The 288,358-nt window shown below is 40.5% G+C and overlaps 7 protein-coding genes across 19 annotated transcripts; 4 read left to right on the top strand and 3 right to left on the bottom strand.

Annotated features, from left to right (window-relative positions):
- Positions 1-31,815: 31,815 nt before the first annotated feature.
- Positions 31,816-113,241, bottom strand: SPAG9 (sperm associated antigen 9). 5 transcript variants are annotated; one of them, XM_063120208.1, is made up of 30 exons: positions 112,883-113,241; positions 107,182-107,302; positions 97,670-97,740; positions 92,154-92,248; positions 85,680-85,833; positions 79,469-79,676; positions 77,617-77,716; positions 76,584-76,705; positions 72,667-72,724; positions 70,714-70,866; positions 70,561-70,612; positions 69,295-69,425; positions 64,752-64,808; positions 63,018-63,191; positions 60,946-61,075; positions 56,432-56,527; positions 55,897-56,064; positions 54,716-54,887; positions 53,165-53,389; positions 52,135-52,330; positions 51,041-51,163; positions 47,397-47,477; positions 46,436-46,503; positions 45,041-45,189; positions 44,208-44,379; positions 42,935-43,048; positions 40,634-40,672; positions 39,247-39,423; positions 38,148-38,294; positions 31,816-35,456 (listed from the first exon to the last, which is right to left on the bottom strand). In XM_063120208.1, exons 1-30 carry the CDS (start codon positions 113,186-113,188, stop codon positions 35,341-35,343), a joined length of 3,975 nt encoding a protein of 1,324 aa, XP_062976278.1. In that variant the 5' UTR covers positions 113,189-113,241; the 3' UTR covers positions 31,816-35,340. The 5 variants fall into 5 exon arrangements, with proteins under 5 accessions (XP_062976278.1, XP_062976279.1, XP_062976280.1 ...); XM_063120209.1 differs by having other exon boundaries at positions 51,041-51,160; XM_063120210.1 differs by lacking the exon at positions 40,634-40,672.
- Positions 113,242-122,240: 8,999 nt separating this feature from the next.
- NME1 (NME/NM23 nucleoside diphosphate kinase 1) lies at positions 122,241-129,703 on the top strand. Of its 2 annotated transcripts, none has more exons than XM_063120207.1 (6): positions 122,241-122,312; positions 123,030-123,258; positions 125,175-125,298; positions 125,816-125,917; positions 126,677-126,789; positions 129,191-129,703. In XM_063120207.1, exons 3-6 carry the CDS (start codon positions 125,176-125,178, stop codon positions 129,306-129,308), a joined length of 456 nt encoding a protein of 151 aa, XP_062976277.1. In that variant the 5' UTR covers positions 122,241-122,312; positions 123,030-123,258; position 125,175; the 3' UTR covers positions 129,309-129,703. The 2 variants fall into 2 exon arrangements, with proteins under 2 accessions (XP_062976277.1, XP_062976276.1); XM_063120206.1 differs by having other exon boundaries at positions 123,027-123,258.
- Positions 129,704-131,816: 2,113 nt separating this feature from the next.
- Positions 131,817-137,095, top strand: LOC134394611 (nucleoside diphosphate kinase). Its single transcript, XM_063120204.1, has 5 exons — positions 131,817-131,920; positions 134,389-134,524; positions 135,147-135,248; positions 136,172-136,284; positions 136,852-137,095. The coding sequence occupies exons 2-5, from the start codon at positions 134,396-134,398 to the stop codon at positions 136,967-136,969; spliced, it is 462 nt and encodes a 153-aa protein (XP_062976274.1). The 5' UTR covers positions 131,817-131,920; positions 134,389-134,395; the 3' UTR covers positions 136,970-137,095.
- A 4,184-nt stretch (positions 137,096-141,279) lies between these two features.
- Positions 141,280-200,069, bottom strand: MBTD1 (mbt domain containing 1). 3 transcript variants are annotated; one of them, XM_063120216.1, is made up of 16 exons: positions 200,040-200,069; positions 186,994-187,195; positions 185,323-185,462; positions 182,014-182,128; positions 181,270-181,355; positions 174,079-174,196; positions 170,952-171,086; positions 170,531-170,619; positions 168,794-169,028; positions 168,531-168,586; positions 166,874-166,978; positions 164,545-164,692; positions 162,890-162,972; positions 161,479-161,713; positions 158,682-158,759; positions 141,280-145,661 (listed from the first exon to the last, which is right to left on the bottom strand). In XM_063120216.1, the coding sequence occupies exons 2-16, from the start codon at positions 187,145-187,147 to the stop codon at positions 145,543-145,545; spliced, it is 1,896 nt and encodes a 631-aa protein (XP_062976286.1). In that variant the 5' UTR covers positions 187,148-187,195; positions 200,040-200,069; the 3' UTR covers positions 141,280-145,542. The 3 variants fall into 3 exon arrangements, with proteins under 3 accessions (XP_062976286.1, XP_062976283.1, XP_062976284.1); XM_063120213.1 differs by lacking the exon at positions 200,040-200,069 and adding an exon at positions 199,230-199,300; XM_063120214.1 differs by lacking the exon at positions 200,040-200,069 and adding an exon at positions 199,230-199,300 and having other exon boundaries at positions 185,329-185,462.
- Positions 200,070-200,217: 148 nt separating this feature from the next.
- UTP18 (UTP18 small subunit processome component) lies at positions 200,218-213,956 on the top strand. The gene is made up of 14 exons (XM_063120202.1): positions 200,218-200,502; positions 202,763-202,896; positions 204,335-204,430; positions 205,157-205,236; positions 205,533-205,624; positions 206,448-206,573; positions 207,031-207,205; positions 207,920-208,020; positions 208,557-208,647; positions 209,079-209,202; positions 210,529-210,703; positions 212,189-212,331; positions 213,001-213,045; positions 213,847-213,956. Exons 1-13 carry the CDS (start codon positions 200,239-200,241, stop codon positions 213,023-213,025), a joined length of 1,626 nt encoding a protein of 541 aa, XP_062976272.1. The 5' UTR covers positions 200,218-200,238; the 3' UTR covers positions 213,026-213,045; positions 213,847-213,956.
- Positions 213,957-217,206: 3,250 nt separating this feature from the next.
- CSNK1D (casein kinase 1 delta) lies at positions 217,207-252,471 on the top strand. Of its 4 annotated transcripts, XM_063120200.1 has the most exons (10): positions 217,207-217,498; positions 222,161-222,271; positions 224,578-224,726; positions 225,902-226,130; positions 227,058-227,228; positions 228,111-228,259; positions 229,334-229,505; positions 237,208-237,347; positions 247,284-247,348; positions 250,309-252,471. In XM_063120200.1, exons 1-9 carry the CDS (start codon positions 217,423-217,425, stop codon positions 247,314-247,316), a joined length of 1,230 nt encoding a protein of 409 aa, XP_062976270.1. In that variant the 5' UTR covers positions 217,207-217,422; the 3' UTR covers positions 247,317-247,348; positions 250,309-252,471. The 4 variants fall into 4 exon arrangements, with proteins under 4 accessions (XP_062976270.1, XP_062976269.1, XP_062976268.1 ...); XM_063120199.1 differs by lacking the exon at positions 247,284-247,348; XM_063120198.1 differs by lacking the exons at positions 247,284-247,348; positions 250,309-252,471 and adding an exon at positions 242,454-246,153.
- Positions 252,472-256,024: 3,553 nt separating this feature from the next.
- Positions 256,025-287,334, bottom strand: SLC16A3 (solute carrier family 16 member 3). 3 transcript variants are annotated; one of them, XM_063120196.1, is made up of 5 exons: positions 287,293-287,334; positions 267,999-268,241; positions 265,528-265,671; positions 262,710-263,477; positions 256,025-260,659 (listed from the first exon to the last, which is right to left on the bottom strand). In XM_063120196.1, the coding sequence occupies exons 2-5, from the start codon at positions 268,219-268,221 to the stop codon at positions 260,394-260,396; spliced, it is 1,401 nt and encodes a 466-aa protein (XP_062976266.1). In that variant the 5' UTR covers positions 268,222-268,241; positions 287,293-287,334; the 3' UTR covers positions 256,025-260,393. The 3 variants fall into 3 exon arrangements, with proteins under 3 accessions (XP_062976266.1, XP_062976265.1, XP_062976267.1); XM_063120195.1 differs by lacking the exon at positions 287,293-287,334 and adding an exon at positions 278,165-278,283; XM_063120197.1 differs by lacking the exon at positions 287,293-287,334 and adding an exon at positions 277,324-277,345.
- Between the last annotated feature and the right edge of the window lie 1,024 nt (positions 287,335-288,358).

Genomic DNA, 288,358 nt, shown 5'->3' with positions numbered 1-288,358 from the left:
GCCACCACCGAAACTTGAGCATCCAAGCTCAGGGCTAAATCCAGAAGTACACCCAAGCTGTGGACCTGTGTCTTCAGGGGGAGTGTAACCCCATCCAGTACAAGCTGAATCCCTATTCCCTGATCTGCCTTTCCACTGACCAGGAGCACCTCTGTCTTATCTGGATTAAGCTTCAATTTGTTTGCCCTCATCCAATCCATTACTGCCAACAGACACCGGTTTAGCATAGAAACTGCTTCCTTGGAATTGGGTGGAAAGGAGTAGTAGAGTTGGGTGTCACCAGCATACTTGTGGAACCGCACCCCACAACTCCGGATAACCTCTCCCAATGGTTTCATGTATATGTTAAATAGCATGGGGGACAAAACAGAGCTCTGAGGGACTCCACAGGCCAATGGCCAAGGAGTCGAACAGGAGTCCCCCTTAGTCACTCAGTAGTAATCTTTGCTCCCTTTTCAGACTCCTGAGAGGTGCTGAATGTGGATGAACCAGCCACAGGGTTTGCTCTGCTCCCACTGCCTCTGGACCCCTGCCGCTGTTGCAATAGCCCTTGTACCCCAGAGTCCAAGCTGACAACAACAGATTAAGAAGAGAACCCAGAAAAGTTAGAATTTGAACCTGACAGGCGTCGTCGGCTTCAGCCCTGTGCCACAGCTCCAGCGTTCAACTTAGAAGCCAAAGGGGCGATGGAGGCAGCTGTGTGGCATGGAGGAAGAGCTGACTAGCAGCAGCTCTCCAGTTACAGGGAGATGGGATTACCTGGAAATGGGATTGAACCTGGGGCCTTTAACATGTTAAGCATGAGCTTTACGACTGAGCTATGGCCCTTCCCCAAGTCCCTGTAATCATAACAATCTCAAATTCTAGAACTTTACGATTGTATTGATCCTGAAGACCATTTGATACAATTCCTTGCTTTAAGCCATGATCCTTCATTATTATCAGGCTAATTCAGTTTCTGGTTTATACAAGGAATGGCAAATCTGCCCCAGGTGAAAATTCCTTCCTAACCACAAATATGGCAATCAGTTAGATCCTTAGGATGAAAGCAAAGCCCCATCTGCATAAGAAATGGGGCTTGTGGTTTAGCAACTGTGTTGTTGAGAGTATTATGGGCCAGGAAAGCCAAAAGCTACAACAGACCTGGAACTCTTAATTGAATCATGAAATGAACAGCAATCCAAAAATGTGTTAAAAATATGTGTGAAGCTCTCCAGATTTTTTTCCCTCAGAAAAACAATGACTCTGTGTGCATCCAACATTTTTCACTCAAAGCATTCCAGAAAAATATAACAAGGCTGAAACACAATATGTAGAAGGCGGGGGGGAGAAGAAGAGCAACTTGACCCAAAAGGCAATGGCTTTCACTCAAATAATGACAGACTGAACTCCATACACACAAGCAGAGAGCAGGGCTGAAGACCCCTTTTCAAGAGCAGGAGTCTCCCTACACAGCCAATAAGATGCCCACAAAATTTGGAACAACTCTGGAGATCTTCAACTCCAGCACAGAACAAACAGCTGCAGTTCAGAAGGAAAGCAAGAAGTTTGTGGTTAAGCAGCATGGTTTAGCGTGTTGTCTGAATGCGGCCTCTGTAGGCCAGCAGCCAGGGAGATTCCAAGAGAAGGAGAAAGATCGCAGGTCTTCTTCTCTAAATTATTTTATACAATTAATTAAGATTTGCCCATCTGCTCCACAGGCTGTTTTTTCCTCTCTCTTTCAATTTGGGTGACAATGAGATGAAGTTTTATCTCAGCAGCCAATCAGGCAGCTTTGGGCCTCTCTGAGTCAGAGGCCCAGTCAGTCAGAGAAATGGTGCTTCCATACCAGGGGTTTATAGTGTGGCATTGCCATGCTTCATTCAACCACTTTTTATGGGGCATCCACATGACACCATCATCCAATCATTGCCAACTGTTATTTTCCTTGTGGTCTTCCGTTTTCCCCCCTGAGATTTCAAAAAATGGAAAAGGACTAAAATCTCCACAGGTGTAGATGCCTTGAGGTGCTACTTTTGTGTCTTTTTTAAACGGCAGGGTTTTGATGCGATGAAATTTAGCACACATTCGCTGCGATGTAATCCAGCACACAACCTGTCCATGACAACCAAATGGGAAACAGGAGCTTTAAAACACTGGTCCAGTGACCAAAAGTGGCCTTAACAGAGTGCCCAAGAACTGATGGTTAATGTGTTGTTGTTTTTAAAAAAACTATTAAGTTTTCTTCTACTAAGGTAGCAGCACTTCTGTCCCAAATGAAAACTCTCGTACAAGACCCCAAGTTATCAAATTCTGTAAAAATCTGGGGTGAGGTACAATTTAATTATTACTGATTTTTAGCTCAGCACAGTGAAAGATTATTCAGGTATTCAGGCCCAAAGGCTTTATGGATTTAAAGAGCATTTATTTGGTGAAATACAAAACCGGAACAGTAAAATGTGTAGAGTATTAAAGGATTATTAGGAGAAATCAGTACAAAGTAGGGGAAGACATCAGATTTGGCTAGATTCCAAATCTAGAACAGGATCAGGCTGATTCCAACAGATTTAGGAGATGTCCAAATCAGAGCTTGACTCCTCCAAAGTGAATTGAATCTGAACACACCTGAAGATTCAGGATTTGGAAGGACTCAGGGAAACTGACACTGACCTGATTTGTTCTATAATGTGTGGCTTGTCATGGGTTATTTTAACCACAATGACCTGTGGCACCTGCAGGGTAGTTGTGTCGTGTGAATCAGCGAGCATGGGTTATGTGAGGGTTAAACAACCCTGACATAACCCATGGTTTAAGTTGGACTGCCTGCTGTCTCTTGGCTTCTTCTCTTCTGGCTGTTCCCGCAGTAAGATAATTGCTTGCAAGTGGCTCTGCTTATCTCAGAAGAAGTGTGTTGTTCATTAGCTCTACTGGATTGCCAAATATGGCATGGCTTCAACTGGACAAGTAGTTGCTCAGAAGTACTGAGAAATACTGGAAGGTTTTCCCCCTGCAAGTGGCTTGCTTTTCATTGAATCAAACAACTTTAAAAGCCTCAAGACTTGTTTCCTTCACCTTGGTAACCAAACAAATTATACATTATTTTATTAACATATTAGAAGTGTTTCTTTCTTTATTTCTTTATTTTTAATAACTTCATTTAGAACATTTCATTCTGATTTGATGACTGGGGAATGGACACACTTAAGATGTTATGTTTCAAGAAAATTCATTTTACCAGTGGTATTTCAAAAGTTATTAACTCACTATAGCAGCAGTTTCAAGACCACACTTTACTGGAGTTGTTACTGATGGCTGAAAAACTGCTTTTGTGTGTTGCTACTAGATTGCAGTTTTTCTGCAGGAACTAATGTGTCCAGGATGGTACAAAAGCCAACATTCCATTTGGATTCCTTCAGAGAATTCTGTGGACTTCCAGTTCTCATGGTTTTGTGGCAGGAATCAACCAGTTTTCATATTGGACAGTTGTGTTTTTATAACATGATGACTCATAACAATCCTACACATTTGATCCCATTATACCAGGGTGTGCAGCCTGTGGTCCTGCACAGTTTCAGGTGCAGTCTGCAAAGCCTACAGCACCCCACCAACTCTTTCCCAAAGCCCAGTTGATCTGCCCACTAGTCTCTTCCCCCAGGCCCTGCCCTCTCTCCTGGCCTCTCTTTTTCTACAACCAGCATCTTATCGAATCAGAGAAAAGACGTTTTCCCTGCTGAGCACTGAAGAAGGCTGCCTTCTCCAACACAAGTCTGCCTATACACTGGGATCATCTTCAGTGGACTTCCTCTGGGTGCCTCTGTCACCTGAAGTGAGGTTCGTGGTTATGGGGAAAAGGACGTCTCAGTGGTGGCACCTCTCGTATGGAATGCCCTCTGCTTCTCTGAAGCCTTCTCTGGCACCAGGTGATTTTCCCCCCTGAGCCTTTCAATTCTTAGTTTTATCCCTGCTGTTTTGCACTGATTTCATCTGCTATATTTTGACTCCTTCATTGTTGCATTATATACTGTATTGTATTGTTTTATGTACAAGCTGACCATAAAATAGGATTCAGTTGCTATCTGTGGTATTATTCACCTTGGGGTTCCAGTTCTTTTGAAACAATACCCTCCTTTTTGTTTGTTTGTGCCTAGTGGAGTAACTGGGTAGTGATACAGTCCAGTCACTCCGTTTTCATCCAGTGGAAAATGAGATATACCATAAAGAAAAAGGGTGTGGGGGGTGGGGACACACACTTTCCCCTCAACAAGGAGACGTGGGCACCTTAAAGACTAACGAGATTGTTATGGCATAATCTTCCGTGGACTGGAGTCTATTTCAACAGATGCAAGAAGTGTTCTGCTGAATTGCAGGTATACATACAAATGGGCAGGATGTACACTACTGCTTTATAACAGTTTATAACAGTATTGACAACTGTTCGGGTCTAGGACACATTCCATATACTGTTTTCAAACCATTATCAAAGTGTTATATCCTGCTTGGTGTAGATCTGGGCCTGGCTTGGGGGAGGGTGAAATTGTAAGCAGTAAGGTCAGAAGGAAATGGATCTTGAGAAGTACAGACAGTGAGAATTACCTTATTAACGGTAGCCATTGACAAAACAGCTGTTGGATGATAACAGCATCCTTGCATTTGTGAACTGACTAATACCTGCAGTGAGATTTTAAAAAGCCTTTGACCCTATTCAAGCCACAACGTATAGAGTTGAACCTCCAGATGAATTGTAGTTCAGCTGTTTCACACTAATCTGTCCTTGACATTCCTTCGTTCAAAAGTGGTCAGCTTGAGGTGAATGACAGAATGCCCTGGGTGGCTGACATGTTCCCACACTGTTGGTTTTTTAAATATTGACATCTGACGTTAGACTTACGTCTGTTTATTCTTTTGCAGAGACACTAACCTGTTGTTGCTATGTAGAACACAGAAGGACATTGCTGGCAAAATCATTTTCAGAATCCTCCTCTTCTTTTGCTGGCACTCTCCAGATGTTTATTCACTCCTTATCAAAGGCAGAGGCACCACTCTGTAGCTGGAACTGAAAGGCCACCGCTGCCTCCCTTCCGGAAGTCACACTGGGCTTGGTACTCCCCTCCCCCCCCCCACACACACACAGAGCTGCTGTGTAGCAGAAATCATTTGCCAAGGAAGAAGGAGTACAAACAGGCAGTACTGGTAGGAAAAACCATAAGCTCCAAATTCCCTCTTTTCAAACGTGAACCTCAATTTCTGCTTTTCTATTTAATTTCTGCTCCAAGGCTTCAGAGACATTCTGAACCATGTTGCTATACTGTAGTGATCTAAAGTCTTCCTGACATGGAGGAAAAAGGAACTTGGATTTTCCCTGCATGTGCATTTCCTAATGTCAGTTTTTATCATCCCTGTGTCAATATGTTTGTAAAACATAGGCTTTAGGTAATTCCTACAATGAAAGCCTTTTGAGTGGGCCATAAAACTTGTTGCTCCTTGATACTAAAACCTTTAAACCACTGACTCTTCAAAATAATGAAGTCAGCTGGATTTCTTTCCTTGAAAACAACCATCTAGACTTCATCAATCTTAACACAGTGCTGGTTCCTGAACATAATTTCAACGAGACCAGGGCGCTGTCTATACACAGGGAAAGCTCAGTGGCAGTGAATCTGCACTGTGTCAGTTATGTGACTCGGTGCAGGTTCACAGCTACCGTGGGGCTTTTCCACAAACTGGCACAGTAAAAAAGTCAGGAACTTACCTGGACTTTTTCAGTGGGAGCGAATTCACCCCAGCTTTTCTGCCATCTGACCTTGCTCTGAGGCCAATCTGTGGGTGGGGGTGTCCTGGCGGAAGGTGACCAGTGATTAGTCGCTGGGAGCCAGGATGAGGACAGGGAGCAGCTCCAGTACCCAGATGACTGCTGGAAACCCCACACACCCTCCTTGCTGTGGGGATTACGCTACACCACCCTGAGTAAGCTTCTTGGTTCTGCTAGCTGTGTGCAGGTCACCAGCAGAACCAAGAAGCAGCTGGCCTAGGACAACACATGAGAGTCTTGTGAACTTCAGCCAACTTCATCCCAGAAGTCTCACGAGACTTGAGAGTTCTAGGAGAGGCAGGGAAGTGAGGGGGCCTGCTGCTTCTTGGTCCTGCTGTGACCTGCACACAGCCAGCGGAACCAAGAAGCAGTGAGTGCACCCATGGGTGCAGCCTGCCAGCTTGCCGCTCTTCTGAAATTCTGCCACCTGATGTACCCACATCAGGCTGCTTCATGGTAGGGCCGGCCCTGACTTGCCGCATTTACCAAGGTCTTCTGAGTCTCAGTGTAGCATTTTCAGGGTGCTGGAGGCGTTGCCAAGGAAAAGAGCAGGAGGGGTAGCCCACTTCTGCCAGCACAGTTGATCCAGTGTAAATCTGGATCCAACTGCATGTCTGTAAGCAGAGAAATACACTATGTTAATCATATGGAGGCAAAGCACAGTCTTTTGGAAAGCAGTATATGTATCTCAACACGTGTGAATGGGAAAGGGCTATTCCAGTCACATAGTTATTATTATTATTATTATTTATTTATTTATATAGCACCATCAATGTACATGGTGCTGTACAGAGTAAAACAGTAAATAGCAAGACCCTGCCGCATAGGCTTACAATCTAATAAAATCATAGTAAAACAATGAGGGGAAGAGAATGCAAACAGGCACAGGGTAGGGTAAGCAGGCACAGGGTAGGGTAAAACTAACAGTATAAAGTCCGCACAACATCAAGTTTTAAAAGCTTTAGGAAAAAGAAAAGTTTTTAGTTGAGCTTTAAAAGCTGCGATTGAACTTGTAGTTCTCAAATGTTCTGGAAGAGCGTTCCAGGGGGCAGCAGAAGAGAATGGACGAAGCCGAGCAAGGGAAGTAGAGGCCCTTGGGCAGGCAAGAAACATGGCATCAGAGGAGCGAAGAGCACGAGGGGGGCAATAGTGTGAGATGAGAGAGGAGAGATAGGAAGGAGCTAGACCGTGAAAAGCTTTGAAGGTTAACAGGAGAAGTTTATATTGGATTCTGAAGTGAATTGGAAGCCAATGAAGAGATTTCAGAAGCGGAGTAACATGGTCAGAGCGGCGAGCCAAGAAGATGATCTTTGCAGCAGAGTGGTGAACAGAAACCAACGGACTGATGTGAGAAGAAGGAAGGCCAGAGAGAAGAAGGTTGCAGTAGTTGCAATAGTGACTTTAAAACACACAAAGAGAAAGACATGCTATAAAATTCAGGAAATAAACGTGGATTTATGGCCTATAAAAGGCTCAGTTGCAGCTATGACCTACTAGGTTACATAACTGCCCTTGTACGAAGTTGCTTCTCAAGCAACCTGCTAATCGTATTCTCTAGCATTCCGTTTATGCAGCCGATGTTAAACGTGCAGCAACAATGTTAATCATTCAGTCATCAAAGACTGGTGAGGGGCTGCACAGAAAACCAGAGAGACTAGAAGCTATTAGCTTCCGTTAAAAAAGATTTGGTGAAAGGAGTGAATGGGGAAGAGGACAAATGGTCCTTGTGTCTTTTATTGCTTTAAATATAGAACCATTCAAAGTCAGAGGTGGTTCGAACAATTGGCCCTTTGAAGTGCTAACCAAATGTTCCAAATGAAGAGAAACCAAGTTGTCTTGCATGTAGACTGCACATTACTCCCTCTGTAAACTAGGACGAGATTCAAAAGTTTCCTTGATCCACCACCTGAGGGATCCTGTAAATTACAGCTGAACACATTTTAATTACCCTCCAGTTCCCAAAGTTCAAGGCAGTTAAAGAATGGCAAAAAGGCGGGCTTCCTCCCTCTCTCCCAAAGAGTATTTGAGAGTAGCATGATTATTCTAATTTGGATTAATGGGTGTTATAATACATTCAGCGTTAACTAATCCAGATGCCAAACCTGGAATAATACAAATTGCAATAAATTCAGATAAGAATCAAAGAAAGAAAACTCTTTTTTCAAAACCTTCTGTGTTGGCAGAGAGGGAGGCAAGCAAGCCAGCTAACCCAGTCCCTCTTCCTTCTGTCATTACTGCTGTCACAAAGTGGATGTCTTTATTTCCTGGCTGCTTCCACTGAACAGTCTTTCAACCACTGGACATTAATTATTGGCCTAGCCAGCTCTCTGTACTGGGGAATGTGGTATGGCACGTAGGGATGGGGCGAACACAAGTCCTCAGACAAAATCTTTTTTCAAAATAAATGTTGATTTTACTTGAAGAGGTAGTAAGGCAGAAGGATAAATAGCTGCCCAGAGGATATTTTTAGGAAGAAAAACTAATTTTAGAAGACTTGGCCATCTAAGCAAATAAAAATAAACAGATAACTAGGGCTGTGCTCCCCTCCGTTTTGGTTCGTAGAAGCGGGAGCGGAGCGGCCCGATTCGCCTCTGCCAAAGGCGGAGCCGAATTGGGTCAGGGGAGCTGCAGATCAAGACAAAGCAGATCGCAACAAAGCGGATCAATTCTCCTCAATCTGGAGCTCCGAATACAGGTGTGTGGGGAGAGGGGGGCTTACCTAGTGCCACCACCGCCGCCGTAGTCCATGCAGTGACGGCGGCGGAGCTAGGTAAGGGGGCAGGGTGGGCTTACCTGCCTCTGTCACGGTCCAGTGGTGGCTTCAACTGAGGCCCAGGCCTCAAGCCGGAAGACAGTTTGAGGCCTGGCCCTCAGTAGAAGCTGGCGCTGGACCGCGACGGAGTCAGGTAAGTGGTGGTAGCGAAGGGGGGTCTTACCTGCCGCCGCCGTGGTCTGTGCGGTGGGCGGTGGTAGAGCCAGGTAAGGGGGGAGGGGGACTTATTTGCCCCACATTTTGTCCCCCCTTCCCCACTTACCTGCCTCTGCCGGGGAGGCAAGTAAGTGGGGAAGGGGGGGGGCAAAGTGGTGGGTGAATTTCAATCTGACCCTTTGGATCTCACTCTGGGATCCGATCTAGAGCGGGTCGGGGGAGGGTCATATTTATTTATTTATTTATTTATTACATTTTTATACCGCCCAATAGCCGAAGCTCCGGATCAGGCCACAAGTGGTTCGGGGGCTGGTGCACAGCCCTAGAGATAACCCCATCCACCTAAATCTTTTCTACACTGTTTCACTAACCCAGCCAATATTTATCGATAAGGCAGCTTCCAGCTCACTCAGTTCAGCTGCATCTGGCCTTTCACCTTGGCCTCTTTCTGCAACAGTGCTCTAACCAATTCTGGCTTTCTCAGTTCTCTCGGTTCTGTATCTCGATCTCTTAAGTCTTTTTCTTAATGTCTAACTCTTTCCAGTTTTACCAGTGAGTATTTTCACTCCCTGTTCCAATGTTTTGGCCAATCAGAAATCGTGTAGAATCCTGGTTACGTTTCTATTTCTCCTTAATTGCCAAGTTCTAGACCAAACATTTGACCCACCTGTAAGCTCATTCCCCTCCTTAAATGTTAAGTTCCAAGGCTGAATTTCCTGCAACCTCATTTCCTCTCTTAAACATTAGATTTCTAGGCTGAACCTTTAACCCTCCTGTTAGCTCCTTTCAGCCCTGGCGCAAGCTCTCACACTGCCTGATGCGGGAGAAACACACAGTGGCCACATTGCAACCCTACAACATTCCCCTTGCATCATGCCCCCCCCCCTCTTCCCCTTGCCTCATCCCATGCTCCCATCCCTTCCACTGACTTCTACTGCTGCCTGCCACCCTGTCGGCTCTCCTCCGGAAGAAGCGGCTAGCAAGTCTCTCATGAGAGCCACCTGCCCATCATCCGCTATTACTGAGAGGATATTCAGTGCAAGCCAGAGGGCAGGTGGCTCAGAGCAGGATCTGAGGAGCCACCTCAGAGCAAAACAGAGGCAGTGTGGCTGCTCCCTACTGGCCACTCTCTCACTGCGACATTTGCCAAAAGACTGGGGCTGGTGGGGCTCTTCAGGGCATGCGCTAGCATCCCTGACTAGGTGGCTGCTCTGGCCCCACTGTGCCACTACAGCCAATGCCACAGTGGGAGAGCAGCTGATGGGGTTCTCTGGAGCACCCACTGTAGGCAGCGACCTCTCCTGGCAGGGGTGGAGGAGAGTGGCACAATTTGCCAGGCCCCCTGCTCCGCTACCTGAGGTGGGGGCTTCAACCCTCTTCATGGGGAGGGCCAACCCTGGCTCAATTTCCCTTAAATGCTAGGAGGATTCTTGGGCTGAAGTTTTGACTTTCCTGGTCTGAAGAGGCAATCATTTTATAACACCCAGACGCCAACACAAAATGGCTGAACATTTCATTCCTTCACACCTTCCATCACATTTTATTCATGTTAACAGTCAACTCAGGCGAGCTTGCCTGATTTGTATGCTTGTCTTTTTCGTGGCTGGTTACTCGGATTTAGATAGAGACTTCTGTTTAAACATGCCTTGGCACTGAACTAGAATATATTTATGTTTTCACCACTTTTGTTGGTATTGGAATCCTTGCATTTTGTCACCAGATACTACTCTAGTGCCATTTGCTTCAAAATTAGCTTCCTATTATACAGACACTGATGAAATAGCACCTAGTGGAAGAATACAGGTCTCACAGAACGAAGAGTAATCACTCCTTCATTCATAATCTGTGGTAAGAAAGGACCTACTAGAATTCTGTTGGGCAAGCCATAATAGAATCAATCTTGTAGCAGGGCCTACCATTAAGCAGAGTGAGGTAGATGTTTCAGGTGGCAAATGCTGAGGGCTATGGAGAAGCAAGGTGTGCCACACACCCAAACCTGCACCCCCTAAGCTAGTCTGCTCTCTCAATTGCAGGGGAGAATGCTATTCCATTGCCAGTGTTGCAGTCACATTAGACTGCCAGTCTAGTTGGTTCTTCTACAAAGAGTTGGGGGAACTGCCATCTCGGCCTTCACCTCAGGGCAGTAAGGAAAATGAGGTGAGCTGGCAATGCGTATGACAGGACCTTGAGTAAAGAGTAAGGGTGAAGGGGGGGTGATATTTGGTTCAGATTTTAATATGAACTGACCTAATTCACATGTAAATGAACTGGGAGAAAATTATCCATCAGTTTTCAGAATTCTTCCAATTTTGCAATGCAGCTCTTCAATCAAAATGTGTGAATGTTAGGAGAAAGTGCTTGTAAAATATGTATATTAGGGAACATTGTGTATAAAAATGAATGGTTTTGTGTGTGCAAACTTCTAAAAAAATTGCAGACTGATGCAGAAACAAGTTCGAATCCAGTTGTGCTTGAAAAATGCAAACATTACAGAAAGCAAAATAGATGTATCAATCAGCAATGAAGAGGGCTACTGCGAACGAAGTATATTGGGAAGCACTTTCAACTGGCTGAAGTTCAAATAAAAGTGGGAAATGAATATTAAACAAATTTCCATAAGACAGCCCAATTCGTGCAAAGTGACTTAACATTGACAAGTTTCTTCTGTTGGTGCAAGTTTATAAGCTTTTGAGGTTTACAGAACCATCTGTCAGATCTGATATTAAATACAAACCTCAGGGGCAGAGACATTAGCAATGTGAATGGTAATTCACATACCTGCACACACTTTGCAAAGGCATCTAGCCGTACAAGTTTGCATTTAGTTTTGGCCTCAGCAGGAAGATTCAGCTCATCACAGTCTCCTGATTAGTGAGCCTGCAAGATATACATGTATGCAAATATGTGTTTTTTTTCATATTTTATTGAAAAACATGTAGAATCAACAAATATATCATGTGTGGAGTAGCCCTCCCTTCAGAGCAGGGCTAGGGCTGAAATGCCAGCAGTAGGTGGGGCATCATTCTAGTGTGATTGTTTAAACCCATTCTCTCTCTCTCTCTCTCTCACACACACACACTCACACACACACTCATATACACCATAAACACAATTCTTATACCTGCTCAGCCGCTCACTCACTCACTCACATGTCACCCCTCCTCAGATTTTCATTTATTTATTTATTAAAACATTTGTATCCCGCCCTATATCACAAGGATCTCAGGTCAGTGTACAGATAAAATCTTACAAACAATATAAAACAATAAATATACACAGCTAAAAACAAATGAAACCATTAATCAAGCTAAAACCAGTACAAAATTTAAAAACAATAAAACCAATTAAAACTATGTATAGACTTGTTGAATATTAGCCATCAAAGGCTTTGTTAAAAAGCCATGTCTTAACTTGGCTCCGGAATAAAATCAGCGTTGGTGCCAGTCGGGCCTCCAAGGGGAGGGCATTCCACAGCCGGTGTGCCACAACAGAGAAAGCCCTCTCCCACGTCCCAACATAGTGTATGTCTCATGTTGGTGGGACGCAGAGGAGGGCTCCTCCAACAGATCTCAAATCTCAGGCAAGCATATATAGGGAGAGGCACTCACTCAGGTATCGAGGTCTCAAGCCGTTTAGGGTTTTAAACGTCATTACCAACACCTTGAATTCCAGCTGGAAGCAAATAGGCAGCCAGTGCAATTCCTTGAAGACCGGTGTTATATGGTCTCTATGAGATGTACTGGTCAGCAGTCTAGCTGTTGCATTTTGCACTAGCTGCAACTTCCAAGTCATCTTCAAGGGAAGCCCCACATAGAATGCATTGCAGTAGTCTATTCTGGAAGTTACCAGTGCATAGGTTTGAATGTGCCCCATCTGTAGCTAAAATCTCTGCTTGGAGCTTGTCTCTTGCTAAAAATCAGTTAGGCTCTTTACCAGTACATCTCCTCCTCCTAAGGGGTGATTGCTGAAACTGGGGGCATTGTTAAATAAATGTGCTTGTTGATATATGTTTTTTTTTAATTATTAAAAGAGCTGTTTCGTTGGCTTGGCAATACTGCAATTTCAACTAATTTCTCAAGGACTCGTTTATTTGCTTTGCAAGCCTATTTTGTCAAGGAAATCCAGGTGGGTTCTTTTGACTCACATACAGTGCTCGTTTTCTCCATGTGTCTGGCCAAACTACACATTATGCGGAAGATCCATGACTGGATCGCCCAGGGTTGTGTTTTCCCCCCACTTTCCTGAAATGCAGCCACAGGAGGGGAGGGGTGGCCTTTTGCTGGGCAGTAACAAAACAGGGATGTTTAACCATTTAACCAAATCACTTAAACATATCCCCTTAGCCTACTGTTAGCTCTGCAGGGTGAGGTGAGGGAATGCAACTTGAAGCTAAATTGGAGAGGTAGGGAAAGGGATCAGACGATTAAATCCAGATCTGGCCAACAAAGCAAATGATTCCCTCTAAAACACTCTGCAATAGCTAAACCAGGCCTTTCTGAATGTTAATATTTCTGGCTTTAGTGTAGACTGTCAAGGTTGCTATGGTGAACTGACCTTTTAAATACCAAGGAAAGTTCAAAGATTTGGCAGCCTGCCTTGCTATTTCTAGGTAACTGCGGGGCAATTCAATAACACTGCTTCTGTGCCATAGATAGGAAGATTTTTGTTTGTTTAGAATCACATAATCTGAGGTCTCAAAATAGTTATTTAGGCCAACTGCTGACCTTATATAGGATCTTGGATGCCTCCAGTATCACCTAGCAGATGTTTGCTTAACCTTTTCTTGGAAACATCCAAGGGACCAGATCCCGCAATCTCTGTGTGCTGCTTATTCTATTGCTGGTTTGTTGCTAGATAACTAATGCTTAACATAAATCTGCTTTTCAGTCATTTAATTCAATTGTTTCTTGTCCAATGGATAGGTAAATAGTTGGCTCCCGTGTCCTTCTGATGGCCTTAAATATTGAAAACTTTCCATGTTTCTTCTTATCTTTTCTTGAAGATACACCCAGTTCTTTCAGCCTTTCTTTGCACACTTTGTTTTCTAGGCCATTTATTGCTATAATCACTGTCTAAATCTTGCCAAACTTGCTGACATCCACCTTGGACTGTGGGTCTCAAATCTACAGCCAGTACACCAGATGAGGTACTTAGTGACAAAGTACACATTGCCAGTAAACATATGGGACAAAGCCCAATGGCCCCTTTTCTTGTCATTGGACATGAGAGTGTCTTAACACTTTTCCCTCCCTGCCATTTTTCCATTTAAAACCACACCCCATGTGGCTTCCTTCCCGCATGGGGATCAGTGTTGTGTTTACATACATTTTCAATGAATGGGCAGAGACATCTCCTGACATCTTTCAAATCTGCTCCCTAGGGTTTTTATTTTATTGTTTTACTCTGTACAGCACCATGTACATTGATGGTGCTATATAAATAAATAAATAATAATAATAATAGGGTCCCCCACAGCCACGTGGAATGTGGCATACAGGTGGTGGGGAAACCCATTCCACTAGTGGACGGTCAGTGTGAGATACAACCCTCACTTAATATATCTCAGGGTAGTATTGGTATTAGGTGCTTGAGCATGACATTGTTGATTCATGGCCTATTTATTATACATTATGCTTACTAAGGGCACAATCCACCAGGAGTGTCCTTATGCCATTCCCATTCTTTTCAGTAGAGCTTGTGCAAGAATATCTCCTTAGGGACGGTGCCCAGTGAATCTCAAAGAAGTGCTGCCTAGCCAGCCATGGCTAATCTTTCCCCCTGCACTTCTCTTATAATGCCCATGCTATCATAATCAGGACTCGCAATGTCCACCTTTAGGAGTGATGCACAGATCATACATGATGGCAGTACCATTGCAGTGGCTCCTCAGATGAGCCTCAGTTTTACACTAGGCTTTCCAAAACTGCTCAGTATGCCACTATAACACTGAGCACAGCACAAGCTGTCATCAAGTACAAGGGCTCATAAATTCATCATAGGTAGTGTTTATTAAGAGCTGAATATCCCTCTTTAAATCTAAAACCCATGCAGTAATGTTATTACCACAGTTTGTTTTCTTAACCACTTTCCAAAGCGGAACTTCAGTCAGAATGTAAATACCCCCTAATCCTTTTATCCACTCCTGTGCTCTGCTTGAATTTGGAAAGCACAGGAGAAATGCCACTATGTGATGCCCAATGAATAAATACACACATAAGTAGCATGGCCAGAATTATCCACTTTTTAATGCTTACCATAGCCGTATCTACTCATGAACTATGGCCAAGTGAGCAGTATGATTTTGTCCACAGTTAAGCAAAAGATGGTCTCCTGCCCTTAAATAAAATAGCCAGACACCACTTCGAAGTACTTTTCAGTGGCACCCACCCACACCTACCAAGCTTATCCTCAAAACGGAAGAGTACAGCAGCAGTGGAACTGAGTTAAGGACAGAGGGCACTTTGGAATCATATTTAGAAAAGTGTTCACCAGAGCTATGGTTTGCCTGGCACCTACACTATATTCTTTCAGATGCCACGTGAAGACCTTTTTATTCTCTCTGCATTTTAGCAGTCTATAAATTTAATTTTAACTTTTCTGTTTTGAATTTGTATTTTAAATTTGTATTTCTGCACTGCTGCTGATTTTATCCTGGTTGTGCTTTTATATTGTATTTTATATCATGTTTTTATACTGTTTGTTTTATACTTTGAATGGTTTTAATTTTTGTGAACTGCCCAGGGGTGAAAGCATACTGCTCTTCTCGTGTGCTTTCATCAGACATAGGGGAGAAGTGATTCACAAACCTCTAAAGCAGATGTGCCTTCCAGATGTGTTGGATTACCACTTCCATAATCCCACACATAACCGTGCTGGCTGTGAAATTCTGGGACTTGTAGACAAGGGTACCAGATTGGGGAAGACTGTTCTAATGCACCATTTTGTAAAACAGCAGCTAATCTGAATATTTATAGACCCATTATTAGCCTAACGTGAATACATTCTGCAATGTGAGTGGATGTCAGGCAGGGTGAACATATGGAAAGAAGACAGGGCTCCTGTATCTTTAACAGTTGTATAGAAAAGGGAATTTCAGCTGTGTCATTTGTATGTATGCAACACCTGGTGAAATTCCCTTTAACCACAACAGTTAAAGCTGCAGGAGCCCTGCCCTCTTTTGTATCTGGTCACTCTAGTATAGCTAATGTCAGGCCATGATGGACAGACAGAGGTAAACCTCTTCTGTGTTCCTGCATGAGTTATGAACCTTTGGCTTTTCCCTATTTTTGACAATTAATTATTTCATGTATAGCTGGGAGAAGTAATATCTCTTCAGCTGTTTGCATTTTTGGCCTTTCATGGTAACCCTAATTTTAGTCATCAGAAATTTCCTCAAAGCATCTGTTAAACCTATGCAGTCATATTTGACAAGAGGAGGTAGAAATGTATTTGGCTTCTGCTTTGTGAGCCTGTCAGATATATGAATGTTGTATTTCCAAGAGATTTCCTCTCCTTCCCCCAACCAACAGCTACCACAGTTAAAACAGGATTTAATTTTCAAAAGGTCAAATTTCAGCATATAAATTAAGTCTTGTAAGCAACACTAAACTGCTTCAGGGACCAATTTCACCCACCCTTGTAAAAGAGAATTAGGGTCACAAGCAACAGTAATGACGTTCAAAGATCTCTGTTTAAACAGGCTGAATTTGCAGCACCATAGAACTGTGAGTTTTAAATCCCAGACCCACTTTTTGAAAGGTGTTGACATTACCACATTCGCTGGATTTCTGAGGGCCCATCGGCAAGACACCCCCAATGGGCCCTTTCCCTCAGTCAATCTACCTTCTCAACACCATTGTTACCAGAGGCTATTGCTTCTCATTCTCAGCATTGCTACCACTTCCTTGCTAGACATACAGAGAGCCAGTGAGCAACTAGGCCGGAGCATCTGCTGCACCTCGTCACCACCATTGTCTGGGCGAGAGCAAGAAGCAGGTGGCCATGGGGAAGAGGAGGAGCAACTCAAAGGGGTTCTTCTCAATAGGCCCCTATTGGGGTCTGTACCCTCAGCAGGTACCAAACCATGCCTATCCTTGACATCAGCCCAGACATTAGAGATACATGGGACAAACAGTGGTTATATATTTTCTTGTTTAACACAGGGCATTCCACTCATTGTCCTATCTATGCAGTCATTTGAGCATATAAAATCAGTTTGTTCCACACTAGGGTTCTGACATGAACCTACCTGTACACTGTGCTCAACATCTGAGGTCCTCCTACAAGTGGCTACTCCAAGAGAAGCTCGGATGGCAACAAGGGAGAGGGCCTTTTCAGTGATGGCCCTCCAATTATGGAATGATCTCCCCAATGAGGCTTGCCTGGCACCAACACTGTTATCTTTTCGGTGCCAGGTCAAGATTTTTCTCTTCTCCCAGGCATTTAACAGCATTTAACAATGTTTGTTTTTAACGGACCCCAGAACTGTTGTTTTCAAATGGATACCATTGTTTTTATATTGTTGCTTTTATGTTTTTGATGATTTTAAATTTTGCATACTTTTTAATGTTCACTGTTTTTAACTTTTGTAAACCGCCCAGAGAGCTTCGGCTATGGGGTGGTATATAAATGTAATAAATAAATAAATAGGGTTGCATTGAAAAAATAGAGGGAATGCATCACCCTATGGATAGGGACAAAAAAGGGCACAAATTTGCATCAAATTTGCATATGTTGATTTATATGTATAATACAAATTTGGAAATGACTATAAATAGAAATACAATATAGCTAACCATTTGGGGGAAGAATGTGACCAGATTTTACCTGGGTGCTTACTATAGTTAGTCCAGATGCTCACTATAGATGGACAACTTTAAGGCCTCTCCTGCTTCCCCTCTTTAAACTGGACAGTCCTTCAAATAGAGGACTGTCCTTTGTGAAGTAAGAATCATGGCCACTCTATCCCACCCACAGAAACAACACAGGAATCCCATAAAATTTCTGATAGGTTTGATGTGTTAATGGAATGTGGCATCTGCCAACCTTGGGACCTCAATACTTGATGAAGTGCCTCTCCCTTTATATGCCTGTCTGAGATTTGAGATCTGTTGGAGGAGGCCTCCTCTGCGCCCCACCAACGCAAGACATACGCTATGGTGGGACATGGGAGAGGGCTTTCTTTGTGGTGGTGCCCTGGTTCTGGAATGCCCTCCCCTTGGAGGCCTGACTGACGCCGACGCTGGCTTTGTTTTGACACCAAGTTAAAACACTGTTTGTTATCAAAGCCTTTGAGGGCTGAAGTTGCATACAGTTTTGTTTTCGTTGCTTTTGAATTTTCTACTGTTTCTAGCTTGTTAATGATTTAATATGTTTAATATGGAAAAAGTACAGAAAAGGCCAACGAAAATTTCTAAGGAGCTGGAGTGTCTCCCCTCTGAGGGAAGGTTACAACAGCTGGGATTGTTTAGCTTGGAAAAAAGGAGGCTAAGGGTAGACATGATAGCACTCTTCAAATACTTAAAAGGTTGTCACACAGAGGAGGGCCAGGATCTCTTCTCGATCCTCCCAGAGTGCAGGACACGGAATAACGGGCTCAAGTTAAAGGAAGCCAGATTCCAGCTGGACATCAGGAAAAACTTCCTGACTGTTAGAGCAGTGTGACGGTGGAATCAGTTACCTAGGGAGGTTGTGGGCTCTCCCACACTTGAGGCATTCAAGAGGCAGCTGGACAAGCATCTGTCAGGGATGCTTTAGGGTGGATTCCTGCATTGAGCAGGGGGTTGGACTCGATGGCCTTGTAGGCCCCTTCCAACTCTGCTATTCTATGATTCTATGATAGAGGTGTACAAAATTTTATGCATGATATAGAGAATATGGATAGGGAGACATTTTTCTCCCTTTCTCAACATACTCGAACCCGGAGTCATCCCATGAAGCTAAATGATAGGAGATTCAGGACAAATAAAAGGAAGTACTTCTTCACACAGCGCATAGTTAAATTATGAAACTCACTACCACAAGATGTAGTGATGGCCACCAACTTGGATGGCTTGAAAAGGAGAAGGCTGTCATTGGGTACTAGCCCTGATGGTTGTGTGCTATGTCCAGTAGTCAAGGCAGTAAGCCTGTGTGCACCAGTTGCTGGGGAACATGGGTGGGAGGGTGCTGTTGCACCATGTCCTGCTTGTTGGTCCCTGGCCGATGGCTGGTTGGCCACTGGGTGAACAGAGTGCTGGACTAGATGGACCCTTGGTATGATCCAGCAGGGCTCTTTATGTTCTTATACTGTTCAATTTTATTGGTGCACCGCCCTGAGATCCCAGTGATATAGGGCTAGATGCAGATATTTAAATAAATAAATAAATAAATCAGACCTCTCTTTTTTTCATGTTCATGATTGGCTCCTTTATATCAAGTCAGGCAGTGACTCCCCAGTGTGTCAAGTTGTACACTCTTTGTCCTGCTACTGCAATCCTGGTGCTGGCTGTCAACCTAGACAGTTGATGTGGGAGCAAGTACATGTTGTCCTGGTGTGCCATCACCTTTGATCAACTTGTATATCTGCCACTGCAATTATTACAAAATGCCCATTAGCCTCCTTCCAAATGAAATCAAACCTGGTTAAGAACTGCAGACTTGGAACTGCTCTCAGAAGTGTGGTGCATGTAACAATACGATGTAATAATAGGCTAAAACACCCTGGAGCAATGCAGAGATTATTACTATCAAAGTTAGGTAGATTACAGTGAAGGCACCTAAATCCCTGTAAGCAATGCTTCTGATTATCCAAACGTTTGGGGCACCAGCTCTGCCAGCTGAGGCGGTATTACAATAGGAAATTTCAGTCAGAAAAACAAAATGTATGTATTACAAATCACAATACATGCACAGAGACTCTCTGAAGCACTGTAGAAGGAAAGGAGATATCACCTCTACAGTTCTGGTGGTGGCGGGGAGCCCCTTTGGCTGCATTTCTGAAACGGCAACCGAGTTCCTTGAGGTGGTTCAAAACTGTGTTGTTGTTTTCCAGCTAAGCCTTGGGGAAATTGAATTGAAACAATTCACACTCTCTGGTACAGCAGCCCCTTTTTAATTGGGAAAAGGAGTATCTAAATCCACCATAAACATTACACAGTCATTTTCTGATAGGCGCTTGGACAAAGAATTTATTGCTAGCTAGCTAATCCGTGTTTTAATTGGTTTCATGTACAGTATAATTTGCCCTTTTGTCTCAGGATTTTTCCATTATCTACTGTGACAGAGAGCTCCACTTTCTGTATCATTAGTATGCATGCACACACGAGTCATTTCACCAGCACAGCGACCTTTCTCCTCCCCAGTCCCATGTATTTTGATGGATTCAGTCACCTTCAACTCAGCCTTGCACTCCACCATTAGCACCAAGGGCCAGAGGGATCTCTTTAAGTACAGCCACAATAGATTAAAGGATCCTCTGCCTTTACCCCACATGTAAAATGAGAATAGCCAGGGCTATGATTGGAAATGACTGCAAGTGGGGGGAGTGGGGAGGAAAAGGAAACCACTGAAAGATTTTATTATATTCAGTGGTATATAAATGCCACAAGGGAAGGGAATCCAGGGAAGATGGCAAGAGAAGAGGAAATTCCCCTCTCCAATGTTAAAAATTACCATGTGCCTGCAGCCCCAAAAAGGCTCTCTAGCCTTGCCATAGGCCAATGGGCTGAGCTACAATCCTCTAGCACCACCCTCTGGGAACTTTCACAAAGAAATGAATAGACTCACCTGAAGTCCCAGACTAGCCATCCATTGCAAATAGATACCATGATCGATGGTATTGAATGCTACTGAGATGTCCAGCAGAGCATTCCCTTTGTCCGATTCCTACCATGGATCATTTACCAAGTTGATCAAGGCTGTTTCAGAGCCAAAATGGGGCCCGAACCCAGACTGGAAAGGATCCAGCTAATCAATTTCATCCCAGAAAGCTTGGACTTGCGTTGCCACCACCCACTCTTTGCTCACAAAGCAAAGGTTGAAGGCTGGCTGGTAGCTATCCAGGATTGTGGACTCTAATTTGTGGTTCTTCTGTCATGGTCTTCCAACTGCCTCCTGTAGGGAAGTGGGGACAATGCCCTCCCTCAATGAAGCATTCGCCATCTTCACCACCTAGATGGCCAGTCCCCGTCCAGCAGTTTTTATCAGCCAGGATAGGAAAGGATCTAACAAGCAGATGGTAGGATTCACTCCTCCAAGTAACGTGTCCAGGTGGTACAAGCTGAAACTCATCCATTAAAACTGGACAAGCAATCACTTCCCCAACACCTGCTCTTAAATTAGAGTCCAAGTTGGAGCAGATATGAATTAGTTTATCAGCAAAGTGTTTTGCAAACACATCACTGAAAGTACCCATTCAAAACTCCGTAGTCTAGAATATAATCACTCAAAACAACTCAACTGGATGATATTGCACTGAAGGAATGGTAACACAGTGGTAGCATCTCTTTGATGCCATCTCCAACACAGAATAGGCCTTAATATCAGTTCTAACCCATGTTAGATTCCTTCCAAGTCTTCTTCTTCTTTCTTTCTTTATTTATTTATTGCACTTGTATACCGCTCCCATACCCAGGGCTCTCTGGGCGGTTTACAGTGCTGTGGCCATCTCCTACAGGATTTCATTTCATTGAGCGTTTCAAAACAAGGAGACTGAGCTTGATCTAATCAGAGATTAAATCCTGGATCAAAATGTTCTTCCCAATCACTAATCTGGCATTCAGAGCAGCATTGTTTTGACCCATTCGGTTACCACTAGAGTCATCAGGAATCTCTCAGCTGTAGGGTAAACCAGAAGGATGAACAGGCGCAAGGCATCTCCTCTCCTCCAAAGGCCAGTTCCACATCCACTGCCAAACGTCCCTCTGCCTGTTATGACTCAAATGGCAGCAACCCCCCCTCCTACTCCCTCCTCAACCACATGACTAGCCCTTTAAGCAAAGAGGAGATAATTACAAGTAGTACTGAGCAAGGTCTTTACACAAACAAAGCGAATTGGCTCGGGTGAGATGGCAGTTGACCACTCTATCTCACTCGGTTCAGCACGGTATCCTACCACCTTGTTAGATCAATGTTCTTTTCACCCAAGGACGAAATCCAAACAGCCCTTAAGCACGACTCCACCATTCTTGCGACAGAGAGTTCAAAAGCGCTTTATTGATTAGTAATCAAGGCCTGGTCTCTTCAAAGGGAGCAATCAGACAAAAGACATAGGGAATACAGTACAGTATTTGAGCTTGCAAGGGGCAGGGCCCTGTTGCAGCATTAACCAATCAGAACATAACACTGGGGCATAGCTAATTATGCTAAACAGTTCTGTAAACAATACCTTTGGCCTGACAGTAAGTTACAGAAGTTAACTTTGACACAGCAGAGCACTGGAGCCAGGGCTCTTGTTTATGTTAGATAAGAAGGATGCACTCAAGGAGACATTCTCGCATACAGGACATTATGGCTGCAACTTTACAGTTTCCTGTTAAAAATGGAGAGACTTCAGCTAACAACCTCACCCAGCCCTGGACAATTTACCTCCACCCCCACCACCCAAGTAGTTGGTAAACCAAGTAGCAGACCCACATGTACATCTAGAAATCCTCCTCTCACCAGGGTCTTGGGCTAGATCTATATCTATACTACTGCTTTATAGCAGTGTTGAAGCACACTGAGAACTGTTGGGGTGCAATCCACATTCCATATACTGCTTTCACAGTGTTATATCCTGCTTTTTGTTCCACATTCATAATGATTTGACACACGGTATGGATCTGGCCTCGATTTGAAAAGAGTGGGCTCTTGCCCTCAGCTAGGAATGTATTGATTTTGTAAATTCCGTTCCATCTGCATTTTGTGGATTGTCAGGGCCCTTTCATTCCATGGTTGGGGCATTGATGGAATCAGATTTTCCCAATTTGCGCAAATTCTCACTTGTACATAATTATATATTCTCTTGCTATTCATTTGCTCTCTGGGATGCACATGGCAGTTGGTTGTAGATGGTAGTCCTAGATCACAGCAAAAAAGGGGGGGAAGGTTTCAACCTTATTTATTTATCAGTTAGATTTACATATATGGGTAAGAATACTGTCTGAATCAAGAAGCACTTTGTTTTTAGATGATACACGTGTGGTAGCAGGCATCATCTTAGAAGAGGCATTCTCTTTATCCTACATAAGAGAAAAGGGAAATGCCTCTTGATGGTGCTTTACCATCTTTAGTTTTTGGGGGGATCTACACTACTGTTTTAAGGCGCTTTAAAGCGCTTTATAACAGTTTTGACAACTGTTGGGGCCCAGGACACACTGCATATACAGTTTTCAAAACATTTTCAAAGTGCTTTAAAGCGCTTTAAAAGCAGTAGTGTAGATCCCCCCTTTGTAAGCATGATCTGAAAGCATATATGGCCAAAGGGGCCATTTATGTGTTTCAACAAAGATAAAATACATCGTAGGCAGTGGACAAAAGATTAGACAGGTTTGCATGAAAGGTGGATATGCTAATTTGCATCTGTTGTTAGAGACAAAAAGAAATATAATATAACATAAATAAAAATGCAAATGTCAATATAATTACTATAATTTGAATAGAAATACAATATACATCTCATATAGTGGATGGGTTCACACATCACGCTACGCCACCCTGTTGACTCACTAACCTGACAGACAATTGGGCTCTCTGCCCAGTCAATTAAATAGAGGACTGTAAAGTAGAACATGCGGCCATCCTTTACATCAGTGGTTCCCAATCTGCAGACCCCTTGTTTTTCAAATGCCAAGCCATGGACCCCCTACTTTTGAAAATTTTGTTATCTCTATTTTAGGTACCTGTGCGAAGCAATTTTCTGGAGAAAATAAGGGGTAGCCCCTAATAAGCAAAGGATTTTAGGTATACTAAAAAACAGACCATAAAATTTGTGGTATTTGTGATGTTACCACGCAAAAATGACAATGATTTAGTTAGGAATATAAAGACGAATTTAATTTTACTAATGTCTAGTTTACAATTGAACAAATTATGACGTGTTTAGCGCTACTAAACCTAAATGTGATGGGAGAAATCATGCCTCTCTTTGTCCCAAACAATCCCTTCCACATCTGGTTCAATATTTCCTACTTTTAATCTCAAATCTGGATCAACATTGAGCGTATTTTTTTATTATTATTAAAATGTGGATCTTGCAGAGCTAATATGTGAATGGTGCCATGGACCCCCTGGGTGGGTTACGCAGACCCCCTGGGGTCCATGGACCAACCACCAATTGGGAATCACTGCTCTACATGATGCTTTCACCTTACTGAAATTAAACAGGAATGGAACTGTTCAGTACCTGGATGGCAGACTACGTGGGAACTCCATGTAAGCTACCTTGGCTTCCATGATGGAGGAAGAGTTGGGGTGTAAATGTACTAAAGAAAACTTTTTAAAATCTGCTTCCTGATTAATTAGGGATGTCTTTTTAGTGGATTAAAAAATTAAAAATAAATTAAAGTGATTATTCAAAAACTGCAGCAGCCCCCCAAATAGGGGTGTGTGGGGGGTGAAACCAGGATGTTGGTGATTTTGCTCACCCCTTCTCCATTATATGAGGACAAGACATTATACTAAGGGAAAAGATCAGACCTTTGATTGTGTCCTTACTAAGGAGCAGGGAGGGAGAAACAGATTTTCTTACAGTTACCTTGGAAGGTGCTCAAGGTACACCTGCTGTTTGGCACAAGTATGCACACACAAAAAAGCAATATGTGATATGCTTTTATAGTATATAATAAACACACACACACACTTTTCTTCTGATATATTTGGCTCCTAGGTTTGTTTGTTTTTTCATGTTTATCTGGAAATCTCAATTTGGCCCCTTTGCGCTGGAACGCATGTCTTGTGGTGAAAAAGCACATTTATGAGATGCCAACAGAGAGGCCCAAATAGGTGTCACAAGTCAGGAGGCCATCCGCCCAACTTTGCAAAATTTATGCAAAAGGTGAACGATCCAAGAAGCAGCAAGAACGTCTTCCTGCTTCTAGAGTATGAGCTTGCTCTTGGACCACACACGAGAGATATCCTTGAGTTAGCGAACAACCCTGCAATATATTCCAGATACTCACATCTCTTCAGACTGGTATACAAATAGAGAAAAATCCATGAATTTGGAATTTAGAGAAGGGAGGCCAAGGACATCGTATGTTGTGTAAGAAAATAGTATGTTGCGTCAGAAACTGCAAGAGTGCCATCTTGTGTTCAACATGCCAGACTGTGTAGGGAAAGTGGGTGATGGTTGCAGTCTGCAGCTCTGAGAATCTTTAATGCATTGTGACATCTTTATTATGGCTATTGGTCCTTGTTCCAGGTACACCTGGAGACAAGGGAGAGGGAGAGAGATTGCAATCCACCACTGAACCACTGGCCAGTTTCTGATGGACTGTCTAGTGCTGGGATTCTTGTAGTGAGTGCTGCACCAAGTGGACGTTGGACTGTTCTAGAAAGGCACTTAAGTTCTTAAGCAAGAGTGCAGGCACACCCACGGTCAATTAACCTGCAGTATCTTATCTCTGCACTCTTGCTTTGCAAATTTAACCAGCTGTTGAACAACAAGATATTCTAGGATGCGGTCTTTTTTTAAGTGATCATGCAAGATTGGTCAGCTTACCCGAAAGACACGAGGGATATCATCAACAGGACTAGTCAGTTGACACCCACATACTACAAATTCAGGGGTACAGAGATTGTAAGGAAACGATTGCCACAAGTACAAATGAACAATGCCATTTATTAATGCCACGCTTGCATGCAAGTTAGTTTTTATCTGTGGAAGAGTCCTATCGCTGTTTAATGCTGCAATGATGTTTTTGTGCTGATAAACTTCAAATTGTTTTATATGTTTCAAATGTAATGCAGATGCTTGGGTTCCAAGATTGGATCCAACTTTAAAATGCATGCATGCAGCCAGTTCTTGCTAGGTCACCACTCACATGCATTTGGCTAGCAAACCCACCATTTAGATGTGTGTGTACCATTCACAAACTATGCTATTCAGCTGTATTTGGCCATTGGAATTTTGCTCAGAGTACATTCATAGAACTTATTAAGTGACCCTGTGGGAGAAGCTTAGGATAGCAGGGAACTCTGTCCCACCATTACATTCTGTAGAGGGGCCAGGGTTCAGAGGTAGCAGGGCCAGGCATCAGCATCTAGATCCATGGGCAGCTGTCAGTGGCCTTGCCCTCCAGCTGGGCTCACCAGTACTGACACCTAACTTGGACAGGTACTGCATTGGACATCCCAGGGCATTGTGGGAAATCTAAAACAGTGACTGCCCTGCACTGGAGTGGCAGTCTCCCTGCTCTGCTTGGAGGAATACAAACATTGCCACTGGGGGGCCCACTTGTGAGGGCAGTCAAACATAGAGTTAGGCTAGATCAGAACCTGTGGCCAGGGATGATGTTAAATAATTACCTTTAAAAACAGATCCGGGCCACAGGCCCAAGCAAGCCACCACGAACAGCACCCATGCCTGTGGTCCTCCAGATGTTATTGAACTCCACATCTCATCAGTTCCAGACAACATTGCTAATAGTCAGGTATGCTGGGAGCTGTAGTTCAACAATATCTGGACTGCCATGGGTTGGATGGACTAAAAGGGATTACAAAGTGATCAGATGTTACTCTTGCTGAACAGAGAACATATTTCACTGTTTAAAATCTGACATCATTTCTTCACTTGGGCAGTGCTGCAGCTGAATAGAAGCTATTATTATTATTATTATTATTATTATTATTATTATTATTATTATTAGCCTTGTGTAATAATTATGCTAAATACTTTAAACTGCCTCATGAGATTTAAGATTGAGCACAGCTTGGGCTCTTTTATATGAGAGAAACTCTTAAGGTACTTCTGATATATTCTGATGAATTCTTTCAACCACTCTGGTTAGAGTTACTATCTATTGTTATAACTACCAATATGCTATTTATGAATTACTATTCTTGATTCTTAAAACCTTATCAACACATATTTAAAGCCTGTGATTCAGTTTCATCATACAGCTTTCCAAAGTACAAGTTTAAACAGCATCCATTAGCTCAAGATTTAGCACATATATTGCAATTTCAGTATGAAAAAGCCATTTTCCACTATTATATTAGCAATCCTTGTCAAGTAGGGCTGTATTATCCCATATTACAGATATGGGACACCTATCGAATAATTAGCAGAGGTGAGAGTTGAACCAGATCACAGCTCATTCTCCTGAGCCACACCAGAGGTGGACAACTTGTGGTCCTCCAAATATTTTGACCTAAAACTCCCATGATCCCTCAGCATTGGGTATGCTTCCAAAGGCTATGGGGAGTTGTAGGCCAAAACATCTGGAAGGCCATAAATTGCCCACCTCTACACTACACTATAGCTATTTTTGTGTTATTCTGTTGATTTCCCCATCTACAAATTTAAATGCATTACATCAGCCTTCCCTAACCTGGTGCCTTCCAAATGTCTTAGACTCCAATTCCCAGCATTCCTGACCATTGGCCATGCTGTTTGTGGCTGATGGGAGTTAAAATCCAAAACATCTTAAGGCACAAAATTGGGGGAGGCTGCAGCAGAACTTTTGGAGATTGATATAGCCAATCAATTGTATATTGTAGGTGTAGTTTATTAGTCATAAAACCAAGTTTGGTGCTGCTTAGATGCTTTTAAAAGCAATTATAAACCATCCTGTTCACAAGGTTCCAGAGCTGGTGAATCTGAATAAAGTCAAGGTCATTTGATCCCAGCAAAGAGATGCCTCTCATAAATGCCAGTTTTACTCAGGAACCATCTTGGAAAACCTTCATCATGATAATATTTAAATACCTCTTCACGTATACATGACCTCTTGATTGCCCCCCACCCCACTGCTCCTAAACATTCAGGTTACAATTTCAAGGCAAAAAGCACAGAAATATAGGTGTTCTTTTGATTTAGAAGACATGTTGCCAGAAATACCCAAGTGAAATCCCCGAACAATTGGATGAGTCATTTGTGAGATGACTTAAGGAAAATTGAAGTGCTTTCAGTTACTGTATAAAACAGAGGCTGCACAGCTCTTGATTTATGCCTTTATACAAATGTTACTCGGCCAGAACCTATGGCCATTAAATGCTGACACCCTCAGCAAAAGTATTAAGTTCGTTCATTCTCCATGTTGCAAGTATCTCTGGGAATATGTTTTATATACTTTGTAGGAACCAATCCAGTTTCCCAGTAAAAAACTAGCATTCATAGCAAAAGCCAAGGCTGTGGTCAAGGCCACTAACACAGACCTCTGCAGCAGATATCTTCCCTAAGGTTCTCGAAAGGAAAAATGAGTGAAAAGGCCAACAAATTGGATTCTACATTTTGGACTAATCTACTAGGGCCATGTCCTTAGAGTGGAGCCTCTCTCAAGGCCTAGGACTATCCAGTCTTTTAAGAAGGCACGTGGCAAACACTTTCTGTGAGAAAACTGGCAAACTATTAAAATGTGCAGCGTGTCTTTCTGTTGTCGTCGTTGTTTGGTAGGCTTAAGTTGGCAAATAACGTTTGCTCTTTTGACACACGCACACACACACATACATAAACCGCCTACAATTACCTCCAAGAAACTACTTAAGGGTGCAGCTATGAACAAAATTTATTGCATTAGACTATCAGTAACACACACTTCTACTAATGTGATTTATTTAATTGAATTTCTTTAGAAATGGATGTCATATGCAATATGTAGGGACAACAACAATGGACCTAAGAAGAACTTTCTGTAAGAACTGTATCTTTCTGGGGGCCTTATAAGCTGCATTCTCTGCCAAAAGTAGGCACAAAGCTGGTGTATAAGCAATAATAAAAACAAACTAATTAAAAAAACACTAGAATTTTAAAAACAGCCATGGAAACACAACCAGGCCACACCTTTTTAGACCACTATCCCCTACCTAGACTCCACAACTATCACTGGTTGACCCCATTAGGAATCCAGGGAAACACAAGAGGGGCAGGGGGAAGCACGCTCATGCAAAAATCTTCTGGCCTTTCCCAGGTGATAGGGCAAGTTGTTGACCCATTTTGGATGCCTCCTGATTCCAGTAAGAGTAGAGGTTTGGTCCTGCTTCCATATTGAGGCAGATCAGACAGTCCCAAGCCATTCAATCCGTGGCCTCAGGTAACTGAACCTGCATCCATCTTTCTGTCTTTATTTTATGTATCTTACAAACTTTCTGAAATCAAAAGCGGTGTTGGAAGGTCTGAGTTTGAGCAGAGGAATAGCAGTGTAAGAAGAAGAGAGAAGGGACTGCTTAATCATTTTTAACCAGCCATTTTTCTGCTGAAAATTTTCCCCGGTTGCTTTTCCTGCTGCATAAGCACCCATATATTTTCTCTTGCAAGGAGAAAAGCAGTATGTGTGTGTGTGGGGGGGTGTTATGTGGTAAAAAAATTACTGGAAGGTTAAGAGTTAAGCTACACACACACACACACACACACACACACACCAGTCAAACTCAGTCTTCAGAGACGTTTGGTTTAAAAATAAGTCAGAAAAGCAAACAACAGTATTTCCTGTCTAGTTTTCTCTTCTACCTTCTCATCTCTGCATCCCTTTGGGGGGCCCAATAAGCCATCGTAAGCCTAAAGCAACTGAAACATCTGATTTGTAGGAATGATTTTGTTCTGTAGAACCTTCTAAAAGATGAGCCCAACATTTTCACTGTTCATTAAAAATGAAATAAAGTTCTTGTGTAAATAGCTGGTGCCGAACAGAGAAGCAGAAACTTCACACTTGCTGAGCAAGGTTTTTTTAAACTGGATCTCACCAATAGTTTTACATTCTCCTACTAATATTAAAAAAATTGCTTTATATTTTCACTTCATGGACTCCAACGACCAATCTTACAAATTGACTTAACTGCCAAGGGAAACACTTTGTGTGCTCAGAAAAACTTTGAAAGTAACGCCCAACTCTGGCAATTTTTCCATCCCAGCGACAGTCATGAGGGAAATCCTACCCATTCTTAGCCTATGAATCATCGGCTAATTTTTGGCTTATGAGGGCTAGCTGTTCAATAAAAATGAACAACAATGGAAAAAGTACAAGGCACTGGTGGAAATGCCTTTTAAAAAACACAAATCAGATTGTGCTGACAGAATTATCTTTAAGAAACCAAGGAGACATCAGACATGGAAACAGTTTTCTGGTAACCAAACTATATTAACAGTACTATTTGAACTGTGAAAGTTGTAACTGGAAATGCTATACATTGCTGAGAACATCACAATTTTCCTTGACAGAGGGAAGTTTAACCTTTGATTATCTGAATAGAAAGAGGTCATTTCTCAAAAGCTAAAACACAAAAGATTGATCTTCTTGATGACAAATCACTATTTATTGGCATCACGAGGCAAAGCAGTGATACAGCTTGTGATTATTACCAGAGAATAATATGATCTGTAGTATATTCATATTTTTCTGTGAATTGATGGCAAAGCAGCATCGGAATCCTTTTCAGAACCATCTTCTTTGTGAAGGTTGCACCAATGCACCATGGAACACTTCCCAATATAAACAGTATAGTGAACTGTGTTTTTAAAGTAGGATAGGAAAACCTGCTACTTAACAACCAACTGCATTTATCTCACTGTCAAATGAAATCCCAGGAAACTAGCTATCATTGAAGATTTGGAAGTCTGAAGGCCTAGATGGCTCCACAACAGCTCATCCTTGAAATACCAGAAGAAAACAAATCTAGTATCAACCTGTACTTGCAATGGAGAGCACTACACTAAGCTTCTGTGTCATGATCAGGCCTGTTCCCCCTTAATATGGGGGAAGGAGTTTCAGGCTATCGATTGGAATCAGATTCTGAACCAGAAGAAACAGGGCTAGAAACGTATCAGCCTACACAGGAAGTGGGGGAGGAGATTCTTCCAGGCTCTTCACCAGCCAGAGATGAATCTTCACCGGACCTTATCAGGGAAAATGTTAACAACTCAGAGTCTGTGGAAACTCAGTGATCCTCAGAGGGGGAAGGGACTTCAGAGTTGACTGATCCCAGAGTCTGCTGCAGATTCAAATGGGCAGAGCTAAAAGAAAGCGAGAGGCAATCAGCTCAGCTAGCTTCTCGCCAAAGGCTTCTTCAGAGGAATCCTCCCTGAAAGTAAGGGACTCCGGGAAAAGACCTTCCCTTTTGTTGAAAGGACAATTGTCTCGCTTACTTAGCCAAGTTTTAGCCTAGAGGAAAGTGCCTAGTGTTTAAAGTCTCTTCAGGTGTGATGTTTATTTGCTGAATAAAGTTTTGTTGATTACTTGGCTGACCTGCAGCGGGAGGCTTGGAAATGCGACACTCTGTGGTGTAGAAGATAGAGTTGTTAGACTTGGACTAGGGAACCTGATTTCACATCTCTGCTCATCCACAAAGCTCACCAGATAGGTTTGGGCAAATTATTCTCTCAGTATAGCCAACATTACAGGTTTTGTTGTTGTTGTTGTTGTTATCATCATAATCCATATTTATATATTGCTTATTGTTTGAAACAAATCCCAAAGTGGTCTACAAAAGAAGTGATTTACAAAACAAAACAGCAGACCACACACACACACACACCACGAGGCTGGTAGAAAGACAGTTCATGGTTGGGAGAAATGAAAGGAAACAGATATGGTGTAACGCCTTGGAGGAAAAATGAGATACAAAAAAGAATGAACGCAAACTTAAAATGGATGTGAGATGAAAGCCCCTATAAATTAGCCAAATGCTGACTTAACTGCATACAGTTCATGATGGGGAAATGGCAATTGTAGCCACACTGCACAGAACTCCAAAGAATGCCTTGAATCCTCCTTTCTTTGCGCATCTCTCCTATGGATACTTACGAAAGGATTTCTTATCCTTGCCTTTCCTTTACAACATTACTGCTAGGGTGACTTCATGCCCAGTTTGGTCAGTTTAAGTTTGCAGTTGTGGAGGACAGTCTCCTACATCTCCTCACAAAAGCCATGTTGCTGAATACATGACACAGCAAATGTTTGTAAGAAAGACACCAGATCAAGTATGCGTTTCATATACATATTTATATATATTTCATGTACAAAGTTACATTCTGAACCCCCAAGGATTCAATAATAAATACTGAAATAACTTCACTGCTATATGAGCTTTCTGGCTCACAGAAAAGAAGCCTCAAGTTTTAAACAGACAGCAGGTTTAATGCTGCAGTATCCATCTCAAGGTTACAGAGGCAAGGAAAATTCAGCATAAAGTGTCTAGACAACATTTTCAAAAAAATTAATGACCATAAAATGTTTTAAAACATGTTTAAAAGATTGAGAAATGTGCAGTAATGAAACTGTTAGAAGGAAGGAGAATATTTAGTGTATAGAACAGTGTTTTGAGGTGCAACATAGGTCGTTACAATATGGCATAACCCCGTTAGGAAAATAAAGTTAGCATCCACAAAGAAGTGTGTTTTTCACTCTGTGTCATTTTTACAAACTCAGGATCTTTATAAAATCCTTGATGCACATGGTCAACAAAAGAGTGCCAAGTCAGTTTCAGTCCTTTGGTAACTTTCATAATACTCACATGGAAATAAATATTCAAACATTATCTTCAAGACACCATGTTCTTTAGAACAGTTAGCATATTACAGGATTATAAAACATTTCTTAGTTACTAAGGCAGCCTATGATAAAGTGTCTACACTCTGCCAGCTCTACTTGATCCAACGCAGGAAGACCTTACAAGAAATTAATATGGCAGGATATATAAACTTAAATTTGACCTTTTACCATGCAAGACACATTTACTCAGACAAATCATGTGCTGCATATTTTGTGTGTGTTCTTGAAATGCTCTCTCAAACTATTGACAAAGCTGTTAATTATCAAGAGATTCATTCCTACTGATTTTAGAACGATGAGTACGTGATACAGAAGACATTCTCAAAACTGTTTTTTTTTTTTTTTTTTAGGCAATCGTTTGATGCATGAGAATTAGCGCGTTTTCCCACAAACTGTTAAAAAGTGCTGTGGAACAGGGAGTGTATAAATCTCAGTGAATGGTGCTGACACCCACTTTCTAAACGTGTTATTCCTTAGGACAGGGGATACATTTCAAAACGAACAAGGACAGGAGAACGTGTGCTAATCCTTCACTTGCACTGATAATAGTGCTGAAGTCTCTGCTGGACGCTTGCCTTTTCAGCTGTGAATTAGCAATTGATCCAATGAGAACAGAATGACACAGTTTACCCAATACATCTGGCAAGTCGTTAAACATGCTACCCAGATGCATCTGTTGTCTGACAGCAGTGAAGCACTTCAGAGAAATAGCTCATTAATCATTTTAAAATGAAAGCACTACACAAAAGAGAAAAGAAAACGTATCTTTTGCACCTCTTTCCAAGTATGCAAACATGGCAATTCAACCTTCCATGAAAGATCTGGAGAATACTTTTCAAAAAATCATGCCAATCAATATAAGGAGTCCAGTGGGGGCAAAGATGATGGGTTCATGCAAGAGACAGTAAGCAATTCATTTGGACACCCAATATTACAAGCTGCATATACAGCTCACAGTACTTGGAGGGCAGTATAAAATCCTAAATATCTATCTTGACAACAGTGAAGTTTTCAAACATTCTTCCTGAGCATCCTCTCCAAATTTATCTGTAAAGTCTCCCATATTTGAAAAGTGCTTAACAAAGGTGGGGGGGGGAGTCTCATGCATCTCTGGATCTTTCATAGAGGTGTTAGATCAGGGTTTTTTGAGCTATCTGTAAATTTTGAGTAAATTGTGATCACTAGTCACTTTTGGCATATTGGAGGGAAAATAATCCATTACCTAGGTATTAGACATTCAATAATTTTTAACCACACATTTCATGGTCTAAATACATACTTACCATAACTTATCAGCTGTGTACAAAATATGGTGTTTAAAAAGTGTTTATATATATATAAATCTCTAACCAATAGACCTGAATGGAGTTTTACTGATTATTTCATCAGGTAAGACACTCATTTCTTTTTTTAAAAAGCTGCCTAAATAAATATTTACACAATAGACCTCAGCTTAACATGATTTTAAAAAATTAATATGTGTGTATATATATATATTTATATAAATACATGTATTCTTGACTGACCACAAACTGCTCCTATTGCATAAAACTGTTTAGGCAGTTTTTCAAGACTGCTTCTGGTTTTGTGATGTTGTTGTTTGAAACTCTTTTGAAATTCTTCCATTCTGTCACTTTAAATATTGTCTGCTCCCATCTAATGGGAATAGCCGAGTCTCTTGGTGGGCACTAGCTGAATGTTAATATTTTAATTCATAGTTTCCAAAAAATGAAATGCTGGGAAGTTGTCATACACCAAGGAATTAAAAATGTAGCATTCAACTTAGCTTTTCCATCAATTGGGTAATCTGCAGAAAAGGAGGGACACTCAAAAGAAGGTTTATAGTGAGCAAATGGAATGGGTTGCAGGACGTTATTTCTCTGTTTCCTCAAGCTTAGGGGTAGACCACAAGGGCTTATATAGTAATGGTGCCCTATTAAAATCAGTGACTCTACACCAGTGCAAGTGACCTGCACCTCTCCTACCTTATTCAGTCCACAGAAGAAAAATACCGTATACAATTTCACTAGTTAAATGAGCTATGAAAAATAATGCATTTTAGGGATGATTTTCCCCTCATGGTTGCTTAAGCAGTTAAAGCTCTTTACTATTTTGCTCCCTGCTTGAGTCCTTCTGCATCAAGTGCCATGAATTTGACCAGCTAAAGTCTAAGATGATCAGTATGCAAAAATAACCTCTCCTCAGCTCAAGGAGCATACAAGAAGGTTGCAAATCGTTCAGTCTAAGAATGTCCTTTGAGATTAAATCAGGTTGTTTTCCAAGTAATCTCAAATAAAGGACACTATGAAAGAATTCTCCCAAGATACTAAAATTCTTATTATTAAGGACAGTACTTTTCATTTTCAGTGCTATTAGCAATTAAACATGAAACTTACGTTATCATCAGTGAACTTCTAAATAAACTCCTCTTTATCTGGGAGATTGTGATATGAACAAAGGACATTCAATATCCAGGGTAAACAAAGTTGGCAGAACTTAGAAATTAAAAAGCAAAGACTTACAGTTTGTTTTAGCCCTCAGTGAATGCACAGAACATAACCTGAATATAATTCATATGATAATTTTGAAATAACTTTGCTGTTTTACTCAATAAATGTTCTGCAGATGAATCCAAAATATCTGTTCTAAATTTTAGAACTCAATTTGTGGTAAAAAGTGGAAGGAATTGAATTATATTACAGATTGCAGTAGGGCCTACAGTAAGTCGCATGTATTTGTCAGTTTGGGGGAAATATTTCTTCTTGCTACATAACACTGATGCAGTAAAACAGCACAAGCAAATTCCTGTATGTTTAAGGTTTGAAAGGTTTGTGATGTAATGGCAAATGGCAAAGAAATGCTCAAACTTTATGCAGTGAAATAGGTTCCACAAAAATAAAACGAAATCCGAAGACATGCAAAAGCTTTTGCAGTCTTAAACCACTTCCCTGGGGGGCTTATTCACTGCTGCACATAACTTGCCACACTATCAGGTGGCTCCTCTCAGCTTTGGCTACAGAAGGCTCCAATTGTAGTGCTTCTCCAAGGAGTTCTGATTCACCCACTTCATCACCTAGGGATAAAAGAGAGAACATGTTAGGTGAACAGGCTGACATGATTAGAGGGAATTACAAAGAAAAGCTGCAATGCCTATTCAACATTTGAGAGAAAGGGAGAATCACTGTCACCTGCGCCTACAATGATTGAAAACTCAACATTCTCAAAAAGTATTGAATTGCAGGGATATATGTAACGTAATAGCACATGTTGTTAGAACATGTGGCCTTCTGCTGCCCTCCTTTCCTGCAATGGATCTGGCTAAAGGAAGGGAACCGGGTCAGCTCTCAAAGAGCTCTAGATCAGGTGAATAATCTGTAATCTGTACAATGAGAGTTTTTGCTAGCAAAGAGTTAACAGGATTAGTAAACAATTCAGACTACCTGTGTAATAAAACACAATCCAATATATAAAATGGGAAGAGGGGGGAATAAAATGTTAAAATAATCACAGGCTTGAATAAAAGGAAAAACTTCACTTTAAAGGTTCTATTGACCATGAGCTACTGGGGAGGGAATGAGACAGTAGAGAATACACTGTAACATCTATATAAATAAAAATGAAAAAGACCGTTCGTTACTGTCGTTATATCTCCGAAAGGTCTTCACCGATTGCTTTGAAATTTTGACACAGTGTTGTGTTCGAATACGCGAGCGTTGTTATGTAACTATGTTCTCTATGGGGTCAAAGGTTTGTCTTAAAATCGAAGAAATAGGCCTCCTCAAAACCAGTCCTGCTGATCATTGTGACATCACCAACCAGTAGGCCAATCCGCTGCCTCTGCCTCCTCTCCTATTTGCATGTTCTCTCCTATTTGCTCTTATAGGTCATTGTGACATCGCCAACCAGTAGACCAATCCACTGCCTCTGCCTTCTCTCCTATTTGCATGTTCTCTCCTATTTGCTCTTATAAGTCATTGTGACATCACCAACCAGTAGGCCAATCCACTGCCTCTGCCTTCTCTCCTATTTGCATGTTCTCTCCTATTTGCTCTTATAAGTCATTGTGATATCGCCAACCAGTAGGCCAATCCACTGCCTCTGCCTCCTCTCCTATTTGCATGTTCTTTCCTATTTGCTCTTATAGGTCATTGTGACATCGCCAACCAGTAGGCCAATCCACTGCCTCTGCCTCCTCTCCTATTTGCATGTTCTCTCACAATTGGCTGAGTGAATATAGATGTCACACCTGTGACAGTTACACGTTCTGAAGAAAGGTAACTGCCAGGAGTTTCCACTAACCTCCTCACCGTAAAAACATCCTTTTTAAAAAACCAAACAGTAGGCCAATCCACTGCCTCTGCCTCCTCTCCTATTTGCATGTTCTCTCAGAAAACTTTGCAATGGCACACGGCTTGCAGTAAAAAAATTACTGAGCAACGTCATAGAAGGAACAATCTTGACAGGACCTTTATTTATTTATTTATTTTATTTATTTAAGGATTTTTATGCCGCCATTCAGCCAAAAAAGGCTCTCACGGCGGCTTACAAAAGTATTTCTTGACAGTCCCTGCCCACAGGCTTACAATCTAAAAGACATGACACAAAAGGAAAGGGGATTGGGAGGGAGGAGGAGGAGGGGGAAAAGGAAAGCAAACTCAGGCACTACAATCTTAGTTGGAAAGTTCAGCAGTTGCAGTTGACAGCAGGAGGGAGGGGGCTCTCAGCTGGAGCTGGACCCAGGCACAGTGGAGAGGTGCCTGGCTGCTGCTTCCTCCCTCACTGGTGGCCTCTGCAGAGACAAAAAACTACAACTTCCCATACCGGGAGTCGAACCCGGGCCGCCTGGGTGAAAACCAGGAATCCTAACTGCTAGACCTTTCAAAGGTGAAGATGTCCTCATTCCTCGCATTCCTATGATTCCAACAGATATGCCATTTCAATTTAAGAGATTGCAATTCCCAATTCAATTGGCGTTTGCAATCACCATCAACAAAGCTCAGGGCCAATCTTTAGAATTGTGCGGTTTAGATCTAGACACAGATTGCTTCTCACATGGACAATTATATGTTGTGTGTTCTAGAGTCGGCAAACCAGACAATCTCTATATCTACAGAGACAATGGAACAACTAAAAATATTGTATATCCACAAGCATTGTGAAATTAAACATAATAGAAACATCCGCTTTGTCTTTTCTTTCTCTTCAATTTAATCAGACTGAGCCACAGCAACGCGTGCTAGTTGTACAATATAAAGCCAATTTTTGGTTCTCATCTCTGCCACACTGAGGTGTGCCTAGGAAACAAAAGACAGGGCAGAACTAAGCAGAAAATGGAGTAGGCCTATGCCAATGAGATTGGCTCAATTTCCAACAGCCACTTGTGGAGATTTATGGGACAAAGTAAACTGGTTGTGATTAGAGACACAGATGATAGGGACAGTAAAACTTGCCTCTTGCTGATAACATTTGATAGCCCATCAGGCTGGGAGCAGATTTTTCTACTTTCAGACAAGCAAGCAATTGTTTTGGATAAACTGTGCTGTCTAAATAATCATTTAATACATATTCAGTTTTCTAACAAACAGGAATACACAAGTATACGTAGACAGAGGGAGTTTAAAGAAACCTCCTCATATCAAATTATCCTTAATTCTACCTGCAGTTCAAGGGGAAAATAAAGGAATGCTTAACCCTATCTTGTAGCATTTACTGAGCTTTAATAAAGCTAATGAAGAGGACCATCTGGGAAGTTCAAGGGTCTTACCCATCCTGAAGTCAATGTACCCTTCTCCTCCACTGATCACCAACATCGATTTTAAAGGAGCCTGGCTGTTCGGTTCCTGTGCCGAAAGGGTCGTTTTATCACCAGATAGTTCTGGGCCTCCTCCTGCCTGCGGGCAAATCACTTCACCTACATGTCAGAAAAGGAATCAACTTTTACATTTTATGGAGCAGATTAAGAACACAAAGTCTCCCCCAATGATTAAGTAGAGGCTTGCAAAACGTACACCTCCCCCCTCCATCCCAGGCACACAAAATAAGCTTTCTCCTTGCAATACAAGTGGCAGAAAAAGTTAATGAGTCTTACTCTCTGCTTCCCGGCCAGGGGAGTTTGACTTGCCCAGCTAGAACCTCTTAACCATCAGTGCTAAATTAACATCATCTCTCCCGAAGTGTGAAAGAAAGTTGCACATCTTGAGGCATGAGTTACAGCAAAAATTACAACGGCTGGTGCTATAATGAAAGCAGCCAGAGAAATGACTAGGCAAATGTAAAACTGACTACGGACATATTTAAACCATATGTAGCAGAAACAACAATACTCCCATGGTTGCCCCCCATGTTGCTAAGACCATGTACTGTACACCACAAGCTACCTAAAATAGGTTTAGTGACATGGGCATAACCAACAGGAGTGCCAGCTCCCATGCTGAGTTTTGTGACAGATTCTAGAAAAAGACCTAAGGACTACAATTCTGTTTCAGGATGACAGCGGAAGAAGCATTTCATTCTATCACCAGAATGTACTGTGACAAGTTTCAAAACAGTATTCCAGTGTCAAGTCAATCAGTACAGCCCAGAAGAACACACTAATCAAATTTAGTTACAGAACTATCTCTCTCCTTTGAAATACTTTGCTGTGTTGGACTACAACTCCCAGCATTTCAGACCATTGGCCATGCTGGCTGAGGCTGATGGGAGTTGAATTCCAACACAGCTGGAGGGCACCAGGTTTAGGGAGGCTGCTTTAAAGGGCTCCTTGACGACGACGACGATGACGATGATGATGATGTTGTCCATGAACTCGTCATGTAATCTGACCAACCTGAAAACTGAGGGGAAAAGTTAGACACAAAGCTTACCAGGTACTGCAACAAAGAATTTGACAGCATCACGGTGCCCATGGAAACAAAGCTGTGCATGGGCCATTGAACAATAAGGTATGAAGGTCCCAGGAGTCACTTTGTCACTGTTTTCATCACCATATACACGTATGACACTGCCTGGACGGTTGCCAGAACCTGCAGCGGCTTTGTTAGCTACAAAGAGAGAAAGAAAATATTTTCCACTTGAAACTGCTAGCTGCCAAGATGGTTATTTATTAAGAAGCCTCATGGTACCAATCTAGAAGCTAAAGCCAACTTAGAGAAATGAAACAGAAGGGGCAACAAAATGCCAATTCAAGACAGAGCTGGAAAGGAATAAAAGACAGCATGCTTAGTTATTGGAAGTACCTCAAAGAAAAAATGGAGTAGCTTGCTAGTCTAGCATAAATGTATATATTTACACAAAAAACTATATTCTACTCACACACAAAAAAAAGTATGTAGGGACAGGACTTGAAAAGAATAGCAGAGCATATCAATGAAACACACTAGCATTCAAAATCTAATTTCCTGATATTTTTGGTGGTGGTGGTGGTTTTTTAAAGTCATGCTGTTCTGTTGCAGCAAGCATCACATAGCCCTGTGGCAAATGAACACATTTACTGTGGAATTAATTTTCACAGAAAGACCCACAAAAGCTTATGTTGCAATGAATGTTGCCTGCCTTTAAAGAGTCACAGGACTCTATTCTTTTTAAAGGAAATCTTCCTCAGCAGCTATGACTGTTGGATCTCTTAAAACTTGCTTCTTTTAAATTTTGTTTCAACTGTTTTATTCTGTTTTTATTTTCATTTTATCTTGTACACCGCTCTGAAATTTTTCAATGGGGAACGGTATATAAATATTCTAAATAAAGAAAGAAAGAAATAAAACCAAGAGAGGGTGAGCGAGACAAAAAATGGCCCTTGATGGGTTTGGAGCTGCCATGCTTTCACTTCTAGAAAGGGATTTCAAAGTCTATTCAACCTTCTTGCAATTTTGTATGCTAGACACACACAACTATCTCCATTTCAATCAGTATCAGAGGAGGGAAAGAAAAATGATTTGTAACAAGAGAAAAATGATGTGGAATAATGACAGTTATAAGGTGATGAGATCACAAATGGCATTGGAAGAAAAAACAGAAGCCGGCATGAAAAGTTCAGCTGCAACAAAATATGAAGGCACTACACTGCTGAGCAGGATTGGTGGTCATTTAGCAAACATAAAATACTGCAATGCAGGTAGCTGCAAGTGGAAAAACGGTTTAGGAACATACAAAGAGGGGGGTAAATTTTAGAAAAGTGGGGAACAGCCTTAAAGTGGTTATTAGGGAAGCCTGAGAATACAGAACTTTTTGTTGTTGTTTGGGAACAGCACTTACCCCTCAGCCCCAGTAAACGTCCCTGGTGGAGGATTACAGCTAAAGTAAGAAAGGAGGAAAGGGGAAAATGGATAGGTGTGACAGCAGAGGAGAAGGATTAATGAGAACCCACCACTTGTGTTCTGCTATTTGATAAGAGCTCTCTATATTAGCTCTTAGCTACAGAAGGTACAATAAAGTAAATATAATGAACAACATCTTCCCGGTAAAAGGTTTTAGTTTAAGTGTGCAAAGATCATAGCAACACCTTAATATTGTGACATGTTGGCAAGCTGTGTTTCCCCTTTCTCTCTTTTCTTCTGAAGGGACACTACCAAAGTTGACAAAGAGTAAAGCTGTCATCTCCTCCTCCAGAAGCAAAAAATAATAATAATAATCTATCAGCCCTAGACAATGAGCACTACCTATCAAATCTTAGCCTGCGTACTGAGAAGCAGGGCCAGAGTATCCATCTCGTTCGAAGCTTTTTTGCTGTTACGTACAACGTCAGAAGATGGGGTCCTGGGGAAGTGAGTGGCTCTCAACGAGAACTTCCTTCCATCACCACCCTTATACTTACCTAATCCTATGCGGCTCTGGGGTACTATTGATGCGTTCTAGGTAGTAAGAATAATGCCACAGACATTATCATCACAAACATTAGAACACCTTCAATGGGGGCATCCTAGCAGATGGTCTCCTATGGGATTGCAAGCACCTATCTGCAGCTAAGACAACTGCTGGAACGTATCTGCCCGGCTCAGCAATTTCTACAAATTATGGCCCATTTTTATAGAGTCCAGTAGAAGTACATGAAAAAATCCAACTCTTCTCTCCCATCCTCTGAAGCATTTTTACTATTTAGAAATCTGTCCCATGCTTTGAAGTATTTTGTCTTTATTGAATACACACAGGCAACACAAAACCAGACATTTAATGGGTGATCAATGTAATGGCACAGCATGAAAAACAATGGACGTGATGTTCAAAGCAATTAATATGAAATTCATCATTAGCAAATTAATCAGCTTTCAGGAATTTAATATACCATGACATTCCACAATAATCTACTGCACCATGCTGCCAATATTGCAAACGATACTAGAACATCCTGTATGATCTCAGCCTAATGACAGGAAATCTGTATATGTTTAATATGATTAAATTATCCAAATATGGAAGCCCCAAACAGAGAGTATTTGGGCAAAGACCTATGGAATGAAGTGGGTTGAGAATTAAACAAACTAGTACTTCATAATCATTTTCATAGTCACATGTGCATTTTATGCAGTTCAAGAAAATGATCAAAATTAGTATTCCGTTGCCCTTTGCTTTCATGGGCTCAGAAAAAATGGGGTTCCTCTCTATGTATGTTTTTTCTAGCTCCATGCTGGGATTACGGGAGCTAGAGAGGAGAAACTGCAGACTCGATCAGGAATTGCAAACCAGACAGGGGAGGAGGAAAAAAGGAGCAGCAGCACAATTGGAGACTACTGAAGACAGAGAAGTGACAGAGGTTGTTGGAAGAAGCTAGGGTGCCAGGAAATTGTTCGGTAATTCTCTCACTCCCTGCTTACTATTGTATTAAAAAAAACACCACTGACATACTTTCTAATGATACATTGAGTATCACATCTAGTATGGCCCTGAATCATTAAATGAACTAGTTCACAAATTTTTAATAGGAAACCTTCATGACCCCTGACGGTCATAACTATGGGCAACATCCAACTGCGTCACTCTGCTAGCGCAAATGATTAGGTTCCAGACTAAATGCAAGAAAGGGATCCAACTAAAGTTATGTCTGTCTAAGTGCGGTTGTGCAAGTAGTTGAGCAACCGCTTGCACCACCAGTTCCACAACCAGGAGCTCCACTAGTGCTAATTGAGTTTGCAGAATGATACTGTTGGATATTGCCCTAATGTTGCAATCCTAAACATATTTATCTAGGAACAAGTCCACTAAATTTAGTGGTGCTTCATTTTGCAAGTAAACATGCACAGAATTGGGTGAAAAGACCTTAAATCTCTCACGAGGGTTCGTGCACTCCTTTCACAGTTCTATATTCTTGCACCCTCTATCTATCTGAATGCCTGCAGCCAAAAGACTGTCATTAAGTCTCTTAACAAGGTTGCCTTTGTCTTAAGCATGTGAAGGTTCCAGCCAGAAGAGAGGCAGAAGACTCGCCGTAAAGACTTGTTTTAGACCATAATGAATCATGACGTTCCTGGAGAAGACCAAACATTGGCCTGCACTAGAGTTTGTTTTTGATACGCAATTGTTTGGATTCCAGTATAACCCATTTGATGTTATTATACTTACTTTCTGTTAATGGTATGGAGATGATGACACCATTTCCTGTCCCAACCCACAATCGATTGCAAGACACCATAAGAGCTGTGATTCTCACAAATGAAAATCCCAGTTTTCCAGTACCTGAAACAAGCAGAGGAATATTTTTTATTCATTTATTTATTACACTTATAACCCAACCAATACCTAATGCTCTCTGGGGTAGATTACAAATAGTTAGAAAACTAAAATGCCATAGAACAGTTAAAATGTAAAATATGGTGTAAATATTTCAAAGAATAAAATACAATGTAATGCAATATAAGACATAAGAACATGAGAAATTAAAAATAGTCATTTCTAAAGAAAACATTTATCATATCGTTATCTTTACTCCCTACTCCATGTTTAGTAAATACAAAGAAACTTTGTTATTATGTGATTCCTTAAATCTCAAAATCGTTTTTCAGCTGCTATTCTGAAAGCAAGAGATTGGAATCAGTGTCCCTTATAGTCATGGAAGGGACCAAGAGTCAGCGGAAGGTCCACCTCCTCTGCTGTCTGACCATCTAGAACAGCTTTTCATGGTGTAAAGGGGGCCTCATTGGGATCGGCCCAGGTCACCTTCCCCCCAGTGGGAGAGTAATGTAGACAGAACTCCTCCTATAGGTAGTCTGGTAGCAAGCGAGGATGTCCCCCAGACACAAAATAATATTTGAGATCTCCTGATTGTACAACTGGGGCATGGGATGTGCATGCTTCCTTAAATCCTTGGAGTCTAGTAAATTCTCCGAATAGATGCATCATGCTCATGCTTGCCACACAACTATCAAAAAGAAGCATTACACAAGTTAGATGAATAACCCAGAGTGGACACCACAGGTTTTGTAGTGGCTTGGATTACAGCCTATTGAATGTGCATATATTCTGTTGAGGACAATGATGTACCGCTCTTAACCCTTAATTCAATATAAATGTCTGTTCTTGACTTCACTAGTTTCTGGTGGCCATGTCCAGGATTTCAAGCAAGGTACCTAGATTTCCTGTTTCTCTTTTCTGGCAAGAAGAATATTTCCTCATTTCAAAAGACAAAGCAAAGTTCTTTACTCTTTGCGCTGATGCTACAGCCAGTGGCCTTCCTAGCATCTCCCTCTCAAATACTTTAATATATCTTGTAGATCCCATTCTCAACATTTTCCTTAGAGGGATCCATCCACAATATTAAACATAATGTTACCATTGAAAATAGTTATACGGTAAAAGCAACACTATTCACCCATGTAATCCAAGCCCAATGACTTACCTAGCATTTTGCTTACGTAGGGCTCAATGTCAACATCTTGTAGATGTTGGTAAGTGTGTGCATGATAAAGACGAAGTGTGGAATCTAAACGAATGGACACCCACACACCATCTCCCACCCAAGCCAGCTGTCTCACTTGGCTCTCCTTCCTTGGGTGTGCATCAAACGATTTCTACAGTAAATAAAGGCTTGATTAAGACTTCATAATAAAATATTTCTCCATGCCCCTATTTGTTGTTTTTTAAGAATACACAGGTGGCTTAAAAGAGCATCAGTGAAGTGGCTCTTCCCATTACGTTATTAAATCCCATTACATAAATAAAAGTGCTAATTTTGGCAGGTTCATTATCACATCTAATTTCATTCCTGGTTACTTCACATTCACTGATATTCTTTCTATGCCATACAATTTCATTTCCCACTAAACCTCTCATCTTTTAAACTAGTTCTCTCCTAATGCTCTCCCCCAATTAGATCACTCAGGTGTTCTGGGAGTCAGTTCCAGAGGAGGAGCAAAGATCATGTATCAGGGTGTAGGAGCAGAGATATGGAGGCAGGTAAGCCATGGTGGGAACCTGAACTAGATTCAGGAGCAGACAGAAAGCCAAGGTAGACATTTCACTTCTCAAATTACTACACTGGTCCTCTGTTTTATTGAATACGTTTGTGCTGAAATATTTAAGGGGCTCACCAAGGATACTTGTGCACAAGCACCAAGGACCTGGTTATAGACAGATAGTTGGCAGTGTGTTCCCTGGCTTTGTGCCTTAAATGGGAACACAGTAGAAGCATTTTAGTCAATCCAGTCTAATAAAATGTTTGTTTTAACTTGCCTCGATTTTCATGGCTTTCGGCTGTACCACATAGATTTTATTTCTGTAGCCACACCAGACTTTGTCATGTACCACAGTCATACACCGGATTGAATGATGAGGTCGGCCCAGATCTAGGAGGTGATAGTTTGTCAAATCCCACTGTCCATCTTTTTAAAAGAAAATAAAAGGAAGTGAGAGGCCAGTAAAACCTGTTCACAAATGTTAGTTAGTTTACATGGCTGCCCGGGGAATGCTGGGAGCTGGGGGACTTTTTCTGTCTAAACATGCACAGGATTGTACCCTTAGACTCACTCATAACATAGATTCATAGATTTGTAGAGCTGGAAGATGCCTCAAAGGTCATCTAGTTAACCCCCTGCCGATGCAGGAAATCCACTAATATGCCATAACATCTGCTTAATTTTTCAGTCACGAAAATCCATTAATTATATACCAATGTAGAAAGAAATGCTCACTTTACTTCCAAGAAATGTTATTTGATTTTTGAGAACCACCCAGAGAGCTTCAGCTATTGGGCAGTATAGAAATAAAATGAAATAAGTAAGTTCAGAACTGTCACTCAACTACTAGGACAGGAAAGATCAAACAAAAAAAGGAACCATACCCAAGAGTATTAAACAGCCATGTTTAGAGACTAAGATGACTTGTAAGGCAGTAATTCAGATCTTGTCACACTCAGTCATCCCTCAACATGCTCTATGGAGCAGCAACACATAAAAGGGGGCTCCCCACACGCCAATGAGAGTCTCCATTCATGTATCATCAAGTAAGGGGCCACAGCTCAGTGTGATAGAGCAGCACATGCTTTGCATGCAGAACGCCCCACATTTGATCCCCAGCTTCTCCAGGTAGGGCAAGGAAAGGATCCTGCCTGAAACCCTGGGAGCCTCTGCCAGTCAGTGTTGACAATACTGGGCTAGATGGACCAAGGTTCGGATTCAGTATTAGGCAGCTCCCTATGTTCCTATATAATGTGCATCAGAGCATCAAATAGCACTAGGCTGTCAAAAGGACTGCAAGCCTGAAAGTCTGAAACAGGGTTTCACATTTATTTATTTATTATTTATTACATTTTTATACTGCCCAATAGCCGAAGCTCTCTGGGCGCTTCACAAAAATTCACAAATTCACAAAACATTCACAAAGATGAACTGGAAAAGGAAGTGATCACTCTTGATAACATGCATCCAAGAACAGACCTCATGAGGAAACAGACAGAATGAAGGAGGAGGATCTTCATTTTTTTGGTCAACATTATCTCAAGAATTACAAGATTTCCCACTGAGCAGACAATCTCTGAAAATAAGCAAGGTCTGCAATGTATAAATCTTTCAGAAGCAGATCAGAGATATAAATACCTGACCGTCCTCAGCCTCCGAGCAGAATGCTTACCTACTCCTCTGTGAAATATTGCTAAAGTTCCATCCGCTAGTGCAACTAATACTATTCCTTTTACATGTCTAGATAAGAGAAAGAGGCAAAAAAAATATTGTGAGCGCAGAGCTCATTAAGTCTTCTCAACATTACGCCTACACACATGACGGTGCCCTCCTCCCCTTCAAGCATCAGGTGATCCGTGCTGTCACAGGACACAATGCACGCCATGTATGTAAGGTGCCTATGTAAGTGGTAGCCCATTGGAACTGTTACATTAGTTAGTATATCCAGAAATGCTTATTGTAACAAATCCAATTTATTCAGAGTGCTTCTCATATTTTAAGCAATTAAAACAATTTTATTGGCCAAGTACAAAAGAACCTAGATCAGCTATTTCACAATAGGAGAGTTCCTTGAACTTCCAGTTTTGTAATACGATTTGCTTGACCACAAACAAAGCTCTCGCATTCTACAGCTTAAGCTATGGTATATGTTACACCATGCAGGAGTTCGAGTAAACAAAAGCAAACGAAGTGCACAAGCAACGAAGGACCCCTTAGTACATCCCCCGGGCTGGGATAAGGGGCAGGGGGTCCCTCTACAATATCAACTAATGTTTGTGATTGGGGAGAGCTGTGCACAGCCAGCCATCTCTGTTTTCAGGCCTGTGCTCCTGAGATTACGAGGAAATGTTCACATACATTTTCCCCTCCTAACTTACAGGAGATATAAAATCTCAGGTACAAACATCTCTAGGAAGGATCCCCAAGACACATTCATGGTTGGAATCAAATGCAGCCCTTTTGATTTCCTTGGTGACTTAATGCAACTTTTCTCATTTTCTTCTTCAAAAAATGAAAGTATCAGCACTTCACAGAAGATAGTTTTTAGAAAAATTATTTTCCATGCAGCAAACTCTAATTAACTCTAATATAAATGTCATTACAGAAATATAAATATTTTGTAGCAAACTTACACTATACTGAGAATAGAATCTTTAAGTTTAATTGCATGAACACATTTTCTCCACTGAGCCACTGAAGAATGCACATATAAGCTGCAACGATAAAATCAGAATGAATTAAAAATCCAATATCCCAAAACCCATGTTAGCATTTCAAAGTGGCAATATAGCCTCCTTGAGTGCCAATTTTGGCAGCAAGTTGGGGGTATAAATTAAATAACTAAATAAATCTAAAGCTGTTGTCTTAAAAAAAAATCACAGCAATAGAAAAATATACGCTGACTTTTCCCACTGGCTACAGAATTCTCTGGCAAGAGTGGTGAAAGGAGGGAGTGCCGCTCTATGAAAGCTACTGGGATTGGGTGTTTGTTTGCAACAATGGCTGCTGGGATACCATCAGGAGGACTGGGAGAGGAAAGAGGTCAAACATCAGGATGGATTTTACTCAACTCCACGATAAGCTCAAGTCACACAACAGTGGAGTTAGAACATGTTGTTTGGGGAGTACTCCTTAAAAACTCAACCAGTGAGTAGAGTTTTCCCACTGCATAGAGAAACGTGTTGTCACTCTTCTCTCAAAGGCTGTGTGGGTGTTGGGCCTAAGGCACAGGTTAAGGACTGCCTGCAGGAATTGAAATTCTTTAATGCCTGCCATCTCATAGTCGACTGTTTTGCATTTGCACCATCTGACGAACCCCTTCCATGTTGTCTCACGTAAGTGTACAGTAGGTACAACAGGATCTGGACTACTTCTGCTGGAGGTCCAAGTTTCAGAAAAGTATCCCTTTCAGTTGCTCGGCTGCAGCCATGCAGGATCTGGGTCAGTGGGTTCTTGAAATCTTTCGGAATACTGGCTCCTGACAACAAAGCTTCCCACAGGAGTATCTACAATACGTGCCTTCAAATTCTGCATTGCTTGCCACAGGACTGAATAGAACCTCTGGGCAATACTAGTGTCTTTTTTTTCTCTGGTGGGAACAGTCCATTCTGATTGAACTACTTCATCAATGGATGACAGAAAAGTAATTTCTCTGGCGGAGGCTTTAGTTTTGGGGATGACAGATGAACCTCTTAATGTTGAGTACATGAAATCCTGTGCCATTGGCTGTAGACCTAAAGCGAACATGGTTTTAGAGAGTAAAAGCAGAAAAGCATTGTTATTAATCAGTCTGGAATTAGGTGTTTCATCTAACAGACTATGGTGTGACCACTCTCCAGCCTTTTTCCACAGTGGATTAAGGGTGGGTGTGCCCTTAGGCACACATCAGGAGTCTGTAAAAAATCTGATAGACTCATTATCTTACTCTTGCTTTCTATTTGGCAAGATTTTATGCTGAGTAGGCAACCTGCCTGATGGTAAAAGGTAACGATCGTGAGACTCAGTGGCGGATTCCTCTGAAGAGTGGATAAGGGCTGCCTTAGCCAGTTTAGTTGAGATATTTAGATGAAGTCTTGGATTTAATCCCCTTTCCCCTCTTTTGCTTTGAATGGGGAGAGACTGAAGACTCTCAGGATGGCTCTTCTGGTCTGTTTCTGAGAACGACTGCTTTTATTTCACTGGAGGAACTGATCACTTAAATAAGTTATTGCAGCTTGGTTCATTTTTTGCAGAAACGGACCCTCTAGAATAAATTAAGAGAAACCCTGGGTATCAGAGTCATTAGAGGAAGATTCCAAAGTCCAAGCATCAGAGAAATGGAAAAGATTAGCAGAGCAATTGGAGAGGTTTCCTTTTCAGAGGTTTGAGTAAGGTTAATACTGGATTCTCTGGTATGTGCTGCCATCTGATGGTCCAAGTCTGAAATGCCAATGCTGATCATCCTCTGAAGATGGCGCGGTGTTCTTGGTGTGGAGATAATGGAATCGGATTACTAATTGGGGTCCAATCACACACACAATCCACCGCCTCCCCTGCTGTGCTCCCATCCTGTTTCCCGGTAGAAGGATCTGATTGTAGATGTGGCTCTTTGAGTTGCTCTGCTGCCAGATTGCTTGGGAGGTGGCAAGGACTCCCGGCTGTGTGGGCAAGAGGCCTCTGCCTGAGCCATGGATGAATGTACACCGTGGGTCCTCACAGAAATAGTCCCTGCCGCAGCCAAAGTATATGTTTGCTCTTAAGACCAGGGCTGTGGAGTTGGAGTCGGAGTCGTGGAGTCAGAGTCGGAAGCAATTCTTGGGTTACTGGAGTCAGAGTCGGTAAAAATGTACCAACTCCGACTACTAATAAATTTAAATTGTATATAGAGTTGCGATATGTCCCTGAAAACCAAGATTGTCCTGGATTCCAGCCAATTCCAAAATATTCTGGCTAGTTGGACAAAAATCCTGGATTCGCAGTCCAGCTGGCCAGAGAAATTCAAACCCCCTCAGCGGATCGGCAGCAGCAGAGAAAAAGACGGATCAATATGCCGCCTTTTCCAGAGTGCCGCTGCTCCTTCACAGGCAGGCTCAGACGAGTCACCATGACTCAGGTGCTCCAAGCATGTGAGTTCCAAGCACAAGAAGGAGTTTGGTAATCTTGGCTGGTTGCGGTAAATGCTGGGCCCCGCTGGGTTGTTTGTGGGGGAAGAAAGAGTTTTTGGGAGTGTATGAGGGAGGGAGTGGGGGGAGGAAGGAAAGGAAGCACAAAAACAAACTTTCACTTTTAACTGAATAAAATGCAGTTGTTACGAAGTAGCTCTCCTGTGAGTGAGCAGTACAGACTCCATTTTGAGGCAGCCAACAGTCAAGGTGTCTTCACCCCTCCATCTCCAACAGAGATGAGGGGGAAAAAACAGGAATGGGGCTGAGAGCAATCACAAGGCTAGGTCAAGCAATTCATTTAGATAAGAATCACCTTACTTAGCCACAGAGGCTCTATGACCAATGTCTAAAGATTCCTTACAAGTGTGTGTGTGTGAGTCTCTTTAGAACGTGTGCAAGTTGTACACAGGTCTAATGAGAGCATATCACGTAACACATATATAATTAAAGGAGTCGGAGTCAGAGGTGCCATGAATAAAGGAGTCCGAGGTTTTATGTGCCAACTCCACAGCCCTGCTTAAGATACGAACTTGCTGGGTTCCTGTTTCCTTTGTAGGATTGGAAGTAGCACATTTCCCCCATGAGAGCCCTGGCCCAAAGGCAGGATGAAAAAGCAACAGTGAGAGGCAAAGAAAGGGGGCTTTTTCAAAAGAGCAATAAGAAGCAGAGGGAGAATGAAAATGGATAGAGCCAAAAAAGAATGTAAAAATAGTTGGAAGCAGTAGGACGGAAGTCTTAAAAAGTAGTGCTCTAGAAGGTAGCGTTCTTGAAGGTAGCGCTCTAGAAGAGAGGAGCTGGAGTAGTAAGCTCAGTCCTGAGCAAAAGGAAGGAAAGAGCAGGAGAAGAGTCTTGCACTACCAATCCTAGTAATCAAATCTAGGTCTCAAGATACCCGACTTTCCTAGACAAGCTGGATGCCTCCTTCACACCAGACCCAGAATTAATTGATTCGTGATTATTGATAAACCCCAATTAATGTTAACTGATTGAAACCTTCATCTGAAATTGTAATTCAAAGCAGACTTCAATGTTGATGTTCCATTTGCAAGATAGATATTTATCATCTTCTAAAGAATGATAAATAAAATGATTGTATTAGCAAAATAGTTTGGAATTAAGGTTCTTGACTTTACCACCCATTCTGTGCTCCAAGCCACATAGTAGGTAAAAGGCTGCTCATTTTCTGTGCTTCTTCCCTTACGAGATCCTGCTCATTTGGCAATACAGCAACATCTTTATACAAGTCGGATTCACTGCTGAAAGAAGGGGGGAAATAAATAGATAAAATTGTACAAACGGAGAACGTTCAAATACTCTTTAGTCTCCACATTCTAATACTTTTCCAGACTAAGGAAAGTAACATACAGGCTTCTACACAAAAGAGGGTTTTTTCTTAACGCAGAAACTGCCAAGGCATTAAACTCAAAGGCCTGGTTCGGACAACACGCTAAACCATGCTGCTTAACCACAAAATGGTGTGGTTAAGTAGCATGGTTTAGCGTGTTGTCTGAACCAGGCCAAAGTCTGAATAAGATTAGAATGAAAATGTATTTGAGCTGTATCTCACCGTTCCTCAAAACAGCTTAGAAACCCATAGTTTGATGTTGGGCTGTGAGCTGTGGGTTGTTCTTGATTAACAAACCATGGTTTGTTATCTTGGCTGGGTTGAGATAATACGATAACCCACATTTCGATAACAACCTACATTCAACCCTTGATGGGACTTAGTGTGTTGCTTTCAGCACCTCCTGAAAACGTTTATTTCAAGAAGCTTTCCTTGATTGACCAGCCACTGTTTTATTGGTACCCTATCGTTGTTGTTGTTTTAAAAAAAGTTTAACATGGTGTTTTATTCTTTTTGTCTTTTATTGTTCACCACTCCAGAATCTCTTCAGCTGTGGAACGGTATATAAATGTTAGAAATAAAGGCATTACAATCACTTCCAGAAATAGGTTGTTTGGCCACTGATTACACAAAGAGTTCCCTTTAAAGAATGCTTTATGATCAGATAAACTTGAAAGAAGTTACGTAACTCATTAATAAGTAAAATGTCTTTAAAATGGTTTCCATATGACTTATATCTAATGGCTAATACTTGCTGTGCCCTTTAAAAATTGAAAGCTCAGAATGCCTGATGAATACAATACAAAGATAAAATATTTCTTCTAGAAATGCAGCGTAACTTACTTCTGTCTTTAAGAACCACTTCATCTTGTTAATGCATACCTAGGCTGGAATGCTGGAGAACCCTCTACAGTATCTTGGACTCCCAAAGGATCCGTGAAGACATGCTCTGTGTATACACCAGTCTGTGCAATATCGGCTACTTCCTCTCCCGAGCCAGCGTTGACTTCTGTTGCCTCGGTTGCTTCTTCTGCTGTCTGGATGTTCTCATCTACTGCATCATTTTCAACTGCAACATCTGAAGTAAATGTTTCAACTATAAGTGAACTTGAATGATCATCCAGCCCCCTGCTTCTATGAAGCATCCATGGATATATGTGCACTAATTAGTGAGTCCTCCGCTTCTTCCAACATTCCCTTCTGTTTTCTTTACTAAGAAGCCATCTTTAATCTGATGCATGTAGAGGAGCCAAGCAGCCCTGCTGTATGCCTGCTCCAACCCTGCCGCTCATAAGACAATGTCTTCTCTAACAAATCCATAGGCTTCATGGTTAATGGGCTATAAGCAAGTTGCTATCTGCTGCTAGTGATGTACTTTTTCATACCCTGGATGTACAGGAAAGAAGGATCTCCAGTGACAGGATCAATAATGCTCTCTTTAGGAATGTACTAGTGCAGTGCTCTTCACTATTTTTCAAGTGGGAGCCACTTTTGCAAAAAGAAAATTCAGCGTGAGAGAATGTTCGTGGCCCCACACTCACCGCATCTGCCTCCCCTCCATTGCCTGCCCACTCTGTCTGCCTCCCTCCTCACACACATGGCTATTAGCTATTGCCAGCAGCTGATAAAGAGGCCAAGCCGGTCCTACATTTCCCCACTGGAAATTCCACACCTCTGATAGAATGCCAGGGTATTTCTCTTTTTCACACACACCCCAATCCTCACATTGGAGAAGGGGAGAATTCCAGTGGCAGCCAGGAACATGATCATACTTGAGGAATTCCAGCACTATTTACTACAGGCTAATAAACTGAATGCAGTGTTAGTAATGACTCAGCAGTTTTCTAGACGACATCAAGCTACAGGGGTAATGGGGTAGGGGAGGGGGTGGGATTGTGAATGCTTTCAATACCTGGCTGTTTATTTGTCTCAGGGGAGGCACCATTGGTACTGTGGAAAGAAGGTCCCGTAATACCCTCTGCTGTACAACCAACTACTGTGATTCCTCCTAACAGACTGTCTGTTTCTGCTGAACTGTTGCTATTCATACTGCCAGACAACGATGACTTGTCCACCACACCCGAGTCTGGTTCTTGTGAGCCTTCTTCTCCTGTAGGATAGTCGGTTTCCCGAGCTCCTGAAACAAAATAGTAGATGTCATTTAGTATCTCGGATGTAACTAACATCTCAGGGCTCATTCGGGGTCGGGATCATTGCAAACTACTTACAATTTGCAATATGTGAACCAAATAAAAACTATGAGAACCAAAGCATGTTTCACCCAGCTTGCCCAACAGAACTCTCATTGAAGTATGAAAAACAGATGCGAATTTGAAAACCAGGCATTAAGAAAAAGTAACCGCTACATGTATGGTTATTTTGATATAAACGGCACTAACAAAGAGCATTAGCCAAAGCTGGCAGTCTGCCAGCCACTCATTTGGTTGCCCTAGTGGGAATGACCGCTAGTGCAATGGCAAGATAGCACTTCCTAGAGCAACCCAGGAAACGAACCAAAACTAGAGTTTCCAGAATGGGACAAGTCAGCGGAGCTCCCTGCCACAAGCTTGACTGACTTGTTCTGTTCTGTAAATGCTAGTTTCAGTTCGTTTGTGGCTGCTCTACGAAGCACTGGGTTCCCACTGCACTAGTGGCTGTTTCCTCTACTGCAAGGGCACTTTAGATACTGCCCAAAGCAAGTCATTCTTAGTTTGCAGAGATATAAAGGACTGTTCCTAGCTCTCAGCTAGTTGACTTTACTTACCTAGTTACTAAGACGCAATTGAAAACAGCTAACACAACTAAGGTTGCAGTCCTACGCTCCCAGGGCTAAGTGTGTACGTCCCCCACTGAATTCAACAGCAGGAATCAAAAATCTCTCAATTCTGATTTCTCTCATTTTTCAGTTTTCCAATCCTCAGTTTGTTCCATCCCATTTCCACATCAGTTGCAACTTTTTTTTAAAATAAAAGTCTGCATAAAAATTCTTCTGTATTTTTGTGCACGTATCTCCTACTGCATGCATTTTGGCATGTGCTGTCTAATGTATGCATTTTTGCAAGGTTTCCCTTATATAGTATTTTTTGTACATTTTCCCTTATGTATGCATTTTTGCATGCATCTCTTTTTTTCTGTAGAGTCAGGTTGCAAATCCTGAACACTGCAAATCCCAAAGGGTAACTGCATCTAGGCTCCCAGGTTGATGCGGAAGTGCAAATCTGGTAATTTCTTATCAAAACGCAAAATGAATGAGATGTTCCCCATCCCTACTCTTACTTCTGAGTGGATGTGTATAGGACTGCACTATAAAGCCAAGAGATACACTAATGGGTAATTTAAACATTATGGCCACCTGAAAATGGCCCTCTGCCCAGATGAATTGGACAGAAGATGCCCGGCACCTCCGTAACCAGTGGAAACAAATCTGCGTTAACTCAGATAACTGCTACTCTGCGTCTCTTACCTGGCACACTAGCTATACAAAGTACATGAGAATTGCAAACAATGAAACTGTCTAGGATGTTTCCTGGCTGGTTAGCATCTACAATGATAACTTTGGTAGCAGAGTGGGTACTAGTACAGATCCAAACGAGGCTTGATAGTTCTTCCTGATTTCTCAGCTCTTTCTGCTGGTCCTGTATAGGGAAAACCAAGACCGACCAATGTAAATATACTGCTACAGAACAGATGGTGTAATATTAAAGTGTGTTATATCCAACCTCCATTTTATAGTGGAGATCACATATTCAAGTGCCACATGTGTTCACTACAAATGCAGACCAAAATGGAAAATATCCAGATATAAGCAACCTGAAATACTGGATAGGGCTATTATAAGCTGGTTGTTTCACATGTAATTTTGCCGACATGATTTTCATAATCATACAAAATTTCAGTCAGAACATGCTTTCACAAACTAAACTAGACAGACAGGGTATTTCGGGGGGGGGGGGGAGTCACACCTTCACAGTCAAGCAATTTCATGTAAACACACATTTGTTTTCTTGTTTAGATGTTCTCCTTGCTCTCCAGTATAAAGGTTTAGAAGTACAAACACATCTTGTGGAAGCTAGAAGCTGACAGGAGTGATCCAGTGCAACAAGATACTGTGAAAGTGGGTAAATGAATCAGTGGTTCAGTATGTCATATAGGAATTGGCCCTATGGCTTGATAGCCACAGAAGACTCAAAACAGTTAGTCAAGGCCTATGTAGCCAAAGTGTCAGTTAGCTGTTGAACTTGTTTAGTTGAACTGAGGAGGGAAGGCACAGCAATGACGCTTGCTTATTGTTCTGCTACCAGACGTACTCCATCTCCTTCAGCCAAGTAATTATGGCACTAGAAGAACTATAACATGTTTTTTATGTGGGGGGGGGGGGGAGAGGACCAGGAAAATTATGCCTGAGCCAATGACTGGAACCATGTGCAGCGCTTTTCATGCTAGAACAAGAAGCTATTTAAATTTCATGAAAATTCAAGAACAGTCAAGCAAGTGCCAGCATTGTTTAAATTCATGACCATAAATTAAATATTTTTATTTGAAATGATGAACTCAGTACTGAAATCTTCCATTTAATTGAAGTGTTAACAGAGTGTTCTTTTTTTTTTTAAGTGTTTCACATTTTGATGATATCTCTGATCTTACCTTGAGTTCTTGGTCTAATCTATCCAAACTGCTCTGAGATGCACTTCTCTGTTTGCTGCTGTCAGCATCTACAGTTGCTACATCATTGTAGAACACGCTGGCACCAACCACTGAACCTCCATCCCTTGTCTTCCCGCCTGATAAATTCACTCCTACAGCACACCACAGCTAAAACAACAACGAAACCTTATTTTTAAAAACTCTTTGGTAAAAAACAGAGTATTAGATCTTATGAAAATAAATGCACATGGGGCATAATAAACCAAGACAACAATGCTTTTAGAGCAACTGTATTGCATAGGCCTTTAGGAAAATAAATGTATCTGTATTTAAGAATCAGAGAGTCTTTGAAAAAATTATTAACTTACAAATTAAACTAAATTAGGCATTGCTCAGAACTGAGAAGGTCTTCCAATAAAAGGAAGAGAATTTGCCCATGCAGAAAGTTAGGCCTGATTTAAAATTGACAACTCTAGTAAGCGTTTTTGTTTGTTTGTTTTAAAGAGGGAGACAGAGAAAAGGGAAACAGTTCTACCTTCATGGATGTGTCTTTTTCATCAAGTGGTCTCAGGTAAACGGGCACAGGTAAGTTCTTCATCTTGTTATCACTCTGACCGCCACCATTTACAACCTAAAAAGTGGAAGAGACCAGAAAATTGGATACTTACAGTGAAGGTCCTTCTGGCTTGGTTGGACAGAGGCAAATGAGCTCCCAGCAAGGAAAGGCAGGGGTCCATGTGATTTAGATTTCAATACTAGGTTTAGTGCTGTGAGACTCCTCAAGTGCCTGGGCTTGAGGCAAAGTATAACCTGAGGAATCCATTGGAGAGAGGAACAGAAAAGGAAAAACCAAAGATATCTCCACTTGGTGTGAGGAGGCATCCAACAGTGGGAGATGCAGAAGCTAACCTAATCCATAGAGTGGCAGTAAGAGTGGCTGAAAAATCCATACCATGAAAATCCGTGCGAATTTTTGTGCATGTTTTTCCAAATGTACACTTCAATTGCGCACATCTTTGAAATGTATGCATTCTTCTCCCATTGATTAAAGAAAATGTGTTTGCATTTTTCAAAAGTATGCATTTTTCATGTTGTTGACAAGTCTATGAATACTGTTTTTCGGTCCGCAAACTACACTGCAAGCTTGGAAATGTATGGACTTCGACCACAGATTGCATCCAAGGCCGAATCTAGACTACTGCTTTAAAGCGCTTTATAACAGTTATAAAGCGCTTTAACTGCTTTAAAGCGCTATAAAACTATTATAAAGCGCTTTAAAGCAGTTAAAGCGCTTTATAACTGTTATAAAGCGCTTTAAAGCAGTAGTGTAGATCCGGCCCTGGTCTGTGTTTGGTCCAGAAGCTGCCAACCGGGTAAACCCTACTCAAAAACGAACAGAGATGAATTTCTCATACTTCCCTTCCTTTGAGAAATGCTAGCCTTGTTTTCTGTTAGACACTGCCACCTGGTGGTCAGGTTTGGAACTACACCTAATTTCATCATCCCAAAATGGCACCTTGTTTGGGGATAAAGGCAGGGAAGTCAGAGAACAAATGCCTAACTGCCCCTACCCCCACCTCACAGGAGCTGAGTAGTTTGCCTCTGTTTTAGCATAACACTGACATGATCTGGCTTTTTGTTGTGTTTACAGGCTTGGAAATAGTTTGCATTCCCATCAGAACCATGCGCAGAGCAAGAGAAGAGAGACGCTTGGTAGGCACAGTGTTGCAGTACTTTCAATCCTTTTTGGAGGATTGGTCTCAAAAGGTAGTAGTGGAGGGCTCCAGCTGCAGTCTTCATTTCCATCTACTCATCTCAAAGAATGGGGAACTACTGAAGGCCTTTTTGAGATGGTGGAGGGCAAACAAGCTGAAACGTAATCCAGACAGTACTGTGGGTAGGGGAAATGACTACTTTGGACGGACGCTCGCAATGGGTCCTAAACCGAGTTGAAGGACCAAGTATGCAACTTGGGAGTTCTCCTGGACTCAACGCTAACTGGGGAAGCTGAGGTGGTAGTTGTGGCCAAGAGGGCAATCTGAGTTTAGGCTGTTACACCAACTGCAACCCTATCTGGAGAGGATGGGCCTTGCTTCACTTATCCAGGCTCTAGATTATTAGTTTATTAGCATTCAGGAAAGCTATAAAGACTGATCTCTTCCGCCAGGCCTATCCAGTGGAATTTTAGGATGTTTTTAGAATGTTTTTAGGGGCGTTTTAACAATGAATATTATGTTTTAATTCAGTTTTATGTATTTTATATTTACTGTTGTTCCCCACCTCGATCAAAATGGAGATGCAGGTAAGAAATAAATTTAGTAGTAGTAGTAGTAGTATTGACATCCAGGCTGGATGACTATAATGCATTCTATGCAGGGCTGCCTTTTAAGACAGTTCGGAAACTTCAACTGCTACAAAATGAGTCTACTCGAGTACTGATAGATGTTAGGATCATGTGACACTTATATTGTACCAGCTTCGCTGGTTGCCAGTGTGTTTCCACACCCAATTTAAAGTGATGGTATTGGCCTTTAAAGCCCTAAATGGTTTGATCCAGGTTATTTGAATGACCACCTTCACCCATACCAACATGACCACACTCTTAAGATCGGAGTCAGAGGTTCTGCTAGTGTGCCCACCTGTAAGAGCAATCATTAGGTTGGCAGACACGAAAGACAGGGCCTTATCCACCAGGACCCATCATTCCAGGCCTTCAATTGCCCCTAAAGATTTACCTTTTCACCTTGGCCCATAACTGAGCTAAGTGCCATTATGTAGATGATGCTAGCTGGTTTTAATGTTAAAATTTGGTATTTTATTCTTTTTTTCTTCTTTTTTTTGTGATTTGTGATTTAGTTTTGTACACCACCTTTGGAGGGTTTCCTCTAAAAGGTGGACTATACATCTTTTAAATCAGCCTTCTCCACCTCCAGTTGTTATGGATTACAATTCCCAGCATTGCTGACCACTGGCCATGTTACCTGGGGTTGATGACAGTTAAAGTCCAAAACATGTGCAGGGCACCAAGATCGGGAAGACTATTTTAAATATTTAAATAATGATGGAACTTCTTTTGCGCACACACACATAAAAAAGCACGAAACTTAAGAATATTGTGAAGAGAGATGGATCAAGGTAAGGTAAGTGAGAGACAGCAGCTAGGAGATAAGGGGGGGGGGACCTGAGAAGAGTATAGAGGCAAGACAGCAGAGCTCTGTCCTGGATGGTCAGAGAAAACCAGAACAAGAGTCTTGCAGCACTAGTACTAAAATCTATTTCATGTGATCCTTGCTTTTCCTGGTTGCTAGGAGACATTGATTTGCTGTTGGATGCTTTCTCATGTCAAACAGAGATTATTTACATTGCATCAAAAATTTTCTGATACCCTTCAGTGTGGGAGTGGGACCTTTGGCCCTCCAGATGTTCTTGGAATCCAACTCCCATCAGCCCCAGCCAGCAGATCCAATGATTATGGGAGTTGTAGTCCTACAACATTTGGAGGGGCACATTGTTCTTGTTTGCCACAAGCACATCTTGGTGTTTGATAGGTTTGCGAAGACAACCGGAATACTAGACTGCAAGAAAGGGAGGGAAATCATAGATACACTTTTTAAAAATAATAAACCAAAGAGACTTAAGATTTCCTTCTGTGCACAGGGACAGTGTTTTATTTTAAGACATCTATCTCAAGACTAGCCAATAATAGGCTTTCATAGCAGTTAATAAATATAAAAAGAAAAAGAGAGAGAGAGACTATGATCTGAACAATTCTCAACTTATTTTACTTATAAAGCATGCAAGGTAGCGCATATGTTTTTCAAACTTCAAAAACTGTTCAGTAAGAACATTCCATTATAAAGAAGTCTGAACATGCTGCCACCCACTCTTCCTACAGTTCAGTAACATTTTATTGCTAGTTGTTGTTTTCTGAACAGCAGCATTTGTGTTTAAATGGGGAAAATGCAGACTTTTCATGAACTTGAGTTCCCAACTTAAAACATTTCTATACTTCACATTTAAAGTAAACATGACAGCTACTCGATTACCACCGTGTGACCATTCTTCCTTATGGATCTTAGGAAATATCTTCAGCCCTTTACCATGCAGCCTTCAAACGAGTAACATGTCTCCCCTAAAAATGCTTTCCGTTCATTGAGATGTGCAAACGGGACATTGCTCAAGCTCCCTTGAGCAAGACTCCCGAGAGCACAATCCTATGGGCTGCGCGCTGAGTACTCGTAAGCCCCCAACCTCGGGGACGAACAAGTATCCAATGCAGGGCAGGCTGAGGAAGGAGGGGATCCTCTCCTCCGTACTCCATCCATCCATCCACCCTGCAGTTCTTGCTAAATGGTCAATTTTGGGCATCTAGCCAGGGAGCTTCAGGGTGGGGGGAGGAAGGCCGTGCATTGCATAGAAACCTGCGTAAAGCAGTTTCCGCAGTCTTCTCACCAGTCTCCTCCGGCCCCTTTTCTCCCTCTCCACCCTCAGTTTTACGAGCACAGGAAGGCAGCTGCTGCAGTTCAGTCCGCACTGGGTCCAAGGTATAGATGGCGGGGAGCAGAGTTTCCTGGCTCTGAGCACTGTCTCTGAGCTCAGAACCAGAGAACTGAAAATCGTATCCCCCCCCCCCCGCCCCCCTGGCTGTCTTAGGAGAAAAAGGATTGCTTCCTAGAAGACCCACAGCCTTTTCAACAACAGCCTCAGCATTATGAAATACAGTGCTAAACAACCTTACATTCTTAAGCAATGGATTTGCTTTTAAAATAATTTGTAACCTTTTCAATGGCATTTTAGTTTTCCATGGATGTTGGTTTCAATTGTTACTTTTGATTTAGCTTAGCATCTTAGTCTGTGTAGTGTTTTGTGTAATATCTTTTATGGCCACGATAATTCTCCTCACAAATGTTTAACCATGTTTCCCATGTTTGATTCTGTACATGAAAATGCTAAAAGGACACACGAACTGTAAAGAACAGAAGACAACGCACAACACCTCTGCTTTGCCAGGTGATCTGTAGGACATTTTCAAATAGCCAAACACAATACCTGCTTATATTTCTGAGGAAGACTCCAACCAAAAGCTTGCACTCTACCATCCTCCTTCTGAACATGCGCTTTCACTTGGCGATACTGTTCTCTCTTCTGCTCTCTGCGTGATGCAAGACTAGCCTCAGTCCTAGGCGGAAGGGAAAGACCGTTTTGTTGTTGTTCAAAGTCATTCGACCTCATTCCAATTTTTATATGTTCCAAAACAACTTTTCAAAAGTTACGCAGCTTTGGTGTAGGTAAAAAAAAAGAAGTGTCCTTAAAAAGTTAACAGGTAAGTGAAATGTGGATTACTTTCATGGAACACCACACACCAACTTCTGGTAGCTTCTATGATAGTTCCATAAACTAACTTTTGTATTCCCTGTTGGTGAAACTACATTAAAGAAACTGTCAGAGCAATGTTTCTAAGCTTTTTCAAACAGCTTGGTTCCCGGGCATGGCATATTGCTGAAGGCTCTATTTGATCATCTATTTGGATAAACAAGGTGTCCCAATTGGAATGCAGGCAGGCATTATATAAAACTTATTACCACTCACTTTAATTTGAAGATCTTTTTAAAATACCTATGCTCTGCAGTCCAGATGAAGGGGACCTTCTCAACGCAATGTGTTATGTAAGAAGGTCATATAATCTGGAGGATCTGGAATTCCAATCGTAGACAGAGTTTTTCCTTCTCCCACCCCATTAGCTTCTCACATTCACAGCCCCCAAAGTGCTTCTGGGCCCTCAGTTATGCCACAGGATGCAGCGGTGTCCAGGGTGCCTTCTATCTATCTCTGGGCAGACAGTAGAGAGGACAGTGGCACTACCTGGTGAGGTCTGGCAGCGATGATTTCAATGTTACTTTTAGGACAGACCCACTGAAATGAATGGGACTTAAGTTAGAATAACAGTCAATACAAACTATTGGATTCAACCCGTGAGCTACTGAAGGGCTGTGGCTCAGTGGCAGAGCATCTGCTTTGCATGCAGAAGGTCCTTGGTTCAACCCCCGGCACCTCCAGCTAGGGCTGGAAAAACTCCTGCCTGAAACCCTGGAGAGCCTTTGCTGCTAGTCAGTGTCGACAATACTGGGCTAGATAGACCAATGGTCTGACTCAGTATAAGGCAATGTCCTATGACTACTGTAATGCTCTCTATATGCAGCTGCCATTCAAAGCTGAACAGAAGTTTCAGTTAGTGCAAAATGCAGAGGAGTGGGCCACCAGAAACACATTACATCAGTGCTGTGATGTATCTGCACTGACCCCCTTCTGCTTTTCAAAACACCATTCAAGGTGTTGGCTATAAGCTACACCGTTCTAAATAGTCCAGAGTGGCTCAGAGACGCCCTATCAGATGCTCCATTGCAAACCTTGAGAACTCATTAGGAGAGGAAAGCTGGAAGGAAAACTGAATGAGGGCATTTTAAAGTTTGCAAGGAAGTGCACCACCCCCAAACAACTTTTGAAAACTCAAAAAAATGGCACAGCTTTGTACAAAATATCTCAGCAAGTGAGGGGAATGTGGAGGTGTCAGTGGTAGGAAGGAACTGGGTTTCTTTCCATCATAAAGCCACACCTGCAAATGCTAGTCAAACTCGGGGAAACGTTGCAAACACAATTAATGCCGCAATTACAAAAAGATATTTAGGGCTGCATTAGATTTCCCCATTTACAAAACAGAATGCCCTGGGTATTTGTGGCCACCTGGGCAAAACATATGCAAACCATAAGCCGTGCATAAAAACATCGTAGAAGAAAAGAAAGATTGCGGTAAAAATGCTAAAAAAAAAGATTAAGGACACTGCTTAATCTTACAAATTAGGGTACTTTCTCAGGAGCCATTTTTACCACACATATTCATTAACTACTCAGCACATATGACAAACTCACAAAAAACTAGCAGCCAACATTTGGTCCCCATCTTATTCTGATGCCCACTGACTACTAAGTTGAATCACTCCAGAGCCAGTTTTGATACTTTGACTTCTATATTCCATCAGTATACATGCTACTCCTGATATTTTTAATCTGTTTTCTAACAATCTGCCTTTATATTTCTATTCTATAAACAAAAGAAGCCTTACTCTTCGCTGAGGAAATCAAAGGCTTTTGATTTGTCGCTGGGTAGCTGAGATAAAGTGGTGCTTCGTTTCTTGACTGTCGGAGTAATGTGTGAGGTCGGTGCATTGTACTTAACATTAACGGGCGGTTCTGGCTTCTTAGCAGTATTGCCTGATGAGCTAAATAGCCGGCTAAAACTGAAGACATAAAAAAAGGCAGAAGCATGTGAGTACATAAATAGAGCAAACGAGATTGTCATCGCTTCATATGTACATATGGCACTTCACACAGTGCCCTACTCAAAGCAATGGAGTAAGGATAAGAAGCAGGAAACAAACGGGCCCAAATAACAGCAGCCATTAACTGCCCAGCACAGCTACACTGCCAGAAAACTAGCATGTGTTTATGACACTCATTACAATTATTTCATGCACTTCCCAAGCCAAGAATGTAGAAACAGATACTGGACATTTATGTGCAAAGGCTGTAGAATGGCGAGGCGTCTAAATACGTGGGGTTAAAAACGTTGACAAGCTTCTACGTGAATACAGAATTGGCATCAAAAAGGAGATCCTAGCTCCTAGAAATTAGGACTTTTAGTACCGGAGAACTTGAAATGTTTTACATATAACAACTTTAGAGCACTGAAGTCATTAATGCTATCATAATTGGGAGAACCCCACTCACAGGTTCACTGTCCAAAGCAACATAACACAATGCTAATAAATCCAGTTCCTAATGTGTATAGGTACACACCCTTTGATAAGTATTGGAGTTGGTACACTATAGTGATTTTTAAAAAGCATGGCGTATGCATTGCAGTCACCCATGTCATAGGGCTTGGTAACTGCCTCGAAGTAAGAAACTCTCTGGGTCTCACCCCCATTTATAATATGGGGATAATAACAGCAAACCTTACAAGACAGCTCAAAGCATCTCATATTCATCTAAATATCATGTAAATGCCAGAAGTCAAGCTTACTAGACTGCAAGACTATGATATGGACTCCAAACCAGTCCAGATATGGAGGATCTATAAACACAATATATTCAGTTTCCCCACAGCAGAAGGCAAGGATGGACAAAACTGGTTTAGGTTCAGAATGTGAGCTACAGTAACGTTAAAAGAAACACAATCCTGCAGGAATCCAAATCTTAGTGATCCAGCAACTTAGAAGCACTGCCCTGAAAATTTCCTAGCCCAATCCACTTTGATCAGCTAGACAGGTGCCAAAATATTCCTACATCATTCACTGCAGAAAATAAAATAAAATAGAAGCTGTGAAAACACACAGAACTTTCAAGCAATGTCTCATGTACAATTTTAGTAATTTCTCATGTTCAGCCTTAGTAATAATTAGATCATTAAGCATGTTAGCACTTCACAAATTATCACATGGAAATGTTTGGTGTACTGAAATTATACACAAACCAAAAGACTCCCAAATTTCAATTTGGTTTAATTTTCATAGGATAGCCTTTATACAATGCTCTGAATTACTGGGATTCTGGTTCCTTTTTAAAAAAACGCTACAGTTACATTAAGGTAATTATGCTTCTCTTCCAAGTGCATAGCCAACACTGCAAGATGCATCTTACGATACAATTCCTCTTTAAGGTCAGCCTTACCCAGTTGGCATACTAGATAACGACAACAAAAAAGAAAATAGGTTTATGGTTATTGGTTCCTTTGATACCAAAGAAAAAATGCCAGCAATATATTTATTTTTAATTTAAATTTAAATTTCAATACTTACAACTGCCAAAGGCTTGATCTCTTCTTCTCCTGCATGGCTGGATTTTCTCTTGATGCCCTAAAGGAAAAAAGCAAAAGCTAATTAGATGATCAACAAGGCAAGAGATGACCTAGAATACTCTGCACTACACATCAAACTAACAAATGGTTCGCGTCTGATTGCTAGATATCATAATATCAAGTAATTTAGGTGGGAGGGAGAGGAGGTTATATAAATAAATAATTTATTGTATAAATACAGCTTCCATAACTTTCCAAATTCCATTCGTTTCCAAATTATGGACTCCAAACTCAGATCTGAGATTAAGACAGAACTGCAAATCATCAGACATGTACATGAAGATAGGTTTTTATTGAGCAAAAATTCCTAGCAAATTTAAAGTAAGCAAAAGCACTTGAGGGAGGGATGAAGCATAGAAAAAGTTTAACTTTCTAAAATTCAAGTTTGCCATTTCGATCTTCCTCCGCAACACACAATGACATTTGATTTTAAGCCATTATCTGTGCATTGCTGAAGGGGTAATCAGAGTTAATGCAGCACAACCGCATTACGCAAGGGTGATATTATAAAAGCTGTAAGTAGGACAACATCACGTTGGGGTGTTGAGCAGATGGCTGAATTTCCCATAAGAACAACATCCACCACCTTGTGCATTTATTATGAAATCAGAGCTAGCAGTTCCAAATAGTTTAGCATAGGAACTAAAGTCATAAGAAGAGCAAGTACCCACACCCTATGACTGCTACATATGCAAGGAAACTGGAAATGTTTTGTTCTAGAATCTGGTTCTACAAATTATTCTTTAATTAATAATTACCACTAAGATGTAGTAATTAAATCAGGCCATTAGATGGCTGCAAAATGGGATGTTACATATGGAAGTCCCCTGAGAAGAAGTTAAAAACAAGGGCCGAACTAAGGTTACAATGGCTGGGTTCACATGACATGACAAACCACCATGGGCAGTCAAGCCATGATGGGTTGTCTTCTCATCCTAACTTGGATTATTTTCTACAGTGTGGTTTATTATTATTATTATTATTTATTTATTTATATAGCACCATCAATGTACATGGTGCTGTACAGAGTAAAACAGTAAATAGCAAGACCCTGCCGCATAGGCTTACATTCTAATAAAATCATAATAAAACAATAAGGAGGGGAAGAGAATGCAAACAGGCACAGGGTAGGGTAAACAGGCACTGGGTAGGGCAAAACTAACAGTATAAAGTCAGAACAAAATCAAGTTTTAAAAGCTTTAGGAAAAAGAAAAGTTTTTAGCTGAGCTTTAAAAGCTGCGGTTGAACTTGTAGTTCTCAAATGTTCTGGAAGAGCGTTCCAGGCATAAGGGGCAGCAGAAGAAAATGGACGAAGCCGAGCAAGGGAAGTAGAGACCCTTGGGCAGGCGAGAAACATGGCATCAGAGGAGCGAAGAGCACGAGCGGGGCGATAGTGTGAGATGAGAGAGGAGAGATAGGAAGGAGCTAGACAGTGAAAAGCTTTGTAGGTCAACAGGAGAAGTTTATATTGGATTCTGAAGTGAATTGGAAGCCAATGAAGAGATTTCAGCAGTGGAGTAACATGGTCAGAGCGGCGAGCCAAGAAGATGATCTTAGCAGCAGAGTGGTGAACAGAAACCAACGGACTGATGTGAGAAGAAGGAAGGCCGGTGAGAAGAAGGTGTTTATTCTTCGGGAGCAAGCCATGTCGAGAAGCCATGGTTTGTTGTAACATTTTTCTTGCCCATGATTGCTTATTGTATTATCCAAACCCAGGAGACATATTTTATAGCGGGTTGTGGCAACTGGCTACAAAGCCGGTCAGTAAGAGCAGCAAAAAGCCTGCACTGCTCACTTTTCATGTTCTGACCAGTACTGCCCTTCCACCTTTGCTGAAACAGCATTTGGGAAGGAACATCACTTGTTCCCTGCCTTTTATTTTTTGGTGCCTCAAAAATGCGCAACTAGGGTCATAATTCTTTATTATTAATAATATTTTTGTCAGTCTTTTGCTTACAGCTGCCTGATATATGTAGTTTTGCCTGGTCAATTTCCTTGGCCACACAACACTCTAAGCCATAATGGTATTTTTTCTGGTGAAACCCATGATGTGTTCATGTGTTGCCTGTGGGATGTTTCTGCCATCCCACAGGGTTAATCCACCCAAAAGCCCCACTCTGAGAACTCATGCTTTTCAGAATGAGCATAGTGGGCTGTTTGCATAACGTACGACGCATAACGGTTAGCATCCCATCATGGCTTAGCGTTACATGTGAACCCAGCTCTTGTCTGTTTCAGCTGTCAAAAAGGCAGCAAAGGGGAGTAGAAAACATACAAGGAAACTGACAAGACAAGGTTGCGTATTCGGGAATTTACACACACTTCCAAAGGACTGGGGCAGGGGGGGAAATACTAAGGAGAGGAGGAACCTGGTTGCACAATTCAGAAGCATCAAAAATGGGGGTGGGAAGAGAACCCAAAGGAGTCAAGGAACCAAAAGGAGTGAGAAACTGTCTCCCCTGAACCCTTTTGGCATATTACTCCTTTGGCTTATCTACTTCCCTTTACAGCTCCCTTTTTACCCCGATTTAGAGGTGTGAGAAGAGAGACTGGCTCTGGTGCTGTGAAGGATGATAAATCTTTAATGATATTGTTGAAAGATAAAAATGTTATTTAAAAAAACTCAAAAAGCTCAACACTTCAGATACCAGGATCCTTCGTCAGCAGCTACTATCAAAATATAATACAAAACCAAACCCATACTTCGAAGGATATTAAACATGGTTATTCTCAAGGATTTTGTTGTACTGTTCTGAACATTATTTCTATTGTTAAGTCTTCTGAACTACCAATATAGCACGATTCCTTTCTTGGGCACATGCCCATTTTTAATTGTGTAAGAATGCTCTGTACTGTCAGCTAACAAAACTAAAAAGCAATAATCAGATAAAAGGTACTAATTATACAATGCTAGACAAGAAAATAATATAAGTGTCTTAGAGAAACTGTATTTGCCACAACAACTGGCCTATTAACAAATACTGTTAGAGACAATAATTTTATCATAATTACCAAAGGTTAACATTTTTTTCTATGGAGCATCCTAATGGAAAGCTGGGTTTTCTATCTAAAAAGCTACTTGTGCTTTCAAGCCAAGGTCAGGGGTTTTTTATGCTGGTTAATTGCATCAGCAGGCTCAGAGAAACCACACAGAATTCTGGTGGAGTGATTCTGCCCAAACTTTGTTCTATTATCATCCGCAGGGTTTTGAGGGGACTGTATCATGTTGTTCATGTCTATTTCTTTTTTGCGGTGTTTATCTATTTAAATTTAAATTCCATTCTAGAGAGTCCCTGAGTCCCTGTGGAACCAAAGATTTTAGGGATAAGATCCAAAATAGTTCTCTCATGCTCAATAAACGTTCGCCTCTTGTCACTTTCTCAATGGCCCAAAAGGATTCTGGTTCATGATGATTATTTGTGAAATGCTTCACTAGAGGCGGCCCAGGTCTGGCATGCCTCAAGTTATATAGATGTTCGGTTATATAGCTGTACCCCGATTTAGAGCCATAACATATGCTTAAAAGTCAAATTTCACATGACAGAAAATTGCTCAAGTCAAGCTCCTGAAGAAATCCCCACCATCCAGTCTAAGCCACAACCCTAGAAAGAGAACACAACTCTAGAAAGAGAACAGATGCAAAGCTAAGAAACCCTGCTAAAAAAAGTAATCTCTCATGCGGACACAGCCAAAGCAAATGATAGGAGATGTCCTTCTCCAGAGCTTGGGTGCCTTATCCGTTGCTCTGTCAGCAAACAAGAACACGGAAGGTAATATTTCTGTTTATTATAGGAATGCTTTTTTTAATAAACCTCCCACATAGCTTTAGGTACACCAAGCTCAAAACTACTGACAACAGAAGGTTGGATTTGTAAGAGATACTTTAAAGAGCTTTAAAGTCCACAAAAGTTCATCATAATAAACATGTTAGTCTTTAAGCTGATAAAAGGCATTCTTGCTTTTCCTGCAACAGACATCAAAACTGCCATCCCTCTGAAAATTGTTTATTAAAACAAGGTAATCCAGGTTATAATGGAGAGGAGGGGGATTATGTAAACTGCCTTGGGTTTCTTGCAGGAGGAAAAAAAGGTGGGATATAAATGTAATACGCAAATAAAGGTGGATGGGGCAAGTAGGTCAATCAAATATTTTCTTTATTATGAAATGTAAAGAACTTAATGGATATATTTTTCAGGCTCAGACAGCAAAAGTGTATGGCTTGTTTGTTTGCTATCCACAATGCTTTTAAATTACACATTGTTTTAACTTGGTTTATGGTTTAATTTGTTTTAGCCCTGAGATCGTATTGATATAGGGCAAGATATAAATGTTTTAAATAAATAAATGCAAAAAATTATTAGTAACATTTTCAAAGTAATTGAATTATTGATCTAAAGTCACATCCTACATTACAAGGGAAAATAGCTAGGCCAAGGATTTATCTACCAGGCCCTGCAGCTCTAACATGTAACACATGTACTTGCCGTATCATCTCAGTCCATCGCACTGCTTCCTGGAGCTCCATCAGCCTCTCTTTATACTGATTTCTTTCCATGAGGACACGAGCCATCTCAACCCGAGTAAATCGCTTCCTCTGAGCAGTAGGAATATCACTCTGCATATTGGGGGTGGGAGAAAACCAAGCATGCCTAATGTATTAAATTAGGAATTATGTGTCATGTTCCCCAGACTTGACCCGTACTCTGGCTCCGAAGATGACTCTGAGGCAGAAGAGACTCCCTCCATTATTATTATTATTATTATTATTAAATATTATTATTATTTTTTACAATTATATACTGCCCCTTAGTTTACAAAGGTTAAAAACAATGAACATTAAAAACAAATATACAAAATTTAAAAGCATAAAAAGCATAAAATACAAACAAAAAACACTAATCAATCCCTACTAAATGAGGGCCTTCCAGACAAGAGGATGAGCCTCTACCTGACTCCTCAATTGCAGAGGACACTCCTCCATTACAGACTTTACCACCCCCACACCATAGGAGCCAATGGCTACAAATCAGGCAGTAGCCCTTTAAGGATTTATCTTAAGGGGTGGAGTCAACTACAAGTCTTGAGCTGCTGGCCTTTATAAGGCTTCAAAAAGCCTTTGACTGTTGCTGAGTCAACAGCTCCCCTTGCTTAAGACTCAACTAATTTGAAGCTGACTAAGGTCTTTAAAGGCCCTGCCTAGTCTAACTTGCTTGGCTATTCAGTACCCCAAACCAGACTTGCCTTGCACAGGACTTGACCTGACTGACCAGTCCTTGCCTGCACATACCTTGCTGGTTTTAGCACCTCTATGTGCCTTGAACCAAGTCAGACAAGACAGTATGAAAAGTTTATAATTCGCTTCAAGGAAGAGCTTCTGTCTTCTGTTATCAATGAACTACACGAAAGGACTGATTCAGACAGCTATTTCAAAAGAATTCAGGAGCCTTTATGGCCAAGCCAAAGTGCAGTGATGGATGGGAAAGAAAAATGGCAGCAGTGGAAGAAGCCTCTCACACCTCCTTTGTCTCTAGAGAGGAAGGGGGCAAATCAGATGAATTTAACATCCCTCCCAAAATCTCTGTGCCCTGTTGCAATCCACTCTCCCAGGACTGCCACGCAAAAGAAAGGATGAGCACACCTCAATAATTCTAAAGAAAGCTACAAGTATTTAGATCAGAGTACTTTAGTGCAGTATTACACAAATGAGAAAATAAAGGAATTAGATAAAAGGTGTCAATACAATTACATACATCATCCTCTTCCTTTGATTTTTGCCTCGCTTCTTCTGCTTCTGCGCGGGCTCTAAACAAGATGCAAGAGGTATCGATGAATTTAGTCACAGAACCTTTTTTAGGATCCTCTCTAACACACACACAGACACTCACAAAAAGTATCACACTCACTTTCTAAGTTCTTCTTCCAACTCCTTATTTTTCTCTTCAAGCTTTTGTTTGGCTAGTTTTACAGCTTCCAGCTCTCCTTTCAGGACATCCTTCTCGCAGGATAGTTCATCTACTTTTGCTATTAGGTCATTCTTCACCACATTCAAGGCATTTCTTTAAAAACCAGAGGTTTGCAATTAGGTCATTAGGTCGTTTCTAGTCGCACCAGAGAAATACAACAAAAAAATCACTCTGACATTTTTTCTCCTGTCATGGGAATTCAGGCCACGAAGAGTTATGCCCACCCTTACAAAAATAGCTATAAATGAGCATGCTTTGCATTGACATTTTGAATAGGTCAGATTTTAATTTCCTGTAATCCGTTTGCTAAAGGAAGTCAAAATAATTTGGATAGACACTTGAACAGAAAGCTGGTGTCATGTAGTGGCTAGGACTGAAAGTCCACTTTAAACTCACTACACCCATGAATTCACAAAGTGATCTTAGCCAAGCCACTATCTCTCAGTTCGAACTGTAATATAGATAATGCACTCAATGCCAAGTATTACACTCTCTGGAAGATCTTGCACCCCATTTCTGTTCACAGCGGACACTGTCAATATCTTGCAGAAAATATATATTTTGATATTTTTAATTATGTTTTTAATGTTTTTAATGTTTTAAAGGAACGTGCACTGAGGAGCAGCAGATTCTTCCTGTAACCATAACATGAATAGCACAGCCTAATTTGAATATCTGAAACCCCTCCTCTTCTATTCCATCCTGGGGCTCTGAACTTGCAGACAATGACAGTGTGACTTCACCATCAAGTCAGAGTTTCCCAGCCCTTCCACTCCTGCTTTCGGCGCCAAGTCAAGACTTTTCTCTTCTCCCAGGCATTTTAACAGCATTTAACCACGTTAAGTTTGTTTTTAATGGACCCCAGAATTGTTGTTTTAAATGGATACTGTTGTTTTTATACTGTTATTTTTATGTTTTTGATGGTTTTTAAATTTTGTATACTTTTTAATGTTTACCATTTTTAACTGTTGTAAACTGCCCAGAGAGCTTCGGCTGTGGGGCGGTATATAAATGTAATAAATAGATAAATAAAATTAAAAATGTTTCGGTGAAAATATAATTTGCCATATTGACCAGACAAAAGTCCATCTAGTCCAACACTCCAATACTGGAAAACTAGATCTTCTAGAAAGCAAACAAGGTGTGATGCAGAGTCTCCTCCTACCGTTTGTCCACATCATATAGGAATCAGACGTCCACAGCCTCTGAATTGGAGGCTCATTTCTTAGCTATCACAGCTAATGGCCTTTTAATTAGTGTTGGTATTCTTAAGCTCCATGAATACTAATCCTCTTTTAAAGCCATTGACCCTCACAATGAATACCATCAGTAAGTATTACATTAAAGAAAATATGAATGCTAATAAATGAAAAATTGTTTTGACTGTCCTGAAGCTACTGCCATTCAGCTGATCTGACTGAATCCAAGCTCCAGTGTTCACAGATTCCTTGCGCTTTTCATAATTTTATAACTCTCGTATATTAGAAGAACTTATACAAGATCAAGACAGGGTATACTATCCAATCTGCATTAAGGATCAAAATATTGCACTAATTAACCTACCTTTCTCAGCTAAAATTTTAATATATATTTATGAAGGCTTTGAGGGATAAGTATATCCAGTGTAGACTGGTGGCTCAGATTTTGGTGGGGCTCCGGATCCATTCTGCGTTTTAGTCAGAACCAAACAAAACTCTAAAGGAGCTATCCAAGGTGCTGAACCCATTTTATTGAAACCCAGAATGGATTCACAACCCCACCAAAATCAGAGCCACCCGCCTTTATGGGGTATATCTTTTATCAATCAGCCAGCCCTTACAGCATCATGATTACTTAAAGTAACAGGAGTGCTGAAGTAATTCCAAGTTTAAAAGCTGAAAAATGATTACTCACTTGGTTTCTAGCAGTTGTGTGTTTTCTAAAATAAGGTTTTCCACTTCACGACCCATTCCTTTCAAAGACAGAACAGAGTAAATAATTTAGAAATACTGAAATTACTGCTGGAAGTGCTAGGTATCACACTTAACGTATCCTGGCCCAACGTTCAGTGTGTGCGCTGAGATTCACATGGAGCCACTGCTCAAATATGACCTCTCATCCTTTCAATGAAGGATACTGACCTACACACACACACCGGAGTGTGCATGGAGATTAGCTGCTTCAACTGAAATGGAAGAGACATTTGCACAGAAAAGTAGGTTCTGTGTGTTTCAGAGCACTGTGTGTCCCCATAATTGCTGTACAGAAAAGAGTTTAACATTTGCTGCTGAGTTTTTAAAGTGTTCAATATGCAGGCTTTCTGAAGCCTAGAGAAATACAGCGCAAAATATCTTCAAAATATATAATGTTGAATGCCCCCGTTTGTTTATTTATTTTAAAAAAGAGGAGGAATCAACTGAAGTTCTTACTACAAGTTTATACTGCAGACATTTGATGCTCAAATATGTCACTTACATCGCACAGAAGAGATGCTGAATATGAAAAGCTCAAAGACAATGCAAAGCTCTTGCAAATGTTCCCCAAATGAGATGACACCTTACCAAAGAAATTATGGTCTTTAAAGCCCATGCATCCCATGAAGAGCAAAAAGAAAAAGAAACATTTCATGTAAGGAGAACAGTATAGGTGAGGTATAGTATAAGACAAGAGATTTGAGAAGTATGAATGATTTCAAAGCAAAGCCAGCACTAAACGTTTTAAGCCAAATGTGTTTTGAATTTAAGACGACTGACAGCAAGACAAACAGTTAAAAGAGAGTAGTGTCAAAAAGACAGTTGAGAATCTAAGAGCAGCCAAAGATCTACCTAGCTCAGCATCCCATTTCTAGCAGTGGCTAGCCAAATACCTCCCAAAAGTTTACAAGCAGGGGCACGAAAGCCTTTCCCATTCAGAAATGTAATTCTGCTAAAAATGGAGATCCCATCAAGCCATTGGGCCCATTCAGAAGACACCTTAAACCATGGCTTTAACCATGGTGAATAAGACTTTTTGCTTTATTAACCATGGTTAAAGCTCTGGTTTAAGGTGCCTTCTGAACACGGCCTGGCTTTCTGGCTTAACCACCATGGTTAAAGCCATGGTTTAAGGTGTCTTCTGAACGGGCTAATTGACAGACCATGAATGTGATTGATCCCCACAACACACACACACACACACACACACACACACTTTTAATACCTTCACTGTCACCACCACGTTTTGTGGCAGTGAATTCAATAACTTAATTATGTGACACATGAAGTTCTTCATTTTTTCTGCCCTGAATCACCTCTTTTAGAATGTTTGATGAATGGTAGCGTATCAGTTTCCTAAATAAAATAATACAGACCCATCTATTTCCCAAGACAGGGCCAAAATTAATAATATTTCTACTCTCTCCAAATCATGCTTACTTGTATACATATGTATCACATTGTCCCTTTTGCTTTTCTAAACTAAAAAGCCTCAAATGCCTTAACCTTTGGGCATGCTCTTAGCCATTGTAATAGCCTTGTTCTGTGTGTATTTCTTCTAGATCTATAGTCTAGCTTTGAGAACAGCACAAACTGTACAGAGCTGACTATATTTTTCATTCCAAACAGTGACCTCCTTTACTTCATCAAAAGAGTTGGGGAAAATATTTACAGCTTATAATACAATTTGAAAGTCATTTAAAGTTAGTACATTCAAACAATTATATTTTTAGAAAGCTGTAATATATAGCTACATGGCTGATGATCAACCTTGAAAGAACTTGTTTTTAAACTGGGCCGTCTTCTTATGTAAGTCTTAGAACACAAGCCAATAAAGCATCACGTGTTTCATAGCAGATATATGAAAATTAAACCCCACTCAAATGTGTGATTGGAACAGATTTATTATTTAGGCACATATTTGCAAACTGAGTAAATGAGGCCACTCCTCAAACAGAATGAGTACATATCTTAAGAAAACAGGGCTAGTACTCTTATTTAGAGCCTCACTTGTGCTTCACTAAAACACATGGAGCTCTGGAGCAAATCAGCTGCTCTGTGCATCTGGAGGGAACACATAGCAGAAGCTGCCCCCTGCACTGGAATAAACAGGGAAGTGTCTGTGCACAATGGAGTTGTGTAGGGAGTTATCAGAGCTAAGTAAAACCTTGCTTCTGAAATCACACTGGGTATTTGTCATCACCTGAGTGATAAGCATCATATTCCCTAACACACATAGAACTGATTGCATCTTGATTAAAGCCAAGAAAACCAGTTATTTTGCTTTAAATGCCGACTCTCAAGGTTACTAAATGCTGCATTAGACCCACAGATAAAAACCACTCTCAATAATGCATCAAGTCTTATTTCTGCATTCACTGTGTGGGCGGCAGGAATTCCCTGCTCTCATTCTCCCGGTGTAACAATATTGCATTCTGTTCTTTATATCCTCTAACTATCTAGCATTTGAACTTGCATACTACATTGAGCCTGTTCAGATGACATGCTATGGTTAGGCCACTAATCCTTTTGCAGCAAAGGGTTAGTGAGCATGTTTAAACTGAGGTTATGTAGCCACCATGATTAGGAATGGTTCACATGACATGTTAAACCATAGCTCAAAGTGCTTAACCACCACAGCTTAGCATGTTGTCTGTACATGGTTTGAACATGGTTACTATGTGCTTGCATTTTAAAGGTAAGAGGAGGAGCCTTTCGTCCTGCATTAAGTGATCCAGATTTCAGAAGGTTTATACCTGTACTTATTCCCAATCTCTTCCCCATGTACAGTTTTCACATGGCAGAATTTGAGCCAGTACTAATTGAGCCAGTACCAATCTATGTTAATGGCTGCAGTTTGAGATTTTAGAACACTTTTACAAACCCTGTTCAGAAAAAAACCAAAAAAAACTACTTGGGTTATTTGTACTACACTTTTAACTGCCAGTGTTCCTAACAGAGAAATGAGTATCAGGCAAAAATATATATGGAAAAGACACCAAGCAGGTTAAAAACAAAACAGAATGCATGACACACATTATGAGAGAAGCAGCCAAGAATACTGGAGTTCAAAGCAATCACTTTCGAGTATATAGAAAGCATACACACCAGAATATTCCCCTGGGTATGCAGCCCAAGAGAAAGCAGATTGGAGAATCCCATTTAACAAATGTTGTGGAACTGTGCAGCATAAGTAAAACAGCTGATACACAGCATATCAAAATGCTAATACAAAGCATTTTGTATAAAATGCACTCTTGCTTCAAATTAAGTCCCACTGAATTTAGTAGAGCTTCTGTATAAACATGTTAGAGATTGTGCTATTAATTCTAGTTACACAAAGCATATTACCAAAGAAACTGGTATTCCCTAGAATGATTAACAGCTGGTCAAGATGAGCAACATCACAAATGGTAGAACAACTAAATATCATAAAATGCCACATTTGCTTTGTAAGATTCTGCAGAGCAGCTGAGCTCAACCACCTGGCTCATGTATATGTGTGCACACGTGTCTCTCTATGCAGGGATTAAAGAGTTCAAATATGTTATCAATATGTTTCATTTAGTTCACATCTGCTGACAGCCTGTGAGAACAACCCATCAAACTGGCATTAGTTTTGATTCATACCAAACTAGAATCTACAAAGCTTAGGCAGTACTTCTTGTAAAAGAAGTTTACAAATCCTTCTGACTGTGGAACTAGATACCTATAACCAGAGAAGTTCAAATTGTTGTTGTTTTTAAATATACTTAAATTTAAAATATATTTCTTGAACTGTACTGGAACATTCATGGTTCTTAAACTGAAGAAATAAATGCAAATTCAATCAGATGTTGTTTTCTTAAACCTACTTACCCAGCAAGTCTGCTCCTTCATCCACATCCCCAATCAGACCAGTGCCAGCAGAAGACAATTCTTCAAAAAGTGATTCTGTATTACGATCAAATGCTTTGTTCTCTATGCCTTTGGTAGGAGTGCTGCACAAAAGAATTGGAATTTAAAAGTTAGCAGAAAGGTCTTAAAATCACTTTTTAATCACTTAATGCATCCAACAATGCGGGCCCAAGCCCATAAAAGCTTATGCCACACTAAAATGGTTATTCGTCAAGGTTATTTACAGGCAGGCATGAATCCAGAATAATGTGGAAGAAAGCAGATTCCCTTGGCTAACAAAAAGCTGGGGATCTCAAAGTAATACTTCCTCCCCCCACAACTTAACCTGAATTTCACCCTTCTCTCCCCATTGTTAATCAATTAGTTTCATCTTCCTTATTTTCTAATTCCTCTACAGTTGGCTGCACATTGCAAAGAACTCCAAGAAATGCAGTCCTTTCCTCTGTGCTGGAAACTTAAAGATCAGAAGTAACATAAGAAACTCTGCCACACTATCCTTTTTTCTAGGGAGACCCTGAATACAGTGATTATGACCTGTTGAGGCGACACACTAAACCATGATAGTTAACCGTTTTGAGCTAAACATTATGGTGTAGCGTGTTGCGTGAACCATTTCTAACCATGGTGGCTACATAACCACAGTTTAAACATGTTCACTAACCATTTGCTGCAAAAGAGTTAGCGGCCTAACCATGGCCTGGCATGTTTTCTGAACATGCCTAATGCCTACTGAACAACACACTGCTTTGACCTTCTTGGCAGCTCAGGGCTCTTTGCGCTATGGCAGCAAGGCAAGATCATAGGCAGCACAGGAGACGTTATTAGGACTGCTTCCGACTTTCTTAGGCACCCTGGATAATAGCAGGATCGGTCCGCTGGATGGGCCGCTCCTGGCCCTCGTGTTTGCCCAACCTCGTGCATCGTTAGAAGACACTCTTGTAGCTTTTGCATTTTTCCTAAGTTCTTTGTTGAATAAAAGTTGACAGTAAAATACCTTGAACCTTTATATCCACTAAGGTCTTTATCCATATCCAATTCTGGAGTGGATTCAATGATTGCCTGAACTTCAGATTTGTCTTCATTTTCATTAGAACCTTGGGAGGAAAATAGTAAATATTTTGTCAAAAGGTATATTTGTAACAATTAACAGAAGAAAATACCTGATTGCAAAACATTTGATTTAAAAACGCCAAACACAAGGTTCATCTACAAGGATAAAAAAATAAGGGTCCTTGTTTTATGGGACTTTAAATTTAGACTCCTTCCTGGTGACTTTCTCCTTCCTGGTGTCTATTTTCAACCTCCACAGGCTGCAGCCTTTTACCATGAATTAGCTATACAGGTAGTTTGGGCATAACTGATCTACCGAAGGGCAAGAGCTATACTGCATGATTCTGCAGCCTTCTCCAGCCTGATGCCCTCCAGCTATCTTCTGTGTGCAGAAGAATTTTTAAACCTTAAGGGTGGCTTCTTGTACTACCCTGTGCCTGCTTACCCTACCCTGTGCCTGTTTGCATTCTCTTCCCCTCCTTATTGTTTTACTACGATTTTATTAGATTGTAAACCTATGCGGCAGAGTCTTGCTATTTACTGTTTTACTCTGTACAGCACCATGTACACTTATGGTGCTATATAAATAAATAAAATAATAATAATAATAATAATAATAATAATAATAATAATAATAATAATAATACAAAAATGTTACAGAGAATTAGATCCTATGAAGGAATTTCACTAGCATGTGAAGTAGCCCTCTAACTGAGAAAATTAACTGGGAGTGCCCACTCATATTCCCCAGGTAATACAAAATACAGACTCCACTATCCCAAGTAAATTACACAAAGAAGTATGTTTCACTGAAACCAGCAAAACATCCATTATGTGCAGTTTAGGATCAAGGTGTCCTTCAGAAGTTTGCTGCTATGGCATAACCTTAGCTCTAGATGTCATGAGGTCTTCATGTAAAATATTCACTGATGCTTTACTTGGGTACTGTGAGAATGAATAAGGTAAAGATGGTAAAGCACTTTTCTAACCAAATGGGTGAGTCAATCACTTACAGTGCTATTGTCCCTCAAAGGGAGTTTTTCTTTCTATTCTTTCTTTCTTTTTTTCTTTTTTCTTTTTGCCCTATCCCAACAGTTTAGGTGAATTACTATCTACCCTATTTTATTTGTATTTTCACAGCAACGCAGTGAGCCAATGGATATGTTATGAGATAAAGTCTTTCCCAAGTCCACATAGTGAACTTCATGGCTAAATAGGCATTTGTAACAGAATAGCCAAACTCAGATCCTTATCTAATGAATGACATTGGCACAAAGTCAAATGGTCACTAAATTGCCTATTTAAATTACAATAAATCATTAAGAGCAATACAGACAGACTACATTTTCCACACGGAAGACACTTCCATGTAGGAAATATTCCAAAATCAATGCTCAGGCAATACTAGTCCTAGGAATAACTAAAATATGTAAAAAGCTTCTGAGATCTCTAGATTAGACAAGATGTTACAGTACTTCACCAATATATGGATCTTTAAATATGGCAATCATGCACATTTAGACTTCATTGGATTTGGAAGATATGGATGATTTTGTTTTCTCAAAGTCTGTCAACACACAGAAATACACTTGGGTCCAAGTGCATCCACATACAGATTTCATACTTTTTCCTATATGAAGGTGCTTCCCTAGTACAATATGTAAATTACTCTAAATATTAATTGATAATTACTCTTCTGGAACTCAGCAATTCCTTAATACTTAAGATTAGATAAATTTGCATTTTAAATTGGTCAAAATATTAACTTTAGACATAGACCTATTACAGCAACTTACCAATGGATACACTTCGGGTTTCTTGGGCTACTTGCACTTCAATGTGCTTGCTGAGATCCAATTTCTTGTCCTCTGTCTCAGAGTTCTTCACAAGCCTTTCCTTATCTTCATTTAGGGGAAATTCAGCAGGTGCAAGCACATCTGAAGCAGCAGTTAAGACTGGCGTAGTAGATTTGGAACCTGCTTGGCTAACATCAGAAATTTCATCCTAAAGTGCAGAGAAGTTTGCAGTAATTACAGAATTTATATGACACATTCCCAAACCCTAGATGGGATAGCAGACTAGTTGGAGCCAGTTCATTTACTGACTGTTCTAGCAAACACGGGGGTATTACTGGTTGCAAAAGCAATCTAGTTTGAGACTTTTCTTCTTACTTTAACAGCTGCTGGAGCTGTATGCAAGTTACCTACCTTGACGCTACACTGTTCACATAAACAGATCACTCTTGTGACAGTAATAACCAAGTGCCAGCTGGGAACTTAACTGCTTTTTAGTTAACCAACTCATAACCAAGCAATGACACCCCTCTCCCTTTGAAGTTCCCTCTCTCACACTGATCAATGCCTTCTCATCAAAGAGGCCTCTGTTCCTACGCCAAAGAATTTAACTCCTAATGAACCACAGTCCCCATTGCTCCAATGCAGTGACTGCTAAAGATGAAACACTATAATGCAAAAGGCTTCAAGGAAGGAAGGAATTTATGAGAAATCAAGTTGCCTAGTTTAAAAGCATACACTATTGCACAGTTTTAATTGCCACCAACAAATCTTCCTTATGCTGATAACAGTCCTTTCATTTATATATTTTTATTTATTGTTTATTTATTGCATTTTTATACCACCCAACAGCCGAAGCTTAATATAGCAGTTTAAATATACAAGTTTAAATATAACGGTTTGCAACCTTTTTCAATTTTATTTGTGCATAAATTATTTAAATTTACATACTATAAATTTATATAGCATGCATTTTTTTTTTTAGTTTACATGCCACATATGTTAGGCACAAAATGCAGGAGGGATACCTCTAGCCGCATTAGAAAAAAATGTTTTGATTGACCCCCAATGTGTTTAAAATCAAGTCCTTCCTCAGGGGCACTATGAATATAAACAGTATGAAACTCTATTACAAGCCATTTGTGCAAAATTCAATAATAAAAAACATAAACGTTAAGCGTGTCATTTCAAGCTTTATTTATTTAATTTATACTCCACATTTCTGCCAAAAATGGCACCCCAGGCAGCTCTAAAAAAAATCATCACTGGCGAAGATTTGTTTTTACATCTCATTATTAAAACATGCACAAAGGGATTGCAATATTTTTTCATATGTTTATATTCATAGTGCCCTTGAAGAACTCAGTTCAAAATGAGTTGGACACAATTTTTAAAAACCTTGTGCACCTGAATGTCTCTATCCTTTTTTTCCTTCCTTCCTCCCACATGATTGGTCCCTCCCCACTTTTTTTTAATTGTACAAAAGATAAACAAAACAGGTTCTCTTCACAGCAGAAGCTTCGTCTTCCTCTCCCATTCACTAACTATATAAGCCAAAAATGGCTAAATACACAAAGTACTAAAATGCAATGAGCTTGAGATCATGGGCAAATATGAAAGCTTACCCATGCTAAAGCCAAACTAGATATAATGTGTTGTACCCCGCCTCAATCCAGAGGGAGAGGCGGGTAACAAATAAATAAATATTATATTGGGAGCAGCAACATTAATTTATTAATACATCTGCCACTTTTACATATAAAACAGTAAGATGAATTGAATTAAATCTCTGTCCAAATTTAAGAAAGATCTAGGTTGTTTTTACAGAGAAACCATGCTAATAATGGATAGTGGTAGTGCAATGGTACTATAAATACTAGCCTCCATACTATTAATATTTGTCAAAATGTTTGATTTATCAAAGATATGGGTAAAACCACATTTCCTAGGACAGAGTGTTACTAGCATGTCTCTTTCTCTCAGAGAACGCTGAAAAGCTGTATGCCTGAATGAAAAATGTTTGATCTCAGAAGTTGGAAAATATTGTTTAGATTATGAAGAATTAATATGAGTTCTGATATTTTTAAAGTTACGATCATTTGAGTTAAAACCAAACCAAGGCAACGGACATACATCAACCAAGATTCAGCGCCAGAGAAATGCTCTCTATTCCTTAATGCCATCTCAGCTGGGATTATTGATAGCAAAATGAAGGTTACTGACTGCTAAGCAAGTAGACTAGGATATACAGCAAAAACAGTATATGTTCCTCTTAATTTTTCAACTCTACCATGTGAAGGATTGTAACACCCTGAAGTTCTAAGCAAAAGTTCCAATGAAATAAATGAGCAGACGTCTATGCAGAACAACTGTTTTTTGTTACTGCATTTTTGTTGGATTTCATTGTGTTATTATTGTTGTAAGCTGCCCTGAAGTCACTTGCAGCCAAAGATGAGATATAAATTCTAGTAAATAAATGCCCACTTTGATCATTTCAGATATTCTACTGCTTCTTTAATTATAAAATCAAGCAAATCGTGGAATGCTCAAGGGGAAAAGATGTACAGTGTTTACAGAAACTGGAAGTCCAAGGCCATTCACAATAGCTCAGGAAAGATTACTTTTCCTGGGCAGTAGTTACAGAATGAAATGTATTACATACAGAATTTAAGAGCTGTTTTGAGTCAGAGCCTGGGAAGTATTTACTAACTGATGTGACTCCTTTTCAAGAAAGAGAGTAAGGGGACCAAGCCAAAGAAGTAAGTAAGAACTGGTTTTTGAAGTATTACACAGGTTTTTGTTTTTATTTTCTGCACAAATCCTTGTGATGTTCTTTACATGCTCATTTTCTCACACTCTTTGCACATTGTCAGTATAGATTGCTGGGTAGGATTTCCTCAAAGGTGGCACTCTGGTTTTTCATTGCCACTACAAACATAATACTGTATACATCAATGTTAAACTTCAAAGCTTTACAATACTTGCTTAGCGTTTGCATAATGAAGTATATACAAGTATATTGAAGAAGTATATACAAGTATATTAAAGTAGTATATACAAGTATATCAAAGAAGTATTTCTAAAATACATCCATTAAAATTGGCATATTCCAAACGGAACAAAAAACTATTAATTGCAACCTTGTGGGAAACAGGTTTTTAATAAATTGATAGCAGCGTGCATTTATATGGACTGATTTTTCATCATATCTCAAGGAGAAAATGCAAAATATTTAAAAGACAAATGCAAATGATAAAATGTTGAATTAAAACCAGAGTTCAAAACAGTGAAAAATATACATGCACAAATTTACCCTAGCCATCAAATCCAGCCAACCAGACTTTACAATGCCCCAAAATCCCTGGAAAGACTGCAAAGACAAGATTCATTCTACACTGGAAAAGAAGAAACCTATACGTATCTCCATCATGATTTGGCTACCTGGCCAGGACACACCAGGGTTGTCAATTATCATTCAGTAACATGGATTCACAGGCTGTCCCAGCCAGGCACTTTTTAAAAAGAAGTTTTAGCTACACTATTTAGGAAAACCAGCTGCCGCCGCCTCCCATTATTCCCTTCCTGTTTATTATTTCTCCAATCCAACCCTACCCTTCCAAAAATACACACCTAGCAGTGCAATCCCAACTCTAGCTAATAATTTATCAAAAAATTCACAAGATGAGAAAACTGCAGTCTTATCAAGTGAATGTAGAGCTCCCCCATAGAGGAATAAAAACTTGGCTTTGTTTAAACATTTCTCAGCCTCTGTATTCCAACTGCATCCACAAAAGAATGCAGCACACAGACCACTGACCTTAGTAGACAAAACGCTCACGACAAAAGGCCTGACTGCCAACAGAAAAGAGCCAAGGAAACCAGAGCTCAGTTTGAACAGTTTAACAAAGAAACAGACAAGCTCAGTTCCGTAATTAGAATTCTACTGTTCTACTGCAGTTGTTGCATTTCTGCTCCTGCACTTGAATTATCAGATTGTCTAGATAAATATTAGTTAATGCTTTGTCCAAAACTGACTATGGGTATTAAGGAGGAAGTTACGAAGGATACATTATTTTAACTTCTGGAACATTTATTGTGGACCCCTATATTCAAAATATGCTCTTTCCCTTTCCCTACACTCCAGCACTTTCCTCTAGGGGAAGAGAAACTGCCATCTCGTATGGACAGACAAAAGGTGTGGTGTAGTACGGTGTCAGACTAAAACAATGGAAAAGCCAGGTTCAGATCCCCACTCAGCAGCCATGAAGCTCACTGGGTGTCCTTGGAACAGGCACTATCTTTCAGCTTAACCCATCTCACAAGGTAGTTGTTAGGATAAAACGAGACGAGGAAGAACCAGATAGACACCTTGAACTCCTCGAAAGGCAGGACAATGTAATGAAATGTTGGGTGGATACACTTACAATTCAGCAATGTGTTTCTGTGGATGTGTTTTGTTAATATCGATATTTGGAATTGGGAAGGAGTCCACCCATCCTAATGCCAATTAGCCTCAGGAGTTTACATGAGAAGCTTACAGTATTATTGTCACCCTTCCCAACCCAACTGTAAAACCTACATTTGAGTGTACATTTCTAGCCAACTATCTTTCATGATCTCTCCCACATTAAATGTTCATATGACAAAAATTGTAAGAAAGAGACTCAAATGCACATAAGTGACTTGCATGAAAATAACCTGAGGAAGGTCTTGAGCAGGTTTAGTACTGATTTGTGGAGTTGTATTATGACAAAATTTAGTAACTGCTCTACAATTGAGGAACATCTGCCTTCTATACCATACTATATCTAAACTGCAATAATCGTGCAAATTACTCTTTCATGTAATCAGACTTCTTAATTACTTTCCCTCCTCATGTACATATTCCACTTTTGAATTGTGGAGGGAGATGGGGGAACACGCTACAGCAGGGGTGAGGAACCTGTGGCTCTTCAGATGGTGCTGAACTACAATTCTGATAATCCCTGAGTATTGGCCATGCTAGGTGGGGCTGATGGGAGATGGAGTCCAACATAATCTGGAGGGCTACAGGTTCCCCAACCCTGTCAGAACATGAGAATTCACTTAAGACCTGATGATCAGGAACCACATTACATGGGATTGAGAGACTGTGTTAAGCCACAAAACGTTGCTGCACAAACCTACCCTAGACACAGAGCAACTGGCAGCTTTAAGACTGTGCCAAAGGGCATACAAAAATCAAAAGATAAATACCTAACAAAAATTTGAAGGCATTGTTTTCTCAGTTTACTTTGCAGTGGTTTTACTCTCACTGTATTTCAATATTCAGTGATATGTGTCAGACAGGGTGCAAAAGACGTCCCTTTCCCAGTCGTTTCCACACAATCCACATAGCAGTACACAGATAAATGGAGGAATTGAGAAAGAACATGACCTTTTCATTTGGTTTCTTCGATAATGAACCCCAACCTGTAAAAATGGCTTCAAGGATTCAATTTTGAACTGCCTAAAGAATTTTATAGATTTTAAAATCAAGTCAGTGTAAATGGATTTTGGTAAACTATTCAAGAGCTTAATAAAGCCTGCTAGGTGGATGATGTATGATCTAGAAGAAAAGAGCATCCCTTAAGTGTCTCTAGAGGATATTGTGCTTACAGGCTGAAAAATAACGTCATAAAAGACAGTACTGGCTACAACAGAATTTGTACTCTTTAACCAGCATGAAATGGATCTTTCAGGTACAGATTATTATGGCACAACAGCTACCTGAACAATATTGTCTCATTTAGATGAAAAGACTAAGCTTGCACATGGTTCTTATCTTTATCCTTATGTCCATTCATTTTCCTAAGGGTCCTTCCCATACTAAACATCTAAAACAGAACCATGACCACACTTATATTCCAACAGATTAGGGAATTCATAAAGACAAGAAATGCTGGCCTTATAAAGCACTCTACCCATCCAGAAAGCTAATTTTAAAAGGAACAGTATATCTAGAAAACCAGAACTGAGGCCCTGTGCTTCCCATAATCCCAAGTGCAAACCAAGAGCCATTCATCAAAACACGTAACAAAAAGACTCACCTTCAACTTACCTGCCATGATTCTCATTTAGAAGTTTAAGAACTAAAGAAAGACAGTTTGGGGTTTAGGATTCAATCACACACAAGGAATCATAAGAAACATTACTAAGAACTCTCCATTTGTAAGAAATAAAACCACTAGCTCACCTTTAGGCTGGTGCGAGAGCGTGGCTGACTTAGTTCTCGGAACTTCCAAGTATCGGACCCAGGAGTTTCCACTGTTCCTCTCTGAGTATCAGGTGTAAGAAGTGCATCTCCCGGAGGTAGTGGGAAGATGCCCAGTGATATAGGTGGCTCCTTTCTGTGGGGAAAGGAAATATACATTATTTGCTTTAGCTTTCTTACACTGTATGAACTTCTGAATCTCTAGCAATGTAATAAGAACCAATATTGAAGGTTGTTTTTTTAATTAAGTACATGCAAGATAGAACTGCTTTCTTACATGCTTCCTCATGTAAGTAGCAGATGATATAGAACATATTCCCACATTTTCCGGGGAGCTGTTTGTAACCGGTTTTTTTACTGTGGCTAATTAACTGTCAGCGATTTTGATTAGAAAGTCTTAGCTTTTTGCAATGTGGTGATGGTGGTGGTGGATAAACCTACAAGTATAGAGAAATTAGGACTAAATCATATTTTGAATGTGCAGAAGGAAGTGGAAGAGGTAGACATCAGATCTGAGAACAGGCAACAAATGGTGAAGGATATAGAATAAATGCATTCAATTCTGATTAACACATTACAGCAAAATGGCTAGTTTCAAATAGCTTTAGTTCATAGTGCATAGTGAACCAGATTAGAAAAGTCTAGGGGAAAAAGAAAATGAAGAAGCACTAAAATGTGACCCTTGTATACATGATCATATATACATATTCACTATCTGCAAGACAGCAGATTCATACCTTATACCAGCTTTTGTGCAATAAAAAGTAGTAATGTTAAGTCCCTATTGTCCATCTGTATCCCCCTATCAGACAATATTGGAACAATTAAGGGTACTTTCAGAAACCCATTTCCATGAGATGCAATCACCAGGTAAACTGAAGCAATTTTTATAATATCTAGTTTGTACACATGATCATAAGATTTTAATAACACCACATTGGATTTACTTCGACAGTATAAATATCTTACAATACCAGCGGCCTCTCTTTCACTAGATTCCTCTAGCCATACACATGTATTTGCAGCATGATACAGTATGTCCTCCTTTATAACTGGTATACAGGACAGGGGTGGGGAGGGGAATGACCTCAATCAATCTTGTACAGGATGGACAAAAATAGAGCATCTGATTTTTAGGAAAGGAGTTTTTTTTATTGTAAGAACTAAGTTTCTCTGAACTAACAACTAAATTAATATTAAATAATCAGGATATAAACACATTAGCTCTAAAGTTAATCTCTAAACCGAATCAATGCCTCTACCGCATACAATGAGCTAATGGAGACTTTTCATTGACCTTAACCTTCCTAAGAAGTCTCTGCACAGACTTTTGGTTTTACATTGGCCTCTGCTGCTGTTATTTCAAGGGTCTGGAAGTGCTACAAGAGCTCCTTAACTTATATTTTTTCTTCATGTAGCCAAGAAATAATGAACTCCATGACAATGCCAGGTTGTCCCTTAAGACACTGTTTGTGCATGTCTAACAGCGATTCAATGAGTAGCTCAGCTGTGTTGGCATACTGGTGGAACATCACCATAGCAAAGCGGGTTAGTAAGAACATATACTGAAGCTTATGCTCAGCCACACACACTAGTCGCGAGAAAGGGGAACACATGAATCCACACAAAAACGCAAGTGGGTGGCCTATGCCAGGTACATCAGGAGGGGGATACTGGGCAAAGTCTCGTCACTATAGCAAGCCAACATAAAGGAAAATAGCAGTTCACACGATCAATTAAGTGCAATAAGATGAACATCAAGTACTTTACATAAAGGACTATGATTTACTTAACATCGTGCATGCTGAAGGAGAGATTCATGCAAAACCAAGAATGCCGATCACCACAAATTGCCTGACCTGTGTTTGTGGCTAATGTGAATTGATAAGTAACAGAAATGAAATGGATAATACTTATCCACAGAAATAATCTGGACGTGTGCTAAATGTACAAATGAAGGGTCTTTTCCATGGTGGTGCCCTCTAGGCAGATGGTGCTCTGCCTGCTTGTCTAGTCCATTGAGCTCATTTAGAAAGGCAGATAAAACCTTCATTTCCAGAAAGACATTTAGTTGATTGTGGTGTTACTACTGCTTTGATTCGTTTTACTGCTGGGTATTTACATGATTTTACTGTCTTCCATTTTATGTAATTTTAAAGCTGCCACAAGAGGCATTTAGTTGAGGATCAGGTTAACATTTTTAGCATATATGCACGAATGAAACAAATCACCACAGCAGTAAAGGTCACTGCATTGCAAAGCTTGAGTATAAAGTACTAGTAACCGTTTTGAGAGAGCAGGTTGCATATCTGAACAGACATTTTCTTACGAGTGTTGGAAATCATTTGAATCCATCAAAGTAGTTTATTTAGTATTCTCACAATTATAAAGTATGGGGAAGCAAGAAAGAGAGAAACAAGCTCAACTTACACGTGGACTGCAGTAAGGCCTTCTTTGATAAAGTTACACTAGGCTATGTCTGAAGGAGGAAAAGATGTGGCAAGAAATGTCTGTGCGGGAGGTTTTCAAGTTGAGAACTCCCCTCCACCCATACCCTTTAGGTACAAAACACAGCCAGTCAGTTTACAACAGGGCATAATATAAAGCTAAATACTGTTATGGGTTTCAAAGTCTGAGGGAAAGGAAGTTTCTTTAAAAAATCATTCTTTAGCAAGTGTTCTTGTTTTTTAAAAAAAGAATAAGGACATGTACAGCTAAATTTGACTTCAATTGATCTCACTAACCAATGCTATTCATACGGCATATATCTAAAAATGTGACTTTAAAGCAAGCTGAAGGGCTAGGAAACCTCTCAGCTTACTTTAAAATGAATTTCCAGATTTGTCGCAGAAAAAAGTTTCAAGACTCGCATCTGCCAAAAGTGTAGAAACCAGAATGACCTTGGGAAGATTTTCTAATTGTGCCCTGTATAGCTTTCCCCTTTCCCATAACTCCAATTACTGTCTTTACTAATTCAGTAGTTTCATAAATATTCTGAATTCTACAAACACACAACATTGCAATTTTAAAAATGCACAAAATAAGCAAATGTATGCAAAACCATGCTATATGAATTATTTAGCCTCTACCCAGAATTTGTATTGCTTTTTTGTGAGTCCTACCAACCCTGATTATAAACACTGTCATTGGCAAAAGGATTATTAAGCTTGTCAGGGCTTTTTCAGACAGACAGAACACACACTGTGTGGTTGCCAATCAACTGATTGACAATGGAGCTGTATGCATGAGACAACAGCCCACCATGGGTTATTTAACCCACGGTGAGCCTGTGATGTATGTGGGATGCATGCAGTCAACTTTTTAAGTATGTAACCCCGCTTGGGATTGTCATGTCATGCAAACCAAGCAAGTGTGTGTTATACAAAGGTTAAGCAACGCTTACATAAACCATGGTCTTAGTTAGATAATTAGTACTTTCTTGGGGGAGCTGAACCCTGCTGTTTGGAATCAGGAAAAATGCAACAGGTGTGCAAGGTGGGTGAGCACAGGCTGTATTGTCATCTAGATAGTGCTCAGCAAATGGGCAAATTCTCTATAGAACAACTCCTTTGACTGCAAAGGAGTCAGATTCAGAAGTATTTCAGATTTTCCTTAAATGCTACCTCCCATATAGTATGATGGGGAGAGAAAAGAGAGTGTGTATGTGTGTTTATATGGATGGATTTAGTGTTGAGGAACAGTAAAAGCTCCTTTCATTTTGTAAATGTCATATCTGAAAATACAGTATTGATTCAACACAAAAAGTCACACATTGATTGCTGATCCGCTAAACTAAGTAAAGGTTAGCTGTCAACTACTGAAATATTACATCTATGGAGACTTGCAACCAAAGTCACTGTAATTTAGATAAACTTGCATAATTTGAATTCTGACTCTATATAACAAAACCATTTTTTTTTTAAAAAAAAAAACCACCTTGCATTTTACATTAATATGTTAATATGGGCAAAAAATTATACACACATTTAAAATATTAAATGTTTACCCAAGGTTGCGCATTAAGAAGTTAGCATAGGTTTCTTGTGAATAGTTATGACCAATTAAATGACCTTATTTCATAAAGAAACTAAATAATTTCACTTCTTCAAACTTTGCATTTTCTTCTTCTAATCAGATTGGGTTCTTAGATTCCCTTGTCAGTGCTAAATACTACCACTCCATTCTGCACTTCCAGAGTAACATAAAATGGGCCTGTTCAGACAACACGCTAAGCCATGGTTAGGCCGCTAACCCTTTTGCAGCAAATGGTTATTGAGTGTATTTAAACCATGGTTATGCAGCTACCATGATTAGGAATAGTTCACAGGACATGCTAAGCCATAATGTTTAGTTCAAAATGCTTAACCAATGTGGCTTAGTGTGTTGTCTGAACAAGGTCAATGTCTGGTACTATATGGGAGGAGCCTATATTGTGCTTAACACCAGCATTAACCTAAGATCCCACTCTTCAGAGACAGGACAATTTTACAGTACATGCCTATCTGTTCACATTAATGCTCTTTTAAAAATATGCATACAGATCACTTCATTTTTATGTAACAGTGGAAGTCAAAATTAAAGAAAGTGGGATGTATGGATGTCACCAATCATAATATCCATGATATAAAAAACTAGTTCTAACCAACATGCAATGGAGGTATTCCAGTTGGAGACCAATTTTAGTAAATAGTAGTATTAGTACTCTGATTTTTCATTTTGTTTAATGAACATATGTGAGCTCTAACCTAATATAGTATGTTAGGATAAACTGTCCAATTTTAGACTTTAAAACACATAACTGAAGTTTTCAGAAAGCCATTATTGTTGGACATGCTATAACCTGGTATGAAAACAGTTTTGTGGTTGCTCTAAAACAAACAGCATGTAACTTAATTATGCTCCTCTCCCCTACAAGTAAAAAGTAAATACATCTATATGTATAAATATAAATGTACTTATCTATTTATTACTTGGGTGGGAGGATGGAGGTATATATGATTTATAATGATGCATTTAAATCCAACGTTTACACTCTAGTATGCTTTAAATGCCTTAGGGTTTTAGCAATCTATTTACAAAAAAGATGCAAACATGCAAATGGAATAGTTTGCATTGAGATGCTACCAACTAGCAGATTCTGCAGAATTCTCTGGTATAAAACTGTATAAATGTAAGGCCTAAGCTACCAAAGAAGCAAGGCTGTCCAGAATCAGTCAAGCACCTGACCATTCAGTGAATACGAGCATTGTCTACAACGTTTTACATAGCACTTTTACACTATTTACGATACAGTACTAATAAGAAAGGCTAACCACTTTCTCAAGAACACAATTGACTTTGTAATCTCAGAGAAAGCACAATGAAAAATCTTATTTCATGTTTCAAATGGGAAATTCTATGCTTTAAGACATTTTGAATCAACACCTGAAATCAGCATCATTTCATTGTCTCCCTCCTTTCCACCACCCCTCCCCACCCTAGAGAAGAAGAAATAACGGGGAAGCCAAGAACAAAGAATACAAAAACAGCAGAGGTTCCATGGTCAGATTACCTGAGAATCCTTTGTAAATTCTGCGTCAGAGCTGGCACACCAGTGGATATAGAAAAGTGCACAAGCAGCAAAACAGAAAGAGACACTAAAATAGCTGAATTAATGACCACCGCCCCGCCAACGAAGCCAAACACAATTAGCAGCATGCATCCAGGACTCATGGCGCTGCGCTGGCATGGTGAAATGCAAGAACCAAGGCTACACAGGGGACAAGGGAGTATCTCTGTAGTGAGAGTCTGTCATTCAGCTGCTGCCACAAAAACAATGCCATCGGCAGCAGCTTTTCACTCTCTTCTGCAGCAGCTCCAAAGCAAAATGACATCACCTCACTCTCCTCCCCCACCTAAAAAGGAGGGGGGAAACCCCCACCAGAACGGCTTCTCTGCTCCCCAGCATCTATGCAGCAACCTAAAGATACAAGCAAGCTTGTTCTCCACTTTCTCCTCCCCACTACTTCAAACCTTTGTAGCTTGGCTCGATTTCATTGGATGGCAAGCTCTGGCATCTACATAATGTAGTCGCAAAGCTTTAGTCGGAGGCGCTCACTCACAAACATGTGCAGAAAAGTACAAATCGTGCCAACACAATTCAATTATTTCAAATACTTTAATTGCTAGCCTTTTTGCTGCTGTGATTGGGTGTCGGTTTTGAGAACAAAAGGAAAAAACCAGCCACACCAGTTCTGTACGAACACACGCTTAAAAGTGAAGGGAGTAGCAGATAGTTGAATCTTGAACTATGCCAACAGGAAAACCATCTGCACCTACCCACTAGACTCTAGACATGCCTTGTGCATTCCAATAATTGGAGGGTTTTTTTCCAATTCAGCCTAATAATTATTGAAGACAAAAAACAAAGTCTTGAAGCTAAAAGGCTATCTTCAGGCAAGTTTCAGTTACACTTACCTAATTCTACTGTGCATGATGGGCTCTAGCTGATCACCCCCCGTCAGCTGATGAAGTTTGGCTCTTTCCAAGTGCTCCATGTAATTATGAATCATCTGTTATTAACAAGGGAAAAATAAAACTAAGAATTATTTTGAACACCACTCAACAGAAACAAAATGTATGCTCTTCCCCCGTCTCAGCTCCCTTGAATAAACCTCCTCTCAAGGTATGACAGACATTCAGTTTTATGGCTTATGAACTTAATTCAGTTCATAAAATAACCCAAGTATCAAAACATTTTACCCTTGTAGTGTTTCTTAATGCTCCAGGGGTATTTTCTCCCCCCAGTGTACATTGTAAGTTCACCTTAGCAACAGGTTTTGTGAAGGCAATTCACTGATCATTTACATTAATGCAACTTTAATGACTTCAAGGCCATTATTTTAGTGTAAGCAGTCAATTATTGCTCCCAAACCTATACAGTTTCAACAGTATAAGTAACAGATACAGACAACAGAGAAACAGTTCATCACCCAAGTGAAAATCAACGGAATTAGCAGAAGCCCAGTGAGTAAGTGGAAGAGATGCCACAGTAAACTGAGAAAAAACACAATACATATTTTCCACCACATCTCTGTACACAGAGCCCAAGTTCACGCATAACAGGAAACCATGGTTCTCCACTAGGTGAACAAATTGCAGTGAGACTTAGGTGCTTCACCCTCCTCCTTCCATGTTGTCCAATTCCTGCAAACACCTGAGTTTGGGGAGCTTAAATATGATTTAAATTTAAAAGGTTTGTTTAAATATGATTAATGAGGATAAACCAGGACCAAACTGTGGTTTCTGATTTGGTTTCAGTTACCCCCCAAGTTTAGATATTACAAGGAACTTTGGTTAATTTAAAAACAGAAACGGGTGCTTCCAATTTCCTCCTCTGGTTTACAGAAGAGGGGGAGAGGAAGAGCATAATGATTTTATCATTTAACGGCTGGCAACTAAGATTCACAATGATGGCTTTGATAAGATATGCATTTTAGAGTATAACCTAAGTATACCACATATCATTTGTGGGGGAGCAAAAGGGGCTACTGGCATCAGGCTGTGCTTGTGGGCTTCTGGGACACATCTGCTTGGCTACTGTGGTCAAATGCGATATTGGACCAGGTAGACCTTTGATCTGGTTCAGCAGGACTCTTATGTTCAGTATTGTGATAGACCAAATGTTTCCTTGTACCTACAGAGGGCAGGGCATTTATGATCCTGAAACACATTCCACATAAACACGAATGTCTGACCAGGGGCAAGGTGGCAAACTGCTTGTTCAGAAACTATTTTATTCCCAATGTACTTAGCAAGCTCTCCATCACCTTGATTGAGATCCCATTATATTACTTTTGTGTGTCATAGTATGTCACACTAGACATCTTTCAGAACAATTTCATATGAATGCACCCTATGCAGTTCTAATCTAAAAAAAAACAGTACTAAAACATGTATTCTTAAGCAAGAGGATTACTTTTTAATTTGTGTAAATAAAAAATACCGAGTTTTGGCCATAGCAGTGGGTCAGAAATCCAGATCCACTTATGCATCTACATCACTTCACAAAGGTTCTAGTCCAAAGCTGGAATCTATGAACTGACTGACCTAATTTCAGGTAGGGTAGTTTATGGAAGAGGTTTGTTGAAGGGGTTTTCCCTTATCTTTTTCTTGGAAAATATATTCTAAATACGTGACCTTTCCCATGAGGGTATGAGAAGGGTTAATGAGGAAACACAAGATATTTCTTCCAGCGTTTATGAAGGGTAAGAACGAATAGTTAGATGTCCACAGGAGTCAGATGCACCTTTATAAGACTATCGTGTTCCTTAAAATAGTTTGGAGATCGAAAGGTATAATAAAAATGGCTCAGCCTCTTTGGCTGACCATGAAGGAGCATATGACCTTAACATTAAAAATATGAATCTTTCAATAGCTAGCATTTTACTACAACTTCATCCACAGAAAAACCAATAATAGATAACAGACCACTAACCAGTGCAAATGTATCTTTCAGGGTTTAGAGCAGAACTATTTATAGCTGAACATACCATCACATCAGATTATATCACACTAAGGTCATTCAATACGCCAAAAGATGCTTTTTCCTGCCTTCAGGGCCAGTTTAGATTAAGCTGCATGAGAAGTTAGTTCTACATTATTAGCGCCAAAACAAGGGGGAAATCAGAAAAAACAACACATTTACCATCATCATTAACTGTACTGTAAATCCTTAAACAAGAGTTAACATTGCTTTATTGGTTATGTTGGAAACTTTAGCAGGCACTGCCAGCTGATTTGAATGTTTACGTGATTCGCAAATATTCTGCATATCAGCAAAAAGTTACTTCTCAGCATCCACTTCTTTAAAGAAAGAACACACTAACAGGAATAGATTAGATAATGACATTTACCTATCCTACCTACAAAACTACAAATCTTTCCAACGTTACTTACAAGCTAAGCCATAAAATAGCAGAAATATAGTTTTAACAATATCAAACTTCAGAATATTAGAATACTATATTGGGCATATTAACCAATGCTGTCATAGCACTAGTGCTAACGACGTTGTCCTAGTGTAAACCAATGGTGGCGCAAGGTCACTAACATTTGCTAGGCAAACGGAAAAGGCAGTGGTTTGTTACTGAAATCAAGTGGCATAGTACTAATTTTTCATTTTCCTAGCAAGCACTAATTACATTGTCTTTTCTTGGGCGTGGTTAAACAATTTCCCACAGCAGATTGGAAAGGGCATCTCAATTACTTCCCCTAAAGAGAGCAGAGTTTATATCGGTAACCCTCTGTAGGACTAAGGATGCAATATTTATAACGAACTTTGAGCTGAGCATATCCATCTTTTGATGAAATGGGTAAAGGGAACATACTCAATGGCAAAATTGTGTTTACGGATTGGTCTTAACAAATATACAACATTTAAAACAGGCACATTTTTCTACAGAGGTGTGCAGGGATCAAATGGGTGTACGTGAATAATAGACCAAATTTGCACATAACAGCTAACTGTAGTTTTAACCCATAGTTAGCCATGGGCGTGTGGCAGCAAATGAGAGCACTGCCTTTCACATGCTTGTTGCTTCTCCTTTCTAAAACAACCCAAGAACAACAAATCATAGGTTAAAATTCTGGATTATTTAACCATAAACAACTCAGAGTGTGAGCCTTGCACAACATGACAACAACCCAGGAACAGGGTGTTCCGAGGTTGTTTCAAAAAGCAGAGGCAGGTGGGAACCAGAGTGCTCACTCGCTCATGCTCACAAACAACTTGTGGTTTGTTAACCATAGGATGTTTGATCATGCAAAGAGGGTCTTAGTCTTTTGTGTGGGTTTTTTGAAGCAACACTGCTTGATGTTGTCTTCCAATTGTTGTGTATATTGACCGATTTCTATATTATAACAAAGCTGGCTGACTCTGCATTGCATTCTATCAATGCCTTGCTTTTCTGCCAAATTGGTCCACAAGGTGGCTTACGGACATAAAAATACTGTCACAGTTGGAACTACGCGAATCTATACTATGTGCAATTTAAAGAGACACTTTATTAAGCATCTGCTTATAGCAAGACATACTTCTGATTAAGATATAACTTTTTAAAAACTGTTGCATCAGTTTGCTATTCAGTCAAAACGTTTTCTTTCACAGGCATTTAATGTTCTTCATTGTCTTACAGATTAGAACACAAAGCATCATATGACAAGAGTGAGCATGTTTGCATATCATGGCATGCCAGGATCTAAGCAAATTTGTAGCAACTTCACTCCTCCTCCTAGTACAAGCAGCTAAACTAACCATAACTTGAAAGCTTACAGTGACATCTGAACCTGGGCTCCTGATTTGTTGTTCGAAAAGTCTGAATTCGAAAGGTGAAAACAAACCATGATTTACAATCCTAGCTTGTTTGGGATAAACAAACCAAAAGTCCAAGTTCAGATGTCATGGTAAGCTCTTTCAAATTCTGGTTAATTTACCCACTGGCACCAGTGGGAGTAAGCAAGCAACATAGATCGGGCTGTGAATCCTGGCTTACTGTGACATGTGAATGAAGCCACTGGCTAATAATAGGAATAGGAAACTATGGTTTCCTGCTTAAGATCTGTGCACTTCTCCTTCCTGTCACCCTGGTTCACATACCCCAAGAAGAGACAATTAAATGTTTCTGCTTTCGGTTCCTTATGACATCTGAACTCGGGAAACAATGGTGTCCTAAAAATCAAGATTAGGAGCTTTCAATCTCCACTTCTGGCACATGAAACAGGAGAAGGGAGTGTGCAGACTGCATGAAATCACTGCAGGAGGAGCACATTTGAACGTCAGCCATGCTCCCAAACCAAGTAGCATAATGTTGGTTGAGTTTCATGGTGCAATGGCATCTAAGCTATATTGCACCATACATTAGCTCAAGCAGCTGCCTCTGACTTTGCATTCAGGCCAAGCATATAACTTTCTTTTTGCGCAGCCAAGTCTCATCAGTTCCCAAGGTCTTAAAAAGGAGGAGAATCAGCCTCTGTGAAGAATGCATATTAATTAATATTTTCACCCAGAAGCAAAGCTACGCCTGCATATCACAGATCAGTGGCTGGTCTTGCAAGGGGGGGGGGGCGGGAATAGAAAGTACTAAGAAAATATGAACACTAGAAAAACAGTGAGGGGAACACAGCAACATACATACTCTGGTGGCAATTAATACAAAGACAAATTCTATCATACAGTAACTCTAAGGGCAAAAAACATGTAACGAGAAAAACTCAGGGTTCCCTTGACAGTATGTAAGTGGGGGCACTTAACCATCCCCACATTTGGCCCCCAGATATGAATGGACTATAAATTTCATCACCCTAACCATTGGTCATGGTGGCTGAAGCTGATGGGAACTAGAGTCCAACAACATCTGGAGGGTCACAGGTTCCCCATTCCTGCTGTAAGTAGACCCCAAGATAGTATGAAGGAATTCCTCCTTTCAGGGGGTCATCAATAGGTATGGAAATTTAACACTCTTCCCAAACATCTGCCAATGTTTCTTTGCATGTGCCCTTCCTGCCGCCACCACCCCGCCCAAAATATTCAGTCATCCCAGCAAATGTGAGGTTGGAATCACACATGATATCAACATAATAGATGGGTGTTTCCTAACACATCAATTAATTTAAAAGATTTATGAAGATATGTGGAACACACCTATGCAGGACACACCAATGAACTTTCAAAAGCTCAGGGCAAAATATTCAAGAGATCCTTCTGTAAGCTTTGATAAAGCTGTCTCAATGCCTTTACTTCCCTAGTTCCTGAGGCACTACAGTCTCCTCCAAACATTTTGGGCTATAACTCCAATGAGTCCCAGCCAGCATGGCCAATGATCAGGAATACTGGGAGTTCCAGACTAAAACATCAGGAAGACACCGAGAAGGGGAAGGCTGGTCTACACATCTGTAGTTTCAAACACTGCTCAAAGGAATATCTAGTTAGTTACCTCTGTATGTCTTGAATGAAGAGCATTGTATTCCTTCTTCAGTTCTGCTTCCCTCTCTTCCAGTCTGCTAACTGGGGGAAAAAAAGATAATTTACTCAAAACAGATGTATTGACAGCAACAGTAAGAGTAACAAAGTCCATTTACATCGACTCCAGTTTCCACAAGTCAAAGCTATTCACCCAAAAGCCAATTCTGCTACTTTATGAAAGTGTGATCCTGCTTTTTTCTTCTCCTTCTTCTAAGCACATCTCTCAAGTAAACACTGAGCAGGTCAAGCTGTGGCCCAGGGCATTTGGAGGGTTCACCAAAGCAAGTCCCACACTGAAGCTCTAATCCATACTCCCTATTGCTCCAGAAGTTGCCCAAGCTGCCCAAGCAGAATCGAATAACAGTGCTCTCTGTTATTCAGCCCATGGGATGTAGGGAAGAACAAGGGTCACTAACAACAAGACTGGCTACTGATGGACTCTTGTCCAACACCCTAGCACCATCTAAATCCCAGTTCCATGCCTGTCTGCTCTACCACCAGCATTCTTGGAATGCCCCTCTAAAATTACCAGTTCTTAAAATCATGAAGGAATCAAAGAGATATGATGAAGGTAATCAAACAATTAGATTAACAATTGGCAAAGAAAAATAGGAAAGTAAGAGAAGATGCAGTAGACTAAGGCAGGTTTGTCTGTCACTATATCACCACTGCATATCATCCTTAATTTGAAAATGTTTCCCCAACAACTGGAAGAGTGTTATTTTGCAAAAATCAAAGACGGCCCCCCAGTTTGGGCTCTGTACATCCATGCAACCCTTAGGTTGTATTTAGAGGGGGAACTGGCTTATGCCTAGACTCTCAGATCCCTATATGAGGCATCAGAACATAACATACTACACCTACCTTTATTGCAGCAACCATTATATATTAAGTTATCATGTGACACCTTTTTCCCAGAAAATTATAATAGTTCTTTTAAATAAATCAAATAAAAATAGTCATTAAAAAGGCTAGGGCTTAAACAGGGCCTTAACACCATGAAGTGAAGTAGATTTGCAAACATGAATGCATGTTCACTTCAAGCCACTCAACGCAAACATAGGAAACAAGCAGGCAACGTTCACAGACTAATCTTTCCACTTCACTTTAGTCTCCAATGGTGTCATATAACTATTCCTATCTACTGAGCCATCTAACAACAATAGCTCCTGCTCCATCTAGTGGACTACTGATTTGCCACCACAGAGGTTTCTGCAGAGTAAAAGGGGGTCAATGACTAAGCACACTCTCAAAACAGTTTGGACAACTTTGCCTCCAAAACAGAGTTAGGTGTTCTCTAGATAGATAGATATTTGTACTCGGTAAATATAAATGTAGTTGCTTGATTTCTTCACATCCCTCACTGCCACAGAGTACGATTTCAAATGAGCTCTAGCCTGTGTTCAGTCGGACCCATTCCAAGTTCTCCGCCAACACTGCTCTAGATGCCATCCCATTCATTCCAATGCTAATTCCCTGGAAAACAAGAGCCCTTGTTTGGCTCTACTCAACAGGAGAGGATGCTCAACTGCCTGAGCCATTTCCTCATTCCACAGGCCAGCCAGGACTTCCACAGAATCACCTGCAGAGGTAACAGCAAAACCTCAAAAGATGTTAGAAAACCATTCAGATCTGTCCTCCTGGATTGGACCGTCTTAGTCAATTCCGCAGAGGCTCAGGAGTCCCAGTGAGTCTGAACCCCACCAAGTAGTGACCTGTCCATGAGAATGGAACTATGGAAAGCTCATTCTATGACAGGAGAGCTTCTGGTCTCACAAGACAAATCCTGAATCAAACTCATTGGCCATAATAAATCCCACCCTCTCCTCCAACCTGAGACACTTACCCTCAGCTAAAGCAGGGGTGGGCAGAAAGTAAATGAGGATCTATTGTTAAATCACTAGGCGATTTGCAATAAGTCAGCAAGGATTTCTGACATCCATTTTGTAACAGCAGCAACAACATGACTCCCTTCCCTCCGCCTCCACTAAACAATATTACTGAAATGAAGCAGCTTGGTGTGACCAGGATCAGGTTGTATGCAGAAAGAATATGAGCTCTTCTCAGTTCAACTTAAAACAAATTCCTGGGCTCAGATTTCTTTTGTACCAAGCTCCAAATTGTCGATTTCACGGTTCTAACAGAAAACAAAGTAGATCCCACAATTCTAAAGTTTGCCCACCCTGAGCTAGAGCATCATTCTCAAATGTCTGCCTACCCACCTTTTTCGTTAAAACCTTTGAGGAAGTTCCCTTAAGCTCTAAATGGATTTTATTGCTCAATTAATAATCAACTGCTTAAAATTAACCACCCTGTAATTTAGCCTATTGGGCCATTCGCAATCCATTGAATAAACAATCTTTCTTCCTCCTCTCTCTGAAATTCCTTAAATATTTTACAGTTATCAGTACACACAAGAAACCATACATACAAACTTGTGTGTCAGATCATCTATTTGTTTAAACCATTTTTATCCTACTCTTCAGCCCCAAAAGGCTCTCAGAGTGGCTTGCAAAGATCATCAGTAAGCATACAGGGGAGTATGCAAGTGTCTGTGTAAAGGTATGAGCACATGAGCGTTGGGCATTTCAACTGCCAGGGCTTGCTGGCTGGAGGAAATGAGTTCAGCGCAGATCTCCCCAACTACCAGGAGCTTGAACAGCTGCTCTGAATCTGTCCACCCTGCTTATCAACCCAGCAAAGATCCACATTAAGCAAAAGATGCCTTGTGGGTGGCTGCTTCCAGGAGTGGCTTCATTTACACAGCATTAGGTCACTCAAGTGCAGCCATCCCTAACGTAAAGCCCTCCAGATGAGTTGGACTGCAAGGCCCATTAGCCCTAGCCAGCATGGCCAATAGGCAGGCATGCTGGGAATTGTAGTCCAAAATGTCTGGAGGGCACCTGGTTAGGGAAGGTTGCTCTAGGGCAGTAGTCTTCAACTGGTCCAGACCTAAAACCCACCTCGGACTCCCAACCTGCAACATGGGACCCTCTTTCACAATATCAGAACTGCCCTACATGGCTGTAACAGCTTTGCCGCTACCCATTTGGACTGATCTCGCAACCTACTTTGGGGTCATGACCAACTGGTTGAAGACCACTGCTCTAGAGCATCAGAAAAATTTCCTATACAAACTGTCCTATGCACATTAGAGTAATTTGCACAGGAATCTTCTCCAGAAAATCCATACCACAGGTGGACATAGTTTGTTCACTCCTGCCTGGTTCTTCCTGCTAAGAGAAGCCGCTAAACAAACCAGAAGTTTAAATTTACCAGGATGTCTTAACCTGGGATCCTGTTTTTGTTGTTGTTTGGCCTTTACAAGCCAGAATTGTAAACCACGGCTTATTCTTGGCTTACAAATGCTGGCTTATTTGGGAGGGATAACTCTGGAACCCAGGCTTGGACATCAAGATGCCCTTTTACTGATTTGGTTAGCCACTTGCACTGACAGAAGGAACCAAGTGAGAGGGAACAGACTAAATGATATTTCATGATATTTCAACAAAACTGGCAAAACGTCAGTCTCTGACAGCCTTCACACAGCAAACTAAATTAGCTATAAGGGTAACTGAAAGCAGCAGCACAGCTTCTGGTAATGTTCCATGTTAATATGCAGAGTTTCAAAGAACTCATTTATAGCAGAAATTCCTTATTTGCATTATGATGCATTATTTATTGAATAAGCATCTTGTTAGTCTGAGAAAGAAAAGGTAGAATTTTCTAAATAAATTATTCAGCATTGTCTCAAGTCCTAACAGAGGCTGCCCCAGGTTTAAATATAGCAATAAAACTTAAACAAAGAAAGCTGATTAGACAAGGTTCATGTTTACATTCACAGGACTATTCTGATTTCAGGTGTTCATACCAATATTTGGGAGAAGAGTGGCCTTATTTTTTCCCCCTAATAAAAATGTCTTTAAAATGTATGTGACTCTGAAAAAAAAAAATCAAAGTAAGCCTGATGGGTTTCTTGAAAATACAATACATATGACTGCCTAGACTTTTAAAATAAACCTCCCTTAAAAGAATGAAGTACACAAAGGCATAAAAGCCAAGCAAATAAATAACTCAAAGTGGTTGCTTAAGACGGTATTATATTTTAATTCAGTGTCTAGGAATATTCAATTAAAAGAAGCTGAAAAGATCACCTCTGACAGTACCATTCACTTTTGGCAAGAACTGTATTCTGCTACTCCAGCCTCCAAACAGATAAATTGGTACTGTTAAAGCTGATAATTCAGTGTACTGAATCCGGGTTGCTGAACATGTAACTCCCAACCCAGCAACAGAAACCACTTTTGTAAACTGCCCAGACAGCTTCGGCTATGGGGCGGTATATAAATTTAATAAATAAATTTAATAAATAAATAAATGTTCAGCCCTGAGTGAACAGTGATCCAATGCTATAAAGCACACGTACCATGTTCCTGATCCAGCAAAGGATGTCCATGAGCAAGCTCGATATGCCATGAACATCACAGCTGCCCTAACAGGGCAGGAGGTATACAACATCTAGCATTAGATATGCAGCCTCAGTAGAACTGGAGAAAAGCTCAAGGAAATATTTCTTAAAACTGCATTTGTGAGAACAAAGTAAGCAATTTGAAATATATTTGATAGGCCTCTTATACAGTATTGTTTAAAGCAAACCTAAGCAACGTTATTTAGTAAGGTAGCCAGTTATATAACTGAGTTATAGAACTCAGGCTTCATCAAGAGGTAATATTTCCTTCCCAAGTAAAATGTATGTTTGAAGGCCTCTTCATGCAACAGCTCAACAGTGACACAGCAAATAAGCCTCCAGATCAAAGCCTCCAGGGCCATTATACATAATTTTTGCCCTAGACAAGTTTTGTGAACTTGAGATCCTTGTTGCATTTCCCTTTGGGTTGACCATGTATTTTCTGTAAAATTTGAAAGGTAGCTGTATATCTAAGAACATGCTGAGCAGCTGCTGTGAACTTGGACAATGTATTTTTATTTTGTATGGTGGATACAATTTCCTTATAATCATGAGCAACAACCCTGAACATCACTTTTTCTGGGCTCCTGCAGGAAGCTCTTCATGTTTGGGGCCTTCTTAATCATCACTTTGCGTGCCAAAAGATGGCCCCAGTGGCACTTTGGAGTGCACAAATTCTAAATGGAAACAAGAATGTTTCAGAAAGCAATGCTTTGGCCAATGTCTCAGGAAGAAGTGCTATTTCTAAGTGTGAAGATGCAGCAGCAGAAAGCTTCAGGTTCTGTTCACCTTTTGATGTTATAACACAACGGAAAATTCTGCTGCTACCTATAGAGAGAGAACATCTTTACTAGTTGAAGGAAGAATGATAGCCATGATGCAACAAAGGATTTTATTTCCTCTAAGAGGATTTAGAGAACAGAAGACACAGAAGACACTCTGCAGCATTTAAGCTTATGAACAGTGCAAATTAGTTGATTAATGAATAAGAGAGCTGTACATCACTGTGGCTGCTTTCACCAGTGGATTCAATTGATCTCCATTCCTTAACACCATCACCGCCCAATCTCTATAAACACAATATATTAATGCTTGCAGGGGAAGGGTAACCAACCGAGCAAGTATGCAGGTTGCAATGGGTACTAGGGATTATTCCCCTCCCCGCATTTTTAAGATCTATGTCACAGAACCATTACTGAGCCATTCCATTAGAACAGCTAATACCTCATTAGTTATTGAGGCAGCACAAACTAATAGTATTAGTATGTGTCACTTCAGTAACTCTGGATTAGCATTTATACTTAGGTCACTCTGCTCACTTTAGTAACAAGAGTTTACAAGTAACATAAAACACCACAAACAATAATCTAAAACATGAACAGTAGTGTAAGCAATTGTTAATGAATACCAGATTGTGTGACATTAGTTCCAATTTCCAAGACTTGTTAGTTGGTGGAGGGTCTTGAGCAATATTCTGTCTAGTACAATCAGAGGAGACCATTGTTGGCTTATTTGGGAAATCAGCTGTGGACCATGGGTCCTTATTCACATCTATCACGTTTTTTGAAATATGCTGGGGTATATTGATCATAAGGTTTAGTAAATTGCATCTTATTGGCTCTAACGTGTTCTGGGCCTGACTCTTAGGAGAATCCTTGGGTTTTTCCTTCTCTTCTAATTTTTAAATAGCCTCTTGAAATTAAATGATGATGTTTTCTTTGTGTGAGCTGAGCTTTGGATGTTTTTACTTTTCTTTTTAGCATACATCGAAATAAAATATTTAAAATATTTCTATCCTGCCCTTCCTGCAATCGAGGCAGCTTGCAACAATATTTTTAAATGCGGGGCATATACGATATATTTAAATGATTATAGTGAAAATTGGCAGCTGCCAATGTATTCAAAGTAGGGTGCAAGGGTCTCCTTGTTCTAAAAAGAGGAGGAAGAGAACGAAAGGGCTTCCTCGATTAAACTGGGATGATCATCATGCTACAATACTATACAAATATTCTTACGAGTATAATGCAGGGTAACAGAAAATCAACCTATCAAATCCAAATTCCACTTTTGTGCATGCAATCTCCCACGCTGTGCTATTTCTTTCCAAACTTATTCAAGTAACGCGCTGTCAATTTCAGGCTCAATTTCAAATGCCAATCCAGCTCTAAATACAATTTATTAAAAAAATTAAACTGTAAATGCAGCTCTAAATTAAGAGGTAGAATTATTTAAGTCATAGCAAATGCAGTACCTTTCAAGTTTTGAAAAGACTTATTTATAAAAGCAGGGCTGAAGTTTCAAGTTCTATTTTGTTAATCAATAGCATTCTAAACCTAAAGGGCCTTCTTTTCCAAGAGGGAAAAGCATCCCCACAGTACAAATGTCCAATTTCGCTCTTATAACAAGCACTTTCTGTAAGAAAATATAACATTCACAAGCCATAAACTAGCACATGAACAGGAAGCATTTTGATAAACAGCCTTATTCTTAGCCTCAGACTTTCTCCTTTCCTGTTTTTCTTTTATTAAAAGCCAAGCCTGCACTGCCCCCAATAGCTTGCCATTCCCACTGCAATGGACACTGGAAAAATCCATCTTCCAACAAAAGAATCTTAAATAGGCCTTCAAACATACATACAAGTGTAATATTACTATACACCAAGCATATTTGATGTATAGCAGCTTTACAAGGCATGTATGTCTAAGAGTTGGGGCTGGGGGTTAAAAAAAGTAATCCTTATGAGAGCAGTCAGATTCAAGTACAGAGTATTAAAAAGTTATTAATTTGGTTCCTTTTTTGTTTCCTATCCAGTTATACAAAGCAAAGCACTAGTGCTCTGCCTAAGCCCCCTAAAGCTCCAACTACAGTTCTAGAAAAGGGTATGAGAACTAAGGGATTCAAGTAACAAAACACAACTGCTGAATGAAAGTAATTCTTCACTTCCCAGTTTACTTATGAACCGCATAGTCTACCCCACTTCACAGGAGTTGGCATCCTGATTTATTAACCATGGTTCTGCGATCACACACTCCATTCGCCCAGCTCTTCCCCTCAGATACATATTCCCACATACACTCTGTTCTGTCTTAACGAAAGTTTTATCTCAGCACCTACATTAACCATGGTTAACACTAACTGGAGTTCATTCCTCAATAGGATTTGAAAGCAGAGCTTAAAGTGATTAAATCCTAATTAAGAGCAAACCCAGGTTAGCACTGTCAACCCAGTGTATGGCTGCTGAAAAAAAGGCAAACGTCATGTTAGGCATAATTAGAAAAGGAACTGAGAATAGACCTGCCAATATCATACTGCCTTATACAAATCTATGGTGCAACCACACTTGGACTACTTGTAAGAGCTGGAAAAGGTGCAGAAAAGGGCAACTGAAATGATCAAGGGGCTGGAGCATCTCCCCTATGAGGGAAGGTTGCGATAGCTGGGATTGTTTAGCTTGATAAAAAAAAAAAGGTTAAGGGGAAACATGATAAGAGATGCACAAAATTATGTATGGTATGGAGAATGTGAATAGGGAGACATTCATCTCTCTCAAAATACTGGAACCGGGGTCATCCCATGAAGCTTATTGATGGGACATTCAGGACAGATAAAAGGAAGTACTTCTTCACATAGCACATAGTTCAACTATGGAATTCACTGCCACAAGATATAGTGGTGACCACCAATTTGGATGGCTTTAAAAGGGGGTTAGATCAATTCCTGGAGAAGGCTATCAATGGCTACTAGTCCTGATAGCTATGTGCTACCTCCAGTAGCAGAGGCAGTAAACCTATGTATACCAGTTGCTAGGGAACATGGGTGGGAGGGTACTATTACACTATTATCCTGCTTGTGGTTTTTCCATGGACAGCTGGTTGACCACTACGTGAACACAGTGTTGGACTAGATGGACCCTTGGTCTGATCCAGCACAGCTCTTATGTTAGCATTAAAATAGCAGCTATAATTAAGGCTGCCGGGAATTCACATGCAAAAGAAGAGGGAGCACACAATCTTAAAATATAACCATGATGAAAGGACTAGGAATGTTATATATGACAAGCCTACAGGGTTATTCTGAAGTTTATACTGCTCTTGGCTACTGAGAGAAAACATTGAGTAATCATCATGCCCCACCCGATACCACATGACAAAATGTTTTTGAAACTGCAGTGTGTTTCAAAAGGAGTTTGTGATGTGACATAGAAGTCAGCTGGAAATGAAATTTGAAAATCCACTGGGCTAGCACAAGCCCCGTGTATGAGATTAAGCATTTCTTTGGATCCTAGCCATAGTTAACACTAACAGGATTACTAGTCAGGTTTCAGTTCTAAAACCAGTGGCATCAAGGTTACTCTGGAATTCATTTTCTCTATAATTTCCCAAAGAAAGCGAGCCAACTATCTAGAAAAAATAAAAACATTTCAGTCAGCCTCTCCAGATTTTGGATTCTTTGGATTTGACTCCAATCAAATGACTGCGGGATTCCACCAAGATTCCTCTGACTGGATGGTTGCCTTAGGGCAACCTACTCTCCATCTGGCCTGCACCCACAGAAGTAGGTCCCACTGAATTCCATGGAACTTACTGCCAGGAAAACATGCAAAGGATTGCAGCCTTAATTTTGAAATCCTCTGCTAGCATTCCACATGGCACGGTCCCAAGAGAGCTGTGCCACATTTTTCTAGATCAGTCAGTGATACTCGCAGGGCATCTTTCTTTAATAATGAGATACTTGAAAAAAAATTCCAGTTTCTTGTAATGTGCAGACATTGCTGTTTTAGAGGATAAGAAAAAGAATTAAAACTGGACTATCAGAAAGTCTTAGCAACATTAATGAGTTGCTGAACGTATACACAACTTAATGCAAAAAAAAAAAAAGTTAAATAAGGTGTACATGAATAAAAGCAAAATATACCAACTAGTGAATTGTCTTGGGGCAAAGCCATTTTGTGTTTTGTTTAATTAAAATAGGATTTTTTAAAAAAAGAAAAGTCATGCAGCAAAGTTCTTACTTACTTTGATCAGCATAGTTTTTTGCTTTTAGTTCAAGCTGCCGGGTTTGTGATTCTAAAGCTTCTACTCTTATCTGCAGATCTTTTTTTTCTTGTTCTTGAGAATCTTCAAATTCAATAAATTTCTGCAGAGTCAAAAAAGAAAAAATATCCATAACTTAATAAAGATTTCTAGAAGTCACTTAACATATTTTCTGAACCCATTTAGTTCCATAACCAAAATGTTAAATTCCATGTTACATTCTCCAGCAAGCTTTCACTCCTAAAGGTGACCTAAAATAACTATGAATAAATAAATTATGTTTACTATGCTTTCCATGGGCACACACAGGGATGGCCACATGGATTTAGCTACTCAGAATTCTTCTTTGGTTTAAAAGATTATTCTATGTTTAGCATTTTGTTTCAACCAGTTTATCATGCGCTACCCTAATAGTAGCAGTGGGACTATAAGACTGGATATAAACAATAGTCTGACATTCAGTCCTTCTGTCTCCTTTCACATGTTACCTTATATAACAGGAGTAGGATACTTGTAGGCCAAAACATCTGGGGGACAACAAGTTGCCCATCTGTGCTATATATGATAGCAATTCAGACCAACTAATTCAATAATTTTAGAAGTCTCCATAGAAGTTCCCATCAATGTGTGCTATCCTAGCTTTTGTTCTACATATAATCTTGCATGCAAATATAGCATGACGTATTCTGCCAGACATTTAGCATATCTCAACTGTTTCGATAGTAATGTTCCTCTCTCTCATACAATATAATCTTCAGACACAGGATTATTTCTATAATGTTTCCTCTGACTAAAACAGAGGCATGTCTCAGAAATGACTCATACATGTAATCTAAATTCTATGTCCATGGATCTCCAAAGATTCACACAACATAGATGCATGCATATGCAGCCACTTAAATTACTGTCAGAAAAGATTACATGTGGCTAATACTGAGTTAGAGATTGAAGAATTAAACTTTTTAAACTATGAGGAACTAGTTGCAAGGCAAACTAAGATGGCAGTTCTGCACTACTTGAAAGTCTCCATTCTATTTTGTCAAAAGAATTTACTCTAATAAAAGTTACCACTTAACACTCTACACCAATACAAACAGTGCACATACCTGAAGTTATAAAACACTAACAGTAAGCCACAATTAGGAACTACTATGAAAGGTGGTGTTTGCTAACCTGAAGTCCTTACTTGGGAGTAAGCCTCATCGGTCTCACTGGAATGTACTTCTAAGTAAACATGCCTAGGGCTTACCTATCAATGTTTTAAATTACATGTGCGCAAGCCATTTGCCATGTGGCCTGCACCCACATCAGTTAGCGGAACTTAAGGAAAGTCTAACTTGTCCCACTGATTTCAATGAGAACTGCATCCAACTAACTTAGCCTGGATCCAACCCATTGTAAATATAAACTTTAATGCTTGAAGAAGTCAGATCGCAGTGATGCTGGTTCTAAAGATTTGGTAGACCTGTGGTGATTAAAGGTACCATGTCCAAAGGCACTTACTTCCAACCTGTGCCAAATAGCACCTACTATTTCTAAGAGTAGTTCATTTAACAAACTGCAGAGGAACTCTCATCTGAAATGCTCAGTTGGGATTAAGAAGTTTAACTCCAGAACAGAATAGATGAGCTCTTGCTTCCATTGCCTTTAATTGTTATTTCTATTAACCATACATAAATCCATTTACTGTCAAGCTGGTAGTCATCCAATTCTTTCTTTCTTCTATAAAACAGCAAGCTTATTAAGAAAGCTGTAAAATGTCAGGGATCAGTGCACAGGCCAATAAAGCTTAGTCCACAGAAAAAATCTTATTCTTTAACTTTGCTGCTGTTTGAAGACTTATAAAATATACACCCAATGGTAGCCATTTATTTATTTATTTATTTTATTACATTTTTATACCACCCAATAGCCGAAGCTCTCTGGGCGGTTCACAAAAATTAAAACCATAATAAAACAACCAACAGGTTAAAAGCACAAATACAAAATACAGTATAAAAAGCATAACCAGGATAAAACCACGCAGCAAAATTGATATAAGATTAAAATACAGAGTTAAAACAGTAAAATTTAAATTTAAGTTAAAATTAAGTGTTAAAATACTGAGAGAATAAAAAGGTCTTCAGCTGGCGACGAAAGGAGTACAGTGTAGGCGCCAGGCGGACCTCTCTGGGGAGCTCATTCCACAACCAGGGTGCCACAGCGGAGAAAGCCCTCCTCCTAATAGCCACCTGCCGTTCAAGCAACTAGCTGACCAAGCCATCAGAAACTTACTCTGCCAGGTCACGCTCAGCAAAAGTAGGTATGTAGATACTTCCCCAACAAACCATAAACACATACAAGTAGGACTTTTCTTTTAGTAATTGTTCAATGTAGCCCTATGTCACTTTGAGGAATCTAGAAGATGTTTCTGACCTACATTTTAATGAACTGATAACATCTAAAAGTCTGTCCAAGCACAATGTTATGATGACTAAATCTTGAACTTGACTGAAGATGGGAGGAAAATTTCCTGGGTTTCAGTTACTAATGCCTTGAATATAAATATTGAAAAATATCCAGACATTGCAATTATCATCAGTGGTAGGAACTTCCCATGTCTTTTTTACCTGCCTCTCCTTCCCATCACCCTCTCCTTCCCTCCCATATAATGTCTCAATGTTGCAAACTCGCAAGATAATAGGAAACAAAACAAAACTGAAAGAATGTTTATATCATAGCAAGCATGATCATAAAGGTGCAAAATATGTGACTCTCAAGGTATTTTTAAGAGAAGGAAAAACTTAGGTGGAGGGCTAAAACTACAGACACCCATTTATCTCCAGAGCCACATTCCTCCAGCATAACCAAACACTTGCACAAAAGGGAGCATGTTTCCAATGCAAAATCACTGAAAAGCGCAAATGGCCAAATGATTGGTAAGAAATACACACCACCACACAAGACAGAAGCGAAGAGACCTGAAGTGCACAGAATACAGAAATGCAAGAGCAATCCGATCACATACATTGCTCTCTGCCCATTTCTTTTTTTGGAGCATCTTAGATACAAGTCCTCTTTTTCCTAATGCACATTTTGAAACAATATAATTTAACAATAACATGTAAATCACTGGCTAATCATGGGATTCATCCATTTCCTGAAAGTTTATGGTACACTAGACTACATGCTGCAGCTAATCAATCCATCCTGGCTTGTTTAACCCACTGTGATTGTGTAAATATCATATTGATTGTGTCAATATCACAAACGACTAATGCTATAAAGCACCCAAGAAATTCAAGTGCATAGCATGAGATTGCAGAAATATACACCCAGCAGTATTAAATAGGATGATAGCAGTGGCAGCATTCTGAGTTATATCGAGTATAACCATTGGTCAATCTAGAATGGTACTACTATTCTAAGTATCCCAATGTCTCAAGCAAAGTTTTTTTCCTATCCTACTACTTAACAACCAACACGTGTTTCAATGGCCCCAAGTATAAGCAACAATGACTAATGTTTTCCTAAAATCTGTAACCATAATCCACCAGGTCCCACATACTGCACAACTTTGCTCAGTTAAGATAAGCCAACATGGGCTATTTGATGTTGTAAACCACCCCAGGCTATGGGGTGGTATATAAATGTAATAAATAATAATAATAATAATAATAATAATAATAATAATAATCCCCACTATGACCACATTTGCAAAGTTTGGGTCAATACAGATAGAAAGTGCACATTTCTCTTTCCATTTTCACCTGTAATACTTTCAGTTATTCACATGCAAGCCAAGTACAAACAAGAAATGAGCAAAAGAATTGTGCATGCATTATATTTAGCAATTCACTTTATGGACAAGCAATACATTATAGCTCAGCAACTAGTGTTGGTTTCTACAGATTTAATAAATGACAAATACACTACACAATGCTATATAGAGAAAACAACACTCCCCCTTGGAATTGTCCCTTAAAAAATAAAGACTTTTTTCTGACCACAATTGCTTCTTCACACAGCATTGTTCTTTTGTTTTAAAGCTTATGAACTTGATTTGTCAAACATGCTTCAAACCAAGCCAGGATTTTTACACCCCACTCCTAATTCTAAAGGGGTGGTTATTTAGTAGCAAAGTAGAAATTCACAAATGAACAGGTAGTACTTGAAAAGATAAACCACATAGTTGTTACTGAATTCACCAACAAAGTACAAAGGAATATGTTTGACCTACTTACCTTGATCCGTTTACAGTCTTGCCTCCCATTGGAATCTGCACCCTAATTTATTTTTCATTCTGAATACTAACCATACAAAGGACTGGAAAAAAAATTCCTATTCCTATGCACCTATATTTTAGGTTTCAGCAATGGAACCACCAAGTGCTTGGGATATCCAAGTCCTGCCCACATATAAATAGTTATTGCCTAAGCAGAAAACAAAACTAATGTCACAAGAAGTAAATATTACTTCTGTTTTCAGTACTATAAACTGTGTTACTCAAAGTAAACATAGCACATGTTAACAGAATATGAGCACAGCAACTGGGCAGAGCCCTAGCCCAACTGTCAGAGATATTTTAATTGGATTCAGCAGGGATAGGACTCCATGCATTCAAAGCATGTACTCTACCAAAGGACCAAACTGCACATGGTGCTCAGTTGTGTCTGATTCTTTCCCTGGTGGTGGTGGTTTAACAAAAAGCAGACTTGATTATTGCAATTAGAAGACATGCGTAAGAGAGGAGCTACTTAATTCTTTCCCTTCCTGCCATTTGTCCATTCAAACTCCCCTTCCCTTCCAAGCTGCTTTCCCACCTGTGAGGGAAAAGATATTAAGCCTGAGTTATGGTGTGATCTCTTCAAAATTATTAATATTTTCACACAAGGTACCCATATGTACATGTTACTGGTCTCAAATATGGAATAAAGAACTGAATAATGTGGCACTCACCACTCATGATTAATACTGAGTCTTCACTGAAGGCCTATTTTCATGCACCACCTGTTGCTTTGACTGTGGTTTTCCGCCATCATTCCTGAAGTCCACTGCCCAATTTCAGACAATACAAACCATTATCTAACGCAAGTATGCATGTATTTGGGCCTAACTTTGCATAACTAACATGTGACCCACTATAAAAATTATCAGCCCTAGGGAAAAAAAGAACTGAAAGCAATAAATAGGATCTTTATTCACCATAGCTGAAGCACCACATCATAAGACCCATCTTGGCCAGAATTCTGTTCTAACAGCAGCCAGCCAGATCCCTCTGGGAAGCACACAGGCAACACACGAAAGCATCTCCCTCTACTCAGCAGCACCATTCATCACCATGGTTCTGGGACATCAAGCTCTGCCACAGGGCCTTCTCTGGCAGGAGTTATCAACAACTGTCCACCTCAACTCCCCCAAGGTGTTTATTTTATTTATATCAACTATCTTTCAGCACCATTCCCTTGGCATAAGCCATTTCCACCTTAGGGTCTGTGGGGGAACCATTGTTGTTTCTTCTCCTCTGTCCCCCAATCACCACACCCAGACTAGCATCAGTGAAGTTCCCTCAGCTCCCTCCCAACTTTTCCCCAACTCAACAATAGCCCTTGGATGCCGCTGCTCCAAAACACGTCTTCAGCCAACTCAGCCCTCCCTCTCTCACACACACGCATCAGCGGCCCCGCAAGACCCCTCCGCTCACCTCCTCGGCCTGTTTGCGCAGCGCCTTCTCCCGCTCGTACTGAGTGAGGAGCTGCTCGTTGTCATCCCGCAGCAGCTCCAGCTCCACGCTAGTCTCCTGGCTGTGCGCGCAGACCGAGTCCAGGTTCTCCAACACGGCTACCACCAGCGGCATCAGCTCGGCGACCACCTCCTCGTCGTAGCGCCCGATGAGCCGCTCGAACTCGCGGTAAATAGAGCCCGCCAGACCCGACACCCGCTCCGACATCATGGCCGGGCCGGGGCCACCCGGGTCCTCCTGGTACACCACGCCGTCTGCCAGCTCCATGGCCTCGGGGCGCAAGGCAGCAAGGGCCGACGGACGGACGGACCGGCCGAGCAGGCAGACGGAGGGGCGGGTGGCAGACGCGCCTTGCCGGAGAAGGAAGAGCAAGAGCAGCGCCTCCCTCTGCAGCGGGGCCTTGATTACAGCTCAGCGCGAACGCGAAAGGAACCTGGGTGACAGGCGCGCGGCACTGACCTCACCCACGGCGCCGGAGTGGTGGGAGGGGACGCGCGGCAGTGACGTAAATAGTGGGCGGGGCCCCGCCCGGGCCGGGGTTGTCGAAGAATGGGCCCGAAGGAGGCGGAGCTAAAGCTGAACCGACGTGACTCGGAAAAGAGCATAGGACGAGGTGGGGCAGCAGGCGGAGGTGGTGGTGGGTGAGACTGTGGCTCGTGGGGTGATTCAGGCAGGAAAGCGGGCACGTGGGAGGTGGCGGTTCCAACAGTCTCATCATAGGATTTGCTCAAGAGTCAGCTTTATAGGATCCAGTGGGGTTTGCAATCCTAAACATGTTTGCGCAGAAGGAATTTCCACTGCGTTCAATGAGGCTTCACGCCAGGTCAGTGTGCGCTTCAGGGCTGCTACAGTCCACGGCACGTCTACTTGGGAGGAAGCCTCATTGGCTAGGAACTAATTTCCAAGTCAACGTGGATGGGATCGGGCTGCAAGTCTCGTTAGCGAACTCTCCAGGGTTTCCGAATCAGAATCCGGCAGCAAGGGGTTCAAGGGGAGTAGGGTGGGCCGAGTCTTGGAGCCATAGGACTATTGGACGTAGGGTGTGGTGCGGCTGGTAGGAATATTTGTTTTGTAGGAAGGCAAGCAATTCATAGGGTCAGATGTTAAGGGGGTGAGAGCTGAGGGCACCGGTGGTGTTTGGGTGAGGGGATGGGAGTGGTTAGTAATGGCCTCAAATAAACTGAAGCTTACCAGAGTATGCGTCAGAAAGGTGCAACGTTGTTAACCCTGCATCAAAATTTTCAGTGGAAGGGGTTCACTGCAGACCTAAAACCTGAACATGATTTTAAATCTCAGGTTTAAATCTGGGTATGTTAGTAGCTATAGGGCCCATGTTGTTATTTATACAGCACATTTATATGCGTGATCTATTAACAGAATCACCTTCATGTTAAAAATAAAGGTTTCTGGCCCAAGGAGCTTGCAACCTAAATTTCAATGCTGAGGGAGATAAAGAGGGAGAAACAAAGGTAACAAAGAATGTATGTGAGCAAAATGCTTTTCATTTTGATTGGGGGGGTTGGGACTAAGGGATTAAAAACAAAACGTTTGTAGGACAAGGGGATAATAGAAGAAAGCTTTAAAATCTTATGCACCCAAAATAATTCAGAAAGCCCCCTGAAAGTACAAAAAAAAAACAGTTTGTAAAATTTTATGTGGTAAAAAGCAGCCAGGAACAACATCATGAATGTGTCTTGTGACTTTAAAACAGGTACTCTGTGAAGAAAAGGTCATCTGACCAGCCTTATAAAGGGTGAATCAAAGCAGGAGGGAAATTCCTTTTGTGCTGCTAGAAGCTGAGAGTAGGAAACAGAGGAAGGCTACAAGTCTGTCAGCTTCTTATTCTGAAGAGGCAGAATAGCAACATACAGAGGCTGGGGAAAGTATGGGTGTGTCCAGATTTAAGTCTTGTGATGTTCTGAATGGATTCCAATACCATTAGCGGCGCTGTCTGTGTCGCAGCAGCGTGAGACAGAGATGATGTGCGTGGCAACTTTGCATTGTAGCCAGATTCTGCTTCGTTATTGCCTCTGTCAGCAACTCCCTGTGAAAATACAATGAAATGAAATGGCAAAGGTGTAACAGTTAAGACAATTAACAGTCCAAGTGGAGAATTTTGTGGAGCAATTGGTGAGCTCAAGCTAGAGTGTTCTCTGTTTGCTTTGTAGAAGACACAGGAATATAAACGTTTCATGCATTTTCTAGATCGCAAGTATATTTAAGCTAACTCCTAGTCCAAGAAAAAATCAGAAAATAACTATGTGTCTTTATATGATCTTTACATCATGCCAGAGGATATCAATTGTATGAATTTCAGCCCATAACTCAAGAATATTTTATATGATCATTTTCTTCTTTTGTTATTTATTTAGTTACATAATTCTATATATTTTTATATTTTATTTGTCGACCATGTGGGAAGAAGGTGAATGGGAAGGATATAGGGAGAGGGGAACTGGGGATTGTTTATGTATGCAATCAAAATAATTCTTCAATAAAACTTCACTTAAAAAAAAAAAGACAGTGTACAAAGAGGTTGATACTTTTTTAATGAGATCCTTCTACTGCTCCCGCAAGAGCACCAAATATATTCATAATTTTTGTCTTTAAATCAAGGTTTCCTGTCATTGCAATGTGTTGTCTATACGATACTACTCTTATGGTTAATTTGTTTGTTTTATAGCTCCTGAAGAAGGAGACATCCTCTCCAAAACACGCAGAGCACAATAAATTTTCTTTCTTTGAGCACCAGAATACCACAACCTGGCCAAAAGTACATGGTTGGGGTAAGCAGTAAAAACAGAGAGGAAGTTCATGGTTATTCATTTGATCAGAGGGCCACTAAAGTTTGAACTGTAATTTGTTTAAATAATTTCCAGAGGCGTAACCATGTTAGGCTGGAATTCTAATTTACCAATCCATACCAATTTACTTCAGTGGAACTTCTGATTAGACATGCATAAGATTGTGTTGTTAGTCTGTTGCAGTAAAAACAGAGTTTTGTGACACCTTACATTTATTATGGTTTAAGCTTTCACATACTAGAATCCACTTCATCAGATTCATGAAGTATAATCCTAAGAGAAGAATCCAACATTTCCATTGTGTGTGCAGCCAGCCCAGGCCACTTCTGGTCTGCAAACAGCTCCTACCACTTGCGAAATTGTGATTTAGAGCTTACAGAGGCAACCCGAAACATGTTTCTGAAAGGGGGCAGGTCAGTGGAGCTTGCAAAAGGAAGCTGTGCCAACCTGTCCCTCCAGAAATAAGTGTTTCTGCTCATTTGAGGGCTTGCCTCCAGAAGCACTAAACTGCCGTTCCACAAGCAGTAGGGGCCCTTGCACACTGGAAGTGGTGTGGCTGGCTTCACACCGACCAGAATTGGTGCCCAGCTCCACTAGCAGATGGGCAACATTGGATTCTGCCCTAAGTGTATATTTCAGATGAATCTGCAAGTTTGTAAAGATCTTCTGCTAAGGTGCTTCCCTTATCAGGGGCATGTTATTTCACCAAAAAGGGCTTTTTCTGCAGTGGTTCTCAACTATGAGATACCCTTCATCCACAACCTCACCTGATCCCTACATTGCAATCTTTTCAGTGCCAGATGAAAATGTTCTTATTCACCCAGGCATTTTAATTCACTGAAAGTTTTAATTGTTAAGGATTTAATCTGTTCTACTATTGTGTTTTAATAGAATTGACCACATACCTTCCTGAAATCCCAAATAGGGGGAAGGACAGTGGGGTTTTGTTTTTCCCAGTAAATAAAATGTGCATGTATCTTTGCCAGATACACTTCATGCATCTGATGAAGCAGATTCTAGTCCAGGAAAGCTTATGTTATAATTTATTTAAAGCAATTATTATTATTATTATTTATTTATATAGCACCATCAATGTACATGGTGCTGTACAGAGTAAAACAGTAAATAGCAAGACTCTGCCGCATAGGCTTACAATCTAAGTAAGATTACAAGTAAGGCATGAGTTAGAAAAGTTGGCCAACGTTCTTTCAAAATCACCAAGCATTGCAATTCTCCAGTACAGATGAGAAAGTTGAGAAAGCAATGAAGTGGCTTTGGTTGTATTTATGAAACTTCACTTTGGAATGGTGCTTTGACTTTATTGGTGCTGACATTTAATTATTATTATTATTATTATTATTATTATTATTATTAGTGAAACACCAAAAGAAATGAGGTGCTGTACAGAACATACAAAGATAGATCCTACTCAATAAGCTTGCAATCTGCTTAAAGCAAAATATGCAGCTTTTTGTATCCTCTTGAAAGGTTCCTACTTTATTTTCTATTGTGGATCAAGGGTGGGAGGTGAGAAGCTCTGGTGATGGAGAGTGTTTCATAGGTGGAGATATATGAAATCAACTAGGGCAACACTCATGCCTATAATAAAACATGAACATTTCCAAACATCTTGCAGCTGTCTTTCTGTATTTTAATTTGTGATTCAGCATTAAGAACATAAGAAGAGATATGCTGGATCAGACCAAGAGGCCTGCCCAGTGCTCTGTTCACCCAGTGGATGACCATCTGTCGACCGAAAACCCACAAGCAGGACATGAATGCAATAGGTCCCTCCTGCCCGTGTTCCTCAGCAATTTGTGTCCATAGCCTTGCTGCCTCTGATGCTGGAGGTAGCATAGAGGCATCAGGACTAATAGTCATTGATAGCCTTCCCCTCCAGGAATTGGTCTAACCTTTTAAAGCCACCCAAATTGGTGGCCATCTCTACGTTTTGATGTAGCGAATTCCATAGTTTGACTGTGCAATCTGTGTACTTTTATCTGTCCTGAATCTCCCACTAATCAGCTTCATGGAATGACCCCATTAGGTTCTAGAATTATGAGAAAGGGAGAAAAATGTCACCCTATCCAAATTCTCCAAACCATGCATAATTTTGTACACCTCTACCATATTTCCCCTTACTTTTTTCCAAGCTAAACAAGCCCAGCTATTACAGCCTTTCCTCATAGAAAAATTGCTCCAGCCCCTTGATATTTTAATTGCTCTTTTCTGCACTTTTTCCAGCTCAAAAATATCTTTTTTTCAGTGTGGTGATGAGAACTGTACACAATATTCCAATAGATTTGTATAAAGGCAGTATGATATTGGCAGTTCTATTCTGAATTCCTTTTCTAATTCTGGCGTTCTTGTCTGTATTTCTTAACTAGCTGTCAATGTCAAGAGGGCATCGAGTATTGTAGGAAAGGGAGAAGGATGCCTTGCAAAAGCCAGTCAGATTTATTGGGGCTATTGCATTAATTTCCACTAGAGAGCAGCAAAGACTCGTAATTTATTTGCAACAGACTCCTATGCATATTTACTCAGAACCATAATTGTGTTCAGTGGGGCTTACTGCCAGGTAAATGTGCTTAGGATTGCAGGTTTGGACTGAAATTCTAAAAGGCTGACTATGCAAAAGAATTCACAGAAGTCCAAATATAAATTGATATGAGATCACTATTTTTTTTTAAAAAAAATACATTGGAATGGAATTATAAAGTTTTGGTTAAAAAAAAAAATTCTCAGTAATGCATACTGTACCTACACAGAAACTAAAAACTTTCAGCATGCCACATTTTTTAGTATTTTACGATCAAATGTATTCCTATATTAGAATAGATGGGTATACAGGGGCAACTGTAGGACAATAATAAAAGTCTCTCATGACAAACCTAAGAGGTTTGTATTAAGAAATATTCAAACATATGTATAGTGTATTTCCATGCTGATGGCCAGCAAACAACATTTACTGTCATGTACTGGTGTATGTGGATCATTTGTATGCTGGCAATCTCCAAAAGAGGTTGAAGCATTACATTTCCCTGGATCGTGGCGAAAATGCAACATTATCCTAAAGTTTGCCCCATGTAAGAAATACTTTTGGGAATATATACCATGATGTTTAAATACTCTTGAATGCTACATGTGCAGAGTCTCTAAGCGAAGATTAGTCGTTGATTAAGATTATAATCATGGATCAAGGTGCTTTTCTGGCAGTCATTTGCAAGGAGTATTTAAGGACATCTTGTTTGGCAAGTTGATCCAATGATCCCGCTATGCCAGGTGGCTGCTAAACCAATGCCAAAGCGAGCATAATGTAGTCATATTCCTATGTACTCTCATATACAATGCACAAGCACACTCCCAAGAACAGCACCTAACTCACTAAAGTCTTTGATGGCCCAGAGGTCAGGAAGCCTTTGTGTAAAAACCAGAGGCTTCACAGGAGAAGTTCAAGTTGTACTGTAATTCTTCCATACTGATGGTGCTAATCACACTGCACATAGTATGTTTATATTGGTGTCTGTGCATAAAAGGAGAAAGAATTTTGCAAAGTAGAGGGAAGGGAGCCATATGGATATAGAAGAATATACAATAATAGAGCAAGGTCACAGGAGGATGCGGCATACTCTGTAGCAAAGAGAGGCAATGAGAAACAAGATGTAGGGGCTTGAGGCTCCACATCACAGGCATGGGGAAATGTCCACTGTGTAGAAAAGCCCAGCTTTTGGGTGTCCTTACAACAATGATCAGATGGGGGGGGGGGGAGGCAGCAGAATTCGAATCCAGACCTCCACAGAGCAATTCCCTAACCACATTGCGGTATACAGAAGAACTATATAATTAGAGCTTAGGAGCCCATCCCAGCCTAGGACACCTCTCATCACTCCACATATACCTACATATATACCCACACAGTCCCACGCATGGAATCCAAGCATACCAGCCTTATAGACCAATACTGAAGAGACCCATTTATGGAGTTGAATGTCAGTGAATGAAGAACAGGCTTATGTACCAAAGATCCCAAGTTAGATGCCTCAGTTCAAGGAGATTTGAGTACAACAGTCCTATGCCACCTAGTGTGGGTGTGAGATGGGGCCAGGTCACACTCTAATCCAATTTTGATGGCAGAATAAGAAGCAGTTGACTTTTGAATAGGACGAAATCACCATTTCGAAGCAGTAAAGAGTGGTTGCTGTCACAAGCATAATTCCATGAAACAGGCCAAGAAACATCCCTTTCCAGAAGTGATGTGAAGGGACTATTCCCAAAAGGGACTGCAAAATGTTCACACTCTAATTCACACTTCTACCCCTTGAGACCATGTAGGCCAGCCTTCCTCAACTTTGTGTCCTCCAGATGTGATGGGGAATGCTGGGATTTGTGCTCTGGGGGCACCAGGTTGGGGAAGGCTTGTGTAGGTTTAAGCTTCCCTGCCTGTGTGCTGAATTCCTGATTCTGAGCAACCTCTGCCCCTTGCAGGTGCTATTTTAAAAACAAACAGCAGATACGTTTAATCCATTCACTCATTTAACTTACCTAGTCTTACCTTAAATGAGCCTTCCCCAGCCTGATGCCATCCAGATGTTTCAGCCTGCAACTTCCTAGGATTCCTGACCACTGGCCATGCTGGCTGGAGCTGTTGGGAGTTGACATGCAAAATATCTGGAAGGTACCAGGTTGGGGTAGCCTCCAGGTGTTTTGCCCTAAGCAACAATCTTTTCTTTGTAGTCATTGATGAGATAGTGAGTAAATGGTGGCAGAAAATCCTACATCACAACACAGTGAATCCATGACTAATTGTAAAGTCCTGTTTACAAAATTAAGTCCTAATAAAGAACATTTCACTGCCTGCTGTAGATGGAAAAGGAGAGGCCATGTGCTGTAGGAAAACATGCCATTAAATTTTTCTCACTATATTCAAATTGTAGGAGGGAAATACAAATGCTGGATATACAGACATGATAAGGGGGCTTGTATTAGCAGACACAGCCATGCTGAACTTTGGTTGGCACTACTGTGTCTAGGATCACAGCCTGGGTGTTAAAGGGCAGAGGATGAAAAGATCAAGAGCATCCACAGGAGGAAAAGAAAAGAAAATAGGGACTAAGGATCAATCCAATGAGTGGATTAAAAGACAAGTGGCAAAAGACTGAGGTATAAATAAAGATTATAGGAAGTGAGTAGTAAAAGGATAAGGGAGGTTAGGAGATGAAAATTATATGAATGCTATGCAATGTGAAGAGGAATGAGTAAATAGGATGTGAAAATACAAAAGAGCCAAATACAGGGAATTTATGATATAAGTGGGGAATGCTGGGTTTTTATTTTTATTTTTTTCATTTCTATGCTGCCCAATAGCCGAAGCTCTCTGAGCAGTTCACAGCTCTCTGGGTGGCTCTCTAGAGATAGAAATGTAGGTTTCTCCAGTTCCACCACATCAGCATAAAGAAGAGCACTTGTAGGACCTTCTTTATTGTTTGGATGGCTGCAGAAAGCTCCACCCATAATCCTACAGTCTTGATACGATTATGGCAAATTATTGATGTACAGTTGATATGTTCAGGACATTTGATATGGCTAATCAATACCATTAGTGATATCAGTGCCCCATGTGCCATTAGAAATATCAACTGCATAATGAGATTTATGAAGAATGTTTACAGTGAAACACAACACAGAATTAAATGTAGAGAGCGAAACATAACTTTTAAATGGCCTAGGGAATAGTTCAATTTATTTCAGTGAGATTACTGTAAGAATAAGGAACATGTAGTGAACATGGAGTATTATCCTGTGGGCAATATCAGGCTTCAGCCTAAGAAAGCTGGTTGCAAGTCACAGCGATGGACCCGTTAACCTTGGGCAAATAACCATAACCATTTTTATCTTCCGTTCTCCTTCTGTAATATAGGATGACAGCTTAAAAGGAACTCCGCCAAACTAGAACATGGGCACAAACCTATTTGGAGCCGTTCTTCTACTAGTAGAATTCACTCGTCAGTTTTATTCTTACATATTACAGTTTCAACCTTGTTTTGAAGGTTCTACGTCAGCCTTGGCCAAGCCGGGAAGCTCACAAGCAGGGCATAACAGTGGCCTCTGGTTTGTTCCCACCCTCTGATATTTAGAGGCACAGTAATTCTATTTGTTTTAAAGGAGGAAAAATAAAGTGTTAGGTATTAGTGCAACTGATGAAGCTTTCTCTGGACATTGCCGATTTCAGTGGAAAGCAGGGTGGGGGAAATAGTGGTGGGGTGGAATAGAGTGGGATTGCATCTAAATCTTGATGCAGAGTAGGATGGGCCACCACCCAGAGAAGTTAGATGGGAAAGTGCCCACTCCCACACTAGCTAGAGGTAACAGCTAAAGTGAGGAAAATATTTTGGGAGGTCAGTGGTAATGGCATTAACAGAAGTGTGGGGTTTCTCAACCATCGTTCAAGCACTTTAAAATGTACATGTGATTGAAGCCTAATCAGCCTTTTTTTAATAACTAAGGAGAGGTTTTTTATATTTATTACATTATTTCAACAGACACCATGACACAGACCCATCTAAGTTCTAGTTAAAGACATATCAGAGGTAAGCAAGATCCAGATAAAATAATCACATTTTTAGCTGGTGGGGACGAAGTACTTTAACAGTGCTGAAGGCCTCATCACTGAATTGGTACCAAGAATCTCTGAACACACAATGCGATACTTGTGGAAAGAAGAACTCCAAATGGCCACTACGGAATTGGCTACGAAAAAGTTGCAGGGGATACATAAAGATGGCCATGTTTTGGATGACCACATGGAAAGGAGGAGAGGGCTTCTGTATAGAAAAGGTAATTTCAGAAAGTATATTTTTATGCATTCTGCAACTGGTGAAATTCCCTCTTCATCACAACGGTTAAAGTTGCAGGATTATAACTTGAGTGACCATATACAAAAGAGGGCAGGGCTCCTGCAGCTTTAAATGTTGTGATGAAGAGAGAATTTCACCAAGTGCTGCATGCATACAAATAACACCTGCTAAAATTGCCTTTTCTACACAACTGTTAAAGATACAGGAGCCCTGTCCTTCTTTTCATATGGTCTCCCTAGCCCTGTTGGAGTTTGACTGGAATTTTTATTTCAAAGAAGTGTTAAGCCTGTTGCAGCAAAAACAATGAAGAACGTTGTGGTACCTTAAAGACTTAAACACATTTATTAAGGCCTAGTCTCTAAAGTGCCACAAGGCTCGTTTTGGGCAGGATCAAGTAGCCAGAATATTATATAAAAGCAATCAAAGTGGTCTTTTTGAAACCAACAGCAGATGGTGTCCACAGCACCGGGAAGCTAACCCTGCTTTACCAATAAGCTGAAGAAGAGAGAAGGACATCCAAGCAGACAGCGTATGGGCACGTGGGGATGGATCTCCTGTTGGAAAAACTCCCACTGTGAATCTGGGCTGCTGCCAGGCTGGGGACTGTAGCAGTGGCATTGTTATCACAACTGCCAGCACAAGCTGATCAGCATCCACAGCACCAGCACTCAGGAGGTAGGTACAGGCACATAAGGGGCAAGGGGAATTGTGGAACCGGAGGACGCTTTGCGGGATCTAGGCTGCTTCCAGACAGAGGGATATGCTAACCATCAGAAGGCAACTGTGCAGCTATTCCATCTTTTCTTGGGTGCTTCCAGATGAGGCTTTTATGGTGTCATCACTCTGCCTCATTCACTGAATTTTTCAGTGGGTCCAGACATTGTCACCCTCCTGTGTGTTCCCACCACTTTGTCTGTCTTTTCTCGTACGGTTCAAAATCCATTAAGAAAGAAAAGATGGAGCAGCTGCACAGTGCCTTCTCATTGATAGAGCCAAAAGCCCTCCTTAGATTTTTAATCTAAGCCCTTAATAGGGTTTTTTTTAAAAAAAAAAAAAATACAGACCTTTTCTTCTGCCACCCCCAGACTGTGGAATGGCCCACCGGAGAGATTTGTCAGCTTAAAGCTCTCTCAGAGTTTAAGACAGCCGTAAAGACTAGTCTCTTCCGGCAGGCCTACCCAGACAAATTTTAAACCTAAGAATTTTAAGATGCTGTGATTGTGACTTTAATATTGTATTGGTTTTATATGCTCTTTTAACTAATTTTATGTATTGTGTTTGGGGTTGTTCCCCACCCTGATCCAGAGGGAGAGGCAGGTTATTACTATTATTATTATTATTATTATTATTATTATTATTATTATTATTATTATTAAAAAAAAGTGGGGTGGAAACACAGGAGGGATGAGCTACAAGTAGAAGGTATCATCATTTGGCCTCCTGTAAAATTTTATGAATGAGGCAGAGCAACGGTGCAATAAAAGCCGTGTCTGGAAGCTAGAAGTGACTCAGGTTTTCATAGGAGTTGTGGAGGCACTACTGCTGAGGAAGTTATAAGGAAAGGATGCATGAGAGACTATGAAATGAATGCAGAAGTATGCTTATGGAGTGCTGCCCACTGAGGATAGTATATAGGGGCTCAGTCTAGTGTGCACCTAGATTTTATTAGAGTAGGAATAGGCTAGTAGGGCAGTGGGAAAGAAGGTGTAGCAAACACACAGGAGTTTGAGGAGTGTGACCCTGGGGAAATGTTGATGATCTTAACTCTACAGATCATTGCTGTTGAAGCTATAGCGAACTTGAATGCTATGAAAGACATGAAAATATAATTTAGTAAGGATATACTTGATAAAGTGGTGCATGTACAGTAACCAGTGTTGGGATGAGGTTGTTCCTGCATGCTCCCGGGATCCCCTGTGTGTCATTTACATGAACAGGGATGACCCCGGCACGATCCCAGGATAAACCTTAGGTCTAGCTAAGGCCTATATGTATTTAGGACCAGAGTGTGAGATTGGTATGGTCTGAAAACAGTGAAATGTGTAAAGTGTAGTGTTAAGTCTTAATTCAAACATTACATCTTGTATGAAATGTGATAACTTTTGTGTTATATGGAAAGTGAAGTCAAGTTAAACAATAATTCCTTGATCTTGGGGGAATGTTTTGAATGTATGTAGTAATGTAATAATTTTGCTTTGAGACCTTGTTAGATATGTCTGACATACTAGATCAAAATTATGGAAAAGGTTATTCGAATTTTTCTTGTGCTAGAACTTCACTACTGCTTCATTTGGAGTATACCTGTAATAAAATTCTTTTTTAATTCACTGCAATATTTGCATAATCTTGATCCCTCAAATGATTGTACAATCAGCTACTTGGCATATTTGAGGGACTATTGCTGTACAGTTTTGTTCTGATGTGATATAAATATTCTGTGTACACTGTGCCTAATCCATTCAGCTGATAAGTTGTCCCCAGTCTAATCCTACAGCACAACACTGTGACAAACTGTATTGCTTACCATTGAGATTTCTCTTGTAGCTGGATTTGGTTCTTGATTCTGTTGTCACCATTTGCTTTTCTGTGTGGTAGGATGATGGCCGAACGCACCTTCATCGCCATCAAGCCTGATGGAGTACAGCGGGGCTTGGTGGGAGAAATTATCAAACGATTTGAACAGAAGGGATTCAAACTGGCAGCCATGAAATTCATGCATGTAAGTTTTCTTTTTTTTTTCAATGCCTCTTCTGTCAAGATACTGTCATCCTTTTGAAGTCAATATGTCATGTACTTCTCAAAATGGATTTCAAGCAGAAGTATAAGTTCCTTTACAAGATAACCTAATATTTTGGGAACTTTCCAGTATCTAGCAGAAGACAAAGCCATACTGAGTAGTCTAATTTTAGTAAGCGGTCTAAGTTTAGTAAGGACACTAAGTGTCCTTAGTTTGAAAGGTGTGTTCTTAGTAGTATATTTTAAACTTAACACTTCATATATTCTTGGAGCTGCAAAAAATGTTTAAGCATTATTGAGTGGAAAGCACCTTGCTGAAGAAATCAAAATAAATAATATTTCAAATTAGTACTATCCAAGTAAACTACTCTTCTAATAAAGTGCTGGAACCAGTCTTTGAAAAGCAAGCATGCAATTTAAGGATTAATACTACTCATGTGGCTAATTTTATGTGACATAAATGCTCTTAAGTTCTTATGTTAAGCATTTTGTTCCTGCAGGCCTCTGAAGATCTTCTCAGAGAACACTACATTGACCTGAAAGACAGGCCATTCTATGCTGGTTTAGTTAAATATATGCATTCTGGACCTGTTGTAGCCATGGTAAGTGTTCAACAAATAAACCTTGCTTTCTTTAAAAGTAAATCAATTATACGCAGCAAACTTTAAGTAGGGGGGGGAAAGTTTTGAAAGATCACCAGATTGAAAGATTACCAAATTCGGGTTGCTGTGTGGTTTGTTATCTGTTATATCACCAGCAGTATTCAACGGTATGTCCATGCTGCACATAGAATTATTTTCAACATAATGGTACTAATTTCAGCTCTACTAGCTGAAGAAAAAAATGAATAATTTTCTGAGCAATAATATTTTGACAAAGGAAACATTGAATAACCCTGAGCTTCCTTGAAGGAAGATGGCCTAACAAATTAGTTGGTCTGAGAAAGATCTTGCCTAAGAAAATTTTGGAAAGCTGCTCCTAGTGAGAACGGAAAGAACTGTAATAGATGGACCAACGCTCACTCAGTAAAGCAGCTTCATGTGTTCACGTGAGCAGCACTTATGCATTTTTTGCTCAATACATTGGCCATAATGTAGGGCACAGATGTGCACAGTAAGTTCCATCAAAATCAATGAGCTTAAGTGTGGATAACGCTATACTGGTTTATAGCCATGGTCCATACATGAAAGCTTTGGAATTGGTTGCCTTTATTAGATTAGCATACACCTGCTACTGTTAACTATGTGTACAGAATAAGCCTTATTAATACAATGATGAAACTGGTGAGCATGTGATATTCTAACACTTACTATGATTTACTATGGCAGTGATTTTTAATCTTAGTACTTTGGTTCTTGAAGGTATGGGAAGGCCTTAATGTAGTTAAGACTGGTAGAGTAATGCTGGGAGAAACGAATCCTGCAGATTCCAAGCCTGGCACAATTCGTGGGGACTTCTGTGTTCAAGTTGGCAGGTACCTTCTGAATTGTCTTCTTATAAAACTAAATTGCTGGTTAGTTGTAGGCTACATGTATGACTGAGAAATAAATGAAAATGCAGACATTTGAATTGTAAATGAATAGTTATGAAAGATCAGAGCTACTGATTTCAATATGTGACTTGCAGGTCACAAGACACCTAAGACGCCTCTGCCTTTTCATTTTGTCTCAGCAATTTTCTTTACTGCTCATGGTGGCTGCTAGTGCCTCTAACAACACTAATACTCTGGTAGCACTCCAGTGTTTCTTTGAGCTCAGAAGTAAGCATAGTGTTGCAGAGCACTTCTTTCCCGTTTGCTGTTTTAGACTTTAAAACAAAGCTTCTGAGTGACCACACTATTAAAAGTGAAGCTCTATACGTGTTTACTCTCTCTCTGTAAGTCTCTCTCTGTTCAATGGGATTTACTCAAAGGTAAGCATGCATCAGATTTTAGTATGACTTGGATGTAAATGCAGTTGAAATCAATGGGATTTACTCTTGAGTAAGGTAACCAGCAGTTCTCTATTTTATGCACTGGAGATGCACAGCTTCACTTTATCAAAGTAAAGGAAAATAGATCCTTCACAAATGCAAACAGGTGGAATTTCACATTGGTGGAGTATCAGGGAAATGGTTTAAGGGGGGGATTTAAAAAATCCTAAAAAATCAAGGGATGAACCAATCTGATTCAAACTTGGCATGCCGAAAGCACTACTTAAGAGCTCTGAAGGTCCCAAATTTCATCTCTTTATCTTTAATAATGAGGGAGCTGCTGGCAAGGAGGGTGGGGTTGGAGCAGTAAAAAGTCCATTCATTCGAACATTCGACATGGAGTGCAGGAGGAGAAGAAGTGCCCCTCCCTCCCCTTTCATCAGCACAGCAAGACTCCAGTCAAAGCACACGCCCCCAGCAAAGGAAAAAGCGAGGGGACAGCACTATATGGAGGCTTAAGGGCGCATTAAAGTGCTTGGGGGAAATAATCCAGACTTTCCTCACACCAAAATAATATGTAAGAGGAAAAGAGGTGAAATGGGTGCAGGACAGGGACAATATCATGTGAGTCCTACGCTGCAAAACCAGATCCCACGCATGGCGAGTGCGTTAAACCACTGGTGTGGTGGTGCTCTTTTAAAGGAATACATTGATTGATATTCCTACCTTTGAGGGTGTCCTTAATATTATGATAGTCTTGTCTAACAAGTGGTATTGTAAAATTGTGCGATTGACATTTGAACTTGGGAACTTTGAATGCGTTTGAACGCGGCCCTTTGGAAAAGAAACATTTTGGGTTGGATCCAGACTTTTCATACTGCCAGTGGAAGAACACCATTTCCCTGTAGGTCCTTCAATCCTCCAGAGTGGTTTTGGAAGGTATGCAGGTGGGACTGCATTCCAGAGGAGCGGATGTAGAAATCTCATTCTCCTAATTGGTGTCCTTCCGCTGGCAGAACCAAAGATCTGCATCCAACTTTGTCTTAAACAGATGTAGATAAAAAGAATTAGATTCTTGGTGCTAGTGAGCAGTTATTGAAACACAGACTAATGATGTATCAATCCAAAAAATGTAAAATATGATTCCAAGCACATACTCATCCTTGCAAAGCTATGTGCAAGATGAAAATGGGAGACCATATGTTTTTCCTTGTCCTTTTGACAAAACAGAAGAGCAAAAGAATATTGTACATTTCTTTACTTCTTCTTGTGTATCTGCATTTACATAAAATCACAAGAAAAAATTCTAGAGAATCTTGGCCTAACATTCAGGACATTGCCTGAGCACTCCTGCTTGGCCTCTCCCAGCAGAAGGAATAACTTCAGTAACCATGAACTCACCAGCAAGAAAAAGCTTAGTGTTATAACCAAGCCCATCTCCTGTTTTGTTGATCCCAAACAAGCCAAGAATTATAAGCCAAAATCGAACCTTAGCTTACTAGAGGAGCAACAGACCAGAAGTCCCAGTTTGGAGGTAACATAGTGGGTTGCATCTGACTCTGAACATCCACCACTGGTGGAACAGTTTTCCCTTCTCCCCTGCAAACCCCCAAGCCTTCCAAATCTGTTCCAGAGGATTGGGGAACCCTCTGGAGAAGATTTGGAAGGCACATGAGGCTGCAGTGGGAGGACAGCAAGGGAAAGTCCCATTGTGCAAGAATAATTTCACTTGCGCATTGTTGAATTTAAGCCTTAGGGTTTTTTTCCTCTTGTTGAGTTCCTAGTTACAAAAGCCACTCTGGTTGGCAGGAGGAGCCTACAGGAGCTATTGGGCAGTACAGCATATACTAGCATGTTTGTTGTGAACGATTAGCTAGGATTCTCCAAATTTTTGGCTTATCATTTTCTGCAAATATGCCACCAATCACAGTAGAACTAATTATTTTCTTTTCTTTCCCCTGTAGAAATATAATTCATGGAAGTAACTCTGTAGAAAGTGCTGAGAATGAAATTAACCTGTGGTTCACTCCTGAAGAACTGGTTGACTACACAAGGTGTGATCACTCATGGATCTATGACTAAAAAAACCACATGTGTTTCTTGTTTATTATCCTTTTGTTCCACTATTGACCTTGAAACAATCCCTACCTCCGTTATCTTCTAGGGTTGTTTTCTGACCCCCACAATGTGCTTTTATGTACATTTATGGGAAAATGTCCTCACTGTTTTAAATTATAGATGTAATCATGTTTGCTGTTTGAAGAAAAGGGTTAATTTATTAAATATTAAATTCATCATTCCAATTAGAAAAAGTCATGGGGCGAAGGATGTGGAAGAGCACTTTTTTTTTGCTCCCATTCAACCGTTATCAAGTGCATATGCTTAGATTTATTATCTTAAATTGATTGTACTCAATGGAGTCAACCCAGTATTTTACGCGTTTAAAAGAAGAGAAGGTAGTACTGTATGCAAACTGTTCTCTTTTGTTATACTAGTGATTTATAACTAAATCACTAGTTATACTAGTGATTTGGCATAAAGAATACACTACCTAAAATGGATCAATAGAGTGGTTATTTAGCTGCTGCACTACGAAGGAATTTAAATGCCGAGTAAATCACTGTATATTGAAGAGCGATGGAATATAAGATTGAACTGTAGCAAATGTTGACAAAGTTCAAATTTGTTTTTACTTCAAATGGATGGACACAGGTTACAATATCATTTTGAAAATAAAGCTTTGTACAGATGGTTATTAAATGCTTCTATTCTGTCCTCTCTCACCCTAGCACTGCTCATTTTATGGCTAGATTAGTATTAGGCTAGGTTATGAAATGTACTTTTATGAGAAAAGAAGATTAATGTGAGGGCCATTCGTTAAGCTCTACCTCTTGTTACTCATTTCTATCATTCTATTTGACGATGGAAATGAGGGCATTGTAAAATTGCTTCTTCATTCAGTTGAGTTATCCATTTTCTTTTCTACATCTACATGCATGTTTTTACTACATCTACAGGCACGTTTTCTTCTGATTACCTGAACAACAAAACAAAACACACAGAGGGGGGCTCAATTTAGACATCATGCCAACTATAGTTAAGCTAGCTGAACTATGGTTTAGTGTGATTGTCTGAGCCAACAAATTGGTTTGCTGGTACATTGCTGGCATCAAAAATGATGAAATGAAATGAATTTGCAATCATGGCTTAGATCCAGACTATGTTAGTTCCCACTGAAATCAGTGGGACAAGCTAGTCACAAATTAAATTCCATTGATTTCAATGGGAACTAAGTTCAGCTAAGGGTGCAATCCTATGGATGTTTCGATAGAAGGAAGTCCTACAACTCTCAGCATTCCCCAGCCAGTCATAGACTTTTGTGGGGCTTTTCTCTGTCTAAACATGCATAGGATTGCACACCAACTTGCCTAAATCCAACTGAACGGTTTGCTCTCAATAGGGTGTCCTCAAAAATAGGTACAGGGATTTAAATGGAACTCCCTAGTATTGTGACCCTAGGACAGGGATGGGGAACATGTGGCCCTCCAGATATTGTTAGACTGCAACTCCCATCAACTTTCACCATTGGCTACTCAGGCGAGGGCTGATGGGAGTTGCAGTCCAACAACATCTGGAAAGCCACACTTTTATTACCCCTGCCTGAGGGACACTTTAAGACTGCAGTAGATGCAACAGAACTTTCTTAAGTTCCTACAGCCATTGGAGTGGACAATGCATTGCTGAAATATTTGGAAATAATTAAAATAAAGTTGCAGATTCTGAATCGGTACCAATCCTGCAGCACTCATCAGGATGGATGGATTTCAAAGTATGTGTAGCGATCGTTAATAAGGCTTTCAACGGCTGCTGGTCATGATGGCTATATATTACCTCCAATATCAGAGGCAGGACCCTTCCGAATACCAGTTGCGAGGGAACACGAGCAGGAAGGTGCTATTGTACTCAACCTTTTTATGGGCTTCCTATACACATCTGGCTGGCAACTTGAGAACAGAACGCTGGACCAAATGCTGATCCAGCAGGGCTCTTCTTGTGTTCTTAATTTAGACACACCAGTATTTGGGACGCTGGTCAATGCTCCTTAAGGTTGATGATTTGTGAACATGCCCGAAGATCCCATGGGACTGTTACCACGTTCTCATTCTGTGGTTGATGTTCATGGGCCACACAGCATGCGTGTGGCTGGCGGGCAGTCTCCGCGGCACTTGCGCGACTGTGCGCAACGATTCAGGAGCTGCTCTGGCCACACAGTGCGAGTAAATGAACAAATGTGATGTTTAAAAAGCGTATCTCCATTGACCTCTGATAAAATGCCCGCCTTCCCGCTTCTCCTCATGAAACACCTGGTTTCTTTCTATGGGTCGTGCTGCTTTTTCCATTCCTTGAGGAGAAAATAGATCTGGGGGGGGGGGATCCTCTCGCTCCACCCCTCCAATCCCGGCATTGTCGGGGATCCACTTGTGAAGGCGGAGATCAGAAGGGAGGGGATTTTCGGAGACGAAAAGGAAGCCTGTCCCGGAGACCGCCCTCTTTGCGCCCGTACGGGGTTAACTGGGTTGGGTTCCGTCTCCGGCGTCTGCCCGGCCTTGCTCCGCCTCTTCCCCAGGAGGTTTTCAGCGAAGCAGCAGCTGAAGCCACGTTATCCAGGCCCGGCGAAGCTCGCTGCATTTGAGGTAAGCGGTTTGTTCCTCCTGCTCCCCACCCCAACCTCGTCCCTCTTCTTTCTAAGGGGAGTAAAGAAATCCTGTGGGGAGTAACGCAGTCTTGGGGCAAAAGAAGGGAAGGAAGAGAAGCTTCGAAAAGATGGCCGGATTCTGCATGAGAGGAAGTCGGGATGGGGAGGAAAGCAACGTCCTTTTGAAAGCATTGGTAGCCGTCTGGAAGGCAGTGCAGTGAATCCCTCCTCGTTTTTACGCCACTGAGGCATGGCCGTCTTCTCTTGCGGCCGCCTGGAGTGCGGTGCTCAGCTTGCGGCAGGGGTGGCGCTTAAGAGCACTACCCTGTATATGCCTACTCGGAAGTAAGCCCCATTGAATTCAGTGAAGCTTACTCCCAGGTAAGCGTGTATAAGGTTACATCCTAAGGGCCTTCAACAACCCAACCGCTTATGTGCCAGCCCCAAATTCCTGCCGCCTGAGTGAGAACAAAGGGCTCCTGGGTGACACGTGGATGGCCCTGGAGGAAGTAGAGCAGCCTTCCCATACTAGTGCCCCCTCCTCGTTGAACTATAACTCCCAGCATCCCCCAACCAGCATGATCTTGCCGGCTAGGGCAGAAATTTTGGGAGTTGTGATCTAACGCACCTGGAAGGTGCAGTAGAGAAAGCCAACCCGTTCCAGCGGGAGGCCAAGAGGTGTTGCTCCTGCATATGCTTATTATTTATTTCATTTCTCTACCACCCCATAGACAAAGCTTTCTGGGCGGTTCACAAAAATGAAAAGCTCAAGGTACAATATAAAATTTGAAAACTTAAAATTTTGCCTCTGGAGGTAGAAGTCCCTGTGCTTGAAAGAGGGGCAGTGAACTTTTTTCCTATGAAGAGGCTTTGGCTATGGGGAAAAGTCAATTGGGAATGGAATCTGCAGGTTTGCAGAGCTAGTCTCATTCTCCTTCTCTTTTCCTGTGCTACACCCTGTCTTTCTGTGCCCCACTGCTTGGAATTTGGCTGGGTGCTGTATGCCACCCGTGAGCTGTGGGTTCACCACCAGTTATAAAGAACGTTGCATTTTGTCTTTACCCTCCTCTCCCCTAGAACATAATAAATGTAGCCATATACCTGCTTCATGGAGTAGACTTGCCAACGTCTGTACAAATAGTATAGATGTCCTTCATGGTCGTAGAGGTATCACAGAATTATTCTAAGAGAGAAATTCAATTCCAGGAAGCTTCACATGATCCATATGCATTTGGTAGCAATGTGCATCAGAAAGAACTATTAAAATATGACCATAAGTTGGTTTTGTAATTCCATTGTGTCTTCACTGTTTCAATGCATTTGAGTTTCACTATTTAACCCTTGATAGATATTTTTCAAAAGAGACCTTTTAAATCAGAGATGGGCAAGGTGGATTGATTTACATCAAAGCAATTTAAATCATGATTTCCTGAACAACGTTGCAAATTCTACCACTAACTCAATTTAATTTACAATTAGATTTTATTTGCATTGTTTCATTCTTACAAGCAGGTTTTGCATCTCTTTGTCTCACTGTATATTTTACATGTTTTCTTTTATATGTATAGAAGGATTGTCTTTAAAATATTCCCATATACAATCTTTCTCATGACTAGCACACATAACAGTTCGAGATTAACAGCACAATCCTATACATGCCTACTCAAATCAGTTCCATAGAGGTCAGTGGGGCCTGCTCCCAGGCAAGTGGTCAGGATCGCAGCCTAAGTATGGGAATGTAAGAAAATGCACAATGAACAATATTTTTCTAGTGTTTCTCCTTTCTTTTTTATTTATTTATTACATTTTTATACCACCCAATAGCCGAAGCTCTCTGAGCAGTTCACAAAAAATAAAATCATGAAGAGCATAAAAACAGTCTGTCTTGGCCTAGCCTCACCCTCCCAAAAACTAAGTAGGAAACAAAAATGAAATGCCCATGACTGAGAGATTGACGCAAGCTTTGATAGTTACTGAGCAAACTAGTATATTGTATTTTCATCAATTGAAAATGAAATGCCTGTGCTTGGTTAGAGTGAAATGATTTGAGAAATGATCAGATTGCTTCTTTCTTTGGATAGAAAAGCCTCCTTTAACTCAGTGTATCTGTTAGAGGCATTGATTCAGCTCAGGGATCAACTATATGGCTAATTCTTATATTGTAATGTTAACGTTATTATTTGAAAGTTTAACCTACAATTAGTTCTTGGTTAACTGTGGGTTGTTTAACCCACAATTAGTGTCCAGATTCACTTGTCACAAAACAACCTCCGATTGGAGATTACATATTCAATATGGTGGTGGCATGCAATGGGCGAATAACCCAGCAAATTGTGGGTTAATTGCACAGAATGGTGGCAAATCATGAATTAATTAACTATTTTTCTGTTTTTAATTTTCTTTAATGACAATGTTGTCCTGTCTTGCTATTGATCTTTACTGTTTTTTATTGCATTTCTCTTGCAGCGGAATAATGGCTGGCAATGCAGAGCGCACATTCATTGCCATCAAGCCTGATGGAGTCCAGCGGGGATTAATAGGTGACATTATCAAGCGATTTGAACAGAAGGGTTTTCGTTTGGTGGCTATAAAATTTTTGATTGTAAGTTTCATCTTTACTTCAGTGTAGCAGTAAAGGCTGATTGATATACACAGGGACTCTACCATCATTTAAAACCAGGCTGGGTATGCGACATATGGAAAGCAATCATGTATCAATAGTGGGTACCTATCGGTGGGGACATGCTACAAGTTACATCAGTAAGAGCCCTCAAAAACAAATATGGAGCACACTGACAAATTTGGAGGAGACTGACATGTGAGCTGGTGTTTGTTTGAATTGCTTATTTCTGACATAGCATCTGTTGTTGTGACCTTGACGTTGTTTTCAAACTGATCAGTCTGGCAATCTTCCATTCTTGAATTACAGACAAGTTATAGTAAAACTACCTGTGCAGTTCAGTACAAACAAGTTTGTATGACTTTGACTTGAAGGTTATACTGGATAATATGCAGCCTGTACAGCTACAGCATAGCTAGATCCATTAAAACTGTTTGCCTTCAGTTTCTCATAGTTAACACAGTTGTGTTTGCTTTGCTACTAGCTGTTTGACACTGCATTATTTTGATTGTAATGGAAGGGCTTAAAGTAGAGGTGTCTAAGCAGCTCCTTTCAGCAATCAAGAATGGAGGTTAATCCACTGTTGTACCTCTTCTCTCTAAAGCCTTCTGAAGAACTTCTCAAACAACACTACATTGACCTGAAAGATAGGCCGTTCTACCCTGGTTTGGTTAAATACATGCATTCTGGGCCTGTAGCAGCCATGGTAAGTATCCCTACTCAAACGTCGTCTTGCAACTTTCTTTGCACGATAACTAATTAGGATGCAAGGGCATCGATAGCATTAAGTCCCATTTATTTCAGTGATCTACTTGACATTGGATACCACCCAAAGACTGGGAAGGAATCTTTTCACATACTCATGTTCCCCTCGGTTTGTTTTGTTCTTATTCTGTGTGGATGTGTGTTAAAGGAGGAGTTAATGTAAGAATGTATTCAGTTCTGGTCACCGCACTTCAACAAGGATATTGTAGAACTGGAAAAAGTGCAACCAAGTGATAGCTTAGGGAAAAAATGTAAGGAATTACACTCTAGAGGTGTATAAAATTACACATGGTGTAGATAAAGTGGATCAGGATATGTTTTTGTCCCCACTCCCCTCATAATACTAGAACCCATGGTCATCCAATGAAGCTGAATGGGTGGAAATTCAGGAAACACTTCATAGTGCAGAATTAAACTATAGAATTTGCTATCACAAGATGTGATAGCCACCAACTTGGAGCTCTTTAAATGGGGGTTGGATAGCCTTGTCTTATGGAGGACAAAGCTCTCAATGGCTAATACAATTATTGCAATATGTTACCTCCAGTACCAGAAACAGTGGGCCTCTGAATAGCAGCTGCTGGGGAACTTGAGTGGAGGATGCTATTGTACTCTTCTCTTGTTTGTGGGCTTCTCAGTGGTTGGCCACTGTAGGAACAAAATGCTGAATGAGATGGACCTTTGGTCTGATCCAGCAGGACTTATCTTAACCTTAAGAGCTTCAGTTGGTGTCTAAATAACTGAAGCTCTTACAAAGTTTATCAGCATAATTTCTTGAACATATTCTGTAGTACAGCCGTCACTCCTTCTCTTTGATTAAATACTGTAATTAGGCATAGGTGTTAAGCCATTTTATTGTTGTAGGTTTGGGAAGGCCTCAATGCTGTGAAGACAGGCAGAGTAATGTTGGGGGAAACTAATCCAGCAGATTCCAAGCCTGGAACTATCCGTGGTGACTTCTGCATTCAAGTGGGCAGGTAAATGCTGAAATTTACTCTGTGTGTGTGTGTGTGTGTGTGTTGAGAAGGTTCACAAGCTACTGCTAAAACAGTACTATCTTTTAAACCCACTAAAAGAAAATGTGCATAATAGAACTGCCTCACTACTTCAAAGAAGAGATCCGTATAGACTGTAAACATACCTCAAAGAGAATACAATGTTTTTGTGTTACAGGATAAGCTAAATTGCTCATTTAGGGCTGCGTTAGTCAAAACTGCTCACAACTATTGGTTTTCTTTCAGGTCTTGATGACAGAGCTATTCTTTTTGAATGACATTGTAAACTATGCCACCATTACAAGTTGAACAGTCACTGTTAAATAGTTAAAGGTGATATGTCCATCGTGTGTGTACATGTGATTGCAAAATCATTAGGCTGTGATTGAATCTTGTGGTGTACTTAGACTTATATATATATAAAAAAACCTATACTTGAGTTCCAATTCTGTAGGCTTAGCTGCGAGTAGTCCATTCCAGACTGTTGCTTCAAAAAAAGTAACCAATACTATAAAAGTCTTGTAACTGAATTCCTTGTCTTCTCTAAAGGAACATCATTCATGGCAGTGACTCTGTGGAGAGTGCTCAAAAGGAGATCAACCTGTGGTTCAAGCCTTCGGAACTTGTGGACTTCAAATCTTGTGCTCATGACTGGATTTATGAATAAAATAAACCTTACGAGTTTGCCTTTTTCCAACGATGCATCTTAGTCTGGCCACATACTGACGTGAGAGCAAATATTATGGTTACTTTTGTGATTATTGGCATTGACAAATAAAACATCATGAACTAATTTGTTTTGTTTTCTTTACAATAAAAGTTGTATGTAAATAGTTCTACTGAATAATAATTACTAGGAATGTCAACAAATTAAAAATTGGGCAAAAGTAAATAAAATTCACCTTTCTAACCCCCACTTTGTTTCTGTTCCCAGCCTAGTAGTTAGGTGGATTTTATTCACCTCAATGCAGATGTTTATTAAGTGGACATTATGTGAGCTGTTTGAGCTGGGGTGGACAGATGTTTTCAGCTACAACTCCTATAATGTCTCACCATTGACTATGCAGGCTAGGGCTAATGTACTTGTAGACCAAAAATCTGGAGGGCCACAAGTTGCCTGTGTTTAAGGATACTGAAGGAAGGGGATATCTTCCAAGTGAAAGAAATTCATTTATCAAAAAAGATGTGTTCTTTCAACAAAAGAAAATATTCCAAGCTCAAGCCAGCAGTGTTATAAAAGAGCCAGCCTTTAAAAATTATTGAGCCATATCACTTGAGCGCAGTTGAGCAAATTTGAGGGGTGGTGGAGAGGGAACACATGCGACTTAAGAAATGGCTTCTTGCCCATTTAGTTTACTATAGTTGAAAAGAAGTTCTGTGGTATTAAAAAGTGATTAACACTTAAGCTGCAGCCTTAATATTTATGTTCCATAAACTCTTAGACAATCTCATAGGAGTTGTTTGGGAATGCCATCATGAAGAACCTCGACGGCAGGTCTCTGTAGTGGCACCCACCCTGTGGTTTGGGAGACGGAAAATGCAATATCCTTCCTTGGACTTGGCTAGTTTTAAAAGTTAAATCTTGATTTTTGTATATGATGGTTTTAATTGTAAACTGCCCAGACAGCCTTGGCTGTTGGGCAGTATAAATAAAATGAATAAATAATAGGTACTTTCATGCCCTTTTATTGGAGAGAGGATTTAGGGGTCATTTTTGGCACCTGAAAGCCCAAGCGTTCTGGATGTAGAAAGAAAGAAATCCTCATGGGAGCCAACATGTCTGAATACTCCTAGATGATTTGGACTCGCATCAGCCTCAGTCAGCACGGTCAATGGTCAGAGTTGGTAGGAGTTCTTGGCTTAATATCTGAGAGGGCATCCAACACACACTACTAGAACAGTTTTTGGAAAGAATGATCCACTGTTTTCCAAACAGCCAGGCTTTGTATCTGCACCTCCTCTTGCTACAGGACACATGTAGGTAGGTATATCAAACGAGCTGCCTCATAATGCCACATTTCTTTTAATTATTTCAATTTCCTCTGAGGGAGGTGGTTATGGCTGCGAATTCTAAGCATAATTAACTGAGATCATAATTAACTGAGACATCCAGTTCTCAAAAGTTAGTGCAAATCAAGTAAACTAAACTATTCCAATGATTTGGAGACCAAGCATAGGGAGAACTTTTTCTATCTCTAAGAGTAAGATTCAGTAGAATTAAACTAGATAATCATTAATTTGTATGTTTTTTACACAGCATCTACCTCTCACAATTAAAATTAAGGCTTGTGTTGGTGCCTGTAGACTTCGTGCTTAAAATTTACAGAACTGGTATTTGCCAGTACTGCCATGTTTGCCATTTTAAGAAGGGATACACACACAACCGTAACCACCATAGAATCATATGCCACCTCTATCCACGGAGGAGTTCTTGATGTTGGTTTTGTTAACATATGTGAAGATGAATATCCAAGGTCATGTGCCATAATGATGCTTGCAAATACTGAATCTGATTTTTTTCACTGCAATCTAAACACGAGTGAAAGTTTTTACATTGATGGTTTGCAAGGGGAGCAGGTAAATCCTGTGCAAAACATGCAAATTCACTACCCCTGCTATAGTGAATTAAAAGTAGTTTATAGCTGGGACTACACAAAAAGTTTAAAACAGTATGATCGAATTCAGTTGTTACAAACGTATTGGGGTTTGTGGAAACATTTTGAGAAATGTCACAAACTGACTGCCATGGTTGGACCCAGTCACAAAAGCACCCATTTCACAGAAAGTCAGGTGAGACTAGAGGACACTTACTGAAAGTCCTTAATCCATGGCAGAGGAGGAGCTGACCTCCCAAAACACAAACCTACATCTTCAAACCCACAGTTCTTGCAGGATCATCCCAACATACAGCAAATATTCCTTCTCAGTACACAATGATCTACTCACCTCAGTCATTAATTTTCAGGATCAAATGCAGTCCCATAACAGCACCCCGTCCTTGCTTTCTCACCCCACCCTACCCTGGATCACCCTACAGGTCTTCTTAAGACCTCCCAGCCTCAGTGTCCCCACTTCCATCAACTCCATGAGCCATCCCTGCCTCCTCCACCAGCACCTTGTTGCCTACCCACCCCTCCTGTCTAATTACTACTATTCCTTTTCATTTAACAGAAGTTGACCCAATGACAGCATTCAGGATTACTGGGTACATACACTAAGAGACATCTATCCCTGTAAATACTCAATGCACAGAGGCAGCTATTTATTGTTACATTTATATTTAGACTTTCATCCAAGGAGCCGAAGATGTGTATATTATCCTTCTCCCCATTTTATCCTCACAATCACCCTATGAGGTAGGTCAGGCTGAGAGTCAGTGACTGGACTAAAGTAACTCGGTAGGTCAGGCTGAGTCAGTGACTGGACTAAAGTAACTCAGTGAGCTTCATGGCAGAGTGGGGACTAGAACCCGAGTCTCCCCAGTTCTAGTTCAGCAATCTAACTGCTTCATTACACTGGCTCCTATACTGCTATGAAGCTACTTGGCTTCTGTTCCTTCCAGATGTCTTTTGAACAACTCACCTTGCCTGTCAGCGGTGGGGCAACATGAGGTGAATGGATAATGGGTGAAGGGACCAATGGGTGAACAGCCTGAGAGTGATTAAGATGAGAGAGTTTATGCTTGTGTAATCTGTGATCTCGGGGTGAGGGACAGATCTGCCTGTTTGGTGAGGTTACCATTTCTCCCTCAGAATCCAAACAGTGTCTTTTGAGTTCCAGTGACTTTGCCCTGCTTTTTGTTGAGCAAATTGGGGCAGTAATTAGAAGCATTTCTTATAAGCTTGGCTTGTTAACGCAGGACTCTCTCAACTTGGCTAGAGGAAATCTTGCAACACTGATGCAGGCTGACCCTTTGCTATTTTCAGCTTTGTGAGATAAATTTGATTTGCCTTCTACAGCTGAATGGCAATATTTGCAATTGCCACATTTGTTAGAATCTAGTTTCAGTCCCACAGCTCTTACTGACTTCACTATTGGAGTCCCCTTCACTATTGGAAACGCTTATTGAAGCTGACCAGGAATATCAACCCACTATTCAAGTTTATAAATACTTATTATCCAGGAATAAATATAATAAACAGGGCCTAAAGCAGGACTGCAACAGAGAATTGTAATGTCCTATTTTGTCTAATCAGTGGACTACCATTTTGGCATTGGTATCTGATATGTCTATGGTCCTTCTGTTACATCTTATTCAGCAAAAACTTTTGGTTTTGGTCTATTGGATGCCACAACATCTCTGTAATCAATGTTTGTCTAACACTGCTAATTATTGGAAGTGTCATACAGTTGATGCTTTTTTTATTCATTTGTTTTTGAAATGCCCAATAGTTGCCTCCTTTTGGGAGGAAGTCATTGGAAAACTCTAATATTTACTGATCTACATGTTCCCTTAAATTATTTACCTCCTTCTTGGATGTATCACATGGTCACCATAAATGGATTTTTTGCACCCTCTTGACTGCTAAAAGACTGATACTACAATACCGGAAACATAAAAGCATACCACCTATAATGCAATGGATTGAAGACCTAAAAACACTAGCACCATTTGCGAATGGACTTATATTTGAATATTTGGTCAACCTTTACTGAAGTTTATGTGTAATTTACTCCTCTTTCAATTTTTTTTTTTTAGAATGTTGTAATATTTGAAACAGAGACCTTTAAAGTACATAGTTACACTTGTTTTTGTTCTTCTGTTTCGTTGAAACTTGCAATAATTTTTTTCCAAAAAGAAATAACATCCACACCTGACTACCATAGTATGCATAATGGTGCATATTGTGTTGCGTGGTTTCCAATAGATTGGGGGGGGGGGGCACACACTCTAAAGTGGAAGAGAAAAGCTTCTAATCACACTCAGTATTTTTGAAGGATATTCATGAAGATCAAAAGGCAAAGAAGTACACCTGGTTTTACTTTAACATTTTTATTTTGTGTAAAAAAGGCAAATTTAGTGAATTATTTTCATCTTGTACACAAAGTTATAATTTTAATGCTTTTTCACATCCATGCTTGAAAATCTGCAGTCTGGTAAAAATGAAAGTAACATTAATTTCTTCAAAAGCATTTTTCACTGAGTTATGTACATTTCATTAGAGGTTTTAAAATGCTCCCATATGACCACACAAGTTACCAAGAAAATAAAAGATTGAATTTATACAGATATTGATCTATATATCAAATACATACAGAACTGATGTAAAAACCCTATTCAATTTTTTTAAACTTCTGTCCCGATAGTTTTCCCAGAGGCAGAAGTTGATGCTTTTTTGTTCTTTTTTTTTTATAAATGGCTGAGACTTAAATATGAAAATTAAAAAGAAAAAAAAAAATCAATTTAATCACAGTTTTAATCCCTATCCAATAAAGGATTGTTACCAAATATATTAGCACCATAATACAAATATTGATGGGAGAAGGTGTACACATCACATAAAAATGACAACAATAAAAACAAACAAACACTGAAACCCGTGTTAGTATCAATAGAACAAGAAGTTGATAACTGCTTTTGCTTTCCTCAGATTCAGCAAGGAAATTTAAAACATGAAAAAAGGTCAGCTGTAAAATTCTGAGATGCAGAAAGAAGGAGCACTTACAATGTAACTTACCTTGTCTGTGGTGCCTTCTTGTTAAAAAAAATTCCTGCCTTGTGCCAAATACTGAAATTATTGGCTGACTCTTAGCATCAGTACAGGCCTCAAACCCCTGACTGACTTCCCACCCCAACACAATCCCAATTTGTTTGCATTTAGTTCACAGTAACATAAAAAGAGAATGTTCTTAGAGCTAAATTATACCAAAATGCATGCATACCAAAGCAATTAAACCAGTACTAAAGCTCACTGCCACCCAGTCTGCTGTGTTAAGAGGCTAGACAGAGATGTTGCTCAGAATCAGTACCAAGAAATAAAACTGACTCCTAGGCAACTAATCTGCAACATGGACTTGTTCAAAAAAGCTTCATGGCATTTAAATTAGAAGGAATTTTAATAGAAGTCACTTTTTCATATTTAAAATTTCTATCATATGTATCAGGATTTAGAATTTTACCCACAGGCAGAAATGGGAAAATCGAGGAAGTTTGGCAGTGCCACCAACTTGATATAAATCTGCAGATCTGCCTCCAAAAACCTGAGGACTCATAACATAGTACTAATGAAGTTTTATCACCCTGCAACATGATTCCAGGTCTGAAAAGGTCCAGCAGGATATTCTGAGACTGGTTCAGGTTCACTTTCTGGGCTGATGTAGTAGGGATTATGTATAGCTAAGGATTTTCCAGGAGCTGCCATATTCAACAGAGGTAGAAGTAGGGTTGCCGTCTTCAATCCTGACAAAGGCTCTGTGCCTTTACAGCTGCATGACTGGCAGAAATTTAACATGCGAAGTTTTCCAAGTATAAAAAGTGCAGTGATGAGGAAAGTTGCACCTTCTAAATTTCTGTCCATCATATAGGTATAAAGATACAAAGCATATGTCAGGAAAAAGGGGAGTAACTCCACTTAGAGGGTGTGTTGCATTGGTTCAAACTCAAGTTTGGATTTTATGACTATACAAGAATCAATTGATACACACATCCTGGCTCTCACTCTGGCCTTCTCTTCCTCATGAGACTTGTATGGGCCTTGTTCTGTATCTCTTTTTCACATTGAGCAGTATTAGGTACGCAAGTGGTCCCTACTAAAATCAGAAGAAATACTTTTACAAGTTATAATATTAAGTACTTCAAAGTCAGCCTGTAGGACAACACTAGTACCACACTGTTGGCCGTTGAGCACTTCAGCGTTGGTCCTACCTGTCCTGCATAGAGTTTATCATGTCTATTATGTGTGGACAAGTTTGATAGGATTACACTTTAAGATGGAAAGAAGATGTGATCACTGACATGTCATGGTTACAATTCCCTGTGGAGTCTCCCCATTTGCCATTTAGGTCATTCTATCCGGAGGAATTGATGGTCTGATGATATGGGGCCACCTTCATTTTGGGAGTCACTGGCCTAAAAGAAATGTTCTAAAGTAAAACTTTTGGAAGGAAGAAGGTAGGAAGGAAAAGGAAGAGATTGCAGGACAGTCTTGACCATGACTTTAAAATATTGGTTGTGATCCAATGAACTGTATGCATGTGTATGTGTGTGCATGCGCGTGCGTGCACACACACACACACACACACACACACACCAACTACTTTTTACTCACCTCCCCCAAGAGCAGCCCTCTTTTGTGGCATTAGCAGATGCTTTCTAAACTGGAGAAGTTTCAAAAAGAGCTGCAATGCAGCACTTATGGAAGAAGGGAGGGCATTCTATCCAGGGGGAGAAAAAGAAAAGGCAGACCAGTTAAGCCAGGATTTACCCTCACACTTTGCTGGATCATGAACATATTTAAAATATGTAATTGCCACCTAAATTCACCAGTATTTGACACCTGATACTCAAGTTTAAAAAATATGTATACATAAAGCAGTTTTCAAAAATGGCCCAGCTATATGAAGAAAAAAATTGACAAGAAAAAGTTCTCATACATTCCTGTACTATACAGAAAAAAATGTACTTCCAGTAGTTACTACAAAATTTTAAACCATTATCCCCTCTTGCATAGAATGTGGTAAACCTTTGCATATCACCAATGGTATGTACCCAACAATAGAGCAAGTTAATTAAGAAAGGAATCAAAATTGCTGGTTTTCAACTTTCTATGCATTCTTAAAAATTCAAAACATTTATATGCCAAAAAATTGTCTCTGGGGCTTTATGAGTTGCTAGTCGTAAAGCATTAGGCTTAAAGGGTGTAGAGGTTAATCTACAGGATTAATTTCTTCTAAATTCTACCCTAGAGTCAAGAATTCGACATTTATACTGCTCTAAAGAGGACTTGCTATGACCCAGAAGCAGTTACAGAACATAAGCAGTTAATTCCTGAGAGTTTAGTTAATGAACCTTACTGGTAAAAGCAAAACTCTTGACACACATCATCCTGTCACAACACTGCAGAGTGGAAATGTCAACATATTAAATTCTGTGAATGAAGCTATCTGTTAATATCCACACAGATTTGACTCACTGGGAAAAGTTTCCAGGTAACTCAGCATCCTTGTCACACCAGTCAGTACAAACTCTTGAAAACAGTTTGCTTGACAATGGTATCAGCAGCCAAGTCAAGAAAAATATGATGCCTAAAGCAGCGCTGAAGCCATCTTTAAGCAAGCCAGCTCAATTCTTAACAAGCTAAAGGGTTTTCTCAATGTGTGAGGAAGCAAAATGCTGTGTTTCGAAGCAGAATTCTGTCCTTCTTCCCAGCCTTTACCTCTTCAGTGGCTGTGATTTCCACTAGGATGGAAAGTAAGCTTGTGAACATGTTGGTAGAAAAGGGCCTTTTGAGTCTGTCTCCCTTTCCTTGCACAAGAAAAAAGGTCCTAATCTTATATCCTCTGCAGTTGAAACCAGTTGAAACCAGTTGAAGCTTTGCTGATAATTTCTGTGAATATCCCAAGTCATAAAATATGAACAAGAAACCACAATGCAGCAGTATCCAGTCCAACACCCAATAATCTCACCAAAGGTTGGGCCAGGGCTTGATGCTCCAGAATCTTTAAGCAGACAGTTGTCAGTAATGTTGCCACTTCTAGGAGAAATTCTTTTCAGACTCCAATCTTTCAACCTATTTTGGTATATTTCACCACCCTAAGACTCAAGTCTCATTGTTTCACTGTGGAAAAGACAGGATATGACTAGTGTAGCTTTCAAATTCAGAATCTCCCAGCTTGTACCAGAAGGTTCACTTGTTACAAACAGTTCATTTGTGTTTGACTATACTACCACCTCATCCTCCTCAAAGGGTTTCCTGCAATCCTGCTATAGTTACGCTTTTAATTTTTACCAAAAAATTAGAATTTTTTTTAACAATGCACAATAAATCTGAACTCGAAAATATTACAAAAATTCTTTTAAAAGCTTCAGATACAACACAAAAGTGTCAACTTTTTTTTTAATAAATTGAAAAATCTTTTTTTCCACTAAAATAGTTTCCTCGTCCTCCAAAAATTCTGAATTGAAATCTTATCTGCAGTTAGCAAAGTGCCCTTAGTAGAAGCCATCAAACTGTATCATCAGAATGGGAAGGTCAGTCTTGAAGAAAAGCTCTTTTTGTACCATCCTGCCCTGATTTGCCCTTAGGGTTCTTGTTTGATGTAGTGGCTGGCTGACCCATTGCTTTCCTGATCAGATGCGCCTTGAAGAAAGTTGAATTCCTCTCCATCTAGCAACTCCTCCTTCAGCTGCAGTGAAGATACTAAACATGAAAAAGGTTTTAAAAAATAATAGGTGAACAACAGACGAAATGGGGAGCGACACATTTTCATTCTTTCAATTCAGGGACTAATATTTTCAACAATGCTTCAATTTTTGTTGTTACAAAATGTGCAACCCCAATTTAACATTGCAAAGCTAACACTGAACTCATGGGCTGAAATTGAAAACATGACCAGGAAGAAAAAAGAGGAGGGTGGGGGAGGAAAATAAAAGGAAAAATAGACACAGAAATACTGTAAGGATTTCTACAGTGATTATCATTTAGTATCTTTAAAAAAAAGTTTTAATCTATAAAACCTGCATATATTTGCATACTAGTAAAAACAGTTAAAAACACACACCTTCTTTTGATGGTACAGGCACTGTCTTAAAAAAGGCATTCTAATATGTCTCAGATACCACCTCCCAGCTTCTAAAAGCCTACCGACTATTTATTATACCTTCCCCTGAACAACATAAAATCATGATTTTTACAAATGAACGAGGAATCAAATTCCCTTCAGCTAGACATAAATTAATATAATTTTAAAGATAGGGCAAATCAATTCCTGGGATATTAGGGTGGTTTGACCAAAGTTATGCTAGGAATGTTGCAAAAATTATACTTGCAACACAAATTAGCATGCCATAACCAAAGTTATAGTTTAAAATTCAAAGTGGGAGATAGCCACAATTGCACACAGAGGGTTCCTCAAGGTTGGAATACTGTACATGCTAAGCAAATACGTGCATTGACAGAATGAAAAATATGTGTATCATTTATGTTGACTTGACAACAAAAGCCTCCTTAGTTTTAAGGGATGATTGTCTGCGCATAGATTAGAATGTTAGGGAAAAGCTAGGCTAGAACCCTTCTCCCTGAGTTCTAATTTTCTGTGTAAAGGGGATTCCTTTTGTCATGAAATATTCCAATAATACAAGCCACTACCTGCAGGCTGAAGAGTACTACAGTTCAGATACAAGTTTACAACCTCAGTGAGAACTAGATCTAAAATAGGATATTGAGATTGGTTGACTATTGCTCAGGTTCAAAATGGCTAATAATGTATTTTCATAGCTTCAGCTGAATAAGTAGAATCCATTAATCTGGAATCAACCACTTTAAGTCATCTAGTCCAGGGATGGGAAGAAAGTAGATCTCTAGATGATTTCCAGTAGATTGCCAAGGATTTCTGATTCCCAATAGCAGCAAGAACATAATTCCCATGCCCTACCTTACCCACCAGCCCTAAATTGTACTGCTGATATTCAAAAAGCTTAGAGTGACAAATAATGGATTCATATGTGGGATGGCTGTGAGCTCCACTCAGTTCTGGTACTCAACTAATTATTGGGCTCAGAATTCTTTAATTCTAAGTTTAGTTCTATTAAGTCTGCCCACTGCTCACCTAGCATCTAACACTGTCACAATTCTCTTATTTACAGCCTTTTATGGCTGAAAACTATTACAATGTCTCTCATTAAACATTCCCCCCTCAGGCTAAGCAATCCCACTTTCTTTAGCTTTCCCTCCTATTTTGCCATGATTGTCTTATGATTCCCCCTTAGAATTGTTAGTGCCTTTTTAAAAAGAAACAATACTAAAAAAGAGTATAGCCTTCTAGGTGCCACCTTAATACATGCTGAATAAAACAGCAGCATTGCTTCCTGTATCATGCACACAATGACCCAGACCCACAAGTTTGTATAAGGAACACACATGCATCTCAGCAAAGGGATGGGTGGTGGCCAGCTTTAACTGCAGCAATCATCTGTTTGGCAGGTAGCACGCACAGACCCAATTAAACATAGATCACCAAAGGCACAACTCAGGTGATGCACAAGAATCTTTGCTTTTTACCCTTGCACCAAGAAGCTCTATGCAAGCAAAGAGATGGGTAAGGAAAGCCCAGCTTCCACCCAGAACAACCCTTGCTAGCTTATGGTGTGTGTTTTTGACTGTAATTGTAAAAAGAAACTCCAAACATTTGTCTTTTTTACCATTTCGCTTTCCTTTTGGCTAATATTGACTTATTTCATTATAATCCAGAGGAACATCCTCAGAAAGGTTGGGAGTTACCTCTGGAACAGCAAAGGAAGTGGTGCTGGGGGGCTGCAGGCATAAAAGGAGAACTGAAGAAAAGTACCACCCTGAGCATCAAGCCTGGACCCACCTCACTGGTTCTACTCTTGCTCTCCCTGATGTGCAAATCCTCTAAGTGCAAGACTAAGAATGTGCGGATATTTAGACAAGCCTTATTTCATTATTCGTTAGCAATACCACATTTTTCTGAATCACTGAGTACCTTCTTGACTACCCCAAAGCCAAGTCATAATCCATCAGAGCACATCAATGGCCACCCTACATGGACAAAAACTGTTTATCTTGAAGATGGTAAAATCTTTATCTCTATTATAGTATTTTAAATGGGTTAACGGACATTTAGTTTTATATTGAATTTTGGTTGTCATGTAATGACCTGCCCTAAAGGGAACAGGATGGGGATGGACTAGCAAGGCCAGATCAGCCAAATCAGGCCTGGCAATTAGTGGCAGTCCAATCACCCTCACAGCTGAGAATTGCTGCTTCAGGTAGTACATAGACTGCTATAGCAGCAAACCATCAAAACATGGTGCGCTATAGAAGATGTGTTACATTTACTGCAAAGAAAACAAACCTAATTCCAACAATTTTAAAAAAATACTCTTCTCTGTTAAAAATGTGATACAATGTATGGTCATATGGACAACTGCATAAAAAATAATGTTGACATTAACTGACCAAAGTGGCAAAACAAAACACTGACCAAGTTTAATAAGCACACACACACACAAAGTACACGGGAGATGGTTGTAATGCAGTCTCAAAGACTGATGATCAAATAACTAAAGGAATAATACAAATAATCTATAGGCCTGGCTAAAAGAAGGGAGTGATATGGGAGCAGAGTATACTGTAACTTTTTTGTGGGCTTCTTCTAAAGCATCCATTAATAGCTACTTTTGACGACAGGATGGGAAGTTCAGTTGATCTTTTCTTTGATCCAGTATTGCAGCTTGCATTACAAACATTGACATAAATGTCTTTTAAAAGTACAAGGGAGTCTGTTGTTATGTAGTCTCAAAGTACAACCTGGTGCTACCTGGAACCTTACTAAAACATACAGGCCACTTGATTTCGTTCTTAGTACGGTTCTATATCATCTTCCTTGCTGACACATATTCCTCTGCTAAATAAAATTTAAAAAAAATTAACAATTAAAAAGTGACATAAGTATACACATTCTTTAAAACGCAAACCTAATATTTACTCAATGCACATTTTAATCCCTAACCCACTTGTATATCTCTCTTAATCATCACAAATTGAAGCAGATCCCTTTATTTTGTTTACCTAATACAGCCACAAAACTGCAGCATCCTGGCAGGCTGTATAGGCGTATCCCACCTGTTATACCCATTCTGCAACTGGCTTCATAGTCAAAGGGTACTTAAGGAGAGGGAAAAGAGGAAGGAGCGTCATAGAAGATCAAATGGAGAATGTAGAGGCTAATCCGCATGAACTGCTGAGACTTTTCTTCAGAACTGGATCCAGCAGGAAACTAGAGTGCTGTTGTCTCATATTCTACCCCTCTCATATTGTACTCCATAAGAATTTTGAGAAAAGAAGCAGCTGGACTTCAGGGCCACAATGACCCTAAACAACAAAGCACATGACTAGCAAGCCCAGTGGGCTTTAATTTCTCCAAATAGCAAGAATTTTCACACCGACTGCAAACTACCTTTGAAACTCAATGGAAGTCTTTGGTATGGTAACTCTGGATTGTGGCCCAGGGCAATAGTAAATTCCTTTTACGATCCCCCAGCTTTTGGATCCCTCAGTTACATCCCATGTTATGGAGGTACAGTGGTGCCCCTAGACCCACTTCAAACCTTAGGAACATTCAAAAATACAGGTCGGTTTGATACATTTGTCAAACCACGTTTGCTCAGTATTTGAAATACCAAGCAAATGTGTGGTTTGACAAATGGGCCTCTTAAGGTGTATCAAATCACCCTGTATTTTTTAATTCATGGTCATTGCCAGCAGGGACATGGAAATAGTACTAATAATTTCTGTTGCCAGTACTAATAATTTCCGTTTCCCCTTTACCACTGTTCCTGTTTGGTCCTTATAATAAACAAAGTTACCAGGGTGATGTTTGGAAAAAAGTAAGATTTTTATTTTGTGCAAAAGCTTATGCAGAGAGATTATTTGCTTCATGTGCCCTTAAGAGATGCACCCAAAAAATTAGGGAGCCGGCATAACTTTAACAGGAAGAGGTTTTTCACCTTCACATCATTACAACAGATGTTGCATTTGCTGGAGCAATCTCTATGGTGCAATTCACATGCAGAGGAGCCCTAATTGCATTGAATCTGGCAACCCCTTAGCCAATCCTCTGGGTAGTTAGGTTTAAAGAATGTTATTGCAATTTAGTTGCCATGTCAAAAGGAATGCCAGCCCAGGAAGAATACACACAAGTTAGGCCTGTATCTTTAACATCTGTATGCAGTGCAGGCTTAATGGGCTTAATGTTCAAGCAAAGCAGCCTGGATTTGGTCAGTGCCTGGATGGAAGACCAGCTGGAAACCCTACACAAATTGTCTTGAGTTCCTTAGTAGAATAATGGGACTTAATTAACTTAGAGCACAATTCTATGCATGTTTAGACAGAAAAAAAGTCCTACAATTCCCAACATTCTCCAACCAGACATGCTGGCTGGGGAATGCTGGGTGTTGTAAGACTTTTTTTCTGTTTAAACAGCATAGGATTGCACCCTTAATTAAGTAAGCAACTCTGTTAAGCCCACTTGATAGGTATCAAAGTCACAAAAATTGCTTTCCTCCTTGGGGTAATATTAGTAAAAGGCCTTTTGCTTTCTTAGAAGACTCAACTTATTGCTAGGGTCTCACAATGCAGATTTTTATCAAGTTCAAATTGCATAATTAAAGCCTGATCCATGCCATGAAGTATTAGTGTCTTTTAATATAAAAAGGTAGCACTGTGTGAAAGCAGATTGTCCAGCTGGCTGTCTCAACGTAGAGGACAAGGTACACTTCCTAGCAGAATGCCCATTGTATGCAGAGCTGAGGAAGCACTATCTTGAGCCCTTAATATTTGGGTCCGAGGATAACTCGTCTGTAAGCATAACCCTATCACTATTGGCTGGTATAGATTATTATATGTCATACAGGCCAGCCAAATATGTCAAATGGGCTCTGGAGAAACAAAAGTCACTGGCTGCCTAAAAGACTAAACTTGTCAACATTTGTTAGCAAATGTTATAAAATGTTTTAACTTGCTCTTATTAGCCACTTTACTAACACCTTGTATTTTGGTATATCCTCTAGCTGAGAGGAGCATTTTATTGTTTTTGCATGCATATGGCCTGATTGGCTAATAAGCAATAAACTGTTGTTGATGATGATAAACACAAGGATTCTGTGGGTCTTTAATTTTTGCTCTAGGGACAGACACAGAATATAACACTTAAACATGTAAAAACTTCAAAAATAAAAATGTTTAAAATAAAATATGGCACATGCAACTTGCATTTTCTTAAAGCCCAGTCACTGGAACTATTTTATAAAGTACATATTGAAATTAGATCTCAGACGTAGATCCAAATAGTGGCATTTCTTTGAATAAGTAGTTCAAAGCAGGTAAGCAATTCAAAGAATTACCCTAAGGGATTGCTGGCAGGGACCATAGAAGTTTAATTTAATCCCTATAATCAAATATCTGTTTTCTGATCTTTCAACATGACTGATTTTGTGACATAAATACAGCTCTTCAAAATGATTCTCCAAAATGGAGAAAGGCAACTTGAAGAACTGCACTGCAGTGCCTGGCTCCTACAATGCAAGGAATTATGTATCTGACTTTTGGTACCTTGGTTGATTTGAGTGAACATGGAATATTATCAAAAGCCAGGAAGGAAGCAGATATACTTCTTCCTAGCCCTTACAAACTCAGTGAGCGCTCCCACCTCTTGCCAGCTTGGAAATTCAATGCAAGGCAATGCCACTATGTTCCCAAGGAAATTTGTGTTCATTAAGACAAAATATATTAAAAAACTAGATTAGTTTGGGGATATCCCATGCTCTCCAAAAGATCATTCTACTAAGAAAAAAAGTCTGAAGGCAATATATTTACAGTGCTGAAATGCAACAAGTTTTACCATTCTTAACATTTAAATACAAACAAAATTAGCATAAATATTCCAGGAAACAAGATCAGTTTTTGAAGCAGCAAAGTGAATTATCACTGAACAATGCACCCGTAGAGATGTTGGAATGACAGGAAGATGGGGATGTATAATGAGCTGAATTTAACTTCCTGATTAAATAAAGCACAGGTCTTTAGTATACTTACTGGAAAAAGGCACTTTGTTCCTGTTCATAAGATGAAGCCTTCAGCCAGGTGTGGAACATTCTCTTACCAGTGACTATAGCAAATACATTCTCCAATAGTTACAGCTATTCAAGAAGTAGGAATAGTCAAAGCCGGGGATGGGTGGGGAGGAATTCCATGGATAAATCAAACACACCCTAAATTGGGCACTGCTTTTCCTGGGACTCCTGTATTGCTCAACCTTTCCCCCAGCAGAAGCTATTAAAACTGAGAAGCCTTGTATCTAGGGCAGAACCCCCTAATCTAGCTAGAATTTTGCATTAGGTGGAAAACACAAGGTAAAGAAGTACAAGCAACTTATTTATATTTCTAGGGCTGAAACACGGCCTTTCCCATTGGTCAATGTGATCAGCCAAGGCTAACAAGCCAATATAAATATGCTAGGAACTTAAATAAAATATTAAACTGAAATATCTAAGTTGAAAAAAGAAATCTTGGGTAGGATGACAAATGTGCCAGTATCCTTCGCTTTCGTGGAGCTATCCCTTCCTCTAAAGTGACCAGTGAAGTATTTGTGAGTGGGGAATCTTTCTGTATTTAAGTGGAGCTCAGGATTAGATTGACAATGTGAACAACAGAAATCAACGTAATTTAAGCTAACAGAATTTAAACAAAAGAAGCACCTGTCTACACTAAGCACTTTGAGAGTGCACTGTCTGTGCCATCCAGTTCTCTTACATCTGAAGGGAAATTTGTGTCAATCTTACACAGTTCATATTAAGTGAGGCTCAATCACTATTGCTTTGCTATTTTTCTCCTGTTCAATTAAGAATGATCATAATGATCATCCCATACACATTTAAACAGGAATGTTTGGGAGTACATTAGGTTAATTCTCATTTTTAAATCTGTTTTCAGATTTTAAGAAATGACTAACGCTTTTTGAGAGACTGAATACATATACATATCTTCCAAAAACAGTTTTCCCTTTCCCCACAGACATATATCGCAATTATTAATTATCTGGTTGGATTCAGGCTAGAAATGAGAAGCCAATGCTAAATGAAATATATTGGTCCTTACTCATCTTGCTTCAATGTAGTCACTGAAATACCTCTTTTTTCATTTTGAAAAGAGGTTTGCTGAGTTCTGAAACAGCGTAACAGGGACTCAACAGTTATGATTAATTCAATGAGATGGGCTCATGGGCTGATGCAAGTATCAGAGGAAATGAATGTTCTTTCTATTTTTAAATGAAAAGTGAGGGCGGCAATGAGTCAGCATGATTCATGCCTGACCATGCTTGTTCCTCAGTCAACTTGCCCTCTATAATAAGAGCTTTTTTACATGACCAATTACCTGTTTTGAGGCTGGGACTGAACTCTCTGCTAGTCCTGGGAGGCTGGCAGGCCTCCGGGGCTGTCTGTGCTGGAAGGGTTCGATACTGAGGAGGAGTCAACTCTTCATCACCAGAGAAGCTCCTCCGTACCCCACCTTTCATGGGGACGCTCGACAAACTGACAGGCTTCTTCCCAACTGGTATCTTCCTCTCTAAACATCAAGTCAAACTAAAGTAAAACACTTAGATCAAAGGGCATTAAGGCAACTCAAGACTAATCACTCACGGAGAAAGGCCTCCGCTTGACTCTCAGCTGACTCACGAGCACCCCTGTATGTGCCCAGATCTTCATTGACTAAAAGTCAAGGGAATTCTCTTGGAAGGTAAGGTGGTGGCACAGCCATAGGATTCTATGAGACATCCTCCAAGTGCAACACATTTTGCGTAATTACCTTAATTTATAGCTGTCTTACAAAGTGTTAATGAACTAACTCATTTGGAAAATGTCCATTACAGCACACTTAATAGAAAAAAACAATATTTTTATATTGTTCACCTAACTTTTGATTTTAGTCCACTGTAACCATTAAAAAACACGTATAACACCTGCAAACCAAGGATATTTCTAGGTAGGATAAAGTCATTCCAAATAAACTGATACGTTGTCAAGCAGAGAGCTTCTCTGCATGATATCTGTAAACACTTGTCCCTTGAACAGTCGTGTAATAGTGCCAGGCTCCCAGGGTCAAAATGTGAAGACTTTCTGATTTGCAGGGATGCTGACATCATCTGCAAGCCCCCCTTGTCCTCTCTAAGCTTAGCTGCAATCCTGACAATAGCTTGGGGGTGGGGTGGGGATTTTACAGGCAACAATATATTGTTGTGACTTATTTCTGTTGTAATGCAAAGTATTTTGGGATGACTTGGTCTAGGATGGGCAATTAAGACCCAATGGCTTTTCAAAAGTCTTGCTCCTGGTGGAGATGAAAACTGCTAGAACTAGTTTGTTGGTATGGTGTGTGTGTGTAGCTCTGGGGATTGTCATGTTGAGTGTCTGCACTTCAAAGTTTACCACTGCTCTTTATAAACATGGAGTACCTACTTGACCAGTGTATTTGTTATAAATCTATCAAACAAATGCAGTACAGAACATTTCAGTCTGCCCTGAAAATGTCTAACTTAACTGGTACATTACAGAAAAGTGCATAAATATGGCACACTGGTTTCTACTGTACGCTATTGATGCCACCATATTCAAGCATTATAATTCATGGAGATCCTGAACCCATCACCCTGTATGTGCCAAGCTATCAGATCCCCAGGTGAGCCAAACTACCATTGGAAGAAAGAGTGAATTCCATTACGATGGAGGGGGGGAGTTATTGTATTGTACACCTCTTTGGTAGTAGTAGAAGCCACAGTCCTGTATTTATCCAGCTGCCTTGGTTCACGGCTTCCTAAAGTCAAATATGGGACTTTTGTATTGGTTCTACTTTATGAGCATCCATCCTTGCGATTGCGTTCCAGTCAAGGCAAACTATAAGGCAGGCAACCCTTTAAATTACACCACCACATTGTAAAGCCTTAGAAATGTCAATAATATTCCTAATGTTTTCCATGTATATTTAACAGTTTGTTTATTCGTTCAGTCGCTTCCGACTCTTTGTGACTTCATGGACCAGCCTACGCCAGAGCTTTAACAGTATTTCTTCCAATATATAGCAACTTTCTGTTTTAAGACGGATTTAAAAATAAGGCTTTTTTTTTTGCAACACTAACTTCCAGTAAGAGTCAGAGCAAGAAATCATACTACAATACACCTAGCTAGAACAGCTGCTCCCATCTTACACTTCATATACAGAGGTAACTGTAAGCCACAAGAAGACTGAAACAAGACAACCTCTTGCTGCATTAGAGAATACATATAAAAGATTTGGACGAGTCAGCTCCTTCCTTTTAGAAAATGTTGAAGGGTCAAACTTGAATTCTTTAAATACAGGGTGGAGCCAAGGAAGATAAGCAGGAACAGTAGCAATGCTTTTTCTTTTTAGAACCCGGGTTTTCAGGTATTAAACTTTGAAAATGTGTGACAAGGGTGTGAATGGCAAAGAATACTGTTAATACCAATTAACATGTTTAAAAAGGTAAGGGGCTGTGTATGCATGTAACCAAATTTGGTTTATGAATTTACCAATATTCAAACTTTAAAGCAACACTAAGGAGCTTCATTATTAGAAAGAATTATTAGTTGTGACTGACAAACTGGGGTGGTAGAAGGATAACATAGGATATTAGTGAGTAGTTACACAGGCTGCATGCTGTGAAGAAATGAAAAGAGAGAATGTCACTTATACTAATTTGGTGTTTGAGCCTTCGGTATAAATAGATTTCCTACCATAAAAAGGAGAAACTTTCTGTTTCCAAATAGGTGCCTCAAACTTTAAAGATGGCATCAGATGATCAGATTCTAAAATCCATAGACATGCAGGATTTCTACGCTTCTTGCCAGAGGAACTAGCTATTAATGGATATGTGAAGATATTATACGGCAACAGCCAGGCTTAAGTAAAAAAAAAGTCTTACTTTTTTAAAAGGGTGGTTTTTAAACTATAAGCAGCCTACTAAAACGTATAAAAATACACATATTGCCTATTACAAAAGACAAAAAAAGAGCTAAGTTCAACTGATATGTCAACAGCTGGAAAGAACTGAGATAGATGAGCCTTCTCCCTCTCTGGAGACACACAGTGTCCTAGGCCGAATTGCCAGTGCTTTCTGGAGTGTTCAAAGTAGTGCAGTGCTATATAGTGGAGGTTATCACCCATAACTGGGAGCATAGGGGACTACTCAAAGAATATACCACTTCACAAGTTACAAATACTTTTTAGTCTTATTGTTGCCAATGCCCTTGTTACAGAAATTCCTTGCTAACTTGCCCCCTTGGGCTATCTAGTGTTTTTTTTAACCTAGCTGACCGTCTTTCCCTGTATACATCAACTTGACCCCGGAGTTCTTCCTGGAAGGCCATTTTGGTCGTTCCATGACCAACAGTGTATCGTCAGGTAATGGCATATAAACAGGCATTCTTGGTAATGGCACCCACCCTCTGGAATATTCTCCCATGTGTGATTTGAGAGGCAGAAACTGTGGCAAGCTTCAAATGGCTCTTGAAAATGCATTTGTTCAGCCTTTTGCCTTTTAATCGGTCTATTTTACTGCTTTGTTGTAATGTTTTAAAGGTATGTATTGTTTTATACATCCTTATATTAGTTTTTATATTGTATTGTATGTGTTTTTATGTAAACTGCTTGGAAATACTGGGATGTGAAGCGGTACAGAAGCTGCTTAAATAATTAAATACATAAATTCTAAAATGAGAGATGCCAGGGCTCAAGTGGCCTGGAAGTCATACAATGTAAGCCCTTACCATTCATAACAAGTACGTGAGTTTGATCTTGGTTATCTAGTGGAGAGGGGAACGTATTGTGAGCATGCCTGGGGCATACCATTCTCTCTTATTAGCTCACATTCTTAGTGTAAAAAAATTGTTACCAAGGCTCAGCCTTGGTACCGAGTCCTGGATATAGTGTGCATCTATACAAATAAGAAGTGCTAAAGTCTTATTCTCCAACTGCACTCATGGAATATGGTTATTCAGCATCAACAACTCCAACAGGATAAATTATATCACTTCCTAAGTTGATGAAGGTGTTCCACTGACAGACTGTACAATTATTTCCTAATATCCAACTCATTTTTTTTTAGAAATTTACATTCATTGGGTTGTATCTAACTATGTTATGTGCAAGTGGAGAATCTAATTAAGGTTCCACTTGTGCAACCAGTTGTAGATCCTAGGTTTACAAAATGGTCAACTAGCGCTCATGCAACAGGAGAAGACAGCAGGGCTCCACTAGAAAGGTAATTTCTTCTGCTAACAGTATGTTGGATTTAGGCCTCGGCCTTAGCCACGCTTTAGACATTATGACAGAGGCATAAGAGCTCTGTTTCTATGAGTTCTTGCAACAAAATTACTGAAATGTATAAATGCCTGCTACTATATGGGTGGGGCCAATTATAAAGATTCTTACCACACAAATTTGCTGGAAAATAAACAGACAGAAACCACAGTTCCCCTTACAGCTGTAACAACTGATAGTTTGATTAAATTATGATAAGGAAGGGAAGGAGCCAAAGGGGGAAAGGAGGGAACATGTGGCCCTGTTGCTTGTTCCTCGCTGCTAAATTAAGCGCTTTAGCAAGGTGGGAATTAATCATCCAAACCAGATCAGTGGATTTCAGGTGAAAACCTGAATAGGAATTTCAGTTGAATTCAAAATGAACTATACTACCTGAAACTAGACTTAAAATGCCATGATATGGCATTCAGAAAATATTAACAAAGCCACCTTAATATGTGCCTATCCAAAATATGGTTTTAAAATTAAAATCTCATTTGGCTAGCATATAGTAGGATTTCATAACGCTTTCATAGGAATGAGGGTCTTCCTAATATCTTTCATAATTATAACTCTAAACATTAATCTTCTTGGCCTCTATTGGCCACTATATCCCAGTTCCTTTTAAGATGATATACCATCATGAAGACTAAGTGGATCAATATATAAAATATGCTAAACTGAAACCATATGATAGCCAACACAGGCAAGAAAATACTCAACATTCTCTTCTAACCTCCCTCTTCAAAAGATACCGTATTTTCCGGCGTATAAGACGACTGGGCGTATAAGATGACCCCCAACTTTTGAGAAGATTTTCCTGGGTTAAAAAGTAGTCTTATACGCCAGAAAATACAGTACTTTCTACAACCAGTTTCATCCTAACCTGCCAGTCTTTCTATAGCAGATGATTCTCCTCCTTTAGCCTGAAGGTACTTCCATGTGACACTGAAGAGACAGTCCTATTTTGTAATTCTATGAAGATGGCTCAATGAAACATATTGATCTCATCTTGTTCAACAAAATTATTATTACTCACTCTCCTCACTCTGGAGAGAAAAGTATTTGAACATAAGGATCTAAAATTGAACATCAAGATAAGTAGAAACTTTCACAGAATTTTCTAAAACTTCTAAAATCCTATGTACATTTGCACTTTATTTTTCTCCACATTACTATAAATTGATTTATAGAGTCCTCCCTATGCCATAATATACTTTTAAGCTTGCAAAATATTTGTCCAAAAAACAGCATTTAAATCTATGTTTCCTGAGGGGAAAATGACAGATTTCTAATAGGGTAAAAACAAACAATTTTGTTACCCACTTTTTTTGTGTCCTTTATACTGTTGTGACTTAGACTTTTTCTTCTGCTTTGATGAACTTGACTGGTTATCTCTCGATGCTGAAATATATGTTTTAAAAAGAAAACTCTATTTTAACACAACTTTGTGGGGCATTTCAGAGCAGCTTCATTAGGAAATACACTTCTCCATAAAGCTAAAGTGAGAGTGCAGCCATTACAAAAACCTCTACAGGTGAAATGTCCTATGTTCAGAAGCCCTCTGGGATTGATGACATGAGATTTTGACCACACAGAAACCAAAATGGTTCATTTGAAAATTGAGAACTGTGTTGCCAGGGTATTTCCCCCACAATTAGGTGTAAATTAAGGTCTGAATGTATAGAATCAATTTGCACACCTATATTCACGCACTCCAATTAGGCCAATCTAAACAATGTTTAAATTCTGTCTTTTTATGGGATCAATGTAACATATAACTGGAGAAAGAATAACAAGTGTTGCAAGAATGACAAAGAGGAAAAAGAAAGGTGGGCTTGGGAGTAATACAGCTACTCTGAATACCACTTCCATGAAGGTTCTCCTCCCTCAAGTGCCGCCACCAGCAGCCTTTCCCACAGGCTGTACGGAGGGAGGTGTGAGAGTGAAGTAGGACCTTTTCACCAGGCCTCTGAAAGATTCAGTTCCCCCGCCCTCTTCCCTCCCCATTCCATTTTTGTTGTGTGTCCTGTCTTCTTAGATTGGAAGCTTCCAGGCAAGGACTGAATATAAGTAAGCTACTTTGAGGGTACTTTCGGCTAAGAAGCAAGATAAACATTTTTTTTTAATAATGGCAACATTCCAGTTCATCCAGTGTTTCCAATTTTATAGTTAGTCAGGGATGACCACCCCACCAATTAAAATGAGGAAGGATATGAACTTACCCTCTCTCCCTTGCCACTAGTTTTTACTACTGTTGCCTCTGGGATAAGACCATATTTATTTGTTTGTCTGGCAGTATGATATATGTCTAATGGGATCCACCTAAGATTTTTCAATCATTACACTAAGAGAATATTTTTATGGGTCATCATATAGTTATTTACAAGGCTAAAGGAAAGTTGTCACACTACAGAGTTCTATGATACTAGAAGCTTGCAGCCGAAGAGATAGTTGGCTAGTTCAGATCAGTGTGTGAAATTTAGTCCCTCTTTTCCTTTAACCACTTCTTGCCTAAGTTCTCTTCTTCTGCCTCCTCCTCTTTCAACTGCCTTACCTGTGGATTCCCCACTCTTTAAGCTTCCCTGCTCCCCAGAATTTCTTTCCAGCTCACAGCCTCCTCAATGGGCTTGGGAGGATTTGTTGACCTTTGTAAGGTTTTATACTGAAACATTTATTCATCAAGAAATAATTAGGAAGTCTATGTTGCGTCCAATGGTGAAACCTCATAATAATTGGTTCAGCTAGTGTGATGGCATAGAATGCTCAGGAACATTCTGACTACGAAGAACAAAGCTTCCACAAAGTAACAATGAACTGAGATATGGGCGCCTGAGGTGAACGAAAATGAACTAAGATGAGTGTTTGAATTACAAGGCAATCAGAAGGTGATAGTCTCCCCCCAACCTTTTCTGATGGCCCTCTTAGTTACTGTTTTAGAAGGCTACAGGTAGGGGGAAATTGGCTGAAATGTACATGCCCTGTGGTGGGATTTGAGGGTTTCATGATTCCCCTTCTTCCCTCCCCTCTAATTCGAGAACTGTTCAAGGCAAGAAGGGGCTAATAAAAAGGAGGATCTGAAGAAACCTCATAGTGCTTAAGGTCAGTAGGGGCTGTATGCATACTGGAAGTGGGAAGAGGTGTGTTATGGTAGTTGGATAACAGAAAGTGGGCAATGAGTTGAAGAATACAACTTGAGGAAACAGTGGGTAGAGGTGGCAGACTAAAACAAAGAAAATATCAAGAAGTAAGCAAAACCTCACATAGGGCCTTATGACATGAGAGACTGTACACTATTGGGAGGAAGTAAGTAGACAGGAATTTGGGAGATTGTGAGCCAGGGAACCAAGGGGCAGAGGGTGCACGTGGTCTAGACACTATTTTGTACTTGGTTCCAGATGGTGGGCCCATGGGTTTCAGTTAAAGACAAAGTCGATCCCACAGTCCTGATGTCTACCCACCCCACTTGGTCTGTTGCACAATATTCTTAATAGGGGACACTATGTATACCATTAAATCAGGTTTCTTTTAAAATTCAGAACACCAATATCATGGTTATCCAATTTAGATGTTTTACCTGTCATGCTCTGTATTAAGCGGAAAGACCTGATTTTATGGATGGAAGTCAGAACAAGCTCAGAACTGAATGACAGCAAAGCACCGTCCATCTATATTAAAGTATATTTGCAAAATCACTAGAAAAGTGTGCATACAGCAAGTGTCTGATTTACAGGGCAATCAGAGGGTGGTAGACCCTTAGTACAAGTACAGACTCTTCTTCCTTCTCAATTGTAAATATGTTGCATTAAAAGCAACAAACTTCCTTCCCCTTTTGGCTTCCAAATATCTGTCAGCATCAGACAAAACTGGACTGCAATCATGCAAACATCATGAAACTGTTGACTACAAAATAGGACAGATTAGACCTGTGAGCTCTGGAGTATTAAATGAAGGTCTGGACGAAAATCCAAAAACAGAAACAAAGATTGGGGTGGGGGAGACACACAACCGCTTAGAGATACTTTAAAACATATAAATCTATTAAATAAATAAATACATTTACTATGGGGAACCTGCTACATTTCAGCTGTAGAAGGCCCCAAAGGACTCAAGGGCCACTTACACTGTGATGCAGGAGGCTGTAGTTGGTAACTAGTTAGCTGACACCATCCTACAGGATAGAGGTCAGGAGATTCACAATCTACCCATTGATCATATTCATCTTCCCAGCCATCAAAATGTATCCTCAGCAGACGATGGATAATGCGTGTTACTGTGGCCACACATACTAGACGAGGTTCCATGAGATCCACAGCTTCTAATTTCATTGCGACATGAAACCCATGGTTTGGAACTTCCTGGAAGAGAGAAGTACGACAATCACATCACATTATGTGTGAAAATCAAAGATTTGCTATTAAAACACAAAACTGCATCTCCTTCAAGACCTGTATTAACTTATTCTAACCCCTAGCCCCCAATATATTTTCTTAAGCTTGTGGGTTCTTTTGCCCTACCAACACCAGATAAGTAGTAACACTGGACCAAGCACAATACCGGGTGAAGGCTCTCCCAGAACCTCTGATGTTGTGCCAATATTTCCCAGAACCTGCTATCCATACTGTTCTTTCAATGGGAATGTGGTTTGGGAGATTCTAAATAGAGATGAATCTGGTATTGCACATACTTTACTTTCTATCTGGGGAAGATGAGACAATAAAAGAAGAGGGATAGCGCAAAGGTATGTATATTTGCATTAGGAAGAAAAATGGTCTCAAGGAAGTCTCTGAGGAGGGAAAAAGCATCTCCAAACAGCTCCAGGGTCTGGGATAAGAATCTGTTCCCAGTGCATAACAACCAGACCCTTTTCTTAGTATCTCCATTATATTAATTCCACTGCATGTAATTCCCTACTTTCATCTACCTCCATCATCTCCCCTTTTGTTGTACAATCCATACCATGTCTCCAAATTGCAATGTTTTTGGAAACTCAGATATGTGCTTCAGAATGGAACTACGCATGTTTAGACAGAAAAAAGTCCTACAACTACAAGCATTCCGCAGCCAGCAATGCTGGGAGTTGAAGGGCTTTTTTCTGTCTAAATATACATAGGATTGCGCCTTTAGTAAGTTTCTGCAAAATAGGGCTTGCAAAAACTGCACAAAATATCTGACTTTCAGTGTTGTATACCTTCAAAGGAAAGGGGGCACAGAAATGGCATAGCTGCTACAGCCAATCCATGATAATTCTTGTCCCGACAAAAGGTATTCTTAAAGCATTCAAGTGGTATTATTCACATGCCACAATGAGCACACTGCAATTTCCTGTCTCCCTGATAATTCAGCCTTAAATCTACATGCAAATTCCCTAGAAAAGAATAGTCTCTAACTCTCTTTTCTAGTTCTATTTACTCTGCTTAACGTAACACCTATGCATGAAACATTTTCCAGGTATCTGTGGGGGCAGAAAAGGGTTTAAAGACACAAAGTGCAGTTATATCACAAATATAAAACATTCTGATCAGACTGCTTACCTTGTTAAAGAGCTTCACAGGGGCTGCTACAGAACCCATTTCCCTGAGGTAGTCAAACCATTTGAAAGGTAGCTTTGCATAACCTACAAATGAATAGTTATTATGTAATAGCATCGCAAAACAATATCTCTCTCTAGAGCATTGTGCTAACATTCCTTAATATAGAAATAACATTTATTTAGCCACCCCATAATACTGGTTCTCTGGGCAGTTCACAAAATAAACAAATCATTAAAATGTAAACCAAAAACTATTAGAACTAAAAAAAACCACAATAAAAAAGAGATTTAAGTGGAGAGATGCAGATATAGGTTATTTAAAAGGCCTGGATGAATAAAAAAACCTGCCTGGCACTGAAAAGATCATCGAGATGGCAATAGACCTATCTGGGAATACTGTTTCATAACAGAGTTGTCACTACCAAAAAAAACCCTCTGTCTAGTGGTTACCTACCTTCAGGATAGCCTTACCACTAGACAGAATGAGGCAGCCACTGGAGATACTGGGTATTTTGCAGCAGCAGAAAAGTTTTACAAGACAGAGCTGTGTGTGCACACCACACTGCCCTGCACCTCCTAAATTAACTTGTGATGAAGGATGCTGTCCTACCACCAGTGCTCAAGTAAGACTGAACTGCCAGTCAAGATCTGTACACAAAATTTGGGAGGGGTGTGTGTGTCAGGAGACAATGTCTTGTCCTTTACCTCAGAGAAGTCTTAGGTCAGCCCTGCCCACAACACTTTATTTGGCAGGTCATACTTAAGATGATCTTAAGGTTCAGGTAGGCACATATGAAGCTCCCTTATACTGATTGAGATTATTAGTCTATCTAGACCATTATTCTCTCCTCCGACTGCCAGTACATCTAAACGATTTCAAGTGGAGGTCTTTTTTAGCTTATCAGAGATTCTTTTCCCTAAAAATTTCAGTGTGCCTAGTACTTTCTGCATCCAAAATTCCTGCCTGAAACTCTAGAGAGCCAATCAGTGTGGACAATACCGGGCTAGATGGACCAATGGTCTGACGCAGCAGAAGGCAACTTCCTAAATTTATGTTTTCATTAGATGTTCCTAATCCCAGCTGGTTGGAGACTTAAGCCACAGGAAGTAATCAACCCGATGAAGCAGAAGAAATGCTGTTACTGGGCTAGTCTTGCCTAGACAAGAAATAAAAAGCTTCACTGTCTTTATTAACGCATTGAGTTTTACTGTTGTATGACACCTTGGGAGGGCTGCTGCCCTGAAAGGCAGCCAAGAAATATTTTAAATAAAAATGAAATTAGAATTTTATATATATGGAAGAGAAGGCAGTAGAGCACCTAGCCCAATTATTTGCCCCATCCATACAATTCCTGCAAGTGGAATGGGAATCCCTCCCCCCTTGACTCTGCACTGATTGAAAAGCTCCTGGATGAAGCAAGACAGAGAAAAAAAGGTGACATGCCCTAACCAAGTCTGCTCAAAGGACACAGTCAAGCTGGCAACAAGGAAGCACTGTTTTCCACTAAACAATTAATATTGGCTAAGAAACTTCAAACTAGAGAATGAACTGATATGGAGGAAAGGATTTTGCAAACAAGCTTAAGAACTGGATTATTTTTACACAATACTGCCTGCAAAACATGGATATATTTATGGATAGAAAGGTATGAATACCTCGGGGTGGAGTTAGTTCTATCATGTTAATTTCACAGAAACCAACAGGGAATATAGAAGGGGAGGTGGCATGGTAACAAAACCAGTCAGAGCCATCTGCTGCCTCAGAGCCATCAATTCCAATCATAAGATATCCATCTGCTAGTACCTAGATAAAAAAAAAATAGAATTTAAAGTTTAGAAGTTAAACACAAAGCAACGCAAGAGGAAATAAACCAGGAAATGAAGAGTAATAAGCAAAAGGTCCAAGAAGAATCCAGCTGTGTAGATAGCCATTTGAATTTGGCAATGTATGTCAACGCAAAGCATGAAATGCACCATAAGATCTATGAATTATAAAAAAATATGACTAGTACATATGTAATGCTCCTAATCCCTTAAACATGATTAAGGGTGTAGATTGCCCTCAATAGGATTGCAGTCTTCCTCCTCTCCATTTGTGAAAGTCCTCCCCTCCATTAATCTTAATTATGGTTAATGCTCACAAAGGTTCTTTGTAAAATAAGGATTCAAAACAAAGGTTTAAAGACAGTTTTAAATCCTAGTTAACAGTGAACCTTGATTAGCAGTGTGTTTAAGCTCTGTACTGACATAAGGTTTAACAATAATTAAGGTTGGCAGGGGAAAGATAAGGGAGTGTGCAATTCCCCAGCCCAATCCCAAATCCACATGTAAAGAGATTGGGGTATTACACGTGCACTGGGTTACAGGGAACAATAGTGTAATGAGTGTTTCTATGTTAAAATAAGTACATTTTAGTGCTAGTGTTGACAGAGACGTGTTAAAATTTCAGGCTTCCTTTCAGAGTTGCATCTCAAATATGACAGACTCTCTTGAGCATAATAGCCCTATAGATTTAGAATTGGCTCTAAATGGGCTTTGCAACGATGCACTAATAATTCACAGGCTAGGTTTTTAGTTTTACTCTTTGGGTTGAACAGTCAGACCTGGCTCACATGACCATTGTGGCTTAAACAAGCTATAGTACATGCCATTTGCCTAATTATCTGCCCTGGCAAGGCTTGTCATGTCATCTAAACCTGGGTGGCATAGCTTGTTGGAGGGGAAAACATCCCTGAAACAAACAATGGCATGTTGTTGGAGGGCAAAACAACCCTGAAATAACCCAACAACAGTCTATGGTTTCCCCCTCCAACAAGCCATGCCATCTGGGCTTGGATGACACAAGCTGCACTCAGGCAGGCAACTAGGCAATTGGCACCCGGCATGCGCTGTGGGTTGTTTAAGCCACGGTGGTTGTGTGAACTGGACCTAAATGTTAAGAAACTGGCTCAGAACAGTCATGTAGCATTATCAACCCAGGGACATTTTTGTAATGCGGTCATTGAATTCTATATTCTAATATAGAGATGTGAAGGCCCAGGGGGAAAATTTGGGGGAGGGGGATGTTTCCCCCCATTTTTTATGAAGCCTTTTTGTTTTGTTTTTCCGAAAAGTTGAAGAAAAAATAGAGTATGGAGTGTTGATGAATAAAATGTTTAAGACAAGTTTTTCAGATATTTAGTTCTCCAAATGATTTCTAAAAAACTACGTGCAGTATTATTGCAATTTCAGTGCACCAAGGACAAGCAAAGCCCTAGAATGCAAACTGATACTACAACCCTCAAATGCAAGAGGAAGATGCATTTCTGCCTCTAGGAGGCAGCACTGTCATTGGAGCAGAGACTGAAACTGATAGTGATAGCTACAGATCAGAAAATGAATCTGATTAAATTTCATGCATATTCACTGATCTTGGTCCCCTTTTTTCTAAGTTCTTTTTATGGGAATGGGTGCTTTATGTCTGCTTGACACTGTGGAGGATTAATAGAGACATAAATAATTTTCTTTGTTACTAATGTTGATGGTTTCTTCTGTTTTGTTTTTTTTGCCTGCTCCTCAAAGTGACAAAACCAGAGGTTCCTTACAGTTCAGGAGCTTGTAGCTCCATTTATTACACACACAAAAAGTAAAAATTTAAAAAAGTAAATCCAATTTGTAATAATTGATTGAATACAGTGTACTTTTAATATACCAGATGTAATAATTTTATGCCAAACCAACGTGTACATAATTATATTTGATGTTCCTAAAGTAAAAAAAGTGACTTTCAATCTGTAAAAATTACTAATATTGCATCCCCCCCTTCATTTTTCAAAAAATTTCAGTTCCCCCCCCTAAAAAAACGGGTTTTTTTTTCCATGACTTCAAAAATTTCTTGAAATTTTACATCTCACTAGGTAGTATGCAAGATATTTAACATTTAAATAAATTAGACTTTGAACAAATTGGTTGATTTTGGCTCCCCTCCCCATCTTCTGAAACCTACCTTTCTAATCGTTGCCACACATATTGCAGAAAGGTTTAACGGATCTATGGCTTCCAATTTCATTCCCTCCTTGAACCATTCTCCACTTGACTCAGTATCTTTTACCTAAAGAAACCATAGCAAATATACTTCTGAAGCAACAAGTGGGAGCGACGCAAAGCCATAAAATAAGCACGGCCAACAACAATTTGCCAAAAACTTCTCATAATGCATTCTTGTTGTACACACCTATACCATATACATATTAGAGCAGCTTAGCATCAAAACCATGCACATTTTGATACAAGTGTGAAATTTGGTATGGTAATATTTATTACGATGTAGATTAAAATTAGATAGAGGGGCATCTCAGGAAATCACCATAATTGCCGCCATCTTGGAAAATGGCACCAAAACTTCAGTTCTCATAACTGTTATTTTTAATCTCACAGAAAAGATGTCTCAGCACACTATTCAAGAGCATAAAATTTGCTACAAAAAAGCTCCTTATCAATCTTTTCTAGAAGCAATGCTTGTCGAGATATTAATGTTTTATTCCTACCCATTTGTCTGAGAAGTCAACAAGATGCACTATCACACCCTCAGTTCAATCTTCTACATTGTGTAATAGAAACACAAAGTAGAAGATTGTTTGGCAGGTGGGGAAGAGGGAATTAGTGATTATTTTAACTAATTCCCTCTTCCCCACCTGCCAAATCTATGCCTCAATACATATTCTTGTTCAAAAAAGGTTTAAAAAATGACCTCTGAAAGTTTCAGGCTTCAGCAGAAAATTGAAATGAGGGTGAGATAGTGCATCTTGTTGACTTTTCAGACAAATGGGTAGGTATAAAGCTTTAATATCTTGACAAGTGTTGCTCCTAGAAAAGAAGAAGCTTTTTGTAGCAAATTTTATGCTCTTTAATATTGTACTGAGGCATTAAAAATAACAGTTATTGTGAGAAAACTGGATTTTAGGTGCCATTTTCCAAGATAGCAGCCATTACAATGATTTCCTGAGATGCCCCTATATTTAGCTTTCTTTCAAGAAAGGAGGCTTACATTCAAGGAAGCTTACAATGATAAATAAAAGCATGATTAAAATAATACAAATACATTAAACACACAATTAAAAACACAGTAATAGCACCAACCCATCAGACCTGCTTACATGCCAAAGGTCTGCTTGAATAAAAGTGACTTTGCCTGCTGGCGGAAGGACAACAATGAGGCAGCTTAGCCTCCTTTGGCTGAGAATTTCAGAGCCTGGGAGTGGCCACCATGAAGGCCTTCTCTTGCATTGCCACCAAATGTGCCAGTACTAAGAACCTGTTCTGAAGATCTTAAAAATCCCTCAGGCTCAGTCATATTTTTATGGCTGTTTTATCTATTTCTGTGCTGTCTGTTTGGTATTGTATTTTAATCTTTTAAATATTATATTGTATTTTTAATCTGCTTGTATTTCACTATTCTAATTGATGTAATCTGCCTAGAAAACATTGATTATTGGGCAGATTACAAATACAATTAAGTAAAACTGTTGCATAAATTGGTCAGAATGGGCTATCTGGTGGTCCATCTCACAGGTCAGAGCATAATAAGCCTTTGAACATTACACTGTTGACTATTAGCTTTTCATATTTCCATGATGATCAATGATCATGTGAAACATTAATACCTTAGCAAATAAATGTGGGGGTGCATCAAAGTGAGAGTCCTGTTTCTTGGCGACATCTGGGAAGAGGGAAAAAAAGATTAAGACTTCTACTTTGTTTCTATTTCAAATATAGGATCTCTTAAAAAATTAATGGTCCAATGTTTACAATGAAGCCTATTGAAACGAAACAAAAACCATAGTGTGAAATGTTAAGTGTGTCAATAAAACTTGTTTACATATTTAAGTTACCTCTGCCTAAAAGAATAAATATGATGCTAGCTTACCAGATCTTTTGAACCGATGTCCTATACTTCGAGACCAACCAATGGGATGAATGAGTGGGCTGTACATATGGCACCAGAAGTCATCTGTTTTGTCTTCACTTTCTTCATATACTAATCTTAGCCTGCCTCCTATTACGCTGTCTACAATTGCTACCCGTGTTCGGCAAAGATGTGTTTTATCTACAACTTCTACTCTCATAGAAGGCTTGAAAGGATACTGCATGCTTTCCGACACCTGAAAACAAGTAATAGTGTTAATATATGTGCATCTCTAAATGCAATATTCTACATTTTTTCATACAATAATGCCCATGTGAATTTGCTCCTTCCCACAAGGAACCCCCCACCTCCCACAGCTCTGTAAACCGAAATTGGAAATGGTCCTGCTCCAAACCCCTTTCTTTATCTAATGTTAGACTGATGGGGATAAGGAGAGTTCCTTCTCAGTGGGCTACCCTCATTAAATAATTATTTCCAAAACAGCTTGACAAGCCAGCTCTACTTTCACCTTTAGAAATATTTGTTTAAAAATTTAACAGACTTTTGGAGAGGGAGGGGTTTTAATGATGAGAGCCTTTTATATTTTGTTAATTGATTTCCTATCATTTTTATTGTTTTTATATTATGTTGAAAGCCACCTTAATGGCTCTGCAGAGCTGAGTGTCAGGATATACTTTCCAAAACGAACAAACCCCATATGTAATTATCTGAGGTCAAGTCTATGCAGGCAAGGCACACACATGCACACACCTGCTCTCACTCACATTTTTGGTCTAATGGTTAATCTTTCTGGTGCCTCAATACCATGTCCAAGCCATTTATTTAATTTAGTCTACCAATGTTCATTAAGGGTTAATAAGGCAAGTTGGTTTCATATGGAAGAGTGCCTTTCTTGTATGATGCAGTTCTCTACCCCATGAGATTAGAGTAAGTCTTTTTTTGGTTCTTTTCAAATATAGGTGAAAATCTCATTAATCTGCCAGGCTTAGGTTTTGGGTCTGGCTGTTGCTGCTGTTTTGTTGCCAATGTTTAGATGTTAATTTTTAGTTGTAATCATGATTTTTAGATATTGGGTTGTATCCAGATGTATGAAATGGGGCTGGTGCAAGGACACTTTTGTGCGTATTCGAAACAATCAATCGTGCACTAATGGGGGCACCACAGCTTCCTGAGAAGCCCAACATAATAATGGTAAAGGGTTTCTAATAAATCCAAGGTTTAAAAAAATCAATCGATAAGACTTCAATGCACCAACACAAGCAGCAGATAGATATGCACTTTAATCTTATGCACTTTAACCTAGTTTGGGTAGGGAATATGAAGATGAGCACAGCTAGGTAGTGACAGAATAAGGGTATTGTCCCATATTTTGCTTCTCTATTATCTAGTTGATCGGGCTGAATAAATGTCTTTATCTATAGGGTATCTTTTATAGAAGCCCACTGAAGGAGACTCTCGAAAAAGATTTGGGTTTTACGTTGAACAATTGAAATAGATTTTAGTTGGTTTTGTTTTATACTACGGTAATAGATTTTGGCTTTCTGTACTTATATATTGTAGTCATCTTCAGAATTTATAAATTGCTTACACTGTACTTTTGGAATTTAATTTGGTAGATTTTTACCAGCTTTTTCCAATATGCTGTATTAATTACCTTAACCCAGTTTTTGTCAGGCAACGATTGATTGGGTTGGGATGTATTTCCTATTTTGTTTGCCTTCTTGTAATCAGGCTTACCTTCTGAGAGAAGTCAGGAGGAAGAGTTTTGGCACCAGTGAGTCGTTTCACCAGGAAAGCTTTCCAGTTTGTGTACTTGTGCTGAATAGCTGTCAACGTTCAGAAAAAAACCGAGCATTAGCCATTTAATTGCTTTGTAAGAAACATTTGTACTGTGAGACATTGAATGAGCAACTTCAAAGTTTTCTGACCAGACTTTAGTGGTAATGCAGATGCATTATCTGTTATGCAAGTACATTCATGATTTTGATAACCCCGTGACTGAGGCCCAAACATCTTCATACACTTACTACGTAGTACGTGAAATAAATAAATAACTGATTAACCTGTCACTGACAGATTTTTTCCCCCCATGTTGTATTTTGGGTTTTGTGAACCACCCAGAGAGCTTTGGTATAGAAATTAAATTAAATTTACGTACATCGAGGTGGCACTAGAGGTTTCCCACTGGTTGCACACCAACCAACCGGATGGATATCAAGACCACAGATGTTACACCAGAAGTCAAGACTTGAATCATTTTCAAAGCCTTCGTATCTTAGTAAAGCATTGTAACCTGAAAGAGAGCAAACTCGCATGCTGATTCTTATCACTCTTAATGAAGGAATGCATAGAAACTAATCACCCTCCTTTTGTAATAGCTTCCAGAAAATGGGAACTGATGCTAGAAGTGCTATCCAGGGCTACTGCCTGTACTGGTTCTGAAAGGCTACTCCCTTTTTTAGAGGCCAATAAAAGCAGGAAAGGAGAGGGGGAGAGGTTAATGTGCAATGTCAAACAGGCAAAGGTCTTATAATGATACCACTATATACTATTGCAAAGAATTTTTTAGAAGACATTTTTCTGGACTTTTAATGCAAATTGTTTCACATGGCACTACTATTTAGGGGAAGGCAGTTTACAGAATCTGCATTTTCAATGCGGCAGATCTACAATAGATCATTGCTTCTTATTAAAACATCTAGCAGGGAAGTATACATCTCCCCCTTACCACTTTCTTTTTGCCGCATTTGTAGATTTTAGAGCGGCCTTTGACTCCATACCCCGACCTCGCCTGTGGCGGAAGTTAACACTACTAAATATAGACCAGAGGTTACTTAGAAGAATACAGGGGCTGTACTATAACTCTAGCCTATGTGTGAGAACCTCCATAGATGGTGATTTATCAGAGCCCATCGCCGCTAACAAAGGAGTACGGCAGGGGTGTTTGTTAGCTCCACTGCTATTTAATTTATATGTAAATGATATTGTTTCCTCCTTGTCCAGCCCTGATTTCAACCCACCCCACCTGAAGGATAGGAACATCTCTGTGTTATTGTACGCAGATGCTGCTGTCCTCCTTTCATACACTCAAGTGGGGATGCGAAGGATGTTAAGAGCTCTAAGCACATACTGTACGAGTGAAGCTCTCCAGATCAATTATGATAAAACCAAAATCTTAGTTTTTTGGGGGGGAAAGAAGATATACCGCTGGCAGATTGACAACCGCCAGCTCGACCAGGTGAATAAATACAAATACTTAGGAATAACAGTCCAGAGTTCAGGATCTTGGTCTGAGCACTTAAAAGTAACAGCTTTATCAGCCAATGTAACAGCAAATGCTATCTTCCGTTTTGCAGCTGGGCCTGGGGGGAAGATGACAGCTCCCCTAATAGAACTGTTTAAAACTAAATTACTCCCACAGATCCTGTATGGGGCGCCTGTATGGGCCCATGCAGATATTACACCATTAGCGATTGAGCAACATAAATTTCTAACCAGAGCGCTTGGGGTCCCCAGATCAACATCCAAAGATATTATCCGGCTGGAAACAGTGTGTCACTCAATTCAAACGTTAACTCTAAAAGCAGCAATCTCCTTCTGGCTAAAGATACTGTTCCAGTTGGTTTCTCCACTGGTTATGGCCACACACAAGGACATAGGGAAAGATTCATGGGCAGAAAAGATGAGCTATTCTGTATCCAAATTGGGCTGCTCACAAGTTTATCTCCTTACAAGAGGGTTTGATGGGGCTAAAGAGGAGATCTCAAGAAGACTGTATGATTGTGAAATACAATCATCATTGGCTGTCATCAAAGCAAGCCATTCAAATATGATATACAAAAGTATAATTATTGCCCTGGGAAAAGTTCCTTTATACTTAACTTCTGTTACCTCACATGACTTGAGATGGTTATTTACCCGGTGCAGGTTAAATTCACTCCAGTTAATGGAGGTGAAAGTGCATTACAAGATCCATCCACACGCTAAAGCAGACTGCCCAGCTGGCTTCCCCAAAATTGAGGATATGACACACTTTCTAGTTGAGTGTCCAGTGTATGTTGAGCTGAGGAAGCAATACCTTGAGCCCCTGATTCCCGGGTTCAACCACATGTCACCTAAAAATGTAACTCAGATATTATTGTTAGGCTCTGATCATTATATATCATTCAGGACTGCCAAATTTGTACAGCGGGCGCTGGAGGTACGGAAGCTTTTGTTTGCTATATAGGATCAAATTTTACTAATCTGAGATTACATGCAGGCCAGTACTGGTACTGCAATTGAGCCTACTATCAGTTTTATATTATTATCTTGTATTATTCTTCTGATTGCAATGAGACGGTGTATGGACATGCTATTATGTTAATATATTATTTTGCTACTATTTTATTTGTTTGCGATTGGCCTATTCGGATAACAAGCAATAAAGATTGATTGATCAGAATCTGCATTACTCTACAACTGAAGCTTGACTCCTCCCACAGTATGATTCAGCATTATGTTAAATAGGCACAGGCAGGAATCAGTTGGAGGACACATGATCAGGTCATTCCCAGCACTGATCGGTCAGTCTGAATTTCTCTCCCTGGGAGTTGCCCAGTCCCCATAGAAATACCTTTGTTTGTTGAAATTTTCCTGATAAGTTTTAGTTAGTTAGCCAATTCTATGTTTCATTTTATTCTTAAAGCAATGGACCATTTCTGAACTGCTCTCTGCTTGGTTCTTGAACAAATATACTCAGTTGGAAAATGGAGTTGCGTTAGTTAAACTGTAAGTTAATCACTTACAGCCAAGGTTTCAGCTGTAAGTAATTTTATGCAGCTTTTAAAAGTCCATCACCATAGCACCTGGCATATTGAAGGTACAGAGATGTTAAATTTTTAGCCTTTCTCATTCTTTGGAGGCTGATGGGGAATAATTGCATCTGTTCATCCTATTCAGTCATGTTTGACAAAGTTTCAAATTGTTTATCACTTTAATTTCTACAGTACAATTTTTAGAATTGTTGAATGGTACCAGAGATGTTAAGCGCTCTGCTGGCAGAAATACTTTTCACGTTTTAGCTTGCCCCACTACAGCAGCCTGATGACCAGACTATTCAACTCAGAGCACTTATCCCTACTGCTGTGCACTCTGTTTTAAGAAATAGTTCTAATCATAGAATCATAGAATAGTAGAGTTGGAAGGGGCCTAAAGGTCATCGAGTCCAACCCCCTGCTCAATGCCATCAATCGTTTCTAGACAGTTATATTTTAAAATAAATGATCTTATTCAAAATGAGTGACCTGCTAATTTCACAATTCCAGCAATCCAGAAGACTTTGGTAGGTAGACTGCAGTCTGAGTTAGGAACTTCTACACGCACACCTTCTGAGATGTCACCCCAACAAGTCCCCATAGGTGCCTGCAATGGAAGTTGAAAAATAGAAATGTCACATTACAAAAGTAAAAAAAAAGTAAAGATACATATTTATACTTATTTTAAATTAGCAGAACAGATACTCTTTGGGATGATGATGATGATGATGATGATGATGATAATAATAATAATAATAATAATAATATTTCTTACCCGCCTCTCCCTTTGGATCGAGGCGGGGAACATTAGTGCAGGAATCAACACATTTTTTTAAAATTCTTGATTTTACATTAATCTGGGTAGGCCTGCCTGAAAAGGCTAGTCTTCAAAGCTGCCTTAAAATCACAGAGAGAGTTAATATTACGAATCTCCTCCAGTTCCATAATCCAGGGGCGACAGAAGAAAAAGTCCTCTGGGAAACTGATGTCAGCCTAGTCTTGGCTGACTGAAGTAAGGTCTCCCTAGAGGACCTGAGTGTGCAGGGTGGACTGTATGGAAGAAGGCGATCCCGCAGGTAACCTGGACCTAAACCATTTAGGGCTTTAAAGGTAATGACCAACACTTTGTACTTTGCCCGGAAATTAATCGGCAGCCAGTGGAATGATTTTAATGTTGGGGTAATATGCTCACCCCTAGATGTACCGGTGACCAACCTGGCTGCCATATTTTGAACTAGTTGAAGTTTCCAAACTAGGTACAATGGTAGCCCTATGTACAGCGCATTGCAGAAGTCGAGCCTTGAGGTTACCAGCGTGTGTACAACCGTCTTTAGGTCTTCTAACTCTAACAAGGGGCGCAGCTGGCGTATCAGCCGATGAGCTATCTTGTTACTGTTTGTAGAACTGGTAATTCATGGCTTACCTTTGCTGATGAGAATAAACCTCTCCTTCCCCCATCCATGACTAGTGAAGTTTTATTTTAGTTTTCAGTAACCTCATAATTAAAACTTGATGTTATACTCTGAGATCCTTTGTTGAGTTAAGGGTTTGTGGTAATATTTCTCCGTAAAAGTGATGTCTGAAGAAAACGGCTGGGATAGCTTCCCCTTGCTAGCAATGGCCAATGTGTGGGAATTAGTAGTTACAATTCTTTGAACATAGAAGAAAAGACTTCAGTTGTGAAGGGAAAGTAAGTGAACATGGAATATGGATTCTCTGTAGGTTGTAACTACTACATAAACATATAACATGTTAACAGTACAATCCTAAGCATGTTTATTCAGAAGTCCCATTGATCCCAATGAGGATTTCTTCCCAGGGGGGGCTTTACTGTGTCATATTTCTTTTCTAGCATACTCAAAAGTAGTGACTACAGCCAATTTAAAGGACAGAAATCATATTCCAAGGCTGCAATGCTAAATATTTATTAATGAATTAGGCCCACTAAATTCAATGGAACGTATGTTTAGGATTGGGCTGCAAAATCTTAACCAGTTAAGACTAGGCTGATAATCAAATGGATTTCTGACGAATATAAAGTAGTACATTATGAAGTGATTATTTAAACAAATGTATTTTCTCCTGTATGAATCTAAATAGGTTGTGAACAAGGCTATGCTGCTTTTGGGTTCATTCTGGCCTTTGACAGCATCTGACAATGGGGAATTTATTTTTTTATTTTTTTATTACATTTTTATACCGCCCAATAGCCAAAGCTTTCTGGGCGGTTCACAAAATGGCTGAAGAAACCTAATTAGTGAAGTTTCTAAATCCCTGGACTCCCAACTGGAAAACATTTGGGAGAAATATCAAGCCAGTTAAGAATATTATTATCCAATTGTTGCTGAACATTCACCCTCTAATTGCTTTTTGGATATTAGTAACCATAGTTTTAGAAAATATAAGAAAACAGAAGTAAAATATGGAGGCTGAAGCAAGCAAGCATGTTCTGTTAAAAGTTGTTTAATATGCAAAATATTATGAAGGCTTCCATAAAGGAGACCAATAATTACTAGCAATGATGACGATGATGACAATGATAGTAACGAGGTGACCTGATAAGCTTGAGGATGACTGATTTAGATTGGATGTAATAAAAAATTTCTAACAATTACACACGTTGCTTAACAAATATTGCCATCTTCTTTATTGCTTAACAAATATTGCCATCTTCTTTACTGCAAGCCTTTAAGAATGGTACAATATTCAGGCCTTTTAGAATGATGCTTCCCTCACTCCTGGTTTTATTGCTGCAGTAGGAAACCTAGGTAGGGGAAATATCTATTGCACAGCTAATATAGTTTCTAGCATTCTGACCTCCTCAAGGTTCTATGTAATTATGTCCCACAGCACTCTAGGCTATATGGGCCTCTTTTGGTTTACCTGGCTTCAACAAAACATCAAGACAGATCACATTTTAAGACATCCATTAGACAGTTCTATATTTTTTTAAAAATTAAGACCTTGCTACTTAGTACTCACATACTATTTTTATACTTCAAATCCTAAATGTCAACACCCTTTGTTTCTAATGTAGTATTATTTGGGGTGTTTTCATCCGTTAGATATGTGTGTTTCACTAAACGTATGTCATGCACAGGAAAAATAATTGTTAGTGCCAAGTCCATACAGATTCTTTTTAAACATTTGAAGCAGACCAGTTTTACCATGCTGTCTATTTTAATTCAAAAGTGCTGTTGAGCTTGTGCGTGTGTGCATTTGGTGGAGACAGAAGCAGTTTCTCATTTACTTGTGGTTTCTCACCCACCTGGCTCACAGATTCCTGAACTGCCATTTTTCTCTCTGTTCAATCGATACCAATGTTTGATGCACCAGGTTTCGAGAATGTGGATTGGTATAGGGGTATAGCAGAAAGTTAAACTTGTCCTTGTCTGTGAAGATAGCGGTTCAGCTAGTTCCTCCTACACCAATCCATATGGCTCTCACTTCTGAAGAAAGCCATAATGGGTATGGATCTTGTGGGCTTGAAATGATGGCATACAGTATAGTCAGTATACTGTCTCTTCCTGCACATTATGTTTACTAGCAGAACCATAAGCGTACAGAGAAGAACAAGTTTACCTTTCAGACTCATGATGAAGGCATCCACCTCGGCTCCTTCCCAATAAAAGGAAGGTCTGCCTGGCCACCACTTTGATCCACCGCACACTCTGGAGGAATTATCTGTGAGGGACAGCCGCCTTCCCTGCAAGGTAAGTTGCAATCAGGAAGGTCTTGATGGGCGAGGTCCAGATTCATGTAAGTGGGCTTCCCAACCCAAAAAATAGGCTGACCCTATAGTTATCTGCCCAGGACAGTTAAGTATTGCTCCTGGCATAAATATTTCTCAAGGCCTAAGGAGCTCTAGAAAGACCTTACAAACAGAACTTTGGTGCCAGATTTAGTATCAGGGGGCCAAGCAAAAGGCAACTGACTTTTGGTTATCTTTTGCCTGTGCAGGGGAACAACTCAGTATCCCCTCCATGAAGGTGCATACACAATAGGGCTTTCCCCCTTCTTTTTTCAAGAGCAGCCTCACCCTCCTCCCCTGCCTATGTGAGTGAGCTGCATCTTTCCTTTAAGCCGGGAAAATTTCAAGAGCTGGTGATGAGCAGGTGAAGCTGCTCCTTGGAATCAAACAAAAAACCACTGCACATGTTGAATTTACATGCTTCTCTGGTGAAAGAGCAGTATCTGCATTAAAATGTGCAGGGAAGGGTACTAGTAAAGCGATATAAACACATCAGTGCCACCTAGTGAAAAAGGCGAGAATATCCCTTATGTAACTGCAGTTTATAAACGTTGAACCTGAAAACTAATTTCAATGCAGCCCAGGGCAAATTTACTCGGAAACAAGTCCCACTATGTTCAAGGGTGCTTACTCCCAAGTATGTATGCATAGTTTTTCACTTGATAGACAATTCCAATTCCATACAACAGTCTATCATTTTGAAAACTTTAGAGAGGCCTGCGCCACAAAAAAAAAAGACTTTCCATAGGATATTCTCTTCCCTTGCTTGAAGGGACAGTGGGCCAAAATATTTGAGATGCAAAGTATTTAGTAAGTTTGCTGATGAAATTTGGGTGCATTTAATATAAATCATGCAATTCTACAATGAAGCTGAGCCTGAGGAAAGCACAAAATACAGATAAGAGAGGCTTTATGATTTCTTCAGTACAAATTGACCTATTGGTTTGAACTAGCAGTATTAGGACAGCAATAAAAGTGAGCATCTGCAATCCCTTGTGAAATATCTGAATGCTATCTGCAAGGCAGAATAGTAATATACCACATGTTATCCATCAAGGGCAATCAGTGATTCCTACAGCCAATTATATTAATATGTGGGAGTGGGGTGGGGGTCTGTCAAAGCAGTGGGGCTATTTTTCTCCTTGACATGAAGTAGAATATATAGCTGCTAGAGACAGCCTGGAATGCTGATTACTTTACAAAAGGTCATGCATTGGAGGTGGATTTCTGAACATAATGTACAGATAGATGGCCTCAGGCATGAAAACTGGGGTTAAAGCAGGACTGAGTTCGCTAGCACAATCAATTGAGTAATCAATAGCAGATTATACATGTGAAATTGAATCACAATGGTCACTTGCAAACAGTTCAAAGCTGCCTGCATAGTTGTGTTTAGTGGGCAGGCCCACTTAGGGAATACCTTAAGTTTAGTTTCTAAATGTGATGTGTCTGCATTACTTTGTTGAGAGTCATTTAGCTTCAATAGATACCCTTAAAATAGATACTATACAAAACAAAGCAATGGATTTGCAATCAGGGTAAGATTCTGAGACACACATGTAGTCATCTGCCAAAGCTGGACCAAACTGAAAGAACTAGGAAAAGTAATGGTGTTAACAGATATACAGCATGATAGGATAATTAAACAGCCAAATTTGGCTGCCAATCCCCCCCCCCCAATGTATGATTACTTTTTCTATGATTAAACCACTATACATCAGAGTATGCTCAAAAATGGCTTTCAAATTCACCAAAAGACAAGCTCTGATGGAAAAGCCATAAAAATCTGCCATCCAGAAACCTCTCTGGGGTAATTAGCAGTGACTCCTAGATGAACAGCCAAGAACCAAAAAAGCTTTTCCCCATCACCGCCATAGAACTGTTTTATGCTTTCCTGATTAGGAAAGCATGGCTTATCCCTCTGCCTCTTAAACCATTGAAGCGAGGTGGGGGTGGGGGAGAGAGGAGGGAGAGAATGTTAAATTGAAATCTACCCTCTTGTCATAGTATTCCAGTGGATTTAGTCCTGCCCCATGGGGCAGCATAGAGCAAGTATTTCACTTTTTCCTATGAGACAGCCTGTCAGATATTTCAAGTGTACTATCATGTCCCCCCAGGCACACCAAGATTTTCTTCTCCTAGATAAACATAACCCACTTTTCCTTATAGCCGTTGACTAGAATTGGGCCCTTCTTTGTGGGGGAAGCCAAAGACAGAATGTTCGCCACAGGGACACTCCCCTAGCATCTACTGTGGTAACATTCAGGCAGCAGGTGAAGACAATTTTATTATCCTGGTCTTTTCATGGATGATATTCAATGCTGCTCCTGCTATTAATGCTTTTATAGCTACAAGGCCTGCTTAGGATAATTCCATGCTCCTCAGATATATGAATCACTTCACCTTAAAGCTAAAGTTGAGAGTCAAAGCTAACCAGTCAGGAAGACAGTCATCCTGTCTCTCCAACATGTCGCTCTGGTTCCTTTGGTTGTAGGAAACTTCCTCTGCTTTCCCGAAACAGATGATTTGTCCCTTTGCTGCAGCCACACCCTCCCTGCTGGCTGAATTTGGCCTGCTCTCTCTCAACATGCCTCAAGTCAGTGACAATACTTGATAGAAGGAGAGCAAGTAGGACAAGGAGACAAAGTAAAGAAGTAAGGAATAACAAGCTATTAAAAGGCCAAAAAAAAATATCCAGCGCTCATCTGTGTCACTTTGGTCATGCTTCTTTGTTAAGAGGACAGGGGGAATCTAATCCCAGTTATTATTTTATCTTCTCCTTCCTCTTTTCACATACAGTTAGTTGTTCTCACACTTACTTTTTCTGATCTAGCAGCCACAATGTGTTGCGAGAATGGGACTATGGGAGGGGTTGAGTATGGTGTCCTTTGTTAACAAAACACATTAGTAGCAGAGAACAAAGTATCATTCTGCAACCTCACAATAGCCTATATAGCCCACTACCTTCATGGTAAAACTGGCTCTGCATGCAGTGCAAAGGAAATACTGATCTCTTATGGCTCGAATGTCAAAGAATAGGGGGCTTGGAGCCTAAGTGAGCCTATCCTAAATAGAACACTTTTAATCCAGTGAAGAATCCTACTGGCAGAAGGGGGGAGGCAATCCTCTCTGATTCCCCCCCTCTACCAGTACCCCCACATTGGGTCACTCAATCTTCCAAAGCAGATTGGGGAGAAAAAGGGCTTGCAGGAACAATCATCAAAAGTTGCCCCTCCCCTTCCCTAACAAGAACAAACTCGCTGGCAAGACCAAGTCAACATGATTTAGAGTGTCACTTGAATTACTTCCAAAACCAACTCTGCTGTGGTTGTATTAGCCAATTTTCTACTAAAACAATTTTATTCTTGACTCTATTAATGAAAAGGAACTACTTTATCATTATGTAGCTTAGCATACAATGCACCTTACTAACAACAAAGTATTTTATTACAACATGTTCCTTCTTGCGAAATCAACCTGAAAAACATGCTTTTTGAAAACTCCACCTGCTTCTGTGGAGAAATAACAGAGAGCTCTGCTTGGCACACAAGAGATCTGCAGGCAGTTTCACCTTGCTTCACTGGGCTGAGCAGCGCTCTCCACCTAAGCCAAGTGTAGACAAATTAGGCTATTTATCAAAATCCATGAGACTTAAAATACTATGAGAAGAAGTTATATGAATGCAGGCAAGAACCACATCCAAAAATCACTTTGAAGTCATAGCAGCTCTCACAGCCACTAAACTGAATGGCAGCAGGGTGCCTCTTTGGAGTTTAAGCTCCCTGAATTACAGTCTTTAGATTAATAGGAACTATACTTCTAAACTCCAAGATGCGAGTTCAAAAAGGTGCTGGACCAATGTATTCATACACTTTATATTGTAATTATTTCATAGCTGGAAAAAGTAAAAACAAAGGCAACATACTTACATGTTTAAAACAGTTAACAGGAGCTGCTGTGAAACTATTGCTATTGATGTAGTTGCCCCAATTGAAACCTTCCACTGGAACAGATGCTAGAATGAGAGTTATTTTATTTAGAAAGGGGAACAAGCAATTTGGTATTTATATTTAATATTCAGAAACGTGTTTCCAGTGTCAAGGGGTAGGGTGAGGAGAGCATTACAGAAAGGCAGGGTTGGAAGAAAAACTTCAAAGGGCCTGTAGGGTAGTCCTCTACCCTATGGAATATGGTGGATTATGCAGAAAATTCTCCAGCAAATTAACCCATCTAAACAAAAGAATATAGCTTTTGATCAAAGACAACTGATGTAGGCCAGAAGCAGATAGCAAATGTCATCAATGAATTGATGACATCACCGCACACAGGAAAATTACTAGTTCCACACACGCAGATATAGCAGGATGGGGAAAAACCTACCCAATTCCCAAGCTGATCAGCTAAAAATTATTTTCCAATCCTTAATATAGAGAGCCAAGCCTTTTAGGGATCCAAGACCCTTAGGATGTTTTCTCCTTAGCAGTTTATCAAAGGATTAGATGAAGACCCTTTAAACACCTCCCCCCACAAACTTTCCCCCTCTTCACTTGAGAAATTGATGGAGTAGATAGTTCTTAAAAATCTTTCAATTGCTCTGAAAATTATTCCCCAGTTGAAAAAATGGATGTTTATCCCCATAATCTTTCCTTAGAGACTCTTAATACCCATGTTACCTGTTTTAGTCTTTGATTGGTTCTGTACCGTCGCTTGGTATTGAGCATATGCAGCTAATTTAGCAACTAAAGGTTGTTTTTGTAGCACTTTAGCCTTCTTAGTTGGAGGTTTTCCCTAGAACAACAAGAGCTAAATAAGGTCCTTTTCAAACCCACATCAAAAGATTTAGAAGTATTGCTTTTACTGCTCTACTATGCAAAGGAATGAAACACTACAGTTTTGACAAACGTCTATCAGAAAGCACATTTTTAAACTAACTTTCCAGTAAAGTAATAGTGGAAAGATTCCTTTGAGCTAGGGAGTATTACTGGAAAGCAGGACATTGTCAATCCACAGACAGATATTGATTAAACATAGTCCTAAGGTTTTGTTTAAAATCCATTTGCCTCTATCAGAGTATCTGTAAGACTGTGACCGGATTCAGACATGTTGCAGCTCTTTGTGAATTATTTAACCCATAGTGAGCTGTGACACCCACAACCCTTGCATAACTTTAAAACAGATAAATGATTATGCAAGGGTTATTTAACCTTCACATAACCCACACTTGCTGAGTTCGCACAACACGACAACCCCCAAGCAGGAATTGCATATTCAAAATGGCAGCCACATATGCCCCACACACATTGCAGCCTCACTGTGGCAGTGGTGCTTTATTTAACCCACGGTGATGTTGCTGAGTGTGCAGGGCACACGTGGCTGCCATTTTGAATATGCAACCTCTGCTCAGGGTTGTCATGTCATGCGAACCCAGCAAGCATGGGTTAAATAACCCATGGTGGGCTGTCATGTCATGTGAACAACCACATTGGCTGGGTTCACACAACATGACAACCCATACGGAAGGTTGTTGTTTAACTGTGGATTGCTGTTGAACCATGGGTTGTTCTGTTGTGTGAACCCAGGTACACTAACAAACCATGGTTTGCTAACCATGAAGAACCCACAATTCACATCCAACAACTATAGATTCTTTGTGGGTTGTTTGTGGTTAACAAACCATGTTTTATTAGTGCAGATGGAATACTACAATCCACAGTTGAACCCATACTCAACTTTGAGTATGGGTTGTCACGTTGTGTGAACCCACCCACTGTAATCAGCCATTGCAATGAGATAGCAGTTGCGCAATGCCACAAATGGGAACACCATATAGGAAAGATGTAGGATCTTTTCCACATGCTACACAACTGATCTATGGAATCCTAGCACAAAATATGATCAATAATATGATCTGTTTCACAAAAGGAATAATCAAACTATCAGGCTACAGCATCTTCTTTCTTATTGTTTCTATTAAATATTGGTTGTTGGAAATTAGGAACAAAATAGTAAATACAGCTCAAACCTAAAATATAAAAATCCATGTTTCTGATACTCTTTCCATTTAGCATGGCCCAATATTACAAAACCTCTAATACCCAATCCTTATTATTCAGAACTCTGGGTTAGGATTCAGGAGACAGCAATGGAATTAGTCATTTTGATCTTTCAAGCTTAAAAAGTACTTTGAGACAAAAATGCATTAGTATTCTGTTGTTGGAAATGTATTTAACACTCCAGCTGCAACTAGCCCATGGCAGCCAAATTCATTTTACGTTCATTCCTCAAAGGCTGGCATAGTACACTGACTGCAAAATTCCTTGTACATTATAGAAGTCACAAGACAATTTCTGAGCAATAAGATATCTGCACCAATGTAAACTATAGAGGAAATGGTGCCTGAACTTGCTGCAGCTATCCCGGAAATGCATCTTAGGGTCATGGTAGACAGCTCACTAAACGCATTGGGCTGATTTGCACAATTGCAAGGTCGTTAATAAGCCACGGTGACTTGTTAACCAAGTTGCGCATGCTGGGTTACACCAACTTGATGTGACTGCATTCTAGCGTAACGTCCTTTGATCCTCCAAACCACAGTTTTGAGAATCAGGGATGAGCTTTCAGTATGTACAGTTTGATTTTTGTTTGGGGGCATCACTCAAGCCACAGTTTGCCAATTTAGATGCCGTGGCAAATTGTGATTTGACCAGGAAAGGTTCTATAAAATCAGGAACACAAAAGGAAGAGGAAGTACATGCATACATTCATTCCTGATGCTCCAATTCAAATCATGATTTGGAGGACCTGAGGATGTGACATTTGAATGAACTAACATCGAAAAAGATAAATTCCGTATCTGGAATTTTTAGAAAAAGGGCTGAAAATTAAATGGGAAGTCTCATGACTTTAAATAACACTATGGTGTAGCTACTTTGGAAGATTTTGCACAATTCTGGTTGCCCCATCTCAAAAAAGAATACCATAGAGCTGCAAAAGTTGTAGAAAAGGGTAACCAAAATTATGAACAGGTCAAAGCATCTTTCCTCTAAGGGAAGTTGAAATTATTTGGAGTTTTCTTACTTAAGAATAAGGTAATCTATAATGGATGCTTACATGATGAATGCTGTGGAGAAAGAGGTCCTTCTCCCTCTTACACAACAGCAGAAATGGGTCACCTGATGAAATTGGCACTAGGTTCAGTTCTGAACAGAAAAGAAAATACTTCTTCCCACAAAAAATGATTTGACTTATGGAGTGTGTTCTTCCATGATCTGGCAATGGCCACTAATTGAGATTTCTATAAAATGGGGTTAGACATAGGTGGGCCCCGCTTGGACAATCATGATGAGAAAAGAAAGCATCATAGCTTCTCCCCCTGCCCCCGAGCATGCGTGAATACTATTTCCATAACAACCCGTGATGTGGCACAGGTTGGCTTGTCATCTGAATCTGACACAGGCTTTGTATTCACCCAGCAACCTCTATTGCACATCAGAGGTTGCCAGATGGGTACAAAGCCACCTTGACTGTGCTGTGCACCAGGTTCTGATGACATGCCAACCCACACTGCAGCACAGGGAGTTACAGAAGTGGAGGTGCATGCACAGCACTTACAGAGGAAGAAGCCATGATGGCTGCTTCCCCCATGCGATCGTGTAAACCCAGTGATATCCTCCATTAATTTAACAATAGCTCTCAACATAGTTATAGGGAAGGTGGAGAGTTAGCGTACCAATGATTCTAGGAATCAATGGAGAAGGGCTGTTTGCCTTCACACCCTACTTGTGGGGTTGGTCAAGGCGCCTGACAGGCCACTATCAGAAACTAAATGCTGGATTAAACATGTCTTTCGTCCAATGCAATGCAGCACCTATGACATTGTTTTATTTAAAAGCAGGTGACTTCATGCATTATTTTGAGATTTAGCAAATATTGTAAAAAGAAAACTTATTTATATAATAAAGGTAATAAAATTGTGACTGTACCGTTACCTGAAGTCTGGCCAGAATGCTGGCCTTCTTTGAGTTCGATGAGTAACTTCTTGAGCAGGAAACACTGCAGAAACGCTTCGTTTTAGAGTAAAAGGCATCTCTGACACCAACCATCCCACACATTTCGCAGGTAGCTAATGAGGGAAGAAAGATGGCCAGTACATTAAAACAGTGCTATTGTATGTCACATTCACTGCCATGGTTCCAGTGATTTTTCTATGCAATATACATAGAAAGTAGTCCCATTTAAACTGTATCTTGTCAAACAAAGTTAATCTAGCCAAATCCCAGCAAAGCTACATATATTTACACCCCTTTAGGCATCAATAAAGCACACATTTAATAGGGCCTTGTAGATTCCAGACTGCATCCTTTTCTTTTTATCTTTTTTCCTTATTTACATGAGCAATTCATTTCTGTTGGAGAGACTGAGCTAAGATTTGCAAGGCAATATATGGGGGGTGGGGGGGAAGGCACACCCAAATGTTTTTGAATCTTCAGAACAGATATAATGTGTATGTACTCAGCTGTGTGATCTGTATATCACACTATAATACGTAGGTAACAAAAGGTAGTTCAGGGCCTGAAAGTATACTTTCGTATTGTTCTTTACAATATGGATTCATATTGCGCTAGTAACACTGTACTTTGCAAACAGTTGTTAATTGCTACACTTCATCTATAGCATCTATGTCCTGCTCCTGCTTAAATGACAAGCAATGACTTTTTTTAATGGGGGGATTTCTTCCACTAACAGCCCTACTTGTGGGAAGTAAGCATAGCCTTAGTTTTCATAGCACATGAAGCTTATTTCTTAACATTATAGTTTTCTTACATGAAAAGGTTAGCAGTAATAGGATTCAGTTAGTATTTTAAAGTGTGAAGTGTTCTAACCTAGTAAAACATTTCAACATGCTATAAAGCTTCAATTGTATTAGCAGATTACGATTTAGATTCTCGAAATAAAATAATTCCTCTTGTCCCAGATCTTGCTTTGCTGCTCTTATCTTGGCAACTTTCTTCCAAATTGGGATAAGAGCCAGCTGCATATCAATCGTGCATTCATATACACGTAGAGACCAAATCTGTGGCTTGGGAAGATTATAGCAGAAATTATCTATGGTCTATTTTGTGAGTAAATATGACCCCTGCCAATACATCTATCTTTTCAGGAGTATTCATCTCCCCCTCTCCTGAATGTAACTTCGACTCAATAGAATTCCCCCCCAAATTGTGCTGAAGTATGTCAATACAAATGTTTATTATGTAAAAACAAATGCATTAAATGCACATTTTAGTAGGACTTGTGCAAACTGTTGCTGATGAGAAGTATTTTAGCTGCAGTTTACTTGCAACAGAAACATTCCAAGAGAGCAGCTTTTTCTTCCCAAATAAAGATACACACACACAAGCATCAACCTTTAGCTTCTGACTCAAATATCTAACATCCAAGTAGGAGGTAAGGACCCAGAGGTATAGAATTAAGAGTGGACCATTTGATTGAACATTCCATTAAAAATTCTATTGAAAGTACAACCGTATGTTTAGACAGGAAAAACGTCCTACTACTCCCAGCCAGCCATACTGGCTGGGGCATGCTGGGAGTTGTAGGGCTTTTTTCTGTCTAAACATGCCCAAGACTGCACTCTAAAACTTTGTACTTACCCATGCCAGACTTGCCATCTGGATATGTGTAGACCTGTCCATTGTTCTTGATAATTGGGAGACTTGAGGGCAATGGAGTAACTTCCTCTTCACTCTCATCAGAACTGGAACTACTACTGGTATCCTCACTGCAGCTATCATAACCATCAAACATCCCGAATGAGTCACGTCTCTTCCTTTCTGACCGTGAAGGATGTTCAGACTAAAAAGAAAAAACAAAGATATTAAAGCTTCTGAATATTAATATCTGAAAAAGATATATCAGCATTTTAACGTTTCTTGTAGGTCTGCATGCAGTGCACTCATACAACATTAAACATAAACAAAATTATGTTCAATATCTTTTTTCTAAAATGTCACTGTTAAATGACATTCCTTGCATTGTGGAAATCAAGGAAACACATAGTGTTCTTTCACATATAGGTACCATAGACTTATAAATTATAAAAGGAATCAATGTTTTACTAGCTTTTCTGCAATATTCTTAACTCATAAGAACTGCCATGCTGGATCAGACCAAGGGTCCATCTAGTTTAGCACTCTGTTCATACAGTGGCCAACCAGCCATTGGCCAGGGACCAATAAGGCAGGACACGGTGCAACAACACACTCCCACCCATGTTCCCCAGCAACTAGTGCACAGAGGCTTACTGCGTCAGGTACTGGAGATAGCACACAACCATCAGGGCTATTAGCCACTGATAGCCTTTGCCTCCATGAATTTATCCAACCCCCTTTTAAAGCCATCCAAATTGGTGGCCATCACTACATCTTGTGGTAGTGAGTTCCATAATTTAACTATGTGCTCTGTGAAGAAGTACTTCCTGTTTTGTCCTGGATCTCCCACCAATCAGTTTCATGGGATGACCTTGGGTTCTAGTATTTTGAGAGAGGGAGAAAAATGTCTCCCTATCCACATTCTCCATACCATGCATAATTTTGTACACCTCTATCATGTCTCCCCTTAGCCTCCTTTTTTCCAAGCTAAACAATCCCAGTTGATGTAACCTTCCCTCATAGGGGAGATGCTCAAGCCCCTTAATCATTTTGGTTACCCTTTTCAGCACTTTTTCCAGCTCTATAATATCCTTTTATAGGTGTGGTGACTAGAACTGTACACAATACTCTAAGTGTGGTTGCACCATAGATTTGTATAATAGCAGTATGACACTGGCAGTTTTATTCTCAATTTCTTTTCTTATAATGCCTAACATAGAGTTTGCCTTCTTTATAGCAGCCGCACACTGGGTGGACATTTTCATCGAGCCGTCCACCACAATCCCAAGAGCTCTTTGCTTGTCACTGCCAGCTCAGATCCCATTAGGTTATACTTGAAGTTGGGTTTTTTTTGCCCCAGCGTGCATTACCTTACACTTGCTTACATTGAACCACATCTGCCATTTGGATGCCCACTCTCCCAACTTGGAGAGATCCCTTTGGAGCTCTTCACAATCCCTTTGTGTTTTAACCACCTTAAATAATTTGGTGTCGTCAACAAACATGGCCACACCTTACTCCTAATTCCAGATCATTTATGAATAAATTGAAAAGCACTGGTCCCAACACCGATCCCTGTGGGTCCCCACTATTTACTTCCTTCCATCGGGAGCACTGACCATTTATTCCTACTCTCTGTTTTCTGTTCTCTAACCAGTTACTGATCCATTATTTATTTATTTATTTATTTTATTACATTTATATACCGCCCCACAGCTGAAGCTCTCCTCTTATTCCATGACTCCTAAGTTTGTTCAGGAGTCTTTGGTGGGGGACTTTATCAAAAGCCTTTTGGAAGTCCAAGTAAACAATGTCCACTTGATCACCCCTGTCTACATGTTGACACTCTCAAAGAATTCTAGTAGATTAGTGAGATAGGACTTGCCTGTGCAGAAGCCATGTTGATTCTTCTTGAGCAGGACCTGCCCTTCTATATGCTTACTAATTTTGTCTTTAATAATGCTTTCAGCCAATTTACCTGGAACAGATGTCAAGGTAACCGGCCTCTAATTTCCTGGATCCCCCCCGGATCCCTTTTTGAAAACTGTTGTTACACTGGCCATCTTCCAGTCCTCTGGTACAGAGGCTGAGCTTAGAGACTTGTTGCATATTTTTGTAAGGAGGTCCGCTATTTCATACTTGAGTTCTTTGAGAACTCTAGGATGGATACCATCTAGGCCTGGTGATTTATTTGCTTTCAATTTGTCAATAAGGTTGAGAACTTCATCTTTAGTCACCACTATTTGCCTCAGTTCCTCAGACTCCCTTCCTGGAAACATCAGTTCAGGCACAGGCATCTGTCCTGTATCCTCTGCAGTGAATACCGATGCAAAGAATTCATTCAGCTTCTTTGCAATTTCCCTGTCCTCCTTTAGTATTCCCTTAACTCCATTGTCATCGAACAGTCCAACTGCTTCCCTAGCTCACTTCCTGCTTCTGAAATATTTAAAGAATTCTTTATTGTTGGAATTGATATTATTAATGATGTGCTCTTCAAAATGCTTTTTTGCATCTCTTATTGTTTGCTTGCATCTCCTTTGTGCCAGCTTGTGCTCCCTTTTATTTTCCTCTCTTGGGCAAGACTTCCATTTTTTTTAAGGAAGCCCTCTTTTCTACAATAGCTTCTTTGACACTGCTTGTTAACCATGCTAGTGACCTCTTGGACTTGGTGCTATCTTTCCTAACCTGTGGAATACATTTTAGTTGAGCTTCTATTATTGTTCTTTTGAGTAAGCTCCAAGCATTTTCCAAGGATTTAACCCTCTTGATTTCAACTTTCTTTTCACTAGTACACTCATTTTAGAGAAGTTTCCTCTTTTGAAGTCGAGTGTTGGATTTCCTGGGCAATTTCCCACTTAAGTATATATTGAATCTGATAGCACTGTGGTCACTGTTATCTATTGGTTCAACAATGTTTACATCTTGTATTAGGTCCTGGGCAGCACCACTTAGGATTAAGTCCAGGGGTCCCTCCCCTCTGGTAGGCTGCATGACCAACTGTTCCAGGGCACAGTCATTTAGGACATCAAGAAATTTAACCTCCTTGTCATGACTAGAATATGAATTTATCCAGTCAATGTGAGGATAATTGAAGTCACCCATTATTACGACACTTCCTCGTTCGGGGCCTCCCTGATTTCATTCCCTATCTCAAGGTCACTCAGAGCATTTTGGTTTGGGGGACGATAGCAAGTTCCTACCACTACATTAGTTTTGGGGCCCTGCATTGTCACCCACAGCAGTTCTGTGGAACAGTCTTCCCTGTTTAGGTGCTCTAGTCTACTAAACACAATGCCTTCTTTGACGTACAGAGCAATACCATAAAATGTATAAAAATGTAATAAATAAATGCCACCCCCAGTATGCCCTTGCCTGTCCTTCCTGTAAAGTTTGTATCTGGGGATGACCATATCCCACTGGTTCTCTCTATTCCACCAGGTTTCTGTAAAGCCCACTATGTCCAGGTTCTCCTTTGAAACCAAGCACTCCAATTCTCTCATTTTGGCTCAGAGGCTTCTAGCATTTGCATAGAAATCACAGTATCCCTCCCCATCTCTGCTGTGTCCCTTTTTTCCTATTGCACTTTAGGCTCTTTGATTGGCTATCATGTTCTATCCTGTACTTATGGCCTATTTTCTCCCCTTCTACATTGGGACAAATCAAAAACATGTTCAGATTCTTCTCCTTCAGATGATTTAACCTGAACCGGATGCTTCTCAGCTCCTGTCGGCTTTCCCCCAGGATTTAGTTTAAAAGCTGCTCTGCCACCTTTTTTATGTTTAGTACCAGCAGTCTGGTTCCATTTTGGTTTAAGTGCAGCCCATCCCTCCTGTACAGGCCCGGGTTATCTCAAAATGTTCCCCAGTGCCTAACAAATCTGAACCCCTCCTCTCTGCACCATCATCTCATCCAGGCATTGAGACTTCTCAACTGTGCTTGTCTACCTGGCCCTGTGCATGGAACTGGTAGCATTTCAGAGAAAGCTCCCTTGGTGGTCCTGGATTTCAACCTCCTGCCTAGCAACCTAAATTTGGCTTCCAGGACTTCACAACTACATTTCCTCACATCGCTGGTACCAACATGGACCACGACAACTGACTCTACCCCAGCACCGTCTACTATGCTATCTAGATGGTGTGATATCCGCAACCTTCACACTAGGCAGGCAATTTACCTGCCCATCACAAGTCCTGAAGTAAGGGGTATAATTAGCCTATCAAATATGAAAAAGTCTTCAATGGTCTTTGCAGAGTCCAAGGATAGGCCTCATCTTGAGTATTGTGTCCAGTTCTGGGCACCACACTCCAAGAAGGATGCAGACAAGCTGGAGGCAGTTCAGAGGGCAACAAGGTTGATCAGGGGTCTGGAAACAAAGCCCTATGAGGAGAGACTGAAAGAACTGGATATGTTTAGCCTGGAGAAGATTGAGGGGAGACATGATGGCACTCTTCAAATATTTGAAAGGTTGCCACACAGAGGAGGGCCAGGATCTCTTCTCGATCATCCCAGAGTGCAGGACACGGAATAATAGGCTCAACTTACAGGAAGCCAGATTCTGTCTGGACATCAGGAAAAACTTCCTGACGGTTAGAGCAGTATGACAATGGAACCAATTACCTAGGGAGGTTGTGGGCTCTCCCATGCTAGAGGCATTCAAGAGGCAGCTGTACAGCCATCTGTCAGGTATGCTTTATGGTGGATTCCTGCATTAAGCAGGGCGTTGGACTTGATGGCCTTATAGGCCTCTTCCAACTCTACTATTCTATGATTTATTACTGGTTGGTGCACCTGACAGCATTTGTAAACTGTTTATCCATTTCAGTTAACTAGAAGGCACCAAATATTGGGTTGGATCCAGACTGCATGCAGTGGGGCTGGCGGAAGCAGACTTCCTCCCTCCTCCCCATAGTAGCCCCTCCAGCTCCCCAAAAATGCTACACAGAGCATTGAGGAATACTATTGAATGGTAGTGGTGCGGGGGGGGGGGTTAGGGGATCCCCAAAATGTCAGGCAGAGGCATGAGTGGAAGGTACCACCTGATTTTTGAGGACCCCCTTTCCCTCTCACCCTTCCCGCACCAAAACCTACCTCATTCAGCAAGGTTCTTCAACCCCATGGTTAGCATTTTCAGGGGGCTGCTGGAGGGAGGAAAATCAATTTCATCTCAAGAGTTTTCACATCCCATGGAATACAGGACACATTTGAATTAACAGGGTAGAAATCAGCATAGGTTAGAAGGGTTTTTTAGCGAAAGACTCACTACCTTACCATTCCCCCCCGCCCCGGAGTTGTGTTCAGAAACTAGTGGAACTTCCCTATTACTGACTAGAACTGAGATATCCTCAATTCACACCAGAACTACAGGGGGAAAAAACGATCCTTGAATGTATCACTGCTGTTCTTTACAACCTCAAGTGTCCCCTTTTGTCAAGTTACGAAGTACAGCCAGCCCCTCATATGTTTCTCTTTCACTTATTCTCAATGTTTGGTCTATTAATGTAGTTAATGATTTGCCATAGGAACACTTCCATGGCAACTGACAGAGGCAGAATAAAACATGCAAGCATCACAAACTTAAAAATTTTGTATGAATGCTTGCACTATGCAGTAGGACAAGCCATACTACCATGTGCAATCTCGGAATGGTATTACTAAAGAAATACACCTTTCAGATCGCGCCACATACTTTATCAAAGCAGCATACAACAAAATCATCTTAAATAACTAAGTATACTGACAGATATTTACCGTTTCACAGATAGGGAAAAAGAACTGGAAAGACACCGACCGGATTCACATGACAACTCATCCTGGGCTGTTGTGTGAAAAAAAGCCACAGTAGGTTGTTGCGTCATCTGAAACTGAGCCAGTTCCTACTGAGTGGCTTGTTTTTAGGGGGTTGTACATTTCAGCTGTCAAAGGGAACTAATTGCAGTATAAAACATACAAAGTAGTTGACAAGAGAAGACTGCATAAAGGTTGATTTGACAGCCAGTGACAGGTCAAGATTGCCACCTTAGCAAGGTGATCCCCAGGGTTTTAAGTGTTGAGCTAACACTTGAGGGTGCTCTGCTTCCATCCCACTTTTGCTCAAATCTCCAGCAAGTCCTTTTAAGGGAGAGCTACACTCCCCCCACCTTTTCACAGCTCCCATTCATTGTAACCAAAGCCACAGAGAGGTGAGGGAAGTGAAGTTCTCCCTTAAAAGGACTTGCTGGAGATTTGGGCAAATGTGGAACAGAAGCAGAGCATTCCCAAATGTCCATTTCATACTTAAGACCCTGGGGATTCCCTTGCTAAGGGGGCGATCCGGTCCCCTTTTCCTGACCTGTCAACAGCTGTTAAAATTGCCTATATCCATTCGCATCTTGTCAATTACCTCGTATGCTTCTAATTGCAGTTAGTTCCCTTTGACAGCTAAAATATGTAAGGCAATAGGCAAGGCGAAGCTATATATACATTTAATAGCTGCAAGTGCATACTTGCGTAACTGTAAAAAGCCAATAATAATAATAATAATAATAATAATAATAATAATAATAATAATAATTTAAACATAATGAAGACATTTAGGTAAATTCATGGGGCCAAAATACACACACACAGGGCCCATTTACGCAAATGTCATGGCACAGGAGGAAAAAAGCTAGGGAAAGAAAATAGAGTTGTGATCGGAGGGGGGAGGAGGACAGGATGGGCAGATAAGATGGATTCTGCCACAAGGTGCCCTGGGATATGTGCTAGAGGACTGATGGGGAAGGAGGGGAAACAACTCACAGTAAGCCCTATCATCTGTCAGGCTCACCATGAGTTGTTCACTAGGGTGGGTTGTCGTGTCAAGAAAACTAACACTACATCATAACTAAGGACACAATCCAGCGTTCTCACAGAATTTTAAACTTCCTCTTTCTCCCCTCCACTATCCAAATTCAAGTCGAATTTATTAACTTTCATGCAGCCCATAAATACCTTCAAATACCAATTTAAAGGACTCATTGTTGCTCCTGAAACTGCTGTAAGATGGATTCTTGCAACAGTGTATAGATTTGTTCCCAACTGAGTTGAGTGGAACCACTGCAAAATCACAACAGTTCCAAACCACTCAGTCGAATTTGATGGTCCAACATATTGTTGATCCACTTTACTAAAAAAGAGAGTTAACGACTCTTTTGTTTTACTCAGTATTTTTCTGAGGAATCCTCCAGCTGAGTACTCAGCATGGCAAAAGGAGGTTGAGACCCCCTTTGTATCTATCCTCCCTGAAGGGAGAAACTGGACAAACAAGTTCAGTGGAGATTCCTCCTAGGACAACTTTGAGTGGAGAAAACTATGAGGTAGAGAGTAAAACTACAGTGTTGAGGTTGAGTCCTGGTCAGCATGGAGTGTAGGCCACAGCAACAACCAAGGGAGGCACCAGATTTCCAGAACTTGGTATGCCAAAAGGTCTAGTATCTCAAGCAACAGCCTAGAAGTAAGATTATTTCTTCCAAAGTGTATTTGTCCTACAACTCTTTACCCACTTAGCTTAACCTCAATAGTCTCTTTTGGTTCACTATAATTTAGCTTGAAATGTTGATAGTTAAGAGTAAGGACCTTTGGCGAGTGAAGACTTTTGGTTAAGAGTGAAGACCCTTCAGGGTTTAAGCTCCCATTCTCTACAGAGGTGGTGGTGCTTCTTCCTCTTCTTCTTCTTTTTTTAAATACATTTAATATTTTGGTTTTTAAAAAAATCATAACAAAGGCAACCAAAAACATTTCGGAACATTTTTGAAAAATGGATAGAGCATACTGCCTTTTGAAAATGACATATGATATACATATATTTGGTGTATTTAGAACTACTGAACTATGTCAGCAGATGTTGCCCATGAACAACCATCACTACTAACAGTTTAGAAAAATTCCTTTAAAAACCTAATAGAGCTATAGTAGGCATAATATTGTTACTTGCTGGAATTTCAGCTGCCATGCAAAACACACAGTCTTTCTCTCTCACGCACACACTTAGAAATGGAACTAACCTGAAAGACATAATTACCAGTGTACACCACAGAAGATCTGGCATCTAGGACACTCCTAACCCAGGACATACCTTTCACAGGTAAACAGAACAAGATGCAAGTATTGCTTCTATGAAAAGGAATACTATAACACAGAAATAGATAAAGTATCTCCTTATATATTTTATGTCAGGCAATATTTTTCTCTTCAGTGTTATATGAATTAGGGAGATTCTACTATATAGTCCCTGCTCACCACTAAGAGGAAAAGGTAGGGATTACAAGCACCAAAGTATGGCCCAGTCATGCAGACTTGCATAGTACACAGTATGTACTATTGGGATATAGTGGGACTTATGGCCACTCAGTAACCTCATATGAGCAATCTGCATGTGGCCCTCAGAAGACTAAAGTTGACGTGCATAGGTGCTAAAGCTGGCAAACTTTTTAGATAGAGAAGAATTATCTCCACATGCTGCCTACTCACCACAGTGTGAAAATTACACTCACCACAGTCCAAACAACTGTTCGGCAGACTAGGGAGTAACATGATTGTAACATGGAAGATTGGTGTCCGGGAGAGGAAGGTTAAAATGTGTGTATATGTGAATGAGAGAATGAAAGGCTGCGTGGTTTGTGTTAGAAGCTGAGAGTGTGCATGCATGTGCATGAGAGGGGAAGGCTGTGTGTGAGTGAATGTAGGGAGGTGAATGTGTGGGTTTGCTCCCCCCCACAAGACCTCCCCAAACCTTCTCTGGAGGCTCCCCCATCTCTCGAGAGCAGATTTTGAGGGTAAATGGGAAGCTGCAGGGTGCTGTTCTGGTGATGGAAGCCATTCCATCAGCAGGATGACCTAATTGGATCCCACCCAATTGCCCTATATCTGTTAGATAGCACAATGGAGTTGAACAATTAAGGTACCACATGACCGTTAGTTTTGCTGTGACAGACAGAGCAATCTTAAGCAGGTCAGGGGCGCAAGGAGGCATATTTACCACCTCATCCACAACCCTGCTGGGTTGTGTCAATTAGAATGGAAGGTGAGGACACGGGGTGGGTGGGTTCCTTCTCCTTTTGCAACAGTGGAGTGTGTGTGTGTGTTTTTTAAAAAAATCCAATTCTACAGATTAAAAAACAGGAGAGAGTTTTTCTATAACAACTTCATTCTTGCATATGTGAGGGAAGAAATGGGGCAGCTCTGGGTCAGTAGTTCCAAAGCTGGGTTTAATCTGGTATGCCCATGCAGTTTGAGCATGCCCATGCACTTGCTACCATTGGTAGGAAAAGTTATGTGTGGGCACAGCAAGGGCCACTGATATGGCAGAGGGGCAACTTCACCAGATATTAACCTCTCTCCAACAAGTTACACTGGGAGTCAGGACTGCAGTGTAATACAACTACTACTCTGTAATTTGTCACTTAAGTACACACTGCATCAATTATCCTTTAAAAAAAAAGTATGGTGATCACAAACTAGCTTTCCTCTCCTCTTTAACAAAATTCCAGAACAGAATGATGTGAATTGCTCATTCTGGTTCCCAAGAGCAAATAAACTCTCATTCCAAGACACTTACAATCTGAAGTTCAACAAGCAAGAGATGACAAGAGGAATGTAAATTTTAAGAGTTAGCATTCAATTCTACAGGGATGTGCAACCGTGATCCACAAAACAGTTCGTATCCATGTAGCAACAGCTCATCCATTCAGATTTGCTGCCTTTCAATTGCAACCTCAGTATAAAAGATTGCTGTAGTGCCAAACATTCATGCAGTGTTTTACCAACAAAAATACCTTCATACTGGCCAAAAATCTTTTGGGATGCCACGTAAGCAAACAATTTCCACCCATGCTGCTCTCGCACATTAACAGCGTTGTGCAATGATTCTAGGTGACAATTGTCAATGACTGCTTTGACATACCTGCATCAACCAATTGAGGAGCCAGACCAGCAAAGTTAGTGTAAAGCAGCTATCATTGATCTTCATCCTACACACTTATTTATCAGTGCAGCAGGTTTCAAGACTGGTTCATGAGACTAACAGTGTATTCTATTGTGTACTGCCTTGCTACTTTTACTGCTGTTTAACAGTTGGTACAAATGGTGCATTAGTTCAAAAGATATGACGCAGTTGACTTACGACATACATTGTCAACTATTTTCAGAATGTCTGGCTTGATTGAACCCTTACATCAATACATGTGCTGAGAACCCCTGCGTAACTGTGAACCCAAGTATACTGCAGTCATTTCTGGGGCTATCCATGATAGAAAATTTAGTTCAGTAGCCAGGTCTGCTGGATCTAAACAATGCTTCAGATCAAATTATAATATAATGCCAAGAACTTACACAATCCTTCCCTGTTGCTATTCACTGCAGGAGAAGTTGGTAAGCTGTCTTTCAGGAAGAGTTGCTTACCATTATGGGTTCTCTCATTGATACCTCAAGACCAAAGTGATACTACGTTAAATACTCAGATACATGCCAAAATAGGGAATGGGCACATGAATGGGGGCAAGATTGAGACCTTGAAGCAAATGAGAGATTACTGTTAAAGCTCAGTCATTCTCAGGTACATGCATACTGACCAATTATGGAGGAAAGGCACAGACAGGGCAAAGGCATGAACATCATTTCAGATGATAAAGGTGTAATCCTACAGATGTTTAGACAGAAAAAAGTCCCACAAATCCCAGCATTCCCCAGCCAGAGTGCTGGAAGTTGTTTTTCTGTCTAAACATCCATAGGATTGCACCCTAAAGGAGATTATGCTACATACATAAAGGAAAGCTACTGGAGAGAAAGTAAGGAAAGGTGCTGCAGTATCAGCAGCATCCAAAGCTACATCAACTCAAAGACAAGTTTGTTTTTAAAATTCCCACCCACTTAAGTAGGGACCAAGTCTTATATATGACAAAAGAATATCTGTATTTTTGCAGGTTAACATTCATTAGTAAAAGCACATTTTAAAAAGTAGATGGCCACACACTGAATTAAGCACTAGAATGTCACTAGCAAATAAAATGCAGAAATGCCAATATATTCTGTGTATTTTATATTCCTCTTACCATTAAAAGATGATGTCTTTCATAATTTATGCAATGAAGCTGGCTTGTTGCCAGCCTACCATGTATCTTAATTTGACTGTTTTTATTTCAATACCTCTTTTTCACATTCGATTTTAAAGTGTTCTCTGTGAAAGGAGAAAACTACTCAGGGTGTTTTAAAATGAGTCCAGGGATACATGAAACAGAATCTAAGTCTGAATCATTCTTTCTGCTCCAGCATGTTTGCATGCAACAAAGCTGATTGCAGAAGCCTCTTATCTGGTGCAACTGTTGGAAGAGGAAAGATTGGAAGAGAAGACAAAAGTAGAAAAGCTGAGCAAGAATGGACTTTCCTTCCTTATTAGGTACCTGAGTTACTAGGTTTCCACTCCTTCTAATGAATAGGCTGTAAAACTATATAAGAGACTTGCAAACCTAAACCTTTCCTCTACATCCTCCAAGCACCAGTTTCTGCAGTCTTACAGAGCGGTCAAATGAAATACACTGCAAGAAAATCTTTACTGACTATATTTATTGAGTGCTCCCCTCTGCACGTTTCCCTACAAAACATATGCTTATTCAAGGTGCTATGCAAGGCCAGGCACCAATCCCATAGCACTCCTCTTCACACACGGATTTTTGACAATAAACTAGGAGTAGCATTATTGCCCATGGCAAAAAGAAAGCACGAGGAACCCGATTTCTCTCTACAATATACATGGCATCAGACTGGCAACAGAAACCCGGAAAGGAACCTGGAAGCATCAGCCAGGCATCGCGCGCACAAAGCAAGCTAACTTCTTCTCAAGTGCCTGCCACTTTTCACAGGCTGCCCTGAGGGGTGGGATGGGGTGAGAGAGACTGGGGTCGGGGGAGGCAGCTGTGCACGGGAGGTTCTTTTATCACGGACCGTCTCACCTTCTCCCTGGCTACAGCTCCCTTTTGAACCTGCCTTCCCAGCCTGGCTCAGGCTAGCACAGCTGCTGGCTCCCCAGCCACTCCGCACACAGGACGGAACTCAGCTCCCAAGCTGTAACACAGCTCTGCCTACTCTCTCTCTCTCTCTCCCCCAGCCACTGAAGCGGCGGGACCCTTGCTGCAGCCTCCCAGGGCAGCGAGCCTGGCCGGGCTTCTCGCGTACTCCGCACCCTCCCACTCCGCTGCCTCCCCGTGGGGTTGCTCTGCTCTACTTACCAGGTCCTTTGTGTTTTCCATCAGGCCCTCATGGGCAGGGGATGCCTCCTACGGCCGCCGCTCTCCTCCCCCCTCCCACCCCCTCGGCTCAGCCCCCTCCCCGGACTCTCCCCCCCTCCCCTTTCTGAGGGGCAGGGCCAGGTTGGAGGAGGAAGAAAGTTCAGCCTCTCACTTTAACGAGGGGGAGAGAAAGAGAGCGAGAGAGAAAAGACATTCAACTCCAAGCCTCAGAATATCAACAACATTAGCATAACCGCAATGCGCACGCGCAGAACGGCCCCAACCCACGGCGCGTTTGGATTGGCTGCTCCGCTGTTTGGCTCGTCCTCGCTCGCCGTACGGGGCGAACGGTCTGAACTATCATGCGGAAGAGGGCGACTGGCTCGAGGGCGGTTGGAGCATAGGGGTTAAAACGGTCGCCGTGACGGGCTCGATGGTTCAGATGCTAATTCTCAGTTAGCACTCGGCCGAGGCGGCTGCGAGGAAAGCGTTAAACGCTCTTGGGTTTGTTTTTAAAAAATCGGATTTTCATCTCCACCACCGAATGAGCAATGGAACAGCCCGCCCAGAGAGCGGTTCTTATGAGGAAAAAATAAACGGAAGGAGAGAATTAATTGAAAAATTAGGGTCATGTGAAAGAGAGACGGAGGTGGAGGAATCACGTGAGGATGCTTCTGAAGGGAAACGGAGCAGAGGCATAGAGTCAGAGGGAAAGCGGGAGTTACGCAGAGCGGACACTTCTGGTTCTCTATTTGACCACAACCATGTGCAGGGCGGGAGCCGAATGCAGAAGGGCTGGTCTGCGCCTACGTCTCTATGGTGCTGCGCTCTGTTCCTTGACAGTGCCGCGGCATCCTCGTAGCTCCATGGAACCAGCGGCCGCGGGTAGGAGCTGGGCTCCGTGTGTGCGCCCGTGCCTCTCTCGGCTACCGAATGGAAACGAGACTTCCGGGTCACGTGGAGGCAGATATTTCCGTTTCCGCTTTGGGGCGTGAAGGTGGACAAGAGTATGGAGGCTGAAGTTGGAGCTCGCCGTGCCACGCCGTTGGGGCGAAAACGGCCGCGGGCGGGAGACGGGTGGTATGAGGAGGCCGCGGGTCAAGGCGGCCGCGGGGCTGCCGCTCAGGAAGAGAAAGAGAAGGTCCGCCGGGCTCAGCACTTGGCCCTTCTGGCAGAGAAGCCCGCGGCCGAGCGTGGCCTGGAGGAGCTCGTCTTTGGGGACGTAGACGATGGAGAGGACTTGTTGCGACGTTTGCGAGGCTCATCCGCACAGGTACTGGGTTGCAGCCTCGTTTGCCCTTGGCTGTCCGCACAACTCTGCCTGATAGGACCTAGTAGATAAGATTCTTCTCTCCGTCCTTCTCTTCCACCGGGTTTCTGTTGGCCGCTGCATGGCAAGCGAGAATTCAGCAGGTGAACCTTTTCTAGATATGGAGATGCAGTAGTGGCGGATATTCCACCAGAATTAAGGATTTGTGCCTGGCATGTAGGCCAGAAGCTTTGGTCCACTAAAAAGAGAGAAACAGAGATGGTCCTAGTAAATTGTTCAATATCAAATGTTCAGAAGAGATGGGTGCAACTGTTGCTTTAGTAACAGAACATAGGTAAAGTTATGATGGATTTAGTCAGACTGTGGGACCTTGGGTTATATCTGTTGTTATCCCTACTTAGAGTAGACCCATTGAAATAGATGAACTTATGCTAGACTAAAATTGGATGCAACCTGTTATATCTTAATTTTTTTTAGTATGGTGGCTCTATGAATGTTATTATTTACACAGGTAAGTAGTGAGATTAGCACTTGTGATCTTCTGTCCGATCCACTTTAAAATTATTCCAAGAGGTGAGATGAGGTCTCAATACTTTAATGTATGGGCGCATTTACCTGAACTTGCACAGTGCAAAAGTGGGGATGATGGATAGTTCAATTTCTGATTACTTTGTGGTGGCTTCAATACCTGAGATCACATAAACATTTGCAAATGCGATGAACCACAGTACTCATGAATTAGGCACATCTGTTTGATTTGGGGAAGCATTCCCATTCAGGAAAAAGCAAGATCTGTATTGGGTTCTGTTACAGTCTGTTACCAGGTTGTAGCATGCGATGTTTCAGAAACAATGTTAACTTTCTAGGGTGGAGTAATGCTAATCACTTAAACTGAGTTTTCATTTGCATTACATGGAGAAAAGGATGAGCAATAGCTCACATTGAATTATTTATGTGGAACTGAAAGATGAGGTTTTAGTTAAGGAGCAGCATCTCATCTCTAGAGAGATGAAATGTTAGGGGGCAGAACTGCATTCTTGTACATTTTGGGGTGCCTCTCTTACAGTTCTGCAACAAATAGTCTCCAGTCTTATGTGGAGACTTCATCTTTTTTGTATTAGGGCAATTGTTTGAACATAAAGACTGCATTGTATCATTGTATACAATGTCTTCTTAATGGATAATGCCATCTTCCTCAAGAATTTAATATTAACAATCCCAGCAGGAAATGGAATTCACACTGATGAAAAGAAATGCAGGTTTTTACTATAAAGCAGGCTAAGGCCATACCTCAAGTGATGAATTGGGCATTGCTAAATTTATCACCTTAAATATGTCCCTTCCTATGCCAAACCAGAGGGGAGGATTCCTGTTCCTTCACAGCTAATTATGAAAGGGGTTAGGCTGCATTGGCACAGTAACAGGGCAGATGGCACTGGCATCTCTTCACTGGCTTCCAATTCACTTCAGAATCCAATATAAACTTCTCCTGTTGACCTTCAAAGCTTTTCACAGTCTAGCTCCTTCCTATCTCTCCTCTCTCATCTCACACTATTGCCCCGCTCGTGCTCTTCGCTCCTCTGATGCCATGTTTCTCACCTGCCCAAAGGCCTCTACTTCCCTTGCTCGGCTTCGTCCATTTTCTTCTGCTGCCCCTTACGCCTGGAATGCTCTCCCAGAACATTTGAGATCTACAAGTTCAATCGCAGCTTTTAAAGCTCAGCTAAAAACCTTTCTCTTTCCTAAAGCTTTTAAAACTTGATGTTGTTCTTCCCCTCCTTATTGTTTTACCATGATTTAATTAGAATGTAAGCCTAAGCGGCAGGGTCTTGCTATTTACTGTTTTACTGTTTTACTCTGTACAGCACCATGTACATTGATGGTGCTATATAAATAAATAAATAAATAAATAAATAAAAAATAATAATAATAATAATACCAGATGCCATTTGTAGACATCTGATAACCCCTTCTTTGGTCTTCAGTAAGAAGCACCTCACAGCCTTTTTCAGCCACCACAGTGACCAGAACAAAACCTTGTAGTTGCAGGTAAAATGACCTATTCTGTCTCATCTGGGCTGGGAGAATTATTTCTGGATTTAAGTGACAGCATGGCTGAGGCTGGCCTTAACAGTTTTCTCATCTTTAATCTTTTCTGATAAATAGTTGGTAAATAAACAATGGAGACATTTTATGGGGCAGTTAAACCTTAGTTCTGTTCTGACTTTTTAAAACCATTTTTTTAAAAAAAAAAAAACTTAAGGTCCCAGATGTGGTCAGTGGTGATCTTCTTGAAGGAGTGTCGAGTGACTCAGAAGTGGAAAACGAAACAGAAGACAACCTTTTTTCATCTAAGAAGCCAGTGTGGGTGGATGAAGATGACGAAACTGAGGAAATGTAAGCAATATTCATAGTAAATTGACTTGTCAATCAAAGGGGATAGGTAGGACTCATTTGTAAGCAAGTCACAATGAACTCTGTCAGACATGTCTCTTAGTTAACATGTTTAGGACTGGGGTATAAAGGTCTTCTCTCCATCATCTCAACTCTTGCTAGTTTCTGAGCTTCCATCTTTTCTTCACAAAATGATAGTCTGGCTGACCTCTTGAGATGTTTGGAACTACTGAGGCCTCGTTGCTCATAAAATTAAGCTTTGTGTGTGAATAGAAATATAGACAGCTGCTTGCAAGATACTGGCTCAGTTCAGGCAGCATGTTTCTCAACAATGGTTTAGAACTCCACCGTGGAGTTTTTACACCCCATTGAGAATTGTGTTGTCTGGCAGGAAAACACAACCCCATGTTGGATTTTTTTTGGAAAACACTCTACACTGAATATACACACTGTGCAGAGGAGAGTTCCTGCACAACAGTTATGTTGTGTGGAGGGCTCCGTGGAGTTTTCTGTTGCGTTGACTTTTCCTACTGGCTACAGAGTTCCCTGGCAAGAGTGGTGAAAGAAGCAAGGGCCATTCTAGGAGAGCCACAAGGATTGTTTTTTGCAGCAGTGGCTGATGGGATACCATCGGGAGGACAGGGAGAGGAGAGAGGGTGGAGGAACTGTCAATCAAATGTCGTGATGAATTTTACTCAACTTAAAGGTAGCCCACAGTCACACAATTTATTTATTTATTTATTTTATTACATTTATATACCGCCCCACAGCCGAAGCTCTCTGGGCGGTTTACAACAATTAAAAATGTTAAACATTAAAAGTATACAAAATTTAAAAACCATCAAAAACATAAAAAACAGCATAAAAACAACAGTATCAATTTAAAAACAACAATTCTGGGGTCCATTAAAAACAAACTTAACGTTGTTAAATGCTGTTAAAATGCCTGGGAGAAGAGAAAAGTCTTGACCTGGCGCCGAAAAGATAACAATGTTGGCGCCAGGCGAGCCTCATCGGGGAGATCATTCCACAGTCGGGGGGCAACCACTGAAAAGGCCCTCTCCCTTGTTGCCATCCTCCGAGCTTCCCTCGGAGTAGGCACTCGGAAGAGGACCTTAGATGTTGAGCGCAGCGCAATGGTGGAGTTAGAACATGTTGTGTGGAGTTTTCTCACTGCATTAACTACTGTGTTGTCTGAACTGAGTCATAATCTAGTATAGGCCTTTCCCAGCCTGCTGACTGGAGATGATGATAATCCAGTGCATCTGAAGGGCACCAGGTTGGGGAAAGCTGAGCTAGTATATGGCACAACATGGCCTGCATGCCACTGCATCATAAAATGTAAGCTACCTACTTGACTAAATTTGTAAAATGATGATCTTTGTTAAATGAATGCTTTTAAAGAACTGAGCAAATTTAGCATATGGCTTTGTTCTTCTAGAATTGACATGACCCATCGATATCGAAAAAACATGATGAAAAGTGATGCAGAAAGGAAGCTTACGAAAGAAAAACTTCAAAGAAGACTTCAGGAACAGTATGTTTTAGTAGTAACATATGAATAGGGGAAGTATATGTTAAAGACTATTCACAAGTTTCGGCATCACTTCTCTGTTTAAATGCAAGAAGTATTTGTGGACAATTTGCTTACTTCAGAAGTGGCCTTCCTATGTGCTCTCTTTCATGACAATTTGTAAATCATTTTGCACTTTTGAAGATGTATGTAGTAACATGTAGAATAGCATGCAGAGATAACTTTTTGTTGTTCCTGTATGCTGCCACAAAGTTCTAATTCCTAATATGAAGAAACTAATTTAAGTGTAAGAGAGAGAGAGTTTCAGGAGCAAGCAGAATAGGAAGGGACCGCACATGTTGAAATGATTAGGATGCACTCTGAAAAGCATTTCAGTATGGTTATTCAGAATGAAAGGCTTGAGAGTGTGATGGGGTAGACAGGATGCTGTTCATTCCCTGGTACTTCTTTTAAGTAATTTATTCTTGCGTCACAGGGTGGCTGCATGTGTAACTAGAAGGGTTCAGGGGATATGGGAGGAGTGAGCAAGCACTCCAGACTGCCTTCCTTCTGCCTTGCTGTATTGCCATGTATCCAAAACTGTTTAATTCTCACATCCCTCTTCTTCCCTCCCTTTAGCTTTGACTAGCAAATGCTATTTATATAACTTTTCTGATGGTTTTTTGAAACTTGTATTTATAAGGCTGTAGTATCTTAAGTAGTAATTGTGAAGAAATTGTTCTTTCTTAGATTTCGGAGTGCTATGGGAGCAACCCCTGCTTGGGCACAGAGGGACATAAAGAAGAAAGTAAGAAAAAGAAAAAGTGAAGGTAAACAACGGGCTTTCTTTACTGTGAATTGAAGCAGAGAAAGTAAGGTGTAATCCTGTGCACACTTACTATGGAAAATGTCTCAGTGGGAATTAACTTCTGAGTAATCATACCTAAGAGCAGGATAGCAAAAATTGACTATACTGAATACAGTCTTGACTCCCCCCCCCCCCGCCCCAAATAACTATGTTTCATTTTAAGCTGATGGTTCACATAAATACGGCTGCATGTTAATACTTATATAAGCATAGATGAAATAATAAATGCAATATTCAAAATTATTTCTTCTTTTTAAGATGACAGTGAGGATGAAGGGGATGATGATCTCTTACGCAAGACAGGCAATTTTGTGACTGTTTCAGATTCTCTACCAAGAGGCATTTTACAGGTAAAAATAATCTGCTCCATTTTGATGCACATAATGTGTTCTAATTACGATCAATGGCAATCTTATATATAGGAAATCATAGGCTTTGGGGCACCTGACTTAAATTTGAGAAAAATGAGGGCTTTAATGAGAAAAGTCTCCATATAACACAATTGAGAGCATTTTCATACCTTGAATGTGTTGCAGCAATGTTGTCTAAGCCTGAAGAAATAGTTATGTGGAGCTTCCACAATAAAGAAAAAATAATCTGAAAATAGAAATTCAGTAACTGCTCTAAAATTATTTAGTTTGCCTTATGTTGTCTTGTTGAACATCGATAGTCTTCCATGGGATTGTTCCATGCAGCAAAGAGCATTCCTTTTTCCTTTTGTGTCATGTGTTTTAGATTGAAAACCTGAAGGCAAGGACTGCTCTATTATTGATCTTGTAAAGCTATTTTGTGCTTATTTATTTAATTTATTGAGTAAATAAATAAAAACGTATTTACTCAATAAAAGGATAAAAATACCTTAAATAAAATGTTTACCAAGTGCTTGAATAATAGTTGTTTTAGGTTCTTGAGGCATTTAACCTGTGAATATCTATTCCTGTGCATTTAGGTCAGTATATTCTACAAACGAGGGAAATGGGAGAACTATCTAGAGTATTGTACTCTTGTATTTTGAATTATCATCACTTGTCCAATTAACTGAATTAGTAGCAACTTCAATGGAATATATGCCAGTAATGCACACTTAGTTCTTAAATTTTGCATTTCTATACTTTCTGTTTCATAGAGATTGCAGAACTGCGCAATGTCTATGTATATTCTTTTGCTTTTTAGATGAAAAACTGCTTGCATGCTAATAATGAACGTCAGTCAAATGTAAAACTGACAACTGTACAATTCCATCCTTCTGCTCAAGTTGTTATGACAGCTGGGCTCGATCGGTCTGTATCACTGTTCCAGGTGAGAAATAGTTGATGTAGAACGTAATAGTTTCTGCTTTGATTTTCTCCTTGCATAGTATTATTGGAACTGGTTCGCAGGGACATGCTTTGTTGATACCCTATGTGTATGAGATATAAGTAGCATGTGATACATAAAATTAAGGACTAGCAGTGACCAAAAGCAAACAGGGCTTCCACTTTGTTTAGATGTGGAAAGAGTGCCTTGTTCTTTTGAAGCTCCATCTACAGTAGCAGGCAATAGCCATCCCATGCATGTTCAGAGCTCTTGTTTACAAACATTAGTTTGAGGAGGGATATATAGGGTGTGTATATGTATTGCAAGGCTTAGGTTTTTTTTAACCAGATAGTTAAATTCAGGAAACTCTGGTAATAGCTATTTATTATACTTGTATTTATATAACTTCCTAAATATGCACATGCTTTAATTTTTCACCCTAGTGTTTTTCTCTTTAAAGGTGGATGGTATCACTAATCCAAAGATACAGAGCATTCATTTGGAAGGCTTCCCAGTCTTTAAGGCACGTTTCAGTGCAGATGGAGAGCAGGTTATAGCCACTAGCATTCGCAATAAGCTGTTCTATATATATGACATGATGGGTGGAAAGATTATTCCTGTAAACCATATCAGAGGTAGGGGTTGAACTGCTTTTTACATTTTTTTTACACATTACATTTTAAGCAGATCAATGTTGTATGTCAATAAGGCTCAAGATTATAATTTTATTTTTTTCAAAACTAGACTGAAAAGGCTTGGCAAATGTATTATCCTTATTACCACATGTCTGCTTTTGCTGAATGAATAACTGTTTCGGTTAAATGCTTTCTATAGATCAGGCAGGCTGTGGGAACAGCAGAAGTAGCTCCTGTACCGCATTCTTAATAAGTACCTTTCATGTTGTTAGGGGGTCAGGAAATACAGGTGTATGTTACATTGTTTAAATGGCTATCAGGCCAATCAGTTGATAAGGACTGCACATATTATTAGATAATGTTCTTCTGTATCTTTGGAGCTATGGGATATATATAGAAAAGAATGAAAGCATAAACATTTAAAGATTGAACCATTTATTATCCTCTTCAATGTTTTTCTTTTTAAAAATACAGCCCTTGAAAGTACCCCATGAAATATCTTTAGGGTTCCAATTTTTAAAAGCACACTTATAAGCAATAAGCAAGTTAACCCATAGCTTTTCTAATAATGTAAAATTAGAGGTTGTTTTATTAATATGTACAACAAATGACCTGTCATACCTTATGCTACAATCCTATTCATGGTTACCTAGGATTAACTCCTATGTGTGCTGGAGCTATACATCCACATCATATCTTTGCTTTGAATTTAAGGTTTAGAAGAGAAGATTGTCAGAAAATTTGAAGTATCTCCAGATGGGACATTCCTGCTCCTTAATGGGACATCAGGCTACCTGCATTTGATAACGATGAAGGTAAAATGTCTGGAAAGCAGCATTTGTAGTTGCATTATTTTTATAATATTAACTCTAGTTGATATTGACACTGAAAAATTAACGTGGTACTGACCTTTTAAAATTAATAAAAAGTTGTTCATGGGGTTGATCTGTGGATTTCTCGATTATGTTTTTGTTAAATCCAAATAAGCGTTACTGATAGCCATTTAGTTTATAAACTTTTTGAGTTTTGTTTGGTAAAAGTCTTAAATCATTAAATAAATAAGCCAGTAATATGGTAGAGTTTATAGAAGGAGAAACAAAACCAAAGGCACCAATAACAGGGAGAAAGGGCGGAGCTGAATTCAATGGAGAACACACTAGTATGCTTTTAAAGTGTCTGTGAAGAAGTATATTTTGAACATATTGGGCCAATAAAATATTTTTATGCTCCTTTAAGGTCCCCCCAACACACACACATACATTGCAGAGGGCCATTCCTCTTTGAGATCAGATTGTTTTACTTAACTATCTTGTGAATAATTTTTTTGATAAGCATTATTCATCCATCTTAGACAAAAGAGCTTGTTGGAAGTATGAAAATAAATGGGAGGGCTGTTGCATCATCTTTCTCACCAGACAGCAGCAAAATCTACACACATTCTGGTAAGACTTTCACACTTCTGCAAACATGCAGAACGTTTGCAGGTGTTCATTATTCATAAAAAGGACTTGGTTTGGTGTCTATTGGTGTTATAGTATAGGTTCCTTTTACTTAAACAGCACCTATAGTAGCATGCAGTAAAATGTTTAACAGTACCTAGTACAAACTCCCATAAAGTGAAACAGCAGTTTCTTTTACCCTTCAGGCCATAGAGTTTACCTGTCAGTACTTACTGTTAATAAAATTCCAACAGGAGAATAGTTAGTATTTCAAACCTTACTTAGGGTAGCAGAGAGGGTTATTTTGTTACTATTTTTTGATGTATTGTCAGAATGTTCATACTTTAGCAGACTTTTCCAAATCCAGCATTTTGATTTAAATGGTACGTACATATATTGTTTCTGCTAACATCTTCCTTATGTCTGTTTGTCAGCTGACGGTGAAGTCTTCATATGGGATGTGAAAAGTAGGCGGTGTCTGAACAAGTTTACTGATGAAGGTTGTCTTTATGGTACATCTATTGCAGTCTCCAAAAACAGCCAATATGTGGCATGTGGGTAAGTGAAAGCATAGCCAGTATTTGAGCTGTATTTGCATAAAGTACCAGAAAACCATCCTAATTTATCAGGTGAACAAGTTGCAAACACTTGAATTCAAGTTTGAGTTTTATAAAAGATCCTAACGATACCTTATTTATAATTGGTGGTTTATATACTGATGGCTCCCATAATTTCAAGACTTAGTTGAATATTGAGCATCCCTTTGCAGATATATTCTGTAGAGCAGGTTTGTGGCCGTCCCTCATTATAATAAAAATGGAACCACTGAACTGTAATGGGGAGCAATTGCTGCTCCTAATATGCTGTGCATACTAGTGAGCAGAATGCAAAATAGAAAATCTTTCCTTCCACCCATGTCTACCTGTAGCATAAAGGCTTAATTTGAACTGGAGCTCAATCCCAGAACCTGTCTTTTAAAAAAAAGTGATTGCAATTGGAACTTTTGAAGTAATAGAATGTATTTCTTTTCACCACTGAGTAACCATATTCAATCTCTCTAGAGGGCATTACTTCAAGGTTACATGAACCACATACAGGGCCTTGTATAAGTATTCATCCCCCTTTGACTTGTCCACAATTTGTTGTGTAACCATCTGGAATTAAAATGGATCTAATTGGCATATTTACCATTTGATTTATACAACATATGTAACACTTTGCACTCTAAAGGTGCAAAATATTTTTATTATGGCACAAAAGTTAATTAAACAAAAGCAAACTGACATTTGTTGGTTCCATAAGTATCCCCCCACCTCCAAGTCAATACTTGGTAGAAGAACCTTTGGCAGCAATTACAGCTGTGAGTCTTTGGGTAAGTCTCCACCAGCTTTACGTATCTGGATCCTGTAGTAATTACCCAATCTTCTTAGCAAAATTGCTCAAGCTCTGTCAAGCAAATTTTTATTTTATTTATTACATTTTTTATATTGCCCATTAGCCAAGACTCTCTGGACAGTGCTCAATTAAAACCATAAAATACAACAGGTATCGGACAAATTTAAATCGTGATAAGTTTTTTTTAAAAAGCAATATAAAACCAGCTAAGTTAAAATTGTTTTGAACTTTCTTATGGAATTATTTGGGTATTTTTTCCGCATAACAGATTTTAAAAAAAATCTTGTCTAGGAACAGATGCTGGAACAAATGACACTGCACAATCCACGAAACACAGATGGAACAGTTTTTATGTAATCCATACATCCCTATTCAGTTTACATGATAGGAAATGACCCTTAGTAGTTGTGGATAAACATTTGATCTTGTATATAAACTGCCGCTTTGCCTCCATTTTGTTTACTGGCTACTAACTATTATTTCTTGTAGGTCCAGTTCTGGAGTTGTGAATATATATGCCTATGATGATTGTCTTAGAGAAACTAGTCCTAAACCTCTTAAGGCTGTAATGAACTTGGTCACAGCTGCTACATCATTATCCTTCAATCCCACCAGTGAAATACTTGCAATGGCTTCTAATAAAGTTGATGATGCAGTGAAGCTGGTAAGAATTTTTCTTAGTAAGGAAATGTTCAGAGTAGGCTTAATTCAGTGACTGATACTTAATAAAATAAAACATACTGTTGTATATATAGTCTTTCTTTTTTTGAAGGCATTTCAAGTGCTTCTTAAAATTTTGTTCCCATCCCAAAAACGTTAGAAAGGCCTTTACTTCGTTCCTCTTGATTCAAACTTTAGCTGATCTTGCTGTACCAAATTTAACTACACTATAACAAAAGGACCTGTAGCCAAAGATTTGGCTGGCTTGTTCAAGTCATAAAATTCAGTAATCAGATCCCTTGGCTCCCTGATCCACATTTACATTGCCGACCCCATACTTCAAAGTTCTCTTGCTTGGCTTCAGCTCTTAGTAATCCCACTTCAAGGTTCTCCTCCAGCATCCTGGCCTTTGACTCCTATGTCTTCAAAGCACCCCTGCTCCTATCCATCTCCTCTGCCCCAATTTCATAAAAAAAAAAATACAGTTCCTCTTATAATTAAATGCTTGTTTGAACTTTTTCCTTCCGCCCAAGCTGATCATTTTCCCTTAGAAAAGTTTTAATGTTAGTTAACACTAGTGCTGAACCTTTCATCCTGAGCACTTGGCATATTTGGATGTTTTGTAGCCTTTTTGCTACTTCAGTAATTATGATGTAACTAATACAGTCCAGAAAATTCTTACCTCTTCATATATGCTAGCTTCATGCATGTTGCATAGAGAGGACATCTTGAATTAGGATAATTATTTTTGGAAATCACCAATATAACAACCACAGAGATCTTTCTGTATTGCTTGAGGTGATCTTGTCTTACCTTAAGGACTTTGGAAAGGGACGCTTTCTCATCATAACCGTGGCTTTTTCCTCTCCAGTTTCTAGCTTATTACATGTATAATAGGTACCTTCACAGACTGCTTTTAAAATTTGGGATTGCATCCAGAATATGCCTCTCGCAAATGGAAGGGTTCCTTCCGTCATAGGAGGTTTCTGATCCAGTGGAAGTATCCTGCTGATAAATGGGAGGAGAGCCCATTTATTCAAATCCCCCCTCCATCTACAGCTGTGCTCCTGAAAATTTGCTCAAGGGGATTGATGGATCCTCTGGAACAGTGCAAAGGTAGCACTGGATGGATGCAAGGTCAGATCATCTCTCTCCCCATCCCTTTCCACCATCAGGAATGTTCTGAGCAGAACCTGGCTTATGAGATGCTACCACTGATGGAACAACACTCTGGGTCCAACCTCTAGGGTGTTTCAAAAGCTTGTAATCCATGTGGGCAGCTGCAGGAGGGATGTTGTAAAGCCCTGCTGAGCACACAAAAACTTTTGTTTAAGAAGCTCTTCAGATTAGGATCGTAGTCAGAAGAGTAGCTGTAGAACTTGATATATTTGAAGGAATTTTTTTCATTTATGACATTTAATTGTGCTCTTGCTTCCATCCTCTTCCCACCTCCATTTATTTGACTGCTTTGTCCCATTCATTTAAACAGGTCCATCTTCCTTCACTTACTGTATTCTCAAATTTTCCTGTATTCAGAAGAAAGCTAATATACTTGGCTAACTCCATGGATTTCTCTCCAAGAAGTGGATATTTTTCCATAGCAAATAACAAAGGAAAAGCGTTATTGTACAGGTATGTATTAGATCATACTATTGGAATTGGGATGGTATTCTTAATGCAAGCTTTATTGCCACAAACGTTTAGACTGCTATTGTCATTGCTTCTGATACCTAATCATAATAAAACAGGTTTTATTTTGTTTTGGGGGTGTGAGGAGAAATGAATGTATTTCCAAGCACTGGATATGCTTTAGTCAACATTAAGCACTTCAAGCCATTTATTTTAATGGAGCAGCTAAATACGTGTTTAAATCTCTAGTATTTAATAAATGACACAGGCTGAGAGTCTAGGCACACCTAAACCCAATAAAATCAATGTATTTAAGTGCACCTAACATTCCATCGGACTGCAGCTTTAAAGCATTTTAACTCTGGCTGGATTACACCTATTGAGTGAGTTTACTTAACGTGTGGAAATTGTACACATTTTTATCTGAGGGCTTGCACATTTTTCTTGCTTTGCTTTTACTGTTTAAGAATTAAATAAAATAAACATTGCTAGATGAAATTGTTCAGGACTTTTTATTATTATTATTATTATTATTATTATTATTATTATTAATTTATTTATATAGCACCATCAATGTGATGTATTAAAGAGTAGGACAAACTTGATTTGTAACATTGTAGGGTGGAAATAGCTCCTAAACTCCTGCAGATTAACTCTGTTTTAACTTTGCAGGTTGAAACACTACTCAGACTTCTAAACTGGCTACTTTAGAGTGAGGTAATTATCAACTGAAGCAGAAGCACTACTGGGGAATTACTGGCTCGGTAGCTTAAACATTTTTCTTGTAACAAGAAGAGAGGCACTTCTATCAATTAATTGCAGAGGGGGCCTCAACAATTCCTCCTCCCCCTGTGCCCCTTCAAATCTGCTCTGGTGGGTTGGGGAACTGTTTTGGAGCATCTTGGGAGGTAGCATGAGGGCTGTAGAAATTCCACCCTACCTTCTTATGGTGACAGAATTCTCTCCTAGATTAAAGAGCCTTCCATCAGCAGAAGGGCTTTGGTTGGGTATAACCAACCAAATTATCAGTCTACCCTCGTTTCCATCAGTTGCATGAGTATGTGATGGACTTTTTAAATCATGAGTTTTATCAATATTCAGATGTTTCATCTGCTAAACCAGGGGCGGGCAAGTTTGGGGTGAGGGGTAGGTGGGTCTGGAGGCTGCTTTCTATACCTGGACACCCCTGTGGGCTACTCTCCTGTTGCTTTGCTGCTGAATTTGCAAACTCTATGCATGCTAAGGAGAAAGCCCCTTGAACATGATAGACCTTACTACTTATACATGCATAAGATTGTATTGCTACAATATGCACTTTATCGTGATTCAAGTGGATTTGTGTACCTTTTATAGAAAGGACGAAAGATGAAATTTAAATCTAACTTGCTTTTGGTAGTATTCCATACTGATAATTGCTTAAATGCCTTACTAATGTATAATTGTTCATAAACTTCAGCAACAAAAAGCTTTTCAAAATAAAAATGTGCTGACTTGCAGTTCTTCCTCTTCTCTTTACAGATGGTGTAACCTGTGGTTTAAGAATGTGGATTTTTGGTGTATTGCCTTAATGTTTTTGTATGTATGTACATGAGTATCAATACATAGCATTTTTTCATAAATTACAGAAACCTGTCTCCCATATTTTTCTGTTACATCACCAATGTATTTTAAAAACTTATTACAAGGATGTAAGGTCTGGCCCACTCATGCAGAAAAACCATGTGGGGCAATGCTCTTAAGATGCGCTAAAATCTCAGAAAAATACTTGGCGAGAGAGATAAAGAGAAATAGCATGTTGGAGAAATAGTTTTAGCCTAGTCTTGTTGTCATGCTGTCTCTCTGCTGAATTTTTCTCCATGTGGAGTATTCAGACATGGTTGATTTTCAGTTGAGAATAGCTAAGTGTGTTTAAATGGTAGGTAAAGATGACATTTCTCTTACACAAAAAATACTAGAGCTTAGCATTATCAAAGTTTAGTGGCAATCAGTCTAGGACCGGCATAAGAAAAGTACAATTTCACAGATCATACTAACGGAAGTACTGTTGGGCACTAATTTAGATATCTGGATTAGACACATTCATGAAGAATACGTTTAATGATAGCTATCATGCGTGGTAGCCAAAGAAATGTCTACATTTACAAGCAGCCCACTTCTGAGTTCCAGATGTGAAGATCAAATTGCATGAAACCAAACACAGGAATAGATGAACTTTTGGACTGGTCCAGTAATATATGTTTGGACTTAGACTACTTGCTCTCCCTCATGGGGTATACAGAGTTTATCTTCCTTATACTAAGAATTCCATTGATGTGTGGTGATACTTCGTTATCATTGGCTTAAGGTGCAATTCTAGGCATGTTTTGACAAAGTCTCAGCATTCCCCAGCCAGCATGTTCATAATTCCTCAATGCTATCCTATGTACTACACGTTAACAAAAAGATGCATACTAATTATTTCAATAGTGCATCTTAGTCAAAACAATTTGAGGTGTTTTTACCGTTTCTCACAACTTTCTCAAGGCAGTTAAAATAAGACTTTGTAGTAGAAAGTCATTCTTTAGATGTCCAGGACACCCAGGCTTTGAAGACTAAGACAAGTAATTTTCAGACCCATCAATAAAGTATTTTTCCTAATGTTTTACTTGTAAAGTGTGAACAGGTTGTCCTCTTCTCCCCTTAAATTTTAAATAGCAAGACAAAAAACCTAAAATACGATATCTAGGATCAACACAGTACTGGGAAAAATGAATAAACACCTGCATTTTATATATTTAAAGTTCCAACCAAGGTCAAATATCCACAATTCTAACTTCACACAATACTTACACTGGATTGGGTTGAAAGTCATAACTTCAGTGTTGTAGTCTAAGCCCCATTGATTTCAGTGTTCTATTTAAAGTGTGACGTTCTCTGTCCAGCCCACTCTCCATCCCTTCTATAGAGAACTTCACTTCATAGTTCATAACTTTATCCAATTGTGAAAGAAATGCTGTGTGTCAGCTTCCAACATGTATACGTTTACATATAAATGAGCTCAACTTGGATACAAAGGGAAAGGTAAAACTTTGCTACTCAGTGTTATACCCAATACTCTATGTTGGCTTGATCATCTACTTTTTATATTAAATAAGAATATTGTTCCTCAGAGAGGCTAGTTTTAGATACTAACAGAAGAACAAGGGGCAGCACCAGAATATAGCAGCAAAAAAGTCAAAGTCAAAACTGTTATTGTGTATGGGAAACTAAAGACATGTTTCAGTTATACCTTCCTTCACATCACTGGAATAAAGCATATTTCATAATACACAGTGCAGAAATATCCATAACTCAAAATTATGCATGTTGTGAGTGTACAAAAGTATATTTTACAAATTGCAGTCACATCAATACATTACATCTGGATCCAGCCCATTATATACTACAAAATTCCCAATAATTGTAATAAAAATAATGCTTTGTAGGACCCAGAATATTATAGTTATGAATCACAATGATCAATCTCAAAGGAAATATAGCCAGTAAGAAAGCTATAATCTAGTATTCTCTTGGCATATTTTTATATCAAGATAAATGAGAATACTCAATGTAAAAGTTTCTTTGTACTTCTTTGTGAGATGCACTCTTGATAGCAACTGTGTAAGGGAAATGGCCAGATGGCAAGTATAAATCTACCAAAAACAGTAAAGTTCAATTGTATTATACAGTTTTTTTAAAAAAACTCTTCTTGAACTTAACTGTATCTTTGCAAACTAGTCCAAATAAGTAGATCTTAAGAAACTGCTCTCCCCTAAGCGGTGGGTGGAAGTTAGGCTTGGACTTTACCAAGGCTTCCACCTTAAATGTTTATAGTTGTCAGTAATGTAACAGGGTTCTTTCTGACACCCTTGAGCAGTACACTATTCTCTCTGGTCCCTTTCTTCTGAAAAGACTGATACAATTTGATGTTCAAACATACAATCTCTGGTTGTATTTTCTTTAAAATGGGCTATTTTAGCTAAAGCCTGAAACCTATATTTTCATCCACAATATGGGGATGGTACAATATCTGGCATACCTACATGATAACAGAAAACTATTTGGAACTGTCAAGATGTGTCCTAAAGACTCTTGGATACTGTAGTTTCATGAGGCCCTTGAGAGGTCTCTGATAGCATCCCTTTGCTTCCCCAGTTTGAAACTGTCTTTACATATAAAAGTCCTTGTTTGCACATAACTCATGGTACAGGTTAAGTATCGGTTGTCGTGTACAAACCCTGCAATATGGTTTAAATATTGGTTGTTAACCATGAACCACCCAAAATTTACAGCACAACACAACAACAAACAAAGTAATTCATAGTTAACCAAAAGTTAAAAACATAGTGCAGGGTTTGTATATATTGACAACCCATACTTTGGGATGTCATGCGTGACTCAAGCAATGGTCTCATTGTATTCGCTGGATTTGTCAACATTTTTGATGGTTTTACGAGAGGATATTGTAAAGGTGATTACACTGCTGCATCCTCAAGAGCACACTGTGTGAAGAAACCTAGTTATCTATGACGAAACGTCCTCAAAATGTAGCCGGTCTCAGGGCCACCTTCGAACTTAATCTCTGTGTCTGCCCATGGGGTAATAGCCGCTTTGGCTCTTATGGGAGGGGTTGGCCAGATGCCGCCCGCTACCAAGCGATATCGGAGTGGAAGTGATTAATGAACCAACAGAGAGGCCCGGTAGGCTTTCGCCACTGGCAGTAGTCCTGCGGTTGTCGTGGAGACGAAGCGTCTCTAGGCCTCACAATCTTAAAATCCCGCCCCATTCTTGTCGCTTGACCCAGCTTTCAATCAGAGGGATGCTCCTCCGCCTCAGGCTCCACCCCCTGTTGCCAAGGAAGTGAGGTCACATAATATGGCGGCTCGGACCTAGCTGTGCTGAGGGGGGGTCCGGGTCTCGGGGAATCTGCGTCCATCCGCCCCACCCGGGGTGCGCTGTCGCTCCCCAACCCCTCCGGCGTCGAGAGACGGGGCTAAGGGCCGCGATGGTCGCTGGCATTCCCCTGCTCTGAGTCAGGGTCGTCACAACTGGGTTGGGTCCAATCGAGCCGCCTCGATGGAGTTGAGAGTCGGGAACCGGTACCGGCTTGGCCGAAAGATCGGGAGCGGCTCCTTCGGGGACATTTACCTCGGTGAGGAGGGGTTGTTCTGGCATGAACCAAGCGGTTTGGGGAGCCCGGGGTTTCGGGGGCTATGTGAGGCGCCGTGGTAGGAAAGCGACTTCCCTCGGGGAAGAGAGGTGAGGTCGCTTTACTCTGCGTCTTGCTGGGGCCTTTAGGGTCGATCTACCCCAGCGGACTGAATCAGTTTTCTATGAGGTGACCGAAGGAACGCCCAAGAGCCGCATCAAGCACGATAAGGGAAGAAATGGTCGTATCCCTACATGCTCAGCCAGCGCCATTGTAGCCATGTTTACTCTAGAGTAAGACCTACTTATTTGAGTGGGACTTACTTCCAGGCAAACACGGTTACGACAATAGCTCTAATTCTCACTGGGGAAAATGAAAACTGGAAGCCACAGTAGTGTCCAGTAACTTCCATTTGTGACCTTGGGCAAGTCGCTGCTTGTCTCTTTTCGCTCTCTCCATCCCCTCACTCCGCTTCCTGGATGGGGTTTAAAAAAACAATAGGCTGCAAGGCATTATAGGGTTGAACGGTTTTGGCCGGTTCTGACACCGAAGTCTGATTGTTTGGAGTATACCAGCTGTTCACGGACAAAAAATAATACTCGCAAGGAGCTATGTTTGTTGTGAGGCCTCCAGGAAGTAGCCCCGTTTTTAAAAGAGAATTGTGTAGATTTAGGTTATTTTGCAAGCTAATGCCTTCTTTTGTGGCTTGTCATATCCACCATGATTTTTTTTTAAATAGCTGAATTGTAATTTAGGGTGAAAGTATATCTTTGTGTTACTTCCTGGAAGAAAGACGTAGCTGGTTGTTTTCAATCTAGTCCCCTAGTTTTGATGACAATATAATTGTGAACCTGAGTCAGAGGCCTGCTAACTTACAACTTTGGTGATAAATCTTTAATAGACCCTGAGGGCTGCTGTGGATTCTCTCTTGCATTTTGTATGTTGTAAGGTAGTCTGGGTGTCTCCTTTCAAATGGATAGAGTTTATGCAAAGGTAAGGCAGAAAAAATATCTGATGGTTGAAACTGATGCTGGCAAATAATTCAGGGTCCAATCTTGCAAAGGCTTATGCCTATGCATTGCAGTATGCACTTTAGTGCCTGTAATGGGATTGCTGATTATGCATGCTGCTGCACAAGGATGTCAGTCAATCCAAGTCTGAGCAACTGTGTTTAAAAATACAGTAATTTATGCATGTCAGGGGCTGTGGTTCCTTTTGTGAAATCCGTTAATTCTTGTTAAATGGAAAGGTACCCAGTACCCCCTTGCAGTTTGCCCCCAATACAGTGCTTTGTATTAGAATATGGATGTGTAATCATATTAAATCATTTGTGTACTTCTTTGTTCTTAGCTAGCTATTGGGGAGGGTTGTGGAAGATCAATACTTTTGAATCCTTATCCAGGATCAGAATATTGTAGTATGCAGTGTTCTACATGCTGTATTATATGGTGTCTTTGCTAGTTTTGAACAGGAAATCACAAACTATTTAAACTACTTTAAGATTTTCCTTGCTGCCTGCCGCACAGTATCATCATTCACTTGAGGGTTATGATGTGTAGTGCTTCTGGAGCTCTATTAAAGGGTGTGCTTCCAGCAGCAGAAAGAACTGTCATTCTGTTGCAGCTCCACCTATAATTAAAGTTGTTGTGCAGGTTGGGAAACTTTTTATATAGTCAGAGAGGGCTATTATTTATATTCTTGTTCCTAATGTTATATCAGACATTAGTGGGGGGGTTTTGTGAGGGGCAGCTGCCAATTTGGTTATTTTCTTTTGAGAATTATGTACCAAAATGGGCACAGTTATCTTTTGCATTTGTATGAAGATGTGTCAAAACTAGAATAGTTATTTGTGTTGTTGTTATTATTAAGATTGCACACTTGTTGGTCATGCATATACTACTCATTCCTTATATTTGATTAGCTAACACAGTGCCTGTAATGTGTGTAAGCTTGACACTGGTGTGTGTTTTGGCAGTTGCCTGACAGAAATAGACTTGCCTACTAAATATACTTCCAGCCAGAGCTTTCCATGAGATCACCCACTAGTTTTGCCTCTTATTTTCAGGACTCTCACATCCCTTCCTTCTTTACTTCCACATTGTAGCACTAAGAAAGGTGTCACATCAATGGAGTGTGAGAAATTTCCCTTCAGTGAAATTAATTAGCTGAGATTGGCTTTCTGCCTCTCTTACTAATCTTACTGTGCTATTTCCTGTTTCTTTGATAACATTCTGTTTTTTAAAGTTACTCCTCCTGTCCGTAGCAAGAATCTTAGATTCCTAATTGCTTAAAATTTGTAAAAGAGCTTTTAAGGAGTTTAGTATAAACATAATGTTCTTATAGGAAATAAAGCAATTTGAAATAAGTAGGCATAGTTCCAGTAATATAAGACTTTCTTTGCAGTTTTGAGAAGGGTTTTCTCTCTTTTTTTAATTCTCCCTATTATTGCCTAAACGAAGCATTAGATTCATATAAGAGTACGTCTTCCTATTTATGTATTTTAACAGAATTCAAAAGATTTATACCTTGCCTTTCCACCAGTAGTATCCAAGAAAGCCATTGTAGCTACAATAGAAGTATGCTAAAGAGAAATTTGTTAGTTTATACAATGCATTAAAATGTAGGTTCTAGAGTCCCTGTATTGTATTACTCCAGAGCAATTCTTTAAGTCTTGCATTGTCAATGCTCTTCTTCTGCATCACCCACATGAAGGTATATGACTTTGAACACATTCTGGAAATCAGCTGGTTTTCGTTCTTTAGTTTGAGGCAAGATTGAGGTCTCAGAAAATCCATCACAAACTTCTGTCTCTAAAGAGGAGATTGTAGAATTTCCCCAGAAGCAAAGCTTCTGCTACTTGTAAAATATAAATATCTGATAGGAAGTTCTTAAGTCATTAACAGTGTGATTCTATACCCACTTACATGTGAGTAAGCCCCATTGAACATCTTACTTCTGAGTAGATCTGCCTAGAAATGCACTGTAAAGTTTTAAAATTCAGACCTGTTTCTGAAATATGGCAAATCAGTTTAGAGGTTGTGTGTTGTTGCTGTTGATAATTTTGTGTATCTTTTTAGACTGGATTAAAAACTTAACTTTCACATAAAATTGCATTATAATCCAGTGTTTGGATTATGTGGTCTCCTCATCTGGAAGTAATTTCTGCCATTTTTAATAAGAAAGTTATTTGCTACTGTAACAGAAGCTGTGAGTCTTATAGCACATCAGCATTGTACATTAATTCCAACTGGTAGCTAACAACTTCATTTAGAGATGGAGAAATCTATCTTGTAAATCCCTGTTACTTACCGCCAAACTACCTCAGTGTTTCGCAGAAACTGACCTTTAGCCAGCTTCTGTTTTCTTAAGAATTGTGAAATGCTGCCCAGTCACTAAAAACTTGTTGGCAGAAAATATGCTTACTTAAGAGAGGCTTCATTACTCAACAATCTGTAGCAAAATCAGTATGGCTGCAGTTGAACCTTTTTTTAATAAAATGAATAAAAGACGCATTACTTATGTCTGTGGTTTTGCTTGGGGACTTAATATTTAATGTGCCATTCTACTGAGAATATGCAGTTAAATGAGTGACCCTTTAAATAGCCTACTGCTTTCATCCTTTCCTGTGTAGCTCTCTACAAATACAAGATGGAAGACTTAATATGAGGGATGTTAAAGAAGGCTTCTTTAGTGCACATGGGGGTGAAATCATGGACCCATATCCCTAACCGCAATCTAAAATAAAGAGATCTGGATCTGGTTTTACAATATAGCACTGCAGTTGCATCCAATTTGGCAAAGTTTGAGGTCACTTAGTTTTCCCTTGTTACCTTAAAGGGTAGCCTTATTTGTCTCTTATACGATCCTTGCAGGTGGTGATAGACAAGAATAATCTATGTGTTAAACACTGAGAATAACTGTGAGAGTCTTCCAAAGAAGAACATGTTTAACGAGAGACAAGTGTCTTAAAAGCAGATCTCTTGGTTAAATGAAGATCTGATTATGCTGAATGCGACCAGTTGGCTTCAGGGCCTGTATCTTGCATGCATGTATTACCCCCATAAAGCTGAAAAACCAGAAGTTCATATTGTCTATTTTAATGTGTGCCTTGGGAATCAAGAAGGGAGCAGTCAGTGAGTGAAGGAAACAAAGAATTCAGAGGTTGATGGGGGGAATCCATGGTTTGTTCAATCAGTTGCCAGACAAACCTGGGTAGGGCAACAAACTATGTGTTAAATAAACCATGGGTTAGCATTATGTGCACACTAGGTCATTGTGTTCTTTGTTCTACAATCTACAACAAGCCTCACTGTGTCAAAGGTTTTTGTTATGCCAGAAGAGTATTCTGGAAGTTAGTGCTACCAGTGAATTCCAGCCCTGGTGGCTATATATTAGCTCCATTATCAGAGACAATATGCCTATGTACACCAATTGCCTATGTACACAACTGGGAAGGTGCTACTGCACTCATATCCTGCTTGTGGGTTTCCCCACAAACAGCTGATTGGCCACTGTGTGGTCCTGTGAAGTATACGGTGCTAGCAATTGTCTGATGCTAATTCTAGCCTAGATAAGCTATGGGTCAGATCTATAAGAGCAATACTTGTGTTCATTTCATTTTTGAGTGTCTTGGATTATGATGTTGGATTTTCTCCTCTCCTTTAGGTACTGATATAGCTGCTGGAGAAGAGGTTGCCATCAAGTTGGAATGTGTAAAAACCAAACATCCTCAACTCCATATAGAGAGCAAAATTTACAAAATGATGCAGGGTGGAGGTAAGCATTATCTGTGCTGATAAATTATGTGGGCACTAATGTTCCAGCTATAAATTAAAAGGGGCATATAGAAGATGTGTGTACATGATTGCATAGTCACCTTCCCTGCCACTCATTAGCAAACTGTAGCTAAATAATTTTAATTTGCAGAATGCATTTTAGCATGTGCTTCCTTAGAGTTCATTGGGCCTTACTCCTAAGTAAGTTTGGATGGGATTGTTGCTTAATCTTCATTCTCAACGTTCCTGTATGGTAAGGGGTTCTTCTGGTTGTGAGGCTGACAAATAATTGTTGACTGAGAATACCCAGTGAGCCTATGGGAGCTTTTCAATGTGAATAAGATTCAGGCATGACACTACTCCATTGATTATCTGTGTGCAGTTCAGTCCACCTGGCAGTATTGCACTGCTCTGGCCTGCCCAATGATCAAGCTGGGTAGCTTGTCCTGAGTTGCAATGATGGTTAACAGAACATGTATTGCTTAATCTTCCCAAATTGCTGATATGCTTGAGAGAGAGGACTGTTCAGATACTGTCTGTTTTTCTCAGTATTAAATGTGACTCTAGTTACTGGACTCCTTTTTAAAAAAAAATCTGCAAAATATCACCTCTGAGTTCTAATATTAAAGGAAGGAGCTGTTGAATTACAGGTCTTTGGTATTGCATTAGAGGTTTTCACCCTGACATGTGATATATTTTCTTTGAATTATGTTCTGCCAAAAGTGTCAATCTTACACTGACATTAATAAAACTGGTCCTGTGTTCTAGTTTGACAGTTGATAATCTTATGTGATCCTGGACAGTTAGATTTCACAGGACAACTATTACCATGGCCCCACTTTTGGGCCTCCTAATTGGATGCATTTATTCTTAGATGGCTGAGGGAAATGTATCACATTGGGAGTGTATTTGCCCAGGGTGCAACAATACTTTCCTCCAATTCCTGTTGTCCCCAAGAAAAATATTATTTTTCAGAAGAAATTGCTGAAATTTAGATAATTATCTGTGGAGACATGAAAGATATTCTTGGCCAGTATCTTATATATACTACAATTTTCATCAAGTGCTGGACAGCTCATTGAAAACGTCAACCCAATGTGTAGCCGCTGTAAAGAATGCTAACTCCATGTTAGGCATTATTAGAAAAGGAATTGAGGATAAAACTGCCAGTATCATACTGCCTTTATACAATTCTATGGTGCAGCCACATTTAGAATACTTGTGCAGTTTTGGTTATCACACCTAAAAAAAAAGATATTGTAAAGCTGGAAAAAGTGTGGAAAAGGGCAACTAAAATGATCAAGGGGCTGGAGCATCTCCCCTATAAGGGAAGGTTATAACAGCTGGCATTGTCTAGCTTGGAAAAAAAGGGGCTAAGGGGAGACATGATAGGGGTGTACAAAATTATGCCTGGTGTGGAGAATGTGGATAGGGAGACATTTTTCTCCCTCTCCCATAATACTAGAACCCATGAAGGTGATTGGTGGGAGATTCAGGACAAATAAAAGGAAGTACTTCTTTGCATAGTACATAGTAAACTATAGAATTCACTATGACAAGATTTGGTGATGGCCACTAATTTGGATGGCTTTAAAAGGGGGTTGTATAAATTCCTGGAGGAGAAGGCTATCCATGACTACTAGACCTAATGGCTATGTGCTACCTCCAGTATCAGAGGCAGTAAGCCTGTCTAAATCAGTTGCTGGGGAACATGGGTAAAAAAAGTGTTGCAGGATGTCCTGCTTGTGGGTCCCTGGTTGACAGCTGGTTCGCTGCTGTGTGAACACAGTACTAGACTAGCTGAACCCTTGGTCTGATCCAGCATGGCTCTTCTTATTTATTTATTTATTTATTTATTTATTACATTTTTATACTGCCCAATAGCCAAAGCTCTCTGGGTGGTTCACAAAAATTAAAACATCCAACAATCTAAAAACCCAAATACAAAATACAATATAAAAAGCACAACCAGGATAAAACCACACAGCAGAAATTGATATAGGATTAAAATACAGAATTAAAACAGCAAAGTTTAAATTTAGGTGTTAAAATACTGAGAAAATAAAAAGGTCTTCAGCTGGCAACGAAAAGAATACAGTGTAGGCGCCAGGCGGACCTCTCTGAGGAGCTCGTTCCACAGCTGGGGTGCCACAGCGGAGAAAGCCCTCCTCCTACTAGCCACCTGCCTCACTTCCTTTGGCAGGGGCTCACGGAGAAGGGCCCCTGTAGATGATCTTAAGGTCCGGGCAGGTACATATGTTCATATGTTCACAAAATACTATGAATAATCCATTTTCCTTGTTCTAGTGGGCATTCCCACAATCAAATGGTGTGGTGCTGAAGGTGATTACAATGTAATGGTGATGGAGTTGTTGGGACCAAGCCTTGAAGATCTCTTTAACTTCTGTTCAAGGAAATTCAGCCTCAAGACAGTCCTTTTACTTGCTGACCAAATGGTATTAAACAATTTTTTTTTCTTTATTGCATAGGAGGGTTTCCTAAAAATAGTATTTGATTATACTGTATATGTTTTCTATTAATTGTTCTACATGAGGGGAAGTACAAGAAAACTTTTACTATAGACTCCGGGATGGGCAACAACTGGTCCTTCAGATGTTTTGGCCTGCAACTCATTAGCCCTAGCCAACATGGCCAGTGGTAAGGGATGCTGGGAATAGTAGACCAAAACATCCAGAGTGCCAGAAATCACCCACGTCTGCTTTAGAGGGCAGTGACAAAGGTTACCACTTAAGCTTTTCATATACCAGCTAACAAACATGTTCAATACCAATATTTATTTTTTGCCCATGTGAATCTGACTCATGTAGCTATAGCGGGAAACACATTTGTGCTCTTGTAAAATACTCCCCCCCAAAAAAAACCCCCATGATCTTATGAGGAAAGCATCTGAAATGGCAATAAAGCTGGACTCTAAAGCATTTCCCTACATGTCGTGTGTTAGGTTGTTTTTCTTATTAATCTCTTTGGAAGATTAACTTTTAAATTCCGTGTAACTTGTAAAATCTGTAAAACCTTGCGTTAGCTATTGTTATTCTTTCATGACAGACCAGCTTTTAAAAGTAATTGCACATCAAGTCAGATGGCTTTTTATTGTATTTGTAGACGTTACAATGAAACACTTGTGGGTTTCTGGTGAATAGCTGGTTGGCCACTGAGTGAACAGAACGCTAAACTAAATGGTCCTTTGGTCTGATCCAGGATGGCTCTTCTTATATTCTTATGTTCTTAACACTGACCCACCTAATAATGTAGGAGAAGATTATTGAATACAGTAATCTGTAACATATTAGACCATGGAATCATCTGAATTATTGATAGCCACCTGATTTAAAATGTTGCTTGTTGCCACCAGCTGAAAATTCAGCCAATAAGCTGAAAAAAATTCATAAAACCTTACTTCAAGAATTATTATTTCAAAAGAAGTGTAATGGCATTTTTGTTTGTACTGCCATATAAAGATTAAAGCTCACAAGAACTAGTTGTTTATGGAGGAAACCATAATTAATGGCTATTAAGTGTAGCATCCGAGGGGTGGGGAGGTGCCTTTCAGAAATTTAATTTCAGAAAGGTTGCATGTTCAGTAACTTTGAAATTGTTTTTCTATAATTAGATAAGCCGAATAGAATATATTCACTCGAAGAACTTCATTCACCGAGATGTAAAGCCTGATAACTTCCTGATGGGATTAGGCAAGAAGGGCAATCTTGTCTACATCATTGATTTTGGGCTGGCCAAGAAATATCGGGATGCTCGAACTCACCAGCACATTCCATATCGTGAAAATAAAAACTTAACAGGAACTGCCCGTTATGCCTCCATCAACACTCATCTTGGAATTGGTGAGCTAGTAGCTGACTACCTCTATTACTGTCATACAAATGCTCATCCAATAAGAGTCCTGGAGCAATCAGATTGTTTTGACTACCAGTGTGTATAATTTCCCAAATGTGATCAGAGGAAGCTTAGTGTGGGAGGTTTCTTCACTTCTGTACAAATACAATAATTGTCTTGCTATATAAACTTTCCAATGGCAACAAAAAACTCTCAAATCATTAGGGAGGTTATAGTTCTGAAGGATATCGGTTGGAGAGCACCTTGCCTTTTATGTTGGGCCATATTTTGCAAAAGTGAGGGATAGTAATTTTGCAGTTTTTCTTGGTTGTCAGAATCAACTTCAGCTAAGTGCTCTGAAACTATTCTTCTACAGTTTTCCAGTTCTGTATTCTTAGTACTGTGGTCTGGATTGCCTAGGCTTTCAGGGCTCTACAAACTTCCTTGCACCCCTCCCTCACATTCTGCATGTATTGAAGATAATGCAAGGGAAGGGTCTCCCTCATCATGTTGGTTGGCAGAAGTAGCACATGAAACTACAGAAGCTTTGGCGATCAAACTCCTCCCTGCCAATCTTCTAGTACATGTAGACGATTTGGGAAAGGGAGAAGACAGTAGCAGTAGCTGGCTTGCTAGTACACTAAGCCAAGATCTCTCACTCCTGGCTGATTGGCTGGTGTGTGGATGAACAATTCTACTTTTCTGTAGGGATTTGGACCAGATGGCCTTTTGGTCCTTACCAGTTCTCTGCTAATCTTTAGGAATAATTGCAAGAATAAATAATTTCTCCTAATTTATTGCAATCTTAAAATAACTGTTTAGCCATGTTTTTCTTGCAGGTAAGCTTTTCATTGTGTAATTTGTTGCTTTAAACATCTTTGCACCATTTCATCAGATGATAGAATCTAATGGTTCCACTCTTATACTCCTTGTAGAACAATCTCGCAGAGATGACTTGGAGTCCTTGGGCTATGTACTCATGTATTTTAACCTGGGCTCCCTCCCCTGGCAGGGATTGAAGGCAGCTACAAAAAGACAGAAATATGAACGCATCAGTGAAAAGAAAATGTCTACACCCATTGAGGTTTTGTGTAAAGGATACCCTTGTAAGTTTATTCTTTGGAATCGATTTCTTGGATATTGATTTTAAAGCTAACTTTTCAGTGACACTTGCTTGAACTTAAATGTCACATGTTCTGTTACATCTCCAACTTAGAAATTATTCTAGCACTTGGTTGTAGAGAGTAACTCTGTACTGTGGTAAATGAATGTCTATTGTTTTGATACTCTATAGATAGCTTCCCCCATCCCCTCCCCGCCTCTCAGAGAGCCTGTGTACAATGTTTCTTTATCATGACAAACTGCTGACTTAGTATCTAAGGAAAATAAGGTTTATGTTCAGTCACCACATGTGTACACACACTGTGACTTACCCATAGTTGCTAACAAGGTAGGACCTTTTTTTAGAGCATAGCTAATAACTATGTTCTTCCTAGATTGCATTTTATTGAAGGTTATTTTAAGACTTGCAACCCTGGATACTATGAGTTAATCATGGGTTAAAACAACCCACAGTTAACCTATGATTAGTTCTTAGGTTAACCATGAGTTGTTTTATCCTCAATTAACTCATAGCGTCTGGGTTTGCACATTACAAAATAACCTCCAATCTGGTCGATCAGAGGTTACAAATTCAAAATGGCAGCAGCACACAATCCACCAAATTAACCCATGATTTACTGGCACTATGTGCGAATGGGCCCATAGTGACCATCATGGAAGCACTTACAATGTGTGAAAAAGAACATCACTTGCTGCTTAAATGTGGGGCAGATTGATTGCTAGAAACACTTCAAGGTTCTGTTATCTCAGCTATTACACAAAGCACTGTGGAGAACTTTGGACATTCAATGAGCTGATGAACCTGTGCTTGATCTTTTTTGTTTGCACTGACTTTGTGGTAATATGATCAGGATTTCTTATTACAGCTGAGTTTGCTACGTACCTGAATTTCTGCCGCTCGTTGCGTTTTGATGACAAACCGGATTATTCATATCTAAGGCAATTATTCAGAAACCTCTTCCATAGACAAGGCTTCTCCTATGACTATGTATTTGACTGGAACATGCTCAAATTTGTAAGTAGCCAGTAGTGCTAACTTTTTTTAAAAAAGTGGGAAAAACTGGGAATTTTCCAGCCTTGAAAGAGATTGACCTTGTTTTTGTTTAAATATAATGTACAACAGGGCTTTATTACCTCAAAGCCTGACTAAATGATCAATATTCTTCATGTTGAATGTTATGCTGAAAGTGTAAAGCAGCCTTTAATTTAACAATTCACTTGGTAGCAATAGACAACCAGCAATTCCATGCAAGTGGCTAGCAGTGGAGGAAGGAAAGCCTCTTCCTCCATGCCCAGCAGAGAAACCAAGAAGGTTGCTACTTGATAGAAGGCATCCTTTTTTACTGCAGCCAGCACAGAAATGTAGGCTACTAGCCTCTTAGTAGGCTAGTAAAGAATTCTGCAGGCTAGCAACTTGTGTGGGCTTATTTACAAGGGTGGTGTAAAGGCTGGTATTCCATAGTGCTTATGTATGTTTATAGCAAATCGTAACCTGTGAGCTTTCACAGGCTAGTAAGATCAAGGCAAGCCTTATCTCTGTATAGGACTAATGGTTATTTAACCTTACAAAGTAGGATGCTAAGAACTGCAAGCAATGTTCTGCTCTTAAAACAGAGCTTTTCCAGCTCATTTCACCTGACCCCGATGCCCCAAGCCACTTTGGTGGGGGGGGAGGGTTGGGGAAATCCTTGGGAATGTACAGGATGTGGCAGAAGGAGCTGCAACTGGAGGAGGGAATTGGGAAGGGCTACAGGCTAGTAAGATCAAGGAGAGCCTTATCATAAATCAATGTCTAACTTGGACCCCAGTCTAAATAGAATGCTTATCTTCTTGAAAGTGCTGACTGTCTTTCAGTAGTGCAGATAAGCTCAAACTCTTCACAAAAACTAAGATATGTTATTCACTACATAATAATCTGAAATTCAGTGTAATGCATTTGTATTGATGCAAACTCATTTTGTCTAATACAAGTGTAGACAATATAAATAACAGTTTTAGTGATCAGGTATTCACCCTGTTATTGTGTGACAGCTGCATTGTACAAAATTCAGTACTCTATCTCTAGCCATATCACCTGGTCTTGTTGCAGGGTGCAAGTCGTGCAGTTGAAGATGCTGAGCGGGAACGGAGAGAGAGAGAGGAAAGAATGAGACATACCCGAAATCCAGCTGTTCGTGGCTTACCTTCTACTGCCTCTGGCAGGCTGAGAGGGACACAGGATGTAGCTCCACCAACCCCTCTTACCCCAACTTCACATACTGGTATGGTGAAGAATGCCCTGACGTTGTCTTTCTCCTAGTTTCTGGAGATATTTTCTTTTAAATGCTGCTATTTTTCTAAGTAGTTTAAATTCTATTAAAAGAAATGACCAGCTGTCATGGAATCCTATTGTGTCTTTACTACATTGTTGTTGTTATTATATTTATTTGTATCCCGCCTTTTGCCCAATACTGGGCCTCAAGGCGGTCTTACAAACATACATTGTAAAACCTAGGAAAAGAAATGTAAAAAAACCCCAACATTTAAAATACACAACAAAATTATAAGTCATTAATATAAAAATGTTTAACATGCCAATGTAAAAACAACTGGAAGTTCTTCATCGTGGTCTCTATGCATCACACATATGGGCTTTGCGCCTGCGCAGAGACCAGACCGGAATCTCCAATAGCTTAGGGAAACGCTTTTGGGCGGGAACCCCTCCCCCACGCTACCGCGCATGTCCACGGGGTTCCCGCCCTTCCCTCAGTTTTTTCGTCGTCCGCCATCGTGCACAGACGTAGAAACCGTGTTCTCTCCAGCTTGTGTAGTACTTACCTTTTTTTGCTTCGCTATCTGACTCTTTTTTCTGCGCTGTTCTTCTTTTTCTTGTCTATCTAAAAAAAAAAAAAAAAATATATATATATATTATTGTTGTTTCCTACTCTTTTTCCAGCGATCTTTGATCGCTTTCGGCGCCTGAGGCGCATGGCCGTAAGGGCCCCCTTCAGGAAGTGCGTTAAATGTGGCGCTAAATTGCCACCTAAGGACGGCCATTCCCTGTGTGTGTTGTGTTTGGGTGAAGCGCACAAGGTTCAACAGTGCCACCACTGTATGGCATTTACCAAACAAACACGGAAAAATAGATCAGATAGACTGCGGTCTATACTGTGGGAAAAAGCTCTGCGAGCAACTGAACCTTCGCCTCATAAGCGTAAGGAGCAACACTCCTCAAGGGCAATGGAAAAACCTCTTAGCCCAGAAGTCCAATCAGTCGTTATTGGTGAGGAGTTGATGGCGGATAACAGGGCCATACCCCTGACGCCAGGCCGATCCCTAGCGGTTTCCGCAGCCAAGAAGATTTCAAAAAAGGCTCGGACCCCTAAATCGGCGGAACAGCTAAAGAAAAAGAAGAAAAAGAGGAAGGACGCAGAAAAATGCTCCACCTCGAGGGTCGATACCCTATCTTCGATACCCACCGAGCCTGCCAGGTCGGCGCCGACCTCGGTATCGACGCAATTGCCGACGCAATTGCCGATACCAACACCTTTACCGACTGCGAGGAGTTCGATGTCGGAGGGTGAAATTCGGGACTCCGTATCGGTTGCGTCCATACCATCGGCTCAGGTACCGTGCACGACTGAGTTGGAAGAGCCGACTAGGCTTGTTCCACATCGGCGGCACCGATCTCCTGGCCCGGACTTCGATCGAGTGTCTCAATACTCTGAATATCAACGGGACTACCCTTATGATTGGGAGTATTATCGGCCTCAGGGCTATTATCCTTCTGAGCGCAGACGTATTGAGCATTTTGCACAGCCTCCTCCGAATTCAAGAGTCTTGCAAATTCCTCCAGATCCTCGATCCTATACACCTCGCAGCCGTGATAGCAGGACTGAGCGTATTGAACACCGATCGATGCCGACTGCAACTGTCGTTGCGCCCTCACCTCAACATGAACGAGCTCTGCAGCCAGTGCATCAAACGGTGCGGGCGGTTCAAGAGTCTCCTGATGAGGACTATAGGTCTGATTCAGACTCTATTGTGTCAGTAACCCCATCTATGCCTTCACCTGACGATATTGTAAATAGTAATGAACCGGTCTCCGCCTCAGAAGATGTGGGGAAATTCTCTGACCAGGTACTCCGAATGGCCAAGTCCCTAGGTCTCGACATCGATCAACCAACAGAGATCGATGATGACCCAATCTACGATGTGACTCGAACGGAATCTAGCTCGACCATCGCGATTCCCTTCCCTCCTACACTACGGAGGACTGCACAGATCTCCTGGAAAAATCCGTGTGCAGCACAGTCGACATCTAAAAGATTGGAGTCAATGTATAAAGTCAAAGAGGCCAATGCCGAGTTTCTATTCCAGCACCCGAAACCTAATTCGATAATCGTGGAATCTGCCCAGGGAAGATCACAGAAAGTGCATTCAGCTCCTACCGATAGAGAAGGCAGAAAATTAGACTACCTCGGCAGAAAGGTGTATGCCTCGTCTTCTTTAGGAATAAGAACCTCTGCGTACGAGGCAACTATGGCCAGGTACCAAATATTCATTCTAGAAAAATTAAACTCTCTCTCTGACCATCTGCCCGAAGATAAAAGGGAGTTGGCGAGGATTTTCCATACCGAGGCAACTGCAATAGCCCATCTGCAGCTCAATTCTGCAAAACATCAGACGGATTCCCACTCCAAGTCGATGATGGGTTCTATAGCCCTTCGACGTCATGCTTGGCTGAGGTCAGCCAACTTGACAAATGAGACGAAGACTAGAATAGAAAGTCTGCCGTTCGACGGAGAGGGGCTATTCAACAATAAGACCGACGAGTCCTTAGATTCGATATACAAGGCTCGCACGACTGCCAAGAAGATGGGTTTCTCACAACCCCAACCACAATTTAAGCAAAGGCGCTGGACTAGACAACCGTACCAGCAGATCCAACAGCGCCCTCAGTTTGACAAGCAACCTCCAAAACAACAACAACAGATGCAGAGAAAGAGACCTTATCAAGGTCGATACCAGCAAAGCAGACATCAGCCGGATTTCTCAAAGAGGCAGCGGCTTTGACTTCTCCGTACCAGGCCTACTACCCTTTACAGACCGTCTAGCACCCAAGTACCATCAATGGGAGTTCATAACATCCGACTCCTGGGTGCTCACTATCATCAAGACGGGTTACGCCATCGAATTCGATGCCCTTCCTTTCTCTTCGGGAGTGAAGATAACAGCACCATCCCCTCCTCTGCTGCTCGAGGTACAGACCTTACTATCGAAGGGAGCCATCTCTCCCGTACCTACAGAGGAGCTCAATCAGGGATTTTTCTCCCGTTACTTCACGGTCCCGAAGAGAGATGGAGGTCTTCGACCGATCATGGACTTAAGACAACTGAACAAATATATCACCCCAAGGAAGTTTCGTATGACAACAGTCACTTCTATTCTCCAACTGTTGCATACAGGGGTTTGGTTCGCGGTAGTAGACCTGAAGGATGCGTATTTCCACATCGCCATCAGGAAGTCGCATCGAACTTACCTACGTTTCTCCATCGGCGTCGAGCAGTTCCAATTCAACGTCCTCCCTTTCGGCCTCGCGACGGCACCGAGGGTCTTCACGAAGGTGATGGCTGTTGTGTGTGCCCACCTGCGAAAGAAGGAAATACATGTTTATCCATACATAGACGACTGGCTCCTGGTTGCGGAGGACAGTCACACGCTCCAGGAGAATATAACCACGACTCTAGAACTTTTAGAATCCCTTGGCCTGTGGGTCAATCAGGAAAAATCTATACTGACTCCTCAGCGAACGATAGACTTCATAGGAGTGACTCTGTCGTCTCGAGATGGAAGAGCTTACCTCCCGTTAGCGAGGGCAAAAACACTTCGAGACCTGATTCTCGATGTCGAAACCCAAGCAAGACCTTCGGCATGGACAATCCAACGATTGCTGGGTTTGATGGCGGCGACTACCGCTGTCATCAGATTCGCCCGATTGCGAATGAGGATTCTTCAAGGGTGGTTCTTGAAGACCTTCGACCTTCGACGCAACGCTCGCAGGACTTACCTTTCGATACCGATTCAGGTTCGGGCGTCGTTGAAATGGTGGCTTTCGATGGGAAACCTCCTGGAAGGGATTCCTTTTCAGCAAGGAGCACCGTCGCTTACCATCACGACAGATGCTTCTCTCGATGGATGGGGAGCTCACTGCAATTCGCTCACCGTCCAAGGTCGATGGTCCCCTGGGCAGAAAGGGGATCATATCAATCATCTGGAACTTTTGGCTGTGGAAAATGCTTTGAAAGCGTTTGCCCAGATCATCGAGGGCAAGGACGTTCTGATTGCAACAGACAACACCACTGTTGTCTGTTACATAAACAGGCAAGGGGGAACGAGGTCATACCCCTTAACCCGCTCTGCACTCAGGATTTGGAATTGGTGCATAAGGAGACAAACTTACCTGACTGCGATCCATGTAGCGGGGAAGGAGAACATCGTAGCGGACTCCCTAAGCAGGTCCTTCCACGTCGATCACGAATGGGAGCTCGATATCGAAGTAAGAAGCAACCTCTTTCGATATTGGGGCGATCCGTCTGTCGATGTCTTTGCCACTGCAGAAAACGCAGTTTGTACCAACTTCTGCAGCAGAGCAGGAAGCGGAAGGAACTCGCTAGGAGACGCTTTCGCAAGAACCTGGACAGGGGGACTACTATACATTTTCCCACCGTTCCCACTACTGACAAAAGTCGTGGCCAAGATAAGAACAGACGGCACAAACTGTATTCTGATCGCGCCGTGGTGGCCTCGACAACCATGGTTCCCTCATGCTCTTCGACTGTCGAAAGGGGATTACATCGAGCTACCATCGATACCGAACCTTCTGTCTCGACACCAAGGCAGAGTTCGACACCCAGACCTTTCGACTCTCAAGATGACGGCATGGAGAATACTGCCATAACCTCCGGCACCGAACAGTTGACGGTACAGAGTATTTTGACTGCATCGAGAAAACCTTAGACAAGGAAATCATATGCGGCTAAGTGGCAGAGGTTTTCTAAATTTGCGGTGCAAATGAATCACATCGCTGAGGCTTGTCCCATGTCTGTGATTCTAGAATACCTACTCTCACTGTTCCAAGGAGGCTTAGGACTTTCGTCCATCAGAGTCCATTTGGCTGCCATCACTGCTTTTCATGAAGGTGTAGAAGGGTTCTCGCCTTTCACCCATCCTACATCCAAGGAATTTTTAAAGGGTTTGAAAAACACCATACCGACTACTAGAAACATTGTACCATCATGGAGCTTGTCGGTGGTGCTCCATGCATTGATAAAGAAACCTTTTGAGCCCATGGCTACAACGGACTTAAGACTCTTGACTCTCAAGACTGTGTTTCTGGTAGCCATAACTTCAGCAAGGCGTGCAAGTGAGCTTAGAGCTCTAAGAATTGATGCGCCATATACAATTTTCCATAATGACAAGGTCGTGTTGCGAACAGACCCATCCTTTTTACCCAAGGTCGTGACACCCTTTCACTTGGCTCAGGACATTATTTTGCCAGCCTTCTTTCCAAACCCTACAACGTCTGCAGACACTGCTCTTCACATGCTGGACGTTAGAAGAGCTCTTTCTTTCTATAGAGCTAGAACTGAAGGATTTAGAAAATCCAAACAACTATTCGTATGTTATGGGGAGCCTTATAAGGGACTCCCGGTGTCATGCCAGCGATTGTCACGCTGGATAGTAGAGACAATTGAACTTGCCTACTCTATCTCTAAACTAGAGATACATCGACCTGTGACAGCTCATTCAACCAGAGCGATGTCGACGTCGGTGGCCTTCAGCAGGGGTGTTCCACTTCAGGACGTTTGTAAGGCTGCGACTTGGTCCACCCCTTCTACATTTGTCAAGCATTATAGCTTGGACACTCGATCCAGACATGACTGTTCGTTTGGAAGGGCGGTGCTCTCGGAAGTGTTGAAATAGTACACCAACCCACCTCCAAGGTATGTGAGCTTGCTACTCGCCCATATGTGTGATGCATAGAGACCACGATGAAGAAATGCAGGTTGCTTACCTGTAACTGTAGTTCTTCGAGTGGTCATCTATGCATTCACACAACCCACCCACCATCCCCTCTTGGTGGTGTGATATTTGATAATGACATGATTGACTTAGATTTATTTTATCTTATTTATTGATTTACACTCATGTTTATGGGGGCACGATGTCGGACTCCTGTAAACTGAGGGAAGGGCGGGAACCCCGTGGACATGCGCGGTAGCGTGGGGGAGGGGTTCCCGCCCAAAAGCGTTTCCCTAAGCTATTGGAGATTCCGGTCTGGTCTCTGCGCAGGCGCAAAGCCCATATGTGTGAATGCATAGATGACCACTCGAAGAACTACAGTTACAGGTAAGCAACCTGCATTTATAAAGAGTTGTTCCAAGGTGATATCAGGTGCTATTTGTATAGCTGAAAAGTTTTCATTGCTCTGATTACAAAATGATGCATATATTTCCATTTTAATTGAGATGTGATTTTGGCAGCCATTTTGGTTTTTTAAATTTCTATTTTCTCAGCATCACAAAAGACTACTTCATACATCAAACTATATGTTGCTTAATGCTCTAGGGCTGATACATTTGATATTATAATATACTTTGTACATACTTTGCATTGTTGCCCAAAATAAATTTCAGTGAGATACTATAGTGTAATTTTTTCAACGTAAACTTCTAAAAACCTTTGGGATAAATATTAGGCTTAATATTAGCTTCCTTAATTTAATCAAAAAGTTGGTTAAACAGTGTTGGTTCCAAGGGCACATTTATCCTATAGTTGGCATGAGTCATCTTGGCTTAGAATTGACCCTTGGTTTAGAGTCAATTCTAAGGTGTATCGCTTAGGTACAGATGGATTTGGATTGAGCAGGTCAAAACACATAAACACCCAACCAAGCAATTTCCCTCAAATAGCCTCAACTTGAGAAATTTCCTTGATTATATGGCCTATTTTTGACCTTTTAGCCTTGTTACTTAATCCTGGTAGAATTTGAAGTGGTACAAAGTTGCTATTAGGCTGGCAGCGTGTTGCTAGAATGTAAAATACATTTCTGTGTTTTTTCATTCATAAAATCGTTTTTCATTGCTGGTAATGTCTGTAGCCCATTAATTAGCTGCACATTCATTCTATTACTCAAGATTTTATAATAGTTCCTTATGGCCCTAGGTAGAATCTTTTTCAAGGTCTATCCTGGCTGATATCTAAAGAGCTACTTCAGAGTTGTTGTTTTTAAACTCTTTTCCTTTATAAAGTAGACTCCTGGTCCATATTACAAACTGTTTTGAAAATCCTACCAATTTCAATATATGAGTGATGGAAGAGCTGCTGTTTTACAAACAGAAGTCTAAAGGTCTCTTAGACACACAGAACTAGCCACACAGTGCTTTGGATTCAAGCCATCTGTGTACCTGGTGTCCCTGTCCCCATATTGGACAGTTATAAAAAGGAATTCTATTCCTGTTAGGATTAAAATGTTACCTTATCTTGCTTTTCAGTTGTTTATACATTGCTTAGAAAACCTAGAACACTCCAAGGGATATTTCATTTTGGTCTCTCCTCAAAATATGTTGTATATATATATATATATATAGCCCTTTCTTGAGACCTGGATTATTCAACTACTTCTTGACAAATACCAGTATCGAAGATCCACAACTTCCTAAGCAGTTTGTGGCACTAAGATATCTTGGAACGTCCTCAATACTATAGTTTAAGAACAACAGCATTGTATAAAATGTATTGACTTAAAACCTCAAAATATGCATGCAAAAGGGGCTAATGGTTTTAATTGTTCTGGCTCATACTGTTAGAAACTTCCTTAAACTGAAAGCTCAGTCAAGAGAGGCCAACAGAGGGCAAGAGTTACTTTTGGCCAGTAACTACATGCACAAAACTATATATATATATATATTTTTCTCTCAGCAAACACATCTCCTCGGCCAGTGTCTGGAATGGAGCGAGAACGGAAAGTGAGTATGCGATTGCATCGTGGGGCCCCAGTCAATATCTCCTCGTCTGATTTAACAGGCCGACAAGATACCTCGCGCATGTCAACCTCACAGGTACAAGCCAGTTCTGTTCGTTTTTTTAAAGAAATGGGGAATAGGAGGTTTCTTTGACATGATCCTCTAATATAGATATAATCTGCGTAGGAAAGTTCACCTCACAATTGCTTAGACATGCAGTTCTCTTATTTTATCTGAATCAGCGGAAGAATGAAGGCCCCCAGCTCTCTAATTTTGAGGCTTAAATGTGAAGGAGGGTGTCTTATAGGTTACTGAAATGTAGGGCTGGGTACCTCCCTTATTTAATGCCGTTTTTGGATGTTTGTGTATTCACAGGGTACAGACTTTTAACAGCCATGGAAATTTCAGTGACTTTTGCTATACTATGTGAATCATCAACTGACTTAAAGGTCACTTTTTTCTAACCACTGCAGATCTCGGAAGCCTTGTGCAAATGAATGAATACTAGTATTGGTTACATTTCATGGTGAAGAATGATCAATAAGTGCTCTCCTTTTATCCTTAGTGCAGACTCAGTTTGACTCAATGGACACTATCAACTGTAGCCTTAGTCATCCATCATTTGTTCTGCTGTGTCTAGTGGCAAAAATGTACCCGCTTGGAGATTCTGACATAGCTTTGGCTGTATTTCCAAATAAATTACTGTTTATGGGAAATAGTTCTGATATAAGAAACTGTAATCGTATCTGGAATAAGAGAAGTGTACTTAAAACTACTATAGCTCTGAATTTTTTATGCCTGATGAAAAGAGAGGTTGGAGAGGAATGAGTCTGTCGTCTCTGTCTTTCAGCCTTTGTATTTGTTAGGGATTATTCCTGCAACTTTGATTTTATTTTCTAGCACTTTTAGATACTTCAAACCTCTGAAGTTTGAAAAGTAAACGTGGTTTCCAAGCTAGCTTTGTCAAAAGTATGAAGCTAAACTAGATTGGCTGTTGTGAATGAATCTGTTCATGTCTGCAGTAACTAGGCTTCTTGATTTAGGACTGCTAATTGTAGGTTGTAACTTTTCCCTTGCAGCACACACAATTTTTTTTGGTAATGTATGTCAAATATTCAAAGCACTTCAGTTGAATGGCAGAATAGGTCACATAACAGGCTGTAAGGGTAAATGCTTATTGTATCAATAGGAGAATGTTTGGAAGATAAAATACATTCCTGCATGGTTGTGAAATGGGATGACAATTGCTACTATTTTGTTGGTCACTTTTTTGGTAGTGTTTCCAAGGAGAGAAGGAAAATATAGTCAGTCTGGTGCTTGAAGAGATGCTATTAATTTTGGTAGCAAGGGTTTTTACTTCATTATGAATTCCCCCATAAGGTATATGTGGCATGCAACCAAATCGAGCTGAGATCTCATACAGGTCCTCTGGTATGTTACAAAACTGGGCTTTATCTCATGCAAGTTACAGCAAGGAAACATGGACCCCAGGAAGCAGAGTCTATGTGTTACTTTCCCAGTCCAAAATAGTAGCAAAAAATAAACAAACGAAAACAGTTATGAATTTAAAGGCAATAACTTACTGTTTGAGACAGATCCATTATGTGTGTATGTATGTATGTATGTATGAATGAGATAGGTGGACAGAACATATGAACACGCGCTAACGTTTTGGGAAGGCCAGGTCAAGGAATTGGCTGTTTTCAGGTGTTGACAAATTGGTCTGTGACTCAAGGGACAAAAGACTCTACAGTTGAATAGGACATAAATGTGGATGTTACAGTTACAACAAATGTTTGGAGCATCACACATCAAAAATGAGCCAGTCAGGAATTCTAGATAGTCAGCAGGTGAAGAAAGGGACTTAAGAAAATTATAGTTTAGAAATGGAAAACTCTAAAAACCTGTGGGATGGGGGATGTTGAAGAGGTAATTATGGATGAAAGTGTATTCATATCTGGTATAAGGAAGGAAATTTGTTAATTACAGTTAACTTTGATTAACTGCTGCAGTTACAGTAAAGTGAGACTAATTCACATTTAAGGCTGCAGTCCTAAGAACTCGGAAGAAGATTTGTTGTACACAGTGGGACTTGCTTTTGAATAAACATGCTTAGCATTGCTCTTTAAGACTGCTTCCTTCTAAAAACAAATAAAGCTTTGTTTCTTGATGATGCCATATAAAAGCTTTTGTCTATGACCAGGGGGCACTGATGAAGATATGTACTTTGAATCTAGCTTAGAGTACTTGAACCACCAGTCTTCTAAGATATACTAAGTGGTCTCTGATACAAACAAAAACCTTTTAGGCAGACAGAGGCCCTTCATGTAGAAGAGCACGGCATTTCAGTTTCAGCACCATGGGGACATCAATTCTGTCACCCAACACAAACATTTGCAATAAAGTGCTAGAAGATACCATATCCTAAGGCTGCAGAGTGAAACATTCAGGTATTTAAGTGGCACGAATAATGTTTTTTCTGCAAGCCTTTACTCTGCACTTACTAGGCATTATATTGACGATAAAGACATGTGTATGCCATACTCCTGCTTCTCTTGACCATTTTCCATTGAGAACTCATTTCATGAGCAAATTAAATATTAGCCTTCTGAATATGTTTTAGAATTTCTTGTTCCCATTATCAATTTCCATGAAATAGGAAGTGAGGGAAAACATTTTCTTCATTCACTGTACACTGGCCAAATTTGGTAAGATGGTACTCCTCGGCCCCTAATCAAAGTCTTACATTGAATGCTGGGATGGAGCAAGGGAAGATGTTTCTATCTACAGTTTGAATGAGTATGTCCTATGGGTATATTAGGAGCTTGCTAATTTTGAAGAAATTAAACTTTGTGAGGTTTTGAGACTCTCTCTTTTATCCTTCTATCTGTAAAGCCAAGCTCCAGCAGACCTCGAAGGAAGAGGAAGAAAGTGCGTATTTTAACCACTTAAATTACCTGGAATAAAGCACTTTTAGACTCTGAGATGTAATTGCTTGCTTTCCTTTACGTTTGGGTCATTGAGGCCCAGCAGGCTGTGCTGTGTTGGATAGCTACAAATCTCATTATTTTGATCACTGAATTTAGAAAGCACTAAACTTCCAACCAGTCTTGCCTTAGAATCAGTATCAGTGTCTCTGAGTAGGATCTCATCGTACATGAACACTTGCACTGCATGCTTGCTAGGAGTAGAAAGCAAACAGTATTTGGGTTATTAGTCATTTTAAAATCTGATATGGAATATGAAGGTTCACTTGGCTACATTTAGTAGGTAAAATGTGGTGGAAGTTATTATGCACCTCAAAAAAGTTTGTCAAAGGATTTGAGGGCTTTTGAATGACTTGTACTTGAGTGAAGAGATTGAGGCCCCAAGATGGAAATAGCTATATTTCCAGGGATAGTATTCTTCATGTGCACAAAGGCTCAATTCTACCATCCTGACACAGCTCTGTGTATTGTTTTTCTGATAAAAGAATTTTAACATTGCAGCTTGGACCTCCCTTCTGCCCCATAATAGTGGTACCAGCTCATGAATTTAGTACAGATGGTAGTGAATCTTTTTTTTTAATGGTTGATTACTTGATTGATTAAAAGAAAAGTTGATTTAAGCCTTATAAATTGGTTGACTGGCATAATTTAAATCAATTCAGGCTTCAGTCCTGTACCCACTTACCAGGGAGTAACCCTTATTGAAATAAATGAGACTTACTTCTGAGTAGACAAGTACAGGATTGCGGCATTAAAGTGTTTCAGGCTGAGAAGATTGCATCTCTTTTTGTCCAGATGTGTTTGATTTTTGATTTCAGAGGGACAACCTCTCTCCAAAATGCATTTCAGGTGGTTAACCAACTTGTTAGTTGGTTTTGTGAAATAAATGGGTTACCTAATGGAAACCTGGATAATTAAAGCTTGAGAGTGCTAAATAGTGAAATTACAAGTTTATAAATATCAAACGGCTAACAACTGCATTCCTTGCCAGCTCTATTGCTGCTCTTGCCCCTCCTTGGACTTTCTGGCCCTAGGCGGTGCAAAAAGCAGATCCCGACTTATCTTCATGTATGTAAGAACTATTCAAGGTTTAAATTGCTAAAATCAAACCAAAAAGGATCCACCCTGTGTCTCTAGTAGTCCACGGCTTCGATCCTGTTTAATGCAGCGTGGATTATGTTCCATTCTTTTGTAGATTCACCCTATCTGCTACAAAATGGTTCATCTTAGTACAGTAGTCCCCTTGCAACTCCCTAATACTTCTCAGAGCCTGCTTTGTAGGAAAAATTCTGACAGAAACGTTATTTCTGTTTGAATAATGTGTAAACACATCTTCTAAAAAAATAAAGCACAGCTGCTTCAAAGAGCTATTTAATTTAAACAGCAATATATTGGCTGCATCAACACCTCACACTAAACCATGGTTTAGTACAATGTAAAGAACAAGTCCCCGTGAGCTTGGAACACTGCTCCCTGCTGCATGACTTGGGAGGACTTAGGAAGTTCTCTTTCGGTTTTGTTAACTGTCTGTTTGCTGCTGTAGCATTGCTGTGCTTTCATCACCAGAGAAACCGCACAATGCTTTGATGGCTACTTGTGTGGCCTTCTATGTGCCTATATACCCTTCCTGGTTTTGGTTTTAGTGTGGGGAAGGGACGACTGACAGCCACCACACTGTTGTGCTGTGTTTCAACACACCACACTGTTGTGCTGTGTACAGTGGCAGCCAACAAGGAAGGAAGATCAGCATTCAGGTCAACAACAAAATACAGATTGACCAGTTCTGGGAAGAACAGTATGTTACAAATGTATGGCTTCTACTTATCTGTGTGTGATGGCACACTGAAAAAATTAAAGTTCTCACTGTCTTGCTCCCTTTGAACATTTGGCCAAAGAATTCTAAAATCTCTTTGCTGTTGCTTTAAGAGTTCCTTCTTAAAACATTGCTTTAAGTGTTCATGATCCATTTTATGAGTGGAATGCAGCATGTTTGCTGTATTTATAGTATTCATAGTTGCTTACATCTCCGCTAGGAAATTTTAGTGCTTTTTTGGAATAATTTTCAAAAGTTTTAACCTAACCAAATTGGCCTCTTCCAGAGTGTGATTAAATTGTGTGAATTCCTATCCTGGCACCCCAGTTAATAATCTATCAGCATTAAATCCCAGTAATATCTTACAGTCAACATTAACTGTTTCCTTGGTGACCACTCTAGCAGGTACACCAGGGGATGGGGTGTAAGTGGAGCCTACGGGGAGCTGAGAATTTGAAGTTGCTGCAAAGAAAGAAGTGCAGAAGGAAGAGCAAATGAGACAAAAGGCAGAAGACAATGAAGAAAGAAGAGTTGATAAAGAGCAGAGAAGTGGATTTTAAAAGGACGTTTTACTTCTCAAATGTTTGAATTTTATTGTATAGTATTAAATAAAAGTGCTAAACTTCTAGGTCTTACACACTGGCCAGATTCTTGCTTTGGCCTCTGCTGGAATTCTTCCAATACAAATAATAGGTGACTGTGGAGTGGACCACATGAAATGATTCTACACTTACTTTTTCACCATGTAAGTGATCAAATGGGGAGTCCTTCAGGATTAGTGCTCTGCTTCATGTAGTTTGCTTCAGTCAGAGAGCCTTTAAGTAGTGTGGGTTTAGAGCCTTCCATATTGGTGGATAGAATGAAAGCCAGGTTGTAGACTGGAACTGCAGTCAGCAGTCTTTACCAGCTTGGATGGGATTGGGGTGCGTAGGTGGGTAAAGTTGGTCAGAGGCAAGGTTGGGTAAAGCAATTTCAGGAATCGAGCAGGGAGTATCAGGCAATTTAAAAAATGAATACACAAGGTAATATTTATTACCCGCCTCTCTTTGGATCGAGGCGGGGAACAACATTAAGTACAACAATACTATAAATCAAATGCATTGAACTGATTAAAAGAGCATATAGAACTTATACAATATTAAAATAGCAATCAGGACATCTTGATTGTCCGGTCTAGAAGTGCAAACACCTGATATATCTCTGCGTATTTTGCACAGCCTGGTGCAAAACCTTAATCTGCACCATTTCAGGCTATAATGACTAAATGCTCCACTGTACCCAAACCATTAGAGTTCCTTCACTAGAAAACTAAATATTGGGGGAAAGTGTTCTAGCATAGCCTTCTCCCTAAACTTCCTAGTTTTATATATGGAGGGTATTTTTTTCCTTGTATGAATGAGAATTTAGCCAGGTAAGCCTGTACCAGATGTTTTATGAGGTACAGAGTAGACACGAGTTTACTGACTCAGTGAGAAATAGGCATTGGAGGCTCTGTCTTTAAAGTGTTATAGTCCAAGAAGTGAACAATTCTGGTCAGTCGAAAGACTAATCTTAACACTTACTTGGGTTCGATTCCAACAAAGTATCACCAATCCATTATCTCAAGCTAGGTTCCCCAGAAGATGGTGGACTACAATTCCCATCATCCCCCACTGGCATGGCCAGTAGTGATGGGACTACATCTTGGGAGAAGCTGGTGATTGATGTTCAGAAATATTGTGTGTGATGGGACAGCAGGGACATTCTCAGTACACCTATAACAGTATTTCATACGTGCATGCACCTGATCTTCCCTTCAATGGATGGAATGGTCACAACCTAAGTGCACAGTTGTGTTTGTGTACACACCATAGCATAGCACATCACACGTTGTGTGTGTTAAGAACAAGGTACATGTCCTGATATCCATTGCTCTTGTGGAGGACTGGCAATTCTGATCCATAACCTCAGTATTGCGCTTTCTTAAATGCCTCAACTAACTTTATAGGCTCACTCAGTACTTGTAGTGCTACTATATGAAATTCTTCACTTAGCAGTTCCCTGTATCTTGCATTGTTTTGTACAAGTTGACCCATATTTAAATGATGCAGTATTTGATTTCCTGACTTTACTATAATTTTACTTCATGACAATTAAAAACACACACAATTTCTCCAATTAGAGATGTTCTGTTCTCTTTCTTAGGAATTATATTTTTCGGTTACCCAGAGAAAGGTGCAGTAGCTTCTGTTGGTAGGAGTAGTTTAAAAAAAATGATGCTGCACTTAATAATTATAATGATTATCAAGCGCAGCATCAATTTTCTATATATTTTATCTGATTAAAAAAAACTTATTGAGAATGTTGGTTTCTGGGCTCAGTTAGCTTCTGCATAGTGGGAAAGTGTTGGTCTGTCTTTCCTCTAGCAAAAAAGTCTTGAACTTTCATTTCTAGATGCCTAAACTATGCAAAATCAAAAATCTATACAACTTTGCTGAACTTAGCATTTCCTGCTGCATGCTGGGGGCGTTAAGACATAAACACTGCACATTTTGTTCCAGTGGGGCAGTGATTAGTACTCTTAAGAGAAGAGGATGTTTTTTGCTTAGTTAAGTTCCACCTGCTGCTAAGAAGGGGTGTTGAGGTTTGTATATGTGTGACCATGCATTGTCTGCTGCAGTGTGCCTAAAAGAAAGAAGGCATTGAGAATGAATGTGTGGCAGGGGTGGATAATTATCCTTACTCAGCCAGACTGGATGAAGAAACATAGTATTTATTAGCATTAAAATTTATATCCTTCATCAAAACCTATTTCATTGGGAGAGTATGAGATTCTTTTGAATAACCAGCAATACACAGAAAGATGTGTTGAATCTTTTGGATTTACCAATGATAAGGAATGCCAACAGGCACACAACTGCGTGTCAATTTTAACAATTAAATCAGACAACAATAGTATCAAGAGTCAAAATAATGACTATTTTTTGTAGTTGTATCAATTTTAAACAGTTCAATCAAGCAAAGATTGTACCAAGAGTCAGAATAATGACTTCTAAACCATTATATGGATGACAAAAACGTAAGGCAAATGGTGCTTTTTTGATATCTTAATAAAGTTATAACAACAGACTGAATTATTTATATTAACAGGAATCCGGTTATGTGTCCCGTTTCGTCTTATTTCAAACTTCCTCAGATGTATAGTCTTTAAAGTCTGTAAATAATTAAAAATTACTTGAGTAAATAAGCTTACTGGGTGACAAAATTAACTTTCAGAAAAAACGTTCAGATTCCATATGTGGATTACACAGAGATAAAGCGCTCACCGCCACATACGATCAAAAGCCAGGGGGTGTAGACAGAAAATAGTAATTCCAAAATTACTTCCAGTTTACAGGCAGAGCCCTTTGAGGGAATTTTTTTCTGCATGATAAAAAGAATTCTTTAGCTGTCTAGTAAATTTATAGAGACCAGCTACAGAGGAGAGTTTAAAACATCACACCTTTTGCCCCGGCTGAGAATGCATTAGCTTCAAAACAGCAAAAAAACCAACAACAACACCAGTCCATCAGGTGATCTCGCTCAGGCTTGTTCATTAGTATTATATATATGAGGCTTAAAGGTACAGCAATATAGCCATTCCTCATGCTGATTGGCAAGCAAATATGGCCTTATTAATGCAGATAGATACACAATCAAGCAAATATGGCCTTATTAATGCAGATTGATACACAAGAAATTTCCAAGGAAGGATGATAATTCTAAGCTGACATTTAAACTATGTGGATGTACTGAATTAAGTTTAAAAATCCAGCTTTTTTTCTTAAAAGAATGTTGTCATGGTTATTCCAATTATACTTGTGGGGATATATTCTTTCTATAACAAGGAACCAGAAATTACCACGTCTATGAGCCTTTTCAATGAACTGTTGAACCAGTGGGGCATCTGCTATTCGATGTTTTAATTTGGAGCGGTGTTCCAAAGTGCGTGTTCTGCCAATGTAAAGAAGTCCACAAGGACAGATAATTATGTAGATAACTCATTTGGTTGCGCAGTTTGAAAAGTGATGCAAGCCCAGAGAGTTTCGGCTATTGGGCGGTATAAAAATGTAAGAAAGAAAGAGAAAGAAAGAAAGAAAGCCGTTGGTCTCTGAGGTATTCAAATATCTTAGTTTGTAGGGTTAGGGTGCAGACTGAGCATCCCCCACATTTGAAATGACCCTAAACTGCACTGGCTGTAACGTTGGGTGGATCAATGTCGGAGTGAACCAGCAAGTCTCACAGATTACTTGTGCGTTTTAATCCAATTTGAGGTGCAACACCACACCCCGGTAAATCCCCCACAATGTGCCAGTGTTTATTTATTATCTTCATAATTGCATGTGCCAAATAAGTAAGTAAGAGAGCATGGTGTCATCAACAATGCCGAGAGGAGAGCACCTTTGGTTCCACTGTTGATGTTACAGAATCAGGAGCCCAATCCTGCAAATAGGATTACATGCCTGTTGGCATTCCTTATCATTGGTTATCCACTGCAGCCTTCATGTGTTTTGAATCTTTTGGATTGCCAAGTGTGCAGGGATGATTTAGGGTGTGTCTGTGTGTGCATGTGCGCACACACAGTCTTGGACAATAGAGAGGTATAAAGTGGTTGCTACTTTAGTGAATGTGTGAGGCATGTCCATGAAAGCTTATGCCAAAGTAAATGTCTTAGTCTTTAAGGTGCTGCAAGACTCTTTGTTACTTTGTGAAGAGTTTGATCTTCAAGGTTGTCTCTGTATTTGTGAATTGTAACCAGAGAGCTCCAGATTGAGCTGGCACACGATTTAGTGCATGTGAGAGATGAGGATTTTCTTCAGTTATAAAGAGGTTAAAATCTCTGCAAGATAGTCACTGTGACAAAGGAAAATGTTTTTTTGAATCAGTGGCCAGGGCTGGCAATAAACAGTTAAAGTGATCCTTCTGTGCTGAGTCACTGGAACAAAAAGCACTTCCAAAATACTGTTGTTTGCCACCTGTTGCTAAAGCAGACTTTCTTCATACATCAGTTGTCAAAACACATTCCATCAAGCTGTGAGGTTCTCAACTTTGGGGGTGGGACAGGGAGCTTCTAATCAGTGGACCAGTGTCTGTGAGACGTCTGAAATAAGCACTGTTCCAAATTAAGAGCACCTCCAGATAGAATCTTAGTTTGAAATTATATATTGGGCAGTGGAATTGTTACAAATGGCTGTCTTTTCCCCCCCACCTCAGAATAGCATTCCCTTTGAACACCATGGCAAGTAGCTGCTCGTCTCCTCGTTGGAAAGCAGCACTGGGTGAGTCGTTCTCGCTAGACACCAGCTTGGTGGGGTGGGGACTTCAAATTGGGGAGGGGGCTTTTCATGTTAATTCTGCACTTTACTTCCTTCTGCCTTGCAGATGACATAGCATTAGGTGTGTTTCAAATTATTATTTTTAAAAAAACCTTCCTGAAAGCTTTCGGTACTTCACTAGGACAGCTCCACCTGTGTGTTCATAAGAGAAACCAGGTGGTGTGTATTCTCGCCAAAATGCAGGGCAACCTAGTGTGGTAATGGAACAGTTGGGGTGCTTCATGTGGCATTTTTTCTTGCACAGAGATGATCTCCATGTAAGAAAGAATGTGCATTGTTTTGCCATGAGTCTGTTTTGTTGCAAATACATAGATTGAGAAGCCCGTGTAGGAAAAATGTCAAGCCTGAAAAGGGACCGAAAGTTCTACTTACTTCACAAGATTACTACATGTTTGTTACTCACAGGTTACTAGGATTGCAAGGAACGTTGTTGCAGAATTTGAACATTAAATAGCATGCCTCCAAGCACTTCAAGCAAGTCCATTTTTGTGAGGGAGAACATAAATTAAAAAGTGTTTGCTATCACACACAGAAAATCATCACATCTTATGCAATAATCAGAGCAGCCATTCTCTTACAGCTATAAACCTTGAAATAGCTTATTACTGAAAAAGGCAATATAACAATCATCCGCGAGTTCCAGCACTGTGAAAAGTTACCCTAGGATAGTCTTTACTACCTAATTTTAGGTATGATTACCTCTTGGCATGAGTAGAACAGAACATTAATGCAGCCTTTTATTCTTTTCCCTTTCTCACAAGCAGCCAAAGATTAAAAAAACATTTTCAAAACTGATAATGAAGCTGGACTCTTTACAGGAGACTCCTAAACACCTATGTTGATAGAAGATGAATGAATGCCTGTGATAGCAACAGTTCTAAAGCTTATCGGTTGATCTTTCTTTTTGACGTGACAGTAGATAGGGCTTCACTAGAGCAAAACGAATTGTGTGCGAGTAATCTGTAGCTTGTTTTAGAAGCTGTTCCTTTTGCTTTTTCAGTCGGATTGAGAAATCTTGTTGCTTAGGTTCTGTTCCTGGTTGCTCTCCCATCTCCTTGCCATTGATAAAGCTCCATATTACACTAATCTCTCCTATTGGTGTATTATTTCTCTTCTCCCTGCTGCTTTTGTGTTTGTCTGACTCCACAGCCCTTTACTTTGTTAATTACATTAGCAAACTGATTATCCATATGGGCCAGATCATCTGGATAATCCAGCTGTTCAGAATGTCAGGATTCTCTTCCAAACTAACTTGAATGCAGAGTTCACACTGGGCTGTGCTAAGTGGATGCTTCCCTGTATTTGTCTGAGAAGAACACCCTAATAACAAAGACAGGACCACAACAAAGATGTAAGCTCTGGAGAAAATGAAGACAGGGATGGGATATGCTGCATGCAGTTGGTGGATTGCCTAGTAGTCATTCAGCCAACTGACTTTCAGCTAGCTACTCCTACATGTCTTTTCAGTGGGCATCAAATAAAAATTGTGGGGATGACAAAGATCAACATTTGAATAATTGAGGTGGGTAATAGTCAAAGCTGTCTATAAATTGCAACTAGAAGAGTTGAGCTGTCTGCCTTTAAGCACAATTGGGGAGAACTGCAGGATCCAGTCCACTATCAAAGTCCTTGTCTGTAATAATTAACCTCTTGCTGCATGTCAAAACATACTTGCTACTGCCATTTGACTTAAGACCAAGTCCCTGTGAACTGTGCATCTAAAGGACAGTCCCATATGCCCATGTGGAATTGAAAAATGTAAGCAAGCTATTTGTCATTTCAAATATTGCACAAATATGACTAGCATAACTTTAGCTGCTATGGTCTTGCCTCACTACAGAGTTGGGACTGCTTTAGAAAGGATTGAACTAGGTGGGACGGATGCTTTGAAACTCTTTTCCCCACCCTCAGCTTTGGGCCAGCTGCCCTCCAAATACTCCCAGGTTGGGCAAATGTTTGTCCCCTAGCTACCAAAGCTTTATTTTGTAATTGTAAACAAGGGGACGTCTTTTGTGAACAGTGAAGTGCATTGCACTTCTTCACAGTTATTTATTAAAAATGGTGAATAGTGGTTTTCCATCTCATACATATATTTTAAGAGAGGAGGTGGGGCAAGTTTTAGTCTGGTTCATATGAAGCAAACCTCAGCTTTCATCTTGAACAGAGATGGAGGACCTTCACAGAATTTATTGATGGCTTGGTGGCACATAATCTATGTGTTGGATACATTGGGAATGCAATGTAGCCTTGTAACAGAGGAAGGCAGTTACTCCAAAATTGTTTCTACACTCAACTGTTCATTTTGCCTAAGACTCAAGAAGGCTACGACTATTTGATCATAGAGACCATCTAATTCTTGTTGCTTTCATCATCTTAGTAGGAATTGACAACTACCAGTGCCAGATTTGGCACAAATTTCTGATTGCAGAGTTCACTGGGCCTTGCTTAACACTGCATTTGCTATGGAAAGGATATTGTAGAACATATTCAAAACTGTATTGCTGCTAAAGACAATGATCTTTTAGGTAACACTTGCATTTCTCACCTTGCCTCTTGATTTGAGTTTCATTACTGATTCAAAAGGTCACCCGAGTCATCAGTCTATTCTTTTTTGCCCAGCATGTGCTTTTTTCTGTCATTCTTCATACTATTTCTCCTTGCTCATGAGGTGCCTTTGTTGCCTTAATTTTAACGCAGGAGGGAAATGCCATGGGTGCTACAGGTGGGTCCAACGTTGTTTCTGGTGGAACATCGATTTGTGCATTCTGACTTCATCCTTCTGAAATGGATGCATCTGCTCAATTGTATTTATGGGAAATGGCTGAGACAACTTTAATGGATCCATTTTATGCAGTTTCAGTAGGCGTGGGCTGTTATTGACACACTGTCCTTGGCTTCAATAGATTCCTGCTCTGGCGACGACCAGCGTTCTCCAGTCTGCTGTGCATCGGTGAAATGTTGCCATTGAGAGGCAGATAATGCATGGCTGCTCTCCTATGTTACCAATGGCTTTTACTAGCAAAAGTACCCCAAACTAGAGCAGAAGAAAATATTACAACTGGAGCTCTCCTTGCCACTTACTAAAGATACTCGCAGGAACATGGACAGAATCCAGCAGCTGCCACTACAAGAGGCTTTGGCCAGAAACCTGATAACCTTATGTGAACTCTAGCAACAGGGCTGGAAAAGGAAGAGACGGTTTACAGCATTAACCGCCTGTTATTTAATAGCCATTTCAGTTCTCCCTCCACAGGCGGCAGCCTTTACCCCCTTTTTATTGTTCTACTGTAACTATAAATCTTTTACTTGGTTTAAGAAAGTTTTGTATTCATTTTGCTAAGATTATTGGCTTAACTCTTTCTGTAAAGAACTGTCTCGCTTTTGTCTGATTTGAAACCTATGTAGAAATGTGAACAATCCTGAAACTTAAAACAAAACAAAAAAGACTTGAAACTTCTTGTAAACTTAAGTCAGGCAGGGAATGTGTAAATGAATTAGAACAGTCTGCTTTTATTTTACACTGTTTACTTTTGTATGGTCCCATTCTACAGAGGAGGAGAAGAGGTATTCTCAAAGGTTTTTTTTTTAACCATTTTATTTTGCGTTTGGCTGTCCTGTTCTTCCAGGTTTTTTTTAAATAAAAGTTCCATGCAGTACAGAAACATATATATTTTTAAAATGTTTATTCGTCTCTAGTACTGTCCAATAAAGAGCAGAATATACTTTGAAGAAAAATAACCTTACCCAGTAGAGGTGATAAGAATTACTTGGTAAACTGAAGAACAAAAGTCAAAGTTCTAAATAAAAGCTATTCAGGAAGGTTTTAATATTGAATGTACAATATATGTTCTCCTTTATTCACAGAAGATAACTTCATGTGAGAGGTTCCACCGTTTCTGCTTGGTTTTTCGTACAGATGCCAATAAAATCTGAACGTTGCCACTGCAGTGTGAGCAGTGTTGTAGTAGGTGTGCTCCTCTTGAGTACACAGAGAACAGCAAGTGCTTACAGCCTGCTGCATTATGCCAAGGCTCAGAGTTATAATAAACAAAATGTTCCTGCTGCAAGATGCCAAGACTTGAGAATATTCAAGCTTCTTGAATTCTTTAATATTTAAGTGTGCAAGTCTGGAACAGCTGGCCCTCAGCTGAAGATATATACTTATATAATGGCCAAAACACTTACCTTAGCAAATGAGTGTGCCAGCTATAAAATATGGAAGAATCTTTGTTTTCATGAGCAATATATTTATCCCTTTGTAATCTGGGAAAGTAGAAGGCATGTGAGTCATACCAAATACCACTCAAAGAAACAGCAGCCCCATTTGGGGAATGAAGATGCAATACCTAGATGTGTTGTGTTACTACTTTTTAATCAACAAATGTGAGATTCTTGCCTCCTTGGAAGCTTGGTGGCTAATACAACTCCATGATTTTTTTCTGTTTATTTGCAAGCATTTTTTATTATTCCAACGCTTTGCTGTTTCCTTTTTAGTTTTGTGGATTTAAGGATATGAACGATCTTGTCACTTTTCTTTAGCTACTTTAGACCACTAACCAAGTGCTTATTTGTATGTTCAAGGTCTGATTTGATGCAACCTACGATTGGGGAAGTGCAATGGGAATGTTTTTAATGTTGGTCCATGGAGAATTTTTTGAATAACTGTATCACTTGGTTACTGTAGATGTTGGTTCTTCGGGCATGTGCACTTCCATTTGTACAGTTCTACACTTCAGTGTGCTTTCTTTGTAAATACTTGTGGTCAATGATGTAATGTTAGAGACTTATAAAGGCAGCCTCTTCTTCTCTATATATATCTGGAACCTTCAATTGCTGTACTATACTTAAAAAGTTGACTGATGCAAATTTCTCAACTTGTACTTGGTTGTGGGCAGCCCTTGCCCTTCCATTATAGTTGAATCCCGCCATCACCTACTGAAAATATAGTTAGAATGTCTCTATAAACCTGTGTACTGGTAACAAATATCTCGAAACACCTCATTTGTATTACCACTGTATTTGTGTACTTTAATAATTGTGTAAATAAATTCATAAGAACTTCTAAATTTTGTTTTGCCCTGTGGACATATTTGCATATCTAATGGGTTTCTGCATATAAAGCAGACCAGCTACTAAATATTAAAGGCAAGATGGTTTGTCTTGACTTCTAAAAATTCTGGTCCAGAGTTAATGTGACGCTTTTTGGTCGATTTTTCTTGTTCAGTTTGTAACAAGACTCTTTCCCTGTCCCCTCCTTTTTGTGTACTTGTGTATTCAGCAACCAAGATTATATCTAGATGAGATAGCAGCTGTGAAGACAGGATTGTTCATTCTATTGAGATAGTAGTGATGCTGATTGGGTTTATAGTAACTGAAACTGGATGGAGTTGTTCTGAAAATAGGTTCTGAGTATGTGGTGGGAGAAAATAGGAAGTTGAAAAAGAGGGGAAATGGGGAAGGGTTGTCATAGAAGGTGTAGGAGACAATTGAAAAAAATGTTACAGTGCACTTATACTGTTGCAGCACAGGATAATATGTATTTTGTAGATCTGAGTCTCTTTCACTATACTTTTCATAATTTCTGATGCCAAAGAATTCAGTAGCAAAAATGCTGTTAATCACTGAGTTGAAAGTATAAGCTTAGGAAACTTGCTGCTGTAAATTTGGTCCTTTTTAACCTGCCTAAACCAAGGTAGTGCAAAACGGAAATAATTCTTACCATTAGTAGACTTGACTCTGAAGCTTGGCCTTCACTGATTAACATGTTGGTCAGAAGCTATATATGCATGCACTTAAGTTAATATTTTATAATCCACCCAGAGATCATTGGTTATAGAGCAGGTTAAAAATAAACTTTAAAAAAAACACAAACCTTACTGAGGAACACTATCTCAATTAAAATTGGAGGCTCACTTTGCTCATGCATCTGTTAATTTTCACATGTGTAAGAAAAAACTCTTAGAAGACACCCATCCCTTGCGTTTTTGTGTGTGCCACTGTTCTGAACGTTCCTTCTCTGGTGGAATGTTTATTCTGTGTGGAAAAGGTTATTTCTGTTCAGTTTAATCAGCTGCAGAAATGTAGCAGAATGGCTTTCCACCTACAGATGTTGACTGGAAGGCAAGACCCAGAGTAGTGAACACTTGTAGAGATCCATGAGGCAGATGCCTTTGGGGGCTGTAACAATCCCCCCCCCAAAAAAAAAATCTGCAGGAAATTTTGCAGATAACTTTTAACCCAAAGTCTGTGGGGTTATTGCCTTTCAAACAAATGCCGAGATTATATAGTCCCCAAATCAGCTGCCATGAAATTCATTTTTCCCAATTTAACTTGTGGCCTGAAAGAAAAGATGCCAAACCTTGGAAGATGTCCATAATGTCATTTTACCTGATATTTACATGCTCAATTTCTTTTGTGAATACTTGGGCGGAATCCAGCGTGGTTATTATTATTATTATTATTATTATTATTTATTTATTTATTTATTTATATAGCACCATCAATGTACATGGTGCTGTACAGAGTAAAACGTCCCACCGATTGCATTGCACAAACAACCCCACTGCTTATGCAACAGTGCTTTAGCACTCCAGGGCAACCTAAATTAGCAGGAATGGTCATTTTTGGAAAGAAACACGTCGGTGGACCTTCCAGAAATTAGTGTTTCTGCTTGTTTCAGAGCTTCTTCTAGAAAACACTCAGCCCTTGGGCTGAAAAATGTTCCCTAATCCTGGGTTAGAGGCTTGGATGAGGGGGCCGTAGTCTATGGTTCAGTTACCAATAGATAATCTAAATTAACTTGGGCAACTTGCAATCTGATCTTCATCTGTAAAATGGGAATTGTGACTTATCCCATTTATTACATTTTTATCCTGTCCTTTTGTGGGGGAAAGAGCTGTTGTGAGGGTGCAGCTTATTCCCTTGTGCCCTCTTAACACTGCTAAGCTCTGATGCTGTCCAATTGGCCTCCACAAAGCTTACTCACCATTGTTGGGGTATGACCAAGAGGAAAACACCACTGTTCCCTCATAATAAAGGGCTTGTTCTTGTGGATATTTCACCTTCTGTTGTGGCTTTAATCACTATTACTTTCAACAGAGTTACAGCTAAAAGACAGTAGGGATGCTCAAAATCCATCTTACTCAACACCATCCTGTGAAGTTTTGCTCTATAAATGAATCCCGGTCACCAGTACCTAGCTAGTTGGAAATGCAATTCTGGCTGTATTTAAAGTTTAGTGTGTGCGCGCGCACACACACACACACACACACACACACACACACACACACACGTCTCTTCAAAACATGCATGCTTAAACAAGCCACACACAAACACCACCACCACCTTTTGATTGAGATTGCTTGAGTTCCAAGTTATTTTGCTTGAGGTTTAATGTGTGTGTTCTTTCCTAATTTAGGTTGTACAAAAGCTATCGCCATCTGGCCTCCATCTAATTCACACTCATTCAATATTCAGCCATCACACAGCAAAGTCTGCCTGTTATTTTGTCCTAATTGTATTCTACCATATGGTCAGCTGCTCAAAATAAACAAAAACAAAGAAAAATCTAGATTTAACCTAGATCTGAGATACAATAATCCGAAGGATCTTAATTCTACAACATAAACTAAGTTGTAGACTTTTCATGCAGTACATTACACATATTGGAATAGATTGTTTTGCAACTAAATATGTTTGATAGTTAAAGACATTGGCCCTTTCTAAATGTCTTTCAAGAAGTGTGCCTGCTGTATTTTATTTTATTTTTACTTCAATGATTCACTTATATATGTTTATCTTTAGAATTGTGATCCCTATACCAGCTCTTGAAGAAATGTGGTCACATTACAGTATCCTGTTGTTGATGCATAGGTCCAACTGGCTTCCACTGAGTTTGTTTGTCAACATAGATTTTGAATTAACAGAGCTAAAAGCCTTCCAGGAACTCGTGTCTGTTCTGGTGACAGGTGATTTTAAATGGCATGTTTACACCTCTGTTCTGCTTGTGCTATGTGTGAATATTTAGTAATGCAGGAGAGCCATTTAAAACAACAATAGGGATTCTCCATTACCACATACTGTATTGTATAAAGCATGCCTAAATGGAGCATTGTTATGAAAAGAAGAAAATGCTGCTGATGATATCCTACGTCTTCTCTAAGCCATTATGGTGGAGGTTTTGATGATGCCTGGAGCAATTCTTTCTGCTGAAATAGGATTTTCATATCAGTAAAATAAATGGTTTGGCCCAAATCAGTCTTTGTGAACTTTTCTGTTTTTATGTCAACAGTTCAATCTAGCAATGATGCAGGTGATCTAATAAAGATTTCACTTTTTAAAAAAAATTATAACTAGTTGCTGCTCAGGCCTGCAGCACTGAGACAAATGGGGTTACCCTTTTCCCCTGATTTAAATCCTCCCCCAGTAGCTACTTGACCTGCAGAAGGAAACATATGTACCATATAATTTCTGCACTTTCTCAGAAGCAATGTCATCTATTTTTGTTTCAGTTTTCAAAACATAGCATAGATACAAATTATGCTCTGGCTTGGCCCCAGAATAAAATGAAAGGAGCAGAAGAGCAGCTGCTATATATTATGATTCCTAATGCAACAATACTGACAACAGAATAAATAACTTTATTCACTATGGTTGAAAGAGTTCACTAGAAAAGCATAAATCCAAATTACATTGACAACCACATATTACATTAAAGTGCATTTACATGAAAACAGGGACAGAAGTGACTCCATTTGCCTCAAACCTGCCACAAGCATGCACTCGTACACAGCAATACATTGATGCACACGCGCACACTCTCACTTCTCAATGACAATTTAAATACAGATTCTGCACATAATAATAAACGTAGCACACAAGAGCTTTGTTCTCTTGGAAACCCTCCGTCCCCACTGCCTTACAGTCCTTGACGGCAGCATCAGCTGCGCTTTGAGAAATAAAGAAGGCAAATGTTAAAAGTGTGTCACGTGGTGATAATGGTTGAAGGGGACTTGTTTTTGTTAAAGAGGGAAAAGAATTGCATAGACTCTGGATAGAATAGCATAGAAGGGAATTGATGTGAGTGATTGGGAACTACCAGAATGAATGGGTCCTAAATGTGTTGGAATCCCCCACCACCATACCCCTGGTTAAATTGCTAGCAGCAACTGTGTTGAGGGGAAAGAAGGCTTCTGATCACTCTTTAAATGTCTGTTGCATCATTTCATTATATTTGGTTCAACTGCTTTTCGTTCATGCTGCGACTGGATAAAAATATAGATATATATATATATTAAAAGATAACAAAAATAATTATTTTGGTTTATGTCGTAGAGAACCCATGTTGGTTCTTTGCCTACTATGGAAAATCCAACGCCCAATTCCAGTGATTTGAGCATTATTAGCCACACGCCATTTCCCCTGCACAGTGTCTCTTCCCAATTCATCTCAGAGGAGAATGCAGAACTATGCAGTATTCCCTTTACATGGGTGGACTGGCTGCATCCTTTCAAATGAATGGGAACCTTAGTCCATGCAAAAGATGTGCGTGTACACTTGTGCATGTACAGGTTTCTGGATCAAGGAGTATGTGTGTAAGCTGCTGCAGCTCATTTTCATTTGTGGATGCATATGCATTGTACTGCATTAACACCTGTGCTCACATAGTGCTCACACATACATATTTACATACATTTCTTATATAAAAAATGCCAAAGGGGACAAGAGAAAAGAATAATCAAATATAGAACACACAACCATCATTTGGCAGTGTGCAAGTTATAGTAGGTATATAATAAAAAAAACATTGAAATTTCCTGTACTTAACCATACCTAAAGGTAAGGTTCTTTTATTCCTTATGGTTACCAAAGAAACCTGTGAAGATATTTTCAATTGTCCATTATGCATAGGGTTTTTTTTCTGGCAGTAATTTCTAATACCCAGATTTTGGCCCAAGAGAAGGGATATAAAGGTGAATGGATATAGTCAGCTTTTTTTTTTTTTTTTGGACAAAAAAGCTGTAAGCTGTGTTCTGTCTTGCAAAGAAATTTGTGAAGCTGAAATGCAATGCATTTCCTGTCTCATTCAAAGAAATTGTCCCTGTAAAAGGTATCCCCTTCCTTCTTTTGTGTCTATGATCTCTGAGAGACTGCTGAACAAGCTAGTGAAATTTGTGTCCCTAAGAAATTACAACTGTTGGAAACTTTGGACTGAAGGGGATAATGGGAGCAAGATTTCTGTAGCATTTGTAGCTGTTCAAAATGACAATTTTGGTAAATGGTTGGTAAGTATGAACAACTTCAGTATTGATTCATCTTCCCATTTCCAGCCTCCCTTCTTTGTGTGTTTGTGTGTTCCTTTCTCTTATTTTCTAATTGTGAAGTAGGCCATGATCCAAAGAGCTTCTGAGCTCCATTTCTGAGTCTTTGAAAAATCATTTTTATCTCAATAGCAGTCCTGCTCACCTTTTGACATGCAGCTTTTGAAACATGAAGAGTGGGAAAGTAGTTAATGTTTTGCTTTTTGCTTCTTCCTGTACACCATATTAGCAAAACCAGCATATTGCTTTCCAGGACTGAAAAGACCATTTCACTTTCAGATCTAATAATGCAGTGTCTAATATTTGCTGAGGGCATGTCGCCTTTTTTCCTCTTTCTTTTTTTGCTGTCAGTATAATTCAAAAGCAGATGTATAGCCTTGATAAGCTCTATGGTTACCCACAGGAGTCAGTGTAATGGAGCACATATTGTGTCACAGACTTAAAACCAAGACAAACAACAGGCATTGCCAGATCAGGAAGAGGACAAGAAGCCTGTACGATGTTACCAGTGCACTGGGTTTTCTGATCAGCCAATGAGCAGATTTCCAGGAAAACACCATTTTAGAAAAATATTGAAAAATCTAATCCCTACCGTTAAATATCCTTTTAATTCAATTAACTTGGATGTGGGTACCAAACATTCCATTCTCACTAAATCAGTGGTTATTGAACACTTTATTAAGGAATCTACCAACACGTTTTTGTCTATACATGCACACACTACCTGCCCAGTTACTTCTGTGTTGGGACCTTCTCTGGACTGATGGACTCAAATTTCTGGGCAAAGGGGCCTTATTTTTCTTTTCTGACCAGCTTCTGCAAAGACCTTATCATTCTCCCTAGCAATTCTTACATATGTATGGTGCAGGGCAGGCATGAGATGAGCAACCTGTGGCCATCCAGATGTTGCTGGACTCTCTCCTGTCATCTCTTCCCATTCTGGAGGGCCAGAACATCAAGGTGCTTTTGACATGTCATCCTTACCTGTGTTCAGAGCCTGTGGATCTAAACCATAGTAGGGAACTTCTATTTGGCATAGACTATAAAGTCCTCTGAAAATAGGGACCAGTGCTTGACTCAAGGTTATAACCAAAGTAAACTCTCTAAACTTCTTTTATGTAGATAAGGGTTTTTCATTCAGGACTAGCAACCCTGAGACACATCTACCTTTTGAAAGAATCTTAAACACCTGTGGTTGTTAAGCAAAGATCATCCATTTACTATCCTCATTATGAGAAAATGGCAATCAATGTGTATTTGGTTATATTGTGAATCCCAGGACTGCTTCCACCATTGGACAGTCTGATGGGAAGGACTGAGTGCAGTCTATTTTCTCCAGTACCGTGCTTTCGACTGACCCCCCCGTGGCATCCCAACTGACAAATGCAACATTGCAGGATCAACTATACTTCTGCTCTCAAATGTTCCATTTTGCCATCTGGTTGCCCAGACATCACTTAAATAGTTACTGTGAGTCCCAGAAGGCCAGTTGCAGCACCAGAGGTTTCATTCTGAAGACTATGGGTGGCAGAAGGCAAACCTGCCTCCTTCACCCTAACTTCTTCCTTTTAAGTCCCATCCTTTTTTGTAACTGCCGACGACTCCATGAATGTCTCACAATTGAATAATGGGAGCAATACACCATTTTACCAAAATTTATTAGTTAGCACCTTTTAATCATTTTTAATCCTGACTACATAAACCATATGGTCTTACCCTCCTCAGTTTAATCTGGAGCCCACAAATGTTGGAGACTCACTTCTAGAAATTAGTATCCACCCTTTCTCTTTTCTTTTTTTCTATTTCTTTTTCTTTCTTTTTTTGGTAATGGCTTCCTGTGCGAAAGAATGATTTGTAATTCATTGATGTTCTGAAGGGAGGGTATTTAAAGCTGAGGCAGCGTACAGGGGTATCCTGCTTGCTCTGTTGGCCTGTTAGAACTAAACACAACAACTTCCATTTTGTTTTTTCACCATGTGGGAACAGTCAGTATGAGGGTTCCCAAGAAGCATTGCAGTGCCCTTCTTGGTACATGTATAATATTTCCTGTAAAAAGGACAATTAAAACGAAACAAAAACAAAAAACCATCCCAAATCATAAAAATACATTGACAAAAAAAAGTCTAGAAAATTGTACATGTTATCAAAATTAAATTAGGGCTGAGCCAACTGATCTAAAAAGATTTGGAAATGGGTAGGTTTTAAAACCTACTAGAAACGACCAAGTCCCTGAGATTTCTCCTTGCTAAGCCATTCCTCCTAAAGCAGACACAGACGTGGAAGTTACATTGAGGTGCACCACACACACACAAACAGATGGATATTTCATCTGTATTACAGGAAAATATACTTCCTTTCTAATTAAAATATTTTCATCCAAGTGAGCATTTTCTGGTGATGCATAGTGGGACCTCTACATGTGTTTAGAAGGCCATTTGCTTAGCTTACAGTTATGCCCAAGCAGTTTAATTTGAAGATCAATCCCATTTTAAGCAGGGGAGAAAGGTTTTCTAACAAGCCATCTTCCAGAGTGATTTCATGAGCTGGTTGGCCTCTAGTTCTCAACCAAGATGGCCCAGCCCTAAGCTAGTTCTATTTCTAAAATAAATAAAGAGTGTTGAAATCATCTGAATCTCTCCCTAAATACCTGGCATTCGTCCTTGTCACACTCACACACACGTTTCAGGGTTAGTTACAACTTCCCCGTTTTTTTCATCTTTCAGAAAGTGTTCCACTTCAATAGAGTCCACCTTGGAGCCTCCAGGTTGTTTGTTTAACTCCTCTCTTTCGGATGGATCTTCTTTTGTGTGTGCATGCGCTGGTTTTTTCATGCAGAAGGCATTCCCTACAACCAGCACCACAGATGAGATAACAACTTCAACGCCAGCCATAATAAAAACAAACATGTATTTGTGTGTTGCATCCAAGAGTTTGCCTGGAAGAGAAAATTTAACAACCTAGTCAGATATTTTTGTAAAAAAATTCTATTAGTGTAAAAAGACATGTTCAACAAATTTAGAAGCAAACTTCCAGGTGAATATTTCCCCCCAAAAGCCTGCCAGAGACCTACAGTATATATCTTTAGTGAAAGACTTTTCCTTATAAAAATGGATTGGGGTGGGGGGGATGATTAAAAAAAAAAAGTGGTGACTTTGGATCTGGATTTTTTACGTGTATCTTTAGGATCTTTAGATTTTTAACTAACGTCTTCTATTTTATATTTGATTATGTTAGCCTGCTAGTTTCAGCTGAGAGAAGAAAAAGGCAAAAGCATTAAAACAAATAACGTCAATTTGTTAACTAAATCTTTGAAAACACTTGAAACTATTTCCTGATATATTTAATACAAAGCAGAATATCCCAGAAAAAGACACAAATCAGAGTTCCAAATACAGATATGTGGCAACACTGGGGAAATTCAGGCATCTCTATGATTTAGATCTCTCTCTCTCCCTCTGTGCTTTAATCTTTTAGTGCGTTATGTGAAGGTAATATTTCACGGGTGACTCACATAGGTAATATGTGACAACACACAGCCAGTCTGCACTTTTGCCCCTGATCCTCAATCTGCTTTTACATCTGTTTTTGTTCTTGTGGACTTTAAGGTAGGGGTTGATACTACCCTTGTGTCTCATTCAGGCAGTTAAGAACATAAGACAAGCCTTGCTGGATCAGACCAAAGGTCCATCTAGTCCAGCATCTTATTTTTCACAGTGGCCAACCAGATGTCTCTAGGAAGACTACAAGAACATGAAGGCAACAGCCTTCAACAGTTGTAGTGCTCCAGCAACTGGTATTTATTTATTATTGTATTTGTATCCCGCCTTTTTTTCCTCCAAGGAACTCAAAGCAGCGTTCATAATCCTCCTCCTCTCCATTTTATCATCACAACAACCACCCTGTGAGGTAGTTTGGTCTGAGAATCTGTGATTGGCCCAAAGTCACCCAGTGAGCTTCATGGCCAAGTGGGGACTAGAACTGGCATCTCTCAACTCTCAGTCCAACACTTTAGCTACTACACTACACTGGCTCTAATTCTAGAGGTAGCATATAGCTATCACGACTAGTAGCCATTGATATATTCCACCCCCCTCCACAAATGTGTCTAATCCCCTTTTAAAGCCAGCCAAGCCAGTAGCCATCACCGTGAGGCCATTTTCAAAGTCCTGTGGCAGCGAATTTCATAACTTAATGACCCCCCCTTGTGTGAATAAGCAATTCATTTTGTTTGTCTTAAATTTGCCAATTAGTTTCAGTTCTGAGACAGGAAGAAAAACCTCTGCCTAGCCACTTTCTCCAGAACATGTAGAGCAGCGGTTCTCAACCTGTGGGTCGGGACCCCTTTGGGGGTCGAATGACCCTTTCACAGGGGTCGCCTAAGACCATCGGAAAACACATATTTCCGATGGTTTAGGAAACTGTATTGACTGAACTATGTCATGTATCATCTTTTGTATTATTAAAGCTATTGTTATGTATTATTTTCATTAGCAAACCATCCCATGACAATGGATCGTGTAGAGAAGAACGAAAATAATTTTATGGTTGGGGGTCACCACAACATGAACTGTATTAAAGGGTCGCGGCATTAGGAAGGTTGAGAACCACTGATGTAGAGTTTCTCCTATTTCATTTTGTGCTCCTTGGGCCATAAACTTAAGTGACAATCAGCTTCACTTGGTATTGCATGGTTAAGGTAAATGTTCCTGCTTTTGGACTTCTTAAATTATCTCAATTTGTGTCTAGGAATATGAGATAACAAATCAGCCTCCACCATTTTCCAAGCTACCACAGCCAAACTAGGGAAAGTAGGATAGATGGTAACGTAGTAAAATGGACACAGCATGTGTGGGAGGATTCAAAACAATGGTTGCCTTTCATATCCTCAAAATATAAGACATTACCTTCCACAGAAATTCTCATTACATTCCATAAAATGCCCTCCTTAATAAACCATTAGTTAATTAACTGAATAGTGCATTTACCTGCTGAAGGTGGTCCAATTAGAACAGCCAATGCCTCAGCCAGAAGAACTAAACCAATGGCACTAGAAAACTTCTGTGTACCAACAATAGCCATGAGGACTTCAAATTGAAGAGCACCAACCATTCCATAGGAAATGCCAAAGAAAATGCAGAAGACCACTAGGCCACCATAGTCATGGGCCATGGACCCCATGAGATCGGTAAAACCATTAAAGAACATTGCAAAACTAAAGAGGTAGACACAGCGGGGCCTAACCCACTGCAAACCGGCTATTATTCCACAAAGAGGCCGAGCAAATATATCGATGAATCCAAGAATGGTCAGAAGAAAAGCTGATTTGGTGTCCTCATACTTCAGATCCTTAGCATAGCTCACCACAAAGACTGGTGGCACAAATAAGCCCAGCACCATGATAGATGCAGCAATTGTATAGATTAGGAAGCCACGATCCTTGAAGACACTGAAATCCAATAGTTTTTTCTTTTTTTGTTTCTCAGAAGTCTCTTTGGAAGCTTCGGGTTTTTTAGGAGGGTTCAAAGGTCTCATCAGAGCTCCACAAACACAGCAGTTCAAAAGCAGTCCCCCCAAGATGAGAAATCCCCCTCGCCACCCATACTGATGTTGCAGAACCTGCCCCAAGGGTGAAAGCGCACAAAGAAATACGGGGCTTCCAGCTGCGGCCAACCCATTGGCCAACGGTCGCCGTGTATTAAAGTAGCGATTTAGCATGATGAGCGACGGCTGAAAGTTGAGTGCCAGACCCAATCCTGAAAAAAACAAAAACACATGCCGCAGTTTAAACATAAACTAAGTCCAGCATATATAACAGCGGTTAAACATCGTTGAATAGTATACGTTCGACAGTGCAGGAGCTGCATGTGAGCAATTCTAAACCCTGGAAAACAAAAATAGGTATGATCTTTGGTATGGCTATGGTCATGTTATGTCCGCATGTTATTGTGGGCTATGTCCTATTATACAAACCTATGCAGAAGGAGACATGGAGCAGCCTAGATCAAGTGAAGTAAGGTCCGTAGCATCTGTGTCCCAGGGAAAATTATAACTTGCCCTTACCAGATCTAGCTCTTTTAACCGAAACAAAGATGACAGCACAAGCTTGTTCTGCGCCTCTTTTAAGTGAAAGAAATGTCCCACTTTCCAGGAAAACACGTGTACTATAATATCCACATACATATCTAAGAGATCTAATCTGATTTCATTTTTTAAGTTCCTAATTCTTTAAGCTATTTCAAAATAAGACTAAACGGCAATGCTACTTAGCAATCACAGAGGCAATTATGTCAGATCAGCTGGGGACTCGTGCTTGGCAGCTAGGTGTGGGCAATTGTGAGTGAAGAGCAACAGAAGACTTCACTGACCCCGCAGAGGAACAAAGAATGGTAACTGATGCTTGACTGCTGAGAAGGGGAAATGAGATGAGACCTGAAGCCAATAAGCAAGGCGAACGGAAGTGGAAGAAGGTTTGCTTTGGAAGTTGAGGGAAGTGAGAGACAGGAAGAGTGTTGTGAACACAGGAGCTGCTTTACACATGCAGATCTTTCAGCCCCTCCTAAAACAATGATTGGGTTTGCACATCATGCTAAGCCACTGTGGGTTGTTATCATGGGTAGTTTTGCGTAAACAGGCCAGCCTGAGAACTCAGTAATAGAGTATTAATAGCATTGTTTAGGATGGCTTGTTCTCATGGTGCCTTACTGTGACATCTGAACCCAGCAAGGTAGTTTTCTCACGGGTTGTCAGGAACAGCTAGAGAGTCTGTTGGCAAACGCAGCAACACCCTGCCATGCCTCATAAACTTGTCGGTGCTGCTGCCATTCTCCCTCATCCTTTTGATGGATTTTATTTATTTTGTAGGAATCATGAAGAAAGGACATCAGAGAGTGTCCCGAACAGGTTTGCAAGGTGTGTGTTTTTATTTATTTTTTTCATTCCTGCGCAAGTGCAAAGGAATGAATAGCCACCACTGCTAGGAATTTCCCCTCTGTTTTACTGCTCTGCTATGAGATTTGTGCAAGACCACAAACAAATAACAAACAAAAAACACAAAGCTTGCAACTAGATTCCTGCATTCATAAGGGGTCAGAAAATCATTTTGTTTTTGCAATATGTTGCAAGCCATTGGGTTCGCTTGAGAAGGGCCAAAGTGGAGAATGAAACAGACAAGGACATTTGCAAGGGGGGAATTGGGCTATGTTGCCTTACTAGTGGACAGGCGGTCTTGAGCATGACCCCAAACAATAAATAAACAAACAAATGTGAATATGTTTGTCCCTTCATAAGAGCTCAGAAAAACATTTCCTTTTTGCGAGCTGATGCAGGAGAGAGAAGGAGTTTCCCTTGTCGGCTGACAACCGCAGCAGACCAATTGCAGAAAAGGTGCTAATGTTGGGAATGAGAATTCTCTTCTGCCACGTCCCCTGGATTACATGCCAGCAGCAGGCTGGAGAGCTAAGAGGGAGACAAGCCATGGCAAGCTGCCAAGCGGGTGATCATCTGTCAAGAGTAGTGGACATGCCACCCACCCACCATGGCTTCTTCTTAGGGTGGCTTAGCATGATGTGTGAATGTGCCCAATGCCACTTCAGAATGCCATTAGGAGATCATTGTTCCCCTACACAGAAATCTCGTTTTACATACAAAATTAGCACATTAAAAAGAAGGCTTATACTCCTGCTCCTCCACCCAAAAAAGTGTAGATTTGTCCAGTCTCTTGTATGACATCTCCTCGTGTAACATTACTAGTATACCAGCTAGTCTACTTGGCTGATTCGATCAAATGCTTTCGCTAGTACTTACCAGTAATGACACCAGCAGAAAGATAGACCTGAATTATATTAGTGGAGAAGGAAGCGATGATCATCCCTGCTGAAGCAAAGAGGCCACCGACCAGCATAACAGGACGGCAACCAAACCGATTGACGCACATACTGCACAGGGGACCTAAGCAAAAGAGAACATTAATTGGTAGCTATCCGTTAAATTTTGTATTTCCTGTCATATTGCACCCAGGGATGCAGTGCTGCGAAGATTTGGAGTTTGTGGTTGTCCAGTATGCCGATAAGACATGTATTTTATTCTTTAAAATGCTTGTTTTATATTTTTAACTGTTCTATGGCATTTTTAACTGATTGTAATCTCCCCAGAGAACATTAGTTATTGGGTGGATTAGGAATGTAACAAATAAATAACTATCTTTTCTTTTCCATCTGACTCAGGCCCTGCAGTATTGGTGCTTACCTATTATCTGACCATAGTATAGGATTGGCTGCAACTGAGCTGACTGAATCCAGAAAAGAATGAGGTTAACATGTTTAGTGGGTCTGGTAACCTGGTGAGGTAGGCCTTGATTGCCAATTTTTTTTTGGGGGGGGTGCAGAAAGCTGAGAAATCTAAATAAATAAATAACAGTTGTTTTTCAGCCTTCCCTATGCTCTAAGGGTTGCAATTTTTGGATGTCTTTGGACTCACAGCTTCATCTGGAAGACCAGGTTGGAGGGGCGGCCAAACTTGCTTTTCGCTAGTTCAGTTTTGTGAGAACCTACAACCTTTTCTAGGTGAACAGGTAAAATGCTTGATGGGTCTTGTGACTTGGTGAGGAGACTTCACTAAGATGAGGTAGGCCTTAAGTGTCGGTGTCGGGGGGGGGGGAAGAGAATAAATTAAAATAAATGAATAAATCATGTTTTTCACTCTCAGGCTTGCAACTTTTGAATGTCTTTGGATCCACAGCTTCACCTGAAAGACTAGACAAGCATAATATATAACTTGGTAACCTCAAATCTACATGACTGTAATGCAATCTGAAGGGGCTGCCCTTCATGACTGACTAGAAACTTCAACTGATGCAAATCGCAGCAGTTCATCCCCTAGTGAATGAATTAACAAGAGCACATTCCACCAGTAGTCTGGTACTTACACTGGCTTCGCTTTACTTTCTGTACACAAATTCTGACCTGATCAGCTAGAAGGGCCTCTGAGCCTGTCTAGCTCTCTTACTGCTGGCAGCAGGCGGGGATAGGTGCTAGAGAGACCATAGGATTCTGTGGATCCTGGCCTCACTTTTCTCTTCCCTTCCCCACCCACCAAAATGCTCTCTTTATATCCTCTGTGAGGTCATCCCAAGGTTGCTATTGCAACTTCAGAAAGCAGCTGCTGCAGTTCTTTCTGTGGTGGTTGTGAGGGGAAGGCTGGAAGGATCCGATGCCAGATTCCCCTTCTTGTCATTGTAAGAATGTCTACGGCCTTGGGAGAGGGAATCTGAAATATCCTATGGACCCTGGGACACTCTCCCAGGGACTCCATTGGATTGTTCTCTAAATTACCCTTTGATACTTTCTCAACCAACTGCAGGGCCATGCACTCCCTCACCCTGATCCAACACGAGCTGAACTTTTAAAAGTTATTTATATATGACTTTATGCGTACATACATGTCAGAATAAGAACGGGAATGCACATTTTAAACATACATTCCATTGAAATGAATGCAGTGCACAGTCATCATGCACACTTAAATGTGCATTGCATTTGTATTCAAATCACATTTTCACCCATGGTCCCTAATACACCAAGTGATGCAAGTATCTGAGGCAAGGGAAATAGGAGAAAAAACATGACTACTTTGTCTGATGCTGACAGGCTTCCTATGTGACCAGAGGTGTCCATGCATTTAGGTACTGAAAACCAAATTACATGTGATAATTCTGTGAATGTAGTTAACGTGCATGTTTTTTAAAACATTGAATTTTAGGCTAGGATTGCCTTACTTTTCAATCCACCCCACTCCACTTAGGAATCCAGCCTTTTGATGTCTGTCTTGTGCCTGATGAAGACCACTTTATTTCCCCATAGTTTTTAACTTTTGATGATATGTTTTATTCTGCCTTTTATATTTTAATGTTGATTTAAAATATCTTTTAAAATCTATTTTAAAGTGTTTTATTCTGTTTTTATTTTATTTTATCTTGTACACTGCTCCGAATTTTTTAAAAAAAAATTCAATGGGGAGTGGTATATAAATATTGTAAATAAAATACATAAATAAATAAATTTTATAGATTTACTATTTTAGCTTATTTTATGTACTTGTTACTTTATAGTTTTTGGATGTTTTTTTAAAATACATTTTATTGTAAGCCACTCTGATAATTGGATTGTGAAAGACAGGGGTCTCAATCTTATTAGATAAATACAAAAATAATTAATAGAATAAAATGCTTTTAAAAAATTTCTTTAGTCCTACTATGTTAAAATTTAGAAACTACTTACCTGTTCCATAAAGCATAGCCAATAGAATGGAGGAAATCCATGCGGTGTCACTATATCCAACACCAAACTCCCGGATAAGCTCCTTAAAGAATACGCTCATGGCCTTTGGGAAGGCATAGGAAAATCCAGTGATGACGAAGCACCCAAAGAGAACAGCCCAACCCCAGCCACCATCTGGGGCTTTAACTCCAGATGGACCATCATCAAGCACCACAGCTCCCATGATGAGACTTTATGAGTTTCCTAAGACATAATTAAAAAAATAAATGTAATGTTTAAATGTTAAAAATTAAAATAAAATGAAATATAATTTAACATTTCAATTGTATAGCCCATGGTTACTAGGAAAATTAATCAACTCAGTCTTTATTACACAATGAAGAACTTTGCTGGCCCATATGCTGTCAGTCAAGAAACAGGCAGTGAATTTATTGATGTGCTGTCCAAAGATGTCACCACCAAGTGGTACCAATAACTCATGAGACAACAACAAACACTGATTATTACAATGTATGATTCACTTAGTGCTTGGATTCTGTATTAAGCATTCTGTAAGATCCATGTATGAAGCCAGACTTTGAGCCAACCTGCTGTCTAGACGGCTGAGGGCTGAAGACGTGATCATTCAGAGACCTTTCTGTGACATTTAGGCCCAGCACTGCACAGCTTAGAAGAAACAATTTCACATTCAAAGCTCCAGAAATAAACCTGGCAGAGTGTACCCGAGCAGATCTGTTGCATGAAGCTGCTCTTTCAGAAGGAAAATGTCCAAATGTTTTTCCTTCATCATCTCTTGATGCCTGCTAGAGTAGATTTAGTTACACTAAATTTACAGGCTGCCTGAACTACATAGAGATAAAATATGAAGCAAGCACAAAATCATCTATCTCTGTATAAAGGGCAAAAAGACAGTACAACCAGTTCCATATGCCCAATGTGGTTTGGGGTTTATATTTCTTGAACCCTGCAGACCTCATTGACCCACCCCACCTTGCAATCTTTTGAAACTGAGGGGATTTTCAAAAACTTTTAAAGTGGCATGGCATCTGATATTTGAACGGAAAGAGGGTTTAATAAAAAAAACACCCACTGGGCGTTCTAAACTATGCCTAAATCAGCTGTTTGAATTCCAGCCACAGAATCATTTTTCTCAAAAAATATATGGAGAGATATATGTCCATATTTTTGTAAGTAATAGGAGTGACATTACTGCATGAAAAGGCTTGCTGTTTACACTTACAGTGGCAACAAGAAAACTACAACTTGTCTTTCCCACATCTGCTGTTCCTTCCTCAATTTATGTTTTGCAATGCTGATGTGTGTCATTTCCTGTATGCATTTCTAACGCCTATCCTCTGAATTTCTTACAGTAAAAGGTTATCTGAGGTTCGTCCCTCTACAACCAAGAGAATTTATGATCTTGTCAATCAGGCATCCATCTGCAAAATGTCCCAGTAGGCAGATGGGCTGTTAAATCAATGTTTAATGCTAAACAGCAGCATGAACATTTTTCTAGAGAAAAAAGAGAGAGCTTGTTTTGAATCATCGTTAACTCCCACAATAACTGAACAGTACAAGAACTAATACGTGAACAAATGCTTAAATCCATCATCTGAGCTCTATTGTTAAGAGAAACTGTTTCAAACCAGGAGAGAGCAGAGTTTCCCTTGAAAGAAAGCACTGTCTTTCTCACATGTACAGTTTGCCTGACAATGAAATTGTTCAGAAATGAATTGTTGTATTCCTCATGGGTTCTAGCTCCAAAAGCCAGCTCTACATAATATTTTTATTGGATTTAGTCTGTGTGTGTGAGTGGAGGTCATTTTGTGATCTGACATGGATGTATTTCCCAGGGATACAGCAATTCATGTTGCTAGGCTAACCAAAAGATCACCCAAAACTGTGCAGTCTTTCAAGATCCCCAATCTCTTCATCAGGCAAGATGTTATAAAAGGTAGATGGGGGTAGGGGAGTGAGTAGATCATAAAAGCCACATTGTCTGCCAAGTTCAGACTAGTCCCATGGTTACAGAAAACTCCTGCTGCCACTTGTTATGCTGGGAAGGTGTGAGGGAAGATGTGATCTTCCATTTTGAGGAATATAAAGGCCAGCTATTTTCTGATGGAGCTTCCTGTTTTCTTATGGAGCAACCATCACATAGCCTGCTGAGCCTATTTTGAATATCTGCAGACTTGTACAGAACTTTACTAAAGATAAAGAGAAGCCCTCAGCATTCTTCCTGCAAGAGACCCTCTTCCTCTAAAAAACAGGCATTGTATTGGAGGAGATAGATCAATCTGTTCCCATGGAAACTTGTAGCCATCCATGCATACACCTACTCTCAGCCAGCTGTTCATTCCTGTCCTACAGCCATTCTGCCTCACGGTAACTCAGGCAGAAACTCAATGGCTAGACTGTTCACTGTGTACATAGCATAGGCAGAACACTTGACATTCGTCACCACATCAATCACTCTTTGGTGACAAGGCTTTCCCCCCACTGCTCTTCTCTAAAATATGGCCTTCTGTCTGCCATGACGGTGAAACACTATACCAAGCTAAATGATTTCACAGGCTTCCTTCACCCACACATTTTGTCAACTTATCCTTTATCCCAGCCTTCCCCAACTTGGTGCTTTCCAGATGTTTTGGGCTTTGACTTCCATCAGCCCCAGCCAGCATAGCCAATGGTCAGGAATGCTGGGAGGTAGTGGTAAACATCTGGAGGGCATCAGGTTGGGAAAGGCTACTCTGTCACCATGAAGCCTTCCAAGAGAGACCCACCACCTGTAGGATTCTCTCACCAACATTCTCAGCATCTTGTGGAATCCAACTGGATCTGATTTCTAGCAACACTGCAAGGTGATCATCTCCAGAGAAAAGCTGCTGCAACTATCGTCTTAGCTCAGATTCGTCATGAATTGGACACCACACTTAATGCAGCACCACTAGTAGAGGTGTTCAGAGCGCCGTCCGGCTCAGTTTTATTGGATGAGTTTCAGTTATTGAGGCCCGAGGATGTGGACAAGGTGCTTGGCCAAGTCCGGTCGACCACCTGTGTGCTTGACCCTTGACCCTCGTGGCTCATTACATCAAATAAGGAGGGGATCGCCGGCTGGGTCCAGGAGGTTGTAAATGCCTCCTTGAGAGAGGGAGTGGTGCCGGCCTCTTTAAAAGAGGCGGTAATTAGACCACTCCTGAAGAAGCCTAATCTGGACCCGGAGGATGTTAACAACTACAGGCCGGTGGCTAATATCCCTTTCCTGGGCAAGGTGCTTGAGCGGGTGGTTGCAGGACAACTCCAGGCACTCTTGAATGAAACAGATTATCTAGATCCATTTCGATCGGGTTTCAGGCCTGGTTTTGGAACGGAAACTGCCTTGGTCGCCCTGTGGGATGACCTCTGTCGGGAGAGAGACAGGGGGAGTGCGACCCTGTTGGTTCTCCTAGACCTCTCAGCGGCCTTCGATACCATCGACCATGGTATCCTTCTGGATAGGTTGTCTGAGCTGGGAGTTGGAGGTACTGCGTTGCAGTGGTTCCGCTCCTACTTGGATGGCCGATTCCAGAAGGTGGTGCTGGGGGATTATTGCTCTGTGCTGTGGCTCCTAAGCCATGGGGTTCCGCAGGGTTCTATTTTATCCCCTAAGCTGTTTAACATATACATGAAGCCGCTGGGGGAGGTTATCCAGAGATGTGGACTGAGGTGTCAGCAATATGCGGATGATACCCAGCTCTACCTTTCCTTTTCATCAAACCCAGGTGAGGCAGTGACTGTTCTGAATCAGTGCCTGGGCACGGTAATGGACTGGATGAGGGCCAACAAACTGAGACTCAATCCAGACAAGACGGAGGTACTGTTAGCAGGTGGTTCATCTGTCCGGCGAGGTGATGTTTGCCCTGTCCTGGACGGGGTTGCACTCTCCCTAAAGGATCGGGTCCGTAGTTTGGGGGTGCTCTTGGATCCAGAACTGTCACTTGAGGCACAGGTGAACTCAGTGGCAAAGAGCACCTTTTATCAGCTTAGGCTGATATACCAACTGTGCCCTTATCTGGACAGTGATAGCCTAGCTACAGTTATCCATGCTCTGATAATCTCTCGTTTGGATTACTGCAATGCGTTATACGTGGGGCTGCCTTTGAAAACGGTCCGGAAGCTTCAGCTGGTACAAAACAGGGCAGCCCGTTTACTAACAGGGACTGGCCGACGAGATCACATTACGCCAGTCCTTTTACAACTTCATTGGCTGCCAGTCCAGGTCCGGGCCCGATTCAAAGTGCTGGTATTGACATTTAAAGCCCTAAACGGTTTGGGGCCAGGTTATTTGAAGGAACGCCTCCTCCCATATGTACCTACCTGGACCTTAAGATCATCTACAGGGGCCCTTCTCCGTGAGCCACTGCCAAAGGAAGTGAGGCAGGTGGCTACTAGGAGGAGGGCTTTCTCCGCTGTGGCACCCCGGTTGTGGAATGAGCTCCCCAGAGAGGTCCGCCTGGCGCCTACACTGTACTCCTTTCGTCGCCAGCTGAAGACCTTTTTATTCACTCAGTATTTTAACACTTAATTTTAACTTAAATTATACTGTTTTAACTCTGTATTTTAACCTTATATCAATTTTGCTGCATGGTTTTATCCTGGTTGTGCTTTTTATATTGTATTTTGTATTTGTGTTTTTTAACTTGTTGGTTGTTTTATGATGGTTTTATTTTTTGTGAACCGCCCAGAGAGCTTCGGCTATTGGGCGGTATAAAAATGTAATAAATAAATAAATAGACCTGAGGTTTATCCTGGGGTCGTCCTGGGGTCGTCCCTGCCTGCTCCCAGGATCCCGTGTGACATCTGGATTGACAGGGATGATCCCGGGACAATCCCGGGATATAGGCCTGGTCTAGCCATGACCCGTCTTCAACCACAACATTGCTGCTTTCCTGCTCTTCACTGAAAGTAAACCACCAATTGATAGCTGGCCATTGGCGTTAAGTGGACAGATTTTTCAAAATAAAGAAATAGGTAGGGCGTGCACACACCTTTAGTATTGGGGAAATGGTGGTTGTTTTTTGAGTGGTAAATAGATTTGAGTAATGAGAAGTGTCCTTTGCTCTGCTCCCTATCCACCCTTCACTCTGTTTTCATTTAAATCAGTGGGCATGAAAAGAAAACACTATATGTTAGCCTGCCTTTGATGAGTACTTAAAAACTTCAGGTAGTGATAGTATAACAGCCTGCTTGTCAACAGTTCTACCTGCAAAAAGCATGTTACATCAATTTTGGACGTATTTAAAAGGCTTTCAATTTGTTCCCAGATCCAGTGAAGAGTGGTAGCTTTAACCTTTAATGCACAATCTGATGCAAGTTTAGACAGAAACAGTGTCCTACAATTCCCAGAATGCCCCAGCCAGTTGTAGGAGTTGTTTTGTCTAAATATGCATAGGATTGCACCCTTAGTGCCCTAAATGGTCTGGATTCAGAGGCAAGGATGGTGAGTATCAGGAGCAGGACCTTTTCAATCACACTGCCCACTTTGTGGAACTTGTTCCCTGATTAGTTTTGTTAAACCTGTTCTCAACTTTAGGAAAAAATTAAAAGTCCTTTAATTTTAAACAGCTTGAGGGACAAGTTCATTGTAACTTGTTTTATCTCGTCAACCTTTCCTACTCTTTGAATTTTATTAATAGCTGATTGTTGTGTTTCTAAACCTGCTGTGTTATATATGGATTTTGTGAGGGACCTTCGGGACATATTTTCAGTTAGGAGGGTGGGATATAGAAGAGATGGGGAAATGACGTGCTAACATCTGCTATAGCCTCTGGATTATAACCTCCCATTCACTGCTCTTTTTTGTGTTTGGTCAACAATCTTCTTTTGAAAAAAACAGAATCCCCGTTATATGTTTTCCTTTACTCCCTGTTCTACTCTGCTTCCTTCCAAGTTTTTCCTTTAAATTTTAAACTAAAATTTAAAGTGTGAATGTTCCTTATTTTCCAGCCCTTTCATACAGTCAGCTTTCTTCTCTTATCTTCAAATTTTTAGGCCTTTGCTAGACCTAAGGTTTATCCCGGGGTCGTCCCTGCCTGCTCCCAGGATCCGCTGTGTGTCATTTAGATGCACAGGAATGACCCCGGGATGATCCTGGGATAAACCTTAGGTCTAGCTAAGGCCTCAGTCTCCCCTTCCTTCCCTACCAGTGAGACTCTGAATGTCCTCCACAGTGGAGTCAATTTCCCCCCGAGTTTTGCTAGTATTCTGTATCTGCCCATACCTGTTTATTTTAACCTCAGATAAACTTGATCTTCCCCTCACTGTTATGCATATTCTTGCCCACGGGAGGTATGTGAGAAAGTGGGTTGATCTGTGTAATTTGGGATCTAATTAAACACATTAAAATTTAATGATGAAATGAAAATGAATTTTGAACTCCCCTGTGGATGTTTATGGAAGAACACCAATGCCATTTTCCACTAAAAGCTAACCCTGTACCTATGAGAGCTTAATTACAGAAAACACATTTTAAGGAGCAAACACATATAGAACTTGCTTTAATCCAAAACTAAAGTCATGATCCTCTAGTTTACTTTGTCGCTCCCCATCCAGATCCCTGCCATATCAAATTGCTCCTTACCATTGCCAAAAACAGGAGATGTGGTTTTGTGCTTTAAGGCTGAAGTTCTCATTGAGCAAAGATGGCTCAATATCTCACTGGTCGGGGGCAAGAAGTGACATGAGGCCTCCCTTTCAGACACCTCAGCCCCAGTGAGGTGTGTTAACAGCAAACACCCAAATCTGGTATCCCCACCAAACCTATGCCAAAGTTTTGTGCTGTCTTGTGATGGCATGAAACTTGGACTTTGTGTCACAAACAGCACAAAACTTTGGCAAAGGTTCCGAGTGGAGACAATGTGAATTTTTGTGTGGTTCATCTCAACCCCATCACTGGGAATGTCATTTTTATGCTTGGGTTTCAGCATGAGTCTCAGGGTTTGTGGCACAGGTTTCCAAACTTTAGCATAGGTTTGGAGGGGATACGGCAATAGCTACGAAACTGTATTTAATGGGCCTGTTCAGACGACACGCTAAGCCATGGTTTGGCCGCTAACCCTTTTGCAGCAAATGGTTAGTGTATGTGTTTAAACCATGGTTATATAGCCACTATGTTTCGGAATGATTCACGTGACACGTTAAGCCATGGTTTACATGATGCACTAAGTCATAAGTTTAGCTCAAAATGCTTAACCACTGTGGCTTAGTGTGTTGTCTGATCAGGGTCGTTGTATCAGAACACACTTGTGGGTAGCAGCACAAAACACGGCCGTTGTAACACAAAACAGCACCAAACTGGCACAAAACTTTTACACAAGCTTGGAAGGGTGGATACCAGGTTTGGCGGTTTGTAGTTAACACAGCACCTGTCGTGAAAAGAGCCATCTGTGCCATCACCTTAGACAGCAAAAGCTGCAGTGTTGTAAAACTAAAGCCACTGAGGATTTCTCCAGACCAGGTGGAAAAGCAGGTTTCTGGAGATACACCATCATACTAACACGAAAACAACCAATAAAAGAAAGGGAGGACTGCCAGGATTTCTTCACCAATTCAACATATGTTAGTGATCAGAATGCTGCTAGTACACAATACAATTCAACTGTAAAAAGTAAAAACTAGAAACTTATGTAGGGACTTATTTAGGGAAATAAGTCCCACCCAGTTCAATGGAACTTACTCCAAACAAGTATGCACAGATTGCAGACCAAGATGGTTGTTAACCGCTGAGCAAGGGGACATTTATTTCACACTTCCCCAGCAAGTTTGGGTACCACCACGTTTTTTCTTCCCATTTACAGTATATCTTCAGAAGACTATATCTGAGACCATGACTGCCCTCACCCAAAGAGCATTATAGTTGAACAGAACTTTCAACCCACACCTCCCTGACCACGTTCAGCATTCAATCAACTATACCACACTCTCCTTTATGTTCTGTGGTGTTATTATGCAATAAGATACACAGGATCATTTAAAAGCAGGCAAGGTTATATAACTTCTGTGTCCTGTACAGTGACCAGCATGCTGCTGTCACTAACAAAATGTTCAATATTAAGAGTATGCAGGAGCCCTTTAGAAATCAGTTTACTTCTGGTCTGTGGGTAGGGAAGAATTACAGGTGTAATAAACTCACTGAGAATGAGATGGCCTGGATTAAGGTAGAAGCTAAACATCAGCCCTGGGTGGGAATGTGGGCACACAGATACACACATAGCTATAGAGAAAAATATCAAAGACCAGGAAGTCCCAGAGGTATAGTCCGAACATTTCTATGCAAAGCAGCAAAGGTAGAAATGTGGCTGCGACGAGCAGGACACCCTAAGACAGCCTTCTCCAAGATAATGCCCTCCAGTACTTTTGGACCACAACTCTCAGTATTCCTGACCATTGGCTATACTATCTGGGGTTGATGGAGGTTGAAGTCCAAAACATCTGGAGGGCATCGGGTTGGGCAAGGCTGCCCGCCTAAGACATACTTCCCCACCACCAGCTGCCCTACAACATCCATCATCCCCAGCACGATGGGAGTTTTTGTCCCAACACATGTGCAAGGCACCAGGTTTAAGGAAAGCCGCCCTAAGAAGCCGAAGTTGCTTCCTGGTTCCTTGGGAAAACCCTGGCAGGAAGACGCGCTGATCGCCCCCAGCGGGCATCGGGGAGGAGTCGGCGCCGCTCCAGGGGCAGCAGCACTGTTGGGAGCCTTTCCTCCGTCTCCTCCCCATTCCCGCGCGCCTCCAAGCCCAAGCTGGCCCGAACCACAACGCGGGCGGCGCGCACAGGCCGGAACAGTTGGGGGCGCCTTCCCGCATGCAGACGTGAAGGACGTGACCGCGGGAGGCGGTGGACGGGAGGTGCCAAGCTACCGTAATTACCAGGAGAGCCACGCGCTCGCCTCGTGGGTCGAGCGCCAGGGATACCGTAATGCCGAGAGGGGTTATGAAAGACTGAGGGAGAGAGCGAGGGTCTCCGCTCTTCCCTTCCCTGTGTGTACCTGCGGAGAAAGCGAAGCAAGCGAAGCCTCCCTCCGCCATCTGTAGGGGAAATATCAGCACACACACATGCTCCCATTAAGCCGATTTCAGTGTCATTATCTCGATAGCGCAAATACCTGGTTCAGAAAGAGACGGTGTGTGTGTGTGTGTGTTCTGACATGAACTCACTTCAGTTATAAGCAGAAGTTTACCTCGTTAGGGGAAGACCTCACAGAGGACGCTGCTTTCGTTCAACTACCCAACTTCCTCCAGTACAATACCGTGATGTGACTACTAAACTCGACTTTTCAGAATACCTCTACGTGGAAACACTCTCGTTTGGTACAATCGGCGTCCACCCCATAGTTCCACTGCCCATTCCATAGAATGCACAAAAGAACAGGGCTCAAACCGTCACTGGGCATCTTATGTTTCAAACACTGATCGGGAAACCGCGGTTGTCCTAAGACCAACTCTACCGAACTCTGCCCGTTCGCTCCTTGTTGTTACCACGGCACCACCGAAACGACCAATGGTGACTTTAAGAATAAAACATTTGTGACAACAAGACCTGTCCAAATGGAATTAGGGGCGCGCGACGGGGGTGGGGGCAGAGAGAGAACACACAAGTCTGGAAACAAATGAATTACTGTGCTATGGAACAATGTCACAAGTAATAAAATTTTATCTAGAAAACCTACACCTAAAATACCTACAACAGTATTTGAAAAACTGCACTCGTTTTAAAGATACCATTAACAACATTAACAAGGGACACATAATAATAAATAAATAATAATAATAAATTTATTTCTTGCCCGCCTCTCCATTTTGATCGAGGCGGGGGGGGGACAACAATAAACGATAAAATACATAATACTCAATTAAAACATAACATAATATACATTGTTAAAAACATCCTAAAAGACATCCCAGTTTAAAAAGCATTCTTGGCATCTCTTGTTAAACACTCACAAATGCACACTTTATTCTTGCCCCTTTTTCTGAGTTTGACCCACAATCCGGAACAAGAGATTGTTGAAGTCAGCAAAGCAGCTACCTACATAGATCCTATAATCCTGTCCTTGCCCATCCTACTACAAGTCCTCTCCCAAGCACACATACAGACTAACACTTACATATTGATGGTAACCTTACCTATCAAAAAAGAAGAGTGAGCTCCAAAAGTGTGCTTCTGCTCCCAAGGCTGTTGCCTTAGAAACCAAGGAGGAAACAATATGGATGGATGAGGCATTCACTTAAGTTGACTCAGTTGTGGGTGTTTCGGTGGGTGTGCTTCACAGCCTGTCTCACTATTTTTTTGCCCCATAAAATCACATGAACCAGTTGAGACCTACTGCCTTCATTAACTGAAGGGCTCTCTGCATGTATACGTAGATAAAAGGAAGTTATGGCGCAACTAAAGTACTTTGACTAACAGAAAAGTTTCACCTCCCTCTTCCTGCCTGTGTACCAGCATATCAGGAGCCACAGACGATTAGGATTTTTTAAAATAAAATAAAGCACAAATTTGATTATTATTGCTATTTTAAATTATAGCCGTATCACTCATGACAGGAGCTTAGCCTGCGTGATAAAGGAATAAAGAAGCCATGTTTCTTAGCTTACTAGACCTGTAGGTAAGAAACATGATTTCTTTACACAGTATAAATTGGGAATGCAAGAAGGAAGTGTTCTAATTAAAAACAGAAAAGCAAAATTGGTTTTATTCACAATCTCTCAGGACTTCACTTGGACTTGTTAAAAAGTGTAAATGACATTACTTAATTAGCATTAATTTAGTTTGTACATTAATTTAGTAAGAAGCAGAAGTGATCACTCATATGGTTATATTATTGAACATAAAAATAATAGAAAAGAAAAAGAAAAGAAGCAACATTCAAATTAGGGGTCTTAAAGAGAAGGCAAAAGGGAATGATCTAATTGGTTATTTATGGTCACACTATATTAACTTCTTAACCCTTTCCCCTCTGGCAGTTTTTCTGTTAAAAAATCCCCTCGAGTTGCTTTATGCCTTCAGGGGGAAAGATACAGATAACCATGGACATGGGCAGTGGGGTGGGGGCAGTTTTAAGCAGAAAAATCACCCCAGGGGCAAGGGTTACAAAGCCTCTTCCCCATCCCATCCCCCATGCATACTGTTGTCTCTGCAGCTGCATTCTGTAAAAGAAATGTGTCAAGGAAAATTACATGCAACTCAGTGTCACATGAAGTTTGGCCCTTTGTCAAAACCATTTGCTTCAATTTTAGCCTCTGTAATGAAAATTACCAAGAAGTGGTTAAACTTATCAAATTAAATCAATTCTAGCATGTACAAAGAAAGATTAGGGACCCCAGAAGAGCGGGGAAAGGGGGCAAGAGCCCCGCACCCATGATTAGCCTGTGGGCTGCCCGACCCCTAAATAATCAGGCAATAAAGACTGCTATTGATCATGTATCTGAACATTCTGCCTTTTCAGGGTACAAGAGAAGACTGATGAGGATCAGACTGCTTTTCTAAGATAAGGGCCAGGATCTATGCTTTGTGTCAAATTATGATCCCATCATGGTAACACTATATCCCTCTTGCACATTTATACCTCATAGATCACACAATGGCCAGATCTACACCTTGTGTCAAATCAGGCAGATAACATAGGCATAAACCAGGACAAAAGTATAGGTGTGATGGAGCACAATAACTTCCTCAAAGCTTGGTATAGACAATGGAGGAGGGAAAAGTAGAGTTGAGTAGGAAGCACATGAGCACAAGGCTTGCTCTTGGTTCAATACATTTTGGTTTATTGAACTGAGATTGTTATACCTGAATCTGAACCAAAATTGTACATTTCTTTAAAAGTCTGTATGTCGATGTTAACTTTGGCTAATCTTAAAACATTAGTTCAAAGAAACATTCACATTTATTACTGGATACATTTATTACAGGGGAGTGTCTCACTGTAAAAAAAAATTAAGAAAATTGTTATTTGGGCGATGAGGATGAGGATGTTTATATACCACCCCATAGTCAAAGCTCTCTGGGTGGTTTACAAAGATTAAAATGTTGAACATTAAAAATTAATATACAAAATTGAAAAGCATAAAAACAGACAACAGACAAGGACAATATATATTTAAAATAACTGTAAACTCTAAGCCAGGCCTAAATATAGATCTGAGGTCAATTAAAAACTCAGCATATGCTGTTAAATGCCTGAGAGAAAAGAAAAGTCTTGACCTGGCACTGAAAAGATAACAATGTTGGTGCCAGGTGGGCCTTGTCGGGGAGGTCATTCCATAATTGGGTGCCACCAGTGTGAAAGCCCTCTCCCTTGTTGCCATCCTCCAAGCTTCCCTCAGAGTAGGCACCCAGAGGAGGATCTTAGATGTTGAACATAGTGTATGGGTAGGTTCATTCCGGGAAAGGTGTTCCATGATATATTGTGATCCCAAGCCATGTAAGGCTTTATAGGTTAAAACCAGCACCTTGATTTGGGCTCAGAGACATGCAGGCAGCCAATACAAGCAGGCCAGAGTTGGTCTTATATGGTCAAACCTCTTGGTCCTCATTATTAATCTGGCTGCTGCATTTTGCGCAAGCTGCAGCTTCTAAACCATCTTCAAAGTCAGCCCCATGTAGAGTCCATTGCAGTAATCTAACTTGGAGGTTACCAGAGCATAGATAACTGAAGCCAGGTTATCCCTGTCCAGATAGGAGTGTAACTGGGCCACCTATCAAAGTTGGTAGAAGGCACTCCATGCCACCAAGGCCACCTGAAGCTCAAGTGACAGAGATGATTCCAGGAGAAGTCCCAAGCTACAAACCTGCTCCTTCAGGGGGAGTGCAACCCCATCCAGAACAGGTTGAACACCCTCCATTTAGTCAGCAGAACCACCTACTAAAGGCATCTCAGTCTTGTCTGGATTGAGTTTCAATTTACTTGCCCTCATCCAGCCCAATGCTGTGGCCAGGCACTGGTTCAACACATCCTCAGCCTCACCTGATGAAGATGAGGAGAAGTAGAGCTGCATGTCATCGACGTACTGATGACAATGCACTCCAAAAATTCATGTAGTTTCATGTAGATGTTGAACAGCATGGGGGACAAAACTGATCCCTGAGGAACCTCATACTGGAGAATTTATGGGGCCAAGCAATATTCTCCAAGCACCACCTTCTGGAGCCGACCTACCAAGTAGGAGCAGAACTACTGCAATGCAGAACCTCCCACTCCCAACTCAGCCAGTCGTCCCAGAAGAATACCATGATTGATGGTATCGAAAGCCGCTGAGAGATCAAGGAGAATCAACAGAGTCACACTCCCCCTATCTTTTTCCTAACAAAGGTCATCGCACAGGGCGACCAAAGCTGTTTCTGTGCCAAAACCAGGCCTGAAACCCAACTGAAATATAGAAGAAGATGCTCAAAGTTCTGCTTCTCAATATGGTACTACTATACAAGGGTGACCTAGGTACTTGACCTAGGGTTCTGTTTTCCTTGGAATGAGGCTCAAAGAGTTGGGGGGGGGGGTCAAGCTGTAACAAAACTTTATCCACACAACAACCCTATGTATTGCACTAGCCTCTCCCCTATAACTTGATCCTAATGGTTTGTCTCTCTGACATTCCCTTGGCCACATTGCTGCCAGCTCATGCCCTTCACTTTCTGATTAGCAGAGCTGGCTTTCCACCACCACTTCTCAGAATTGCACTAATTGAAACTGAAGTCTGTTGAGAATAAAGACATTTGGTTCCCCACCCCACTGCAGAGGCATTGCTACTGGCTTCCTACCCACAATGTATCATCCTTACACCAGAGCTTCAGACCACCACCTCACCTTATACAAGTCTTTGTCTCTGCCATGGGTGACCTTATCATAGGTTAATCCCTTGCTGCTGCAAGTCTCCTTGGATCAGTGTTTGTGTTCTTTCAAGATCTTTCTTCACCTCTTAAAGCAAGTATACAATTGCCCCCATCATCTCCCCACCCCTGCTCTATGTGCTTTATTGGTCCTCTCTGGCAATACCTTCCACCAATCCATTCAAGTCTCTTCGGTTTCTCTCTCTTCTCATAGTATCCACAGTATATCTCCACACCTGTACTAGGACCTTTCAAACTACAGCACAGCGGATGATCTAAAGTCTTCATGTAGATTCCTTTTGTATCCATTAATTCCACAGGAAATGTAACAACTTGAACACAAACTCCAAAGGACAGTACTCTGTGCAAAGGATGCATAGCAAGTTAACCAAACAGAGGCAATGTGCATCCTTTGGGAAGCCAGATAGATAGACAGACAGATAGCATTGCCACTCTGAAATTGCAAAAACAATGTTAAAATACAGAGTAAGAATGGACTAAAATACCATCTGATTCCTCCACCATTTGAGGTACAACAGATGGTTAATGGGGAGAGGGCCTTTTCAGTGGTAACCCCACACCTTTAGAATGCTCTCACAAAGATCCTTGCCTGGCACTCATACTGATGTCTCTTGGCACTCGGTAAATACCACTTTTATTTTCCTAGGAATTTTTACTTTTGTGGCTTAGTTTTCCTTAGATTATTTTAATGTTACTTGCATAGATTTACTGTTTTATTGTATTTTAAATTATGAGTTAATGGTGTTTTAAATATTTTATTGTAAGCCACCCTGAGAATGTATTTTGAATGGCAAAGTATAAATTTTAAAAATAAATCATGTACTGGCATGATTCTCAATATTCTTCAGTTTCTTCTTTATCCATGATCATTTTCCCCCTGAGTGCTCAAAAGCAATTCACACACAGTATAATCTTTACAGCATCCATGTAAGGCTTGTCAGTATCATTGTCTCCATATTATGGATGGGGGACAGACAGACAATGATTCATCAAAGATGACCCAATCGTTTTCCGGCTGAGCTAAAATCTGAGTTGATGCTTATCATAGAAGAAAATATCTTTTGACCATTTGAATACTGGAAATGGGGTATGTCACAAGCAGAGGGCAAGGATGACTGTATGCTGGCCATCCCTGTGCACTGTGTACTAGCCAAAAAAATCCAGGTGGTATGTCTCATGATGCAGAAAACCTTACAGAACTGCTAGACAATGGGGTGGGGTAGAGAGAGCCAATAAACAGGAAGTCCTTCTCAACACTCAGGAATTAGGTCACAGAAGGTAAATGGATAGATTAGAATCTAGATCTAGACCTTTAGCGCTTAAAATCGAAGAAGCATTTTTCACGTCTGCTTTTCCCACACTCTAGAATTCTTTTCCAGGAAGACTTGCCAACATCCAGCTGTAGGAAGCACTCTCCAGCCTTTTTATTCACATTTACTTTGGGTGGGATTTAACAATGCAATTAGTAGATAACATATTCTTTTTTACCTGCCCTGAGCCCCTGGGATGAGGTGGCCTATATGATTAATTAAATACATGTATGCATGCATACAGATGTTCTGGACTACCAAGTCACCTGGAATGTAAAGAATAGGTCTTGTAGGGCTGGGAAACCAATCAGGTTCTGGATATCACCACCACCACCACCACCACCATGATTCTTCCGCCCTTCACTAAAGGAGTGTGAGTCTGAAATGCAACGCTGCTTCACACAACCCATTCCAAATGTTTCCTCAGAAATTTAGCACTTCATCCAATAGCCGCCCCCCTCCAACTGACATTTCTGTTTCCCCAGAGGAAAGTAAAAGAGAACTAATCAGGACAATGCCTGTAAAAAATGATCCTATTAAAAATCATAAACCCAATGCCATCCTTGAATACCCATGTGTATTTTATATCAGAAACTTTGTGATGATGTCTAAATGTCAGGACCACAACCTCAAATCTACCCTGGAACTGAAAGACTGGCTACATTCTCTGCTCTGGCTTCATGCGTAATTGCCTGCAGGCTTTTCTGCTCCCATGGACACACACGCAGAGAGAGAGAGAGACAGAGAGGGGGGTGGGAGAGAGAAAGAAAGACAGTTCGTTGCAGGTTTACAAGGGTTCTTGACGGGCTGCTAGCAGTGAGTGCACAGATACACCGCATTTGGTAGAAAACCTTTCTTTATTTTGCTAGTTTTCCATTGTATTAAAGCATCTGGAGAGTAAAACATAGTGACTCTGGCTGCTATGCCAGAGTTACAACTATATATTTCATGTTATAAAATCCTCATGATTTTAGTTCTGGAGATTAACAATTAAATCCCTATGGCTGAAATCTAGTAATAAGAGCTTCATTTAATAGTTAGAATTCATTGTGCTGGTCCTACACATATTCATGCAGTTGAGTAAGGGCTGATATGTCAGCAATCACTCCGAACTTACTGGATTATGCTGCTTAAGAAGCTCAAGTTACTCACGTGAACAAATGTTTGCATGATCGGAAAGCAAGTCATGGGGAGAACTGAATACTCTGGAGGAAGACCTGTTGAGTGAGGGTGTCATTTTACTGTCAGTTCTCAGAGTAGAACTGCACTTTAGACTGTGTTACAAGGTATGCAGCTGTGCATCTTGAGAATGTACCCTTCAGAAGGAGCAGACGATGTCAAGGGACATAGAAATTGAGGAGCCACATTAGTGCCCCAAACCCAGCATGTACTAGGCCTTAGACCATTCTTCATGCCATCAAAATGAAATCAGGTTAACTACAGCAGCAGCCTCATAATATATTAATCCATATTAATTTATTTAATCTATATTAAACTTTACATTTTTGTTTTAATTTTAGTTATAATTCTTTTCCTTCATTCCTGTTATTATTATTGTTATTGTTATAGATAACAGAAAATCTTAACACATTGCTGACACGGAATGTTTCTAAATATTCTATAATATCTCAAAAATATGTTAATCCATATCTCCACACTCTGCTCTACATTGCATCTTCAAATTGCTCCTCTGCAACATCAGAATAATTAATATGCCCACTTATTTGAAAATCTATTCCTCTGAACTCAGTAGGATTTCCAAGCAAACATAGGAGGTGTAGCTACAGGCTGTCCATTAGCTGTAATATACAGCTATAAATCAATCTAGTATCACCAATACTTAAAAAAATAATCAATATCAGCACAGATGTCAGACTTGATATTCCTAAGTAAGCAAGCACCAAAGCCACAATTCCAAACAAGATGGGATAAATATCCAAATAACACAGATAAACAGATTCAAATCCATGCCCTTTAAAATTAATATTTTGGTATGTTATATTATTTTTTAACATACCAAAGCAAAGCAGCAGCTAATTAAGAAATATTAATGATGCCCACAACATTTGTTTACAAAGCTGATGCCCGAGAAGATATTTTGAATCCAAGCAAATGTCCTAGATCCATCAAAAAACATTGGATTAAATGAGGTCAGTAGCTAGGATCAGAGCACTGGCTGGAGGAGCCAATGAGGCTCCAGCAGAGTACAGAGACAAGCCAAGATAGAAACGCCCAAATGAACCTACAGATAATTTAAGTTTCAACTAAAATGATTTATCTCAGTTGAGATTGCTTGTATAGAGAATGAGAATGGATTTAATCTCCTTTGTTTGGAGGTGAGATAATCTCGTCCCTTTATTACTAGATTTCAGAATTCCAAGGATCTCGAGTGGATCCTAGCACCAGTGAGGAGAAGGAAATATAAGGACAGTAACCATAAACAAAACTTAACCTAGGGACCTTCTTTAATACCACAATCCAGCCTGGAGGCAAAACAGCCCAGAGGGCATCTGGGAGCAAAGTGCCTCTGAGAGACATCACAGCCCACCCTGGGGCTTGGGGACGGGATGCGGCCTCCAAATAAATTTGAGCAGAGCCCTGAGGCATGTATCCCTAGAAACTAAACGCTTGCCATGTCCCCATTTTTCACTTCACAACCTTCTGCAGATAACATATACAAAGATGGCTTGACCTTCAGCCTATTCCCTCCCCCCTTGCCCTGCACTCCCCCTTCTATATTCTGGGCCCCTGGCAGAGTTTAAATCCCAGGGACAATTATGGGGAGGGAACAGCTAGATGAGCTCTTGATCTGGCTTGAGAGCCAGCCTCCTCCCCGCTGAAGGCCAGAAATCCGGCTATGCTGTGATCCGCGGCATACCGACCCCCGACCTCCTCCTCAACATCGCCGTCTACATGAGACCTTTTTTATGTTTAAAGAGGCGGAGCCATGGGCACATTCAGACGTACGATCTCAGCCCAAACTGAGGAGAGCCGACATCTGGCCCGAGGGGGGAGGCAGGGGAGAGCTGTGTAGACAGGCAGGCAGATCGATCGCCTCAAAAAAGAGGACGCGAAACAGGCACGAGAAGCAGCGTTCGTTTGGTCCAACCCCAAAACGAATCTCACTCGGTCACCGAGGCGCAGGTGAAAACGAATGCGCTTATCAGGCAAGGAGGCGGAGATGCTCCAGCCAGCCCGGCGCGGTTGTGCCGCCCGCACTCGCAGGGGGCGCAGCGAAGCCCTCGGGGGTCATCACGACCAGCCGACTGGAGCCTCCCCCACCGCGCCGGTCACGGCGACACAGATGGGGCGGGGGTGGGAGACGGGGACAAAGGGATCCTGGAGATGGCGAAGACGGGGGCGGCGGCGATGGTGTCCTAGAGGCTGCCAGGGAGTCCAAGGGGCTTTGTGATCCTGACGGAGGTCCAAGAAGGCCACTCGTTCGGAGATGACCCCTGTTGCACTTCCCTCCCTCCCCCCTCACATCTCTCGCAGTGGGCCGAGATCCAGGGAAGGCTGGTGGCTCCGATGTCCGTGGGGCGGTGAACCCGCTCCGGGTTTCGGTCGGAACCAGTTCAGGATCCGTCAGAACCCCGAGCGGATCCTCGGCAACACGGACATCGGAGCCACCAGCCTGCAGTGCTGAGATCTTGGAGCGACCCCCTCGCTGGGAGCATCTTGGGAAGGCAGCGGCGCGCCGGGGGTGGGGGTGGAGGTGGAGCGGGAGCCCACTCCTCGCCTTCCTACCCGGCTTAGTAGAGACAAGAAGCCCCGCTCCGCTTGCCAGCCCTTCCCGCTGCTGCCCCCCACCCCGCCACTCGCCCTGCGCCTCCATCCATCTCTCGCCCGGACTGGGCACCAAGGGCAGCGAGCAAGCGGCGTGCGTGCGTGCCTGCTCGCACGCTCGCTCGCTCTTGGTCAGTCGGACCCGCAGGCAGGGGTGCCGCCGCCGCCGCCGCCGCCCCCCGCGCCGCCTCCCGAGCGCCGGCAGCCACCTGCACGAGTCCCTCCCGAGCCCGCCCGGCCCAGCCCAGCCCAGCCCAGCCGCGATCAGCATCTCCCCGCCGCGGACAGCTCCGCCTCGCTGCGCTGACCTGGTCCGGGCTGCTGCTTCGGCTCGCGCGCTGTCGGGGGGGCTGCGTCCGGCCCCGCTGGCTGCTGTGGCGACAGCGGCGGCTCTTGTCCGGGGCGATTTAGCGCCTGGAGCTCCGGAGCAGCAGCAGCAGCAGCAGCGGCAGCGCAGCCCGCTCGTCTGGAGAGCGCGTCAGAGAGAGGCAGAGAGAGCCGCGGGGGCCAGGAGGGTCCTAGCGCCTCCCACGGGCGGTTTCGGTTTTTGGTTGCTGCGGTGTGGGTTTTTTTTAACAAGGGGAATCCGGCACTCGGAGGGGCACAAGGTCAGCAGTGATTCCGGTCGTAAAGGCGGATCGGAGCAACTCAGACCACGAGATTTCAGCAAGGGGCTGGATGAAAACAGCTACGACTAGAGAGTCCAATGGTGGAGTGCAGTGGAGGCTGGTGGCTCCGATTTCGCTGGGTCTGTGAATCCATTCTGTTCAGAACCAGCCAGAACTCTAAAAGAGATATCCAATGCTGAACGCTATCTTCAAAATAGATTCAGCACCTTGGAGAGCTCCTTTAGAGTTCTGGCTGGTTCTGATTAAAACCCAGAATGGACTCACAGATCCACCAAAATCGGAGCCAACAGCCTCCACTGGTGGAGTGGAACGTGTTGAAGTGCAGTCACTCATCATGACAGTCCCCATAGCCCCTCCCCCCACCGTCCAAAGATGTTCCAGAACTCCAGGCAGCAGCGTTGATGTTTCTCTGTTTGAGTGTAATATGTCTTTTGCAGGTCTATTGTAAAACTGCTCGGTTTAAATGGCCCATTCCAGATCAAGCCATACCAAAATGTTTTGCATTACATTGCAACAGGGAATATATTGTTGCTGGGGGGAAATTCATTCCCCTCTCACCTGCTAACTACTGTGAGGATTGCATAGCGAAGCCTCATGGGTTGGCAAATGACATCTTTGTCCCTGCTAATCAAAATATTCTGGTGCTTTGAGCCTGTGAGCCCAACTCCACTACACCAGAGACAGAGCCATGCATTCCAGAACTGGATGGGAACTAGGGAAGGCTGTACATCAGCCTTCTCTCCAA

Source organism: Elgaria multicarinata, chromosome 3 (assembly GCF_023053635.1).
Source record: "Elgaria multicarinata webbii isolate HBS135686 ecotype San Diego chromosome 3, rElgMul1.1.pri, whole genome shotgun sequence".
NCBI classification, from domain to species: Eukaryota; Metazoa; Chordata; class Lepidosauria; order Squamata; family Anguidae; genus Elgaria; species Elgaria multicarinata.
This window is presented reverse-complemented; position numbering and strand designations above follow the sequence as displayed.

Excerpts from the sequence above, each read along its gene's own strand:
- LOC134394611 (XM_063120204.1), top strand. The coding sequence starts at position 134,396 with ATGGCTGGCAATGCAGAGCGCACATTCATTGCCATCAAGCCTGATGGA. Across the intron at positions 134,525-135,146 it reads TGGCTATAAAATTTTTGATT|CCTTCTGAAGAACTTCTCAA; the intron begins GTAAGTTTCATC and ends TTCTCTCTAAAG. Across the intron at positions 136,285-136,851 it reads TTCTGCATTCAAGTGGGCAG|GAACATCATTCATGGCAGTG; the intron begins GTAAATGCTGAA and ends TCTTCTCTAAAG.
- UTP18 (XM_063120202.1), top strand. The coding sequence starts at position 200,239 with ATGGAGGCTGAAGTTGGAGCTCGCCGTGCCACGCCGTTGGGGCGAAAA. Across the intron at positions 202,897-204,334 it reads GATGACGAAACTGAGGAAAT|AATTGACATGACCCATCGAT; the intron begins GTAAGCAATATT and ends TTGTTCTTCTAG. Across the intron at positions 206,574-207,030 it reads GGTCTGTATCACTGTTCCAG|GTGGATGGTATCACTAATCC; the intron begins GTGAGAAATAGT and ends TTCTCTTTAAAG.
- CSNK1D (XM_063120198.1), top strand. The coding sequence starts at position 217,423 with ATGGAGTTGAGAGTCGGGAACCGGTACCGGCTTGGCCGAAAGATCGGG. Across the intron at positions 222,272-224,577 it reads CAAAATGATGCAGGGTGGAG|TGGGCATTCCCACAATCAAA; the intron begins GTAAGCATTATC and ends TCCTTGTTCTAG. Across the intron at positions 226,131-227,057 it reads CAACACTCATCTTGGAATTG|AACAATCTCGCAGAGATGAC; the intron begins GTGAGCTAGTAG and ends TACTCCTTGTAG.
- SPAG9 (XM_063120208.1), bottom strand. The coding sequence starts at position 113,188 with ATGGAGCTGGCAGACGGCGTGGTGTACCAGGAGGACCCGGGTGGCCCC. Across the intron at positions 107,303-112,882 it reads TGCGCAAACAGGCCGAGGAG|AAATTTATTGAATTTGAAGA; the intron begins GTGAGCGGAGGG and ends TTGACTCTGCAG. Across the intron at positions 44,380-45,040 it reads CGAAAGCCATGAAAATCGAG|AAATCGTTTGATGCACACCC; the intron begins GCAAGTTAAAAC and ends TATTTACTGTAG.
- NME1 (XM_063120207.1), top strand. The coding sequence starts at position 125,176 with ATGATGGCCGAACGCACCTTCATCGCCATCAAGCCTGATGGAGTACAG. Across the intron at positions 125,918-126,676 it reads CTGGACCTGTTGTAGCCATG|GTATGGGAAGGCCTTAATGT; the intron begins GTAAGTGTTCAA and ends TGGTTCTTGAAG. Across the intron at positions 126,790-129,190 it reads TTCTGTGTTCAAGTTGGCAG|AAATATAATTCATGGAAGTA; the intron begins GTACCTTCTGAA and ends TTTCCCCTGTAG.
- SLC16A3 (XM_063120196.1), bottom strand. The coding sequence starts at position 268,221 with ATGGGAGCTGTGGTGCTTGATGATGGTCCATCTGGAGTTAAAGCCCCA. Across the intron at positions 265,672-267,998 it reads GGCTATGCTTTATGGAACAG|GTCCCCTGTGCAGTATGTGC; the intron begins GTAAGTAGTTTC and ends TCTTTTGCTTAG. Across the intron at positions 260,660-262,709 it reads AATTGGACCACCTTCAGCAG|GCAAACTCTTGGATGCAACA; the intron begins GTAAATGCACTA and ends TTTCTCTTCCAG.
- MBTD1 (XM_063120213.1), bottom strand. The coding sequence starts at position 199,250 with ATGGAAAACACAAAGGACCTG. Across the intron at positions 169,029-170,530 it reads CTCCTGACTTCTCTCAGAAG|GTGTCGGAAAGCATGCAGTA; the intron begins GTAAGCCTGATT and ends ACTTGTTTTCAG. Across the intron at positions 158,760-161,478 it reads ACAGCCTCCTGCATCACAGT|CATCGAGAGATAACCAGTCA; the intron begins GTAAGTGGCCCT and ends CATATATTTCAG.